Raw genomic sequence first — 285122 nt, forward strand, 5'->3', positions numbered from 1 at the left:
TTGCTTTCTCTGACAGGGCAGCAGAGAACCACTATCACCCCAAAGAGACAGACCTGGGGAGACCTGGGAAAGCAGCTGCAGTACTGACCTGGGTTGGCTGCCGGTTACATGTTCTTTGTACTGGTGTGTACGGGGGTGGGGTGGGGTGAGCACAGCAAATTAGGCCTCAGTTCAGCAAAAAAATATCCCTAGCTATCATCTGAGGGCTATTTTTATAGTCCCAGGGAAGCAGAAAGAAAACATCAATGCTGTTTCCTATACCTCGGGATTTATTAAGTCAAGTACTGTGCTAAACAAAGACCTCTCTACACAGCACCTTATTTTTTACAATCCTATAAGGCTGTTACCCTGAATACCCTTAGTTTGAGATGAGGAAAGTGAGAGTCAAGGTTTCACAGCTGTTGAGTGGAGCACCTGGGAGAATTTATGTGCCTCACCAAAAGGCCCCAGTGTGCCTTTGAAACCCAAAGAAAACCCAATGCAGAGAAATGCACCTGTGGATTTTTTATTTTTTAATGATCACACTTATTTTTAAAGTGTGTGTGTGTGTGTGTGTGTGTGTGTGTGTGTGTGTGTGTGTGTGTGTGTGTACCCTGCCGGTATGCCTATCTGCACATCACATGTATGCCTGGCACCTGCAGAGACTGAAAGTGGGCATCGATTCCCCTGGAACTCAAGTACAGCTGTGGGCGCTGCACTGAGAATTGAACCTCTGGAAGCGCAGACTGTGTCCCCAACTGCTGAGGCAGCTCTGGCCCGGCACCTGTGAATCTTAATGGTCACTCTAGGATCAAAGTAATGATCGGGGTTAGGGGTTTCCCCACTTTAATATACACTTAGACTCTTTGCTTGAAATATAGTTCATTTCAAGATAATAGGCTTACCGTTTTCCTTGCTCTACTACAGAGAAATCCATTTTCATCCAATATTCAGCCTGAACAACAACATCACACACAGCCACACACTCACTCACTCACACTCATACCCACACACATGCACACGAACACTCATTGCTCTTTAAAAACCCAATAGACTAGACTTGCTCTCTGTTAATACTAGTTCTTAAGAGCAGGCAATTTTCTGACTCCCAGAAAGGATTGATTTTTCTCTCTGTGCTAACGCATTTGGCAGTAGTAAACTGGGTCTCTTGCGAGGACCATTCATTCTTGGGTACCATTTGTGTACAAAAATACTTAGTAATCCGAGAATCCGCCCTAGCAGTTTTGACCCAAAGAAGACTTTTGCAAGATCGTCCTCCAAACAATTTTGCATTTGGATTTTTAAAATGATAATTTATCTATCTACCCTGATGAACTGAACAAAAGGGTCAGCAGGTGTTTTCCCGGTTTAAGACAAAAATACGGGACGTGAGAGTGCGTGACACGGGTCACTGTTGTAGGGAGACCAGATGGCAGTGAGAGCGAATCCCGCAACACACTGGAGTGTTGCTGGTGAAAGGAAGGGCGAACTGGTCTGCATCCTGATGAAGGCCTTCTAACCAGGGGTGAATCCAGGTGAGAATCTGCCTCTGATAAGCTGGGCCAGGCCGCTGCAAAGGCAACCCAGGTTAGGCGGAGTGACTAAGATCCGGCTTGGGGCAGGATTCGAGGAGAAGCAACGGGACAAGGAAGTCAAGGTTGGCGAGGTAGCCTGGGTGGGCGGTCATCCCAACTCCGTCACTCCGATCCGCCGCGCAAAGACGGAAACCTATTCCTCCTGGATCCTGGCTGGTCCTCATACTTTAGGATTTGGACGCCGAGCTGGGACCCCACCCAGGCCGGCGCCGGGTCCCCGCGACTTCCCTCCCCCTTCCCCCGCTGCGGCGGCAGCGCAGGGGACGGGCGGAGGGACGGACAGGGGCGGCAGCCGCGGCTGTCCCCTCCCACCTCCTGCCAGCGCGAGCTTCCCCGCGCCGCGCTCCCGCCGCAGCCGCGCTTCCCCGCGCCAGCGAGCGAGCGTGCGGGCGAGGCCAGCGCGGGGGCCGGGCCGCTTCCTTCACGCCGCCGCGGTGTCCTGGGGCGGGCTCCCGCAGCGATGGCAGAGGCTGAGCGGGGCTGAGCCGGCAGCCGCCCGCAGCCCCCGGGCCCCCTTGAGTCCCTGCCATGGCGAAACAGTACGATGTGCTGTTCCGGCTACTGCTGATTGGGGACTCCGGGGTGGGCAAGACCTGCCTGCTGTGCCGCTTCACCGACAACGAGTTCCACTCCTCGCATATCTCCACCATCGGTAAGGGGCGGTGGCCCGGGGGCGCCCCATCCTCCCCTCCCGGTGGCTGGTTCTTCATCCCCAGCCCAGGGGGGAATTATGCGCCCCTCAAGGAAGTGGCGGTAGCGCGGGAGGCCAGAGAGGGGGAGTACACCTAGGGTTAGAGGTCCCCCCCACTGGGGCCCTGAGCCTTGGTTTCTGCAGGTGAGGGGTACGTGCTTCCTGCAGTCAGGAACTAGGGGTGGAAATTCTGCCTTCTAGCTGGGGAGCCTTCCCATCCAAGATAAGAAAACAGACGGGTGTAGGCCAGAGGACCCTGAGCTGGGGAACGAGATTCACTGCCAGTGAAGTGATATACCAGATGAAGAGGGGAAGAGAAAGAAATCGGAGTGGGGACCAGTCGGTAAATCACTTAGGTACCTTGAGTTTGGGGGGTGAGTTGATACGGAGTCAAAATGAGAGTGGGCAGAGGGAGACTTTGGTCAAAGGAACCAGTTCCTAGGACAGTTGCAAAGGTAAAGCTACAAGGTGGGACACCTGGAGGAGGACGGGAGATACCATAGTGCAAGAAGCCGGGTCGGGGCACCGACTATTTAAAGGAGGGTTGAGAAAGATCCGAAATGTTCCTGCAGACAGGATGCGGGGCGCCATCAGCAAGTAGATAAGACCTACCTTAGACCTACAAAGGCCCGGTGGCCATAAGGGTTACTATTTTGAGACTGGGTCAGTGGCCTCTCCTTCATGGGCAGGGAAATGCCCTCTCTTCCAAGAGGTCTGACTTGAGGGCATCCCACCCACACCTGATTCCAGGGTAGCAGACTCGGTGAGCTCGGGAGTAGCCTTCTCCAGGGCTCCTCACAGAAACAACCTGCTGGCTGCCAGTCCATAAACAGTAGGGACCCTCCCCTAGAAGGCCCTGCCTGCTGCCTTCAGGGAGGGCTTCAGCCCTGCTTGAGAGCTTTCTCTTAAGGATTCCTTCCTCTTCCTTCACACTCCTCCCCCAACACACACACTCCCTGCCGAGAGAGAGAAGGTGAGGTAGTTGCCATCTGGAGAAGCAGAGCCTTTTAGTTGGGGCAGGCATTGTCAGGCCAACCCGGAGACCTGCCTTTGCGACAGTCTGGCCTGCACTATGACATACACTTCTGGGTTTCAGCATCTCCCGCTGTCGAATGGGTTTAATAAACGAGGACTTCCCCCAGGTGTCATACGGACAGAATGGATGCATGTTTGTAACATTAGCATGTGTGTATCGGTGGCTGAGTGCAGGTCACCATCTCATTCAGCTCTTAAGGTCTCCTTATGAGCTTTGCTCTCATTTATTTATTATTTATTTATTTTGGTTTTTCGAGACAGGGTTTCTCTGTGTGGCCTTGGCTATCCTGGACTCACTTTGTAGACCAGGCTGGCCTCGAACTCACGGCGATCCGCCTGCCTCTGCCTCCCAAGTGCTGGGATTAAAGAGTTTTGCTCTCGTTGTCACCTAGAGCTAGGGAACAAAAGTTGTCCATATTTCTCCAAGCTGATAAAGCCAGCTTCTAAGAGATCCAGGAGCTTGGGGTTGGGCCACTCTTTGAATAAAAACCATTTTGGAGAGATCTGAAGGGAACAGACACTGAACCTTGCCCGAGAGAAGGCTGCCTTCCTCTCAGGAGCCCTTTGGGGATGAGGCAGATGTTAGAGAAAGTCATGGGAGCGATCCGGGGAGTGGCTGAGGAACCAGATGGAGTATGAGAGAACTTGCAGGCTTGGGGACAAAGGGCAACAGGTTACTGCTGTGGAAACTTGCCCTGACTATCTTTGACAAGAGTCTGAGGCCAGGAGCTGTTGAGCTATCAGCAAAGAAGGATGGGGGGTGGGTGGGGGGTATGTGCTGTGCCTGGGTTTGGCATGAAGAGCGGTAGGGGTCTTTTTGCGCCCTGGGGTCACTGTTGTTACAAGTCCTGGGAGTGACCTGGACTCTTCTCTTTGAGGACTTTCCTGGTTCCCATCACTTCAGAAGGCCCCAGGACTCCTGCCTAGTGTATGAGGAAGTTAGCCTCTTCCAGGAGACATATCCCACACCCGCACCCACCCGTACCCACACCCTACCTTCAGCAGAGGAGCGAAGGAACCTCTGTTTCTGAAATACCAAATGGCCTGCGGTGGCTGTGCTCTCCTTGAAAGAGAACCATCACCTGTCACCCCAAATCTCCAACCCCTAACCCTTGTCTTTCCACCTTGTACCTCCTCTCAGCCATCTTCTAGAATGCTAGACAGTGCACAGGGGCTTCCCTGGAAACCCTTTGGAGCTCACTGGTCCGGGGCAATGGTGAATCAGGGAGTTGTGTGATTGGCTTCATACACCACCCCCTCCCCGTCGTAGCCTTGGAATATTGGCCTAAAACCTGTTCCTGGAGTTTGTTCTTTGCCATGAGAAGATGGCCGGGCACCCCTTTCTACATAGTGCACAGACTTCTTAGGATTCTGAAGTCCATGGAAGATAAAAAACAAAACAAAACAAAAGTGTCGTTCTTCACTGCATCCCTTCAAGCCTGCCTCACTGGGTTTCTTAAGTGCTTTCTTATTTAAAGCTTAGGGAGGCCCCAGGCTCTGTGTCACCTTGGCCACATTTTCCAGCATTAACTCCAACTGAAAGGAAAGACTTGGATGGTCCAGAGAGGCTTTCTCCTTAGGTGATCTGGAAAGTTTCCCAAGGAAGGGGCAGCCAGGAGACAAATCAACGAGCCAGGGAAACGGGGGCTTTGCCAGGTCAGAGGCATAATTTATCCATTAAGAAAATGTGCGTTCTTGGGAGAGCCCATATTGGACATTGATCTAGGAAGCATCTTTCCTCATTTGCTTTGTTTGACTTATGAGTGGAGAAAACTAGACAACTCAGTAATTACTGCCAACGTGAGAGTTCAGATTCTGGCCTCATCCGGATAGCACCCTGGTTGGTTCTTTTATAATTTACTGTATTTTCTACGTAAGATCTCAGACATTCCATGAAAGAGCCAGCCGGGACAACTGAGGCATCCATGTCCTTGCCACCCTTCAAGCCTAAAGCTAGAGCTGTGCCACTGGTACTCCCCTTTCCAAGCAGGTGCGCTCCCAGGTGATGGTCGGTGGGTAGCAGAGCAGGCAGAGCCTTCATGTTGCTGCAGTTCCTGACCAGAAGGTCCCATCTGTTAGTGTAATGCAGTGTTCCCATGAAAGACTATGCTAGGCATCCTAGTGACGTTACAGTTCACCCTTTCCTGCCTACAGAAGTCTCTGGTCTAGTTAAGGAAGCAAGGCACGAGCAATAAAGAAAGAGCTTTTGCCAAAATGAGCTTGACATGTTCAAAAGTACTTGGTAAAGTATTCTTTAGATAGATGAGATCAACTCCGGTTGGACCACTGCTTCCAGCGGTCTTCCGTCTTACAGTAAGATGTGCCTGAGGCAGCCAATGAGAGGTGGCGGACTCTGTGAGAGTTGCTGTTCCTAATGGGGATTAGAAAGGGAGTGCGGTCCCTGTGGATTCCACCAGGCAAGGAAGGCTGGAGCTGGGTGCTGCTGCAGGGTGGATTGCCTGTGGGTGGGCTCCTGCAGTGGAAGGGAGCAGATGGAACAATATGAGCCCAGATAACAGAGGTGCGAAGTGAGTGGGTGTCCACGGGACTCCGGGCAGTCTGGCTGCAGCAAAAGGAAGTTGTTTTTTTTTAGGAGACAGAACCTTCCTCTGTTCAGCTCTGACTCCTAAACTATAAGTAAATTGAGGGTGAGGCCGAATCATATGCCTCTTGGTTTTTATGGGCCGTAGCACAAGGGCAGACACCATCCCATCATCACACCATCCGTGAGATAGTAAATGCAGGGCCCAATTAGCAGAGGCCATCATGGACCTCAGTATTGCTTTTTAAAAAAGAAAAGAAAGAAAAAAAGAAAACCATGATACTGAAGATGTTGGAGGAGAAGAAGTGAAGACTTTGAAGACCCAGCCAGGGTGTGCTGCTATCGGGGTTAGAAGGAGGAACCAGTCAGCTCTTTTCTGTTTCTCTGGGACCAAGGTACTGTCACCTTTGCCATTCGGTTTCTTCTCTTGAAATGGGAAGTGCCTCAAACCATCAGCCTGGCACTTCTGAAAAAGTAAAGAGTGTCATGTGACCTGTGCTGTCTGGTTAGACAAGGAGACCTCTTTGGTGGAAATTTGTGTTTAGGCATCTTGTTTGTGGTGGCCAAGCCTGGGATGGAATCCTAGCTTGAGGGCCTTTCCCAGGAATTGGTTTCGGCCCTCCCATGCTTGGTCCTCCCTGGTCTCCGGGCCTTTTGTGTGAAAAGCCACCCTCAGGCTGCTCTCCTTCAGAGTGAGGCGAGGCGGTGGCCTCTTTCTGGGTGGACTGGTCCTGCTGCTGTGGCTTGAGGCTGTTTTCTCTTGCTGCCAGTAGCCACCTGCCTTTGTGCAGCTCAACTGGAACTGGATCTGACTGCCTAAGACAGGTATCTGTGGTGTGCAGAGGGGAGGAAGAACCAGGAAAAATCTGAGTCTCTCCTAGACAGCCAGGAATCCAAAGAGAGACTCTGTCTTCAACATAACTTAAGTATGTAAGTACATAAGTAAGTAGATAGATAGATAGATTGATAGATAGATTGATAGATAGATAGATGATAGATAGATAGATGATAGATAGATTATAGACACACAGACAGACTAATGGAGACCAATCATGTGATCGCTGCAGAGTCAGGCTTTAGTGAGTTGGAGATGCGCCTGGTGTAAGGTAGTGCTATCCAGAATGTTTATTAATAATTAGTATTAATTATTTTTATTAGTAATGCAGCAGTGACTCTTTAACCAGTCCACAGAAACAGTATGATTACTGTGGTACCCAGCACTATATATAGAGAGAGGTCCTGACTCAAGCTAATAACTGAAGAGATGAATACGAAATACAAATTAAATAAATAAATGAGACCTAAGTGACCTGACAGACTGAGCAAATGTTTGGCTACTGTGACCCCAGGGTCTGCAGTTTCTAGACTGAGGAGCTGGGTACAAAGGCTCCATGGCACAGGGAGGGACCAGGCTCACTCTTTGCGCTCCAGGCTTTGTTAGATCTTACCGGATCTAGGGCAGCTTGAGACCCAGCTCCCCTTCCTCTGTTTTCCCAGGCCTCGTAGAAAGGAAGGGGAGATAAAAAGCACTGGGTAGAATGGAAAAAGCCCAGCCAGTGACCTGCACAGTCTCCGTTGCCTTACGAGCCCTGAATCCTTCACTTGATCTCTGTGTTTAGTTCTGCAGTTCCAAATAAAAGACAGCAGCACAGCCTTTCTTAATGGTTGCTAGGAAGATTATAGAGGTTAATAGAGCCAGCGCACTTGGAGAGTCCTCCATAAAATTACAGCTGCTGTCACTTTATTATTCCTAGCTCATAAGAATGCTATGGAGATGAGTATATGGTCAATAATGTGCTATGATGTCATCCTGCTATCACTTGAAGACTCATCATTTGAATGCTGTCTTGTCGCAGGGGAGGTAGGGGGAGCGGTGTGTGTGTGTGTGTGTGTGTGTGTGTGTGTGTGTGTGTGTGTGTGTGTACATATAGGCACCCATGCAGGCCAGAGGTCAACCTTGGATGTCATTCCTCAGGACTGTCCACCTTGGTCATTTGGTTTTGGGGGCTCACTGATTCAGCTAGGCTTGCTAGCCAGGGAGCTCAGCTAATCTATCTGTCCGTCTCTGCCTTTTCAGCTCTGGGATAACAGGCACGTACTGCCACACCTGGCCTTTTGCCTAGATGCTGAAGATTGAACTCAGGCCTGCGTGTTTGGGTGGCATGTGCTCTTTTACCAATTGAGCTATCTCCCTGGCCCCACTTAGCCACTGCTTATTACGCTAGGGCTGGGGATACAGTGCTAAGTGAATGGGGGAGAATGAGCGAGCTGTCTGACATGCCAGGGGTGCAGAATTAGTGTTTTCCACCTCTTTTCCACCGCTCCCAGCTTTAGTGCCGACAGTGTCTTTAAAGAAAGAATATTAATGAGGTACAGCAGAGTTGGGGAGCCCAGGAGGACAAAGGTGGCTCTGCCTCAGGCCCCTAGGGCCCCTACCAGGTGTCACCCTCTCTCAGCCATTTATTGTTCCATCCTGTTCCTTCCTCCTTTTGACACTGGCACAGACCCAGCTGCCCAGCCTTTCCCCAAGGACGTCCTCCCTGGAAGAGAACAGCTGAAACCTGCCGAAGAGGGTCTTGCTTGATGTGCACATCTGCGCAGCACGCACAGATCTGCTGGCTCACCCACGCCTTGGAGCACCCTGTCTCTCTCCTGCCTCCCTGCACTCCTTGCTTCTGCCTCTTGCTCTTCCTCCCTCTGCATAGACAAGTTGGTAATGAGGGTTATAACCTGAACGTCGATATTTGGCCATTACCCTTCCGTCCTGATTGCCAGCTCTTCCCAGAGTACCTACTTTTGTAATCTAATACTTGGGTCCTTCTCCTCACCCCCCCACCCCCCCACCCCCGTAAAACTGCTGCTTTTCTGAACAGGCAGTTGGCTTCTCCTTGGTGCTTTGGCATGGCCAGGGAGCTCAGTCAATGAGAGCCCAGGGCTTCCTCTGCATTTAATTTCTTCTGCAGGGGAGGAAGGAGCTAATCAGCCACCCTAATTTAGACAAATATTTCGGACAACTAAGTGACTGCCATCTTCCACGCAGGTGACCCGTTCTCTTTCACTTCTTCCTAACTGGCTTTGGGCGGGCCGTGCATCCCAGAAACCCCTTCACAGGCTGACCAAAGGAACCTCTCTCCTGCAAGCCAAAGGGCAGCGGTTACACCTTTCCTGGCTTCCTCTGCTTCCTCTGCACATCCCCTGAGGGAAGGTCTGGGACTGGGACAGAGGACGCCAGATGAGGCCCCATAGGATGGGACCTGAATGCTGTTCTTTTAGTACTATTTTGATGTAGACTTCCTGAGAACTCTGTGATGGGGCACTATGATCCAAAGAGAGGACCAGCGGTCGGCTTTGCAATGCGGACTATTCCCTGCCTGTTCTTCCTTGATTAAAATTGTCTCTTGGCTGCTCTTTTCTCCTGGCAGATACTGGATCCATTCATTTATTCACTCACCCACTTTCTCATTCATATTTCTCTTGCGTGTGTTCAACTTCGTTGAATATTACTTAATGATCTGCCCTTCTGCCAGACAAAGAGAAGATGAAGTGAATAAGATGCTGCTTTGCCTCCCAGGAGCTCACAGGGTCATTTGAGAGGCACGCTGCCAGAAAACCAGGATGGTACCATGTACCAGGGATGGCGTGCCCTAATGCTCTGACTTCTCAGAGTGAGGAATCCCTCCTGGGAAGGTTGATAAGGCTCCACAGAGTGACATCTGAGCAGGATCTTGAAAACTAAGTCAGTTCCTCACAGGACAGAGGTCAAGGGAAGGTGCTGGAGAGGAAACAGGGTGTGGGCTATTTCTCAGCTTGCTGGGGCCAGCAGGGACAAACACCACAGCCCTTCCTGGCTGTGTCTGGAGGCCCTGCCCTTTCCACTGTGGCTGGATATGTTAGGGTTAGAGCCTAAGATATTCATATTCTCTCTCTCTCTCTCTCTCTCTCTCTCTCTCTCTCTCTCTCTCTCTGTCTGTCTCCTTCCCTCTCTTCTTCTCTCCCTCTATCTGTATGTGTTTATGTATACATGTGCCCACATACATGTATGAGGGTCTCAACAGGATGCAAGGGTCTTGTATGTTTTCTCGCTTTCAAAGAGGTAATAACAAGGGCTGGAGAGGTGGCTCAGAGGTTAACAGCACTGGCTGCTCTTCCAAAGGTCCTGAGTTCAGTTCCCAGCAACCACATGGTGGCTCACAACCATCTATAGTGAGATCTGGTGCCCTCTTCCGGCATGCAGGCACACATGTGGGCAGAATAAATCTTTTTTTAAAAGAGTTAATAATAATATTATAAGAAAGATAATGCTAGCCTCTATTCTCTGTCTTTCTGGAGAGCTGTGAGCTTGGCTTTGACTAAAAGGTATTCCTGCCTGCAGATGCTTGTTGCTTACTCTGCTTGGAGCCCTGATCCTTCAGCGCTCTCCGTTGTGCTCCCTTGACACTAAGACCTCAACCCAGATACCACCCACCTGGAGAGGTCTCCTCTGAACAGCCCACTTTTAGTAGCTTGTAGCCCCTTCTCCCTCCATCCTGCTCTGGCCTTTTGACCCTCCCTGAAATGATGCATTGGCTTACTTCCTCCGTGTCTGTCCACTCTGCTGGGGTGAACACTCTCAGAGCACAGGCTGTAGTCTCTGCTTGTTTCAGAGTGCCTCGCATAGTTCCTGACACACAATAAGCATTTATGAACTGCTTATTTGAATAAACAAATGAGTCCACCTCCCTCGAGGACATTCACTCTTTCCTAGGACAGTCAAAGGGTAGTATTGGGTTTTTGGGGACTCACAAGACAATGAGACACTCAGCACTCAAGGCATGCTTAGGGCTGTGAGGGGAAAGGAGGAAGATTTCTGCAAGGGGTGAGGCATTTCCAGCAGCTTCTAGCTCTTTTGCTCAGATGTATTCCATAGGAGACACAGACCCGGCAGGGAAGGAGGCGGTGGCTCCCGTGCTTTCCCTGTGAGTGGGGCTCTCTGGGACATACCAGGATGAGGGGTTGGTATTTTAGAGTCAAGTCAATGTTGCTTGTTAATCAAGGTTCCTGGGATGAAATGACATTTAACAGCTCAACCAGGCTTCCTGAGAGATCTTGCTAGACCACGTTAACAGCAGGGAGCCCTGGAGTAAGAAGTTTCTTGGACTCAAGCCTTGGTCACATATTCCTTGCAGTCTCGTGAGGGTCAGTGTTTGACAGGGAGATTTCCACTACCTGGCCACAGCCCTAGATGCCTAGGTTCCCAAAGTCTGAGCCTTTAAGCGTTCAGGTGAGAGGAAAGGCCTCCAATTATGGTCACGGTCTCCAACCTCTTCCTAATTTTTTTACTTAAAAAACTTTTTAAAAAATAAAATAGCAGGTGAGATGATTCAGTGAGTAAAGGTGCCTGCTGCCAAGCCTGCTGGCCTGAGTTCAGTCCCTGGGAACACATGGTAGGAGAAAACTGACTTTTGTGAGGTGTTCTCCAACTTACACACACACACTCGCACTCACTCACATGCTCACTCACATATGTGTGCCATGGCACACATGGGCATGCAGATACCCATAAAATGGATACATAATAACAATGTAAATAATCAGTTGTTACTGGTGTGTATTAGAGGACACACAAGTGCATACATGTGTTTGAGCTATGAAAAAGAACAGCTAGAGTCGCGCTGTGAGATTTCTAAAGCTTCCAAATCAGAGCCTTTGCACCCAGTCTTCTGGATGTTAAAACACAACCCTGGGGTAAGTTAGAGCATCAGGATTCTGTCTAGACCGAGGCATCTTCTTATGTGTCTGCCTTCTGACACTGTCACAGCAAGACAGTGTGATGGTGACTAATGCATTTGCCTTGAGGTCTATGTGCACCTTTTCCTCAGAACATAGACAGAGCGAGGGACAGTCTGCCACTCCACAGAGGAGAGAGTCAGTCAGCATGTGGTCCAGGAAAGAGTGAGGTAAGCAGACAGAAGCAGAGGGATACAAGTGGCAGGTTGGGACACAGCATTCTCATCCTTTATCTGGAACAAGATCCTTTGTCCTGAATCCTCTCTTGGCTCAGCCTCTGGCTTCTCCTTCCTTGTATGTTATTCTTGCTCTCACATGTCCCTCAGTTATGGTGGTGGCTTTATTAGCGTCTTGAGGAGTTTTTGCTTTGTAGGAGGTTTTGGGATTTGGTTTGGTTTTTGATCTTTTAAGACAAGGTTTCTTTGTATAGTCCTGGCTGTCCTGGAACTCATTCTGTAGACCAGGCTGGCCTCGAACTCAGAGATCCACCTGCCACTACCTCCAGAGTGCTGGGATTAAAGGCGTGAGCCACCGCTGCCCAGCTGAGAGGGAGTTTTGAAATGAATATTACCATGATGCCAATGTGGAGTCAGCTAGCCACCTCCCCACAGAGTCTGCTTCTGCCTAAAGCCTGATTCCTTGTTGAGCAGGGCAATCTGCTTAGAAGTGACCTCTAGCCACAACCCGTAGGAACTGCACATGCCAGTTTCATGGCAGGGTGGAGAGTGAAAGTATTCATGGCTCTGATGCTTGGTAACTGGAGCCAGCATGGCCCCAGAGATTGGGTGTCTGCCTTGGGTTTCAGCTGTATTAAATTGTTCCTTCCGTGGCGTCTCATTGCTAATGAAAAGGCTCAGGTCACGCTGCTGGTCCTTTGGGCTATGGTTGATCCTGGTGATAACTTTTGGCATCCACAGACAGCCCTGTTTCCACTCAAGCATATGGCACTCAAGTTGGTGGACAGGCAAGCTGGCACCTGGTATTAACCCATGAGGTACTGGCTGGAGGGAGGAGGCTGCTCATAACCATAGACACAGCTTAGCTTTGCCAGACTCTGGGGGAACCTTCTAGGTTCCACGGTTGGTAGTCTTTGCTTTTTGCTTTGCCTGGAGCTCTGCTCTGCTCTGCTTTCCTTGCTCTCCCTAGCAGGAAACAGTCTCTGCTTCCTAGGCTTCTTTCTATTGTCCAGGCTGGACTCTTGGTTTCTGTTCTGGTTTGCTTTTCTGTTACTGTGATAAAAATACTCTAACCAAAAGCAACTTGGGGGAGGGAAGCATTTATTTGGTTTACGCTTCCTGGTCCCAACTGAACCCTGAGAGAAGTCAGGGCAAGAACTGAAACAGGAACTGAAATGGGAACTTGAACAGGAATCCTGGTGGTTATGTCTCTGACTGACTGGCTAACTGGCTCATGCCTAGGTAGCTTTCTTATATAGCCCAGGCCCGCTTGCCTAGGGATGGTGTTGCCCACAGTGGACTAGGCGCCTCCATATCTATCACCAAGCCAGACAGTCTTTTACAGACAGGGTCATGGGCCAATCTGAACAAGGTGACTCTTCAATGGAGGTTCCCTCTGCGCACGTGGCTAGGTTGTGTCAAGTTGAAAAAGAAACGAAGGAAACAGCCTAACCAGGACAGTCTCTATTCTTCTCTAGGGGAGAGTGGTAGGGTCTTCAGCTAGCATTTCGTAGGGCTCCCATTGGGGGTTTATCCATTATCTCATGGCCTTCACAAGAATCTTCTGATACTGGGATTGTTCCCCTCCATTGAATGGGCAAGGAAGTGGAGGCCTAGAGAGATTAACCCCACTCCTATGACCGTACCAGGAACCAGTGGTGAAGGCAGAACTGGAAAGCAAACTCTAGCCACCCATTCTGTTCTCCTTGGCAGGGTTTCTCTTTGTTAACAGCCCTGGCTGTCCTGGAACTTGCTCTGCAGACCAGGCTGGCCTTGAAAACAGAGAGATCCACCTGCCTCTGCCTCCCAAGTCCTGAGATTAAAGGCATGCACCAACAGCACTGGGCTCCTATTGTGTTCTGGGTTGTTTGTTTGTTTGTTTTGTTTTTTGTTTTTTGAGACAGGGTTTCTCTGTGTAGCCCTGGCTGTCCTGGACTCGCTTTGCAGCCGAGGCTGGCCTTGAACTCACAGAGATTTGCCTGCCTCTGCCTCTTGAGTTGCTGGGGTTAAAGGTGTGTGCTACCACAACCTGGCCTTCCCATTGTGTTTTTAATGTAGTCCCTATATATTTCTGAGGGCTGCCCTTGTCCCTTTCAGCAGTGGACAGATAAGTCCTGTTGCTTTCTTTGCCCAGCCTTCATTGTCACTGCTAGACAAGAGAGCTGGCAAGCCCTTAGGATATTTTTGGAGCCAAGTAAGCACCAGGTCTGTGTTTTGCCCTGTCCTTGTGTCACCCCAGATGTCGGTGCCCAGAGAGGAGTCTTGACCCTCTTTCCAGTCACTGATGGCTGTACTAGCTCTGCGCTTTGGCCTAGTGGGCTCTGGAAGGTGCTGTGGGAGACTGATGCCCTAGGGGTAGAGGCTATGCAGTCAGGACCCAACAGGAAGAAAAGAGGCCTGACATTCCCTAAGCCACAGCCACATGGTGAGGGCAGCACCGTTCACAGACACTCAGCATCCAGCATCGGCACTTAACTAAAGCATCAGGTGGCTGTGAGGTGTTCAGATGGCAGGAAACAGGCCTCTGTTCGTGCGTACATGTCCCTAGTTATTGCTCTCTGGGGCAGGGACTTTATTCCCAGCACTGTGCTTACACAGAGACAAAGCAAGCAAAGAAAGCAAAACAATCAACAATAACAACGAAAAGCCTCAAACACAAGATATCTTCTCCGCCCCTTAGGAGCTTTGTATCTAGATAGAGCTCAAAGACAACGGCAGGGAACAGTGAAGACAGGGCTGTTGTTTACAACTCTTCTTCTGACCCCCGTGGTTAAAGCATTGCTTGCCAGTGTGGGAAGCCATTGAGCGGCAGTGGACAGTCACAGGCTGTGACTCCTTTGGAAGTCCTGAGACCCTCCCAGGTATCACGAAGCAAGGTGCCATGGCTGTACACATACTCAGTGGATGCCTTGAAGGCTTGTCCAGACTGACTCCATGTGCTGCGGCATAGTGCCACCAACCCCGGCTCCAGCCAGTGGCTTCACGATGCATCTGTGCGCCTCACTAGCATCTCTGAGCAGAGGGTTTGGCTCTGCAGCTTTGGACAGAAAGGGCAGTGGCTATAGCAGGCACCAAGACAGACACAGCAGCTTGCTGGGCTTCTGGCACTGGATTGGAAGACGTACCATCTGCCTGACTCTTTCTTCCCAGGGCCCCCAAAACTTGATCTGCGTCTACGCAGAGGTGGTTTATTTTGCTACACTGCTGGCATCTATCTTTTGGGGACACAGAAGTGTTTCAGTCAGGTTAGTGAAGTGTTGATGCCATTAACTATTTCAAAGAACAAAGGGTTCCCTGAAGATAATATAGTGGATGCTAATGGGGGAGTGCTATTACAAAGACTCTTTGGCTAGTAATTTATTTATTTATTTTTGTTTTTCAAGACAGGGTTTCTCTGTGTAGCCCTGGCTTTCCTATAACTCCCTCTGTAGTAGTAGACCAGGCTGGCTTTGAACTCAGAGATCCCCTGCCTCTGTTTTTCAGGTACTGGGATTAAAGGCATGTACCACCACTATTTGCTTGACTAGTAACTTATAAACAGAAATGTATAATGTATTGTTCAGGGGACTGGGAAGCCTAAAGTCAAGGTGTGAGCAGATTCGTTGTCTGCTGAGGACTCACTCCGCTACAAACATGGCTCCTTCTAGAGAGGCAAAGGGGGCCAAGGGGGCCAAGGGGGCCAAGGGGGCTAACAAACTCCCCAGGATTCCTTTATTTTATGTTTTAAATTTATTTTGTTGTTGTTTTGTTTTTGCATTTTTTGAGACATGATCTCACCATGTAGGCTTGACTGGTCTGGAACTCACTAAGTAGACCAGGCTGACCTCCAAACTTTTCTCTCCTTTGCCTGCCTCTGCCTCCCTAGTGCTAGGATTAAAGGCGTGCGCCACCCTGAGGCCTCTTTAATAAGGACATTAATCTCAGTCATGAGGACCCATGCCTATGTGATCTAATTACCTTGCCAAAGTGATGTCTCCCAATATCATTGCATTTCAGCAAGTGAATGGGGGTGGGCGTGGGGCGTGAACATCCAGACCAAGGCTATGGGCTTGTTCCTCGCATGCTTACTTCCTCACCTCTCTGTGCCTCAGTCTGTCAGGGTTAGTGTAAATGAAGAGGTAACATGATCTCTCAGCCTCAAAGGGTTGGAAGCCACTGGCTGAGTCAAGAGCACCCGGGTAGATGTTAAGAGACAGGTTTTTCCAGTTCTGACTTAGTTACAGGCTATGGGCACATGATAAATTGGTCTCTACACGCCTTACAATAGCAACATCCACACCTATGAGCCTCTCTGGGATTCTGTAGCTAAGAGGCATTTTGTATAAAGACAAGTATTATTATGAGCCTTGGGTGTGGTTCTGCCTGGGGATTGGCTGGAGCTTCAGCATACATAAGATTTGATAGGTCTGGGCCCTGAGAATTTGTCTCTCAAAGCTCCCTCCTGAGGTTCGTGCTGCTCCTAAAGCCCCCAAAATAGCGGAGTTGAAAGGATCTTGGTGGTGAAATCCCCTGTGTGTTGGGTTCTCAGGGTTACAGTCCAGGGCTTTCAGGGGCCTAATTCAATAGTAGAAGGAAGGTAGATATATCAGTAACTTTTCTGTTGCTATGATAAAATGTCAGGACTGATGCAACTTATAGGAGGAAGAGTTTATTTAGCTTACAGTTCCAGAGGGATGGGAGTCCAATCATGGTAAGTGACAGACAAACAGTGGCTCCAGCAGAAGCTGGGGGCTCACACCTTGAACTACAGGCAGGAAGAAGAGAGAGAGAGAGAGAGAGAGAGAGAGAGAGAGAGAGAGAGAGAGAGCGCACTCACTGGTAATGGTGCCAGGCCTTGAACCTTCAAAGCCCATACCTCTCAAGGCTATTCAAACAGTGCCACCAAGTTGGGGACCAACAATTCAAACATCTGCACCCCGGGGGAACATTCTCATTTAAAGTAGGAGCAGGAAGTGCAGTGAGTTAGGTGACGTCTGCTTGTTGTTTAATGATACACAGCAAACTTTAAAGGGCAAGTGGCATCCTCATTCTACAGGTAAGAAAATGGAAACTGGGAGAGATTATGACTTGCCCATGGTCATACATTAAGTGCCCAACTCAGGACTCAGACCCGGGTCTTTCTGACTCTAGGGCTAGCCAGTGTCTCTTCCTCTACATTATGTCCTCAGACTTGTCTCTAGCTGGCTTCCTGCCACACTACAGCAGCGGCTCTCATGCAGGTCATGACTCTTTGGGGATCAAATGACGCTTTCACAGGGCTTGCCTAAGACCACCAGAAAACACACGTATTTACATTATGATCCATAACAGTAGCAAAACTACAGTTATGAAGTAGCAACAAAAACTATTTTATGGTTGGGGGTTACAGCATGAAGAGCTGTATTAAAGGGTCACAGTGTTAGGAAGGTTGAGAGCCACTGCTCTACAAAGCGCTGTTAAAATATAGTTTCTGGGTCTTGCTCAAATCATGACAGTAGGTGTAGGCAAGTGAAGGTAGCTATATTTCTATTTCTTTGTTTTCTTTAATTTTTATTGTTTATGTTTTAAGGTAGCTGCACTAAAGTGAAAAAAAGAGAAAAATCTCCTGAGTAATTCTAAATTTAGCCAAGGTTCTGCAGAGAGACTGCCTGCGCTGCCTTTCTTGGCACTTCAGGTGCAAAGCTTTTGAACCATGTGGCTGGCAAACTTAAGATGTGTGGGAGTCTCCTGGGAGCTTATTGGAGCCGATTGCTGGCCTCACATCCCTAGGGTTCCGATCCTCCAAGGTTGAAGTAGGATCCAGCCACTTGCCCTTTCTAAGTCCAAGATGATGCTTTAAGGCTGCAAGTCTGGGAACACACTTTGAAAATTGTTGTCCTGAGCGTTCAGTGACTGAGGTACAAGCTACAGACTCTGAAGCCTGATACAACTTCCCAGGTTTCACCTCACACCTCCTGAATTCAAGTCTGTGCGCATCCAAACTCCTCCTTAGAGAAGCCAAACGTGAGCAAACCCTGGGGCGGAGGTAGATGGAGAATGGTCCTCTTTCCTAATAGATACAAAAGCGGCAACAAGGAGGAACGTGATGGTAGGTACCAGCAGCAGGGAGGACTTTCCATGAAGAAGGAAAAGAGACTGAGGAAAACATGAGGAGAGGGCGCACATGGGCTGAAGCCTTCCGTAGGGAGGAGAGTCACATGAGAATGTGACAGGTGAGCACATTTGAGTAAATAGCTCACTGAGCATCCAATAGGCCGAGATGGGACAGCTTGGCTCTACAGGGGAGGGACCCTGTCAGGTGTAGCCAGCATTTAGCTACTTTATAGGTTCTTTCTTCCACTCTTTTTCTTCTTTCCTTTCAAACTCCTGACATTAGATATGAGAGAGAAAAAAGGATAGAGAGGAAAGAGGTGTGTGTGGCATTATCGTTAGACTACTTCCTGCCGATTAGGGGCATTGAGCTCCTTGGGGGCATGTTTCATCTTCGCAGTCAGGATATCTAATTTCTTTTCTTTTTTTTCCTTTTTTCTTTTTTACAGTATATAACAGAGCCATTTATTTATTTACTTTTATTTTTTAAAATTTTATTAATGTATTCATATTACATCTCAATGGTTATCCCATCCCTTGTATCCTCCCATTCCTCCCTCCCTCCCATTTTCCCTTTACTCCCTTCCCCTATGACTGTGACTGAGGGGGACTTCCTCCCCCTTTATATGCTCATAGGGTATCTAATTTCTTCTTCTTGTTTCTTTGTGCATTGCTGCTTAACAAACCTCAACCAACAACCAATCAATAACCCCACCCTGCCTCTTGGTGCCCTAGCATTTATATGCCCTGTGAAAAGTCCCCAGAATTCCAAACATCACACAATCGCAGAAACTATCTGCAGCTGGCAAACCATGCCTCTGCTGGAGCATGAGGCAAATCACAGTCAGCTGTTGTGAAGCAGCCCCATATCCCACACCTGGGGTTAAAATGAAAACATATTCTTGTAATATTTCTGTGTGTGTGTTTTTAAAAGATTTATTTATTTATTATTTATAGAGTATTCTGCCCACATGTATGCCATCACACCAGAAGAGGGCACCAGATTTCATTATAGATGGTTGTGAGCCACCATGTGTTTGCTAGGAATTGAACTCAGGACCTATGGAAGAGCAGGTGGTGCTCTTAACCACTGAGCCATCTCTCCAGCCCATCTTCCTACTTTCTTCAGCCTAGGAACCCAACTCCTGAAATGGCATCACCCGTGTTTAGACTGAATCGTCCCACCGTGGTTGATACAGTCTAGAGACCCCCACAAAGGTGGTCCAAGAGGCTCCTCACTCTAGACCCTGTGAAACTAATAATAGTGACATCACCACTTCATGTGGAATTGACATGCTAGCATGTCACTCTCTCCTACCCCCCACCCACCCACCAAGAAGCCATATAGGAGGTAGCATGCATTCCAGTATCAAACAAGCCTGAATTTGAAACCCATAGATGCTGCGCCAACCTGAGACAGGTTATTTGCATCTGGGCCTTTTTCTCCTCCCTACTCTCCCCTGTAAGGCAAGGGACCATGTATCAGTGCTGCTGGGCCCACACTAAGACTTGAGACCCGTCGCAGAGCACGATGGAAATTTTCACAGATGCTCAGTAGAAGCAAGAAAACTGTCTATTCCTTCTCTCCTGTGAATACTTTGAACAAGGCATGCTCCTGACCAAGCTTTGAGCGTGACCTAGGTTTATGACATGGGAAATTCCCTGCACCTTCTTGGAAGAAGGTGCCATACTTCAAGAACAACGTCTGGATTCTCAGGCACCTCCTAGCTCAGGTTCTGAGGGGCAGCCAATTCCTTATAACTGTCCGAGGAGGGAGGAAGCAGGCTGCTGCCTCCCACCAGGGCCAGCTGTCCCTCTCTCCCTTTTATCCTCTTCCTCTTCGTCACCCTTTCTCTTTGCACAGGGAAGAGTGCCATTTGGAAAAGTACAGCTGAGTAGCTGTGAATCAGCTCGGGCAGGCACCAGATGATTCATGTCTGCCCGACTTGATGTAGTTCAGGTCCTTCCTTTCTGAAGCTTTTTCTCCCTTCTAATTAAACGATGATTGCTCTTGGTGGTGGGAGGGGCGAGGCTGACGGTAATGTCCATATTTGTGGGAAGCTGGGGACATGAGAGATAAGAAAACACGCTTTCCTGTGTGACAAAGCCCGGCTGTGGAGGTAGGACAGTAGCAGTGTTAGGGATGCTCACACCCTTGGGACCTCCTGGTGACAGATAGTCCACAGCGGTACCTTTCTCCTGTGCCCTAGCTGAAGACTCTGGAATATGATGCCCTGTGACCTGCTTGCAGACAGTACTTGAGCCTTTCCATTTACCCCGATAGACCTAGCTCTTGAGTCACTGGGCACAGTTGGGACTGGGAAAGGTGTGGTGATCTAAGCATCTCTCCTTGGCCTGCCAGCACGCCTGTTGCTGCTGGTGGCGCTCACCGCTCTTATTGTACGTTTCCTCAGATGTTTCTGCTCTGGGCCCTTTGACCTGGTGTGACTGGCACTTTAGCTCTCAGGGCCTTGGGGAATGGAACTTGAGAACTCTGGGTTTCCTGTACTTTCCTGCCTCTTTCTCGTCAGTTCACGTGCTTTGTGCACTTGCCACATGCCAGGCACTGCACCAAGTCAATGATAGCTGCCCTGGAGCGTGCAGGCCAGCGCTGTGTCTCTCAGGGCCTTCTCAGCAACCTGAAGATAATTTATAGGGTTCTACCTCCACCACCCCACCACCCCTCTGTGTAGCCCTGGCTGTCTTGGATCTTACTCCATAGACTAGGCTGGCCTCAAACTCAGAGATCCACCTGCCTCTGCCTCCCCAGAGCTGGGATTAAAGGCGTGCGCCACCACACCTGGCTGGCCCCACTTTAGCTATACCTGTAGCTGTGAGGTAGAGGGACAGCCCATCCAACGCTCCAGTTAAAACGTTAGAGAAGGCGCTTGCCTCAGGTCACCTCTGGGTCACATGAACCAAAGTGACATCCCCTCTGTGCGAGCATCTCTCTCAGCCTTCTTCCTCAGGGCCCTTCCTAACTAATGTGCTTGCTCGCTCTCCAGGTGTTGACTTTAAGATGAAGACCATTGAAGTAGATGGCATCAAAGTGCGGATACAGATCTGGTGAGTTGGGCAGTGGGAGGAAGCAGGCAAAAGAAGGAGGATTCCGAGCTGCCCCTGAGTGCACCTGTCATTTATTGGTAAAATCTCTAAGCTGAATCGGGGGACAGAGGATACTTCTATGAAGAGTGAGATAAGAGACTCCCCACCCCCATCCCTTGTTCTGAGAACCTTAATCACAGCAAACCATGAGACTGATGAAAAGTCACCAAAGGGAAGGCATTAGAAGGAATTAGTAAAATAGTTGTGGGCTTATCTCAGAATTAGGCCGTACTCTGGAGCTGTACCGCTGAGGTTAAGACCTAAAGGCAATAGGATGTCCTCCCCTCTATCCCACTTTCCTGATAAGTGAAGACTTTCATGGGACATGCCCCTTGGGCTAGTGTCCAGATATAAGTGAATATATATCATTTGACTCTTTCTGCTTCTGGGTTAACTCACTCATTATGATCATTTCTACTTCAATCCATTTGTCCACAAATTTCAGAAGTTCCTTGTTTTTAATAGCCGAGTAGTATTCCATAGTGTAAATGTACCACAGTTTCTTTATCCATTCTTCTACTGAGGGACACTTAGGCTGTTTCCATGATCTGGCTATTATGAATAAGGCCACTATGAACATGGTTGAGCATATGTCCCTGTTATGTGCTGGAGTTTCTTCTGGGTATATTCCAAGGAGTGGAATAGCTGGGTCTTGAGGAAGCCCTAGTCCCAGTTTTCTGAGATAGCACCAGATAGATCCTATTGGAACTCTAGGTGAGAGAAGTATGGGAGAATGGGGAAATAGAAGGATCCAGAGGGTCCTAAAAACTTACAAGAACATTATGACGGGTGGATCTGGGCCCAGGGGTTCCACTCAAACTATGGCACTAACCAAGGACAATATGTGCAGTAAACTTCGAATCCCTACCCAGATCTAGCCAATGGACAGGACATTCTCCACAGTTGAGTGGAGAGGGGGGACTGACTTTCACATGAAATCTGGTGCCCCATATTTGACCATGTCCCCTGCATGGAGAGGCCTGGTGGTACTCATAGGAAGGATCGCAGGCTACCAAGAAGAGACTTGATACCCTATGAGCATATACAAGGGGAGGAGGTCCCCCTCAGTCACAGTCATAGGGGAGGGGAGTAGAGGGAAAGCGGGAAGGAGGGAGGAATGGGAGGATACAAGGGATGGGATAACTATTGAGATGTCACTCCCTGCCTTAGGCTGTGACTTTTTTTTTAAAGAGTGCCTCAGTACCACATGGTGCAGTTTCCACTATTGGCCACCAGGGGCTGCTGTGGCTCTCTGACCTAAAGAAACCCATACCAGTTTATGGCGCTACCTCCCAGTCCTAGAATGACATAGGAATTGCCTTTGGAGATGTCCTGGGCATCAGGTGTGTGACAGATCCTCCCCTCTGGCCAATCATGGCCATAGTGGCTGAATTCTGGAAATCTGTCTATGGCTCAGAAGAGGCTAATACCAAGAACCAGGCCCCTCACTGTAGACTCGGATGTATTTGGATAGGCTTGGGGACTAGAGCACCGCAATTCCCCAGCACTTCCTCCTAGGGTATAGGGGCTTCTAGCTCCTGTTCCTCTCTCATCTTCTGTCTCCATGGTCCCTTCTCTGAGGGACTGGCTCTTTCTCGCAGGGACACAGCAGGACAGGAGAGGTACCAGACCATCACGAAGCAGTACTATCGGAGGGCCCAGGTGAGCCACCGTTCCAGGGTTAGAGCCGCGAAGCTGCTACCCACACTTCCAGCACTGGGTGTTCGCAATGCCTGTGCCACTGTACCCTGATGGGGGGCCCCCAGAGTGCCTGCTGGGGAGCCTCGGGTTTTCAACCAAGTGTTTGTTCTTCCACTATTCACAGACTACTTAATTTACCTGTGTTCTTCATTCTCACACACAACCTCTGATCTCCACCCTCTGCCTCAAGCCAGAGAGCCAGGTCAAATTATGCAGTGCCCTCCTGCCTAAGAACGGCAGGCCTACAGTGGGCCTACAGAGTGGCGGCTGTGAACATCTCGGGGAAACGGGAGCATCTGAGGGAGGGGGAAGCATCTGAGGGAAAAGGGAGCCTGGCTAGATTCTGAGGGCTCCTCATTGTAGGCAGGGAGATGGGAGAGTGGGCTGGACATGTAAGGACAGCCATTCTGCACAAGACTGTATGTTCTCCCATGTATATCTCCCATCCCTGTCTCTCTCTCTTTCTTTCTCAGGGAATATTTTTAGTCTACGACATTAGCAGTGAGCGCTCTTACCAACACATCATGAAGTGGGTCAGTGACGTGGATGAGGTAGGAGACATGGCCTCACTGATGGGATGGGGGAAGGGTGCTTAGGGGGGGAAAAAAAAAGGGCCACAGGACAAAAATGACTCTAAGGGTGGGGCAAACATCTTGTCTTTTTACACCCTTAGATAGAGACCTTTAGATAAGTTGAGCAGAAAAAGCTGAAGCTTCCATACTCTCTTGTACTAGCACTGTATCCTGTAAGGCTCCCCATAGCCATGTCTTTCCGGGAGATGCATTAGTCCCAAGACTGCCTCATGGACAGCATCCTTCCCAAAGCCTCGGGACCAGGTGGACTTGCAAGTCTGGGTTTCTAGACCTGATTTTGCATGTGGAGGGAGCCTTGGCAAAGCCATGTCAGCTCCTTGGGTCCCCAATCCCTCATCTGTCAACTGAAGGCTATATGATGTCCACAGTCCTTTGAAGTTCAGACACCATTTGTTCAACTGAATGAGGTATCTGTAGGAGCATCTTCTACTCAATGACATCCTGTGACACTCTTGGGGTCAGCCATGGTATTATAGTCCCCATGGCTCTCCATTCCAAGACTCACAATGGAAGCTGAGAACTCTAGATAGTACCAAAATTTTTATGTGCTGGTTTTCCCTCATCTTGAATATCCGTGACAAAAATATATAGACACAGTAAAAAAAAAAAAGTCAATAATAGCAAGATTGCAGTGTGCTATAATAAAAGTTACTTATGAATTACTTATTTCCAGAATTTTGCATTTAATATTTTTAGATCCAGGCTGACTGATGGTAATTGAAATTGTGAAAAACAAAACCGCAGATAAGGGGGATAAGGGTTCCAGTACTCTGGGAGCCTCCTCTGTCTCTAGGGTTCCTTTTTTTTTTTTTTTTAATATGGAGAAGTTTATTGTATGAGAATTGGGGGAGAAGGAAGGAGGGGCACACCAGAGAGAAAGAGAGACAGAAGAAGAGAGAAATAGAGACAGAAAGAAAGGAGAAAAATGTAAGAGAGAGATGAGGTGGGTTTGTCCTTTTATATAGTCCTGGGCAGGGGCACACCGAGTGGCAGGTTGGTAATGATGTCATAGGTTGCTAGGCAGACTGGGGCCATATGCTAACATTCCTCCCTTTTCCTATAATTAAAAAAATGAGGACATTGGATTGCTTTTCATGTAAGGTAGGTTAAAGTATGTAAATGTAGGTTCATTGGAAGCAGCTTTTGGCTGCCATGTAAGGAGGAAGAGAGAGAGAGAGAGAGAGAGAGAGAGAGAGAGAGAGAGAGAGAGAGAGAGAGAGAGAGAAACAATGTCCAGACTATATGGTGAAGGGAAAGGAAGAGCTCTGGCCTAGAAAGTTCAGGGGAGAGGACATGTCAGCCATGCCCTGCAGCTAACAGGGACCGAGATGTCTCTAGTGGTGGTTTGGAGGCCAGTGGAGACTGTGTGTGTGTGTCGGGGGTTGGGGAGGGCTGGAAACGAAGAGGAACACTCACTGGACCCACCTCTGCTCTGTCCCTAGTACGCGCCGGAAGGAGTCCAGAAGATCCTCATAGGGAACAAGGCTGATGAAGAGCAGAAGCGGCAGGTGGGGAGAGAGCAGGGCCAGCAGGTACGCCAAGGCCCACCCTCAGGCCTCTGTGGTATTTGCAGGGCCTGGACCCAGGAGTCCACTCACAGCCCAGCACTGGGGAGGTGACGTTCTTGAGAGTTTGTTTTCTGATCCTCAGGACAGTGACCAGGGGTCCATGTGGAGGAAAAAATCAAGGCAGCAGTACTAGCAGGTCCAAGACCCCCTAAACGTGATGACATTGTGCTCAGGATCACCTCTATGACAGAGATGAGGAAGGGAGCTGCTGACATTTTTAACAGTATCTGTGCACGGCTGACATTTTGCAGTAAGGGAAGGGTCACCAACTCCACTCCCAGTCCCGACTTCCTGACTCCATGTGTCTGGAAAGTGTGGGAATGAAATGTCCCCAGGTAGACAAACCACAGGGCAGAGATGGTCAAAGCACATCCACTCATAGAGGAAGACCATCCTCCCACACACCACTAAGGTCAATGTTCTGAGGCAAGAGCCACGTCCCCTCCCCACCCTCCCCCAGCCATGTACTTGACGAGTTTTCTCTTTCTTTTCAGTCAACAGTATTTCATTAATCCTTAAAATAAAATTGATTTTGGGGAGAATAAAAAAAAAATAAAAGCCAGGCGTGGTGGCTCATGCCTTTATTGTTGTTGTTTTTCGAGACAAGGTTTCTCTGTGTAGCCTTGGCTATCCTGGAACTCACTCTGTAGATCAGGCTGGCCTTGAATTCACAGAGATCCGCCTGCCTCTGCCTCCCAAGTGCTGGGATTAAAGGAGTGCGCCACCACTGTCTGGCCTGGCGCACACCTTTAAGTACTCCGGGAGGTAGAGGCAGAAGGATTTCTGTGAGTTCAAGGCCAACTTGGTCTACAAAGCACATCCAGGACAGCCAAGGCTGTTACACAGGGAAATGTGTCTCAGAAAACAAAACAAAAACCCAAACCAAACCAAAACAAAAAAAGATGAAAGATATAAACTGTACAATAGTAACAGTTTTTATTGAGCAACCATACATGTAGCCCTGTGTGACGTCATTTAATCATTCTAAACCCTGGATACAGACTCTGTCATTCCCCTTTACCAGAGGATGAAGTTGGGGCTTGCAGAGAATATTAATAGTAACTTGTACAGCTCTTGAGTAGCACATGGCACCTGGACTGGGTCTGTTATACTCAAAGCCCTTGTTTCTCATTTATATGCCCCATGTTGTTGTCTTTGTGTCCTAATGCAGTGGGGTGTGTGTGCGCGCGCCTGGGTGTGCGTGCATGCATGCATGTGTGTGCCTCAGTGTATGTGTCTGTATGTGCATGCGTTGGTGTGCGCATATGCGTCTGTGTCTTTGTGTGTGCTTCTGTGTGTGTATGATGGCAAGTGTAAATACATGCTCATGGGCGTGTGTGCATGTGTGCACTTGTGCGTGTGTGTGTGTGTGTGTGTGTGTGTGTGTGTGTGTGTGTGTTGAGACTTGGATGAAATGGTGTATGGAATGGGAGTATTGGTGGAACGCTCCATTCTCTGCCAGCCTATGTCTTAGAAAGCCCCCGTCCCCCCAGGCATGAGGCATTCGGTCGTTATGTGAATGCAGCACGGTCAGGGAGCCTCCCTTCCCTCACTGACTCTCTTTCAGAGATGCCCTTGTCTTGCAGCTGGCTAAGGAGTATGGCATGGACTTCTATGAAACAAGTGCCTGCACCAACCTCAACATTAAAGAGGTGAGAACACCGGGGACTGTTGCCCTGCCTCTGGCTGAGCCGGAAGAGTGGAATGGGGAGAAGAGGTGACGCATAGGAGCCGAGATAAGATGAGGGGCCCCTCCCACCGCAGTTGTGGGGTTGCCAGAAGCAGAGATGGATGCACTGGCCTAACTTGTGTTCCTCGCCCTCCCAGTCCTTTACTCGTCTGACGGAGCTGGTGCTGCAGGCTCACAGGAAAGAGCTGGACGGCCTCCGAACACGCGTCAGCACCGAGTTAGCGCTGGCCGAGCTGGAGGAAGAGGAAGGCAAACCTGAGGGCCCAGCAAACTCTTCAAAGACCTGCTGGTGCTGAGGGTCCTGTGTGGAATTTCCCCCCCCCCCCTTAACTCCCTTCCCTCAGGAGGTTCATGGAAGCAGGGGAGCCTGGGCTTTGCCCACCGCTGTCCTTTCATTTGATGACCCTGTTGAAAATCAGTAGCTGCTACTCCCCTGCCTGGCCCCTGTGAGCAGCTCTGCTGTGGTCTCTGAGCAGCCTCTGCTCCCAGCCCCTCTATCCTGGAGTGGAAACCTTACAGCCTGTTTCCCAGCCACAGGCCTGCTGTGACCCCAGAATGTGCTGCAACCATCTCACCACCCCAAGCTCCTGGGACAATGGTCAAGGCTGGAGTCAAGGTCACTTAAAGACTCCTTTCTCAGTGCATCTCGTGTACGCTGCTTTTTCTCTTCTTTCTACTCTTTCTCCACTCCCCCTTTTCCCTCCCTCCCGTGTGTTTTGCATCCGTGTCTCCTCCTCCTCCTCCTTTGCCTGTGTGTCCTGCCTGGTGGCTGCTATTGCAGTTCCTTCTTTCCTTCCTACCTTCCTGACTCTGCCTAAGGGAATGGACCCAGGCCCTGCCCCGGGGAGGACCACTCACCCGCTCTGGGGGGCGGGGTGGGCCAAAGGCTAAGGGTGCTTCTTCCTCCTCCCCTCCCCACTGCCCGCCCCTCCTTGTGCCATGGGCTGCCTCCCCAATGATGTGGGAAAGTAGAACAACGCTAGGGTGGGAAGGAAACGCTACTGGGCGGTCCTCAAGCCTGGGCTGGTCCCCTCTGCCTTTGCCTTCTGCTGCAGTCTGGCCTTGCCTGGCTGCCTACAGGACTCTGTGAGGGACTGAGCCCAGAGGCAGACCCAGCAGAGAAGAAAACAAAAGGGTGAGGGGTGGCAGGGAGAAAGTCACCTCTATTCTCTACCTCCCGTGCAGTGAGTACACAGCCTCTTCACCTGGATCCCCGAATCTAAAGATGGGGATCAAGGCCTGAGGACACCAAGGGGCAAAGGGAGCCCTAGGGTCAGACATTATATAGTCAACTGTGGACTCTAGAAAGAGGCAAAAGCAGATGTGCAGGGCTAGGCCCTAGACGGCAGGGTTAGAGCAAGGGCAGAGGGCGCTTCACAAAACAGTGAGTGCTATGGTGGCAGCAGCGTGTCCTGTGTAAGTACATTTATCCAGGCTCCCTGGCAGGGGTAAGAAGTGATGTAACCACGGCACTCTTCTGTCTCTGAACCCAGCCTTCAGAAGTTAAGGTTTTCCTAGGCCCCAGAGTCTGGGGGTAACAGGCCTTAAAACACAGGAAGAGAAGGGCAGGTATGGGAGGAAGTGCTTGGTGCTGTTCTGCCTTCCAAGATTCCTTCCTCTTGCCCCCTTACTCTAAGCTTGCAACTTTGCCAACTGCTGTGTAGCTACCAAGGGAGGGAAACGGACACCCTCCTCCAGAGCTCAACGCTCAGGAAGTATCTTTAAACCTGTGGCCCAAGAGTAGCTTGAAAGAGGCCCCTAAAGAATGAAAAAGCCCTGCTAGGGTTTGTTCTTACATTCCCAAGGTGGGAGGAGCTCAGGTAAGAGAACAGTCCCAAGATGCACTGCGCAGCTAGGGCTGGAGCCAAAGCGAAGGAACTGGTCACTGACTGAACATTTACCCACTGGGGACCTTTCAAATCCAGGGCACAAATGTGAAGATAGAGAGCCCCACACCCTTTCAGCCCTCCAAAACTGGATGGGAAGCCAATCAAAGGAAATTCTTTCTGACTTAGCAAACCAGGAAACAGGCGGCAGAAGAGGGCAGCTCAGGATTTCGGGTGAAGGGAAAAGGAGAGTGGGAACAGTAAGTCGACTGTTGACTAATTAGAAAGGTTAAGAGCCAGCCCTACCATTGGACCATGACTGACTGAGGTGGCTTCCTTGGGGTCTGACCTCGGTAGAGTCACACTATAGGTGAGCAGACCTGCCTTCAGTCAGGGGGGATCCTGGGAGAATTTATACAAGGCACTGGCCCTAACCTATGGCAAGTGATAGGTCTTGCTGTCCCAGTGCCTCGAGAAAGGACTTGATTTCACTACCCTAAGGATTCTGGGAGGGAAAACATGGGGCTGGGAGTCTGTGGACTGTGCACCATGGTCACAGCTCTGACGAAGTATGGCAGCAGAAGGAAAGCTGGGATATGAAGAGCACCTGTGCTTACTCTATTCCGAAGTTTGCCTCACCCTAACTGCCAGTCTGGGAGGTGGCTTGGGTTGTGTCATTGGCCTCGACTGTTCAGCAGGCTTTTCTGGCCTGACTGCCCATTGCTCGAGATCAACTCACCCTGGTACACCACCTGAGTCCCACTATCTCCCTGTGATGGGTGAACTTTGTATACTGTGTCTTGGGTCCATTATATGAATTGTGAGCAGGGTTCATCTATTTTAAAACACAGATGTTTACAAAATAAAGAATATTTCAAACCATAGGTGTGCATACCTGTATGAATCCTGGGGAGACTGTGTTATTGGGACCTTGGACGTGAGGTAGGAGGCAGGGTGAAAAACTGATAGAAGGGACCAAGGGACCCTAAAACCACAGCAGAATGACAATGGAGGTGATGAGCTTTGTCTGTCTTCCCTAGTGACACCTGCGGAAGAGCCCAAAGCCAAACCCCCACTGCCCTCCTGTGAACTCATAGCAGAAGGCTTAGGGCTGGAAGGAGAGGGGAACCTTTAAAGCCAAAATGGTGGCTGTCTGCTATGGATGGGTCAGGAAATTCTTTCCTGAGGGCATTAGGAAGGACTGGGTCATGTTTTGAATTTGCCATTGGATACCCCATGGGAGAAGAAGCAGGTTAGAACCAAGGAAGATGAGGTGCTGATGCTGTTGAGATGCAGGAGACAGGCATGGGCATATGTGTAGAACGAAGAAGTGTAGTGGAAAGTTTTGGTATCTTTTAAACAGTCAGTTATGTTATGCAAACATGGTCTTGTTTTAATCCCAGGTGTGGGGTATGGGCCTCCTTCAGACTGTCCACAGCAGCAAACTATTTGCCTCATGCAGGCTCTGAGAGGGGCTCTTGGCCAGCTGCAGATAGTTTAATTCTTAGCGCTCTGGAGAGGGAATAAATGCCAGAGACGGGGTTGCCGAGAATGAAGAAGGAGGCTGCTGCTCCCCATTGCTGTTGATGCAGTTTGGCAAGAAACTGGAGATATCCTGAAACGAAGGCTGGACTTGCCCCAAGGAACCCAGCAACCTAACCAGCAGGAAGTAGCTACGGAAAACACCACCCCACCCCCCCTCGCCTGTAACCTTTCTCTCCAACTTGGTGTTGGGGTGTTGGAAGGGATTGGGGTGGAGAGGGAAGGTAGAAGCAGTAAGAAGAGCAAATAAAGTAGGATGAAAAGGGGTGCTACAAAGAAGGAAGGAATAAAACAGCAGGGCGGTGGTCACCCCAAATCCCTGCGCACCGAGAGCACTTCCCACACTCTGAATAGTCGCTTTGTGCGAGAGGGTGTTTATTTTTATGAGGTCAGCAGATAAGGAAACAGGTTCTCAGAGCGTGTTTGAAGACTTGACCAAGGGCCCCAAGCAGACAGCAGAGTTATGCCTAGAAACCAGAGTCTAAATGTAAGGCGTTGGAACATCTGTGTACACGTGATTCTCTTCTGCAGAGGACCACCCACCTAGGCCTTCCTGTCTACTACAACTAAGAGCCATCCCTCTGTTGCAGAAAGCCATAGGGAGCACGCCTTGTTAGTGTGTGCCCAAAGCTATAGGAAAGCAGGGGCAGTGTGTGCCCTTCGTGACATATGTTAGGAAAACCTCAGCAGTTTTTCTCAACCATGAGAAGTGAGCATCCGGGAGACCCATGAGGGCCTTAGGGTTTCTTGAAGAAGAGGAAGTAAGAAGCTATTTCTGACTCAAGACTCATGGCTTGCCTGAAGAGGGCTTCAAAGGAGCAGTGAGCACAAGGCATCGCGCTCTCTTTGGAAGCTTGGGGTGCTGGGGGGCGCTCTAGATGGAAGAGAAACCTGGCAGGTTAATATCAAGATCTTATTTACACTACTGCTAAGTCCCTCTGACTCCATGGGGACATTTACTGGCTATAGCCAAAGGACTCTGTCACTTCCCAGGACACTTGCCTTCTTGCCACCATTTGTGGTTTTCAAAGACTCCATCTCCACTTGGCTAATGGAAACCTGTTTTGGGGGAGCTGTCAGTGAGACTATGAGTCCCACACCCCTAAACACATACAGATCAAGCTACGAGGCCGACTTGCTGGATACTCTCTGGCAAGTTGTTTCTTTGCCTCCCAACAAATCAAATCCTGAAGACTAGCTGCCCCAGCCTTGCTGACTCTGCTCTAAGGAGACGGCTCCTAATGGATATGTACCGATGAAAATTCTCTCTGGGAAATACTTGCCTTATTAAAATAGCCAGGATAAGCCTAATTGTTAGTTTTATTGATGGAGAAATCAAGTGTTCCTTAAAAGTTCCTTATTTAGTTGGCCAGTGCTTGGCATTATGGTCTCTTCAGCCTCTGTGAGCTTCCAAGAGAGGGCCCCAGTGACAACCATCAGCAGGCCAAAGATAGCCCACCATGCACACTGGCTTTGGAGATGTCTCAGGAGCCTACCTGGAATCACAGCTGCTTTGCCTTCCTGTGTGTTTCTTCCTGGGAGGAGATGGTCGCACATTCACACAAACCTCCTCCTGAAAGTCTTGGAGACCGAGCCTTTGTCTGAGAGGGAGGCAGGTACAATTTGTCTACCATCTGTTCTGAGACTGCCCATCCCCCTAATCAACCACTATGCCAGGAACAACTGCATCCTCGTGACTGGTCGGGGAGTGTGGAATGGAGACAGAGATTCTAACGTAGGACATGGTACAGTGCAGGGACAAAGACCTTGGTGTTCTCCAGGACAAGGAACATCACTCACCAAAAGGCTTTCTGAGGCAATCACGGCTTCATCCCGTCTGCCTGGGGCAAACTCAGGCATTCAAAGTCATTGGCTTCTAGAAAACAACCCTCTCCTCCTAAAGGTCCCTTTGGTTCTGTTTATAGAAAGCACAGAAAGATAAAACTAGTGTACATCTTAGCAGTCATTTGAGTCAGGTGGACACCAGACCTGGGCATATCTGACCTCTCACAATTCAGAGACTGGTGCTCAATAAATGCATTTTTAAAAAATGTCTGTGTCAGGTAGAAACAACTTGTTGGGGCAAGTAGAAGTCAATCTTGCACGCGCCCTCCCTTCTTTTCCTCCCCATTTGACCTTTAGGGCTCTGGTTTCCAGCAAGGAGTGAATTATTCACATCTGCCCATAGATATCAAATTGGCCCTTGCCAGGTTGCCAGTAGGGTGGGGCAGGAGGTGGCTTTGTTCCGGAGACTAAATAGGAGGAGCCGCAGCCTTGTTCAAACAATACACAGGTGGGTGCCTGGTTTTGCTAAGTCATCCTGGGAAGGCTCAAAGGCACTTTGTAAAATCCTTTCTGTCCTTCCCGGCTCCTCCTGTCTTCCTGCCCACTCAGGGGACTTCAGTGGGCTCACACAGCTGGCCAGGGCTCACTGCACTTCACCATGGCTTACATTGCCAAGTCTTTCTATGATCTCAGTGCTGTCAGCCTGGATGGGGAGAAGATAGATTTTAACACGTTCCGAGGCAGGGCAGTGCTGATTGAGAACGTGGCATCTCTCTGAGGAACGACTACCCGGGACTTCAACCAGCTCAATGAGTTGCAATGTCGCTTTCCCAGGCGCCTGGTGATTCTTGGCTTCCCTTGCAACCAATTTGGACATCAGGTGAGGAGTCCCTTGGGTTCCACCTAAGGAGTTGATTGCTGGAACTTGAGTAGGATAAAGAAAGGGGTGAGTGTGTGTGTTGAAATATCTGAAATTGAAGGGCATGCTTCATCGATCTAGGTGAGTGTGAAATGTCAAAGGGAAGTAGATATGTTCTGAGATTAAATACTGAGAGTGGCTTTTATTATTGTCTTTCCAGAATATTCTATGAGGGTTGCTACCAGGTCTCTCCATTGTGTCTTATGCTGGGTACCAGCAAAGTAATTTATTAATTATTTGCTGGATGAATGAGTGGAGAAACTAGAAGGTTATGAATCAAATGAAGGCCGGGTGTAGTGGCACACACTGTTAATCCCAGCACTTGGGAGGCAGAGGCAAGTGGATTGCTGTGAGTTGGAGGCCAGTCTGGTCTACAAAGTGAGTCTAGGACCAGCCAAGGCTACCCAGAGAAACCCTGTTTTGAAAAACAAAAAAAACAACAACAACAACAACAAAAAAAATATATATATATACACACACACATATATATATATATGTATACACACACACACACACACACACACATATATATATATATATACATATATATATATATATATATATATATATATATATATATATATATATATATATATCATACCTGGCATGGTAAAGATGGTAAAGCAAGCATTCCTGAAGTCTTAGAATGGTGGGTGAGGTGGAGGCTGAGGATTGATATGAATTTGAAGCCAACCTGGGTTACAGAGCAAGATCTCAAAACACCAGCCTGCAAATGTATCTCGCTCAGTTGGTAGAGTGCTTGCTTCATATACACAAACCGTATGATCCCAAGCGTTGCATAGAACAGCTTGTGGTAGCTTGTCTGTGATCCAGCACTTGTGAAATGGAGGCAGGGAGATCAGAAAGGCAAGGTGATCCTCTGACTGCAGCCAGTTTGAGGCCAGCCTGGCCTGGAGAACTTGGCTCAGACAAACAATTGGGACTAAGCTGACAACTGCTTGGGAGCCCTTAGTCCCTGCTCTCTTGGCTTTACCCTTTAATGGCTCTGATGCCCTTGTAAGAGGCACTTAGTTCTCTGTCTGAGGTTCCTCGTGTATTGATTTAATAAGCTTATTGTGAAGCTCATGGAATAAGACACAGGAAAGTACCTAGAAAGACTGAAGTAGTGTGTGAATGCAAACAAATTCATTATCTAAAGGCTTGTTTTTAATCAGCAAATTGAAAAGAGACCATGGGAGAAACAAAGGGTTTGCAGCATGCGTGTGCCTGCTCTGGGCTTCACCCGCACCCTGCGTCTCTGAATAACGTGGCGCTCTTCCACAGCTTCAGCCTGTACGCTCAAGATGTCTTTTGGGGCTTCTGTGTCTAGCTTTGATTTAACAAGCAAGCCAGGCGTCCTTAAGCAGACTCTCTAATTAGAGCTCACAACTCACAGTGGCAGGAAGGGATAGCTGATACACACAGGGAGGATGGCTGTGATGCACACAGGAAAGATGGCTGTGATGCACACAGGAAAGATGGCTGTGATCTACACAGGAAAGATGGCTGTGATACACACAGAAAGGATGGCTGTGATACACACAGGAAAGATGGCTGTGATACACACAGGAAAGATGGCTGTGATACACACAGGAAAGATGGCTGTGATACACACAGAAAGGATGGCTGTGATATACACAGGAAAGATGGCTGTGATACACACAGAAAGGATGGCTGTGATACACACAGGAAAGATGGCTGTGATACACACAGGAAGGATGGCTGTGATACACACAGGAAAGATGGCTGTGATACACACAGGAAAGATGGCTGTGATACACACAGGAAAGATGGCTGTGATACACACAGGAAGGATGGCTGTGATACACACAGGAAAGATGGCTGTGATACACACAGAAAGGATGGCTGTGATACACACAGGAAAGATGGCTGTGATACACACAGGAAAGATGGCTGTGATGCACACAGGAAAGATGGCTGTGATGCACACAGGAAGGATGGCTGTGATATACACAGGAAAGATGGCTGTGATACACACAGGAAAGATGGCTGTGATGCACACAGGAAAGATGGCTGTGATACACACAGAAAGGATGGCTGTGATACACACAGGAAAGATGGCTGTGATACACACAGGAAAGATGGCTGTGATACACACAGGAAAGATGGCTGTGATACACACAGGAAGGATGGCTGTGATACACACAGGAAGGATGGCTGTGATATATAAGGTGATCTACACAGGGAGGACAGCTGTGATCTACACAGGGAGGACAGCTGTGATCTACACAGGGAGGACAGCTGTGATCTACACAGGGAGGATGGCTGTGATATACACAGGAAGGATGGTGGTGATAACCCAGAAAGCCATCACTATGCTTATGGTTCTTTCCTCTCAAGTTTCTTTTTAGACTTTACCAGGGAGAGACAAAAAGGGCGAAACCTCATTTGGAGGCATTTCTCAATCCAGGAGGTACCCCTGGCCTTACACCTCACTTGTGGCTGGCCAGTTGCTGGAAGGAGTCATTAACTACCAGGAGCCAGGCAGCCATTTGCACTAGAGCTGGAAGTCTCATAGATCAGCTGGGGCTCCTTGGCAGCCTGAACTGTATTAATGGTTTTAGTAGGTCAAAGGAAGGCACTTTCTCTCAGAGGGAGCTAGCTGACTCTTAGCCTGGAGAGGAGGGATAAAAATGAACATGGAATTGCTTAACAGCCTCCCTAACCCCATTCTAGAGCACTCACCCTTAGCCTAGTTAATTCATACCTGTTGGTCACTAAGTGGTTCTATTTGGAGTGGGGTCACTATTGTCACTAACTTGCTCTGCTCTCATAGCAGCTGAAAAACGAAGACTCCCTTGGATGAGGTCTTTCTTCATGAAAGTCTCCTTCTCCTACTTGCATTTTAGCTCTAGGACAAGGAAGGATAAAAGCTGGAGGCTATAAATGTCACTCACCTGGGACTTTCACCCTTGACTCAAGAGTTGTGTAGGGCGTAGGCAAAGGATGCACTCAATATCCACAGAACCAGAAGGGCAGAGGAAAGAAAAAACGGTGGTAGGAAATTCTCGTGTGTGTGTGTGTGTGTGTGTGTGTGTGTGTGTGTATTGGGTACACATGTGTGTCTATTTGTAGGCACACCAATAGAAGGGCAGGTTCTATGCATAAATTGAGCCCCCTTTCCTTTTATTCCCTGAACTCAAGATTTCCTAAAGCACCAAACATACTGTTAATTGCTCTGGGCGGATTAGGGTCAGAAGCAACAGTTCAAAAGTACTGACTCTTTAAGCACATTTATTAATTCATTCATTTTAATGTGTGTGTGGGTGCACATAGCACAGAACACAGGTAGACGTTAGAGGACAACGTGTGAGAGGGGATTCTTTCCTTCAATCATGTAGCATTCCCAGGCCTCCAAAGTTCTGGACGAAGCTCAGCATTCCATCAAAGGCCATGGCTGAAGAGATGGCTCAGTGGGCAAAGGCACTGGCCACCAAGCTCCATGACCTGAGTTCAGTCTTCAGAACCCAAGTGAATTCTGCAGGTTGTTCTCTGACCTCCACATGAGCAATGTGGCATTCACTAAAATAAATGTAAAAAATAAAAACCAACAACACAATGGCTGAAAGTAAGGCGAAGCAAATGTAGAACACGCATATGTGCAACACATGCATGCACTCACACACAATGGAAAGAGTGACCCTGGGAGTGTTGGAGAAGCAAAGGAGCCTTTGGTTTCCTCTTCCTTTTTTCACACTCTGTGTCTTTCCCTCCAGGAGAACTGTCAGAATGAAGAGATCCTGAATAGCCTCAAGTATGTGCGCCCTGGGCGTGGGTACCAGCCCACCTTCACTCTTACCCAAAAGTGTGAGGTCAACGGGCAAAACGAGCATCCTGTCTTTGCCTACCTGAAAGACAAGCTGCCTTACCCTTATGACGACCCATTCTCCCTCATGACCGACCCCAAGCTCATCATGTGGAGTCCTGTACGCCGCTCAGATGTGGCCTGGAACTTTGAGAAGTTCCTCATAGGGCCAGAAGGAGAGCCCTTCCGTCGCTACAGCCGCACCTTCCAAACCATCAACATCGAGCCTGACATCAAACGGCTCCTCAAAGTTGCCATCTAGACGTGGCCTGCTCAGCCTAGGGACTTCCCACTGTTTCCAACCCCAGCTATTCTTCCTCAGGACTCAGTATACCCTAAGGAGACACCAGGGGACTGAAGCCTTCCCTTAGTATCACCCCTGCACTGAAGCACCTTGCCTTCCCTGTCTGTTTCCTTTAGCTCCCTCAAAGCTCTTGGGGAGTCCACTTGGGGCTCTAAGTCTGGGATAGGCTCTGGGCCTTCACAGAATGATGGCATCTTCCTAAAGCCTTATGGGAGATGTCTGAGAAGTTGTGAAGGGCCCAGAGGCAACCTACTTTAGAGTCCAATAAATGGCAGGTGTGGAAATGGCCTGGGTCTTTGTGTCTTCCTTTCGAATACGTTCAAGTATCTGATCCTGTGTATGTGTGTGCACATGTGTGGAGGTCAGAGGACAACTAGGGGAGTTACTTCTCTCCTTCCGCCTTGGGTTCCAGGGAAGGAACTCAGGTCCCTGGGCTTGCCTCGCTGAGCCATCCAGCTGGCTCTGGATCCTCATTCTTGACAGAGGTGGAGAGGTGATCACAACTGTGGTGGGACGGGGGGAGCTAGAAACACACTAAGGTTTGGTAACGTGTGACTCTGATCAAGGGGCTACCCCAATTACTGTGTGGATCAGGTTGTGATCAAGGTCTGCAGTGACAGTTGGAGTTGCAGTTTATGTGACTTTATCTCTTCCCACCCCCACCCCCCAACCTCCCAAGTGCTGGGATTAAAGGCATGTGCCACCACCACCTGGCTTGTGACTTTATCATTTCATGGCTCTGTCAGAACCCAGCAAAAAGAAGTGATAAAGGGGAATGAAGTAAAAGACGGCAGGCCCTGGCTGAGAGTACTAGGAAGCTGTTAAGACTACAATCTCCAACCAGGAAGACATCTCATCATTGTGGGTCCTGGACTAATTAAACATTAACTGGCAACTTTTACAGACAGCAAGGGTGTAGAAAGTAAACAGTTACCAGGAACACAGAAACACTTTACCCTTTTTTAAAATATATATTTTAATGTATATGAGTAATCTGTCTTCATACACACCCAGAAGAGGATGTCAGATCCCATTACAGATGGTTGTGAGCCACCCAGTGGTTGCTGTGCACATATGCATGTGTGTGCATGTATGCACACACACATTCATGTATATGGGCATGTGCTGTGACATGTGGAGCTCAGAGGACATCTTGCAGTCTCCTTCCACCATGTGGCTTGCAGGGACTGAAATTGGGTTGTCACACTTATAAATAGAATTCATGTTCTACCTTTGTTCCTTTCAAGCTCAGCTCACAAATGCAGGCATAAGGCAAACGGAGGCATAAGGCAAACGGAGGCATGCATGAATGATGTGGCTAATGACTTCTTCCACGAAGGTAGGGACACAAGAGAACAGAGGCATGACAGCATCCGCTTCCTCTGTGAGTGTGGGGACAGAGACCCTTTAGAGTATGAGTTTACAATCTTCCCACGAGGTTGGCAGTTACAGAGAGAACAGGTGTGCCAAATGTGTTGTCAGGATGCCCCAGATGCCTCGGGCAGTACAAGTGCACTCAGAAAGCAGCAGCAGCACCACAGCTGGGGCTGAGATGCTCTGAAAAACTCCTTCCTGTTAACACTGTTCCCTTTGGCCTATACCTTCAGCTCACACTATCACTGATGGTGCTTCATTTCAAAGGGGGTACCCTGAGTGTTACAGAGGGAATCCCAGCCATCCTTCTGTTAAGGCTGCCCTCAGCTTGACTCTTGAAAATTCAGCTGCCCCCCCTCCCACTTATCTTTTTCTTTTAAGACAGGGTTTCTCTGTGTAGCCCTGGATGCCCTAGAACTCACTCTGTGGAGATCCACCTGCCTCTGACCCCCAAGTGCTAGCACTGCTTTTTTTTCCTTCCAGGTTCAGTTTCTTATTGGACATGTTAACAAAAGGGGTTTATGTGGAGAGCCACAGATAGCAGCGCCCCCTGCTGCTTCCCCCGCGCAATGCACCCCCTTTGCGCATGCACAGTGAGTAAACCTTATGCGCATGCCTGAAGGCATAGCATGAGGTGGCGTGATCAGAACAAGGCATAGCGTGAGGTGGCGTGATCTGAACACACCAACCAGGAGCAACAACGTGGCAGTCTCTGATAGGACCAGGCACACTACCAAGGTTCTGTGGGGGCTTTTCCCAGGGTCACTCCGGTAGTCCAGGATCCTGAATAAAACTGCGGCAAGAAGAGTTCCCGGTGTTGGTGTCTTTCCTGCTGGTCGGGGGCGGCATCGACAGGTTTAGTCAAAAAGACTCCTCAGATTCTTCCTTCTTTGCTTCCACTCTCTTCTCCACTTTCTGCCTCTTCTGGGGCAGCAGCAGTGGCTGGGGCAGGACCTCCTGCTGGAGTGGCCCACCAGCCCCGACTTTGCAGATGAAAGTCCCAATGTTGACACTGGCCAGGGCCTTTGCAAACAAGCCAGGCTAGAAAGGTTCAGCGTTGACACTGGCTGCTTTCATGAGGGCACTGATTTTATCCTCCATGACTGTCACCTCATCATCCTTTCAAGCCCCATCACCCACATGAAGGATGAGGGTGGAGCAGATGAAAGTGAGCTTGGAGACAGAGGCCATCTTGTGGACTGCCTGCACAGGCGCCTGTTGAAGTGAGCTTCCTCAGAAGGACTGAGCACCTTGGCAGCAGCTGAGGAAAATGGGACTACTTATCTAAGAGCCAGCAGCTGAGGTATAAATTCTTTTGCAGAAGGCCCATGCACTAATTTTAGAGTAGTAATGACAGAGACAAATTCTTTCCCCGATGAAATGGATGCCACTATATTTTGCATTGTTTTCCATCATCCTGATGGTGCCTGACATTATATCTGACATCAGAGTTAGTGTGGATGTCCAGCTAGCCTAGATGTTGGCATTAGGCCATTGGCAATTTAGGAATATGCTAGGACAGTGTGTTGGATCATTCCATGTGGCTCAAAGAAGAATTAGAATTTCAGTATAAATGACTTTATGCAGAGATAGAAGAGACAAAAATGATAGAAGGTGGGCTCCTCACTTGGCAGTGGTAATGCTGTTTGTTTCAGGAGGACCCTGCCCAGTGTTTCTTAGAAGGGGCAGAGAGGCAGGACGATCTTTCCTGATGCTATTGCTAAGCTGAGAAGGAAAGGCTGTTTTTCTTCATTCTTCATCTCATTTCTCCACAGTTGGTCCTCAGAAGCAGCTATGGCCATCAGTAGGCAAGACAAAGATATAATGGAATCACCCACTTTCCTAAATAAACAAAATCTTTTAACAAATTTCCAGAAGACACTCAGGGACAGGAAGGAATCTCATTAATAAGCTCTGGCAGAGCACTGAGGTAATACTGCTCAATCCAGAGCAGTGCCAGGGTCACTTGAGGGCTCTCCACAGAGGACCAAGATACACAGACTGAAACGGGTGGTTATAACTTATAATCTTTTAAACTACATAGCTACACCTTACCTTAAAAAATATCAAGAGAGGCCGGGCGTGGTAGCACACACCTTTAATCCCAGCACTCGGGAGGCAGAGGCAGGCAGATCTCTGTGTTTGAGGCCAGCCTGATCTACAAAGCGACTCCACGACAGCCAAGGCTACACAGAGAAACCCTGTCTCGAAAAACCAATAAATAAGTAAATAAATAAATAAATATTAAATCTAAAATGCCAGTTACCGAAATTGACTTTCACACACTGCATTGAGTATTTTATATGCATTATTCACATTGACTCTCTCTAAAGAGGAATTCTCTCTAAAGAGAGGGTTTCTGGGTGGACTAGCTGGAGCACAGCCTGGAATTCATTCCAATGATTCCCCTTTCTCTCTCTATGGATTCATTCTGTAAGTTCTTTCTGTTTGTCTAGAGAGCCCCAAAGGCCTTTTGAAGACACAGTTACAGCACCAATTACATGGCAGCAGCCTGGAGGACTGGGCCAGGGTTCTCCAGAAGGTGCTCTATGCTTTGAACCAGCTTCCAATATACACTAGAGTTTCTCCCACAGCCAGGATCCCGTAGGTCCAGACATCGAGGGGCAGAAAAAAGTAGTTCACTCACTATCACCCCTAGTGACTCATTAGGAAAAGTTTACTTCCTGTTCAGTGACCTTAAGTCCTACTTGACAAGAGGTGGGAGTGCTCCCTCCAGGAGCCACAACAAACAAGCCCTTCTTGTGTTCACTTGGGACTTCTGATGCCATTAAGCCAACAGGCTAAGCCAGGAATAACAGGTTAGGAGGGGTAATTGATCCAGGAGGGGGAAATTGGATTGCTTCTTCACAGTGGAGGTAAGAAAGACTATGTCTGGATTGCAGGAGATCCCTTAGGGCAGTGATGCTCAACCCTTTTATGGGTTGCAACCCCTTTGGGGGCTTGAGTGACCCTTTCACAGGGGTCATATATCAGATATCCTGTATATCAAATATTTACATTATGATTCATAACAGCAGCAAAATTACAGTTATGATGTAGCAATGAACTAATTTCATGATTGGGGGGGTCACCACAACAAGAGAAACTGCATTAAGGTGTCACGGCATTAGGAAGTTGAGAACATTAGGATGTCTCCTGTGATTAAAGTCAACAGGAAATGATAACAACCTAATCCAGGCAGGATGACAAAGGGCACACACACCCTTCAGGAATGAAGGTCTGGATCACTCTTCCAGGAAAAAAGCCAAGACCTGCTGAGTGGAGGAAATAACAGATTGGGTAGCAGAGGAAGGTAATTATAAAAACCAGCCAAGGCCACTTGACCAGATGCAGAGATGAGGATTATAGCTGACATGGTTGTTTCTATCATATTTTGTTAAGTATTCATCCTACAGATATTTGTGTTTTCTTAATCAGTTTATCATGTAATGTCACGAGAATATCAGTAGCTATATTTGAGATACTAAAAGAATGCCCTTCAAGGGACACTGTCCCCTATTCTAAATTTATACTTTATTTTCAGTTGTATGAGAAATTGTTATATCATGTTAGGCGTAACTATAATCTGGTGAGATATATAATGCAATTGTATTTGGGATAGTTACATCATGTTTAGGCATTATTAGGACCTGGCTGTTGTTTTCATGTGGTAATTAAGCATAACATAAGGAGATATGATTGTGTGTCAAGGTGGCAAGGATAGACTTGTGATGACTGCTCTGTTCTTGGATGTCAACTGACTACACCTGAAATTAACTAAAACCCAAGTGGCTTGGCACACCTGTGAAGGATTTTCTTTTTTCCTTAATTAAATCATTTGAGGTGGGAAGACCCACTTCTAATCCAGATCTCTGAGGTGGGAAGACCCACCTTCCGCTGGCAGCTAGATAAAGGACACGGAAGAAGGAGCGTTGCGCTTTGTCCGCTTGCTCTCCCTAGAAAGTCCATTCCTTCTTTGCTGTTGGAGCTGACTGCTTGGGGGCTGTGGCATGGACTGAAGACCAGCTGAGACAGCCAGCCTCGCAGACTCAACAACTAGTGGAATCTGGACCTTCTGTTGGTAGACAGCCATTGTTGGGTTGGCCGGATGACAGCCTATAAGCCCCTTTCCCTCTTCCTCCCTGCCCCCTGCCCCAGTGAGTTCCTGGCCAAACAGAGTGAGATTCTAAAAATTAAAAAAAAAAAAAAAATTTTTTTTTAAAGTTGTAAAAGCCAGAGGAACAAGAAGTATGCTGAGATTGTGTCTCCCAGAACTGTCAGTGGAGACCCATGGACTCACATCAACACGGTGCCTAACAAGATCGCAACAAGAACAGCAACAGACATGCTTACATAGAAGGGAGCGAGTACCTAGCAGTCCTGCAAAGGAGTACAAGAGCACATTCTGTTAGCCCAGTTTTACAGAAACAGGACACTGAAGCCCATAGCTCTGCTCTGCTTAAGGGCTATCTGATTCCAAAGGACAGTGCAGCCTGAATGCAGGTGTTATGACCACTAGGTCAGTGTTCTTTCAATTATGCACATAACACCTTCTAAGATCCCTTTGGAGTAAATGGAACAATCCGATTCACTCACGTTACACTCTTTACTCCAATTTCTCTGTTTTCTACCATGTGCTTCTTCTGGAATAGGCTTCCATTTGGGCCTCAGTACACTCAGTTCACTCAGTCACCATGCCTTCTTAGCCTCCCGGCAGTTCTCAGATTTGCCTTGTTTTTGAAGACCTCGGTAGTTTTGAGAGACGTCAGGGAGTCTGGAGAACTGAACTTGTTGTTCTTAAGATCAGACAGACGCTGGCTCATGGGAAGAAAGCCCCAGAGATCTTCACACTGCATCCTGTCAAGGGCACGCTGGTGCTGGGGTTCTCTTCACATGCATCCTGTCAAGGGCACGCTGGTGCTGGGGTTCTCTTCACATGCATCCTGTCAAGGGCACGCTAGTGCTAGGATTCTCTTCCATAAAGCCACTCCTTTCCCTCTTTGCATGCTGCTCGTTAGAAGGCAGTCACTGTGTACACAGCCCACACTGACAAAGCGGGCTATGGGAAATACCCCCTCCTTCCTCTTCCTTTCTTCTTCCCTTCCTCCCCTACTTAATTATCCATCCATCCACCCACCCACACTACCAACAGCATAGACCTATGGATATTTAGTGCACATCCTGGGCTTTAATCCAGAATATCAATTTAGTTATTTTCAAATAATTAAAGCTGTGTTCACTGGGAGCTCATGTCTGACCACTCCCTTAATCCAGTGTTCTCAACCTGTGGATCTAGACCCTTTGGGTTAATGACTCTGTGAGGAGGCGGGGTCACATATCAGATATCCTACATATTATATTACAGTTCATAACAGCAGCGAAATTATAGTTTTTGGTTTTTTTGTTTTTCGAGACAGGGTTTCTCTGCGGAGCCTTTGCTGTCCTGTACTCGCTTTGTAGACCAGACTGGCCTTGAACTCACAGTGATCCACCTGCCTCTGCCTCCCAAGTGCTAGGATTAAAGGCGTGAGGCACCATACCTGGCAAATTTACAGTTATGAAGTAGCAATGAAAATACTTTTATGGTTGGGGGGGGTCACCATAACATAAGAAACTGTATTAAAGGGTCACAGCATTAGCAAGGTTAAGAACCATTGCCTTATCACTCTGGTTTTTTGTTGTTGTTGTTGTTGTTGTTGTTTTTTGTTGTTGTTGTTGTTTTGTGTGTGTGTGTGTGTGAGAGAGAGACAGAGAGAGAGAGAGACAGAGACAGAGACAGAGAGAGACAGAGAGACACAAAATGCTCTAAGTTAACCATGTAGAATTTTTGCCCCATTTTATCATTTACTTTTGCATGGAGTCCTGGGTTCCTTGGCAGATCTGAGGAGTGGAGAATGTGCTTTGGTTCTAGTTGTGTTTTAGGCAAACAGTCACTAGCAAAGACATCTTGCTGTAGCTGTGCCAATGTGTACAGGGGGCTTTAGCAGAGGAGCGCAATTCAAGGAAACAACAATACCCCAAATAGGGAAGTCTAAAGCAGAAAAGAAAACATACAAAGAACTTTCATTATCAGACAAACCATTAGGCTTGCTATATTTTAAACCAACCCAACATAGTTACACCAGAACTGCAGGAGGCTTAGAACAACAGAGTCATTTGTCGGGGGTCGTCAGGAAGAATACTGATCGTGTCTTCAGCTCTGCCGCACAACAGACACAGCATGGTATACTCCTAGAACAAGACAAAGTGCAACGTTACCTCAAGGGACAGGGAGAAAGACGCTCGGTAAAGCTTTCCCACAGATTGTCACTGGTAATCTTTCTGCACATTAGACGACTTCTTTGACACTTACTAGCAATGCTCTAGGTTTATCCTATACACTCTAGGAGCCTTTTGCTTATGTACACTCTTAGCATGTATCTAAGAATGGCATTTTGAAAGTATACGGCTATTTCTTGGACTAAGAAAGCATACATATTTAACTTAGTGCTTCTATTTAAACTAAGGAAGACATCTGGGCTGGAGCTGCATATAGCTCAACTGGTAAAGGACCTGCTTAGCACAACTGGGCATAATAGCACCTGACTATATCCTAGCACTCAGGAGGTGGAGGCAGGAGGATCAGGAGATCAAAGCCACCCTGGACTCCATGAGACCCTGTTTCAAAACAAACAAACAAACAAACAAACAAACAGGGGCTGGAGAGATGGCTCAGCAATTAAGAGCACTGACTGCTTTTCCAGAGGTCCTGAGTTCAATTCCCAGTAACTGCATGGTGGCTCACAACCATCTATAATGTAATCTGATACCTTCTTTTGGCCTGCAGGTGTACATGCAGATAGACATTCATATGCATAAAATAAATAAATCTTTAAAAATATATTAAAAACAAACGAACAAACAAATGCTGGAGAGATGGCTCAGCGGATAAGAGCGCTGTCTACTCTTCCAGAGATCCGGAGTTCAATTCCCAGAGACCACATGGTGGCTCACAACTATCTATACTGGGATCTGATGCTCTCTTGTGGCAGGTAGGTGCATGTGCAGCTAGAACACTCCTAAAATGAATAAAATCTTCTAAAACAAAACAAACAGAACAACTGGATAAGGGCCAGTGTGAAGGCTCAGTAGGTAAAGGGCACTTGCAGTGTAAATTTGGTGCCCTGAGTGTGATCCCAGGAACCTACATGATGAGAGAACCAACTTCTCAGGCTGTGCTCTGACCTCTGCACATGTCCCACGACAAACATGTATATTACACACACACACACAGACACACACACACACACACACAATAGTAATTGAATAAAATGAACTTCTCTAAAAAATGAATAAATAGAACCGGGCGTGGTGGCGCACACCTTTAATCCCAGCACTCTGGGAGGCAGAGGCAGGCGGATCCCTGTGAGTTCAAGGCCAGCCTGATCTACAAAGTGAGTCCAGGACAGCCAAGGCTACACAGAGAAACCCTGTCTTGAAAAACCAACCAACCAAACAAACAAACAAAAAACAAAACAACAAAACAAAAATACATAAATAAGATAAATAAGAAGGCTGGGTGTATATTTCTAAGGACAAATTCTTGTTCTTAGGGACTTGCCTTTCTAGGATATATATGTAACAGTAGGGGAAAAAAAGAGACACCCTCAAACTAAAAAGCTATCTTTATCAGCCCTACAAAAAATTTTTAAGAAGTACATTATATTCACTAGCACACCATGCCTCATATTTAAACAGTTAGTTGTCTGAGATTTCATCTATTTAAGTACCTAAGAAGTTTTATTTATCTTGTGCTTAACAAATGTCTAGACTGATGACAGAAAGGATTTTATTTTAAGCAAAATTCCTTAGGGCAAAGTCCTGCTCTACAGCTGTCACAGATGCATTTAAGCTTTTTATTTAAAATATTTTTATTTTGTTTACAAAAACAAGGATCTCTGTTGAACCTACTAGTGCCCCCACACTTGCTGTTGCTATTGCTAGCTGTCTGGATATGAATTCATCAATTAGTGTTTCTTGGGTCTGGACAGTCACTAGAGAGTTCTGCACAGCTCAACAGTGACAAGGGCACAAAGACCCTAAAGAAGACACATTTCTTTCTTTCTTTTATAATTACTTTTATTTTATGTACATTGGTGCTTTGACTACATGTATGTCTGTGTGAGGGTGACGGATCCCCTGGAACGGGAGTTACAGATAGTTGTGAGCTGCCATGTGGATACAGAGTCCTCTGGAAGAGCAACCAGTGTTCTTAACCGCTGAGCCATCTTTCCAGCCCCGAAACACATTTCTTTCTTTTTCACCTGGCAAGTCAGACAGCAGACAGTCCCTCCTCCTCCTCCTCCTCCTCCTCCTCCTTCTTCAAAATAAGGTTTCTTTGTGTAGCCTTGCCTGTCCTGGACTCGCTTTGTAGACTAGACTGGCCTCGAACTGACAGAGATCCGCCTGCCTCTGCCTCCCAGTGCTGGGATTACAGGCCTGTGCCACTGCACCCAGCAGCAGCCTGCTTCTTAAAGACTGTTCTTGAATGAATCAATTGGCTGACTGACTAACTCCAGTGCTGGAAGCTAAATCCTGAGCTCTGGACATACTAGGCAGGCATTCTTCCACTGAGCTACCTCCCTGCACTCATGATTTTAAAGTCTCCTCTATCCACTCAGTAGTAATCCATACAAGCTGAAGCTTAGAGAACAGCTACTAGTCATGAGCATAAAACATAACAGCAATTTACCTTCTACAAAATATTTATTGTAGTCAACTACTTCTACTGCTTGAACCCACCAGACAGCACTATTGGGAAGGTAATCTGTTCTTGGAAACAAAGACAAAAGTAACAAAGTGTAGCCAGGTGGTGGTGCTGCACGCCTGTAATCCCAGAACTTGGGAGGCAGAGGCAAGTAGATATTTGTGAGTTCAAGGCCAGTCTGGTCTACAGACTCAGTTCCAGGACAGTCAAGGATACACAGAAAAACCCTGTCTCAGAAAGAAAAACAACAACAACAACAAAATTGTGTATATTTGTGTGTGCTGTGGATGGGTCCACACATGTTGGATGGGTACATACATGTAAAGGCAGTGCCTACAGAAGCCAAAAAGGGCACTGGATAGCCTTAATATAAAAATTTCAATCTAGAAAGATGTTGGAGACAGTATCATGTGACCCTCCACGAAATGAGGCAAAGTAGCATTTCAGAAGAGGAAGTAAAATGCTCTCCCAGTGGGAAGAGGGGAGCACAGGCTACTGTTGAAGCAATGCTTCACACGGGGTGTGCAGGGAAGAGCTGGGGCACTGAGGGAGAAGCTGGGCCAGCTACAGCCTTGGGATAAGGAGCTCGGACATGATGCTGTAGCAAGGATGGCTAGGAAAGGCCAACGAGTATGTATAAAAGAATAATTTTTAAAAACCATCTGATGGCTGAGTACAGGATGTGGGTTGAGCAAGAGCAGACGTTGGTAAAAGAAGACTGGAGGCAGAGCCCAGGCCAAGAGCTTCTGTTTTCAGGAGTGGCCATTATCTAGACATTATGACTACAGCCATCTTCCTTTTTCCTGTTCTTATGTCCACCCAGAGCAATTTTGGGGGCTGTTCAGAGGTTCCCTCAGCCATAAAGGAAAATGAGCTGGACCCTGGTCCCACAGACATGCCTTACAACAGCTCTCTCAGGACATAAACAGGCAATCTCTATAGCCAGGCAGGGGCTCTAAAGACCTCACGTGTGCTCAGGGAAGAGAGCTTCAGGCACTTGTTTCTGCTCTTGTTTTTTCGTTTTTCAAAACAAGAATTTCCCTGTCTAGCCTTGACTGTCCTAGATTCACTTTGTAGAGTAGGCTGGCCTTGAACTCACAGAGATCTGCCTGCCTCTGCCTCTCGAGTGCTGGGATTACAGGTGTGTGCCACTGTGCCTGGCTGAGCTAGGTTTTTTGTTTTGTTTTGTTTTAAAGATTTATTAATTATTATTATGTATGCAGTGCTCTGCCTGCATGTACACCTGCAAGCCAGAGGAGTGCATCAGATCTCATTATAGATGGTTGTGAGTGACCATGTGGTTGCTGGGAATTAGACAGAAGACCTTCGAAAGAGCAGTCAGTACTCTTTTTTTTTTAATTAGTTTATTTTTATGTTATATACATTGGTATTTTGACGGCATGTATGTCTGTGTGAGGTTATCAGACAGTTATGACTTGTCCTGTGGGTGCTGGGACTTGAACCTGGATCCTCTTGAAGAGCAGTCAGGCTCTTAACCTCTGAGTCCTCTCTCCAGCCCCGGTCAGTACTCTTAACCTCTGAACCATCTTTCCAGCCCCCAAAGCTAAGGGTTCTCAAGGCCACGATATGCTCACTCTTCTTTAGCCACTACTATGCCCTGAACTTTGGTTTTCCTCGAAATTACACATATCATAAATATTAAGGCATAAATTTTGGGATGTTAAAGAGTTCTGGTCAAGATGTTTAGATTAACCAAAACATTTCAGATCAGAACCTGACACATGTGACTGTGTTTCTTTTTCCATTTAAAAATGTGAATGAGGGACTGACTGGAGACAGCTCAGCAGTTAAGGGCACTTGCTCTTCCTATTGCTCTTGCAGCAGACCTGGGTTCAGTTTCCAACGCCCACATGCCAGCTCATGCCAAGTGTGGCTCTAATTCCAGGGGATCCAATGTCCTCTTCTGGCCTCCATTGGTACCAGGCACAAATGTGGTACACATACATACATGCAGCCAAAACATTCATACAGATAATAAAAATAAGTAAAATTCAGGGCTCGAGAGATGAGGCAGTGATTACAAGCACTGGCTAATTGTCCAAAGGACCTGAGTCCAATTCCCAGCAACCGTGTGACAGTTCACGATTGTTTGTTTGTTTTTTGTTTTTTGAGACAAGGTTTCTCTGTGTAGCCTTGGCTGTCCTGGACTTGCTTTGAGGACCATGCTGGCCTCAAACTCACAGCGATCTGCCTGCCTCTGTCTCCTGAGTGCTAGGATTAAAGGTGTGTGCCACCACCGCCCAGCAACGATTGTTAACTCCAGTTTCGGGGAATCTAACACCTTCTTCTAGTCTCTAGGGGCACTGCATGCACATGATACCACACACAAAAGTAAAAACAAAATCTCAACACACAAAAAAATAAAAACTTAAAAATATGACTGGGAGGTATATGCTATTTTATAGTTCTGTTGTGGCTAATTAACTTTATTTCCCTACTAAATACTATCCAGATTTGAATTACTTGAAAAAAATTCCCTTGACAGCTGAAAGTGCTAACCTGATAGTCTTATTTTGTGGATAAACATCAAGTTCACACAGAGTCAGTCTGAAAGCTTGAAAACAAGGACGAGCCCTGGGTCCCAGTTTGTCCAGGGCTAGGCCCCACTGCTGCCCAGTTTTCTCCCTAGCCATCAGACCTGTGAATGTTCAGCAACTGTGAGCCTGCCCAGAGGCCAGCCTTCCTCACGCGCTGTCCTGACTGCAAGAACACTAACAGAACAAATCCCCTTCTCTCTAGTGCTTTTGCTTTTCTCCGCCAACCTTGACATAGCCATGGACATAGCCAACCTTGACACAGCCATCTTGACACAGCCATCTTGCAATATAGGTTTCTGTTTTTTTGTTTTTGTTTTTGTTTTTGTTTTTAGAACAGAGAGTCGCTCAACTCCACACACCAACAAGCACAAAGAAAGACAGCCTCCTTATCAGACTCTCATACCCACCAAGAGGATAGGATGATACATGGAATTTGCTCTGTAGACCAGGCTGGCCATGAACACAGAGATGGGCTTGCCTCTGCCTCCTAAGCGCTGGAATTAAAGGTGTGAGTCGCTACAACCATTACCACCTGGCAGCCAACACTTAAATTAAGCCAACTGTGCAATTCCCACAGCAGATGGAGAAAAGGCAGCAAAGCAGTAATCTCATAAAGACCTGTAATGACACACTAGAGAGATTGCTCAGCAGTGAAGAACATTTGCTGCTCTTACAGAAGACCCAGGTTCAGTTCCCAGCATCAACAAGGTGGCTCACAACCATCTCTTGCTCCAGTTCCAGGGAATCTAGGGCCCTCTTCTGGTCTATGCAGGCACCAGGTACACACACACACACACACACACACACACACACACACACACACACACGCAAACATACATACACACAAAAACAAATACATCTTTTAAATCTGTTTTAAAGAAGAGTGAATCCACTGTGGGTTAATGCAATCAAACGGCAGGACTGGCATATCATTTGTAAGGCACATATTTTGATCTGTGACTCCTGTGAAGATGCACAGATCCACCTGCCTTTAAAGTTTCCCAGCTCACACAGGTGAAGACAGGGTGGTCTCCTGTGATAACTGCCAGCACTTCATTACAAAAATTGTGCATAGATGCTCAAGGATACATTAGTCTTTGTCCCTCCTCAATAACCCCTATATGTACACTTACCTGAAACTCATCCATGATACTGAACGTATACTCATGCCTGGCTACCACATGATGACAGTTCTTGCACAGATCTGTCAAAACAAAGACATGTGCGTCTGCAGGAGTTTCTTAAAACAATGAAATAACAGAAATAGCTATTCTCAGCATATAACATAATAAAGGAATCTTAACTCTGTCACATTTAACAAAGCAGGAAACCCATTAGAATACTGACCTTAAGAAATCCAGAGTCTAGCTGGAAGCAGTGGTGCACACCTGTAATCCCAGCACTCCGGGAGGCAGAGGCAGGAGGAGCTCTGTGAGTTCAAGGCCAGCCTGGTCTATAAATTGAGTCCAGGACAGCCAAGGCTACATGGAGAAACTCTGTCTGGAAAAAACTAAAAACCAACCCCCCCCCCCAAAAAAATAAATACAGATTCTATCACAACTTTCCCTAATAAGGATCCAAACTACTCAAGGACTCAATGTGCGCATATTAACTCCCACTGAACGCTCCAAAGAGAAATTAGTAAGCAGATACTTAGGTGCTATTTATTATTTAGGTTTGCTGTCCTAGGGACTGAACCGAGGGAGGTACTCTACCACTGACCTACATCTCCAACCTTTTTGTTATTTTTGAGTCAAGGTCTCACTAAATTGCCCAGACTGGCTTTGAATTCATTCAATGCTGAGATTACAGATGTGTGCCTCCATGCCTAGCAATTGTAAAGACTTTCACCTTTCACCTCCTGAGTAGCTGAGATCGAGCTGGTAAGACTCAGTAAAGGTGCTTGTCACCACAGAGTTGGGAAAAAAAGGTCTGTGCTACTAAGTCTACTGTTGTTTTTAAAAAACAACAACAACAACAGCAAAACCTGATGTGTGTTTTTAAAAGCATGGACCCATGTGGCTATGCAAAAGCAGCTATTCTCAGGAATGACAGAACATGTGCAGCTGTAACTAGACATAAATAAACCCAGCAGTGGACAGGAAAGTGAATTTGAGGTAGCAAAATATTGTACTAAACACAATGTAGCAATAATTGATAAACTGTAGTTACTATGTGCCAGATACTCTTTAAATACTTCTGTAGCTATTTACATAATCTCAAATTCAATGAACATAATAGTATTACTACTTTGTCAGGAAACAAAGGCACACTGTGGTTACACACAGATGACTACAGAAAGCCAGAATTCCTAACCTAAGAGCGTGGCCCCAGAACATGGCTCTTACTCACTATGCCCTGCTACCTCAAACAAAATGCATCTTAAAGGGGATATAGGCTTTAAAAGGAAGGCAAAAATAAAATACTATCTGGAATATTTTTAACTGTCTGAGCCTATTCTAAGAGCTTGGTGTTTTTGATACTTGTCTTTAAAAGTATTATCAGCACACTTGTTCCTTATTTATGTTCAGAACATATCTAAGAGCCAGAAGAAAAACCAAAGGGAGATGCAAGCAGTTTAAGCATTTGTCACCCGGCCAGGTGCTAATATGTACATTCATTTCCTTTATCCCCAGAAATTCTTAGCACTCATCTCAAAACGCATTCACTCTCACTGCACACGTGATTTCCCAGTGTCGAGGATGGGAAGGTCCCAGTTATAAAAGCAAGAGAAGGAAAAAGCAGAGGGACAGTGGGACAGGAGGCCAGAACAGGTGAAAACACAGCAGCAAAGTTAGAAATAACAGGGTCATGCAGTTACAGGTAAAATGGCCCTAGGCTGTGTCACTGTGACCCCCTTTCCTCCCCTCCCTTTTCTTTCTCCTACTATACAGCCCTGGTTGGCGCTGAACTTCTGATCCTTCCCGCTTCCACCTTGCGATGCTAGGATAGCAGGGGTGAAACACCACACCAGGTTAGTGCTGAACACTTTACACTCATTGGAGGACACGCCTCTATTAAAAGATGGTAAAAGCAAAAACCCATACTTTATGAATCCAAGGTTTAAAATACAAATGCCTTGCTGGGAGTAGTGGCTCATCCCTTTACCGGCAGCTCTTGGGAAGCTGAACTGGGTAGCCATGAGTTTTAGGCAGCTTGGGCTACAGAGTGAGTTATAGACTAGCCTGAGCTACAAAATGAGATTTTTATTTATTTATTTATTTATTTTTTGAGACAGGGTTTCTCTGTGTAGCCTTGGCTGGCCTAGACCAAGCTGGCCTTGAACTCACAGCAATCCAGCTGCCTCTGCCTCCCAAGTGGGATTAAAGGCATAAAATAAGATTTTACCTCAAAGATCCAACAAAGAAGGGTCTGTGTAAGATGAAAGTCTTTACAACTGGCTGGGCATGGAGGCACACATCTATAATCTCAGCACTGAGGAGGCAGAGCCAGGGAGACCACATAATCACCCCAAGCAGGCACAGTGTGGAGATGCTAGGTAAAGGTCCTGACTGTATTTTCCACTCAGTAACTTACCAGGAAGTATGCACTGTAACTCAACACTATGTGCCCTCAGAACATCTGTACCACACACCAGCTGCTGAAAGTTGATGCCTGCTAACATCTGCATTTCAAAACGAACTCTACTCACGGTCATAGGTAACTATTTCCTCTCCGTCTTCCTCTTTCAGGGATCTGTTTGTGATCAGCATAAAATCCCGCTTATTGCACACTGCACAGCCTGCAAAGTTCAGTAAGAACGACCCATTCTCCAGACACGTGCTCCCCTAGAGTGGAGAAGAGGAATTCTCTTATGCTTTGAATTCTTTGATGAAACTGACCAAAAAACTCAGTCTCTACAGGCCAAAGACACAGCCAGAACACATCCACTTTAAGTATTTTCTTAAGAAACCAGCTTTCCCACAGAATTACTACTTCTGAGGACTTGATGCACATGTTAGGTCCATAAATCTCTAAGAACTACAAGTGTGTTGACAAGAGAAAAGCAGGGCTGGGGATGTGCTCAGTGGTAGAGCATCTGCCCAGCACGTGTGTGAGGCCTACAGTGTAATCCCTGTACCACAGAGCAAACACATATAAGAGAACTAAGTTCAAATACTTAGAAATAGCAGAGAAAAACAACTTTCAATATGAAAAGGAAATTAGTAAATTAAAAGAAATTATTTTTCAAAGATTTATTTATCGTGTACAATGTTCTGTCTGCATGTATGCCTGCACACCAGAAGAGGGCACCAGATGGTTGTGAGCCATGATGTGGTTGCTGGGAATTGAACTCAGGACCTCTGGAAGAGCAGCCAGTGCTCTTAACCTCTGAGCCATCTCTGTAGCCCTAGAAGTACTGTTATATAACTGACCATAAAACTAGAACTAAGTCAATCAAACTAGAAACAGCTAAGTGTACACACTGTTGAAAGGCATCTTCTATAGCCTTTGTTAATATACCAAACAAACATAGCATCCCAGTCTGCAAGTGTCAGCTTTTAAGGGTGTGTGTGTGTGTGTGTGTGTGTGTGTGTGTGTGTGTGTGTGTGTCTGAGGCAGAGAAGCTAAAGGCTTCAGTTGATCAGACTAACCAATGGCAGTCAAGGGACAGAGGCTTTCACTTTGGCATGGAGAAACTAAACAGATCCCTGGCTTAAGGACTCTATTAACTGCCATGAAAGCCATTTTATAGACAATCCAATCCAGCTGCAAGCAACACTGAATATTTTCATTTTTTAAAATGTATTTTATTATGAGGGTGGGGCAGTGTGTATGTGCTACAGCTCATGTATAAAGCCAGAAGACACCTCTGTGGAGTCCGTCCACCTTTGTGTTGGTTCTGGGGATTGAACTCAGGTCAGCAGGCTTGAGCAACAAGCTCTTTTATCCACTGAGCCATCTCTCCTGCCCAACTGAATAATTTTAATAGTTATTGTGATATAAAAGTCATTTCTTGCCGGGCATGGTGGCACACACCTTTAATTCCAGCACTTAAGAGGCAGAGGCAGGCAGATCTCTGTGAGTTGGAGGCCAGCCTGGTCTACAAAGTGAGTCCAGGACAGCCAAGGCTACACAGAGAGACCCTGTCTCAAAAAACAAAACAAAACAAAACCATTTCTCCAAGGCACCTGTGTACCTGATGCCATAGGAAGCTCCAGGGATGGTGAGCAATACGTGTGTTTTATACACACAGTTTAGGAAGAGCCACATTAAGCACCACAGTGAACCCTCCTGGTTCCTCGCACCACAATTAATCCATCCCTTCTGAGGGTGTCTTACCTCTGTGCTTAAGGAAGCAAATAGTTCTGGAGCAGGAATTAAGATATACCTATATAGTTTGGAGGGGTGATGCCATAGACACTTTGACTTAAGATACTTTGAAGAAAACAAACAAATAAACCTTGGAATTGTAAAGATCAAGCTATTAAGAACTAGTGATACGACCTGGTGTGGTGGCACACACCTTTAATCCCAGCACTTGGGAGGAAGAGGCAGGTGAATCTCTGTGAGATTGAAGTCAGCCTGGTCTACAGAGTGAGTTCTAGGACAGCCAGGGCTACACAGAGAAACCCTGTCTCGAAAAAACCAAAACACAAAAACAAAACAAAACAAAACAAAAAAACCCCAAGGAATTAGAGATACACTTTAATTTTTTGTTTGCTTATTATTTATACAGTATTCTGCCCAAATGTGTTCCTGTATGCCAGAAGAGGGCACCAGATCTTACTATAGATGATTGTGAGCCACCATGTGGTTGCTGGGAGTTGAACTCAAGATCTTTGGAAGAACAGACAGTGCTCTTAACCTCTGAGCCATCTCTCCAGCCCACACTTTAACCCTCCCGCCCCCACACATGGTTTCTCTGTGTTACAGTCCTAGCTGTCATGGACTCTCTTTGTAGACCAGCCTGGCCTCAAACACAGAGATCTGCCTGCCTCTGCCTCCCCAGTGCTGGGATTAAAGACATACGCCACCACGCCAGGCTCACATTTTAATTTTTAAAAAGAAAACATTACTGAGATATAATTTACAAAGAGTAAAACATACATACTGTAAACACAAATGTGATAGTTTGGTTTTGTTAACTTGACAAAAATAGATTTGGAAAAGAAAGAATCCCAGCTAAGGGCCTGCCTCCATTAGACTGGCCTGTGGGCATGTCTGTCAGGCATTTTCTTGATTAATGACTGATGTTGGAGGGCCAGCCCACGGTGGGCAGTGCCACCCTTGGGTAGGTGGTAGGTTCTAGGTTGTGTAAGAAAGCAAGCCGAGCAAGCCATAGAACACAAGCTAGTAAGCAGCACTGCTTCATTGATTCTTGTCTGGCTTCCCTGAAAGAGACTCGGAGGCAGTGTAAACCAAATAAACCCTTTCCTCCCCAGGTTGTTTTTGGTCATAGTGTTTATCACTGCAACAGAAAGCAAACTGGGTCAGTGAATGATTTTATTTGTATTTTGAGACAAGGTTTTTCTGTGTAGTCCTGGCTGTCCTTGAACTCATAGAGATCTGCTTGCCTCTGCCTCTCAAGTGCTAGGACTAAAGGTTTGCGCCACCACTGCCCAGCTCAGTGAATGACTTTTAATAAATGTGTAAGTCAAGTAAGCTTACCCTAATTGAAATATGGACTGGTTCTACTTCCCCAGGAAGCGCCTTCACTCTTTGTAGTCTGTTCCTAACATCCACGGCATAGCGGAGACCCACTGATATTTTCTTTCCCATCTTCCATGTTCCAGAATTTTATGCAAACAGTTAGAATATTCTTTTGTTTCTGGTTTCTTTTCTCAATATAACATCTAAGCTTATTATTGCTTTTTACTGCCCAGTAGTGTTCTATGCATTTTGCTGATGGTGGGCATTTGAACTGTCTTCAGTTTGGGGCTATATAAATAAAGCAGTTATAAAGATTCACATACAAGTCTTGCATAGATACAGGTCTTCTCTTGGGTAAATACCTACAGATTCAATTTCTGGATCACATAGGTTATCTTTTAAGTGGTATATTGAACTTTGTAAGAAGGTACCAAATGTTTCTCCCAAGTTCTCCAGTCTTTTAAAAAGTGTATGTATGTGTGTGGTCTGTCTATAGGTTTGTACAAGTGGATGCATAATGCCCTTGGAGGCCAGAGGTCTTGGATCCCCCTGGAGCTGCAATCACAGGTAGCCATGAACCCCCGATACGGTTTCTGGGAACTGAACTCCGGTCCTCTGCAAGAGCAGGCTGATCTCTGCCAGCCTGGTCTACAGAGTGAGTTCCAGGACAGTCAAGACTACACAGAAAAAACAACCAACCAAATAAATAAACAAGCAAACAAGTTTGGAAAAAACCTGGAACTATTCTGACAAGGACTACAACACAGAAAACAATTATTATTTCAGATCATACATGTCACCGCAGCTATAAGCATATGATTTATGTAAGCACTGTGTAAGTTCTGTCAGGAAATGCTTACAATTAAAACTGAGGGCTGATGAGGCTGATCTTGATTGGGGGTGCACGTGGATCAGACGCTCCAGACATCCTTGGCAACACAATGAGGTCAAGGCTGGCCTGAGACCATGAGACCCTGTTTCTGAGAGGGGCAGTGAGTGCAGTGACACGTAAAGGCCAGAGACGCAGCTCAGTGGAGGAGAGGTCTCTACTGCTTTTCTATTCCCCATTCCATTGATTTCTACTCTGACCTTCCCTCCTTTCCTCTCCTGGCTTTAAGGTTGGTGTGCCCTTGTTTTCCACTGGAATGTTAGCCTACTGGTTCCAGATTGTTCTTTTTTATATAGGTATTTACAACCATAAATCTTTAAACTGGGGAGTCATTTTTAAAAGCCCTAATCATACACAACTTCGAGTATATGAATTTGGGTAGATAAGTTGTAAATGAGGCATATACGATGTAATTTTAAATTTTTTGTCTCTGGTTCAATTAGTGGTTCATTTCTGCTGTGCCACCACCCGAGTTGCTGTGGAGTATAAAGCTGAGGGGAAAAACATGAAACTCAAGTGTCATGCACACTGTGTTGAAAATATTTTGTTACAATATTAGAAAATGGAATACAGTTTTAGTTCCAACTGGCTTGCAAATTGCTTTTCTGGAAAAAACAATGCTTCACAACTTAGTTTTTAAAAAGCTGGGCTGGGTGTTAACAAGATGGCTCATCAGGTAAAAGTGGTGACAATTCAAGCCTGATGACCTGAGTGCCATCCCTAAGACGACAAGGGACTGCTGAAAGTTGTTCTCTGACCGCCACACACTCACACAGCAAATGCACAGCTGTGCAACATGCACCCACACTCTCTCACACACAAATAACATTAATTTTTAAAAATTGGGTTCGGGAAATTGGTGGTCTGTTTTCAAGTAAACCCAAGCTTGAATTTAAGTTCTCAGTGTAACATTACAGGCCACTAAGCTAGAACCCTGCTGGGAACCAAGCTCTGTGTGTTCTAGTCTGCAAAAACATCCACCCAAAGATAAATAACTAAATATCACTTATTGTGTATTTAAAGCCTCCTAACAAAGTCAGGTCTACACAGTGAGTTTCAGGATAACCAGGACTATGTAGAAAGAAAGAAACAAGAGGAATTAAAAAAAAAAAATCTTCCCAACAGCTACTGCCTCTATTATTATTTTGTTGTTGCTGTTTTTTAAGACAATGTTTCTCTGTGTAGTCTTGGCTGTCCTGGAACTCACACTATAGACTCTGAACTCTGCCTTCCCACTGGAATCAAAAGTATGCACCACTGCCACCTTGCATTTATTATTATTGTGTGTGCATATGTATTGTGGCTTCTATTCTTTAAAATATGCCATGGTACATAGCCACACACATACATACACATAATTAAGAAAGAATAAAAATAAGTATTTCAAAACATATGCTATGGCTTCAAAAGAATTCCAATTAATTGGGAGAAGAATCCTGGATTCTGGAAAAACAATTCCCCATGGGCATTATCCAGGAGATTCTAAATGGTCACTTAGCTATATGAGCAAGGCTGCATTCAATTACCATTCTCCATCTGTGTCTGAAGTTGCATTGGAAACTTTCTTAACATCTACTCACTAGTTATTTCTAAATCTGTCTTCTCAAATTCCAAAGAAACATTTAATTTTTTATTCACGACAGCTCTTTAATTATTTAAAACAGGATAAAAGCTGGGAGAACGTTTCCAAAGGGCACTTTCAGCTTTCTGCACTGCTCTGCTCTTCACTCTTCAATGCTGACATTCTATATTGCTCTTATTACACATCTTTATTTATTTTGGGGGGTCCACACGTGCTACATATGGAGGTCAGCGGCTAACATAAAGGACTTGGCAGGCAAGTGTCTTGACCTGCTAAGTCTTCTTGCCAGCCCGGTGCACCTCCCTTTTATTTTTTATTGTATTTATTTATTCATTTTTGTTTTTTTTTTTTCGAGACAGGGTTTCTCTGTGTGGCCTTGGCTGTCCTGGACTCACTTTGTAGACCAGGCTAGCCTCGAACTCACAGCAATCTACCTGCCTCTGCCTCCTGAGTGCTGGGATTAAAGGCGTGTGCCACCACGCCTGGCTGCATCTCCCTTTTAATTTGCACTATCATTTTACTCTGAATAAAGTTATCTAGCTACTTTTGGGGGGTAGGGGGATGGGGAGAAAATAATGAATGGACTGTCTCTTTTTAAAAGAGTAAGACATCTTAAATTATAAGTGTCTTTGTCTCTATGTGTACATAGTGAGTGTAGGTGCCTGTGGAGGCCAGGAGGGTCTTGGATCTCCCAGAGCCAGAGTCACAGGCTGCTGTGAGCCTCCTGACAAGAGAGGGAGCCAAATGTGGATTCTCTGCTGCAGCATTAAATGCTCTGGACTTCTGGGCCATCTCTCTAGCCCCTAACCAGCTCTGTTAGTGACTTCCACAGGGAACTTTTCCTTATGGTACCCAGTGTGCAATGTTCATCAGTAAGTCCCATAAAAAAACCCTTTCTATATAAAACAATATAGAAAAACAATAAAAGCAAAAGTATAAAAATAGCAAATAATTATAAGCAAACAGAAGAACCACCACACAAATAAAAAAACAAAACAAACAAATAAACAAAACTGCTTCTTATATCCCAGAAGCTTCTCCCCATTCTTTTTTATTTAAAGAATTATCTTTATTTGTTTGAATGCCTGCTTGGTTCTCATAAGGAGTTGGGTGCCCTGGAACTGGAGTTATAGACAGCTGCTCACTGCCATACTGGTGCTGAAACTGAACCCAGGTCCTTTGCAACACCAATCACTGAGCAATCTCTCTGGCCCCTTAGATGACCACTCGACCATACTCCATGCAGCAGGCATCAATACTATACTATAATATCTTTATACAATAAATGTCTTTATAGTAACTCCTTGCTTCCCAGTCTAGTTTTACTAACCATGAAAGTCTTCCTGCATTTTAGTTTGCTTGATTTAAAATTTCACTTTATATGTTCTTTCATCAATACTGTCAGACTAAAGTCAGATTGCTGTATCTAATTCTGGCTCAGGGCTCCTTGACCTGTCAGCATTACTGACATTAGGGCATACAGTCCTTTGTTTGATGGTTGTCCTCTGTATTACAGTGTAACAGCCGAGTTGTTTCTTTTGTGACAATCAAAAATGTCTCTGCTCAGAGGCAAAAACGCCTCCACTTGAGAGCCAATGCTGTAGTCGGTAGAGCGCTTGCCTGGAAGGTACAGACCCTAGGTTCAATCCTCAGTACCCAGAGGAAGGCGTGGGAAAGAGAAAGAACCAGGAAAAGAGAAAGGGACGGGAAGGGGGATCTCAGTCTAGTGTTGGCTCTCATGCTTGGGCAAGCAATAGTTCCTCTGTGGGCACCAGTTCTACCATCTTCAATATGGGTTAGAGCAAGACGCTGGGGGGGGGGGGAGTGTAGCCCAATTGGTGAAAAGGTTGCCTACTACGCACTGTGATTTCTATCCCTAATATCTTGTCAATCAGGCCCAGGGGTGCACGCCTGTAGTGCCAACGTTTAAGAGATAGAGGAAGGAGGATCAGATATTAAAGACCATCCTTGGCTACATAGTGAGTCTGAAGCCAGCCTGGGCTACATGAGACCTGTCTCAAAAAAAAAAAAAAAAAAAAGCGGGTTCTAAAATGCCCTTAGAGGTTCATCCAGCGCCAAAATTAGGTAAATGAATTTCATCAAATCGAGCTGGAGGACGAAGCCTGGATGGAAGGGAGGGACTGAGGCTGCGAGGCTGTTAACCGGGGTTCGGTAGGTAACGGGAGGTTTCCCTGTAGTCCCCAACAACACACAAGACCCGGAAAGACCTCTGACGTCAGTCACCAGTGAGGGGGTCACTGGGATAACAGGACTCCAGAGTGGGCCCTGGCCTGTCTAGGAATGTCAGCCGAAGACCGAGCCCATATGAAGTACTTCGTGCCCACTTGCTCACCCGATTGGGGTACTCCTTCTCCACACAGTCCCCACACATCGCCACGCAGTTTACGGGAGAACGCCCAAACGATTCCCGGAAGACGAAACCTCGCGAGAGCTGAGTCTGTCGCCGTACGCGCTCTAAGTACTACACCGCTGGCTGGAAGTCTCCGCCCATAACAACGGTTGTTAGGCGGGGCTCACCGCGGTCTCCCAGCAACGAGGGTGAGCCAGGGATTGGATGCAAACATCTTCAGATACTGAAAAGATCTGTCAAGAAGGGGAAACCGTCTCAGCCTGGGCGGACTTCTAATAGGTGCCTTTTTGAACTGTGTTAAAAAGGCGAATCACAGTACTGCAAGACAGGGAATTGTTTCTCCTTGCGTCTATTTACTGCAGATTTTAAAAACCTGAAATAATAGTTTAAATACCGTTTCGTGCTATAATAAGAGACAATAACCGATCAGACTTCAGAGAGTGAGTAAGCAGGTGTTTGGGAAGAGAAACTTAGAGCTCTGATGCGACTCTAATAAAATATTTAAATTAGATCCTTTCACATTGTACAAAAATCAATTAAAATTTTATCAAAACCCTTTATCTAAAACTGGGAACACTGGGAACACAGGGGCTAGCTGTCAAGGCATTGTCTTGGGCATGACCGTTTTGAATAGTGCATCAGTCAACACAAACTAACAGGAACTAACCCAAAGAATCAACAGAATAGGCTTCATGAAAAAGTTTCTATTCAGCAAAGGACACAATTAGCAGAGCAAACAGTCCACAAGGAGGGAAAACATCTTTACCAGACATTTTTCAGAGTGGGGGCTAATATCCAGAATTTACAAGAATTGCAGAAACTAAATAACAAAGAAACAAAACTGCAAGTGAATTGAACAGAAACTTCAAAATGAGAAATATGCCGGGCGTTGGTGGTGCACGCCTGTAATCCTAGCACTTGGGAGGCAGGGGCATGTGGATCGCTGTGAGTTCGAGGCCAGTCTGGTCTACAAAGCAAGTCCAGTATAGTCAAGGCTACAACAGAGAAACCCTGTCCCAAAAAACAAACAAACAAACAAACAAACAAAATGAGAAATACAAATGGCCAATGACTATTTTTTTAAAAGTGTTCAATATCTTCAGCCATGAGGAAAATCCAAATAAAAACAACTTTGAGGTTCCATCTCACCCCAGTCATAATGGCCAGCATCAATAAATCTGATGACAAATGTTATTCGCTGTTGATGTGATGCAAGTTAACACAGCCATTGTAGAAGTCGCCTGGAGAATTCTCAAAAAGTTAAAACTAGAGCTACCATATGACCCTGTTTTTTCACTCCTGGGCATTTACTCAGAAAACCCCATGCTCTAACATAGGGTTATTTGCATTCCTTTGCTTATTGCTGGTTTATTCGCTCTAGCAAAGAGTTGGAATCAACCTAGTTGTCCTTCAACAGATGCATGGGAAATGAAATTTAATCCCAGCCCTCGGGAGGCAGAGGCAGGAAGATTGCTGTGAGTTCAAGTTCAGCCTGGTCTACTAAGCAAGTCCAGGACAGCCAGGGCTACACAGAGAAACCCTGTCTCAAAAAACAAACAAACAAACAAAAGAAAAATTTTTATATGTAAAAAAAAATGGAGCTGAGCAGTGGCACACATGACTTTAATCCCAGCACTTGGGAGGCAGAGGCAGACAGATCTCTGTGAGTTTGAGGCCAGCCTGGTCTACACAGTGAGTTTCAGGACAGCCAGGGCTACACAGGGGAAGCTTGTCTCCAAAAAGAAAAGAAAAGAAAAAGACTATTCAGCTTTAAAGAAAAACTGAAATTTGCAGGAAAATGGGTGGACTTAAAATATTAAGCAAAACAACACAATCTCAGGAAGGAAAAAACCTGTTCTACCTGATACATTGAATCTAGTCACTAATGTATGCATATATATAAATAAATGTATATGGGTACAGTATTATATGTAGAAAAGAGAACAAGAAAGGCTAAATGTTGCAGGATGAGGGAGGTCTGAATGCAGGCGATAAATATGAGCTATGAAAGAGAATATAAAGGATAGTCGTGGATTTTTCATTCTTGCTGGTGAAATGCATAAAGTATATTTGGCTGTGGAACTATAAAATCCAATGTAAAGCCCCACAATTTCCGTTCCTAATGACTATGCTAACCGCATACAAGCTTATTGACTTGTATAGTCTTTGAGTATGATTAATTTTTATCTTTTTGGGGCAACTTTTAAAGTATAATAAATAATTTAAAATTTAATAACTAAAATATTTAAAATATTAATAGCAAGTGACCTCTGAGCAACATGAAGACTGCAAACATGTTTCTGTGTCTTAGTTTCTTTTCTGGTGCTATGAAAACACACCATGACCAAGGCAATTTTTAGAAGAAAACTGGGGGCTGGCTTACAGTTTCAAAGAGTGAGTCCGTGACCATCATGGCAGGGAGCATGGCAGCAGGCAGGCGGGCATGGTGGTGGAGCAGTAGCCAAAAGCTTACATCTGAGATGATAAGGAGGGAGGGAGGGAGGGAGGGAGGGAGGGAGGGACAGAGAGAGAGAGAGAGAGAGAGAGAGAGAGAGAGAGAGAGAGAGAGAGAGAGGAAGCCAAATAGACCGGCATGGGCTCTGGAAACCTCAAAGCCTATCCCCAGTGTCCAGCGACACACCTCCGCCAACAAGGCCACGCCTCCTAATCCTTCCCAAACAGTTCTACCAACTGGGGTCCAAGCATTCAAACATACGAGCCTATGAGGGGCCATTCTCGTTCAAACCACCACACTATTTCTCTGTGTTACGGAATCAGGCAACTATGTAAATGCAAGGCCAGCCCAATCATGCCTGTCACTGCCAATCCTCTCAACCTCAAAATACTGTGACTGGCACTCTGCCTTTTCTTTTCCTTCCATATTGACAGCATCTAATTATGTGTTTCTGATCAGCTTGTCTTTATCACATACCCAGCTACTCCAGTGGAGATATTTACTGGGAACACCAGTATTCTCTTTGAACTTTTAGGAGAAAGATTGGTAAACACATAAGGCTCTATAAAATTCAACTCCTCTAAAGAGAAGAATAACAATTTTAAACAGATTGGGTTTTTTGATATGGGAATTTTTTTTTTCTCCGCTGAAGCATTAAAATTATAGCTTTCATATCTTAACTTGTGTTAAGGATCTTAATTTTTTTATTATCATTTTATTTTATGTGTATGGGTTTTTGCCTGCATGTATGTGAGTGCACTGCAGGCATGCCTGCTACCCATGGAGGCCAGAGGAGGACATTGGATCTCTTGGAACTAGAGTTACAAATGTCTGTGACGTGGGTGCTGGGAATAGAACCTGGGTCCTCTGGAAGAGCAGCCAGCACTCTTAACCACTGAGCCATCTCCCCAGCCTCTGTTAGGATCTTCAATAGCTACTGAAGAGCATGGGTACATTTAAGAAACAACTGTGCAAACTGCTGTTATCGTTTTACTTTATTCTTGGAGAAATTATAATGGCTCCTGAGTGTATGACACTTTAAATCTTCCTCTTTTAGTTTCTAATTTGATGCAATTACAAAACTTATAAGGTAGGCAAGAAATGTATGTCCCCTCTTTTCAGATAAAGAATGAAGGAGAGAAGTAAACATGTCCGTAGTAACAGAACCATTCAGTAGTCAGCCAAGACCAGCACGCTGGCCCTGTTCTCCACTCCCTTCCTAATACAGCAGCCAGTAGCCATAGTGTGCGTATTTAGAAACTGAGTCCCAGCCTGGCCCAGAACTTGCCATATAGTTCAAGCAAGCTTTAAAAGTCTCCTACCTGAGCCTCCTGAGTGCTGATATTACAGAAATGAGCCACCAAGCTTGGTTATAAAGCACTCTCAAGTGCGTATATCTCTTGTTTTGTTTTGTTGTTTTTGTTTTTCGAGACAAGGTTTCTCTGTGTAGCCTTGACTGTCCTGGACTCACTTTGTAGACCAGGCTGGCCTCAAACTCACAGCAATCCACCTGCCTCTGCCTCCGAAGTGCTGGGATTAAAGGTGTGTGCCACCACTGCCCGGCTTCAAGTGTGTTTTTTTTATTGTGAATCCTGCCTTTAGCAGTTGAACCATCTTTCCGGTCCTGCAAATTTGCACAAAGATATGCTATATGTAGACTAGGCTTATAAAACTTAATCTGGCCAGGCTTGGCGGCACATGTCTTTAATCCAGCACTCAGGAAGCGGAGGCAGGTGGATCTCTCTGAGTTTGAAGCCAGCCTGGTCTACAAAGTGAGTCCAGGACAGCCAAGGCTACAGAGAGAAACCCTGTCTCAAAAAGCCAAGGGGGAGGGAACCTTAGTCTTAAAAAATAATGTAAATTTATAAATAATATTTTCACAGTTATATAGTGAAATTTTTGTTGGATTAAATAAAATGCACTATTAACGTTAATTTCACCTTTTAAAATGTGACTACTAGGGGGCTGGAGAGATGGCTCAGAGGTTAAAAGCACTGACTGCTCTTCCAGAGGTCCTGAGTTCAATTCCCAGCAACCACATGGTAGCTCGCAACCATCTATAATGTAACCTGATGCCCTCTTCTGGCCTGCAGATGTACATGTAGACCATTGTATAAACAATAAATAAATACATCTTTTTTAAAATGTAACTATAGAAAAACATAAATAATATGCAAGCTTGACAGTGGTGGCACAAGTCTTTAATCCCAGTACTTGGGAGGCAAAGGCAGATAGATCTCTGAGTTCCAGGCCATTCTGGTCTACAGAGCAATTTCTAGAACAGCCAGGGCTACACAGAGAAACCATGTCTCAAAAACATAATAATAAGATAATAAAATATGTAGCTCTCATTCTGTTTCTATTGAGCTAAGCTGCTCAAAACAATTCTCTGAATCCATCTTTAATGTTTCTGTTTCCAAAGTCCAATGACAACTTTTTATTTGCATTAGTCATTATGTCTATTGTATTCAATTCTATAGACATTTCTTGAATGTGTTTGATGTCTATGAGGAGCTGCGTGGATCAGAACATGAAAAAGACATGTACTTTCCTGTGTCCAAGCCCTTAAAAAAAACAGTCAGAAATACAATGTGCACAATTACCCATAGCTAAGTCCTGCCAGGTTGTGATGTGGGAGTACAAAAGGTGGGGCCTTAGGACATAATGTGTACCTGGGCTGGAGACAGAGCTGGCTCAGGGGTTAAGAGCACCTGCTGCTCTTGCAGAGGACCTGGGTTCGGTTCCCAGCATCCACATGGTGGTTCACTATATCCCTAACTCCAGTCCCAGGAGATGTGCCCTGTTCTGACCTCTTCAGGCACCATGCACACACAAGGTGCACATAAAAAAAATAAAATAAGATGTACCTTGAAGAACGGATTTCAAGAAACAGATATACAGCTAGGGGTGCAGTTCAACTTGGCAGAACATTTGCCTAGCATGCAGGAAGCTCTGGGTTCAGTCTTCAGTACCATGTAAACTGGGTGTGGTGTTACACACCTGTAATCCTGGGCACTCAGAAGGCTATGCGGTTCAAGGTCATTGTCAGCTACATAACAAGCATCTGAAGCCTGTCTTAGCTTCATGAGAGCCTGTCCCAGAACAACAGAGATTACATAGATATTTCAGATGGACAGTGTGCGGGAGTGTGTAGTGGCGGGGGGGGGGTAGACTTTTGGGGTTTGGGTCGTATTGAAAGGTGAGGAGATAGTGGTACTAGATTTTGTGCTTGAGGATCGTTTCTGCAGCTGTCTGTTGTCATGGAACTGGGAGAAGATGGACATGAGTAAGACAAAGAGGGACCACTAGGGGGAGATGTATAGCTTTCTGCCTTTAGATCAGTAGCGGCCATATAGGACAACACCCCCCCCCCCCAAAAAAAAGATAGATAAAAATTTACAGGGTGATCACAAAGCATATCCTTTGGCATGAAGTAATTTTGTGTTTAGGATCAGGAAAGGCAATACATGAAATTATAGGTGTCTTTTTATCTGCCCAGCCTGGCATTATATCTGGTTAAGTCATCTTTTTTATTTGTTTGTTTTTTTTGTTTCCAAGACAGAATTTCTCTGTGTAGCCTTGGCTGTTCTGGAACTCACTCTGAAGACTAGGATGGTCTCGAACTCAGAGATCCGACTGCTTCTGCTTCCCTAGTGCTGGGATTAAAGGCTGTGCCACCATCACCTCCCCCTACTCCCCACCCCCTACCCCAGTAGAAAGCCACAGAGGATAAGAGCTCTAAGGGCTATCCACCATGGCCCTCCATTCAGATCCAGTCACATTTAGGAAGGGGGACAGCTGGTGAGACTGTGGGTGGGTAGGTGGACAGGACCGGAAACTCAAGAGTGACTGTGCTAACGGGGACATAAACAGATCTGAAAGTGACAGGTGGAAGAAAGGGAAAGAGAGAGGCTACAAGGCAAGAGGGTTGTACCCAAAGTCACAAACAATTGTGATGCAAAATGAATAAATGGTTTAAAATCCTTTTGTTTTCTTTCCCTAATATATATAACTATATAAAACAAACTTTCCTGACACTATTGCTTCCATTTCAAAATGGAAATTTTTTTCTGGGGTACCACCCTACCTATAATAATCTTTTTAAAAAATGTGATGTCAATATCACATGTCAAATATACGCAGAGGTTGCAGTTTATGCATGAGACTGTCTCAATAAATGGAATTGATTTAGGTGAATCTAAATGTTAAAATACCCAACTTCCCTGGTTCAGTTGCTGAACCACATCTCCAGCAAGAGTAAAGCTTTCCCTAAAGAGTACAGTTTAAAACTCCTTTTACATTTTATCTTTTATTTGGTTTGTGGAGACAGGGCCTCACTCTGTAGTCCAGGCGGGCCTGGAGCTGACTTCAAACTCACAGTGATCTTCCTGCCTCAGCCTTACAGGTGCTGGTGTTACAGGTGTGTGCGTTGGCTTTATTTTCTTAATTTTTGTTTGGTTTTGGGTTTTTCAAGTCAGGGTAACCCTGGCTGTTCTGGCACTTACTCTGTAGACCAGGTGGGCCTTGAACTCATAGAGATCCTTCTGCCTCTGCCTCTGCCTCTGCCTCTGCCTCTGCCTCTGCCTCTGCCTCTGCCTCTGCCTCTGCCTCCCAAGTGCATGTGACACCACTGTCTGGCCTTTTTTTTTCCCCTAATAGGAAAATAAATATGCAAAACTTATCACATGCCTAAGGTATAGGAGTTTTTGACTCCCCAATCTTTTTTCCCCCTTAAGATTTATGATAATGCCAGAAACTAGGAGGCTGAAAAATGCAGTGCCAAAGGTGTCTACCCTCTCTGTCCTTTAGAGGGTTAAAGAAGGCTTTATGGTAACATCTTTAGGCCAACCTCATTGCATGGAGGGAGGCGCAGCAGGCTGCTCAGGGAAGGTGTGTGTCATTCTTTCCATAGTCTCCAGGAAAGTGTGAAATAAGAGCCCGTGGCTGTCCTTACCTGGTATCACCTCACTGCAGGTCAATGATGGAGCAGCAATTCTAAGTGAAGCTGGTAACACAGGTGGAGCTGCCTGAGGGCAAGGACACCTGAGCACCTCAAAGCTGGCAGCCTTCGCTTGTGGTGCAACTCAGTGGTAGAGGAGGCCTTGGGGTGTGAGTTTAATCTCTAGCACCAAAAAGTAGCATTTGGTAAACAAACAAAGCAGTTTGGTTTCCTTCAGCACTGTGGACTGTACTTTCTCCATCCTCTGTTCTGACGAGGAGCTATAGTCTTTCACACGCACGCATGCACTTAGGAAACTCTGCTCCATTTCACTCTGAGTGCATTTTCTTCAGCTCTCTTTGCTTTCGTTGCAAAACACAGTGATGACTTCAATGTAAAAATCTCTCTCAAATCATACTGGAGTGGATTTAATCAACAAAACACAACCGGACTTTTATCCTGTCAGCTCCTCTGCTGCTGCAAAGTGTGCCCCAAGGACAGAGGAGCCCTCAGAGTGCTTTTTGTTGGGTTTTCATCCTGTGTGTGGACTCTGAGGGAGGAGTGTGGAATTGTTGGAGGATCTGGGGGTGGAAGAAGAGCGGAGCTAAGAGGCCCCTGATCTTCCTATAGAAGCATCAGCAGGTGGGCATTTCCTCCAAAGTGACTTGGTCACAAAGTGACTCGGTCACGAAGTTCAAAGGAATCTAGAAATGAGGGTCGAATAGAAAAGAGTGGTTTTGACTTCAACTGGAAAAAGGTGCATGTCTTTTGGAAATGTCGTGATTTAGATAGCGTTAAGAGGGAGAGCAAATGGGTGTTTTCCTCCAGGGCACAGTCCTGGAAAGTTACCTCAGGGCCAGGAAATGCAGGGGTGCTTTGCAACTGCTTCTAGCTCTTTGAGAACCCTTCTCCTGACAAAAAAAAAATCCTCCTTGTGAGCCAGAGGGAGTTCATAGCCAAGTTTGCAAGAACTGAGGTATATTGTTCTGTGACTATGGTAGACAGTGCCAAGAATGTAACAGTAGTTATAAATCCCATTGTTCCGCCATTTTAAAATCTCATGATTTCCTATTCTCTCAGGATAAAGGCCAAATTCCTTGCTATACATCTAAAGGCCAGTCTACTTTAGTCTGCCTTCCTTGCTGCTTCACTTCTCTCTCTCTCTCTCTCTCTCTCTCTCTCTCTCTCTCTCTCTCTCTCTCTCTCTTTCCTCCTCCCCCTGCCCCGCCCTCTTTTTCTGGCCATCACTCACTGTCTTAGTCAATATTCTATTGCTGTGAAGAGACACCATAACCAGAGCAACTCTTATAAAGGAAAGCATTTAATTGGGGCTGGCTTACAGGGTCAGAAGTTTAGTCCATTATTAGCGTGATGAGAAACATGGCAGCATGCAGGCAGACATGGTGCTGGAGGAGCTGAGACTTCTGTAGCCAAATCTGCAGGCAGCAGGAAGGACAGAGAGACAATGGGCCTGGCTTGACCATTTGAAACCCCAGAGCCCACCGGAAGTGACACACTTCCTCCAGCAAAGCCACACCTCCTAATTCCTATTAAGCATTCAAACACACGAGCCTGTGGAGCCATTCCTATACAAACAACAACCACACGCACTTTCTGCTTCTGGTCTAGAAAATGTTCTCATGGCCTTAACCACACCAAATGCTTCCACATGTCCTTTCCTGTCCCTTACGTACCCTTCCCTCTGCACAGAACTCCTACCCAATCTCTCAGCTGTCGCTCAGATGGCACCTCTTTCATAAAGACAGGGTTTGAGCACCCATGTTATGGTGAGTGTGGTAACCCAGACCCCACAAGACAAATACGGTCCGCCTTCCCTCCTGGGTTCTGTTACAGCATCACACTCACTACTTAAATATGAACTCCATGAGAACGGAAGCTTGTTTCCCAGCTCTCAGCATTATGTCTGTCACAGGGTACTCAGTAACTATTTTGTTGTTGTTTTAAAAAGTTGAATTGTTTCACACATCCTACCACCTTGTCTCAAATTCCATAGCTATCACTCCACTTGTCTCATTTAGACTTCACTCTGTTCTCAAAGTGGTTTTAGATTTTAGAAAGAAAATATAATTTAGAAAGAGTTTAGATTTAAAAAAAAATTATTTCAAGGGGACCGAGAGATGCCTCAGCGGCATTAGCCATGCAAACCCAAGGACCCGCGTGCAATCCCAAAAACCCACATAGAATTACAGACCTGGTGGTATGAACCTGTGATCCCAGCACTCCTACAGGGAGTCAGGATGAAGAGACTGGAGAGTTGGCTGGAAGCTAGCCTGGGCTGCACAGCAACAGCAGAAGCAGGAGACACTGCCTCAAGTGGAAGGCAAGAACTTCTGAAAGTTGTTCTCTGACCTCCACAGATACGCTCCTCACCACGTGCACACCCCCCCCCCCACAGTTAGATAAATTTCTAAATTAAATAAAATTTTTATTAAAATGTCTGGCCTAAGCATAGTGGCTCATGCTGGTATGGCTACAAGTTGGAGGCCAATACAAGTTACGTAGTAAGTTTCAGGCTAGCCTGGGCTATCTAGCCAGACCCTAATCTCTAAAAAAGCCTAGCAACAAAAGAGTTAAAGTCCAGTGAGACTTCAATAACTCACTGAGAATGTATTGCTGTCGTGTCTTCATGCTGTACTCACCTGAAGGAAGATTCTGCTAAGGCAAGGGGAGCACTGTGCCCTGATATCATGTGATGTAACACCCCCCCTCTCTAGGAAGTAATCTATAAGCCTGGAGGCTATTTGTCACCTCATTCCTGGAAGGTTAGCAACACCTCCTGATTCCAATTAGTTCTAGTGTGGCGAGGTTGAATAGGTGGCAGAATCTGTAAGAAGTGAAGATGGGCAGAGGTAGGTCATTGGGGCAACACCTTTTGTTTATTTATGAAGGAGTGCTTAGTCTGCATGTACACGTACATGCTAGAAGAGGACATCAGATTCCATCATAGATGGTTGTGAGTCACCATATGGTTGCTTGGACTTGAACTCAGAACCCCAGGAAGAGCAGCCAGTGCTCTTAACTGCTAAGAAATCTCTTTGGCCTTTAAATTTTAAAGATTGTTTGTTTGTTGTGTGTGTGGTGTTTCTTTTCTTTTTTTTTTTTAAAAAAAGAATTATTTATTATTATGTATACAGTGCTCTGCCTGCATATATACCTGCAGGCCAGAAGAGGGCATCAGATCTCATTATAGATGGTTATAAACCACCATGTGGGTGCTGGAAATTGAACTCAGGACCTCTGCAAGAGCAGTCAGTGCTCCTAACCTCTGAGCCATCTCTCCAGCCCATGCGTGTGGCTTTTCGAGACAGGGTTTCTCTTTGTAGCCCTGGCTGTCCTAGAACGCACTCTGTAGACCAGGCTGGCCTAGAAGTCACAGCAATTCATCTGCCTCTGCCTCCCTGAGTGCTGGGGTCACAGGTGTGCACCACCATGTCTGGCTAGAGCACCACCCTGGGAAGATGTAGTTCCCGTGGGACCCTGCTAGCAGGGAGTTATAAAACAGAGTGATCCTGGATCCTGAATCTCCTTCTTCCTGTGTCATTATGATCTCTTCCTCTTTTACACATTTCCACACCGATGGCATCCGGCATGCTTTGATGTAGCCGAAAGGCCCACGGTAAAAATGAATTGATAAGAGGAGCTCTGTTCTTGGATCTCCAAATTGTAAGACAAATACATCTTTTCCGTTTAAAGTACCCGGCTTTGGCTATTTTGTTACAGCAACAGAAAGCAAAGTAAGAAAATCCATTTGTTGCTTTGAGCTGAAGGAGGGCTGGTAACCCTTCTAACAATGTGGCCTTTCAGTTCTCCCTTAGCAATTGTTAGTGTCTGAGGTACACGAATCAGAGAACCTTTCATTTAAAAAGTAAATTGTACAAGACCAGCCTGATCTACAAAGTGAGTCCAGGACAGCCATTTATACAGAGAAACCCTGCCTCAAAAACAAACAAACAAACAAACTAAGTTGTATTGAAAATATAAATATATATGGAAGAAGTAATAAGATAATGTTAAAGCTTGGGGATTTAATTTAAATAATTTACATTTGTGGTACCATCTTCAAGAGACTCAGATTCTAGGGGAGAAGGAGCAAGCCCCGAGATCACAATAGACTGTAGTGACTGCTCTTTAGTGTTCTGGGCAAGGTGCTAACCTTCCCTGTGTCCCTTTCCTCATCTGCAAACTGTGACAGTCCCTGCTCACTAAGTTGCTGTGAGAAGTACAAGAGATAGTCTGTGTCTTCCTAAGTAATCTGTAGGTGTTACTTGGAAGATTGAGATGAGTCCGAAGAACGTAAAGAACATACTAGAACAAGTGGGAGGTTGATAGACTGTGGCTAATTGCAGCAAATCTCAGAGCTACACATTATGTAGTGTGCACTCTCCTGCACCAGTGGCCTGGATTTCACTCTGCCTCCCACCAAGGGAGGAAGACTGGAGGTGCAGAGAAGGATGAAACAAAAATCACAAGAAAAATGAAGGACCACAGGAAAAGAAGCAGAGTGACTGGTCAAAAGATTTAGAAAATGGCATGGGTTCACCTGCTGTGGTGGCACACGCCAGTAAGCCCAGCACTCAGGAGGCAGAGGCAAGCGGATTGCAGTGAGTTCGAGGCCAACCTGGTCTACAAAGTGAGTCCAAGACAGCCAAAGCTACACAGAGAAACCCTGTCTCAAAAAACCAAACCAACCAACCAAATAAACAAACAAAACAAAACAAAAAATACACATGTGAGCTGTCAAAGTTGCCTCTCTCTGCCTTCAGGTTTCTGAGACAAATGATTTTCCTGATACTAAAACCAACCAGAGGAAAGGCTTGAAAGCCCCAAGAGTCATACATTCAACAATCCTGGAAAACTCAGCAATAAAAAGGTCTTAAAAAGAAAAAAGTTAGCTGGGCGAGGTGGCACACACCTTTAATCCCAGCACTCGGGAGACAGAGGCAGGTGGATCTCTGTGAGTTTGAGGCAAGCCTGGTCTACAAAGCAAGTCCAGGACAGCCAAGGTTACACAGAGAAACTCTGTCTCGAAAAACAAAACAAAACAAAAAACCAAAAAACTAAAACAAAAAACAAAAAAACAAAAAAAAAAAAAGAAAAGAAAAGAAAAGAAAGAAAGAAAGAAAAAGGAAAAAAGTTATCTCTGTTAAATGACAGTGTTTCTAGAGAGTTCTTTATCAAACCCCAAAATCTGCTTACGTCAGAATTTCTTAGGCTTTTTCTGTTTGTGACCTGTTTGTGACCTCACTCCAAAAAGTTTAACATGATCCCAGGTACACAGGCATATACAACAAGTATACAAATCAAATACTTACTCATAATAAATCATAAATCTACTTTAAAATAACTCTTTAGTATACATGTCTTTTTTCATTCATTAAAGACTAAAGAAAATTTGCATACTATGAGATGAATGTGCTCATCTGGTTCATATAAAGAATTAAATCTTTGCTGACATTGGATACTACAGGATGCAGGTGTCTCCAATGTTTTCAAAGTTGATCAATATTTTGATTTTATAAAGAAAATTTGCATACTATGAGATGAATGTGCTCATCTGGTTCATATAAAGAATTAAATCTTTGCTGACATTGGATACTACAGGATGCAGGTGTCTCCAATGTTTTCAAAGTTGATCAATATTTTGATTTTATAATCAGCATGCTTAGAATGCCACTTTACATAAATACATGGCACAAAATGGCAGAAGTTTAGAATTATTTCAGAAATCATTGGAAATCCTGTCCTACTCCCAAGTCAAAATTAATTTAATTATGATTTATTTTAAAATGAAATTAAAATTAGCAACTCAGACAATAATTTTTTATTATTTTCATTTTATTTTTCAAACAGATTTTTTTGTTTTGCTTTGTTTTTTGTTTTTTTCAAGACGGGGTTTCTCTATGGAGCCTTGGCTGTCCTGGACTCACTTTGTAGACCAGGCTGGCCTCAAACTCACAGAGATAGCATGCCTCTGCCTCCTGAGTGCTGAGATTACACGTGTAAGCCACCACTCCTGGCTTTAGATAGAGTCCCCTTTGACACTCAGGCATCATGGTCTAGGCGATATAGCATATGCTTATCATATGTATAGATATCATGTTTAGGAATCTAGGGGTGAGAGTGAGTCTCCACAGTGAGGGCACTCGGTGAGGAGTTTATGGGGCTGCTGGAACTTGAGTGAGGCTCCAAAGGAAGAGCTAGGACACAGGCTTGGAGAGACAATAAAAGAGAAAGAAAGAAAACACGAGGAGGAGGAGGAAGAGAAACACAGCTTACGGGGAGATAGTAAAAAGCTACCTAGGGGCTGAGGGGAAGGCTCAGTCTGTACAGCACTTGCTTGTAGGAATGAGGACCCAAGTTTGACCCTCAGAACCCATGTGAGAATGGCAGCTGCTGTGGCACACGTTTGTAATGCCAACATTGGAGAAGCAGGGTCAGAGGGATCCTTGAGGTGCGCTCACTCGCAGCCAGGTTAATCTAGTTAGTGAGCTCCAGGGTCATGAGAGACTCACCCCCTGCCCTTCCCCTCCCTTAAAGGAAGTAGATGGCATTTCTGAGGAGCATATCATCCAAAGTTGCCCGCTGGCCTCCACACATAGGCAGATACTTGTATACACATTGCAGAAAAAAGAGGAGGGGGGAAGGAGGGGGAGGAGGAAGGGAAGGAGGAGGGGGAAGAGGAGGGGGAAGAGGAGGAGGAGGTATAAGTTATATTATGGTCTCCTGAGTGTAACCCTTGAGCTTCTGTGGCTGTGGGCTGCAAGGGCATGATCTGTTGGGATAGCAGTTGAGAATTACTAGCCAGGCTGGGAGGTGGTAGTGGTGCACACCTTTAATCCCAGCACTTGGGAGGCAGAGGCAGGCGGGTCGCTGTGAGTTCAAGACCAGCCTGGTCCACAATGTGAGGCCAAGACAGCCAAGGCTACACAGAGAAACCTTGTCTCAGGGAAAGAAAAAAAAAAGAAAGAAAGAAAGAAAAGAAAAGAAAAGAAAATTAATTACTAGCCAGGCACTGGTGGCACATGACTTTAATCCCAGCACTTTGAAGGCAGAGGCAGGCAGATCTCTGAGTTTGAGGCCAGCCTGAGCTACAGAATGAGTTCCAGGTCAGCCAGGGCTACACAGGGAAACCTTGTCTCAAAAAACAAAAATGACAGAGGCCCCCCCCTGACCTGCCTCACAGCCTACCTGCAGTGGGAGCTACTACTATGTGTAAGTATGTGGTGGAGAGACAGGAGAGAAAGAGAAGTAGAACCGTTTGTGCACTAAGAAGAGAAGTGAAACTCGAGGCTCGAGGGTAGAAAGGACTAGTCTGATGTTAGCCTGCCTGACCACCTGAAGCCATGGTGAAGTCCTGGCCCAGTAGAGCTGACTCTGGTGGCATGGGCACTGGGTATAAGCACTGGAGACTTGGCCCTGACATGTGATGGCATGGGTGATAGAGAGATGCCCCGCCCTACACACACACACACACATACACACACACACACACACACCAAGCTGGAGAACTGGCCCCCAGAGTTATGGAGGTGGAAGAGCTGGCCCCACCCCTGGAGGGCTGCAGCACTCGGGAGAGCAGGCCCTGCCCCTCATCTGGGCAGCACAATAGAGTTTGCCTGGTGGCATGAGCTCAGGTGAGCTGGCCCAAGGGCATGAGAGTGGGAAAGTTGCCCTTGACCCTTGCAGGCTGCTGCATTTGGTGAGCTGGCCAGGGCAGTGCTGGAGAGCTCACCCTGGTGGTGTGGGTGCGGGAGAACTGGTGGGCTGATCAACTCAGCTGTCAGGCAGGCCCAGATTCAAGGCTTTGAGTTGGCCCACCCCAACATATACCTCATCGTTGAACTGTGGAAGCATGTGAAGGGGCTGGTCTTACAGATCCAAACCTGCAAGATCTCCATGACACAGGGCTACAACAGGATATCTGAGAAGGATTCTCAATGAGGATCCAGTATTGATGGTGTAGCAGAAGCCAGAGGCCTCGAACAGGACCAATACTCATTGCAACGAACATTTTCAAGTAAAGACGTGTGGACAAAAGGGTACAGTGTGGGACGCACAGACATACGACAGCTTCCATGATGGTGAGAGGTTTTGTTGGCTTGTTTATCCTCATTTTTTATTTTCCTTTTCTGAGAGAGGGCAGAGGGCCAATGTGAAAGGACTGGGAGATGAGTGGTATTGGGGTTCATGATGTGAAATTCACAAAGAATTATTAAAGAGTTTTAAAACTGAAAAGGAAAGACAACTATGCCGGAAGGCAGCAGATCTCAGATTAAAGTATTTAAATGTAATCGTGTAGGCAATGAGAATCTACATAAAGAGGTTTGTTGCTGTTGTTTGGTTTGGTCTGTGTAACCCTGGCTGTCCTGAAACTCACTTTGTAGACCAGGTTGGCCTTGAACTTGGAGATCCACCTGCTTTTGTCTCCCAAGTGCTGGGACTAAAGGCATGCGCCACCACTGCCCAGCTAAATGAAGAGTTTTAAGTGAGAAATAACACCTGCGACACAATAATTTTGACAGGTTAATACATCCAGCTAAACTTCAATGTACTTTTGTTGGTTTGTTATGCCTTGCCACATTTTGGTCTTCTGAACGCACATCAGAATCATTCATTAATCTCTATTTACAGAATTCTAAGCTTTTCCTAGCCCACTTTCCCAAACGTTTTCAAAATTTCTCTACCAAACAGGACCCCGGGCTTCTAAACCCTGTGGCCAAGGGTGGTCTCAGCAAGGACACCTCCTGTCAGCATCAATTTGTATTGGCCTTTTGTTGATTGATGAAACACTGAGGTCAGCAACCTAAGCGAGAGAGGAGAGATTTGTCTTGGCTCATGGCTTCAGAAGTTTCAGCCACGGACGGCGGGCGCCTCTATGCCTGAGCCACGGTGGCATGGGGACATTATGGCAGAAGGAAAGCTGCTCACACCGTGTTGCAGCCTGGAAGTGGAGGAAGGGGAGGAGAGAGAAGCCAGGAAGCCAGGGAGCCAGGGAGAAGTTATACCCTCCAGGGATATGGTTTAATGATCTGGCCACCTACGTGCCCTTAATGAAGCCCAGGTCCCACAGCCCTTGATGTGGTAACGGCTGGTCCCTTTCTCTCCATTCAAGCCATCAGGCACAGCAATGCCAGACCCTATTTCCTAAAGCATGGCTCTGCTCCTATCTTCACATCGCCTAAAACCCTTCGGCTAATTTCTGTTTTCAACCAAATTAGGTACAGGTTCTTCACCTGGGTTCTCAAAGTCAGAGTCAGCCATACTACGGCTTCTGTCAACTTTTTCTGTCACAGCTTAAAAAAAAAATTTTTTTTTTTGAGACAGGGTTTCTCTGTGTAGCCTTGGCTGTCCTGGAGTCACTTTGTAGACCAGGCTGGCCTCGAACTCATAGTGATCTACCTGCTTCTGCCTCCCAAGTGCTGGGATTAAAGGCGTGAGCCACCACAGCGGCTTTTAACATTCTGACTTATAGCTATGAAAAAGAAGGGAGCCACTTGGTGTTCATGTGAACATCGTGGTCCTGTGAAATTTCCTTATGAAACAAACTGATGAACACAGGAAGAAGTGAAAGATGTGGAGGTTATTAATTTTTTTTACTACCCTTTGTAGTACCCTTTGTAACTTTTATATAAATGCATTTATGAGACTAGATGCAGCCCAGGACAAAACAGCTCTAATATTCAAGCCCCTTCTAGGGATGGTTCTCTGCCATGGAAACAGGATAACTATTCAGTAAATTCTTTGAATCTCTTATTGACAAGAGGTGTGTCCACCTTTGCTCACCACCTCTCAAAATGTTCTTACCCTGTCCTATTAAGATACATTTAAAATTTTTTTTCCTAGGGCTGGAGAGATGGATCAGAGGTTAAGAGCACTGGTTGCTCTTCCAAAGGTCCTGAGTTCAATCCCCGGCAACCACATGGTGGCTCACAACCATCTATAGTGAGATTTGGTGCCCTCTTCTGGTGTGCAGGTGTATATGCAGGCAAGAACACTGTATACTTGATAAATAAATCTTTTTAAAAAACAATGTTTTCTATTTGTGAGCATGATGTGCGTGCGTATGCATGTGTATGCATGTTCTCATGTATGAGGGCATATGTGTGTGGGGACGCATCCATGCCGGGGCCTTGAGGTTCCTGTCTAGAATCGTTCTTGATCTATATTCCATCTTATTCACTGAGGCAGGTTCTCTCAATAAAACCTGGAGCTCACAGGTATGGCTAGTCTTGCTAGTAGCTTGCTCTGGGGGCATCTCTGAGGCACCCTCTCTCTCTCTCTCTCTGCCTTTGGAAGCTGAGATTACAGGCAGGTCACCATGGCCACCATTTATGAGGGCTCTGGACCGAATCCCAGTCTTACGATGGCAGCAAATGCTATAACCACTGACCCAGCTCCCCAGGTCTGATACTTTTACTTATTCATTTTTATTTCCTGTGTTTGAGTGTTTTGCCTGCATGCATCTAAGTGTGCCTCGTGGGTGCGTGTTGTACCCGAGGAAGCCATCAGATCTTCTGGAACTGGAATTATGAGTAGCTGTAGACCAAAAAGCAGGTATTAGAAACCAAACTTATAAGGGTCCTCTGTAAGAACATCCAAGGCTCTTGCTCTTAACTGCTGAGCCATCTCTCTAGCCCCAAATACTTTTATTTTTACTTTCTATTTTATTTATTTAGTTTAGTCTGTAAGAACATTCAAGGCTCTTGCTCTTAACTGCTGAGCCATCTCTCTAGCCCCAAATACTTTTATTTTTACTTTCTATTTTATTTATTTAGTTTAGTCTTGTTTTGAGACACAGTCTCACTTTGCAGGCCTCCCTGGCCTAGAACTCACTATGTAGACCAGGCTACCTAAACTCACCGAGACCCACCTGCCTCTTTCTCCCATTTTCTAGGATTAAAGGCACAGAAATAATATTAAAGGCGTAGATACCACCACACCCAGCTCGCTTGTATTTTTAATGTAGCATCACTGTCCTTTTTAAAGGTATAAGAATATTATGTGCTAAGGCCCATCACAGTGGTATGTTACTGTAATCCAGTATATGGCAAGTTGCAGGGGGGGATTTTGAGTTCCAAACCAACCCAGACTACATAGCAAGATGAAGCCAAAAAAACAAAACAAAACAAACAAACAAACAAACCAAAAACCTTACTATGTGTTGTTCACTACAAGCTCTTTTCACCATTTAACCTAGCTCACTTCACAGATCGTTGTGCTTTTATGACCTTAATACATGTTTACAGCAATGTGAATAAATTCATTTATGGCCTATTTTATCAATCAAGAGGTTTTGAGTAGCAAAGCTACTATATTTATGTTAAATATCCTCCTTTCTCTCCCGGGAGTCTTCTTCGTAGAGAGTGTTCCTACCTTTCATGAGGTATTCCTGGTGTCTGTCTCCTGGAAGAGAAACAGTCATTCATTTTTAATTTTTTGAGACAGGGTCTCATAGCCCAAGCTGGCCTTGATCTCATGTCAACCTTACTCCATCCTCCCAAGTTATTTTCTGTATAGCCTTGGCTGTCCTGGACTCACTTTGTAGACCAAGCTGACCTTGAACTCTCGGAGATCCGCCTGCCTGTGCCTCCGGAGCCCTGGGATTAACGGCGTGCGCCACCACTGCCCAGCACCTGGCACTTCTTGTGAGCCTGCTAATACATCTATGGAGGTGTTTCCACTCTGTGCCTACTGACTGCTTGGGAAGGAATCTTTGAAAGCCTCAGTAATTGTTCTGCAACGGAATCACCCACAGATGGAATCTTTCAAGCTAGTTTCCAAGGCTGTTCCCAAGTCTCTACCCCCTGCCCCACTCATGTGAAGTCTTGAGGTTCGCTGGACAGAACAGCATCTTACCACTGCAAATGTGGGTGTTTAACGGCCTAACCCTTAGCCCCCTACAGCCTTTCCTCCTCTCCTGCATTTGGCATTGAGGGCCTCTGCTGATTGCACAGGAGGCTTCTACCCAGGTGTTCAGCATCCAAATTCCGAAAGGAGCCCTTCTTTCTCTCACCAGCACTCTGGTGGTTCTCACAACTTGGAGTTGGCTTTAGGAAGGATGGGGTGACTTCCGGCGGGACGGAGCTCAGACCCTGAACCTGGAAGTGAACTTCAGGAAAACGGAGTGATTGTCAGAAATCTCCTTTTCGGTTGATTTTCTGCAGTGGCTCTCTCCCTCTCCCTTGCTGATTAGTAATGATTTTTCTGTATCTTTTCTTTCTCTTATTCCCTTCGGAGTTCAATCTTCCCTAGTGACTTAATTTAGTTAATGTTCTAATTAGTGCAGCTTCCACTCCAGCAGATTTCCTGAGCTTTCACATCAGAGCTTTTTCCATATGATAAACTCTATTAACAAGACTCTGAGTGTTCAAGAAAAAGGAAGCAGTAATTTAATGCAATGGGCGCTACCTCATTTGCCCCCGTCTTTTTGGTTCAACTTTCTTGGCTCTCAAGGCGCTTCCTCAGCAGGTAATTTCATCAGCAGAGAACTGGGGCTGATGACACCGAGCCTGATGCCTAAATAGACTCATCTTCTAGCTGGTTCTATCATATTATCACTGTAAATTAAAAAAAAAAAAACTTTAATACAAGGGAAAACATCATCCCGTAGGGGGAAAAATAATTCCAATTTCCCAGAGTGATTTGATTTGTACTGATGTTCTTATCTTTTTCTCAAATCTTCAAAATTTAATTAGACACAATCAGGCATATAGTATATATCTGGGCTGTGGAATAAAAAAGCTAAGTGAACCACCATAGGCTATTTAGCTTAACTTTTTTGAGGGGGCAGGTGTTGAGACAGAGCTTCTCTGTGTAACACCCCTGGGTGTCCTGGAACTCACTCTGTAGACCAGGCTGGCCTTGAACCCACAGAGATCCACCTGCCTCTGCCTTCTGAGTGCTGGGATTAAAGGCGTGCATGACCACCACCCGCCTTGACCTGACATTTTAAGCAGTGGCTTCCAAATACTTGGCGTTGGGTCTTACCACTGTAGATTCTGGTGTAACTGGTGTGGGGTTCAGCACAGGCAGTGGGACAATTTACAAAGCCAATCTAACTATACACAGGTTGGGGACCATCACTCTAAGCAGCTGCAGAACAGACCATCAGCCTCTGTGAACAACATCATAATACTGTCAGAAGACAGTAGAGGGCAGGGTTGACTTAAATTTATGTAGAGATAAATTATCCTTGATAAGACATAGCAACTAGATAATCAAATAATCTTAACATTATACTGTGCGATTGTTTTGTTTTTGTTTTTGTTTTGGTTTGGTTTTTTTTTTTTTTTTTGGTCACAAATCTTTCCTTTATGACTAAAGCCAAGTCACTTTCCATATACAGGAATTGACACAGGGGCCTCGTGGTGGCAGCTGATGAATAAGGTCATTATATATTATATATTATATCACACATCTGAGAGCGCAAGGCAACACTTAATGGTTATGTAGCAGGGGCGAACCAGGTTGCCTGGGGCAAAGGGGACATATGGTCGCCCTGTGGTTACTGTAATATAGTTTTGCTAAGTAAACTAGAGTAAGTGAAAGCAGCTGCATACTTGTGTTGACTAGTAAACTCCCCATTATTATTTCTATGTACATCCATCTATTATTGTTCACCGTCACACCATACACTAGAACCACAGAGAAGAAATTTAAGGTATTTATTTATTTATTTATTTATTTATTTTTGTTTTTCGAGACCGGGTCTCTCTGTGTGGCACTGGCTGCCCTGGAATCCACTCTGTAGACCAGGCTGGCCTTGATCTCAGAAATCCACCTGCCTCTTCCTCCCAAGGCATAGGCCACCACATTCAGGCTTGAGGACAGGTTTTTAAGTGTCAGACATTTCACAAGCCGGCTGAGAAAGCTGGCTCAGGATTTTATGCCTAAGGAGCAGGGAAGGATTTTCTTTAAAAGCCTTTCAGAGAGCAGGATAAGAGATATAGACGACAACTCAGTAAAGATACCGCCCCTATATGTAGGCTGTCTTTGACGAGTAGTCTACTTCCTGCCTTGACTGGTGCTTAGTACCCAGGGCCAGTTGACTTCCTGGGTCTCTGAGTCTGAGCCTTAGACATTCTCCTTGGAGGCAGTGCTGCTCCTTACAGGTGTTCCCCCCAACTCTTGTATAGTGACTCTGTATAGCCGCTGGTCCCCAAAATGAATGACAGGATTTCTTCAGATATGGAAGGGACGATGCAACTGCTGCATGGCAAGCACTGTGGAACAAATAATTTAAGTCAGCCACGAAGAAAGTCAGAGAGCTTTCATCCCTCAGGGACTCTCCTACAGTGTATGTGTGTGTGTATGTGTGTGTTGTTTATTTACCAATTTTAATTTGGGTGAAAATCCTTTCACTGCTTGGCATGTAGAAGGCAAAGCCTGTCACTCCCCTGTTGACTTCTCATATACGCGTTTCAGCTCGGCGTAACCCACCTGGCCTCCAATAATTAGTTCTGCATGTTCATTCTTATTTGAGTGGTAAGTGTAATTATCAAGATTGATTGGAGCAGGATGTGGTGGTGAACACATGTCTGCAATCCTAGCACTCGGGAATTGGAGGCAGAAGGATTAGGAATTGTCTCAGTTAGGGTTTCTATTGCTGCAATGAAACTCCAGGACCAAAGCAACGCAGGGAGGGAAGGGTATGCTTGGCTTACTCTTCACAGCGCAGTTCACCATCAAAGGAAGTCAGGACAGGAACTCAAGCTGGGTGGGAACCTGGAGGCAGGAACTGATGCAGAGGTCGTGAAGGAAAAAATCGGCAATAAAAAGCTCTGTTATGGCTTGATCCCTATGGCTTGCTCAGTCTGCTTCCTTTCTTTCCTTCTTTGTTTCTTTCTTTCCTTCTTCTTCCTTTTTTTTTTTTCTTTCCCCCTCCCCAGAGACAGAGTTTCTCTGTGTAGCCTTGGCTGTCCTGGACTCGCTTTGTAGACCAGGCTGGCCTTGAACTCACAGAGATCTGCCTGGCTCTGCATCTCTGAGTGCTCGGATTACAGGTGTGACCCACTGCCTGGCTTTAGTCGGCTTTCTTTTTTAAGAAGCCAGGAGCGCCACCTTGGGATGGCACTACCCACAAAGTTCTGGACCCTCCTCTATCAATCACTAATTAAGAAAATGCCTTACAGGCTTGCTTACAGCCTGGTCTTATGAGGCATTTTCTCAGCTGAGGCTCCCTCCTTCCCATTGACTCTAGCTGTGTCAAGTTGATGTAAAACCAGCCAGCACAGGAATTCAAGGTCAGCCTTTACTACCTCGTGAGTTTGAGGGTAGGCTAGGCTCCCTGAGACTCTGTCTCAAAACAAAACAAAACAAAACAAAAAACAACCAACCAACCAAACCAAAAAAAAAAAAAAAACCCCAAAGCAAAACAAATAAACAAACAAAAATGGCTAAGTAACTTTAGGAAACAAGAAATAACTAAAGCATGGTAGTAAAGAACAAAATTATAACCATCAGCCTGTCTTGACATGGTTAGGACTGTTTCCTTCTACGCCTCAGATTGGTTCTTAGGACAGTCTGATAGCTTGACAGCTCTTCTCTTTGTGCAAGGGATGACATTGCTGAGGAATGGGCACAGGTCAAGCTGCTCCATCTCCCACCCAGTTGGTGATATTCCCAGCTGGAAAAATAGGTAGGCTGTGCAGCTTTGTGTAACAGAAAAGAGTTTGTTGTTGTTGTTGTTTTGTTTTTCTTTTCTTTTCTTTCTTTTTTTTTAACCTTTGTAGCATGTACTTATTGCTAGGTAAAAATAAATAGAGTGACATACAACAGATCTGATGGAGAGATTTATTTGAGGGAAGGGAAGTGGAGAGGAGTTAGGACCTGAGTGGGCCATGAGGGCAGAGAGAGGCAGACAAAGAGCAGGAGAGAGCGAAAAGGGAAAGGGGTGCCCCTTAGAGAAAGTGAGAGTTAGAGAGAGAAGGGAGAGAGAGACAGAGACAGAGACAGAGAAAGAGTGGAGAGAGAGGAAAGGAGGAAAAGAGGGAGAGAGGGAGAGAGAGAGAGAGAGAGAGAGAGAGAGAGAGAGAGAGAGAGAGAGAGAGAGAGAGAGGAGAGAGGGAAGAGAGGGGAGAGACAGGGGGAAGAGGGGAGAGATGGAGAGAGAGAGGGAGGGAGGGGGAGGAAGAGAGAGAGACAGAGAGACAGACAGAGACAGACAGAGAGGGAAATTGGCCCTTTTATAGTCTGGCACACACCTGGTGGTGGCAGGCAATGATGTCATAGGTTCCTAAGCAACCTAGAGGCAGCTGCCTATTTGCTAACACATATTATCTGAGTTATTGATGAAAATGTTCAGACACTGCCTTTATGAGTTCACTAATATTTTGTTCTTGCCTGGCTTTCTACCAAAACTTGTTTTCAAGAAAGTATCTAATATTTTTTGCTTAGTTTCTCACAAATTGGAAATATCTGTTTATTATTAAAAAATATTCTATGTTTGTAAAACAAAGAAGGAAATAAAAGTTATTCTAAACCTATCATATAGAAATAAGTTGATTTTTTAGCAGTATTCATACTTTATAATTTATTTATTTTTATTTTATGTGCATTGGTGTTTTGTCCTCATGTATGTCTGTTAGTGTCAGATCTTGGAGTTACAAAGAGTTGTGAGCTGCCATGTGGTTGCTCAGAATTGAACCCAGGTCCTCTGGAAGAGCAGTCAGTGCTCTTAACTGCTGAGCCATCTTTCCAGCCCCTTTAGTGGTATTTTTATTGATATAAGCTATTTAATTAATTAATTAATTAATTTCCTTCCCTCTTCCTCCTCCTCCTTCTTCTCTTTCTCCTTCTCCTTCTCCTCCTCTTCTGTTTTGGTTTTTCAAGACAGGGTTTCTGTGTTAAGACAGTGTAGTTCTCCTAGAACTCATACTGTAGACCAGGCTGGAATCAAACTCATAGAGATTAGCTTCCTTCTGCCTCCTAAGCCCTGGGAATAAAAGCATGTGCCACCACTTCTCGGCTAACTTCTTAGTCAAATAGAAAGTACTTGGAGCCTTTATTATTTTAAAATTTTAATTTAAAGATTTTTATTTTCACACACAAAAAAATGTGGGCATGGCAGCGCAGGTTTTTGATCCCAGCATTGAGAAAGCAGAGGTAGGCAGATCTCTATGAGTTTGAGGCCAGCCTGGTCTACAGAGTGAGTTCCAGGATAGCCAAGGCTACACAAAGAAAGCCTGCCTTGAAAAACAAAAAATAGACGGGCGTGGTGGCACATGTCTTTAATCCCAGGACTCGGGAGGCAGAGGCAGGTGGATCGCTGTGAGTTCAAGGCCAGCCTAGTCTACAAAGCCAGTCTAGGACAGCCAAGCTACACAGAGAGACCCTGTCTCAAAAAACCAAAAGGAAAAAAAAAGAAAAGAAAAAACCCCCAGCTCTTATTTGAATATTTGCATGTATATGCATGCTCGTGTGTGTGTGTGTGTGTGTGTGTGTGTGTGTGTGTGTGTGTGTGTACTCCTTGGAGCTGGTGTTAAAGGCCTGTGTGAGCTGTGGCATATGGGTGCTGACATCCAAACTCTGATGCTCATGATGGAGCTACAAGTGCTCTTGACCACCAAGGCATCTCTCCAGCTCCTACTTGGGGCTCTCTCTATAAAGTTATTAATAACATATCATGACATTTCCCCTTTTTAATAATTACAAACTACATCCTCACTTAAATGAACGTTTCTTTGTGAGTGTACATGTACCATAGTTGGTTTTAAAATGGGAACTTGTGTTGACCAGTTAAATTTAGTAGACTTCAGTGATGCAAAACAAAACAAAATTGATCGACAAATCAGGTGGTTCCAAGGACCCTGTGAAGGTTCTGAGAATCCAGCCCATTTTGTTAGGCAGCAGATACAAGGAAATGGACAGGAGGCATAGAAAACAACTTACTGGCAACAGGATAGTCATCAGCCAGGCACCTGCTTGGTTTAACTAATTCATTCCTTACAAGGTTTCCTACAATCAGCCAAAGCTGTTCTGCTACGGTTGAACTCTCCATGGGTGTGAATGGTGGGCCCAGTGCAAGTATCCACTCCAAAGTTATGGGTTCCCAGAAAGTGCATTTAACATCATTTTAACCAATTAAAAAATGTATTTATAGCTGGGTGGTGGTGGCGGCCACCTTTAATCCCAGCGCTCAGGAGTCAGAAGCAGGCTGATCTCCATGAGTTCAAGGCCAGCCTGGTCTATAGATTGAGTTCCAGGACAGTTAAGGCTACACAGTGAAACTCTGTATATATAAAAAATAGTATTAATTTTTATTTCATGTGCACTGGTGTTTTGCTTGCATGTGTGCCTGTGTGACGATGCCTCTGGAACTGGAGTTACAAACAGTTGCTAGCTGCCCTGTGCATGTTGGGAATCGAACTGGGCTCCTCTGGAAGAGCAGCCTAGGCATCTCTCCAGCCCCCATTTTAGCCAATTAAGAAAAATCCTACTTTCGAAGAATAGTGACACTGCATATACTTTTTCACTATTGTCAACATGTTTATGATACTCACTGTGTAGATCAGGCTGGCCTTGAAATCACATAGATCCGCCTTGCCTCTGCCTCCCTAGTGTTGGGCTAAAGGTGTGCGCCACCACTGCCTGGCTTCATAAATTCTTAGTATAGGTGTAAAATATGGAAAGCCTCATCAAGCTGAGAGAGTCCTCCAAAACTAGGTTGCTCAGTATCATTATTTTGTGGCTGAGAAATTGAGGCATTGAGAGCTTAGGGGGAAACAGGGTCTTTGGAGTCTTCATCTACTGGTCTTTCCACCCTACCCTGATACTGACCATAAAATTCTAGGAAGTGATAAGTTGCACTGACTTTTCTTTCTTATTTCTATATAGGTTGTGTTTTAAAAGCTAACTCCTTTCCAAGGTCATTTGTCTCAGAAGGTTTGCTTTTATTTATGGCATAAAATATTATAGTCTTTGGGATGCCAGCAGGAGATTATCAAGGGGCTGAAGTCCCAAGAGGCAAACATCTGTTTATTTCTGGCAGCACTTGGTGCAGGTGAAGGGCAGTCAAGAAAACAGGCAGCAGTTGGGTCAGCGGTGGCATACAAATGCTTATTTATAGCTTAAGACCCCATACCAAGGGAAGGGTCCATCCACAGTTTTCCACTGGTTTGTCAGCTGGTTGCTGAATGAAATATATTTAGATAATTTTAAAAGTTATTTATTTTTATTTTATGTACATTTGTGTTTTGCCTGCATGTATGTCTGTGTGATGGTGTCAGGTCTCTAAGTTATAGACAGTTGTAAGCTGCCATGTGGGTGCTGGGAATTGAACCCTGGTCCTCTGGAAGAGCAATCCATGCTCTTAATCGCTTCAGCCCCATATTGAGATAATTTTGATGATGGTAGGATGGGGTATTCTTGACCCAACAATGAAGGTAATCATAGCAATTTACTTCACGAAATAAAAACATTTGACAGGAAGAAAATGATAACTTTTAAAAAATAGAACTTGCCAATGAAAATGAAAAAAAAATCAGGTTCTATCAAGAATCAACTATATTCTCTATGTTTTCTATAAATTCATGTTTAAGCTGAAGTTTCTTATAGATTTCAAAACATTGAAGATATATTCAAACAGAAGTTGAGCAGCTGTGGAAATAACCCACAGAATAGAGAGTGAAATTAATTTGCAGAGGTAATGGAGCTTTTTATTGCCGATTCTTTCCAAACTTTATTGAAAATTTCCCAAAGGTCTTGGTTAATATTGTGAAAAAAATAATACTGTGAATTTGGTAACTGCTCACTTGCAAACAAAACAATTAACAAGACCATTAATGTTGGCAACAATTATCACATACACATAAAATTGTTTAATTAGTTGAGTTGTTAGAATAGTAGCTGTCATCCCAATTGTAACTTCTTTATTTTATGTGTTTGAGTGTTTTGCCTCCATGTACAACCATGCGCATGCTTGGTGCCTTCAGGGGCATTGGATCCCGGGGAACGGAAGTGAACCACAGGCAAGCAAACCCGGGTCCTCTCTAGGAACAGCGAGTGCTCTTACGTGCTGAGCCATCTCTCCAGCTACCTCAAAGTCAAATTTTAAATTATAAATTCTCCCTGTGGTCTGAGTTCCTGTCTGATCAATATTAGTAAAGGATGAAAAACAGGTTTTGGGATCAGGTACTCATTTGTTTGTTTGTTTTCCTGAGACAGGGTCTCTCTGTGTTAGCCTTTGCTGTCCTGGACTCGCTTTGTAGACCAGGCTGGCCTTGAACTCACAGCGATGCACCCCGGGGTGCTGGGATTAAAGGTGTGCGCCACCGCGTCCGGCTGGAAATCAGGTACTCTTGATTATCCACGTACAGACTATCTTCTCCGGAGTCCTTAAGATACAGCGTTGATGTCAAAACACTAACTCCTTCCTTATGACGCATTTTGATTCACATTCCTGTGGCCTTGATCTTGTGCGCTCACGACTTAGGCATATCGGAGCATGGGGACCGGAATGGGGTTTCTATCTGAGGACTATTACTGGAGATAGTACCGAGAGGAAGGAGCAATAACAGTCAAAGCCACGTGAGCCCTCGCTGTTTGCTTTACCTCGTTACCCATGAGACCCGCGAGGAGGTAAAGCCCCTTAAGTGAGCTGGGTGGTAGTGATGAACACAATAGGATGGGAGAGCAGTTAGGAGACTACAGGCAATCAGGAGTGTGAGGCGGCTGAAGCAAAGGCTGGATGCTGGCCTGCCGCAGCTTCTCCTGTTCTCAGCGGTGTACTTCAGGAAGTAGTCTTGCTGCTGCTTGTCTTTGCAAGCCGTGAAGGCAGTGGCGCCCTTAGGTAAGCCCAGGCAGGGGAGGGGAAATCCAGCTTAGTTTCCTGAACTGTAGCTCAGTTACAAGGTGTAGTCCATCTTCTTAGAATCCCAAGTTCTTGCCTCCTTCATTATTGCTACTCAGGGATCGAATTGGTCAGGCTTGGCTTGGCGTTTGCTTTTGGGTATCTTTCTAAAATCTATGTTCATGCTTAATTCAAAGTGGTTTACTTGAGTAGCTTTGGCTTTGTGATTCAATAAAAGCAGAATCTCCATCTGGGCAGCACAAATTAAAGGGTTGGGGGAGGACACAAAATCGGGTGGGTAGGGAAAGGGGGGGTTGCATCTGAGACGAGCTGGGGTGGGTGGGTATGATCCAGACACGTAAGAAATGCAAGAAATGCTCAAAGAACTATGAGAGAGAGAGAGAGAGAGAGAGAGAGAGAGAGAGAGAGAGAGAGAGAGAGAGGGGATATGAATGAAGATGAGAACAGTAAAAAGTAGTGTCTATACCCCTTACACCATCTTGGCCTCCGCCATTGATTTCAGCTGGAGCCGGGAGCTCAGTCCCTGAAGGCGTCCTCCCACTCCTTGGCTCACAGCATCTATTGTAGTCTGAAGCGCACACTTTCCCTTCTGGTCCCGGAACTCTTGCAAAGCTGCAGATTAACTAGGGAAGCTTTACTGGGAAGGTGTCATCATGGGCAGGACAATTCCCTTGGCCAATCAAGACGAATGTCCATCTTTATCTCCTGTAGAGAATTCAGAAAGAGATCCTATGATCTTCTAAGAAGGTTCCTGGACTGTACAGAGAAATCCTGTCTCAAAAAAACCAAAAAGAAAGAAAGAAATGGGGCGGGGGCGGGGGAGAAGAGCCGGGCCTCCGAAGACTGTCCTTCTCACTAATGACCTCGCAGGGACCCTCTCCTCCGGGTGTTCCCCTCCTCTGCTTTCACTGACCCCAACTTCTCACTCCTGTGCTCTCTGCCCCTTGTTGAGCAGCGCCCTTTCTCTCTGCACTTCTAAACTTCCTCTCTCACTGGGCTCTGATTTATCATTTCACTCTAACTCTATTAGCTGGGAAGCATTTGGGGATGTTGTCAGGATAACAGGATCTGCAGCAAATGAGGTTGTATTGAATTATTTATCGTTCAGCTGACGTGGAGATAGCTACAGTAGACGAGCTGGCTTGTAAAATCTTGGGGTGATCTGTCTGTTGCTTTGGAGCTTTCATCATATTCATTTTTTTTTCTTGTGGTTGAAAATTATAAAATTGAATGTGCCAAAGGAAAATATGTGTGCAACCATTCAGTTCAGAGCTACAAACCTATAGCTAAGAATTATGTTTCTTGCAATATATAATTATGTAGCTCAAAGCTGCAATTCTGGAATGCATGAATTTATTTAATAAGTTTATTCACACAAGGTTTAACAAATATAAATACATACTTTCCTCCCCTTTTTTCCTTTCGAAAAAAATGGATCAAGGATTTCTACTGGTGATATGTAAGTCTCAGCTTTTGAAATTGGCCTGTTTTAAAAAAAATTTTTTTTAATGTTTGCCAGAATTTGGTTCTTAAAAAGACGATTTTAGGTGGTGGCGCACGCCTTTAATCCCAGCACTCGGGAAGCAAAGGCAGGTGGATCACAGTGAGTTCGAGGCTAGCCTGGTCTACAAAGCAAGTCCAGGATAGCCAAGGCTACACAGAGAGACCTTGTCTCCAAAAACCAAAAACCAAACCAAAACAAAACAAAACAAAAAAACCCTGACGATTTTAAAAGCTGGGCAGTGCTATCGCACGCCTGTAATCCCAGCATTCGGGAGGAAGAGATAGGTGGATCTTTTGTGCGTTTAAGGCCAGTCTGGTTTACAAAGTGAGTCCAGGACAGCCAGGGCTACACAGAGAAACCATGTCTAGAACCGCTCCCTGTCCCCCAAAGATTATTTTTAACTCAACAACAAGCAAAACAAATTATTTGCGTTGGGGGTGGAGGGATGCTGAGGAGCCCCAGGGCTTTTGGAGTGATAAACCTAAGTTTTACTGAAGACCTACAGCCCTAGCTCCCTACAAAGAATTCCTAGATGTCAGCCCAGGAAGTGTGTGTGTGTGTGTGTGTGTGTGTGTGTGTGTGTTGGGGGGTGTTAATGCTAACCTCTGGGATGACCAGGGCCATTGTGTCGTTGTCCTTGAAATGCTAGTGTCACTTGGGAAATTGTTATGTAACAAGGACTCAGGTTAAAAGGAGGGTGGAGAGTTCTATGGCTTTCTAATACCTGTGGATTTTGTCCCATTTAGCATTTTTTATTGTCCAAAAATTTACTCTCTCTCAAAAAGAAAGAAAGAAAGAAAGAAAGAAAAAAAGAAAAATGGACCGCAGCAGGCAGTGGAATATCTTTCGCGTACCTTTAATACACACTATGCCTGAACATCTGGAAATTGAACACCCTGCTGATGAATCCTAGAAAACAGCATAATTATACACCCAAGCAAACAAGTCAAGAGAAAAGCCTGTTTCCTGGTAAGAATTCCAGAAAGCGTCAAAGTTAAGGCTCCCTTCTGCATCTATGCTCTTTCTAATCGCCACTGTTGTCTCCATTACACCTGCGATTACCTGGGTTGATGGTCCGTGAAAGGCCATCCCAGGAATGGCGTGTGGAGAAAAACAAACACAAAAACCAAAAAAAAAAAAAAAGATGAAAGGTTCAGCAAGGCGCACAGCAAACCTTACAGAGCAATGACCTTGTATTGGTGAAAAGTCAAGGAAACAGCCTGCCCTGCAAGTCGCTATGTTCGTTGGTGTCACTCTCCCTAGTCCACTTGGAGATGCCTTACTGTTTTTCCTTGACGCTCTTGGTTCTAGCATCTTCTCTGGCCTGCTGTACTCCACCCCACCCCACCAAAGCTTGTAGTGAGAAAGCCAGGTCTTGTCCGGATACCCGGCTCACAGGAAGGTGCAGGTGGGCAGCTGTGCCCGCTTGCCTGTTGATTACGGCCCCTGCAATGTGCGACCGCAGGCTGCGCGCCACCAACCACCACAGCCCGGTTCTCCCGGATAGTATCAGCCTTGAAAGCTGGAACGGTGGCCTCCAGCCCGCAGGCTGGGGGCGGGGGCCTCGGCCCAGTGCCCACCCCCTGCGCTCCTAGCGTCTGCTCCTACTACCAGCCGGTTGTAGCCGGCCCGAAGCGCGCTTTCTAACGTAACCAGCCCACGGGAACAATCTGTCCCTTCCAGCCCATCTCAGGAGGAGCGCAACAGCCTGGGCGCCCTCCTCACCCACCCTACGGCCTAAACGGGTCTTTTGGTATATTTTCAAAACCAGATCGTAGGCTGCAGGGACGCTGGGCGGGAAAGGCTGGGAGGACTCTTTCTCGCCGCCAGGCTAGCGGCTCCTGGCACACGAATTAGGCCCGAGCTGCAGAGTCGAGCCCTCTTCCCGAGGCAAGGGACTCGGGGTGTGCGGGTTCAGGGGAGGTGAGAGAGGACCGGGGCGCCCCAGGTCCTGGCGGCGGCGGCGCTAGCGGCTAGGCAGGTGCCCCCGGGCGCGCAGTCTGATTGGCAGGTGCAGGAGTGGGTGGGGAAGGCGGGCCTGGCGCTGCGGGAGGCTGCAGCCCCGCCTCCCCGCCCCCGCCGCGGGACTATCTGGTCCCGGCAGCAGCGATGTCCCCCGGCAGGAATGTCCCTCCTCAGATAATGTTATTTATATCTCTGGGCGGGTCCGTGGCTCCGCAGCACCAGGCGCCCTGCGGCCGCTGTGCCAGGAGCCCCGTGCTGCCCTCCTCCCCCTGCGCCGCCGCCCCCGGGCTCGGGGTGGCCGCCGCTTCAGCCCCAGCGCAGGTGAGTCCCTAAGGGCCGCGCAGCGGGAGGGAGCTGGGTGCCCAGGAGCCAGCGCCGGGGAGATGCGCGGGCCCGGTGCGGGGCTGGCCCCGGGTGCTTAGAGTGGAGCGGGAGGGGTGCGGAGCCCTGGAGGCCCTGGCGGCTGCGGCAGTCGTCACCCCGGGACGCGGGAACCCGCGTGGGTTTCGCAGGCGTTGGGCGAGCGAGCGGGGCGCTAGCTTTGGGAAACTGCCTGGTAGAGTGTCGCCCTGGAGCATTGGGAGTGGGTTTGGGGTGTGCGTTTTCTCCACCGCCTCCTTCCTGGACTCTCGCCTGGGGGCAAGGAGGAGGCATGGGGAGATCTTTCTTAACGCAAGTCGGAGGACTGACCGCGCTTGTACCTCCTGCTGCCTGGCTTCTCAACCCCCGGGCGTGTCGGATCCTCTTCTGGAACTTGGCTAGCGCGTTCCCCGACTGCCCAGCGCCAAAGCTGAGAGGACAGTTCAGGGCAACAGAGAGGCTGGGCCTCTGGATGTAGCCCAGTGTAAAAGGGAAAGATTAAGTGTCCCAGAACTATATTTCAAGGACCCCCCCCCCGCCCCATCCCCTTCGACTTACTGTTATCTAAGAGTCTACTGCCCACTCTGCTCTTACCCATCTATCAGTTCCAACAACTTGGCCTGAAGAAATAGCAGAAAAGGGAAGGAACAAGAGCTTTAACACAATCCTCAAGTCCACCAAGTTACCCAGAGTTCCCAAAGGGGGAATAGCTGCCAGGCTTGAGTACAGTTTCCGTGACAACAAGCCTTAGGTAGGGCCTTGATTTATAGTCTATTAATATCCAAACCACTGTTTTCGGTGAGCAATTAGAGGTGCTAGAGTTAATAACACCCTTAACTCACTGAAGGAATATGGAAAGAAGCCACTGTTTGAGATGTATCCGGCGGGGTGGGCTGGGATTACAGAGTGAAGGTCTTTTTTTACTGAGTTCTGTGAGGAGAGGGTACTGCTGTCACCTCTACGCTAGGAGGCAGCCACGCAAAACCCCTGCTTGTGTCAGTCAGCCTGTGTATAGTTGGGTTTCCAAGGGAAGTGATTCAGCCAGCTCCTGAATGAGAGGAGCCTTGGGAAGGGGCAAGGGGGGCGGGGGGCGCGGCGAAAATCGAGGCACATTTAAGCGATTCTCTTAGGGCTACCCTTAGCTTCACAGGTCGCTCCGATTTTTATTCTAGAATTCTCTTTTAAATTGCTCTATGACGATGACCCAGGGCACTCATTTCCTATTTCAGGATCAGACTTTTACTATGCTTTTCCAATGAGTCCCGGCTTCCAGAATGCTGTTGGTAAACTCTTACAAGTGCAAACTGTCTGTTAGTGTGTACTGACTGCCCAGCACCCCCAGAGGCGTGGGAGACTAGCTAACAAAAGGAACAGTAAACTTAAAAGTAGGAAAGAGCCCACCAACCCTGAAATGAACCGACTGCAAAGGCAGGCCCTTTAGGTAAAGCGTTATCAGTGGCCCAGTGGTAGTGGCTGGGGATGAGCCAGGCCTGTTAATCTTGAGTTCGCGGAAGACACAGAGTCCACTCACGGAATTGAAAGCACCCAAAACCTCCCAGGCATTCAGGCTGGGCCTTGCAGCACAGGCATATCAGGTTTTCCCCCAGTGACTTGGCCGGTGGAGAACTGGGATAACCACCTTTTTCTCTGGTCATTGCTTCTTCTGAATGTTCTGCTAGTGCCCGGTAGAACCAACACACCTGTTGGATTGTTAGCTTCTCCATAAAGGCGTAACAGGAGGTTGACTCCCACCTGCAATCACATTCAACAAAATAAATACGGCTATTTTAGGAAAAGTAGGTGCGAGTGAAAGCTTTGAGCTAAAGTCAGTCTGCCACAGTTTTGGAAAACAGTAGTTTTTTTGGTGACCAGAAATAATAATCACTTTTATTTAGTTTATCTTTTATGTACTTGTGGCTGGCTGGTAGTGGATTCTCGGGTGGTCTTTGCTGACTGAATGAGAGAAAGAATGAATGATCAGAGATTGATTTATATCTGGTTGTATTTAATTGTTGATTCTGCAAGGTCACTCATATTATCCCATTTCAAAGAGTGAAGGAACAGGGCTGGTGGGATGGCTCAGTGGGCAAAGGTGTTTGCTGTTTAAGCCTTGTGATGGACTTCTCAAAGCTGTCCTCTGACCTCCACAAGTGTCCATGCACACATGCATACACACAGTAATAATAATAATACATTTTTTTGAAGTGAGGAAATATGTCCAGGGAATTAAAATAACTTGTTCACATCACACAGTTGATGAGAGAGGAGGTAAGGCCAGGATTCAAGCTCCATTGCTTGCTCTGTTGTCTTTTTAAGATTAGACACTCGGCAGGGGGTCACAGATTGGGAAGATTTGCTTATAAAGCATTGCCTTTTAAGTGTCACATTTGTCACTCATTGAGCCTCAAGTCATAATTTTGCTTATATCAGAGAGTTTGAAATATATTACCTCAAGGCAGTAGGGAGCATTTATTTGGTCAAAATTTTTTAGCCCGGCTTCTTATTTTCAGGTCATTGTTTCAAGGACAGAATTATAATTTTTGGCAATAGTCAAACACAGACTTAAACAAAACAAAACAAAATTTCTTTTCAGTCCTGGAAGTGGCCAGAAGGGCTTGATGGTGCATAAGGACAGTGTGGTAGGACAGAAGATGACTATAAAAAATTCATGAGGCAAACAGGATTGGAGTTGGAAGGGACCTTGGAGGTCACTGAATCTAGCCTTCTGTTTATATGATCACTTGCTTAAAGGTGAGACTTAGCTGCAGTTTACCTTGTCATTTATATTGCTTCCTTACTCCTTACCATTCTAACCCATTTCTTTCTAGGATCTCTTTTTCTCCCATGGCCAGTGAGTGAGGTCTGCTCCCTGCAGTTCTTCTGCCCATTCAAATCACTGAGGTTTTCTTCCCTCTGGGGGAGATGGAGCAAGAACATACTTTAACAGCTAATACTTTCAGCTTAGTGGAATTAAAAAAGCAGATAAGAAAACAACAAGGGACTGGGATAGGAAGAACAGAATATGTTTGTGATAATTAATGCTAACCTGTTCTCCATTTCCCCATCGATTGTTAACTATATAGATGTATACGTTATCTTATAAAAAGGTATAACATTAGGATGTACAGGCAGTAAACATCTCAAAGCAAATATTATTATATAGCATTTTGGGGGGGATAAGAAAGAATTACTGGGATTGCCAGGTAACTGAGTTATTTTTTTTAATACTTATTTTTCATGTGTATGAATATTTAGCCTGAATGTGTGTAGGTGTACCACGTGTGTGCCTGGTGCAACAGGAGGCCAGAAGAGAGCATTGGATACCCTCAAACTGGAGGGACAGAAGGTTGTGAGCCTCTTTGTGGGTGCTGGGAACAGAACCCCTGTCCTTTGCAAGATCAGTAGATTCTCTTATTTGCTGGGTGACTTCTCCAGTCCCTGGATACCTGGTTTAATCTAAACCTAAACACTAAATTGCTCTCCAGATCTGCCCCAAATCACACTCTGCCCAAGACATGAAAAGGCAGAAGTGGTGACAGTGGGAAGTTTGAGGTACTGTCAGATACATTTGTTCATGGTCTATAAAGGTTTTTCATCACCCCCAACCTTCAGATTAACGCTTACCAGTTGAATTGGGAGCATCGGGAGTGAGAACTGCTGCTAGGTGGGCTGATGAGAAATTTGATTTTATAATGATACCCGGCAGGGAAGTCCGTGGCTACTGGGCTCCGAAGCCCGGCAGATGTGGAGGACAGGATACACGTGAAAGAGTATTTTGTCTATAGTTTGTATTGATCCGTTTGGTCTTTGCTGTTAGATGATTTTGGTTACTTTGTTTTAGGAGGCCTGGGAGGAAGTGGGCCTGTGTTGTCTGTATACCAGTTCATCACTCCCCGCTTGTGCGGCTGTCATACATGTGTCTCTCCTCCGACAGCCCCAGGAGGTAAAGGTCTCCTGGCCTGGAAGGTGGAGATGGAGATGAAAGAAGAGTGCAGGAGGCAGGCAGGGGACTCCGCTGTCAGATCTGGCTCCTCTCTCTGAGTAGTCAACTCCCGGTGGTAAATATTTAGAAAATGTCATGGCGTGTTTCTTTTTGTTGCTTATTTCTTAATTCACAGCCGAGCGATCTGAGTTCTTCCATTTTCAGCCAGCCTTAGCTGAGCATCGAATCACCAGGGGATCGCCAGCCTTGCAGCTCACACCGTTTAAAGGCTGAAGTGCAGTCGCAGACAGGATGCTTTCTCGGTGAATTGTTTGGCTAGCTTCTGACACGCCCCCCCCACCCCAGACCACTTTTCATTTTGTTCTTTCCTTCTGGTTGCAGGAAATACTACCAAGCTGTCTTCTTGCTACCTCAGCAAGGCCCTCTCAGGCTTTGCTGTAATGTTTTCTTTCCTTTATATCTATGCAGCCTTGGCTGAAGGCATAATTAAAGGGCAATTAAAACTCAGACATATATCATGTTAACAGTGGGGGCAAAAGCAGGTTTCCTTTCTTTCATTTGAGTGCTGTAAATTTAGCAAATTTAGCAAAAGAGTTGGAATGGGGCTAGGAAAAAAGAGACTTTGCATTGAACTGGGCTGGGATTCTGCCGGATATTTATGAAAAGAGGAACAGGGCACCTTGACAGTCAAAGAACAATAATTGCTTTGAATTATAGTCAATTCCGAAGTTTCAACTATTGTGAAAGAAACAGAAACTTGGATAGTCTTGAAAAATGAATAAGTTGGAAATCTTTTCTATTTGTGCCAGACTTAAATATGGGCGTGTCTCATGTGAGGATTCGTAGCATTTCGGATAAGGGGAAGTGCATCTACAGTCTTAAGTGATGAGGATGGGAGAAAGGTCTGGAACCTCATCCTGTCCCCACACTCAGCTCTTGACTCTTTCCAGAGGACCCTTGAGTGGTGAATCAGCTTCACCTTCTAGCGTGTTTCCTGAAGAGCACGGGGATAAGACCTTTCCTAACCCTGGCTCTGAGGCGGAAGTCATGGAGACTTCACTGGAAAGGCCTGAGAAAGCAAACTGAGATGTCTTAAAAGAGCTCAGATGTGGGGCGTGTACTGTGTACCTCACACTGGTGGGTGCTCAGGGCATAGAATAGGGGCGGATGGAGGCCCACTCACTACTGGAAGGTAGACCCGCAAACAAGCATGATAGAACGCTTGGGGGAGGGGGGAGGGGCAGGGAATGGCGTTCCCAGAAAAGGCCATGGCGGGAAGATCTGACTCAGGTTGGGGTGTTCTGGAAGGCTTTAAAAAGTGTTGAGGGCTATTAGAAGAAGGGCAGCTGGGAAGGGCTTGGTGCAGGGTGGTAGGTATGTAGCGTCACGCGGATGGGCAGTGGAGTAGGTTTAGGGTCTTTCTGTTGAAGAAGTTCAGAAGTTCACATTGAAATCAGTACTTTTTTTTTGTTTTTTCAAGACAGGGTTTCTCTGTGTAGACTTGGCCATCCTCGTCTTGCTTTGTAGAACAGGCTAGCCTTGAACTCACATTGATATGCCTGCCTCTGCCTCCCAGAGTGCGGGCATTACAGGCCACCAGGCCTGGCTATCCGTGCATGTTTTTAAGTGGCGTTGTGTGTGTTGGAGGGACCAGGCCCGCTCCTTGTTCAGATAAAGCTCTTCAACAGCGAGAAGAGAAAGTGAATAGAGTCTGGTACAGCGTGCCCTACGTCGAGGGAGGGAACACTTGGACGATGCTTAGTCCCTTCAGCTTTCAGGGCGTCCTTGGTATCACTTCATTTTAGCTTCTAATGGCCACACAAGATCTCGTTCTCCTTCTTTTACAGTTGGGGGCTGCGTTAGAAACATCCCAGGCAGTGGCTGGCCACAGAACCTGCCTCTCACCCAGTTTCCTAGTTCCATCATTGGAGCCTTGTCTAGGTTTTCTTCATGGGAGAACTGACTGTTCTGGACTTTCTGGCCAAGACAGTGCTTGCTTTCCTTCCTTCAGCAGAAGCTCCCACCTCAGTTTATTGGTTTTTGGAGAGAGGCATAGTGAAGCTGGTGTCAGTGTTTACGCTCTAACCTACCCACAGAACCTCGGGAGCCGCCCTACAGAGTGTAGGGCAACGATGGGCAAAGCACAAGTTAATGAGTTACCGGCAGATGCCACCTGTAGATGAGCGATGGGTTTCTGCGTTTGTCTGTTGATGTTTCGGCTTCTCCAATCCCTCGTCCCAAATTTGCTGTGCTTCAGCAGGCTTCTGCCTCATCTGGGACCTCAACAATTTCTTGTTTTTCCCAGTGATGTCAGCTACTTTTGGCTTGTACCTCCCTCAGTCTCCAAAAAAACATTTATAGAGTTCTCATTTACTTAGCAAACGTATTGCAGGTCAGTGCTTCTCAACCTTCCTAATACTTTGACTCTTTAATACAATTCCTCATGTCGTGGTGACCCCCCCAACCATAAAATTATTTTATCGCGACTTCATAACTGTAAATTGCTACTGTTGCAAATTGCATTGCAGGCTGTCTAACATTCAACTCCCCAAAGGGTCAAGACCCACAGGTTGAGAACCACTGCTCTAGGCTCAAGGGGTGCAGCAGTGAACATGGGGGAACAAGAAAGTCTGACATCATGGAGCACACACATCCTCACTGGGGGAGAGACGAGTATCAGATCATACCAACAGGCAGCCAGTGGCGGTAGATGGTAATATCAAGTGTTAGAGAGAAAAAATTAATCAGTGTGAAGGGAGCAAGAGATGCCTCTGTTGGGTGAGCTGGGCAGTCAGCAGAGGACTCTGGTGAGGTTTCCTCTCAGCAGAGATCGAGATGAAGGGAGAGAAGAGTTCATGGGGAATTTGGGAGTGCAGATTCAGGTACTAGCTTTAGTCCAAGTGAGATAAGAAGCCATTGGACACTGTGGACAGACAGGTGGACTTGTTCAGGTTTGATTTTAAATTTCTTTTGAGACAGGGTTTCTTTGTGTTGCCTTGGCTGTCCTGGACTCACTTTGTAGACCAGGCTGGCCTTGAACTCACAGAGATCTGCCCGCCTCTGCCTCCCAGAGTGCTGGGATTGCAGGTGAGTGTGCCATGGCTGCCTGGCTTTCAGGTTTAATTTTAAAGAGGATTTATCTGGCATCCTGAGGGTTGATTGAGGAGGACAAAGGTAGAAGCGGGGGAGCTCAGTGAAAATAACTGCAGACCAGGTGACAGACCCGCATGGGGTGAGGGAGGTGGTACCCTGTGGTTGGATTCTGGGTATAGTTGGAACGTAAGCTTGGTGGGATTTGTACAGAGAGCATAAGAGAAGAAAGAATAAGTCAAGGATGATGCAGTTGTTTTAGGCCTGAACAAGTGTCAAAATAAAAGACCATTTTACTGAGATGGTGATACATTTTATCAAACATACTGGAGTCTATTATTTTGCACTTCTGGTTTCACTGAGCAGTTGATTTGGGATAGTGTCAGGCAGAGTTTTCATTTAAACATACCCCATAAAAAAGGATATTTTATTGTATGTGATTCATGATCTGTTTGCTTTGAAGTGAAGCCTCAGACTGCTCCTGCTCCTTTTAGACCGTCCTCACATCTCTTCGTGACAGAGATGTGGACAGGATAGAGACAAAATGGAAATATTTTACTTGGTGATTAGGAATGTTTTCCATCTGCTGGCTAAAAGTGCAAGTGATGCTTTCAGCTTTGTTTGTTTGTTTTTTTCTTCTTGAGACAGGGTCTATCTGTATAGCCTTGGCTGTCCTGAACTCACTTTGTAGACCAGGCTGGCCTCGAACTCACATTTGTCTGCCTGCCTCTTCCTCCTGAGTGCTAGGATTAAAGGCATGCACCACCACGCCCGGCTACTTTCAGGTTTTTTGTTGTTGTTGTTGTTACTCATAAAAAAGACCTTTTATGTTTATAAAATTAATTCAGGTACATACTTAAAATGTATGCCCACATAATACAAGGTTTTACAGTGACAAGTAAAAGTCTTTGACTATGTTCAGTCTTTACTTTTTAGAAGATTATTTGTTGGTTAGTTTGATCTCTTGAGACAGGTTATCCTAGAACTACCTCTGATGGTCACTCTGTAAACCAGGCTGGCCTCGAACCCAGAGCACCTGTCTTTGTCTCCTGAGTGATAGCATTAAAGGTGTGCACCACCACGGCCCGGCTTAGAAGATTATTTTTATTTATTTATTTATTTATTATTCATAATAATAAACTGTAAGAACAGTACTTGCCTTTAACTGCTGAGCCACCTCGCCATACATATATTCTCCAACCCCTCCAGCTGTACTTTTACAAAGCCACCCCTGGCAACAATATCCTGTGTATTCTTTCAGAAAAGTCCCACACACATCTAAGCATCAGCCTGGTCCATTTTAGAGTGAATGTTTAAATCTAGCAAAATTCTAGACCAAGCTTCACTTTATGGTGTGGTCTTGGGAGGCTTTGTCACTCAGTGACTCTCAGACAGATCCCTAAGTGGCCTGGATCTGCCAGCCTCCCCGCACTGAGACCTGTGCCTCAGACAACATCCAGTTACACTTAGAGTAGGAGTGGAAAGCTATACTCATCAAGAGTCCTTCTGTCCTGGCCTCAGACTGATTTCTCTACTCTTAACTCTCACCCCTTGCCATCGCATCCCTCTACTGCCTCCTCTTCTGTCTGCCTCTACTTGCTAAATCCTAAACATTTCTCCCACATTACCTGGGTTCAAGGCTAGAGAATCTGCCTCATGTCTCCCATCCATAGTGATCCTGCCTTTTCTCACACTTGGTACACGTATGGCATTGGAACGTATCTGCAGACTTCTGTTATTATTACTGCTTATTTTACTCAACCAATTAATGTGCTCACCCATTCATTTAGGCTTTGCTTTAGTTATGTTTTTATTTTTGGTATTTATTTATTTATTTCAGAGACAGGGTTGCTCTGTGTAGCCTTGGCTGTCCTGGACTCACTCTGTAGACTAGGCTAGCCTTGAACTTACAGCCTTCTGCCTGCCTCTGCTTCCCTGAGTGCTGGGATTACAGGCGTGCGCCACCGCGCCCGGCTCAGGTTTTGTTTTAGTTTTCTTTTTAAATGTATTTGGGTGTGCATAGTGGAGGAGCATATACATGCCATGGCATGAGTGTGGGAGTCAGTTGGGACCACTGTTGGGAGTCAGTTCTCGCTTTCCACTACGTGTGTCCTGGTGATTGGACTCAGGTTGTCAGGCTTGATGGCAAGTGGCTTTATCCACAGAGCCTTTGTTTGTCTAAGACAGGGTCTTGCTATGCATTGCAGGCTGGTCTTGAATTTGTGAGCCTTCTTCTCAGCTTCTCCATTGCTGGAATTGCAGATGTGCCCCACCATACTTAGCTGATAATAATCAAATATTCTCATATTCTCTCTCTCTCTCTCTCTCTCTCTCTCTCTCTCTCTCTAAGACAGGGTTTCTCTGTGTAGCCTTGGCTATCCAGACCTTGCTTTGAGACCAGGCTGGCCTCTAACTCACAGTGATCCTCCTGCCTCTGCTTCCCTGAGTGCTGGGATTAAAGGTGTGTGCCACCACACCTTGATTAATAAACTCCTAAGGACTCATGTATGAATTGCATCCTGGTTGGGAGGGTCACCAGCAGATCAGGACCTGTATTAAAGGGACACAGCATCGAAAAGGTTGAGAGCCACTGCTCTAGATAAAGAACTTTCTGAGACACCTTGAATCTTGGTCTCCATCTCTTCAGGTGGCCAGCCATGGAACTCAGGGCCTCATTAGCCACACCTCCAAGGTGCTATGTCTGCTTGTCAGAAACAAAGCTAGTTTTTCTTTTGTTTTGTTTTTGCCCCTAAATGACAAAGAATAGTTATTTCATGGTCATGGCAACCATGCAATTAAAATGTTTTTCTTCCTACATGGTGATAAATATGCTTGGCATAAAATTTGTTATTTAAACAAGTTTTAAGTATACAGTTCAGTGGCAAAATTACATCTGCGTTGCTCTCTAGCCGCCATCATCATCCATCTCCGGTGCTTTTCTCGTCTTCGCAAACTCCAACTCTGTCCCCACTAACTGCTAACTCCCATTCCGTCTCCTCCCCATCCAAAGCCAGACGCTTGGGTCGCTTCCAACCTTTGCCTACTGTAAATTACACTGCTGTGAACAAGATATCACTGTGAAAAATGTCTCTATCTCTTCTAGATCCTGTTTTTCCTTTTGGATATATATCTAGAGGCAGAATTGCTGGGTCATCGTATATTCTATTTTTAAGGAACCTATCCATCAGTTTTAATATTCCCCTCCGCTGTTTAATATCTCCAAAGGGGAAGAGAAAAGATGTATTAATATTGTCACTTTGGTGGCCACACTGAACCTAAATATTATTTGAGATCACTGTCTTTGGGGAGTAACTTGTCGTCCAAGCTCCCAAATGTGTCCAGAGATCAGGTTGTCTATTTTTAGGTGGAAGACACTTAGAGGGCAGGAAGGTGTTTACTTTGCTTTGGAGATTATGCAGCCAGTCCCAGGTAGGGAAGGTGTAAACACTATAGGAAGATGCACGTCAGCCAAGAAGTCTCCTTGGGCTGGATGAGGAGTGCCTGGGCTGCCGCCAGCCTCTTCTCTCTTTCTGTTTGCCCTTGGGCAAGAGCTCCCTCTGTCTCTGACAGTCCCAAAGTGTATGTGTGTGTCACCTTAACGTTTATTATTATACTCAAAATTTTCCTTATGGATCCTTTAAAGCGCACGCACTGCCTCACTTGGTTGCCTTGCTGGTGGCTCCTTCCCTCCCTAGGGCTTAAGGGTGGTACCAGGTATTTCCTCCTTATTTTCAGGGCACTTTTCTCAGTGCTTAGCAACAGGATGAGTCATTTGCCATTTGTCAACTTGCCTTCTATACTATTTGGCCAAGTTTCTTGAGCTTTATTCTTTGTTTTTTTGTTTTTGTTTTTGTTTTTTGAGACAGGGTCTCTCTGTGTTAGCCTTGGCTGTCCTGGACTTGCTTTGTAGACTTGGCTGGCCTCGAACTCACAGCGATCCGCCTGCCTCTGCCTCCAGAGTGCTAGGATTAAAGGCGTGCGCCACAACGCCCGGCTGAGCTTTATTCTTTAAAAAAAAAAAAGCGCACACACACACACACACACACACACACACACACACACACACAATACCATATATATACTTATATATCTACAGACATACACCTAACAATTAAAGCCATGTTTGGCACACAGAAGGGAGTGGTTTAAGAATTAATTAACTATGCTGGCAGAGGCAGGTAGATCGATGTGAGTTCTAGGCCAGTGTGGTCTACAAAGTGAGTCCAAGACAGCCAAGGCTACACAGAGAGACCCTGTCTCGAAAGACATTATACATAATGCTTGACATTCTGTGTACCTCTGTGTGTGTATACGTTTTATGTATGTAAGTGTTTTGCCTACATGCGTATCTGTCCATCACCTGTGTGCCAGGTGCCCATGAAGGCCAGAAGAGGGTGCAGATCCCAGCGAGTTACAGACAGTTGTGAGCCTCTCTGTGGGTGCTGGGAATTGAACCTGGGTCCTCTGGAAGAGCAGCCAGTACTTGGAGTCATCTCTCCATCCCCAAATTAATACATTTTTTAAACTTGGCAATACATTTATAGCAACAATAAGTCAACATTTATTGAGAGCATACATGCTAGTCTAGGCACTACGCAAAACGCTTTCATGTGCATTTATAATATCGTATATGTACTATTATTACTCTAATTCAAAAGGTTAAAAGAATCAAGCTTAGAGCAGTTGGCTCACACAAGCACTGCCCACTAAGGCACAAGCCAGACTTGGGTCCATGTGCAGTTATTCCAAAGTACTTTCTTTGAACCATCATGTGCACCCATATTTGGTTAGAGGTTAACATTACATGACTCTCAATTTCAAGGATTCTTTTCTTCAAAATGCTGCATTTTTCATAGTCTGAAATTAGATAGGTAATTAATTGCACACTTCCATATGCCGCTTTATAGTTGCAAAGATTTAACCTAATAGTCTTGAATCCCCTTATTAGCGTTTAATAAATAATCAATGCTCCCGAGTCCTACTTCCGACATGGCTCTTTGACATTTGAGGGTGGAGATGGATGTTAATTAGTACTACACAATGAACCCATGGCTGTGAGGCCGCTGTGCTAAAGCTGCCTTAGAAAAGGTCAGAAATATTGTCAGTGCAGTGGCCTGCCTGGCTCCCATGAGCTGTGGACATTCTCACTCTGAAGCTAGGTCCTCGCCTCAGGCCCTCCCCATGGGCTCCCCATTCCTCTCCTAGCATACTTTTTTGTTTTTGTTTTTGAGACAGGGTATCTCTGTGTAACCTTGGCTGTCCTGGACTCGCTTTGTAGACCAGGCTGGCTTCGAACTCACAGCAATCCACCTGCCTCTGCCTCCATGAGTGCTGGGATCAAAGGTGTAGGACACCATGCCTGGCTATCATACTTACTCTTAACATTTTTTGGTCTATTCTTTTCTATGAGCAATTAATTGTTGGAGTTGCCAGTGCATCTGCATGCAGCCTGATCTCTAGCCTCAGTTTCCCTCCTCGGTTCCAGATGTGCACCACTGACTGCTGTCATCTGCCCTGTAGAAGGATGTCACTCTCTCCCGTTGCGGTGGAGAGCTGCTCCCCTCGGTTCAGCCCTGGCCCTGTTCTCCAGCCTTTTCTTGATGGCTCCTTGCTTTCCCATCTCCCCAAGTGAAAGCCCCAGCAGCATTTTCCGCATTTCTTCTTCACGAACTTTCGCATCTCCACGGCTGCCTACTTCTGCTTGGTTTTTCTTCCAAGTTTTCCAGATTCGTTTTGTCTTGCACGTCCACTGTCATGTTATATTTGAATAACTAGCTTCCCTGTTTTTACCTTTTTCAGTCCATGCCATACCCTGACCTTGGAATTATTCTTTAAAAAATATGAGTCATTTTACTGTCTTAAAGTCCTTGGGTGCTCTAGCCCACCAGTGGTGGCTTTGATCCCAGCACTCAGAAGGCAGAGGCAGGTGGATCGCTGTGAGTTCCAGGTCAGTCTGGCCTGCAGAGCAAGTTCTAGGATAGCCAAGACTACACTGAGAAACCCTGTCTCAAAAAGCTGAAACCCAAAACAGACAGACAGACAAACAAACAAACAAACAAAACACATTAGATTCTCCATTGCCCCCCAAATACAATTGAAAGAGGAAAGGCTGTGGCCGTAGCTCAGTGGTGGAGACTTACCTAGCATGAGTAAGACCCCAGTGGAGATCCAGTTAAGTGAACCAACAGAGACCCATTTCAGTCTGTGGCTGCCTTCCCCACTTTCATGTCCTCTCTTTTTGTGACATCGCTCAACTTGAGACACAGTCTCACGCCTGCACACCCGTGTTTCTGCTACTGTTTAGTCCTGAAGTGTCTGTCTTTTGTCAGCCACAGACTCTGTGTGTTGGGTACGTGAAGACCCCATTCAGATAAGACCCAGCTGTGAAGATTTCCTGAAACCTCCACTTCTTCTCCCTAACCCCAGGAGACACAGTTTCCTCTTCTGTTGCTTGGTTTTGTGAAGGACTCCGCTAGGCTGTGAGTTCCTTGAAGAACTGACCGTGCCTTGTTCCCATGGTGACTCTGGTGCCTGATTCACTCTCGGGCTCATGGGTGATGTTCTAGAAATGCTGACGGAGTTGGGTAATATCTGGAGTGTTCGGCACTGTGCTAACCCAAAATAGGTGTCCACAGAAGTCTCTGAAGAAAGGCTAATGGATGGCACAAGCTGCTCATGAGGGAGGCTGAGGGGCGAGGACTGCTTCAGACGGGAGGGGTGCTCTGCCCACCTCTGCCTCCCCCAGCTGCTTTCCAGTAGCAGCTGACTTTAACAGGCATCATCAGAACTTGCCGACTGCTAGAAAGAAATGTATTCAGCCAGCAGCCAGTCCCTCCCACCTCATTTTTCAGTGGATGTTTGGTGCTGACCCTCAGAATGTAGTGATGAAAAGCTCTTTGATGGCTCCGGATACATCTGTATTAAGATTTGTTTTATAAGGGAAAAGAGTTAAGGAGAAGATTTCAGGAAAAAAAAGAAAGAAAGAAAGAAAGAAAGAAAGAAAGAAAGAAAGAAAGAAAGAAAACCCTCCAACATTCCTGTCGAGAAGCTTGGGTTTTCTGGGTACATGTACCCTGCATGTCTGTTTGCTCATCTGTAGACATAGGAAGTGAAAGCTGTGTTGTATAATGCTATAGTTCTGATTGGTTGGTCGATTCTCTTTTCATTTCTGCCTTCCTCGTACAAAAAGCGAGTTTCACCAACGAGTGGACTCACTAGTATTCTGCTTGCTCAGGCCTTTGACCGTATTTTGTTTTTTTCCGGCAAAGCTCCCTGTCATGGACAATACTCCCACTCTCGCCCTGGTCTGTGCCTAGTGCTGGGAGCTGGAGTTTGACTGGTGAAGTCAGTGAGTGGAGCTGAGAGGGCTCGATAAATATGCGTCAGGTCTGAGATGAACCAGCGGATAAACAGAAGGCCCTCGAAGGCTTTGGAAAGTGGGATAAAGAACGGTGAAGGTCAAATTTGGGCTGTGGGACGGAGTCTTGAGGGCAGAGAGGTAAAGGAAAGGACTCGTCCAGGATGACAGGCTAGAATCTCAGTGCGTTCTGAGGGAGCATAGGAGTGAGGCCGGAGATAATCAGATAGCAGTCAACACACATGAAACGGCAGAGAAGCTTCTAGAAGGATACTAGATGGTAGTCTGTCTGCTAGGGGCTCGGCTGTGAATGCCTTTCGAGGGACTGGTCCTTTTCATGTTTCCGCATGGTTTCCTTTGTAGAACACTGACTGCTTTCTGGTCTCACTTCTCTTCACTTAAATTCTAGGCTCCTACATATGGACTTAGTATATCAAATTCAGCCTCTCGGTATGTGCTGACTGAAAATTGTTGGGACGGGAGAGGGCCCTTCACTGTGTGGAGTTCTGAGGAGAACGGAGGTGTTTACAGGTGCAGGGAGTGAGGTGCTAGAATCTAAGCCAAGAGCTCTGGGGAGAGAGTGAGTATCCTCCAAGACAGAAACTCATACCTATGAGGACAAACCAGGTCATTTGCATTGCAAAACTGGGTGAAGTCACTTTGCCCAGAGACTGGAAAAATACTCAGCTGGTGTAGTCCAGCTGGGCTCCTCTCACTCGGGCTCCTGAGTGCAGGGGTGGGGGTGGGGGTGGGGCGGTGCTCATAGTAGAGACGTTAACACGGTTGGTTCTGCGCTCTTCGCTCTTTGGTGTAGCAATTCCGCTGGCAGCCTGGGCTCGGCGGCTGCTCTCCCTGCTTCTGACCCAGAAAACGACTGCAGTGAAGCACTCATCTTCAAGGTGAAGCTCCCAGTCCAGGTGGGGGAGGGATGCAGACATGCTCCCAAGGGTTGACTACTTCCTGTCTCTGCTGGGAGCCAGCTTTGTTTATACTGTAGCCCAGAGGAAGTCATTTTTACATCTCACCCCGTTTCCACCAGCGAAGAGTGCCTTCTGCTTGTTTTGCATATGCCTTGCGCCTCCTCTGCAGAAGAGACACGGAATGAATTGGGAGCTTAAAAAGTCCTGGCAGTCGTAAGTCTTTGCAAACAGCAGAGTCTAGTGAGCAGTGCGTTCGGTTGGCAAGTGATCATTTCAGACTACACTTGCCTTCTCTGTCTATAAAGCAGCGGGCATGCGTTCTCACTGAGTTGCGAAGAGGATGGAGATGAAGTTGCGTCTGCAGTTCCTCTTTCAAAACCTGATGCTTGCAGCATCAACTCCTCAAAGAAAGATGTAAAGTGTACTCAAAGCACCTTGCAGACATGTCAGTACCCCCAGAATCATCCCTGGAAAACATCTGGTTTCACTCTTTTGGGTTTCACTCTTTTTCCCCCAAAACGTTTTATTTTTAATTTTATGTGTATGTGTGTTTTGCCTGTATGCACATCTGTGCGCTACATTTGTGCTTGGTGCTGGTGGAGCCCAGAAGAGGGCATCAGCTCTCCTGGAACTGGAGTTACAGACAGTTGTGAGTTGCTCTGTGGGTGCTGGGACATGAATGTGGGTCCTCTGTAAGAACAGCCAGTGCTCTTAACTGCTGAGCCATCTCTGGTCCCAGCTGGGTCCATAAATGGGCGGTAGTTTGCCTGAAATTGCTGCAAATGTTAGTTGTAGGAGTCTTTAAGTGCAACCTGGTCCTCAGATTCATGGTCTGTGCTGCGTAGACCTTCCTCCTGTCAGCTCTCCTCTCCTTCTTTATCTTTACCATTTTAATGTGTGTGTGTGTGTGGGGGGGAGCTGTGCATGCCACTGTGCTCATGTGGAGGTCAAGGGACAACATATGGGCATCACTTCTCTCTTTCTGTTGTGTGGCTTCAGGGACTGAAGTCAGATGTCAGCCTCCATGGCCAGCACCTTTACCTGCTGGTCCATCCCTTAGGCCCTGTCTTGGCTTGTGCCTCTATAGTTTTTGGTTGTTGTTGTTTTGTTTATTTGTTTTCTTTTGTTGGCTTACAGATTTTTTTTAAATTAGGGTTTCTTTCCCTCCTCCTCTTCCTCCTCCTCCTCCTTCCTCTTCCTCCTTTTCTGTTTCTCTTTGGAAATTATAACATGAACAGATACCCATGATAAAAAGAAGTCAAATAGTGTAAAGTAGTACAAATGTTTTATCTGATATGACCATCACTAGCAGTGTCTTGTATTTCTTTGCTAGGCATATGTTCATAGCTCCCTATTTGCAAATATTTGTGTAGGTGGATATCTTTCTTTCTCCCCCCCCCCCTCTCTCCCTCTCTGTGTGTGTGTGTGTGTGTGTGTGTGTGTGTGTGTGTGTGTTCTTTTTCTTTTGTTGAGACAGGGTCTCACTATGTAGCTCTGGCTGGCTAGAATTCACTCTGTAAACCAGGCTGGCCTTGATGTAGCCTTGGCTGTGCTGGACTCAATTTGTAGACCAGGCTGGCCTCAACTCACAGAGATCCACCATCTCTGCCTCCCTGAGTGCTAGGATTACAGGTGTGTGCCACCAGGCCCGGCTTACATATTCGTTTTTAACAGGTAGATAGTACCTGTTACATGATAATTTTTAGAACCGAAGGCATGACTAGAGAATCTGAGTTCCATGATGTTAAAGGAAGAGTCTCTAGTTTTAGAAGTATCCAAAAAGGACACTTCTGACAGGGTCCCATGGCCCACGTGGTTGGGGAACTCTGAGATCTCACCTTTATGTGTTTCTACCACTAACTCCTAATTCACGTGCCTGGGGCCTGCTAGGAGCTTCAATTGCCTTGACTCCTTTAGTTCGAAAGACAGTCACAGAACGAGCAAGATGTCATCCTTCTTGTTTTATGGATGGAGAGGCTGAGACTAGCCAAGTCAGGTTTACTTGAGGTCACACAGTCCATTGAGTGTTAGACTCCTGATGTGTAAAAGGCAAAGCATTTAAAATCTGGGTCCTTAGCACTGGCTGTTTCAAACATAGCTAGTAATTCACCTTGAGCACAGCAATGCCATGGGAGCTAAATAGCAGTGGAACCAAGACGCACAAGATGCGGGGAGGTGGCAGGCTCCACCGTGTGCTAGGCTGTGCGGGGAGGTCAGAGGTGATGGTCCCTGCACTTGAAAGGCTTGTGATACCAAGCAGAGTCCAGCAAGTACTCTGGTGGGCTGCAGCATACTCTTAGAGGCTCCAGGAAGCCAAAACTGGTTTGGGCTAGGGACTCAGAGGAGGCAGCCATTGACAAAGAGCAGCCACCTGGGCTGGCCTGAGAAACAAGTAGAGGAGCTGGCATTTAATGGGTCCAAATGGAATATGGTCAGTACAGGGTGACATAGTTAAAGGATGTGTGGTAAGATGATGAGATGGAGGAATCCAAAGGTATGTTGAGGTTAGATTGTAACTGCCATTAACATGGAGATTGACCATGGAGAGGCTTATAGATCCTTGCGGGGGGGGGGGGGGGGTGGGGGGGTGGGGAGGGAGAGACAGTAGTACCAGAATTTTTGACAGCTTGTTTTGAGGCTTTAGCAGAGAAGCACAGCTCCTCATATCCTTTTGGACCAAAGAGTGAACCTCCTTGACCATGGCTCTCTTCTGGATCTGTAGGGGAGCAGGGAGACACCTGCAGAGCCAGCCAGAGGCCAATCAACCCTGATGACCAATGAATGGCGTGACAGATGTCACGGTTGGATCACCCTCACATCCACTGGGAGGTTTTGGACAGGGGTTTGGTGTGTATTAGGGTGTCATGGAGGAATGTAATGAGGACTCAAGAGGCTTAAACTGGGGCAGTAGGAATGGCACAGAAGAGCTGAACACGCTCTTCAGAGACGCCTGTGTTCGTCTTTATAGGCTTCATTGCATAAAGGACCAAAGGTCTCACAAGCTAGAAGTGTCTTATATTAAATATGTTTTTGCATCCAAAAATATCTGAAAGAACTGGCCATAGCGAGACATACTTGTAATCCCAGCATGAGGGAAAGAGAGACACTAGGACCAGGAGTTTAAGGGCAGCCTGTGCTTATCTTTAAAAATCCAAATAAAATGTTTTTTTTTCTTCTTTTGAAGTTATCTTAGTTAGGATTTCTATTTCTTCAATGAAACACCATGACCAAAAAGCAAATTGGGGCCCAGGAGGTGGTGGCCCATGCCTTTAATCCCAGCACTTGGGAGGCAAAGGCAGGTGGATCTCTGTGAGTTCGAGGCCAGCCTGGTCTACAAAGTGAGTCCAGGACAACCAAGGCTACACAAAGAGACCCTGTCCTGAAAAATAGCTGATGCTGAGGCCATGGAGGGGTGCTGCTTACTGGCTTGCTTCATATGGTTTGCTCAGCCTGCTTTCTTATAGGACCTAGGACTACCATCCAAGGCATGGCTCCGCCCACAATGGACTGGAGCTCCTGGAGGCAGTTCCTCAGCTGAGGCTCCTCCTTCCTCTCTGGCGTTGCTAGCTTGTGTCAAGTTGACACACAAAACCAGCCAGGACAGAAAAGAGTTTCAATTTTTTTTTTTTTTTTTTTTATCAACTTAGATTTTACAAAGTTCATTTTGTATGGTCAAGAGAATTGTCTCTCCCGCCACGACCCCAAGAGAGTCCTCCCGACCCCAAACAGTAAAAGCAGTTTTGCAAGTGTAGGGTCAGAGGAGGGTGTAAACCTTGAAAGAGGCTTAAACATGTTGATCGCAGAGCCAGGTGGTGAACGGAGAGTGGCGGGATGATCAGTCTTCTAGTTCTGGTATCTAAGAGGCTGACGTTGCTAATTTCTGAGGAGGATTTCAGCCTAAAGCGAGGGAGCAGCTGTGGGTGCAGGGAGGAGCTACAAAGACAGAATTTGGTGTTGAGGTGTTGGGTGGGAACTCTCAGCAGTGTGTTCCGGGAGGGCTGCGACAGTGAGTCCCAGCCAGGGAGAGGCTCAGAATGCTCAGCGTGTCCAACCGCCCTGAGCATGGAGAAGGGGGTAGGATGGTGTGAAAAGCAGAGCTGAGGCCTTGATTTTGAGTAACACGTCCATTTAGCTTATAAGTTGAGGCAGGAGACCTGGTAAAAGTGACTATGACGTAGCAACATACCGAGGGTAAAAACCCAGGAAAGGCCGAGCGATGGACATCAAGCTTCAAGAAAGGGATTCTCACACAGGTGAGGGATCACCCCAGAATGGAGTAAAGAGGACCCTTAGCTTTAAATGAGGCATCAGTGGAGGAGGATCAGAATTCGGTTATCAGGAGTTAACAGAGTAAAGCCAAAGTGGTTTCCAAACTGCTTTTCTGAAAACTTGATGGAAGAGGATGGTTTGAGACAGGTCAAGGGAAGGTCTCTGTGTGGAGACAGGAGAGAGTGAAGAGCCTGTGGGAAGCCAGTGGATGGAAAGGCTGCTAGAGAGGAGAGAAGGGTTAGTGAAAAGTGGAGCACTGTTGCGGGTCAGAAGCATCAAGTGGTGAAGCCGGTCAGCTCCCTACACACAGCTCTGCTGTTAGCAGCAGCCCCTACTGCTTGGCAGTTTGCACAGCAGTGTCGTGTGATATGTGCCATGGTTGGCAGCACAGTGACATGTACGCTGACATGAGGCTATGAGTTACCAACATACTCAAGGGCACAGACCGTTCGCTGCTTGTTCTTCATGGCTAGAGGCTGCATTTGTCACAGACCGGTGGGTTCCTAGCACCTGTTCTCAGCATCCTCGGGAAGGCTTCACCCTTTTTCCTTGTAGGGATACACTGTGAGGCATATGGCATATGAAAAAGAAGGCGATGTGTACGGTTCAAAGCACGGCTAGAGGTGAGCCATCTTTCCTGTCACACACTGCACCTACCTAGGCATGCGCCCCACCTTTCCCTTTCAGGGTCCCTCTCTTCCAGGTCTGTTTCTCCCGAAACTGTGGACATGTATGCTTTCGCTGGGATTCATCCCGAGCCTCTCACTGCTCTGTAGCCAAATGAGTATATGATGATCCTTTAGGGGAAACAAAGGGGCTCATTCAACGAGCAGATGAAAGGTGAGTCTCTGGGGTGGTGATAAGAGAGGGTTCTGTTTCCTGAAAGCTCCCTGGGTGTGAAGGCGCTTTCTTTGCTTGGTCGTGGCACTGGGGGGATTTCCCTCTTGCCTAATGAACCGGGGGTGTTCTGCTAAATACCCCACCTCCTAGGAATTACCCTAAATTCTGTTTTGGGAGAGGAGAGGAGCCCAAGTATCAGACTGCAGTCGATGTAACTGCCTTAGTTTTTAGGAGTCGAAAGTATTTTGCTTGTGAGAAACATTTATCCCTTTAAATTTGGGGGTGTTTTATCCTTTTCTCATTAAGATGAGGCAGGAGTCGCTTTTTTATTGGTGACTTTTTTTTTTTTACTACTAAAGTAATACGAAGTTTTATTAATGTTAAATACAATACACACACACACACACACACACACACACACACACACACACGAAAATTGGCATTATCTACCTTCCCTATGCCTAAATTATTGACTATGCCTTGATGGTTATTCTTCTAATCTTCAAATACCTTGGAACAAATAGTTATAAAACACTTGCTACTTACTTTTGCACTTTAATACGACATACTTTTAAGCAAATAACATTATTTTATTTTACTGTTTTGTTTTTCGAGACAGAATTTTTCTGTGTAACCCTGGCTGTCCCTGGGACTCACTCTGTAGACCAGGCTGGCCTCGAACTCAAGAGATCTGCCTGCCTCTGCCTCCTGAGTGCTGGGATTAGAGGCGTGCGCCACCATGCCTGGCACATTATTTTATTTATTGGTACATACAGGTCATCTTTTTATCTATGTTTAACTATAGATTTACTTTACATAAAACTGTTCCACTGTACAGATGCACCATACTCCATTCCGCCAACACTGAAGTGAGATCTGGTTGCGTTGTTTTCATTTCATTTTACTGGTTTGGTTTTAACCGGTAATATAGAGCAGGTTTTGATTGCTAGGGATGGTTGTTGTCTTTCTTAGCTAAGGGGGCTTAATAAAGTGTTTTGTTGAGGAAGGAGAAGGCTGATCTCTACGACTCCTCCATTCTGTCCCCACAGACAAATTTTTAAAAAAAAAAAAGACTTTTTCTGGGGCTCAGAGGTGTCCCTGCCTCTTCTCCCAGGCCTGAGCCAGGCACTGATTTTTTCTTATAACGCTTGTTTAGTCCGAATGACCTCACTTTGCTTTGCTTTCCTGCCCTCCTCCTGCCTTCTCCCACTGACTCAGCGTCCCCTTGCAGCTCTCTCTACCCCCCTCCTCCTCCCCCAGTGGCGCCTCCACTGCCCCCTCCCCGATTTTACCTCACTTTTGCCTCTGCCTTATATTTCTTAATTTCTGAGGATGGTGCCCTTGTTAGAAGCCGGTGGCTTCTCCTGCAGTGTCCTCTGTAAAACTCATTAAACCTACTGCTTCCCCCTCATCGCCTGCCCTGCCTGCCTTTTTGAAAGATTCAAATAGAAGTCCAGCTTACCCCAGCTGCCCAAGCTGCCTCCTTGTCTGATATCCCTCTGCACCCCGCACCCTCGCTGTTGTACAGCGAGTAGTAAATTTCCATTCTTCCCGAGGCGACTGCATCTCTCGTAGAAGCTCCTGCTGGGTGGCACACGCATTGGCTTCTGTCTTAGCTGGCTTTGACTCTGGGTTCTAACACTGACTAGCTGAGCGGCCACAGCAGGCCGTGTGATCTTTGAAGGCTTCGTTTTCCTCATCACTAAAATGGAGAATAAATAACAGTATCCACCTGGGAGGGAGACGTGTGCTGTGGTATGGAGGCAAATGTGTATCAGATGCCTGTCCGGAGCACGGTCAGTGAGACACAGATGCTAGTTGCTATTGTCATCTTAGCTTGGATTTCCTTTATCAGATTTGCTAGTGTGGAGCTGATCTCCTGTGTTGTAAAGGCTCAAAAGCTCAATATGTCCAAGGTTCTTTGCACATAAACGTTCTGATGACTAATGTTCCTCTTATTTCTGGCATTAGTAAATAAAATGGTTAATAAAACAGAATGAGAATGAGAATTCACATATCTGGAGTCCTCTGTACATGTGTGTGTATATTTTTTATTAACCATATATATATGTACTATATATGTATATACATATATGTATATATACACACATATATACACAGTCTTACTATGTAGCTCCTGTTAGCCTAGAGCTCACTGTGTAATCCAGGCTATCCTCAAGTTCAAAGTGGTCCTCCTGCCTCTGCGTCTACAGTGCTGGAATTACAGGTGTGAGCTACCACACCCAGCACTACTTTGTAATATAGAGAGATTAGTTTTTCCTTTCTCATTCAGTGACCCCCAGAATCAGAGTAGGACTTTTTTTGTTTTCTTGTTTCTCCTTCGCAGGTCCAACATGTGTTAGAACATGTTCTTTGTGACTTAATTATGGGCACAAATGTGCACCCCAGAGCTTCTAAGCAAAGGCTTTGCTAGCTCCTTGGAGACTTTGGCATAGAGTAGTAAGGCATTGTTTGTGTGCACGCTGGGCGCTCCCAGGCATCAGGCTGCTCTCCGGGGTTTCATGCTGGGTGCCCTGGAGTTACTTGGGTGGAGATCCAGCGTTTGCTTACTGGCTTCAGAAATAAAGTCCTTTGCCTCCTGCACACAGTTGCTAACATGTCAACAACAGCTGCAGCTTGCATGTAATGTTCTGAATCAGTGATCTCTCACAGTAGCTCTGTGTGTGTATTTGGGTGTGAGTGTGTGGCTGTGCATGTATGTATGTATGTGTTGAGTGTGCATATATTTGTAAGTGTGTGTGCATGTGTGATGTGTGTGCATGCATGTATGGTATAGGTGTGTGGTGCATATTTTGTGTGTGTGTTTCTGTTTATGTGTGTTTTTATTGTGTGTGTATCTGTGTATGGTATATGTGTGTAGTGTATATTGTCTGTGTGTACATATGTTTATATATGTATGTGATATGTGTGCATGTATGTGTTTATATGTATTTTATTGTGTGTGATGTGTATGTGTTGAGTATGTGTGAATGTGTGTGCATATGTGTGTATCTATGTATGTGTGTATGTGATATGTGTGAATGTATGTGTTTATATGTATTTTATTGTGTATATGTGTGATGTGTATGTGTGAATGTGTGTGCATGTGTAGTGTTTATATGTGTAGGTGTGTATTATGTGTGCATGTGTGTGCTTATGTGTATTGTGTGTGTGTGTTTGTGTGCAGGCATACTTACAAGTATGCTTACTCATACAGGCATGTTTAGAGGCCAGAGGCTGATGTTGGGACACTTTCCTCCTTTACTTGTCTGCATTGTCTGGAGCTCACTGTTTCAGCTGTTTCCACCCCCTCTCCACAGTGCTGAGGTTACATGAAGGCTCTGCCATGTCCAGCTTTTTATGTGGGTGCTGGGATCTGAACTCGGGTTCATGGACAGTAAGCAGTTTGCCCACTGAGCCATCTCCCCAGCCACACACGCTCTTTTGGAAACAGAGTCTTGTATAGTCTATGCTGGCCTGGAACTTGCTGGGTAGCTGAGCATCACTGAAGCAATGGCCTCCCAGCTATGGAGATTACAGGTGTGAGCCACCACACCCAGTCTGTGTGCTGTTAGGGTATCGAACCCAGGATCCTGCAGTTCGAGGCCAGCATTGTACCAACTGAGCTACATCCTCAGTCTAAACATTTGCTTTTTAACAGAGTTTCATTGGCCAGTCTCCCCCCCCCCACCCAGCTCCCAATTGTTGGAGATTGAACTCAGGATATTGCAGATGATAGGCCAGCAGTCTACCAATGAGCTACCACCCTCACTGCTGAAGGTGTCTTGAACTGCTGATCAAGGTGGGCATTCTGTGGCCTAGGTAATTGCCCAGCATAGAGAGTGTCTTTTGCTTGGTAACCTCGAGGCATATATGGTTTGCAAAGCCTACTCCTGCTAATGGTTTGGGGGCAGATTGGGTAGGATTCCTTCCTTTTGTGAGTATGAGGAGTGAGGAGTGATCTGCCCAGGGGATGGATCCCAAAGTTTTTCCCTTCAGAATCCTGGAGCTCTTTTTTGCCTCCTTGCTGAACCTGGCTAGGCCTCTCCGGTTGCTCTGTGCCTGTGCTGTGAAAGTTGGACTTCTCATGAAAGGGAAGGAATTTGGCTGTGCGCAGGATGTTCCCTCTCAGATGGCAGGCAGCTGGAAAGAGTGCTGGTGAGGGAGGGCCAGGAAGGGCTCTTGGTCCGACCTTGTAGACTTTGTTATGTGTCAGGAAGCTTCCTTCCCAAGGACTGTGCTTCCCACAGAAAGAGCAGTGCTGCCTGCCCCTGCAGCAAGAAGCGGGAGAGCCAGACCTCCACTCCTACCCACTTCCTGCTTAAGCCAGGGGCGCTCATGGAACCTGCCTTTAGCTCAGTGTTTTCTTTTTGGAAGCATCTATTCTTTTCTTCACTGCTTTCCCTCTCATTTCTTTCCTCCCTTGAACCAGGCAAGGAGGCCCCAAGGCCAGCTGGGCCATGTGTGTCCTTGCCATCTGCTAGGCCTCCCTCCTCGGGTTGGGACCTGGGTGGTGGCCAGTGTTCCTGCAGCTCTGTGTCCAGTGTCCAGCCTGTGAGTCTCTCTCAGTGCACTGAGCAGGTGTCCTACTGGGTAGCCTGGCACCCTGAGATCATCAGCCCCTGCTACAGCACTACAGGAGACCCCTCTAGAGTCAGGGAGAAGAAGCAAATGCCATGGCTCCTCGTGGGTGCCTGCTTCCTTTATTGTATATTTGGTTTTGTGTGTTTTTTTGACCTGGATAGCTCCAAGAGCTGTGCAGAAGAATTTGATGCTGGAGGCCATTGAGAAGAGTTCTCATTTTTCTGCAGGCAATTGTGTTGTGGCAGAACTCAGGAGACGGTTATATCTGGGACCTTGTGAAAGAAGTATTTCATCTAATGCAACCTAGTACTCACTCTCTCTTTTTTTTTTTTAATCTCCCTCAAACCCGAAAGATAACTGGTAGTTAGCAGGGTTGAGGATGTAATCCAGTTGGTAGAGTGCTAGCTTGGCATGTATGACGCCATGGGTTTCATCCCTAGCAGTGAAACACGCACGCACACATGCACCCGCACATGCGCACACCCTGATTAGAGTATTAGCTCCATATTTCACGGGAATTGCCTTAGAATGTATTTTCCTCTGGTGCTGGGCCAGGATCTCTATGCGGGCACCTCTAACATGTCATCTTTTTTCTTCATATAGAAGCTTTATTGAACTTCTTTCTCTCTTTTATTTCTTTTCTTTGCCCTCTCTCGTTGCCTCTCTAAGATTTTGCTGCTCTTTGGTTGGGTGCATTGCTCCTCTGCTGACTCGGAAGCCCTTCACTGCTTGGTAGAGTGTGGCCTCCTCCCTCCTTCCTAGAGCCAACTGGTTCCAGGTGTCCCTGCTGACATTTGACCAGGGCGGTTGTAAAGGGCACCTGCTTTCTGGAGAGTTGCCGAAAGTTTAGGGCAAGGGACCCAAGGATGACCTCATTCTGATGCCACTTTCAGAAGAGACGGTCGAGGAGCCAACTCCATCCCACCCTCTGTGCACATAAGCCTGTTTGCAGGAGAATTGCTAGGGTGAGATACCACTGTTTTCTTACCAGGAAGTGGTACCAAATTTCTCAGTTTCCCCCTTAATGAAGTGCAGAGCCTTGGACCTGAGTAGTGTTGAGCTACCCTAGCATCCTGGAGAAAGGACTGGGGAGTGATTTGAGGGGATGCCTCTCGTCCAGGTGGCTAGAAAGCCACAAGAATATTAATTCTACAAAGCCAACCGAAACATTACTGAGAGGGGGAGTTCGGAGTTGTATCTTTTGGAAAGGACCCCATCCCCGCCAGAGCTATGCACAGCTATGGCATGGTTTTGCCTAGACTTCACATTTCCTAAGCAACCACTCTGTGAGCCTCTAGGGAATTAGATGTTAAGAGCCTCCTACAAAGTCCTCAGGCCTGACACATAGACTTGGGTCTTCATTCTTCCCCCTGACTTGCTGCTTTCTTCTGGTCCTTAGACAAGTTGTTGTTGTTTTGCCACTAACAGAAACTATCCCTTGTCCCTGTATCACTGTCTAGCCATCTTTGAAGCGCCAGACTTCCCTCATTGGAAGGAATGGGCTGTGTTCACTATTCTGTTGTCACTTGGGCCACTGTCTGCACAGTTGCCGAAGCTACCCTTGCTGAGGCCCCAGCCACTGTGGTTCTGCCTCTGCCGCTGGCACTGTCTTTCTTGGTGATGTCCTCTTCCGATGTGCCTTGTTCTGTGGCCTCTTTGGCATAACTGGAGGGGTCCCCAGAGTCGGTCCTCAGCTCCCGCTCTGCACCTCTTGTGGAGCAATATTGCCTACTTTGGGTGTTTCTGCTGCCACCTATTTAGTGACAGAGGACACTAATATCCCTGCTCTTCCGCCATTTCTCCACCCTCTATGACTTGGGCAGCTGGCTGCAGGCTAAACGTTTCTACCCAGACATCTCACAGAACATCCAAGACGCCCCTGGGCACCTTGCACTCTTCTTTGCCCCATTTTTTGCCTTTTTGACACCTACTGATTCCAGGTATCCATGGAAAGGCCACCTGCCCAGGAAGCCTCCTCTACCCGCACTGGGAGGAGGATTTTCCGTCAGCATTCTCCTAACACTCATACTTAGCCTCAGCAGTCCACAGCTGGTCAATTATCAGTTGTTTCTAGTAATTCATTGTCTGTTAATCTCCCTCACTGGACTGAAAGCAACACAAAAACAAATTCTCTATTTTGCTTCACTGTTCTATTCCTGGCATCTAACTCCACGGCTCACACAGATCCATGGCCCACACAGGCCTGCAGTCTACACAGACCTACAGCCCACCCAAACTCACGGCCCACACACACCCACAGTCCACACAGACCTACAGCCCCCACAAACTCATGGCCCACATAGACCCACAGTTCACATAGCCCACAGCCCCCACAGACCCATGGCTCACACAGACCCACGGCCCACACAAACTGCAGCTCACACAGACCCATGGCCCACACAGAGCGAGGTCCACATAGACCCACAGCCCACATAGACCCACAAGACCACACAGAGCACAGCTTCCACAGACCCATAGCCCACATAGATATCCCTTCTAGTAGACTTTTCCTTTCCTATAATCTCCAAACTGGTGGAACCACTAGGTACTTAGTCATCCAGAGTGGACCAGCCCATTTCTCACTTTTCCCTCCCTCTCATGTACCATTTCTAGCCACCCACTAATATTCTCAACCGTTTTGTAAACAGTCCTCACCTTGGCTTGCCTATCCCAATGACCACTTCATCCCAGTGACCAACATAATGTCTTTTTGTTTGCTTTGTTTTTTGAGACAGGGCTTCTCTGTGTATCCTTGCCTGTCGTAGAACTCAATGTATAGACCAAGCTGGCCTTGAACTCAGAGATCCACCTGCCCCTGCCTCCTGAGTGCTAGGACTAAAGGCGTGCACCACCACTGCCTGGCTAGGAACATGGTTTTAAGATAATGTTTTTTGTTTTGTTTTGTTTTGGGTGCAGAGACAATGTATGTAGATCAAAAGGGACTGGGTTATAACAATCTTTGTGGCCCCCATGCCTCACAAAGAGTGAGGTGCATCATCCTTTTAAAGAATGAATGAATGAACTTCTAGCAATGGGATCAAAGTATAGATTGATTACTATTGATAATCAATGATTATCTAGTGATAATAAGAGGTATTTGTTATTCTTTTTTAGGTCCCAGGCATTATTCTAGGCTGGGCATTTACATACATACATACATACATACATACATACATACATTGTTTAATTTTAGAACAATCCCATAGAGTGGGTGATCTTCATAGTCTCTTTCATAGATGAAGAAGCCAAGACATGAAGGGGTTAAATTCTTTTGTCCAAGCTTTTGCAGCTTATAAGGGACAGAGGTGGGATTTGAACTACCCAGTCTGTCCAGAGCCCTGATTCTTGGTCCTTGTACTGTTTCTCTCCATTAATAGAGATAACATATACAAGCTTTCTTAATTATGCATGGAACTTATTTCTTCATGTCCATGGGTCTTGTTGGATTATCTGCCCTAGGAGAGTCGAAATCTAAAAATATCTACCAGGGATACTAGTGGGTCTATCTGGGCATTTCTCTGCCTGGAAAGCCCTGTCAGGTTAAAATGGACTGTGACATGTAGGTAGATAGAAATACAAACCAGATTGGAGTCAGCTCCGTACTTTCTACCTCTCATGTCACAAACACTGTATTTAGTGATCAGGTCCTTCAGCTGTCATCCTGTTGAATAAAGGTGAGAACATATCAAGTTGGCTATCATCTTGATACCCCAAAACCAGTTTATTGGAAGAAAAAGAGAGGAAGAGAGCAGAAGGAGTCACGGAATCAAGAAAAGGGTGGATCAAGAAAGAGGCCAGGCACAGTGGGGCACACCTGTAATCCCAGCATTTGGGAGGCAGAGGCAGGTGGATCTCTGAGTTCGAGGCCAGCCCGGTCTACAAAGTGAGTCCAGGACAGCCAGAACTTTTACACAGAGAAACTCTGTCTTGAAAAACCAAAACCAAACCAAACCACAACAATAACAAAAAAGAAAGGCCTAGCGGGCTGGAGAGCTAGCTCGGCAGTTGAGAGCACTGACTGCTTTTTCAGAGAACCATGCTTCAATTCCCAGCACCCACATGGCAACTTACAACTGTCTGTAATTCCAAGATCTGACACAAACGTGAAGACGCAAACATACATGCAGACAATGCACATAAAATAAAAATAAGTAAATTACTTCAATAAAAAAGACAGACAGACAGACAGACAGACAGACCTACAGTGGGAAGGGATGGGGTGGTAGAGAGGGTGATTAGAGGAGGGGCTGGCTGGGGTGGGTAAGTATATTCAAAACACATTGTAGGAAATTCTCAACAAATTAAAAAATGTTTTGAAAAAGGAACTAGAAGCCAGGTGTGGTGGTGCATGCTTATAATCCCAGCACTTGGGGAGGCAGAGGCTGGCAGATCGCTGTGAGTTCAAGGCTAGCCTGGTCTACAACGTGAGTCCAGGACAGCTAAAGCTACACAGAAAAACCTTGTCTTGAAGAACCGGGGAAACAAAACAAAAACAAAAACAAAAACAAAAAAGGAATTAGATTCTAGTGATACAGGCTGTCAGCTTTTTAGGATGTGGAGGCATGCTTGAGGCCAAGAGTTCAAGGCCAGGCAGGGCACTATCGAGACCCTACCAAGAGGGAAGAGTAGGAGAGAAATGGAAGGCAGGGTTGCTATAACAATAGCTAGCTTTTCCTGTACAATTTTTACATTGACAGAAATCCTAAAGAATGGGAGAAGCTGGTGAGATGGCTCAACTGGTAAAGGCACTTGTTGAATGAGACTCACGACCTGTGTTCAAGCCCAGGGTCTGATGCACAGGTTGAGGGGAAACCCACTCCACCAAGCTTTTCTTTTGACCTCTATGCATACACCTTGGCACATACCCACCCTTACCCTCCCAGACATATCACACCCCCAGTAACTTTTTTGTTGTTGTGGTTGTTGGGTTTTTGTTTTTTGTTTTTTGTTTTGTTTTGTTTTGTTTTGAGACAGGGTGTCTCTGTATAACAGCTCTGGCTGTCCTGGAACTCAGTCTGTAGTCCAGGCTGGCCTCGAACTCATCGGGAGCTACCTACCTCTGCCTCCCAAGTGCTGGGATTAAAGACATGTGCCACCACTGCCCAGCTCCAATAACATTTTTTTTAATTTAAAAAGTGTTGTCTTCCTCTATGGCTTCTTCTAAGAACTGGGATGTTCATTGGAGAGGGTTAGTATCCTAGCTCGGGCAGTGGTCACAACCACAGGCTCTGCCCGTGAAAGAACCTCGGGATTGGGAGGTTCTATGAAGGGCCATAGGCTTAAAAGATACTTGCAGATGCTTGTGTATTGACATAATGGGGTGAAAGGTGCTATAAGAGAAAGTGGGCTGGTCTAAAAATAGCTCGGAGGTTAAGTCAACTAGCTCTGAGATCAGGGCAGAGATGTCCTAGGCGGCATCTAAAGAAGCCATCCATGGCACTGTGGGGTTGTCCGGAGAGCGCTCTCTCTCTCTCTCTCTCTCTCTCTCTCTCTCTCTCTCTCTCTCTCTCTCTCTCTCTCTCTCTCTCTCGTTTTTCAAGACAGGGTTTCTCTGTGTGTAGCCCTGGCTGAACTGAACTGGAACTCTCTTTGTAGACCAGGCTGGCCTTGAACTCACAGAGATCTGCCTGCTTCTACTCCCCGAGTGCTGGGATTAAAGGCATGCGCCACCATGCCCAGAGATCCTTCTCTTACCACTGCTCTGGAAGTCACTTATACCCAGCTTATGTCCCCTCTTTTTCGTCCAGTTGGCAGTGAGCCATGTAAGTAGTCACACGGCGTCGGGCCCTCCACAGGCTGCGGACAGCAAGCCTTCCCTGTGAGGGGCTGGAGAGCCAGGCCGCAGATGGCCCCTACTGTATATTCTTATTTATCTTACGGTCCTTTAAGAAGCTAGAACCTGGGGAAGGAAAGACGGCTCGGTGATTAATACCACTTGTTTCTCTTGCAGAGGAGCTAAATTCCATTCCTAGCACCCACATAGTGGCTCATAGTCACCCATAACTCCAGTCCCGTGGGATCTAACACCAAGAAGTGTATGCGTATGTAGTATGTATACACACATGTGGGCTGCACAGAAGCAGGCTGGGCGATGCCACTGGGTGACTGTGGATTCAAAGCCACCCTTCTTACTGCAGCTTCAGGCTCCACCATATGCGAAGTAAGGAATCCAGAGTGTGGCTTGTGCTGCCGTTCTGTGCTAAATACCAAGCAGGTGGCACAGGAGTCAGGAGAGAGAGGAAGTGCTCTGGATGAGCGTTCTCAGGCTACAGCGCCACAGGTCAAATCTGGAGCCCTGGACCACCTCGCTGCGCTTGAGGTGAACACAGCCCCTTCGCTACACCTCTTGTATCTTGTAGATACAAGGAAGAATTTCCAGTTGAAAATAGAAGATATTGCCAGGTGCACGCCTGTTATCCAAGCACTCTGGGAGGGAGGGAGGCAGAGGCAGGCAGATCTCTGTGAGTTTGAGGCTAGCCTGGTCTACAGAGTGAGTCCAGGACAGCCAGGGATACACAGAGAAAGGAAAGGTGGAAAAAAGGAAGGAAGGAAGAAAATAGAAGATATTATTACTTTATTCCAAGGATATATTCACTGTGCCTGTTAAACAACTAGCCCTTGTCGCCATTTTAATAGAAAAAAATGGTGTATGTGTATTTGTATAATTATATAAACATATGATTACACGCACACACACACACACACACACACACACACACACACACACACACACACGGTGCTGGAGAGATGGCTCAGCTTGCTACTAAGTCTGAAAACTTTAGTTCAACCCTCCTGACCCCCAAAATAAATAAATGCAATGAAAGTTTATAAAAAAGAAAGTGTTGAACTCCTTTATAAGGCATAACTATGCCAAAAACAACTTTGATGAACCATAGGTTGGAGCATAGTGAATAAATTAAAAGCAACTGGACTCCTTGTGTTGGTGAGTGAAGAAATGGTAGGCTAGTTCACTTGTCCAAGTGTCTTGTGGTTTTCCAGTTCCATAATTACACTATGCATAATAATTGACTTAGCAATACTGATAAAAATGAAAATCAGGGGGCTGGAGAGCCGGCTCAGTGGGTGAGAGTGCTGTCTGCTCTTCCAAAGCACCCAGGTTCAATTCCCAGCACCCACACGACAGCTCACAACTGTCTGTAACTCTACTTCTGGGTCATCTGACAGCCTCACACCAATGCATATAAATTAAATAAATTATTTTTAAAAAATGAAAATCAGAAAAAGAGGTTCGTTTTTGTTTCCAACTACTTATTTAAGCTGGCAAATGACCAAATGATGTGATGGACAGTATTGAAAAGGTACCACCGGCAGGAGAGGAAAAGTGAGATCACACTGTCAGAACATCTGGGCAGCTCCCTCCATAGGCTGGTCTCATCTCATGGGGAGTTCCTGTTATAGAGATGTGAGGGGAATTAAGAGTTGATGTTTAGAAGAGTGGAGAAAATGCATGTGTCTCTTTGTAATGGGACCCGCAATGAAGACCTAAAAGCATAGGAGAGGGGAAAACGCAGCCCTTACCAGCAGACTCTGACTTTTTTTTTTTTTTTTAATGGCAGGGAAGGAATGAAAGCCAAATATAAAACATTAATGTGAAGACTGTGAGTCACTAGGAGAGATTATCAAAGGGAAGTGTGGACTCCTCTGTCCTCAGACTATATTTAAAAGTGACCTTGGATGATTGATCAGTGTAAATATCAGGAGATGGAGGGGAGGGAGGAAAGCACTTCAGAGTTGATCGCTTGGCTTTGACTGCCTGTGGGCTGTGGAGGGAGCAGAGGTGCACCGCCTCCTCCTCCTTCATCCACTGCAGACAGTGCTGGCGGGGTGGGGTGGTCGACGACAAGGAAACGGGACATGCTTGTCTTCAAGAGCTGGACTGTGCTGGCTGTCACCACAGCCAAGGGAGGGAAGCTCTGTTCAGCCGTGGACTCTGCAGTGAGTCTCGAGTGGTTTATTTAGAATCTGTCCGGAAAAGGAAAGGGATCTAGCAAGTCAGCGTTTCCCACCAGCTGCCGTGGTGTCTCGTGGTGATGAATGCTCTCATCTCAGAGGTTTCTGGTGTGTTGCTTGTTAGGGCTCAGCGGTTGCCTCTCCCTGCCCCTCCAGATGTCCACATCAGCGTAGGTGGTCTGGGACACGGCCACGGTAGCTTGAGAGGAAGTTGTAGCCAGCCTGGGAAGGTGCCGGAAGGATGGGTGAATAATTTTCCTCTTGTTCTCCTTCTTGGGATCCTCTTAGCTTGTGAGTCTGTACTGTGCTTGGGGAAAGAATGTTTTCTGTCTCATTCTTTTCCACATGGGGAGGGGGCGCCCACATTCTCATGTGGCTAGGACTTTGGCCTTGAAGACATTAGGAAGGAGACTCAACAGCCCCATCATGTTTCCTCACTGGCCTGTTGCATTGCTGCTTCTTACTGAAATTCCATTTAAGTTTTCTGGAGCTTTGAGGATTAGACACACAACCCAAACCTGATTAGGCTTCATGCTGCCAGACTTGGGAGAAATCACCTCCTGAAGTGACTATGAATGTAGACAAATGATTTTATAATTGTTAAGACATACTAAGGAGACAGACTGGAGAGATGGCTCAGAGGTTAAAAGTGTTTGCTGTTCTTGCAGAAGACCTGAGTTGGGGGTGGGGTGGGGGTATCTCAGCACCCACGTCAGATGGTTCATAACTACCTCTAAAGTCTAGGACCTGATCTGGCCTCCAAGAACACATGTATGCATATGACATGCACACATATACACATAATTAAAATTAATTAAAAACAGTTTTAAAAGAGAAAGAAATATGAAGGTAGCCAGGCATAGTAGTGTAATCCCAGCACTTATAAAGCTGAGATCGGCAAAAAATAACCTCTAGGATAGCTTGGGCTATTAATGGAAAATTCTGAGAAAGCCTGGAGTACATAGCAAGACCGTGACTTAAAACATATACAAACACATATCCATAACTCTAAAATCAAATTTGAAGAGTTGAGAGGCATAAAGGTGGGTGTTTGGCGCCTGATAGCCCAGCAGGCAGGCTGCAGACCACTCTCCACCTTAACATGCATGCTGCCAATGCACGGCGCACTCTGGCAGCGACGTGCTGGGTTGTGGGGGAGCCCCTGATGTCCCTTTCACCTTATCAGCAAAACTGCAGACCAGACTGGAATCTGCTGGTTGAGCTGGCTTCTTTCTGTTGTCACTACGCAAGAATGTGAAGGATCAGTGGAACCAAGCCTGCCTCAGACATGGGTTTAGACCCCGCTGGAAGGGGTCTGGAATACCCAGCCCACACCGGACCTGCATAGACTCTGTCAGCACCTCTCCCTGCCACGGCCGTTTTATAATGAGGCTGCGAGTGTGCGAGTGCACTGGATACTGTCTGCCTTTGCCTACACTGTCCAGCCCTGAACTTCCCAGGTGCTCAATAAATATTAATTGCATTAATCAGCTGCTACAAGACAGGTGCACACACTCATCAGCTTTGGGCTTTTCGTCTGGTTACAAGCGCTGGCAAGTATTCCAGGAGCCTGGATCCCGCCTCCTCTTGAAACTGTCCAGTGTACGCAGCTTTGTGTTGTCCGCTGTGAAGTGCGAGATCTCCTTAGTCTTGGAAAGACAGCCTAGGTTTTGAGGGGCTTCCAAACGCCTCCCGCCTCTCCCACCCCAGATGTTGACTGACTCTTTCAAAGGGCGACTGGAGAACGAGGTCCACTACCCGCTCCACTTCTGGGCCAGGGTGTTTAATTACTGTGTAGTCTTTGTTCTGTGGTGGAGATGTGTAGGGAGAAGGGAACTCTACTCAGCCCGATGCATTACAGACAAGTTCCTCACCACAAGTCAGGAGTCACAGTTCTCCGCTTTCATCCTGATCACAGGTGATACAGGGACGTAGCGTCTAGTGTTTCAGGAGGACCTTTTACAGTGGTGGTTGTCAGTCTTTTAAGGATCCGGAAGGCAGTGCATGTTTTATCTCCACTCATTCGTCTACCTACTTTATGCATAAAAAGCAAAGTATGTATGTTTTGTGTGTGTGTGTGTGTGTGTGTGTGTGTTTAAATCAATGTCTGACTGTGAATATTTAATAAATAATTTGCACACGTTAGAAATATAAGTGGTAATTTTTTTTAAAAGACTCAAAACCAAAAAGACTAGATGAGGCTGTCTCAAGCTTATTATTTCACAGTGTCAGAGACATACATGAGGAGATTTAAGCCTTAAAAAAGTGTCATTTCATGTTGTCCAAGGCTGGGGCAGTTTGGCAAGCCTATAAGCTCAGTGTTCCTGCTGTCTCCTAATGCTGGTGTCACAAAAGGGCTGTAGGACGCCTTTGGTTTCATCTCTATAATCCTGCAGTTTGGTAAAACTTCCAGTGTGGGAATTCAGCACAGTGCTTAGAGGATATTTATGGAATAGTTAATATCATTCAAAGCCTAGTGAGCTTTGTTTTTGTTTCTTAGCTGTCGGGCATAAGTCTCTTTATGGCAGGCATTTTAGGGAAAGGGCTATGATATCTCCTTGTGAGTAGGATCTGTCCTTTGTAGCTTCCAAAGCCACACGCTCTGCAGTCCACATCTACTCCGTATCCGTCAGCTGTGTGTGTGTGTTCATAAGGCATGTGCCAATAGGCAGACACAGAATTATCAATCTTTTGGCGGGCTAAGTAACCACTTGTGTTCAAAAGCACAAATTAGTTCTGTGGCTATTTGCTGATAAAGATGTCTACATGCAGTGGGTGGGGCACAGAGAGATATGCTGGAGGAGCAGGCCAGTTCTGCCATGCCTAGATAATACAGAGTGCCCGGGAGCTCAACGTGTGGGCTGCCCCCGCCTGGCTTGCTCAGCTATTACTCGGCCCTTCGGGTTCCCAGTGTTATATTTGTTTTCTGGGATTGTCTGTCCCTTTAACAAGAGGCATGTGGTATGAGAGCACCAGTTCAAGGGCACAGACTCTGGGTCTTATTTCTGTTGAATCACCTGGGTTTTTTAGGAACAGCAGCTTCCTCTCTGTTTCTGAAGTAGCATCCTGTGGCCACCAAAGGAACTGGGCAACTTTCCCGCCACAGAGATCGGGTGGAGCCCCTGGGATATTGTTTGCATATATTTTAGAAAACATGTGGCTTTTGCACATCGGAGAAATGTGCAGCAGGCAACAGCACCCGCTTTACATTTCTTGTCTATTAAAGCGTTCCTAAGCGTTAGTGTGAGGTGCCAGGCTGTTAAGAAAACAGAAATTTGTCAATAGTGTCAGTCCGTCCCAACGTGGTTCTGTGAGGTCAGCAGCGGGTGGGTGGAGGTCACGCTTCAGCCTTTCCTTCTTCTGTTCATGTGGCCTTGGACAAACTCCTCAACTTCTGTAAGCCTTCGGTTTCCACACGTATGAAATAGAGCAAGTGAAGGGCATTCCTAGGGACTGGGATGTGACTCAGTTGGTAGAGCCTGACAGGAGTGAAGACCTGGATTTGACTGACTCCTAGACTGACATAAACCTAGGGGCGGTAGTGCACATCAGTACTCCCAACACTCAGGAGGTAAGGTGGGAGGGTCAGAAGGTTAAGGTCATTCTCAGCTATATACCGAGCTTGAGACTAGCCCAGGCTACATGAGACCCTGTCTCAAAAACAGATAAATGTCACTCATGGGAGTGCACCAATAATGAAAAGAGAGTGTGTTAGGCACTGCGGGCCGTTTCACCCGTGCGTTAAATATGACTGGTATAGCTTTCAGTGATGGTAGTCTACGGCTGTTTGCTACTGGAGATCGACTTCCTGCTGTGTGTTGGAGTTCTAGCCCTCCGTGCGTCTGTGGATAGTTTATAACAGATATCCATCCATTCGTTGGCAGCCAAGCATGAATGTAAAGCCGCAGTGGGTTTTCCAGCTTTTCACGTTTATGCCATGACTCTGGCCAAGCAGTTCTTGGAGAGAAAGGCCATCCCTTGCTGTTCATCACGTGGCTTCTCTCCTCAACTGGGAGGTGCCATTCTGAGTGTGAGTAGCATCCGTTATGGTTGGACCTCAACTGTAGCCTTTTTTTTGGGGGGGGGGTTGAGGTTTTTAAGGGCTTGGCATGCATCACATTTGTAATTAAAAACGGTCTAATAAAATATATTAGGTTGGCAGGAAGGAGAGGCATAAACACAGGCTAAACACAGTTCTTTTCTGGGACAGGGGTGGGCATGGGCTGGGGGTGGGCGTGGGGTGGGCGTAGGCTGGGGGTGGTGCTGCTGGTGGTAGCTGTGTATAGAGGCCTATCAAAGACTGGGAAGTCTGAGGGGGGGTTGTTGTTTTATTTGTTTGTTCTGTTTTTGCTTTTTTTGAGACAAAGGCTCAGTTTGTTTGAGCTCGGGTTGGCTTCCTACTCTTGGTCCTCCTGCCTGACCCCCAGAGTCCTGAGTTTGTAGGTAAGAATTGGCAACATCCTGCCTATAATGGTGAACACGCAGTGGTTTGGGGCAAAGCCCAGGAAGCTAATGATGGGTTCTCTACCCCTGTCAGCTGGTTGGGTGCTGCTGCTGAGGGGAGCCAGGCAGCATCCCCCTCTGCAAACCCCATCCTCCCTTGGAACCCAGCTCTTATGGTGGGCTTTGTCTGAAGGACGCCACCATGCCACGCCTGAAGCCTGAGACCTGCGCTAACAGGATGCCACAGCCAGGCCTTTCCTAGCATCCGAAGCTAAGCCCTGGGGCGGAGACAGAGCCGAGATGGTGCTGTGACCACATAGACAGGAAAAGATAAGGAAGGCTCGAGGCTTGCAGTGAAGAAGTGTGGGCAAACATTTGGGATGTTGTTTCTTTTCCCTCTAGTGTTAAAACCACATTTTCTTATGTCAGATGGGAAAAGGAGTCGGCAACACTCTTAAGAAAGCTGGGCGTTAACTTCAAGACCCTCTGCACCTTCCCCAGTGTATATATCTTTTAGGGACTCAACTCAGACATTCTAATGGGAGATGCTGCTGCCTTGTGCCTCTTCCCGGCCCCACCAAACCCATGATACATGCAGAAGGATAGGTGGCCCGTCTAACAGGAGTCTGGCATCCCTCAGTAGGGGCTCTGTACAGACGACACCTAGTCAGGGCAGGTGGCAGTGCCACAGAGGTGCCATTTGAACATGGATAATAGGCTTCTGGTGATTAAGAAACCAAAAGACTACTTCTATATGTATTCTTGTTTGAGAGCTGTGGACAGAGGGAAGAGTAGCTGCTAACTGGAGAAACTGAGGCACAAAGAGGGGCCGACACCGTGCTCTGAGACAGAGCAGTGTGCCAGGACCCAGGCACTCCCATCAAGCACTGAAACATGTTGTTTCCTTCGATCGATCTAGGCTGCAGCACTGGGAGGTGACAGCAGCAATTAACTCCACTTTATGGATGAAGAAGAAGAGGCTTGCAGAGTTTAGGCAGCCTGAGGCCACACAGCTAGTAAGCGACTGTGTCCAGTTACCCCCAGGCAGTTGATGCCCAGATGTGCCTAACCTTACGTGATACTGCCTAGTTCAGGACACCAGATCAGAGTTACCTTAGTCTAAGTCTTCAGGTCCTAGATCCCATACATACTACCCTCTGGCTCCTTCTAGAAACTAGGTCAACCCCCCTTCCTGAATGGACGATTCCTCTTGCCTTGTGTTAGTGGACGTTGACATTTGGCTGGTGTTTCCGAGTTGCTCGTACTCTGTTGTAGCAGGACACACTCATCTCTACACAGGTTGCCAATGACCCGGCCCTGTTTATGTGTCCACCACACTGGTCACACCCACACACCTCCCAGGAACAGGTGGCCCCCTCTGCAGCCTTGCAGCCATTGCTCCACAGGAGTTATTTGGAATCGGGCTACTTTAAGAGAGGAATGTGGTCTTAGTCACCTTAGCAAGCAGTTTAGCCTGATTATGTGATGGAAGAGGTTCTGATGTGTCGTCCAGTGTGGAGCTTCTAGGAGCCCGTGTGCAGGGGAGTGTGGCTCTGGCTGCTCCGAGATGATAAAATTTGCCGCGTTTTTTAACAGATACGGGGAAAGCGGTATCAAACCAGAACACCTTGGAGCCTTCTGCTTAGAAGCCCTCTTGTATGTCACACACTGGGGTGGATGCGTTCCATATTAAAGAGAGACCATAAAAACACAAAGCAGGGCTTCGCATGGGAGTCCCGGGCCTGGCTGCACACATTTCTCTTCGGCCTCAGTTTCTTTACTGTCCCAGCATGCTCCCTACCTTGCAGTCTGAAAGTGAGTAGGGGTAAAAGTAGCTAGTGGCTCTTATAAGCTGAGGATCTGGTGCAGGCTTAGAGGCCTGATGTGTTTGCGTTCAGAAATATGCAACACTGGACTGCCTGTGACCCTAAGAGGCCTCTTGGGCCTCGCTGGGGAGATCGCCTTTCTTTCCTGTCACCTTTCTGGAAGTTCTTGTTGCCTGGTAATCAGTTGGATGTGGAGGAATTCATCTCTGATGCTTTTAAAACTGTTTGTGCCTTCCGTGCCCCCTTTGATCTCCATATTCTTTCCTGCATAGGGCTGGGGTCAGGCTGGGCCAGTGGGGTGGTGACCACACTGGGTAAGAGCAGAGGCTCTGAGCCAGACTGCCTGGGATTGATTCCTAGCTCTGTCCCTCACAGGCTGCCTGACCGGAACAAGTCACTGATCCTGTAAGCCCCCGTTTCCTGACCTATCAAATGGGGATTAAAGGAATGGCTGCCTCTCAGGGCTGCTCTGAGCTTCACGCGTGATGGTGTTTACGAAACCTCATGCCTAGCACAAGGCAAACTGCCAATAAATATTTGATGGTCACAGCTTCATAGCAGGAGAAGTCTGGCTCCCTCTTGGCCAGGTGAGGCAGCTGGAGCAGAGAGAAGAGGAATGTCTTCCAGCTCCATCTGTAAGGGATGGCTCAGTCACCTGCCTGGTAGTAACTCCTCAGGGGACAAGGACGGGCCACCTTTCTGTGGGCTTACTATGTTCAGCTCCCACTCAGCAAATAGTTAGTTTCATCATAGCACTGCCCTGTGCCATTTCGTTAGCCGGTGGTCAAAATGCTGTATATCACACCAAAATGTACAGATCGTAGATGGCACTCCTCTGGGGCTGTAGTTGTACACCAGGAGTGTTCTACAGCTGCCCTCCCTTCTGCTCAGAGTTGGGCAGAAGGGCAGGCTCCAGAAGCAAGCACCTTAGTGTGTGAGCATCCAGTGTGTGCAGGAGTGTTACCAAGGGCTGGATGGGTGCGGCTCAGGCAGGTGAGCCCTGGGGATGTGTGCTCCCCTCAGTCACAAGGAGGTTCATTTTGGGAGCTAATCTCTCCAAACGAGTAAACATGGCTTTCTGAATTTGCACCCGAGTCCAGAGCTGGATGTTAAGCAATCGCAGGATGCGCCTGTTACCTTGCATTTGGCTTTCAAGGCCTTTTCTCTTTTGTATGTATAAAAGACGGTTTGAAACATTTAAACCATAAGTATAACCAGTCACCTCAAAAAAAAAAAAAGCCTCTGATCCCAGCTGAGGAGACGGCTCTGTCCGTGAAGTACATGCTGCGTAAGCCCGAGTTCCTAAATTCCATCCCCAACACCCACATGGAAGCCATGCATGCCTGTAATCCCAGTGCTCTGGGTTGGGGGTGTAGAGGGAGGGCCCTGGTGCTGCTGGCTAGCCAAGCTAGAAGAGTAAGGCAGCCCCAGGTTCAGAGAGAAACCGGGTCTCAAAAAATAAGGTGGACAAGAAGGTAGGAAAGCTAAGTGGGGCAAGTCTAGAGGATCCTGACCACGTGACTTCATTTCTCAGAAGCCACAATATGAAGAGTGAGCTGCTTTCCTAAAGTTGTCCTCCAACCTCCAAATGCACACCATGGCCCATAGCACACACGAGAACACACACACACACACACACACACACACACACACACACACACACACACACACACCAATCTGTTGCCTCTCTCATTCATATTTGATAAAGCCTCAAACAAGTATGTTGGGCTTATGGGACACTTTCAAGGGCCAGAAAAGCAAAGGGCAGTGGCTCTCATGAGGGATCCTGAGGTGGCAGTAGCTGCGATGGCAGCCCCTGCCTGTCTGTCCTTCCCTGCCCCCTTCCCCTCGAGACAGAATTTCTCTGTGTAGCTTTAGCTGTCCTGGACTCACTTTGTAGACCAGCCTGGCCTTGAACTCACAGTGATCCACCTGCCTCTGCCTCCCGAGTGCTAGGATTAAAGGCGTGCGCCACCACTCCCGGCTCTGCCTGTCTTAAGAGACAGAGAGTTTTGCCTGAGGTGCTGCGGACAGAATACAAACCACTTTCTCTTTCTGAAGTCCTGAGTTCAGACCCTGGCACCACCATCCCAAGTCTCAGGTAGAGAGTTTGCTTTCCAACTCACGGTTTGTCTAGGTGCGCTGTCTACTAGTGTGCCTCTCAGCTGCATTACAGACTTCTGTGGGCTGTCAGGGAGAAACGGCTTGAGAAAAGTTTCTGAAAAATATCATTTACGTTGAACAATAAAAATGACCACCCTATGTTCTCAGATGTCTCTCCTAGAGACTTCTCTACCTTTGCTATTATTTCCTGCCTCTGAAATCCTGCTTCACTCGCTGCCATTATTTATATTTATTTTTTGTCACTATACTATTCTTTTAGTATAACCTGGGCATGGGGAGAATTCTTTTTAGATTTATTTTGTTTTATTAGTGTGTGTGTGTGTGTGTGTGTGCGCGCGCGCGCGCGCGCACGTGTGTGCGTACATGTACATGATATGCAGGTACCTATAGAAGCCAGATTGGATCCTTGGATCCTCTGCAGGTCAAGTGAGTATATTAAGTCCCTGGGCCCCATGTGGCTGTTGGGACTCAAACCCTGGCCCTTTGTAACAGCAGTGAGTACTCTTTTTTTATATATATATAGTTTTTTAAAAGATTTATTTATTATGTATACAGTATGCATCAGATCACAGTATAGATGGTTGTGAGCCACCATGTGGTTGCTGGGAATTGAACTCAGGACCTCCGGAAGAGCAGTCAGTGCTCTTAACCACTGAGCCATCTCTCCAGCCCCTGCAGTGAGTATTCTTAACCCATGAGCCATCCCTCCCACCCCCAGAATCCTTCACTATACATATTCACATTATAGTACCTTGATGAAAACAAAACCTTCTCTTTATGTAAAAACAAATTGTAATAATTATTCTAAATTATTATTTTCAGAGCAGTTAATAACAATGTGACTGCAAGTAGTAAGTGTTGCATAAATGTTTTGTAGTCTTTCATGTTTAAAATTTTAGCTTTATTATTTTATGTTTAGGTTTATTCAGGTGTAATTTATGTACACTTTCTAGATCGGGGTTACATTTCTGTAGGTTTGGAAACTATGCATGGCTGTGTAAGAACAACCACAGTCATCCCCCGGCACTCTCTCATGATTACTCGTTGCCAGCCTCTGTTCCAGCTCTAATCCCTGGTGTCTCCATGGGCTGCTGTCTCTATAGTTTTGTCTTTTCCAAAATGTCACATACAGCAAATTATATAATGGGAAGCTTCCTGGTTTTTAACTTAGCATAATGCTTTTGTGACTCATCAGTGCTGTGTGAATATCAGGTCTTTTGTTTGTTTGTTTGTTTTGAAATCACTGAGTAATATTCTACTTTGTGGATGTTAGCAGTTGGCTAGCCATTCTTCAGTTGATAAGCATTTAGGTTGTTCTCAAGTTTTGGCTGATAAAGTCACTATAAATATTTGCACAGGAGTTTTTGTGTGAACAGAAGTTCCCACTGTTCTTGGGCAGATGCCTAGGGATAGGATAGTTGAGGCCTAGGGTAAGTGCAAGCTCGATCTCTGCGCACTCACTGGCTTCCGGAGCTGCTGTACTATTCTGCATCTCGCAGGCACCGTGTCGGAGTCTTGGTGTTTGCATTCTGATCAGTCAAGGGCTTTTATTTATTTTTTAAATAAGTGATTTGAATAAACGTATACTGCTATCTTATTGTGGCTTTGATTTGCATCTCCCTGTGAAGTTGCACACCTTTTCTTGTGCTTAATTGGCCATCCATACATTGGCTATCGTCAGAAACCCTTCGGTCTTTTTCAGCTAAGGCTTTGAGGGTTTTGTTTGTTTGTTTGTTTGTTTTTTCTTTCTTTCTCTGTTTTTTGAGACAGGGCTTCTCCATGTACCTCCTGCTGTCCTGGAGTTCACTGTGTAGACCAGGCTGGCCTCGAACTCACAGAGATCCAATTGCCTCTGCTGGGATTAAAGGTGTGTACTGCCACCACCAGTGAGGTTTTTTTTTTTTAATTAATTAATTAATTTTGAGTTTTCTTTATGCTTCTAGATGAAAGTTCTTATCAAATGTGTTATGCAAACATTTCTTCCCAGTATACTGCTTGTATTTTCACTCTTGGAGTGTCTTTTGAAGAGCAGATGATTTTAATTGGGGTGGTCAAATTGATCAAACTTTCCTTTATAACTGTCTCTTATGGATTATGCTGTTGGTGTGTCTAAATTGTTTTTGCTTAGTCTGTTGTCTCTAAGGTTTTTTCTTTTTCAAAAGTTTTATAGTTGTAGGCTTTATCATTAAGTATATAATCCATCTTGAGTTAATTTTTGAACATTCTGCTTCTAGTTATGGGCCACAGTCCCCAGTTCTGTATATGGGTGTACAGTTGTCCCAGCACCTTTTGTTGAAAGACAGACAGACTATTCTTTCTCCTTTAAGTTGCTTTTGCACCAGCTGAGGGTCTGGAGCGGCGGCTCAGGGGTTAAGAGCACTCGCTGTTCTTGCAGAGCACCCAGGGTCAGCTCCCAGCATCTACATGGGAGCCTTCAACTATCCATAACTCCAGTTACAAGTCACCAAACTTTTTCTTCTGACCTCCAAGGGCACCAGACACACACATGGTGCACAGGCATACACACAGGCAAAACACTCAAAATAAAATAAATAAAGCCAGAAATGGAATTGTTCATATGTACCCATTTGTTTCTGCACATCAGCATGTATGGCTGGCCTTGTAACATAACTTTACTATCCCGGATCTCACCTTGTAAACCATGCTGCCCTCAAACTCAAGAGTTCTGCCTGCCTCTGCCTCCCGCGTGCTGGAATTAAAGGTGGCCTTTAATCATCAGGCCTGGCATTTTTTACTATCTTGATGACTGTAGCTTTATGGTAAATTTGAAATGGGGTGTTATCGCTGGGTATGGTGGCGCATGCCTTTAATCCCAGCACTCAGGGAGGCAGAGGCAGGTGGATCTCTGTGAGTTTGAGGCCAGCCTGGTCCACAAATCGAGGCTACACAGGGAAACCCTGTTTCAGAAAAAAAGAAGAAAAGAAAAGAAACAGGGGGGTATGAGTTTTCTTTATCTCCAGATGTTTTTGACTCTTACGTTTCTAACATACCTTTCCACTGAAAATGTAAAATGAGTTTGTTGATTTCTACCAAAAAGTCCTGCCAGGACTTTATCTGGTACTGTGTTGACTTTATAGATGACATTTTGGAGACTCATTCTAGCAACACTGATTGTTCCTCAGACCTACTGACCTTCCCACAGCCAAGCAGGACTTCAGACTTCTTAATTTCACTGCTGGCTTACTATAACCAGGAGATGGCTCTTTGGCATTCCCTCCTTTGAGTCTTCCCAGTAAAGCTATTGCCGCTGCCTTCTCTTTGAGACGCTTACAGTGCTGGGGGCTGGTCTCTCTTGGCTGCGGGAAGGCCAGTGGGTCTGAGAAAGGAGGACAGGTTAGTCCACCACGCAGTGGAGGGACCGACCTGGCATTAAGGCGTTTTTAGGACAGTGTGGACACAGCAGAAAGGGTGATAGGGCGATGGCCTCAGACAGAGCAGTGGGATGGCAGTAAACTCCTTCCGGTATCCTTTTCTTTTCACCATGAGAGCACACTGACAAAATTCAGAAACTTGGAACTGAGGTATTCTGCATGCTTTTCGTAAATAACACCTTGGGTTCCGTGGCAGCATACAGTTTCCACGTCACAGTCATATCACTTCATATAATCTCCTTGAGTTTACATAGGGGATGCTCAGAGGCCTGGAGGGACCTGCTCACATCATGGGTGATGTGAACCAAGGGCAGAGCTGTCCTTCCTGCTCGCCTAGGAAAGCTGTTTCCGTCTATCTTGAGGCCCTGGTTTCTCGCTTCTAGCAGCTTAGTGGCAAGGGTCAGAGGACGACTGGAAAGGGTTTTGAGGCTAAGAGAGTCAGGTTACGTCTGCTTAGTCCTCCAGCCTCCCCAAGCAGAAGGGTGACTGAAAACCATGTCTGAGCTGTGAGCAGAAAACGGAGCACCAAGACATGGGTTGCGCCACAACAGCTCAGGGAAACTGAGGCACAGAGTGGCTAAGTGATTTGTAGAAGGATATGCAACTACTAAGAGCAGTTAGGATTTCAAGCTAAGTCTTTCATTTTGACAGAATGGGATAATACTAGCCATAGCGATGACAGTGCTTTTTCAGGCAAGCAAGAGATAAATGTGGCTGTACACATAAAAGTCTTGATAATTCCGGGTTCCCTTGTCTGATGACTAGTGTTGACTGTCATCGGGACAGGATCTGGAGTCACCTGGGAGGTAAGGCTCCAGACACACATGTGAAGGACTGTCTAGGTTAGGCTAGCCTCTGGCTAACCTCTGTCCCTGTCTCGATCTAACTCTCTGTCTCTGAGGGATATTTTGTTTAGGTTTGGGTGGGTAATACCATTTTCTGAGGTTGGGTCCTGGACTGAATAAAAAGGGGAAAGTTCCAGGGGGCTCGAGAGATGGCTCAACAGTTTAAGAGCACCGACTGTTCTTCCAGAGGACCTGGGTTCAAATCCCAGTACCCACATGGCAGCTTGTAACTAACTATCTGTAACTCCCAAGGTCTAAAACCTTCATACAGATATACATGCAGGCAAAACACTAATGCACAAGGGAAAAAATTAAAGTGGGGGGGGCAGTTGGCTGAGCATCTACACCACCTTCCTTCCTGTTCATGGATGCAGTATGACCAGCTGCCTCCAACTCCAGCCGCCATGGCTTTCCCACTATGATGGACTGTACCCAAAATGTGTGCCCAAGTAAACCTTCCCTTCATCGAGATGCTCTTGTCTCTGGATATTTTATCATAGCAACAGGCAAAGTAGTAGGTAAGACATTCCTAGCCCCAGGCTCAGTTCACAGCCATCCAGAGCAGTGGCTCTCAACTTTCCTAACACTGCGACCCTTTAATACAGTTCCTCGGGTTGTGGCGACCACCCCCAACCATAAAATGATTTTTGTTGCTGCTTCATAGTTGTACTTTTCCTCCTGTTGTCAGTAATTATGCAAATATCTGATAGGGGACCCCAAAGGGGTCACGACCCACAGGTTGAGAACTGCTTATCTAAAGTGTTCGCTATTGTTCCAGAGGAGCGTGGTCTACGACGTGCCTTTCAGAAGCTGTTGGCTGCAGCTTCCCCTCCAGCAGAGTTTGGATAAGGGCTGAAGAGCTAAGTGGCTTTGTGCTCCTGTGAAGGCCTGGGAGATTGGCCATAGCAGGACCTGATGCCAGGCCTCAAGACGTTGTAGTTACCTCTTCCTGAGTCTGAAGCTGCCTCTTGCAGATAACTTCCTAAGTATCCCCAGAGGATGGCCCCATGAAGTCAGGCTCGGTGCCCTGGCCAGGGATGGGAAAGCTCCTTGGCCAGCACCTGTTCCCTCAGGAGTCCTTGTGGGCCCGAACTACTGCTAAAAGATGAGCTTTAATTGAATTATTGTAAAAGCTCCAAGGTGAATGAACAAATTGGCACCCGTAACTTATACATTATTTAAAAGTCAGCCTTTCAAAATAGCCACTTTTGTTTGTGTGGTGATGTCGGAGTAAATCATTCTGTGACTGGCATTTCTGTGGCACGAGGAAGGAGACACGAAAGACTTGTGCATGAAGTGGGGAAGGCATTCTTGTCAGGAAGCATCTGGGGAGGCCACTGCCCTTCTCAGACTTGTGAATGAGGACATTGGGGCATGAATTGGGCCAGAGGTTTTAAGATGTACAGAGAAGTTCATAGGGACTTGGGCCCCGATGCCACTGCCCATCCCTTTAGCCACGTGGCCTAGCAACAGAGGAAGAAGTGCTGAGAGCGCATGGCTGAGGCAGCAGGAGCAACAGTGACCACATTGGGTATCCATGATGGAAGCCTCAGCATGACTGCGTAGGCCATGTGTCCAATCCCCAGTCTCCCTGACCTCCAAAGAGGATGTCCTCTTTAGAGGTTACTCTTATCACCTTGGGTCCATTTCTCAGTCCTGTGCCTTTGGTCAGCGAGTGGCTTATAGGCCATTTGGTGTGTGTGGCTTTGTGCCGGGCCAGTCCACACTGCCATCGGTAGCGCCCTTCTACGTCATCATTTGCGTTCTCCATCTTCCCAGCGTTTGCCCTCACCTCCTTGTTTTAATCTACATTTCTCAGTTCTGAAAGGCTTGGCTGTCTCTTGGCCTTGTTTTAGCTTCCTGGGTTTCCTCTTCCGTCCATGGCCTATTTATTTCCTTGGCAACTCTGTCAAGAAGTTTGGTTATGAAAGGGAGATGGCAGGGGATGGCAAAGAGTTTTGCTTAAGATAGCAAAGACTTGAGCATGTTAAGATGAAAGTCGAAGGAGAAAAGTCTAGACATTTGCATTAGTTACACTTTGTTGTTGGGATAAACACCATGGCCAGAACTCAGAACGGTTTATTTTATCATACGACTTCCAGGTCACCGTTCATCACTGAGGGAAGTCAGGGCAGAAACTCAAAGCAGGAACCTGGAGGCAGGAACTGAAGTAGAGGCAATGGAGGAGTGCTGCTTACTGGCTTGCTTTGCACGGCTTGCTCATCCTGCTTTCCTGTAGAGCCTAGGACCATCTGCCCAGGGGATGGCTATGCTCACAGTGGGCTAGGCCCTGCCACACCAATCATTAATGATCAAGAGGATGCTCCACAGGCAGGCCTGCGGGCCAATCTGATGGAGGCAAGTCCTTAACTGAGGTTCTCTCTTCCTGGATGAATCTAGTGTGTGTCAAGTTGACAAAAACTAAGTAGTACAACATTCATCCCAGGGCTTGAGAGATGGGCAGTAGGGGGACTGCGTGGATCAAGACTGCCTGGCCATGGCAATTGAACTTGAGGGTAGGGAGGAAGATTGGGGAGTAAGGTCAGTGTCTGGGCTCCCACCAGTTTTCTTAATCCCATTTGACTGCCCCTTCCACTTGGGCCTAGAAGTAGTGGAGGACCCATGAAGGCTGATGGGAGGGAAAAGGAAACCCCAATTAAATTCTGAAAACACTGCTCTACATTGTGTCTCTAAATGAAAAAATAAAGTGTCCATTGTCTAAAATAAAAAGCAGGAGTAGAGAGAGCTGAATTTCAGTGTATGGGATATGACACATAGAATGTGGAGACACAGCCCAAGACGGAGGTGAGCTCAGGCCCAGCTGCCGTAGAGTGAGATTGGATTGCATTGTTGGAAGCTTCCAGAAGTGAGTGTGTCCTTATGAGGGGTAGGTTGAAAGGTCTGAGGATAGGAAGAAATAGAACATTTTACAAAGCCGGGCAAGAAGTGGTGACAGCCTGAAGCAAAGAGAAAGCTTTAGAACGTGAAATTAACGGTAAATGAAAGGTGCTCTCCAGATGCATAGCGACTGGCCTTAGGGATAATATATATTGAATGAGTGGTTAGTGCAGTAAGTGGGTTAATTGGGGAAATGAGTACCTGGGGTAAGGAGTGTGGTGGAGGTAGAGGTTGAGGGGCTCCAGAAAGAGACTGTTAAATAGTAGTAAGTAGAGAGAATTTAGCCCTTTAGCTTATTTATTGAGCCCTTACTTGTGTCCCAGGTGCATCGCTGGGCACAAGGATAAAATGAATAAGATGGATATAGCTACTGCCTACCTACATGGGGAGAAGGTCAAGAGACCGATGTGTAAATGCAGTTCCAACAGTGGGTCGGAGTGCTGAGACCAAGGCTGACAGAGAGGACTCACTTTAGGTAGAGGTGCCCAGGGAGGACTGCCACAAGGAAGCGATATCTAAGAAGATCTTGTCTTGGGACATGGGAAAGAAACAGACAGGCATGGTTGCTCCAAAATGTGGCTCTGGCAGATGGGAGATGAGCTCAGGACGGGAGGCAGAAGATCCCAGACTGTGCCAGATGTTAGGGCCATGGTAATGGTGACGTGTACTCTAAGCACCACTGGTATGTGAGGCTTATGACTGCTTGGCGGTTCTCCCCCTCACTGGTGGCTTCACGTCTCATGACTTCAACGCTAGTGGTTATGGCGATCTGAAAGGGTAAAGTGGAAAACTTCAGAAACAAATGCGTAAGCTTTAGACTGCACAGTGTTCTTCTGAGTAGCATGATGAAATCTTCCACGTGCTGCTCAGACACGGGGACGAATCGTTCTGCCATTCTCCGTTGGCCTTATCCACGCTGTGTGTGCTGCCCACCCGGTACTCACTTAGTCTCCCTTCCTAGTATCAGGTTGACCTTCATAGTGTCATAGTCTAGAATTTGAGGAACCCTTATTTTACTTAATGGAACCAATGTACAAGAGTAGTGATGCTGGAAATGCTACTAAACTATATAGTCATAGTTGTTTTATTATGCTGCTGTTATTGTGTTGATCTGCTGTGCTTAATTTATAAACTTTATTATAGATCTGTATGTGTAGACAGAGAAAAGCACTCATGTATATGCGGAGAGTTCAGAGCTAGCTCAAGTCTTAAGCGTCTACTTGAGGGTCTAGGACCATATCTCTTACAAAGGGTAGACTACTATATTTTATAAATTTAGTGTATCATTAAGTATAAATTTTATTAAAGCCTTTTAAAATTTGTTGTTTGAGACAGAGTCTCAACCTGTATAGCCCAGGTTGGCCTGATTCTTACTGTGGCTTACACTCATGACAATCCTCCTGCATCAGCCTCCTAAATGCTTGGATTTCAGGCCTGAGCCATTATAACTAGTTTCAAAATTCTTACAAGAATTTCATGTAGGAAAAAAAAAAAGAACTTCATTTCATGTAGAAGTAGGGGGCCTGGTATCACAGATTCCCTTATGTATCTCACCCCAAGTCAGCCGCTAGAGCTTTCTCATTTGTTTTATCTGTTTCCTACTTTCCTAAAACAGATTTCAGCAAACCCTAGATAATCACAACTTGCCCACCACTGTGTCCTTCAGCATTGCTAAAATGTACAGTAGGTTTCAGTCTTAGTTAGGGTTTCTGTTGCTGCCAAAAGACACCATGACCAGGGCAACTCTTTTAAAGGAAAACATTTAATTGGGGCTGGCTTGCAGTTCAGAGGTTTAGTCCCTTGTCATCACGGCCGGAAGCATGGCGGCGTGCAGGCAGCCACAGTGCTGGAGAATAGCTGAGGGTTCTCCATCCAGATGGCTGGGCATCAGAAAAAGAGAGAGACAGGGCCTGGATCAAGCATTTGAAATCTCAAAAAGCCCACCCTCAATGACACGCTTCCTCCAACAAGGCCACACCTCCTAATAGTGCCACTCCCTCTGAGCCTATGGGGGCCATTTTCATTCAAACCAACACAGTTTAGTTTTTTTGTTTTGTTTTGTTTTTTGTTTTTTGAGAGGTATAGGTAAAATTTATTACTCACACACCAGAAGTCCCAATTGTTGATGTGTCAGGGTCTCTCAGCACTCGGGAGGCAAAGGACCCACAGTTTAGTTTTATTACATAATTATAGTGTCATTATCATACATGTTACAATTGACTATAATTCTTGGTTACCATCCAAAACTGAGTCTGTAATTCAGATACTCTTGATTTTCCTAAGATACAAAACAACTTACACATTGCTTGCTTGTTGCGTTATCTAAGTCCCTTTTGATCCACAGCAGTCCCCACTTCCTGCCTCTTTAAAACAAACAAACAAACAGCATCAACAACAAAAAGCCCACCATTATTTAAAAAAAAAACTTTATTTTGTGTGTTGGTGTTTTGCCTGCATATGGTTGCACATCGCATGAATGAGTTACAGAGAGTTGTGAGTCACCATATGGGTGCTGGGAATTGAACCTGGGTCCTCTGGAAGAGTAGTAACTGCTCTTAACCATGGAGCCATCTCTTTAGCCCCCACCTACCTTGTTTCAATGACAAACTAGAAGAAACTGAGTCAATTGTCTGCAGATGCCCGGGATCTGGATTTGTCCCTTTGCTTCCTTGTCTTTTGATGTCCCGTAAATCCAAAAAGCGAAAAGTCAGTCCCAAGGACTTGATTCTAAGGCTCAACAATGTTGGCAAGAAAATCACAGGTCATAAGGTCCTTCGTGTTGCACACAAAGCTCCAGTCCCGTTCTCAGTGATACCAAGAGTCCTTTCATTTGAACCTTCCTGGAGCAGTTGTTTTATTAGAAATAATTAATTACTTGCAATCTATTGTTTCAATCTATTCTTGACCATTTCCAGTGTCGAAGTCTCATTACCTCATCACTTTCTTTTTTTTTAAAAATATTTTATTTAGTTTTAATCTATGTGCATTGGTGTGAAAGTGTCAGATCTTGGAGTTACAGACAGTTGTGAGCTGCCATGTGGGTGCTGGGAATTGAACCCGGGTCCTTTGGAAGAACAAGCAGTGCTCTTAACCAGTGAGCCATCTCTCCAGTCTCCACTTTCTATAGGTCTCTTCAGAGAAGAGAGAAGTGACTGTGGGGTTGTGGCGGGTGTGTCCTAATGAAAGAAGAAAAAGTGGACATTTACCTTTTCAATTCACCTACTGCTTATTCCAAGAGAATAAATTGATGTTGATCTTAACACAACAACAACAACAACAACAACAAAAATCATCTGGGGGTTTTGACATCAGTTTTCTGTAACTTGCCGTTGAGCCCGGAAACACCAGTGTAGCCTAGTCACAGAAGACTGTGGGCTGAAAGGCGTGGGATCTGAAGTATTCTGGAATTTTAAAAAATCTTTTTGTTGATTTTGGAATATTCATATGTACATAATGAGGGTCCTAAAGGTGCCCAGGTTTACATATGAAATTCATGTGTGTTTCACGTACGTCTTCACACACAGCCTTAGGTAATTTTATGTGTTATTTTTTTAATGACCCTGACCGTGGGTTGTAACCCATCATGTGAGGCCAGGTATGGAATTTTCTGCTTCAATGTCAAGTCAAAGCTGAAACAGCATCAGAGCTCGGAGCGTCACAGATTAGGGATACTCACTCTTTGTATAAGGCTGCTGTCTCTCTTCTCCCCGCTCACTGGTCAGCAGGATGTGAGTGCTGATAGACAGTGTTCTTAAAAGCCAGGCCCTGTGTCAGAGCTAAGCAGCACCTGTTCCCAACCAAATCCCTGCCACGACTGGCAGAGCTCCGTTCCCACCGCCCCACCCCTGCTCCAGCAGCTGCAGTGTGACCAGGCCTGGTTCTTAATAGGACATTTTTCTATGATGAGGACGGGCAAGTTGTAACATGCAGGTCCGAAGCCCCTGACTGATGATGGGGAACTGCAGCAGCAGTGATGGAGAACGGCTTCGCCCAACAGGAACAGTCCAGAGTGACCAGTACGTTGCAGAACATCACATATGCATGGGCTCCTTGATACTGACAGCTACAGACGCTCTTGGAGCTCAGAATCCTAAGCCATGCCCTGTCTCTGTGGCCAGGCATGTGAACTGCACAGTGCTGGAAAGGCCACTCACAGGTGGCATTTACAAACTAGGCCTCACTGCTGCCCCAAGGTGCTGACACTCTCATGGTCTGGTGTTGTTTGTTTGTTTGTTTTGTTCTTTCTTTTTGAATTTTTGAGACAGAGCTTTTCTGTGTAGCTTTGGATGGTCTGGATTTGCTTTGTAGATCAGGCGGGCCTTGAACTCATAGCGATCCACTTGTCTCTGCCTCCCTGAGTGCCGGGATTAAAAGCGTGCACCACCGCACCCAGCTATGGTCCGTTGTTCTGAGAGCTGTGTGTGCACCAGTTGTAGCCATATTGAAACTGAACTGCATTGCCTAGATGGAGATGCTGAGTAGACAGTGGGGTGCCTGAAGTAAGTGGTCAGGGATGACGTCTCATTGGTTCTCATTCTGGTTTGGTATGTGTGTGTTTATATACTTTTCTTTGAGGTGTCTGTGCTTACCCAATCCATTTATGATCAGAGTGGGTAGAAGCACACATTCCCTTGTTGGTGACGCATTCGCAGAAAAGTAACCAAGGGAACTGCAGGACTTTTGTCCCCTGACCTGGGTTGCTATAGTATCAAAGCAGGTTAAAAGCGGGTTGGGGCAGCACAAGCAACAGAACACACTAGAAAACAAGTAAGAGCAGATCATACAACAAGACAAGACAAACGTCAACATGTCTAGTCATATTTAAGGACGTCAGTGTGTGAGCAGCTGTGTCAGCCTCCGCTGGGCCCTACTGAGGACACGTGGCTCTACCTGATGCGGCCACATTTCCCAGTTCTGAAGTGGATCTGCACTCTGTTGCTTCTTGCCTTTGAGCGACCTGGGGGAAGAAAAGGGAGTGCTGGTTACTACTGGGAGACTGGATGTGGAGGAAAGTGTGTTCTCTCTGCTGGGGTATGGGGGGAAATCTGACATAAAACACAACTCAGATCTATAGGGACAGAACTGTATCCTCTAGCACTTCCTCAGGTCCTCATTGATGAGCTGGGATTCTGAGGCCTAACACCCGTTCTAGAAGCAGGTGGGCTCCAGGTCTGGGTGTTCTGTTGTGGTCACGTGGGCTTTTCAGTACTGAGCTGTGTGTGGGCAAGCTTCTTAGGACATGGACTGCAGCATCACCTGGACACAGAGGGCGGCAGTTATCAGATAAGGGTGACTCTGGAGATGGGACAGGACCCACTTAGACTTTGATAAAAGTGTGGGTGGCTTCAGAAGGTCTTTGGGATGAACTGGGAAGTGAATGTACAAGGAGCTACCCGGATGACACCCCCCTCCCATCGGCTGACACGGGCGTGAGTATAATGGGGGTCTTATTTTTCCTCATGGCCCCAAGTTCCAAAAATAATGACTCATGAGACTCAAAATATATTTACAAATGCCTAGGCCATATAGCTAGGCTCTTCTCTGACTAGCTCTTAACTTACATTAACCAGTTTATGCTAATCTACATTCTGCCATGTGGCTGGTTACCTCTACTCAGGTACCATGTGTCTGTCCTTTGCACATCTTCCTGAGGCAACTTTCCCTTGCCTAACCCTATCCCAGAATCCTCTCTGGCTGCTGGATGTCCTACCCCCTATTTCCTGCATCAGCTATAAGCCATTACCTTTTATTGCCAGGTGACGCTTCCATATAGACACAAGAGATTCCTTTTACACGTGAGGTCCAAGTTTAGGCCTGTTTTGGGGTCCTTCATGAGTCATGGAAGGCCATTCTATCTGCACAGATGGTTTATGTCATTGAAGCTGTGATCACATCATCCCATTTCTAAGTTCCCCTCAGATACCAACTTGAGTGCCATTTCTGTGTCTCCTCGTTTGGTTAGGGGTGTTCTCCTATGAGGCCCCATCATAAGCTATTTAGGCATGGTGCTTCCTTTTAGTCAGGCCTTTGAAGGAGCCATGGGTGACTCCAAGAAAGCACTGTGTTGACTTTGGTTTCAGGCTCACTGTCTTGGCCTGGCATGAGGAGTGCTGTTTATTTCCGGGATAACCATAGGTAACCTGCCTGCTTTTACCTGCCGGCTCTTACATCTGTTCTCTGAAAGCCGGGCGTGGTGGCGCACGCCTGTAATCCCAGCACTCGGGAGGCAGAGGCAGGCAGATCGCTGTGAGTTCGAGGCCAGCGTGGTCTACAAAGTGAATCCAGGACAGCCAAGGCTACACAGAGAAACTCTGTCTCGGAAAACAAGCAAAACAAACAACAACAACGACAAAAATCTGTTCTCTGAGATCATCTTTGTTCCAGTGTGTGAACACACCTTACAACCCCTTGACTCTGGTGAAATGCCACCTGGGTAGGGGCTAGGGTAGGTGGCAGGAGGAAGGTGCCCCATTTTCGTTTCTTCTGTGGTATTTTCTTCCTGTGATATCTAACTCCAAGGCTCTGGTCCTTCCCCTAGCAAGCAAGCAAACAAATAAACATACTAGACTCATGTGTTCGGCACACACATGCGTTTCCCCCGCATTCCTGGCAGGGCCACTGTCTGGCTGCTGTTTCCTGTGAGCTGGGCCGCAGGAAGGATGGCATTCGCTAAGCAGGATGAATTGCTGTTGTGTCCCTGCTCTCCTCCACCCAGGGCCATCAATCTTGTCTCGCACGCACACTAGTTCTACTGGTCTGCCTGCCTGGGCTCATCTTTCTGGGGCAGAGACTTATTTACGGAGCCATAGCTAAGGTAATCTCACTCCCAGCCCTGCAGCCTGGGCCTCTCTCGGCCACTCTTAAAAATAGCCCAGGATGAAGCGAGTGAGCCAGGGTCTGGTTACCTCTGGTTCTTAGAGGCGGATCTTACCTCACCTCCCAAGTCTGGCAACTTGGCCCCTCTCAGGAGCTACTGGATACGCTTGTGGCCCTGCTGGTGGTGGTCTACCTCTGTGTGACTCCCACGTTCAAGCCAGTGGTCATTCAGCTCCATGGAGGTGGTGAAGGCCAGGGGAGTAGGAAACCCTTCCCAGCTGTCTTTGCTCAGACCATCGAGAGGGAAATCTCAGCCCAAGAAGCAGCTGGTTCACAATGGAGAACAGGCTGTTGAAAGGCACAAAGGTGGTCGGTCAAGAGGCGTGCATGCAGGCGTGGCGTGGGATTATGACTGCCTTCGCACGTCCTCTTTTCAGTCCTAGCAGCTGGGGCACGCTGTCCCCACGGGCCGATTCTCTCTCCAGATGCATCCCTAAGGCCAGTCCACCCAAGGGTGATAGGCAGGCCTACAGTTTGACTTTCCGTCTAAGCCACAGTAGTTCCCTAGACGACCTTGGGGAGGCCTCATCCTGTGACTTTTCTCCCTTGCGCAATCAGAGTGGATAATTCTGGCTCCTGTCTTACCTCAAAGGGATGTGGTAGGATTGATTTATCAGACTGGGAGACAAGAGTCTGAAGTGACTGAGTCTGGAAAGTAATGTCCAGGCGCCGAAGTCATGCTCAGAGCGGTGAGCACGTGTCGTCCCTCCGGCCCGTGTGTGCCTCCTGGGGAACACGCCAGGGCCGTGAGCCCACGTACTGGAGGACGTGAGAATGCAATGTATAGGTCAATAGTTACTGATATTTGCCACCTGGCTGCCCCCACATCTCCAGAGCCCCTCTGCCCACTGTTACTCTCTTGACTGTGAAGGCTCTGGACCTCCACTCTGAAATACAAACTTGAACTTGGAGTCCCCTGAGTTTCCAGGTACAGAGAGGCTATGGGCATTGGTGACCAAGATGGCTCCTCCAGCGTCCTATCTCGCTTTTCTCCCCAGCCTCTCCTGTCCTGCCGTTACTCTTGAGCTTCCTCGTTCTTGCTGGTTGCTTCTTATCTTTATTAGCGCTATTGCCCCTGCTCTCCCCCCCCCTCTTTTTGTTTGGATTGTTGTCCCTTTTCACTTGTCCTTCCCTGAGTACCTCCACACTTCCTTAGAAAGCATTCGCCAACCACATGGGTCTCCCCTTTTCCTTGGCACTTGGTCCCTAACATACATAACAGTTCTCTCTCTCTGTCACGGCATACAGCGCCTGGTGCTGCCAGCCTGGATGGGATAACAGGGCATTCCCCTGGCCTGCTTGGTCTGGTCAGGGATTCAGTAGGGGAGCGTATCCCAGCAACTGCTCACACTTCCGAGAAGGAAAAGAAGAAGACTTTCCAGTTGTTAGGGCTGGAGTCTCAGTGGGCGCCTGATATCTTCAATGTCCCCGCCTCTTCCCTACCACCGGTTCCGTTAAGCCAGACTTTCATTAAGTTGCCTTTCTTCTTCTCCTCTTTCTCTGCCCGTTCTTGTCTCCACCACCAGGCTGACTTCTGGTCTCAGTTCATGAGTAGGTTTTTCTCCTCCTCGCTTGCCTACCCCACAACCCCCAGCCACTGGCTCCCAGGAGAGCTGTCCCCTCAAGCTGCTCTCCAGAGCCAGGGCAGCAGGCTTGAAGAAAGCTGGCTCGCTGGGACGGATGTCTCCACCTGCTGGCCATCCTGACCCTGCCGCATGCAGCTCTCGGTCTCTGTCCCCCGCGCCACTGCCACTGCTTGCCCGTTACTCCTGCTGCAGTGTCTTGTAACAATGAACCCTGAGACCCCAGGGAAAGAAACGTGTCTTGACAAGTGGGCGGCACAGTGCCTGGCTCCCGTAGGATCTGCTTCTCTTGGATTACCCTAACAAGTTCCCACTGAGGAAAAAGAGCAAAGGGCTTGGAAGCTAACCCTCTGACTGTGTTGCTGTCCCCTAGGGACCCTTCCATGAAGACTGAGACAGGCACAGCTGCTAAGAAGAGCCCGCTGACATGACATCGGCCACAGAGTTTGAAAACGTGGGCAACCAGCCACCATACAGCCGGATCAATGCCCGCTGGGATGCCCCGGATGACGAGCTGGATAATGACAACAGCTCAGCCAGGCTCTTTGAGAGGTCCCGGATCAAGGCCTTGGCAGGTACTGCTTGGGGCCTCGGGGGGTTCAGAAAGGTTCCACTCACAACCCCCATCAGGTCAGCGTCCCTCCTCGCTGTGGTGAAGCCTCTGTATGTGGTGTTACTGTATGTTCGATCACTGGTTTGCAGTGACGGAAACATCTTTGCCGGGTTCAGAGAGCACCCCTTCCCCAGGGAGTGCAGGCGTCGGCAGCTTGTCCCAGAATCCCTTACTTCTTCTGAAGTGCTGGCATCAATGGTGGGTGGGTCCTGCCATCTGTCTCTGTCCCAAGTGACCTGGGACCAAAGTCAGAAGTGCGAGGGAAGTCCGGGTGAAGGAGTGTCTGAGGGGCTACACAAGAGGTGTCCTGTGCACTTAGTGCCCCGCCTGTACCGTTAGTGTCATTGTCCCTGTGGTTGAAATGAAAAGAAGAATTTGAAACTAGACAGTGTCCTTTTCAGTCCGCCTTAGGCAGGAGAGTTTGCTGCATGGACCCTCTCTTCCTTGAACTGCGATTGGATTTATACTTAGCAGTGTCTTACTGATCTGTGCCGAGCTGGGTAATGACAACAGCTCAGCCAGGTTCTTTGAGGGGTCCTGGATCGAGGCCTCAGCAGGTGCTGCTTGGGGCCACGGAGGGTCAGAAGGTTATACTCACAACCCCCATCAGGCCCACATCCCTCCTTGCTGTGATGGAGACTCTGTATGTGAGCCCTGGTGTGACATAGGCTCTTCCTCCCTCGTGTGTGTGTGTGTGTGTGTGTGTGTGTGTGTGTGTGTGTGTGTGTGTGTGTTTACAGGCTAAAGTCTAGATAGTTCATTAGTGAGTAGTGTGCATGTGTGTGGGGATGGATATCTTAACATCTCTAGTAGAAATGGCTTCTCCCCCTGCTGGCTGAGATGTGGTTCTTTGGAGTCTATCTTCCATTACCAACTGTTTCTATTGTCTTCCTGGAACTTAACGCAGGGCAATTATATTCTGACCCTACATCTTTGGCCAACAAAGAAATTTGGGCTATATGGGCTGTGTGAGGCTGTGTGTATAGGGGTGGGGCTGGCCTTTACCTGGTTGGACCTGAACACCATCACGGCTCGTTACCATCTTCTACCTTGTAAGAAGGTCTCAGCCTTTCCCATAAACACTTGCAGGGGTAATTCTCTGTCTTACTGTCCTGCTTGAGATGTCTTCTTCCTTTTCTCTCTCTACTTTATTCCCAGATACCTTGGTTCCTTGGAACCTGGGGGCATGAGCAGGGCTCTAGGCCTCTTGGGAATGTCTTTTCACTCCAAGAAGAGACTACAGGCATCTGATCACTTTTGTCACCACAGGACTTGGCTATCACCATTTGTGTCCCATGCACTGTAGGGTTTCCCTTACCTTCTAACTGGAAACACTTGGCTTGTGATTCTGGGCTTTACGTTCTATCTCCATAATGGCTACATTTGGCTGCAATGGCCCTGGTGATGCCCAGGGAAAGTATAGCGGTGTACCACAACGCTTGCTGAGGGACAGAATGGAAAGTGGAACTGACCTGTGCAGATTTTTTATCCATTTCACAGATAACATGTGCGTGTGTACACACAGACACACACACACGGAGACACACACGAAACCTAGGTAAATTTTATTATAAGAATTATCTGTTGTATGCTCACAAAGTTTAAATCTGTCCCCCCAGCTAGACATGAAAGGAAAGTGGGGAACTGCAGAGATAAATTCAGTATAGCATCTGTCTCTAAGGACTTTATAATCTATTAGGGGAAGATGAACTGTGCTCACAATTAATTAGCATGAGTGGAACTGGAGAAGAACTGTGGGGAAGGCACATAAATTAAATAGCAATAAGAGAGCAAAGCAGATGATACACAGAGAATCTGAAGAGTTTGTGGGGGCATTAGCCAGGAGCTGGGGGTTGAGGGCTGTGTGTGGTTTGGGAAATCAGAAGGGCTCAAGGAATCTCCAGTTGGCCTGGGGAAGCACAGCACTCAGGTCCGACAAGACAATGGGAAACTGGTAGAGATGGGTTAAAGAGGAGAAGGCATCATCAGAGAAACTTCATAGTCAGAACAGGCCTCCCGCCAAGAGCATCTTACCAAAGGTCATGAATGCTCCCTATGGGGAGGCCACACTGCCCCTCCCAAAATGAAGAATCCCATGCCTGGACCTTAACTCAGAAACCTGGTTTCCAAGTAAACACGTCACTCTGGGATCCTTGCGTTGTCTCCACAAATAACCTAAGACATTTGCCGCCTTTCTCCTGAGACATGATGTGGAGTGATCTCCACTGGAAGCTAGAGCTCTGGGAAGGTCCATTGTGCTGGGTGAGCAGGAGTGGAGAGAGGAGAGTGTCAGATTTCTCCAGTTTTAACTTCTTGAAATTTTCGCCTTCAGTTCTTTAGAGCCATCTTAGCTGGACAGGCAGGAGCCTCAGGAAGTGGGGCCTCACACCACATAGTCTACTGCACGTCCACCTGAAGGCTATTAAAGACCACAGGCTTGGGCCCCTGCTTCTTGCTTATGGCGGTCTGCTTTACAGGTACACATTCAAGGTTGGGCCTGTTGGGCTGCCTTTTTTTTTTTTTTTTTTCCTTCCTGCTCCTGAAGTCTAGAGCATAGGAACATGCCAGGAGATGTACACTGGAATCTCAGTTCTTCCTCGGTTGCCGTCGTCATGGATGAGCACTAGTTCTTCTTCCTGGCCTGCAGGGTGGGTGGCAGTACTTTCCCAAGGTTGTGAAGACCAAATAAGCTACAGTTTATGAAAAAGGAAAAATCAATATTAAAAAAATAACCTATTGGATGGTAGATTTTATTGGTCTCAAGAAAGCTCTCTATAAATATTTTCTGTCCTTTCTCAACCTCAGATGTGCAAGATCATCAGCTCGGTTACCTTGGCCGGTTTCTTCCTCTTTGATTACCCTTCTCCTAAACACACACACACACACATACACACACACACACACACACACACACACACACACACACACCTACCTGTGGAAACTGAAGTTAGAAGAAAAATCCTACAGGCTTCCAGGATCTCCTAGAGCCGCCCTCACTGTCACTTGGACCATGTTCCCTCTCCCACTGTCTGGGTAGCCTGGACTACAGAAGTTAGCCTAAGGCTTAGGCTTGGGCACTGCCTCTCTTGCAGAGACCAACTTACCCAGGCCTCAGTACTCAGGGCCCAGGAAAACAGACTGTAGTGAGCTTTGCTGGATGCTCTTCCCAGCTGGGCAGCCGCTCTTGGTTCTCCTCTACCTGGTGACCCTAGGGCTAACAGACTCCCATCTTTTCTGTCTCCTGCGTGCACTTCCCGACAGTGTTAGAGAACGCGCTCCCACTTCTATTTTTTGTGTCAGTGTTGGTTTTGTTTTTTTTTTTTTCCTTCTCCCCCAGGCCTACTAAAGAAACCATCTGGTTACCCTCCCCTTTTGTATAAAAACCTGAGCTCACGCTGGAATCAGTCACTTTTGATTTGAAGTATCTGACTAAAGTGAAAGGGGAGGTGGGGAGAAGACTTGCAGAAGTGATGGATTTGACCTCGGTGGGGGCAGGTGAGGGTCTGAGGTGGGCGTGCAGTGCTGGGGCCAAGAAGGGGTAGTCCCCTCAGGTCTGTAAGCATATTTTGGCTTCTTAATGTCTGTCAGTGGCTGGGCGGCATTTGCCAGGCTAAGCGGTGAGCAGCCTGAAGGCTTCCTCCTTGACCAGGCTTTGATGCCTGTCTTTGGTGTTGCTATTCCCCTCTCTCTGGGGTCTGCATTAAGGAAGGGAACAGCTGAAAAGCCAAAAACCTTGTCCTTCCCAAGGCTCCAGCCTTCATATTCCATGTCACCAGAATGGGAGGTAAAGAGCTGAGTACTGCTGAAAATGAAAACAGTCAGAATCTTGACCCCCTTGACTCTCAGCACCCCTGCCTGCCCTACACCGGTCCCAGCAGTTGATTATAAACCTCAGTGAGAATGCCTGGGGACAAATGTGGCCCAGGTGGAAGAAGATGGCTAGAAAGAAAGAAACACAAAGATGTCCCCAGAAGAAAACTCTGTGCTGTGCCTCGCTCCCGGCTCTGTCTTCCCACGCCCTTCCTCCTTCCCACTCTCCTGTCTTCCAGGCACACAGCTTGGTGTCCCGAGCCCCATATGCCACTCACTGCATGACTGTTGTGATTTATGGCCCCTCCATGCACACAGATGTACCTCGAAGGTTGCAGCGTAGAGAACAGTCCAGAGTCTCCCGAGGGGCCTGTGAGGAAGAGAGCCTGACACAGTGGTCTGTCTTTCTGTGCGCTGCCCAGTGAAATAGTTACTAAGGGAGAAACTAGATGGAGCCCGTTCTTTAAAACAAGAGCATGTCATTATGCAGCTCACTTCTGTAAGGATTAAAAATGAGATGCCAGGCACCAGATACAGGAGAGTGGGAGAGCAGGGCAGGGGGAGGGATGCCCCAGAGAGAAAGAGAGAGAGACAGAGACAGCAAGAGAGAAACAAGAGAGGTAAGAGAAAAGCAAGAGAGGAGAAAGAGGGGCAAGAGAGGTAAGAGAGGAAGACGAGGTGTGTTTACCCTTTTTATATCCTGGGCAGCTGGCCCACCTAGTGGCGGGCAGGTAATGACATCATAGGTTGCTAGGCAGACTGGGGGCCATATGCTAACAACTTTGCCTTTAGGTTACATAGCCAGAATGAGGCTGAGCAGCTAGAGTGAGTAATAACAATTTAAAGAGTGTAACAGGGCCATACTGCTGGTAGGGGCACAGCAGGCTGCACCCTGCTCTGATGAACACTATTGGCTAACCCACAGTGCCAGCCCCTGAGGTTAAGTTCTGTAGCTATCAGATACGCCATCAGAACCTCAGGGTGTCAGTCCTCAGACCCCACTGCTCTCGGCTCCTCCATGGCTGCCTTGAGGCTCCCCAAAGTGGGCAGCATGGGTTTGTGTTGACCTTGGTAGCCAGGGGCCTTCAGAGTCTCCCTAAGAGACGCCTTAAGACCTTTCCCGTCAGGATGCTTTCCCTACTGGTGCTAGGGTCCTGTTGTCCCTAGTGACCAGAAAAGGCTTTGTGTCCAGAGGGTATCTGATTTCCTCCAGGGAGCAGGATTTTACCTCAGTGGGTGGGCAGCCACTGTTTCATGACAGCCTGTTGGTGGATTCAGAGGAAGCAGCTGCCACCAAGACATGAATTCTTCATGGCTGCTGCATCCCTCCCAGCTACCTGTGAGCTCAGAAGTTGAGACACTAATGACAGCTTTTAAGGTTTGGGGTTTTGTTTAGTTTTTGTTTTTGTCTTCTCACATTTCAAAACATTTAGGAATCACATATTGGAAGAATATACGATTCAGGTAAATATCTCCTCATCAGCAGGCATTTTAATGCACTTTCAGAGGAGGAAAAATAATTGCTGCTGCAGCTTTCTCTTGAAGGTAGGCAGTTATGAAACCAAGCCCCAGCCCAGGCAAACCTCGGTGCAGAGGAAGCTGCCCATTTCCTGTGCGGGGAGCCCCCCAGGGAGGGTAACGTGCTGCCCGAGCTGCATGGTCCGCCTGGAGTGGCCTTCTTTAGATTCTGTCCACTTTCTTTGTGAGTCGGGGCCTCTCACTTGGCCTGGAAATCACCAATTAAGCAAGGGTGACCAGCCAGTGAGCCCCCAGGGAGCCACCTTTCTCCCCCTTCCCAGAACTGTGGTTATAAGGGCTTGCCGCCGCCGCACCTGAGTTCTTCACACAGGTTCCAGCGCCCTGACTCAGGCCCTCAGATCCCTATGGCAAGCACTGTACTGACTGAACTGTCTGCCAGCACCCTCTTCTCTCTTGATGAAAGCTGTTCGCTGTCGTTGAGACTCTCTGCAGAACCAGGCTGTTCCCCTCTTGTGGGTGACTACTATCTATCATTGTGAGGAAGCTTTATCAAATATTAATGCACTGAGGTTAATAATAAGATTCTGTTCCCTCCCCATGCCATGTAATCTGAACGAGCCACATTAATAGCCTCCTCCATCTTTGGGACATTCCTGTGGGTTGTCAGCTTCATTCCCAAGGGTGAATTTCAACGCCAGGCCTCTCAGGAGCAGCCATATCCCACCCCCAGTTCCCTGAGGGCTCCCTTGCATGCTGCCTGTCTGAAGAGGTGCCAAGGGTGTTGTTTTCAGAGCATCTGTTCGCTTTGTTCATTTTTCCCCCTCTTTTTATCACAGCAGTAAGAGCGAATGCTAGGGAGGCTTCTGGCAGAAGAGCATGGGAGCACTTGCTCTCCAACAGTTTGCCTTTCAGAGGCTAGAAACTGGATCACCCAGGAAATCTCACCTTACAGTCAAGTGAGAGAAGATCAGATAATCATAAACACCACACACACACACACACCACCCAGCACACACATATCATATCACATACGTGCACACATGCACACACCCGCGGGCACGCACACGCACATACCATATCACACACACACACCATATTATACACATGCACACAAATACCATATCACACACGCATCACATATGCACATGTGTGTGTACACGTACCATATAACACATACCATCTCCCTCTCCCCTCCCCCCTCACACACACACACACACACACTTTCTCTCTCTCACACACACTGTAATGAATACTGGAAAGCTTTCCTAGAAACTGTATAAATGTATAATATCACCCATAGCTTATAACTCTCCCATTAAGTGAGTTATATGCTGAAGTCCAAACACAAGTTAGTGGTAGAGGAAGAGGGAACATGCAGGTGTCACCTCCCAGAGGGCCTTAGAGGCCATAAAGAAATCTGGAAGGAAGCAACAAGGACCTCAAAAAAGGTGACAAAGGAGATTGCTTGCAATGACAAATTGAATGCTCAAAGGGAGGGAGTTCCATGGGCTCAGGAAAGGAGCTGTGGCCTTCAGCAGAGGGCTGTGGAGCAGGCTGCTCCCATCCATCACAGTGCTTTTAGCCTGGCAGTGGCGTGGTTAGGTTTGGGTTTGAGCTGTTCTTTCTGACAGCAGCTAAGTCTAGGAGGGGCAGATGGCTGCTTGAGCCAGGGAGGCCACCGTATGTGGGGAGAAAGTGATTCATGTTGGCAGTAGCATTCTTCTGTCCTGATGCTATAGTTGGATGACCTTGGTACCGCCACTTTTCTGCTCTGTGGACCTCTGCTTCCTCACCTGACCACTCCAAGCTTGAGCTAGCTGATGCTCCAGGCTCACTCAGATCACTTATCTGAGAGGCCACTTCTCAACGACAAAGGTCAGAGTGCCGCTTTATCCTGATTGATGGAGCTTTGGATCCTGGCTTGAGGAAAGGGAATTTAACCTTTTTCACAAACTGCTCAATCCTCCAGAAATTCTTGCCTGGACTGGACCTGTATCCTAGACCATCTTGATTTCTGTAGCCGTGCATCCCAGTGAGTACCAGACTCATGCTAACAGCACCTGGCATCTGGGAGTCTGCGTCCACATACTTTATCCAGGTTGTCCCTGCTAGTATACTGACCCAGTCTGCCTAACAACCTATGACGTCATTACCTACCTGACACTAGGTGTGGCCCAGGATTATAAAAGACCCCCCTCATTCCTCTTGTTTTTCTCTTCCTCTCTTCCTCTCTCTCTTCCTCTCTCTCTCTCTCTCTCTCTCTCTCTCTCTCTCTCTCTCTCTCTGCACCCTCCCTCCCTTTTCCCCCAGTGCTCATATAATAAACTTCTCCATATCATATCTGTTGTGTGGCACGCATCTTATATTTCATGTTTCATTGGTTTTTAAAAGTCTCTACCCCTCAGGTACCCAGGTGAAATGGGCAAACAGCTGTTCCCTCACTGTTCACAGACAGGACGGAAGTTACCTATCACTATGCTGTTTAGGCTAAGTCGTAGGAGAGATAAACATGTTTTTGTCTTGATCCAAGTGTGGGATGGGGAACAGACTAGTGAGAGAGCAGGATGTTTTTCCACTTAGAAGTCAAACCACTTCATGGGGGAGCTTGGATGTGGCCAGCTGAAAACATCCTACTAGAGACTGAGAGGATATATATGAGGCCAAAACAGGAGGCTGGAGAGATGACTTGGGATTGATTTGGCTGTTTATCAACACTTCGAGAGATGCTCCTAGAGAGAACTGCTCCAGGGAAAGCTTCAAGGCTTTGGGCTCCAGCTGAGGTTCTGAGCCTCAGCTGCTGTTCCAGGGTCCAAGAACAACCTTGGTTGAATTGTAGGTTTGCTGAGGGCCTGCTGACTACACCGGGAGAATCGTTCCTCAGAACTGATATCCTTAAGGTTTCATTATTGTGTTCTTTAATCTCCTTTTCCTATTATTCGGATTAGTCGGGTTATAAGTGAGGTGCACTCTGTTAGTGAGTTTGTAATAAAGTATAATTATTAAGAAAATTGAGCCTACACTAAGTGCTCCGGTGCATTGCACATTCCTGAGTCCTCCGTGGTCAACCTCTGCTTTACATCCCAGGCCGCATGCCTATCACCTGTTTTTGTTTGTTTTTCTCCTGAAGTCTCTTGACGCTCTTTGATCAAAACCTTGGAGTCACTGATGGCTTACAGCCTCAGGATACTGCCACCTGCCAGGGACAGCAAATCCCTGATCCATAGAATTTTCCAGATGAGCCCGTGTTATTTTATATCCAGACCTTTCGGGTCACCCCCTGGAGAGGTGTCTGTCAGTGACTCTGAGTTGGTTTCCCTACCCAATCTGCTCTGGGTCCAATCCCACTAACTCAGAGTTTTTAGAGTCACTGTCCTCCAACATGTTGGTAGGGAGGCACTTCTTAACCCTGGAACCACCAGAGGACCAAATTCAAATTGTTCTCTGGCTTCTGCTCTGGGTCAGCTAGCTGCGAGAGAAGTGAAGACACGACTGCTGCAGAGCATGGTTGAGGAGAAGAGTTTTATTGTAGATATGAGGTGGGAGGGCACAGCTGGAGGCATCTGGAAGAGTGCAGAGCAGAGAGAGAAAGTAGTAGACCTGGACATGGCCAGCAGGTTGACCCAGGCCATGAGAGGAGGGGTAGGGCTAAGAGAGAGGAGAGGGAGCAAAGGAGACGGAGGGGACTGAGGGGACCAAGAGCCAACCATGGTTGCTTGAGCCTTGGCTTTCAGGAGTGAACTGGAGAGAAAGCCTGAGTTGGGACTCTGCTTACCTTTGTCTTCAGGTCTGGGCCAGGCGTATGCTTCATGAGCCAATCATGAGCCTATGCTCCATGAGCCAATCACGGGCCTATGCTCCATGAGCCAGTCACAGGCCTATGCTCCATGAGCCAGTCACAGGCCTATGCTCCATGAGCCAATCATGGCCCTCTCCTTATTCTGCTCTCTTTCCTGCTAACTTCTCCCAGAGCATCAGGATCTGAACTGGTTACAATGCAGACTCTTTCAAGAAGGCTGCCTTTCAAAGTTTTTATTATTTGTTTCTCAGGGCTTATGAACCTATTCTCCATGACATCTGTTGTTTCTTATTATTAAAAATTATATATGCTCATTGTAGAAACTACTTATATGGCTAATTAAGAGGAACACAAATGCCACCCATAGTCTTGCCACCAGCTTTATTTACTTTTATTTATAAAGTCATATTACACATATGGCTTGAGAGCCTGAGTTTTGCCTCAAAATATATTTTGTCATTGCAGCTTCTTATGTAACCTTCTTGATCTCCTCACAAGTCTAACCAACACTATAAATTATCCTATTGATCGTTATGGTGGCTGTCATTTTCTACTTTTTGTCTGTTGGTTTGGGGACTAGAGTTTGAGCCTTGGGGCTCCTGCAGGTTAGGCAAACACTCCACCCCTGGGCTCTACCCTGAGTCTGCCATTCTTTGTTTTGAGACATTTTGAACAAAGAAAAGAGAGAGGGACGTGAAGCCCTCGAGGCATTTTATGGGCATGGGAGGAATAAATAGCTGGGTCACAGTGTTAACTACATCTTGTGTATCGTTTCCTTAATATTTTATGCATATGTAAGCACAGAGTCTATATTGATTTTTCATAGCTTTGTTTGTTTTTTTAAGTTTTGCACGGTTTTACACATTTTACCCAATGTATCTTGAAATTATTTTATGTGACTACATAAAAGTCTCTTCACTCTATTTGCAGTTAGATAATTTTCCTTTGTAACAACATATAATCTTAATGTAACAAGTTCCCTAATTGTGTACATTTAGGTTATTTCTAATCTTTGGCTATTTCCAAAACTACAGTGAGTAAGCCCGAATCTACGTGATGTTGTAAATGTCAGCGTGTGCCTGTAGGATGCATTCTTTGAAATGGAGTCACTAGGGATAGTCTGTGCATTTGGGACCGTCCTCATCAAGCTGCCTTTCATAGAGGCTGGCCCTGTCCAGCAGCGTGTGCGTGCTGTGTCCCCCACGTTTCATAGAGGCTGGCCCTGTCCAGCAGCGTGTGCGTGCTGTGTCCCCCACGTTTCATAGAGGCTGGCCCTGTCCAGCAGCGTGTGCGTGCTGTGTCCCCTCGTTCTTGCAGAGCTCTATTTTGTCAGACTTTCTGATCTGTTTTCATCTGATAAGTGGAGCAGTTGTGTCTTTGTGTTCCTTTCTTTTGCTTTTTTTAACTTTCAGTATGAGAGATTCCAAACAGGAAAGTGTCAGAGGTGAAGGTAAAACAAACCACTCTGATATGTCTGCCTATGGGGGCCGAATTATTTTGAAGTAAATTAAAGACCATTGCAAGCATTTCCCCTAATTACCTTTATCACTGTCTCGGAAAAACAAGAACATTTTCCATTTAAATCTAGTACTGCTCTTATCCCTGACACAATTAACAGTTCCCTGATACTCAAAATCTGAGAAACACTTTCTCAGTTGTCTCAGACTTGTCTTTTCCAATTAGGACAATTTGTTTTGTTTTGTTTTCTTTTGTTTTGTTTACTTATGTGTACGCTTGTGTGCTTTAATTTTTTCCTTTTTATGTTTATAAAAGTTTTCCCTGTGTGTATGTATATATGCCATATGTGTGCTTGGTACCCACGTAGATCAGAAGAGAGTATTGGATTCCCCGGAACTAGAGTTGAAGAAGGTGTGGGCCCCCATGGAGGTGCTGGGAGTCAAATTCCGCTCTCTTTTTGGCTCACAGGTCTTGAAGCCAAAACTGTAGAGGCTGTATTACTTTGCCCTTTAGCCATGTGGCATGTCGCCCTGGAAGCACACAGGAGATCAGAGCTGCTGACCTCACAGCAAAGATTTAGGTGCACACACAAGCAGAGGGGAAGGAGACCGAACACTGGGTCCTATAACCCACTGTGAGAACACATCCTGTCTTATGTCTCTACAGCTGTGTTAAGACGCCGTAACCAAGGCAACGTACAGAAGAACAAGTTTCTTGGGGGAGGGTTAGAGTCTGTGACCACCAGGCAGGCAGGCAGGCGTGGTGCAGGAGCAGTAGCCAAGAGCTTACCCTCTTATCCACAAGTAGGAAACGGAGAGGGCTAACTGGGAATGCCTTGGCCTTCCGAAACCTCAAAGCCTGGTCCCCCATCACACACCTCCTTTAACAAGGCCATACTTCTTAATCCTTTCCAAATGGCCACTGACTAGGGACCAAGAATTCAAATATGGGGGCCATCCCCATTCGATCTGCCACATGCCCCAGTCACCTGAAAGCCTCCCACTGGCCCCCACATCTTCAAGTTTCCACTGCCTTTGAGGCGCAGCAAGCTGTAGACCAGGTTGAGCCTCTGTTGCATGGGCAGTTGAGGACCATTCCAGATCCAAACTATAGCAGTGTTTTTTTCACACGTGAAGCAGATTAATGCACACGATGGCATTTCTCCTCATTGGTTCGCCCTTGCTCATAGTGTTCTGTCCCTCATACAACTTTTCAATGTATTTTAGCCTTCAGTCTTTCATTTTCTGACCCTCCACAGGCCTTATTTTAAACAGCTATTCTACCATGATTGATTACTGTGATTTTATAGTTTCATTTTGTACATTTCAGTTTTTGATTCAAATAAAGTTCTTCTTGCAATATGAAATATGACTTTCATTTTTTTTCCCTGAGTGGTCATCTACTTTTGCAAAAATTTTTACTGAACAATTTTTTCTTTTTCTTACATATTTGAAATGTACTTTTATCAGATGTTAAATACCTATATGTGCCAGGCCTGTTTCTTCTTCAACACTATGTCCACCTTTCATGTGATAATGGCACACCGTTTTATCAGGTTAAACTTGAAGTTTTTGTGGTTTTGAGTTTTCCATTTGTTCAAATTTTCTTTTGTAGTAGGCCTTTGGGGTCTTTTAAGGTTGTCTCTATGTAGACTTTAAATACTATTCTAAGATGTAACCTGAACCATTTTGTCTCTTTACTATCATTAGGGTCATTGCGAATTAATGTTTTGGGGCGACCCTGCCACACCTTCCCTGCTTCCTTTGTCTCTAGAATTAAATTTAAACATTAAAACATTCCTTCACATTCCCCCTCATGCCCCAATTTTTGTCTTTGCCTTCTTGATGGTTCGGAATTGAACTCGGGGCCTCTTAGTTTCTATGTCTAAACCATCACTCCAGAGATTTTCATGTCTAATTTAAAGCCTGTTTTCTATACATAGTCTCCTAACCTGTGGCCTGTGAGCAGCCTCCCACCCCTGTGTGCCTGGGCCCATCTCATCTCCTTCTTGCCCTTCCAAACTGCTTTTCTTCCTGAAGACCTTTCTGACAACTCCAGTTGTCAGCACGACCTCCTCCTCACTGACCCCATGGGCAACATTGCTGCTCATCTGGTAGCTAATCCAGTGTTACTGTGTGCAGCGTTTGTGTATTAGTCAGGGCTCTCTAATTCTCTAAAGAGACAACTGACAGAATGAAGTGTGCGTGTAGTGTGAGTGTATGATAGTGTGTGTGTGTGTGTGTGTGTGTGTGTGTGTGTGTGTGTGTGTGCGCGCCATTTATCAGAAGCCTTACAGGCTGAAGTCTGTGTGGGTAGTCCAACAGTGGCTGTCTCCCAACAGAGGGCCAAAGATCGAGTAGTCGTTCAATCTGAACTGAAGGTCAGCAGCCCCTGTCTGATGCTGGAGGCCTGGAGGATTCCTAGACAGCTCCTGGTCTTCAGTCTACATTGGAATCCTGAACTGGTTTCTAATACCAGCGAAGGACCGCCTCAGCAACAGAATAGATTGCTTTGCCAGGGAGAGTGAGGGCGAGCCGGAAGCCAGAGCTCCCTTCTTCCATGTCCTTGTATGTGGACTGCCATTGGAAGATGTGCCCCAGATTTAGAGTGGGTCTCCCAATCAGAAAATCCTGCACAGACATACTGAGCGACTTATGTTTTGGTTGATTCCAGATGTCGTCAAGTGAATGACCCTGATTAGCCACAGAGTCTTGTGAAAACAAACTTTATTTCTTATAAGGCTGCAAAAAACAAACTGTTAGTGAATATGAGCCTGTTTTTCTTGAAACAGAGCCTTACTGAGGGACTGAGCCATTCAGTCTTATGTCCCAGTAGCCTCTAGGACAGTGACTGTGGTCAAAGGATGACACCTTTCTGTGTGCCGGCACTGTTCGTGTGCAGCCTTGCTTGTCAGTGGGCGGATGTTTGAGGGTTTCGCTATCACGGGTATATTTGACTTCAAGCTAAACTTTTGAAAAGGAATTGTAAGAGAGCTCACCTGTCAAAACACCCTGCCAGTAATTCTGGGTCAGGGATGATTGGTGAAGAAGATGAATTTTCTGGGGCAGCCTTAACACATGAGAGAATGCGTGTGGCCCCAACTTAAGGTGTAGTGAGAAAGGAAGAGAAGCAGAGGAGAACAGAGAGGCTGTGCTCCCATGCTACTGAGGCATGGCCCATCCTTGTTCACTGCCCGCCCCCTTCCTGCATGGGCAAGGTCAGGGCTCTAGAAATAGGTACTAGTGCCTGCAGGGCCTTGCTGAAGAAGCCTCCTCCTTCTCTTCCTCCTCTTCCTCCTCTTCCTCCTCCTCCTCCTCGTCCTTCTCCTCCATCTTCTCCTCTGTCTCTTCCTCCTATGTATTCTCCTCCTCCTTCTCCTCTTTCTCCTCCTCTCTTCTCCTCCTCCTCCTCCTCTGTCTCCCCCTTTTCCTTCAGGGTAGATATTAGGACTGTTGGGCCCCTTGTGAACAGCAGGCCTCATGCACAGTACCCTCTTCCCTGCTCATACTACCATGGCTCCCAATACAGCTGGCTCAGGGCCACTGGCCTCTCCTGCGCTCAGACTGCTCCTGAGGAGTGTCTAGGTCTTGGGGGAGGAATGTGCTGAGCATGCCAATGTGCAGCAGCCGAGAGAACAGCTAATGGAAATTAATCCCCACCCCTGGGCCCTTACTCTGCTTTTGATCATCATTAGCCTCTCGGAATCTTTCCCATGTCTCAACACTGCAAAGTGTTTCGCGGTGCTAGGGATTCTGGGTAATCTCCCCCTTAAATTAAGGCAGCCAAGAGGCCATCTGCTGTGCTCCAAGCCTGCAACTCCAGCATCGTTGTGTATTATTGAAAGCTGAGGAGAGCTCAGGGTGCTTTATGAGACCTGGGTACCAGTGTGCCAGCCCAGCAGCCTGGAGTTACATTCTGGGTCCCTGACTGGAAGCACGTTGCCAGGCACAAATAAACAGGGTTTGGCACTACACACCATGTAATGAACTCTTCGGATTCCTACTATCAGGAGAGTTAGGAAACAAAAAGAGGGTGCTAGCTTTTGAGGGCACTCACCTCTATTGTGGCTAAAACCTCCTGACCCTTGGTCAAAGGCTCAACCTCTGCCTTAAGGAACAGGTCTAGGGAGGGCCTTGGGGGTGGGGCTCTAGCTGGCTCTGCTGAATCCCAGCATACCCCAGAATAAAGACAACTGTGTTACCCAGCGTATCACCAAAACTTTACGTACTTTTTGTCCCCCTAAAGGGGACAGCTCTTGAAATCAAGAAAATATTTTAGTTTGCTGCTGACAGAAGGATGCATCGGGGATTTCCTTGGCCCAGACACCCAGAATGAGTGAATGACACTTAAGTTTACATTTCTTTAGAATCAGCACAGTGCTCTTCCACGGCATGGAAAGCTTATTTAAGTGGCTACCTTAGAGGTATTTATATGTGACTGTCATTGAGTCTGTCTGCTCAGCGTAGGGACCCTCCGGCTTGTCCTTGACTTCCCTCCGACTCCACTCAGTGCTGAGCACTTTACGGTTGCACAGTGAGCATTTCTTGAATGGATGAACAGATGAATAAAGACACCGAGTTCTTAACACTAAAATAGCCACGAAGAAGGAATTTGATGCTGCGAGCCTCCGGAGCTGCCAGCATCGCGCCCCAGGGGCAGCACTGCCTTAGCTCCTCTTTTGTGTGTGTGTGTTAAGCCTGATATTTAATAATTTAAAAAGCCAGCCCTTCCATGGTTTGGTCTCAGTTGAGCGCACATCTAACCTCTTCTCCCAGTGTTGACATTCCCTCCTGTGTCTGCCCTGGCTGTGACCCACCCACCCACACTCTGGTTAGGGATCCTGTGGGGCCCAGGTCCAGACTGTCAGGTCAGCTCCTTCACTGAATCTTCAAAGGCAAGTGCCTAGGAGCCCAGTCCACACACACACTGTTCACAAAACCAAACGGTGAGGGCATCTGTTGTCTTCTCTCCTGTTATTTCTATCATAATTTTCTCCTCTTCCTTGCTACTCCTCTGTGCCATCCTTTCCCCTTTATTTGCAGTCTCTGTCGCCTCTCAAGCCCAAGCCTGGATACCCTATCAGTATTTACTTGCACAGAGGTGCCAGTAGGTCCCCATATAAACTGGTCTACCCTTTAACCTCACGAGGATCGGAGTTCTGTACATCTCAACTCATTTGCAGCTTCTCATTTTCTACATAGCAGGAACTGCTTGAGAGCATGCAGTGTGTCCTTAGGCCCAGCACAGGCCTGGCCCATAACAGAACTGAATCAATGCTTCACTGGGCCCCTCAATACAACTATAGACACCTTGCTCGGCAGTGAGCTTCAGGGCCTGAGAATGGAGAAGCAAAGGAGAGGTTTCTCTGGGCCCCCTGAGCCCACAGTCTACAAACCCACAGTCTTGTAGGAAAGTTGTATATTCAGCTAATTCTTGACAGTGAGAATTCAGGAATCACAATACACACGAGGAGCCCTGAGTGGAGAAAAGCCCTCCTGAGAGACCCATCTGCCCTAATTGTAAAGGACAAATAGGAATTAAGTGAAGGGTATGTGGGAGGATGCTAGTATTCTAGGCAGGGGGATTGGGTGGGTGGGTGGAGGGAGGAAAGAGGAGGGAGGGAGGGAAGGATGGATGGATGGATAGATAGATGATAGGTAGGTAGATAGATCGATGGATAGAATAGATGGAAGATTGGAGAGATGGATGGATGAATGGATGGATGGATGGATAGATGGATGGATAGAGCTGGTATTAAAATCTAAATTCATTGGCAAAATAGCGCAGAATATTTGCCAGATTTGGAAACAGGTAGCTGGTCAGGGTGTCTTGTTACAATGCATAGACAGTGGTGGTGGTGGTGGAGAGGGTGGTGGAGGTGGTGGTGGGTGGTGGGGGGGGTGGAGGTGGTGGGGGGGTGGAGGTGGTGGTGGTGGTGGTGGTGGTGAAGGTGGTAGAGGTGGAGGTGGAGATGGTGGTGACTGTTCCACTTCCTTGCTTCTGTTGGCCTGTGGTCCCTGAGAATGGAGAGGCAAATGAGGCAGACTTGCCAGGGTTGGCATATACTCCCAGAAATGAGGCGGGATGATTGCAGCAGCCTCCTCTGCCAGGCAAGGATGACACTAGCATTACAGTAAAGCTTTTCAGCTCCACGTTGGTACCAGCCCTGCCAGCCCAGGGCAGCTCACCCGTGCCTCTTCTCCTCACACAGATGAGCGGGAAGTTGTTCAGAAGAAAACCTTTACGAAATGGGTGAACTCCCACCTGGCGAGAGTGTCCTGCCGCATCAGCGATCTCTACAAGGACCTGCGAGATGGGCGCATGCTCATCAAGCTGCTGGAGGTGCTCTCCGGAGAGATGCTGGTAAGGTTCTCATCCGTGCCAGGCCCCTCCCAGCCTGTGGCTGATGCCATCAGCACCTCTTCAGGAAAAGCGTTTGCTGGAATGCAGAGGGTTCCCTTGACTTGCCAGGGTTTCTCTCTGTCCGTCTTTGAGGCTCCTGTTCTCATCATGTCAAGGCTCAGCGTGGCTGACTGGGCTCTCTGACTTCTTCTCAGATCTTCTCACCACTCCCAACCCTTTATGCTCATTCCAGAAGCTCTGCAGAGCTTTGCCTTTCTCTCTGGGGTCCGGGCATCTGAGGCTGGAATCCATGGGCCTAGATGTATGAGCTGTTAGAACCGAGAGGGAAGCGTGGTAGAAAGGTTGCTGAATGTTCTACCATAAGTCCAAGTGGAAACCTGTTAGGGGCCTCTCGGTTGTCCCTGCTCAGCACAATGGTGCTGAGGGGATATGCTTTGCTCCAACACTTCCTTTGGGACCTTCGGCCTCTCAGGGAAGATCTTCTTTGCTTTCACTTCCTCCGTGCATAGACTCAGGTACTGTGGGATCCTCGGGGTTTGAATGAAAAGTGTTTTTTCTTCTACCCTTTCAATCCTAAGCCGCACTTCTTGCCTCTTAACCCACATAGGAACTCCACTTGAAGGAGTTGCCCCAGGATCTCTTCAGAAGACATAGGAGACATAGGTCAAGCTGGTACAGCTTGAGTCCAAGGCTCAGCACACTCATAAGGAAAGCTGGGCATGGTGGTGTGCGTGCTTTCCTAAGCCCGGCACTGGGGAGGTGGGTAGAGGGGAATCCCTGGGACTCTCTGTCTGGCCAGTCTAGCTTACTTGGCAGGTTCCGGACCAGTAAGGGACTGTCTCAAAAATCCAAACCCAGACAAAACAAAATAGTGAACAGTGACTGAAGAATTACACCCAGGGTTGTCCTCTGATACACACCTCCATATCTACACACATGTGCATACATACCCATACATTAGCATTAATAATAATCCATTGGGTTCTGTCTGGGACATTGAGTGGAGGAAGAAGACTTGGTAGGGATGGGGCCATTGTCAACCACCAGTCTAAACACCATTCTTACCACCGACTACCAGTGAGTGGCTCTTTGAACTATGCTTGGTGCCCAGAGAGCACTCCTTTCGCTGCCTGTTGTGTCATTGGGTTTGATTGTCATTTAGCACCCACCCAGAAGGCTGTGTCAGACCTAGAAGGGCTCTCATGAAGCCTGTTTGAATGCTTGATATAGGAACCTTCTGAATTTTTGCTAAAAGGAGTTGAAATGTGTGAGGGAGGGCTGGAGGGATGTCCCAGCAGTTAAGCACTGGCTGCTCTTTCAGAGGACCTGGATTCAATGCCCAGGGCCCATATGGCAGCCTGTAACTCCAGTTCCAGGGGACCCAGTGCCCTCTGCTGGCCTCTGTGGCCACTGCATGTACACGGTGCACTGTGGGCAAAACGCCCACAAACATAAAGTTGAAAATAAATAAATGTTAAAAAAAAAACAAAGTGTCAGGAGCGACTGTGGAGCCTGGAATTTGACCAGGAAGATGAAGGGTGGAACTGATGACATCAGCTGATACAGGTTGCAGCCACCTCTGGTGTGACTGTGAGGTCCCTTCACAAGGCCATTGCTATCCCTTAGCCAAGGCCCACCAAAGGCAAGATGCGCATCCACTGCCTGGAGAACGTGGACAAAGCCCTGCAGTTCCTTAAGGAGCAGCGCGTGCACCTGGAGAACATGGGCTCCCATGACATCGTGGATGGCAACCACCGCCTGGTCCTGGGCCTCATCTGGACCATCATTCTCCGATTCCAGGTAGGCCCTGTGGGTAGAAGAACCTGGGGGGACCTCTCAAAGCTGGTCAGGAGCTGAGAACCTTAGAAATGGTGACTAGAGTGTATTTATGTACATCTACATCTAGAGTGGCTAGAAGCCCACCCTATGGACCAGTGATGATAGGATGGAGGACGTACATTATTTTTTCTTTAAGATAGATTTACTTATTTATTTATTATGTATACAGTGCTCTGGCTGCACATACACCTGCAGGTCAGAAGAGGGCATCAGATCACATTATAGATGGTTGTGAGCCACCATGTGGTTGCTGGGAATTGAACTCAGGACCTCTGGATGAGCAGTCTTAACCCTTAACCTCTCAGCCATCTCTCCAGCCCAGGACCTATATGATTTACCATCCCAAAGTGCAACAGCCCAGGACAGCTGCCCGGCTGGTGTTTTGCGGTGAAAAGTAGAAGTTGACTTGTCACAAGGTTGCAGTCTGTTGCATGCAGCACCTGCCGCAGGAGGTCCTACATAGAACCCTTGTCCTTTGTATGCAACGTCTCAGTGTTTGAAATAATCTGATTCAGAAACTGCAAAAAAAAAAAAATGTGCAGAAAAAAAAATCCCTTTATACTTTTAAAACTAGAAATGTTTTCTCATCTGAAATTCAAGGCACTCCCCTTGGTCCTTCCCCTCTGCCATAGGAGGTGATACCGCCTACGTTCAAGGTGTGTCTTCTTCCCTTTAGTTAGCCACATTTGGACACACCCTCACAGACATACCCAGGAGTGTGCTTCTCTGGTCGGCTAGCCATAGTTCAGTCCAATCAAGTTAACATACCACCCAGCATCCATGATGTTGTACCGCCGCCCCATGAGGCACTGCTGTATCTTCAGAGGAAGGTGCCATGGCATCTTCTTGTCAGTTCTTAAACTCCTATTAGAGTAATCTACCTAAAGTTGTCACCTCTGATACAGGGTGACATCTCTATGTCATTCTGGTTGACTGAGGCAGAGAAGTAGGTGACTGGGACCCAGGACCTCAGAGTGTGGGGGTGCGGTCGGGATGAGTGCTACAGATAAAAGGACAGAGGAGGGAGTTCCTCCCCCCCCCCCCCCCAGAAAGCAGGAAGGCCCAGCGCCATGGAACAGATGTACTCTTCTCTTATTCTGCCACCCCCAGATTCAGGACATTGTTGTACAAACTCAAGAAGGTCGGGAGACACGCTCAGCCAAGGATGCTCTGCTCTTGTGGTGCCAGATGAAGACAGCAGGGTGTGTATGCCCTGGAAGCCTGCCACTATCATGTTTCCTGTTAGCCCCTTGCTTCCTCTGGGGCAGTGGCTCTCAACCTTCCTAACACTGTGACTCTTGAACACAGTTCCTCATGTTGTGGTGACCCTAAGCATAAACTTATAACTGTCATGAGTTATGAATCGCAATGTAAATATCTGATATGCAGGGTATATGACATATGACCCCCGTGAAAGGGTCACGCGACACCCTCCCCCCGACCCCCACAAAGGAGTTACAACCCACAGGCTGAGAATGACTGCCCTCGGGCCGCTAGACATCAGTCTCCCAGAACTACAGCGGCCTTGGGACAATTAGTTCAAGTTTGTCCTAACCTCATTCTTCAAGGCCTGCCGCTCAAGACTCCTTACCAGAGTTGCCTTGGTCTGACTGAAACCTGTTGAGTAATGAGCCACAGTTTATGGTGTGTGACTTAGCTGAGCGCTCTTACGTTTGAAGCAGCTCAGGAGGGGGACAGGCCTATTCCTCTCCTGGAATACGAGCCCTCCCCTTAGACGCTTGTTTGGGACCTCAGAAGAAGTTGTTTCTTAGTCTTAATGTTTCTCTTGGATGCAGCTACCCCCATGTCAACGTCACCAACTTCACTTCGAGCTGGAAGGATGGCCTGGCCTTCAATGCGCTGATACATAAACACCGGTAAGGGGATCCCTGGTGCCAAGGGAAGAGTCGATACTTTGCACTTAACTAGAGGCTAGGGGTACCTGTTGCCTCTGCGGCTTCTCGTTCACCCTTGGCCTCTCCCAGTGCTCCTGCTTCCCTCGACTTATGGTCATACAGCTGCCCTGTCTCTTGCTCCTGTGTCTCATTTCTCTTGCCTTCCCAACTCCCTGCATCTGTCTAGCATCTTTGCTTCATGCTGCAGCTGTCTTATATGTGGGATACACCCCCCACCTCCCGATGGCCACTCCATCCTAACAGTTCAGTTCTTGTCCCCAGGCCTGACCTCATTGACTTTGACAAGCTGAAGGATTCCAACGCCCGCCATAACTTGGAGCATGCCTTTGACGTGGCCGAGCGCCAGCTGGGCATCATCCCACTCCTTGACCCCGAAGGTGAGCCACACCCACTTTACCATTCTGGATCAGTTAGGTGGACTCCCTCCCAGGGCTGGTCCAGGTGCCTGGCAGGTGAGCCACGGACCCAGAGGCGTTGGGGCTAAGCCAGGGCCCTGCTCTGTTCCTCCATGACAAGTAGGTTTCCAGCAGACGCCTGGCTTATCAGGAAGGTCCTTGAGGCCCTGGATCCCCCTTCATTCTTTTTTTTTTCTAGTTTATGATTTTAATGTGGATCTCATCACTGTCTGAAATCAAAGACCTCAACTCAGTTTTTTTGTTTTGTTTTTATTTTTGTTTTTGTTTTGCTTCTTCTAGAACTGTGTAGCTGAACTTGAACTCCTGATCCTCCTGCCTCCGCCACTGCACCTAGCTACTCCTCCTCCATTTCATGCCCTGTTAGTTTTCATTCGATGTACACGGTTGAACTTCATGGTGGAGGAAGTGGGGCTACATGTTTGAAGTGTGACTTTCTGGGGCTCTAGTTTTGGTGCTCAGGATGTCCTGTCTCCCTCTTGCAGATGTCTTCACTGAGAACCCAGACGAGAAGTCCATCATCACCTATGTGGTGGCGTTTTACCACTACTTCTCCAAGATGAAGGTGCTGGCTGTGGAGGGCAAGCGCGTCGGCAAGGTACCGAGCTGTGTGCCCAGCGCACTAGCACCCTTCCTTTGTTTGATGGCCCCAGGCCCTGAGTGTGAGCTCCTCGCCTACCCAAAAAGTGTTGTGTTTGGGTCCCCAGCTGCAGTTTGATGTGCAGAACACCTACTCCCCAGTTCTGCGAAAGTCCCCTAAAAAAAATGCTCCAGCTGACTCCAAAGAATGTTCAAGTCTGCCCTGATGGGCTACAGCCCCAGGTCTGAGCCTGTGTGTGTCTCCCAGACTCGCCCCTCTCCACGAACCACAGGGTCTTAATTTGTTCTGTTGATTGTGGCGGGCGTCAGACTGCACAGGCTCCCACAGTATACCAGGAGCACATCTCTCTGTGTAGAATGCCATGCCCTGCTGGGGCTTCAGGTCCTCATCCATCTGTGTGTGCCCTTGATTCCTAATGAAGTTTTAAACAAGGCACCCGCCCCTCTGGGGCTCTGCAAGCGTACTGATCCTCTATAGGATTGAATGAGGGGGACACTCCCACTGAACCTCATTACAGTCAGCGCAGGAGAGGGCGTCACCCACGTCTTCTCTATTCCTTTAGCAATGTGGGCTGTCAAGGAACCAACCCAACCCAGAATACTACGGAGCTTGAGAGACAGCTGAGGAAGCCCCAGTGTGCCTCACACTGATGGTAGCCATTCACACTGGTAGCACTGTTGGCGGCATTTCCTTTCTGATTCCCTAGGTCATTGACCATGCCATCGAGACGGAGAAGATGATTGAAAAGTACAGTGGGCTAGCCTCAGACTTGCTCACCTGGATTGAGCAAACCATCAACGTTCTGAACAGCCGCAAGTTTGCCAACTCGCTGAGTGGTGTCCAGCAGCAGCTACAGGCCTTCAGCACCTACCGGACCGTGGAGAAGCCACCCAAGTAAGGCCCTGACACTTAGGAGGGCGGTCAGTCCTTGGGGCCTGAAAAAGTCAAGAGCTTGGGGTTGGGTCCTATGACAACGTATCCTTGAGTTCCACAGCAGGACATCTGTCTCCTTGGCTGACCCACTCCCGTGCCATCCAGCTTGCTGACATTGATGAGTAACTTGTTTTACAGATAAAGAAAGTGCTTTTCTAGGCTCCCAAGGCCAACAGAGGAGCCATCTTGGTCTTCTCTGGAGAGCTGGTGCTGGCTAACTCCTCTTAGTGAGTCTGTCCCCTGAGCCATGGGCTTCTTTTCAGGTCACGACCTCTGTCCTACCATCCCCTGAGTGCCCTGTGTGGGGCCTTGTGGTGATCAAGTACACCCATCTGTCACTGCTCATCAGCAAAGCACTAAGCCTACTTCTCAGGAGCTCCGCCCCACTGCCCCACACGTGTGCACACACAGCCACACATGCACATATAACCATGCCCACACCTGTGCGTTCATGAATAATGAACATAAGCACGTACATACACAACCACACAAAGTTATGCAGGTGTGTATAGATACAGCCATGCACATATGTATCAACGAATATCCACGACTATGCAAAACATGTACGTGAACACATGCACACACAGGTATGGGTACACATAGCTATGCAGGCACATACATATGCATTTACAAAGATGCACACATATAAATATGCACATGTGCAAATATGCACACGTGCATATACAATCAGGAATTCCAGGCTCTCTTAGCTTGTCTACCTCTGAAAAGAAGCTTCTAGTTCATCAGTGATGCCCTCTGTTTCTTCCTCCTCTCATCTCACACTCTTCATTCAATGCTCTCAAATAGGGGAAAACGAGACACTGCATCCAGGATGTTCTGTAACCCTAGATCAGGTTTCTGGTCTGACACTAACCCACTTTAAATGACCTGAATTCAAAACCGATAACACTAGGCCCAGTACACAAGGGTGTTACCTCTCGGCTGTACCAGCAGAGCTTCCGGGCCTTAGGCTTCCGGAGCACTTCTGAGCACTGAGGTACGTTAGGATGGACACACAGCTGATTCCTCAGTGCTGTGGTCAGGAGTAGAAGTGGTTAGACTCTTGGTACATGAAGAAGGGTGAAAGTGCACCCCCACTTGGACCTTGTCCTCGATACCTTTCCTGGACCCTTGACTACATCTGGCCCGTAGGACTTGGGAGAACCAGCTAATTGAGACTGGGGTAAAAGTTGCTCTCCATGCAGTGTGTTCTTGTGTGGATAACGCTGCTTCTAAGGTTTGATCGACTAAAAACAATCTGTCTGAAAAGCCTTCGCTTGTAGGATGGAGAAAGGTTTCTTTGTATGAGTTGGTAAAACTCAGTATTTATTGGGGTTACCCAAATATTCCAGTCAGCTAAACCCTATGGAAGCAAATGAATTCTCTGATGGCCATTGCCTTTTCTCTGAACTGAGTTGTAAACACGCAAGTTTCTATCTGATCCCTGCCAGTGAGAGCGACTGATACTTTAGCGGGTACCTAGACCTGTTGAGGTTTCCGTGCCGACTTCAGCAAGCAGTTTGCCCGTGGGGGGCCTCAACACCGCCATCCCTGATCCTGTTCCCCACAGGTTTCAGGAGAAGGGGAACCTGGAAGTGCTCCTGTTCACCATCCAATCCCGGATGAGAGCCAACAATCAGAAAGTGTACACGCCTCATGATGGGAAGCTGGTGTCTGACATCAACCGGGTACCGTGGCAGTTTCAGTTGTCCTTCTGAGCTCCAGAGGAGGAGATGGGGCTGGCCACTGAGCAGGGCTAGACCCAGTCACTCTGTTTGGCGTTTATTACATTCTGGCTATTTAAGGGAGTCCTCTGAATGTCTCTACAGAGGTCAGACTCTACTCCGTGCCCTTCACGTTTCAGTCTCTTTAGGCACCCAGAATCATTCCTTCGGGCCGGTTTTGGTGGCCTGTCCTCTACTAAACCTTGAGTTTGTTGTTGAGTCTAGAATGTTAATTATGTGTGACAGGAGGGACCTGCTGTGTGACGTTTGCAGCGGTCTGGAGACTTAGCACCATCTGGAAGCTCTATTAGAGTGGAGGTGGCTCTTTAGTCAACAAGGACTTGCTGAGCACCTACGGAGGAGGAAAGCGTTTATTATTAAGCCAGTGTCTGCGGCAGGCTTAGCGGAGGTGAAACTGGCAAGTCTTCGACTGCTCTGACCCTGACGAAAATCAAAGGCGGCGGTGGCACATGCCTTTAACCCTAGTTCTCAGGAGACGGAGGCAAGCGGATCTCTGTGAGTTCGAGGCCAGCCTGGTCTACAGAGTGAGTTCCAGGACAGCCACGACTACACAGAGAAACCCTCTTTTGAAAAACCAAATAAACAAACAAACAAACAAAACTCAAAGGAACGTTACTAAACTTTAATCTGCCACCACCTTACCCCCAGAGCAGCGGGAATCTCCCTCGACTCATACAGTCATCCAGTGTCAGGTAAAAGAGAGACAACCCCAAGCCCACATATTCTTCCTGTTCCCCAAGAATTCTCCTCTGCCCCATGCAGGCCTGGGAGAGCCTGGAGGAAGCGGAGTACCAAAGGGAGCTGGCCCTGAGGAGCGAGCTCATTCGGCAGGAGAAACTGGAGCAGCTGGCGCGGCGGTTCGACCGAAAGGCTGCCATGAGAGAGACGTGGCTCAATGAAAATCAGCGCCTCGTGACCCAGGTCAGAGTCACAGCGTGGCGGGAGGACAGGGGAAGCGCTTTAGACCACTGCTCTCAATGGGACTGGAACCCAAGCCCGTCTCAGCAGCAACCAGATAACCCCCTTTCAGCCTTGCAGGTTTCAGCTGGATCAGACCTGTATCTGAAGAAGAAAGACTCTTAGGGTTTAAGTCTCTCTCTTTCTCTCTGTGTCTCTCTGTCTGTCTCTTGCTCTCATTGGATGTCGGGCCCTGGACCTTCTTGCAACATGCGAAGCAAGCGTTTCACCACTGAGTTACACTCCCGGCCGTTATACAGTCTCCTGTTTAGAGTAGAGCCTCGCAGACTAGAACGGGGGCCCCCAGAATATCTTCTGTTGGCTGTAGCGTCAGTAGACTTAGGAGTCAGCATTGACATTGGTGATTCTTCCCTGGGAACAGGGTTAAATCAGAGTGTGCCTTTTGGTTCCTTAGCCTCCGGGCCTGGGACATATTTCACTGGCTAACAGTGAACCCCAGGGCTGATTCCCTCTCCGTCGAGCATCTGTTCCCTCCCACTTAAAGCTTAGAATCAAATTAAATTCTGTCTGTTAAGGGGATAGTGAGTGTTCTAAGAGCATTGGAGAGCGTACGTGTGCCCCAGATAGTGTGTGGGTAACCATCTGTTTGAAGCGATGTGCTGTCCTGGTCTAGGCAGCCACCCCGCCACCCTGCCCAGAAATGGATAGATCCTCTCAAGGCAGGGTGGGAAGTCCCAGCAGGCCACCTGAGGACTCCGGAACGAACACTGTAGCCTCACCTGTAAATGTGACACAGAGAGTAATTGGGGACATTTAGAGACACTTGTGAGACATTCAGAGACTCTTGCTCAGATAAGACAGGCAGCAGGGGACAGCACGGATAACGCCTTTGTAGAAGTGCGCCTTTCCCATCTGGCAGCTGTGTTTCAGGGAGCCACCCGAGAGTCTGAGCCCAGGGCAGTCTGACTGAGCTGCTGTTTTGTTTGTTGTCTTTGTTTTTCCCTCCTTGGGGGCAGGATAACTTTGGGTATGACCTGGCAGCTGTGGAGGCCGCCAAGAAGAAGCACGAAGCCATCGAGACCGACACGGCTGCCTATGAGGAGCGGGTGGAGGCCCTGGAGGTCCTGGCCCAGGAGCTGGAGAAGGAGAATTACCATGACCAGAAACGCATCATCGCCCGGAAAGACAACATCCTCCGGCTGTGGAGCTACCTGCAGGAGCTGCTGCGATCACGCCGCCAGAGGCTCGAGGCCACCCTGGCGCTGCAGAAGCTCTTCCAGGACATGCTGCACAGCATCGACTGGATGGATGAGATCAAGGTGGGGCCCGAGGCCGCCCACCCCACACCCCTGTTCTGTAGCGAGCACGTGCTTCCTTAAATACCTGCCCTCCGGTCACATCTCTAAGTCACAACGGAGAAAGGGCAAAGATGTCACTAGCCTATGTTCAAAATATCCACCCCACCCCACCCCAATAACCGAGGGAACTTGGGTTAGTAGTTGCATAAGAACCAACCTACGGGAGTTTGAAAGAGATAGGTGGTGATGAGACTCACGCCCAGAGCATCAGGCTCTCAGTGACTGGGCTTCAGCTGTGGTTAGAATCCAGACCCCTCTGCCCAGGGGAAACCAAAGACTGAATTCTCTCCCCCAGCTGCAGGAGGTCTTAGGAGGAAAATAAGCGTGAAATTGACCTTGCACTTTCTAAAAATAAACATGCCCAGGCTCCGGGCTGGATGAGAGTGATGCTTGTGATGTTGTAGGGACAGCCCGTAGAAGATTCCAGAGGATGTTTGTAGGAAGTCCTGCTCTGTAGCATCTCCTGCCCCAAGCAGTAGCCACCTTCCCGCCATATCCACCTCTGCCCCCACGGAGAAGGTGCACACACACCCTCTGGAGGTGTCCGTTCTCTCACTCGTCCTTGTCCGTCACCAGGCTCACATCTTGTCTGCTGAGTTTGGAAAACACTTGTTGGAGGTGGAAGACCTGCTTCAGAAGCACAAGCTAATGGAGGCCGATATCGCCATCCAAGGGGACAAAGTGAAGGCCATCACAGCGGACACCCTGCAGTTCATTGAGGGGAAAGGTGAGGCCAAGAGGGCTCCCTCTGCTGAGGCCTCAGATGCTAGACCCCCTCCTCTGGCCCCTCACCTGCCATTCTGGGCCCATCTTTAGAATTCTGCCTCTTTCCTCAGGTGATGGTGTGCAAAACTGAAAGGGTGGCAGCACTCTCCTGAGACGGGCTGTTTCAGCAGCCCATAACCAGGCAGGCGTCCTGTCATCTGTCCTTCCATCTCTTTTGCTAGTGTCTGAGGCTGTTAGTATTTCTACTTTCTTGTCTTAGATAAAAGAGTTTATTACCGCCTGGTAATCTGCAACTGAGGTTTTTCTTTTTCTTTCTTTCTTTCTTTCTTTCTTTCTTTTCTTTTCTTTTCTTTTTCTTTTTTTTTTTTTTGTTTGTTTGTTTGTTTGTTTTCGAGGCAGGGTTTCTCTGTGTATCCTTGGCTGTCCTGGACTCGCTTTGTACGAGTCTGGCCTTGAACTCACAGTGATCCGCCTGCCTCTGCTTCTCCAGTGCTGGGATTAAAGGCGCGTGCCGCCACACAAATCTCACATCATGAAACTTTCTTCATTTCTACTCAAGTTTTTGTTTGTTTTGTTTTGTTTTTTGAGTACCCTTGGCTTTCCTGGACTCGCCTTGTAAACCAGGCTGGCCTTGAACTTACAGCTATCCGCCTGCCTCTGCCTCTGCCTCTGCCTCTGCCTCCCGAGTGCTGGGATTAAAGGCGGGCGCCACCATGCCCAGCTTCTCAGTTTTTAATCTCCTTCACTCCTGAACTTTAGTGGGAACCGTTATAAAGAATCTGGCCTGTCCTTTGAGTACCTGAGAATCATGCATTCAATCCCAAAGAGTCTTGAAGGGCTAGAGAGGCAGAGCTCAGTGGTAGAGCATTTGCCTACCACATACTGAGAGATGGAAGCTTTGGGGTTGTGTGGTTCTGACCTGAAACTTGCCTATAGATGACTTCCTTTCTATTCTTTGTCTTCCTCCTCCTATGCTCCCAGGGTACCAACCTTGTGACCCCCAGGTCATCCAGGACCGAGTCAGCCACCTCGAGCAGTGCTTCAGTGAACTGAGCAACATGGCAGCCGGCCGGAAGGCTCAGCTGGAGCAATCCAAGCGGCTCTGGAAGTTCTTCTGGGAGATGGATGAGGCTGAAAGCTGGATCAGGGAAAAGGAACAGATCTACTCCTCCCTGGACTATGGCAAGGACCTGACCAGTGTGCTCATCTTACAGCGCAAGCACAAGGCCTTTGAGGATGAGCTCCGTGGGCTGGACGCCCATCTGAGGCAGATCTTCCAGGAGGCTGATGGCATGGTTGCCCAAAAGCAGTTTGGACATCCACAGATCGAGACCCGTGTCAAGGAGGTCTCGGCCCAGTGGGATCACCTGAAAGAACTGGCTGCCTTTCGGAAGAAGGACCTGCAGGATGCAGAGAACTTCTTCCAGTTCCAGGGTGATGCAGACGACCTGAAGGCCTGGCTGCAAGATGCTCACCGGCTGCTCTCCGGTGAGGATGTGGGGCAAGATGAAGGTGCCACAAGGGCCCTGGGAAAGAAGCACAAGGAGTTTCTAGAGGAGCTGGAGGAGAGCCACGGGGTGATGGAGCACTTGGAGCGCCAAGCCCAGGACTTCCCCGAGGAGTTCCGCGATTCCCCAGATGTAACGAGTCGTCTCCAGGCGCTCAGGAAGCTCTACCAGCAGGTGCTGGCCCAGGCAGAGTTGCGTGGACACAGGCTGCAGGAAGCCCTGGACTTGTACACCGTGTTTGGGGAGTCAGATGCCTGTGAGCTGTGGATGAGTGAGAAGGGGAAGTGGCTGGACCAGATGGATATTCCAAACACGCTGGAGGACCTGGAGGTTGTGCAGCACAGGTCAGAGCGGCTCAGCCTTTGCTCATCTCCCCACCCGAGGGCTGCGTGTCACCTCCCACCTCCAGACCCCCCTTTGTTACAAAGTGTAGGCTTCAAGAGTTCTCTTCTGGGTCTGGGGCCTCCGATTGTTCACTCACTGGGGCCTTCATAGTTCCTGAGACAAAGGTGATTTTGTTTTGGTTTAGTTTGGTTTGGTTTTTTTGGGTTTTTGTTTTGTTTTGGTTTTTTTGTTGTTGTTCAATTGATTCTCAATTGCAAGAGTCTTTTTGCTCTGATGGATTCTGAGCATGGAGCACAGGAAAAGTGGAGGTGCTATGGCCATGGGGCTGGGATTCTGTCATCTCTAAGTCCCTGTGCTAATCCCTAAGCCAGAGAATGTCAAGGAGCCACAGAGACCAGTTTATAAACCACGGGTTTCCAAGGCTACTCTCACTTTTGGTACTCTGATTCCCTTAGCACCCTGGATAGGGGTTGGGAGCATGTTCATTCTGTAGAGGGGGTGATCTTGCCATGGGGGGGTTCCATTTTCAAGCTGAGGAGGGCGGTTCTAGTCAGTGGGTTGTGGGTGCTCCAGCTGTGGCTAAGGGACATGTTCAGGCTGTAGATGAACGGGGTGCTCAGGCTTTGGAGTGGTCAGGCGATGGAGAGGAGGCATGTCCCAGCTGTGGATCGGGGCAGGAGTTCCGGCTTTGCAGCATCTCAGCAGTGTAGGGTAGCAGAACCCAAGCATCATGGAGCGGAAGGAGCCGCCCCCTGGAGTAGTGCTAAGATGGTCCTGCACTGATGCTAGAAGGTTGAAGATTCTCAACCTTCCTGACGCTGGGACTCCTGAATACAGTCCCTCATGTTGTGGTGATCCCCTGCTCCCCCCCCTGCCCACCCCCCCACCCCCCGCCCAACCATAAAATTACTTTTGTTGCTGTTTCATAACTGTGATTTTGCTACTGTTATGAATCATAATGTAAATATCTTTGTTTTCCAATGGTCTTAGGTGACCCCTGTGAAAGGGTCATTTGACCCCCTGGGGCGGGGTGGTGGTGGTGGTGTCGAGACCCTAAGGTTAAGAACTGCTGTTCTAGAGGGCGCTGGACACTTTCCAGGAAGAGTTGGCCTTCTTCCCTCAGCGGCTCTCCCCTACTCATTGCACGGATGGAGCGGAGCTTCTGACGAGGGAGGGGCACCTTTTGGCCAAAATTGTTGGGTAACAGAATTAGGGTAAAACAGCAACCAAGACAATGGAGGTATGGCAGATGGTCCTTAGGGTGACTGACTCCTTTGCCGACCCCAACACTGTAAGCCCTTTCCAGCCCGCTCTGCTTCGGGCTTTTTTCTGTGGAGCTATTGTTTGTATAGTAAGGAACTATCTGTCTTCCTGACTTGGTCTAGAAATACCAAGACATACAACTGAACCCATTGAACCAAAAATTAGGGTGTGCCAGCACATCTGTCTGCCTCCTTTCCTCCCTTCCCCGGAAATAAACATTCTGGAGATAGAGGGAGGAAGTGAGAACCGCACATCTGGAGACTGGGAACCACTGGAAACCAGAGGCTCCGTTGCCACTCACTATGTGTGCCTCATCTCTGTCCATCTCAGGTTTGACATCCTGGACCAGGAGATGAAGACTTTGATGGCTCAGATTGAAGGCGTGAACCTCGCCGCCAACAACCTGGTAGAGAGCGGCCACCCACGCAGTGGGGAAGTGAAACAGTATCAGGATCGCCTGAACAAGAGGTGGGGCGTGGGCGGGGCTTGGGTCTGGGGAGTTTTCTCCCACCACCTGACACACACCTAGAGAAAACGGCCAAAGCCTTAAATGCTCCAGTCTTTTTCTGCGGATCTTGTTGCTAGTAGTGGAGCTACAGCAGCAAGGGGAGCGGGGAATTGTAAATGTTGTTTTTACTTCCTCAGATAGGGGGATAAGATGAGAGCCATTCCCAAGCCTTCCTTCCTCTTTATAAACTCTTGCTGGCTGGTTCAACTCAGCTGTTCTGGCCTGACTGCCTGTCTAAGCTGACTGATTCAAACTGGTTTCTGTTGGCTTCTGACTGAATTGTTCTGCCTGGCCTCAAACGAATTCTGGCAATATATTTTAATATTCTGGTTCCTTCTCATTCTGTCTTCACCTGTGTCTAGCTTGTTACCCCTGCAACCTGTCTCTGTAAAATAGTGCTGGGTCCCAGTAAGAAACTCTTGGTAAACAACTTCTCTCTTGCGCTCTCTCTTAAGTAGCCTCTCTTTCCTGTCCTGTTCTCCTGGGAGTTGGGTGTATCCTATCTCTGACCCATTCTGTCAAACCTTCCTCTGATTAGTCACTTTGTCTGCCCCTCAATTAGACATGACTTTCAAACATGGCTGCTTCCTTCTATGAACTAACCTCGCCTTCATTGTTTGGGATTAAAGGTGTGTACAAAGGACATGTCTGCATTCCAGCCGGATCACGTGACCTAAGAGATCTTTGGATGTGATCCCTTGCCAGAGCAGCCATGTTGCTGGATTTAAAATTCAGAGAGGAGAGAGTGTTTGTGGAGCTTTGAATGCTGTGTCTGGGGAGGGGAGTATATGTCTGTGCACCTATGATGAGTGTGCAGTTAGGGTAGGTCATGTGATACCTGTGCCCTGTTTCCCTAGACATTCCTGGACATGGGAGATTGCTTTCTAAGAGTCCGTAAAAGACTGTCCCTCCCTTTGCCAAAATGCAGCACCAGTAATAAGAGTGGCTTGAGTAAAGAGAATTAGCAGGGAGCCTTGAGCAAGCTTCATGGTTGGAACAAAGAGCAGGCCCTGAGGAGCCGTTAGAGAGGGGCTGCTTTCCGAGGAAGGCATAATTGCTTATTAGTTCCTGGAGGATCTTTGAGGACAGAGCAAATGCTTGCATTCTCTGCTTTTACCTTGGCCCCGCACATGCAATGCCTCATGATCAGTCCCTCGCTCTAACCCTGCCCCTTCCGTGTGCTTGTGGATGCGCTCTGTGCTGCCTAAGGCAATTTAGAAGATGGCTGCAAAGAAGTAGGATTGGCACTGTGGGGACTGTTGAGAGCCTGTTGGGGACCCCTGGGTGGGATGCTCTATAGCCACCGGAATGGGGCTGACCACCTCAGCATCCAAGGATGGGGCCCGCAAGTCCACAGGTTCCTTTGCAAGTCTGATGTTTATAGAGAGAAGGGTGCCTCTGCACTAGGCTTGTGTGAGAGTGGGAGAGGGAGGGAGGCGGGTGGGGGCAGAATTTCCTGGAGCTGCTGTTTAAATGAAGCAATTAGGTGAGAAACTTCCAGGCAGGAAGAACTTGCCAGCTGTGCAATGCATTAGAGTCACAGCGTGTCGACATTTACAGCAGCTAAACCATGCCCCGCCTCAACTGGAAAAGCCATCAGGGCAGTCACCATTCTCAGGTTAGAGAAGAGCAGAGGCACAGAGTGATGAGCAGTGTGCGTTAAGTCTTAAGAGTCGAGAGAGGCCTGAAAACCCATCCAGTCCAGCAAAGAAGTGGGGGCCACTTCTTCACCATGTAGTCCACTCTGTCCGTTTAGGGCAGTTCCTTTGGTTGAAGTGTTTGGACAGATGTTGACTTGGAATTTTGACTCATTGACTCTGGGCTCAGCTCCTCAGAGACAGCAAGACTTGCCCCATCCATCTCCCACAAATTCTGTACGTCCACCACAGAGCCACCTCCCTGCCTCTGCTCCTATCAATGGCCTTTTTCTTCCAACTACATAGTCCAAAACCTGGCCATGCTTTGGCCAGGCCAGGCCAGGCTCATTTGCAGGTTGAAAAATATGCCTACTTGCCTGTCTGCCTGCCTGCCTGCCTTCCTTGCATTTATTTTTTTAAAGATGTATTAACGTGTGTGTGTGTGTGTGTATGTGTGTGTACACGTACTCATACCTGTACCCTCAGAGGCCAGAAGAAGGGATTACATCTCACAGAAATAGAGTTACAAACATCCGTGAGCTGCCATGTGGGTGCTGGGAACTGAACCCAGGTCCTCTGCCAGAGCAGCAAGTGTTCTTAACTGCTGAGTCATCTCTCCAGCCCGTCTAACCTTGTAATTATAATGACAGCTCTGAAATGCTTAATGCCAGGAAAACCTTATTGGAGACGTGTCATTAGGCAGTCTTGTCACGATGTGACCATCATAGAGCGAGTGTGCTGACGTAACTTCAGGGCACACTCCTACCCACCTGGGCTATATGGTGCATATTCTATTGCTTCAAGGTCTATAATGAATAAAGTAGCAGGAGATGAGTTGAGGGTGTAGGCCAATGGTACATGGCACGAACAAGGATCTGGGTTCAATCCCCAGCACCACCATCAAAAAATTAGATTGGGATTCGTGCCAGATCATAATGCAGAGTGTGTTCAGTCCCACTTCATCTCACTTCAAAAATCCCCATGGCCTCCGAGCCTCAATACTGTTTTAAAGTCCGAAGTTTCTTCCAAGACTCAAGGCAATCTCTTTGTCTGTAACGCCCTGAAAAAACAAACAAATGACATAATTCCAACGTATAATGGCACAGCTATGCATTTCTATTCCAAAAGGGAGGAATGGGGCCACTGTAAAGAAATACTGGACCAAGGCAAAACCCAGCCTGGCAAACCCCCAAGTCCTATAGCCGCACATGTAGTCCCAAATGGGTTAGATGGATGCACCCCTCTAGCTTTGCTGCCTCTGGCATACTTCTCTCTCTTGGGCTGGTTCCACTCCCTGCATGTAGCTCTTGGCATCTGCAACATCTTGGGGGTTTCTACTCCAACCTAGGCTTCATCACTCTCACAGCTGCATGCAATGGTCTCTTAAACTTCTTGTCCTCTCAGAGCCCCCATACAGGGTTTCCCCTGTCAAAGGCTGCCTGGCACAAGTCACTCTTTGAAACAATGGAGGAAGAGTCCATGACCCGTGACCCCTTCACCCTTCATGTTTCTAAAGCTAGTGCCATGTGGATAACACTGCCAAGTTAGGCTACCAGCTTGGATGGCCCTTGACTGAATAAGCGTGTGTGTGTGTGTGTGTGTGTGTGTGTGCACACGTGCGTGCGTGAGTGTATGCTTGTTTGCTTGCATGTGTGTGGTCTTTTGAGACAGGGTTTCTCTGTGTAGCTCTGACTGTCCTAGAATTTGCTCTGCAGACCAGGCTGTCCTCGAACTCAGAGATCCACCCACCTCTGCCTCCCAAGGGCTGGGATTAAGGGCATGTGCCACCAAGCAGTTTAACAGTGGCTTTTGGTTGCAGTTGCTTTCTAGAAGGAAAAAAAAAATGCTTTATCCTCTTTTTTCACATGTTGGGAGCTTAGCTGGGTGGGGTCTGGCCTTGAGGGCATCCTTCCCTTTATTCCAATGCAGAAAAGGCCCCTACTTAATGGCCCTAATCTCCTTAGAAACCTCTTCCAGCAGTGCCCTGGCTGGGGCTCTTTTTCTCTCTATACCACGCATTTTATATTTCTTTCTGCCCCACTTGGTCTGCTTTATTGTAGACCTGCATAGGCACTATCAGTAATACCTAGGCCAGAGACTGAACAAACATTATGTAGTCTTGAAATTTCCTTCACCGAAGAAATTAGGTCATTCATTTTAAATTTAGCCTCAGGCAAGTTCCCCTGACATGGACATTTGCCAAAATGTTACAGGAATATGGTCTCTAAGCTAGATGCTGCTAATGGCCTTGCTCTCCCCTGAAACCTCTTGAGCTGGACCTCTACAGTCCGAGTCGCTCTCAGCACTGCTGTCTTCCAGGTTCCTACTAAAAAGTGGAGCCTGTTAAGCTCTGCGTACAACATGCAACTGTTTTTCTAGTCCAAAATTCCAAAGTCTTCCACATTCCTCCAAAACGCCAGCGTGGCCAGGTTCCTTAGAGCAGCAGCGAGTTTCTGCTCCCAACCTCGGCGTTTGTTACTTTTCTATCATGACAGAACACCATGACCAAGGCAGCCTATAAGAGGAAAGGCTTATCTGGCCTCATGGTTCCAGAGGGATTTAAAAAAAGAGAGAACCCATCATGGCAGGAAGGCATAGCGGCAAGCAGAAGGCATGGCAGCAGGAGAGCAGGAAGCTGAGAGCTCATATTTCTAAACCCTAAACAGGAAGCAGGAAGAGTTGAACAGGAAGTGTGGCAAGTCTATACACACAAAAGTCTGTCCTCCTCACACAAGGCTCTCCAGGGTTCCATAACTCACCCAGACAGCGCCGCCAACTGAGGAGCAAGTGTTCAAATATGTGAGCCTGTGGAGACCATTTCTCATTCATACCAACACACAAGCCCTCCGTTTACTCTTTTGTGTTACATAGTCTTAACGGTGTGCAAGGAATGATTTGGGCCCTGAGGGAGCTGGCTGGAGTGGTCTGCCCAGGCTGATGGGCAGCTCTTCTGAAGAGGGTGCTGCAGACTAAGCGGAGGACCTTAGCAGATGTCCCCCTGTCACAGCAGCATTGCCCCGAAGGCTGAGGTCGCTGCGCAGTGTCCTCACCATCCCACCTGGGCTCGCCCTCTCTCTCCTCTTTCCCCTTTTCCTCTCTTTTCACCAGGCCTCTTTCATTTTTTTGTTTTCAGGCCTTAGGGCATTTTAAATGTGGCCTTGGGCATTTTCAGTCTTCCTCTAGAGAAGGTGAGGACGGTCCTGAAGCATTCTTGAAGTTAATAATGTGAGCTGTCTAAATATTTCCAACATTTCTAAAACTCTAGGGAAATTGTATACAGATGAATTCACTGTGAGATATCGGTGTCATAAGCAGAAAATTAATTTGCAGGGGGTGAGTGGGTAATGGGGCTTGCTCTGCAAGCAGGAGGACCCAAGTTTAGACCCCTAACATCACTCACACCAAAGCCAGCCATGGCTAAGCGTGATTGTATGCCCAACAATGGGATGGAGTTGGGGGTAGAGACAGGCAGCTGGTACTGCCAGCCATCCAGCCTAGCCAAAACCACAAGCTTCAGGTCTAACAAGAGACTGTCTCAAAAAAAAAAAAAAAATAAGATAGGAGTGGCAAAGGAAAACATCTGACATGCTCCTGTGGCCTCCACATATGCACACAGGGGCACATACGCCACACAGGCACGTGTGCACATGCACACACTTATGGCCAGGCATTTGTGGCATCATCCCTAGCTAGTTTGGAAACTAAAGCAGCAGGCTCACTGAGACCAAGAGGTCAGTCTAGGCAGCTCAAAGCTGCCACACACCCAGCTTACCAGCACACATTCTGTGGTATTGGTTGTTTGCCCAGTGGTCACATGGCTGACAGGGAGCTGCAGCCTGCCGCCACTGCCCAGTAGCACCACGGCATCATGCCTGATACTTCCACCTCAGGCAGAGGGTGAAATCCAAAGCACAGTTCCCTACTCAGTGCATATTAACTTCACCCAACCATCATCGTAGGTCCACGACCGCTCATATTTACCTGAAGTCCAATTGAACATCACATGTGAGCACATCATTTACTTGACACTTGAGAGGCAGGAAGATCTAGTTCCTGTTAGATGTCTCTTGGGCAAAATCGGACATGCTAATTTTGTTTACCTACAGTTAGGTGGATAGGTTTTTTTGTTGTTGTTGTTGTTTTGTTTTGTAACATCGGGGTCTGTAGGGGAGACTCATGGGAAATAGGGAAAGGGAGCCCTGTGAGAAGAGTTAAGGAGCATCATAGTGTCTGTTCCCACCCCCCACCCCCCGGGTCTATCTCTTCTGGCAGGTGGCATGCCTTCCAGGCAGTGGTGTCAGTGCAAAGAGAGGCTGTGAACTCGGCCCTTCGAGTCAACAACTACTGTGTAGACTGTGAGGAGACCAGCAAGTGGATCGTGGACAAGACGAAGGTCGTGGAGTCTACAAAGGACCTGGGGCAGGACCTGGCGGGTGTCATTGCTATCCAGCGGAAGTTGTCGGGGTTGGAGCGGGATGTATTAGCCATCCGGGACCGTGTGAGTGCCCTGGAACGTGAGTCACAGCACTTGATGGAGTCACACCCGGAGCAGAAAGAGGACATTGGCCAGCGGCAGGCAGGTGTTGAGAAGCTGTGGAAGGGCCTGCAAGATGCCTTGCAAGGTCAGGAGCTCTCCTTAGGGGAGGCCAGCAAGCTGCAGGCTTTCCTGCAGGATCTGGATGACTTCCAGGCCTGGCTGTCGATGGCCCAAAAGGCGGTGGCCTCTGAGGACATGCCCGAGTCACTCCCAGAGGCTGAGCAGCTCCTACAGCAGCATGCAGCCGTGAAGGAAGAGATTGACGCGCACAAAGACAACTACCACCAGGTCAAGGCCTCTGGGGAGAAAGTGATCGAAGGCCAGAAGGACCCAGATTACCAGCTCCTGGGACAGCGGCTAGCGGGCCTAGACACTGACTGGGATGCTCTGCGCCGGATGTGGGAGAGCCGGGGCCACACCCTCACTCAGTGCCTGGGCTTCCAGGAGTTCCAGAAAGATGCCAAGCAGGCCGAAGCCATCCTCAGCAACCAGGTGGGAAGAAGCATACAGGGCTAGGGGGCACAGGCGTCCCTCAGGAGGCTTACTAGGGATGGGCTCTTTATAGTCACCAATTAAAGGAACTCCTCTGTGTTCTTCCTTCATCGTGACTCTTTCTGGTCCCATGCCCTAAGCTGTCAGTCATTCGGAAGCTAGAGAAGTGGACCTTGCCCTGCATTACTACCTTCTCACGTAGCTTTCCCCACTGTCCGCGCTCCCTCCCCGCTCCGGGTGGGAATGAGGGGCCAAGCCTGGGGAGTAGAGCCTTCTCTTTGCGGTGCTCTAGGGGTGCACTGTAGCCTGCACAGTGTGGTGCTCTTGTTTAGCTCCTCCTCCTCACGCCTCCTCTGGGAACTTGCTTTAACAGGAATACACTCTGGCTCACTTGGAGCCTCCAGATTCCCTAGCAGCTGCGGAGGCTGGCATCCGAAAGTTTGAGGATTTCTTAGTGTCTATGGAAAACAACCGGGATAAAGTCCTGAGTCCTGTGGACTCTGGAAACAAGCTGGTGGCCGAGGGCAACCTGTACCTGGACAAGATCAAAGAGAAAGTGCAGCTGATTGAAGACAGGTACTCCCGACCCCAGGACCACGAGGCCCTGTGCTACACTGGGGTAGGGGTGCTCGGCGAGGGCCCCAGGCTTGGTGCTAGGGTGACTTCCCTTGACTTCCCAGGCATAAGAAGAACAATGAGAAGGCCCAGGAGGCCACAGTTCTCCTCAAAGACAACCTGGAGCTGCAGAACTTCCTCCAGAACTGCAAGGAGGTGAGGCCAATGGCGGGGCTGCTTCTCAGGTGTCAGTCTGAAGCACTCAGAGGTGGGAGGCCAAAGGACTCCTATCTCACTCAAGACTGGTGGCATTTCATGAGCTCGGGACTCTTTGAAGCCTTCCATTCCACAGTTCTTTTCTACCCTCAACCCCCAAGTTGTTAAGTCATCCTTTGATTTGCCCGATCTAGGACAAGGTTTCTCAAAGAGTGGTCTGAGAACATTCTGGGCTGCAGTCACTTAGAGCCTAGACAGGGCTATCTGCAAAGATATGGGGTTTGTGTATTCATCCACACAGCACCTTGCACAGGTGTAAAGCCCTGCACAGGTGTAAAGCCCTGCACAGGTGTAAAGCCCTGCACAGGTGTAATGCCCTGCACAGGTGTAAAGCCCTGCACAGGTGTAAAGCCCTGCACAGGTGTAAAGCCCTGCACAGGTGTAATGCCCTGCACAGGTGTAAAGCCCTGCACAGGTGTAATGCCCTGCACAGGTGTAAAGCCCTGCACAGGTGTAATGCCCTGCACAGGTGTCATGCCCTGCACAATTGTGATGTCCTGCTGATGGTGACTTGAAATCCATAATACCTTTCTGAGCATCTTCATTTTGTCCTGGGCCCTGTAATTATGGAACAAGTCTTGGTCCTGGTGCAAGCAGTGTGTTAGGTCCCCTGAGGGCAGATGGCTAGGAAGCTGAAGGAGAGAGTCTGCTGATGGGACTTCCCACAAGCAGTGGGGCTTTCCTTGGCATCCTCCTTGCTCTCCCCGTAGGCTTCCTGCCTCTCGAGCTCATATAGCTTTGTTTCTATCTACCTTTGCCCTGGTACAAGCTAGGCTTGGCATGATGCCAGGACATCTTGGAACCATTGGACACACAACACTTTCTTCCCCTTTCTTATTACAGTTGCCTCTAACCTCTTCTTCATGAAACATTTTCTTGGTGTTTATTATTAATCACCCACTGTCAGGATGGACTTATCCATCTGTCTATGTACTAAGAAAGTGCGGAGGCACTATGGTATCTCAGGCCTTGCCATGGGCCCTGGAACCATGAGAAGAACAAACTGTCTCATGCCACATGTGCTCTAGTAAGGAAGAGACAGGTAGCCCCTGGGCCTTCTCCTTCCAGAGCTAGCGATAGGAGACTCTCGATTCTGCCCTGCCGAAATGGTCCAGTCAGAACTCACAGGGCTCACTCTTTCTGCCCACAGCTCACTCTCTGGATCAATGACAAGCTGCTGACATCTCCGGACGTCTCCTATGACGAAGCTCGCAACCTTCACAACAAATGGATGAAGCACCAGGCGTTTATGGCAGAACTGACGTCACACCAAGGGTGGCTTGATAACATTGATGCTGTACGTAGTGGACCGGGTGGCGGGTGGCTCTCTGCTCAGATGTGCTCCTGCGGCTTGGGCTTCACCCACGACACAGACACTGTCCTGAAGCTTTCTGGACAGTGCAGAACTTGGCGGTGAAGATGAAAGCTCCTCTAAGCATAATGAAGCCTTTAGCATCCCTGCTAATGCTAGACTCGTTAAACCTGGCAGAAGCTAGGGTTCGGCATCCAGTACCCAGACGGCAGTCATTACTGTTAGCCTTCCAGTAGTGTGCTCGCCACCGTTTGTTGGCATTCACAGCCCTTGCAGATAAAACCTGGGTTCGCCAGCGACACAGGTCAAAGTGGAGCAGGGGTTACACCTGGGAATCCTGTTGCTTTGCTTTCCCTGCTGTGGCTGTCCAGGAAGAAGCAGGCTCCGTGTCTGTGTGAAGCCATGCCTAGTGGTTAGAGCAATAGCCTCAAGAGCCAGACTCTCTCTGATCTCAGCTCTTCCTCTCTGAAACAAGGACAGCCCTTACCGGCTGAGCTGTGGGCATTGCATGCTTGTAGACAGATAAAGCACTTAGGATAGTGTTTGGCAACTGGGAAGTCATGGATAATACTGACCACTATTAATAGGACCTATGTCTAGAGCCAAGTCCTATTATACTGTCCACACCCAAAACACAGACGTTTATATAGGGGAAGCCAGGGCAGGTAACCTTAGTGACCAACCTATCCTGGAGGCAAAAACAGTACTTCTGGAACTCGGAAGCGCTTCCTATGCTAGGCGTTCCTGGATCTGATTTGTTTATTGGTTTATGAATTTTCTTATGAGACAGAGTTTTGCTCTGTAGCCCAGGCTGACATCCTGAGTGCAGAGAGTCCTACTGTGTATCACTTATGACCCCTGGCTTCAAGGTGGATTTTGATTTTTTTACAGAGTCTCTCTGTGTTAGCCGTGGCTGTCCTGGACTCACTTTGTAGACCAGGCTGGCCTCGAACTCACAGCGATCCGCCTGCCTCTGCCTCCCAAGTGCCAGTTCATTTTGTATGTCAGGCTGGCCTTCACCTTGCTCTCCTCCTGCCTCTGCTTTCTGAGTGCTAGGGTTATAGGCCTGTCCTACCAGGCCTGTGCTCCTGAGTGAACCTTGAATTTTTCATTTAGTATCAGTTCCTTCTCTCTGAGTCCTTTGCCCAAACACTGCTCTCCCTGCCCCACCCCCCTTCTGTAGATTACGTTAGCGGTTCAGAGTGTGTGTAAGGTCTATGTCAATTCGTGGCCTTACTAACCTGCCCCCAGGATTTCTCTTGCATCCCCTGGAGTGGAGCCCGGAGTGAGCTACCCTCTTTCCCCCACAGGAAGGGAGGCAGCTTATGCTAGAGAAGCCCCAGTTCATGGATGTCGTGTCAGAAAGGCTGGAGGCCCTGCACAAGCTCTGGGACGAGCTGCAAAGCATGACCAAGGCGAAGACCGAACAACTCTCGGCTGCGCGGAGCTCTGACCTGCGCCTGCAGACCCACGCTGACCTTAACAAATGGATCGGTGCCATGGAGGACCAGCTGCGATCAGACGACCTGGGCAAGGACCTGACCACTGTCAACCGGATGCTGGCTAAGTTGAAGGCATGTGAACAGGCTGTTTGTAGACTCAGAAGGTTGAAGTAGAAGGGACCCGAGGGAGCCAACCTGAAACCTTAAAGTGGGTGCTCCTTGACTTGTTTGTATTATACAAAACTTGCCTCCTGAGCCGGGTGTGGTGGCGCACGCCTTTAATCCCAGCACTCTAGAGGCAGAGGCAGGAGGATCACTGTGAGTTCAAGGCCAGCCTGGTCTATAAAGAGAGTCTAGGACAGCCAAAGCTACACAGAGAAACCCTGTCTCAAAAAAAAAAATTACCTCCTGATTCAGAGGCCATCTCTTGCCCTTTTGCAATGGGTAGGACAGGAATCTAGTAAAAGACACATGAGAAATACAGGAGGAGAGGCTGAGGGGAGGCATCCAGGGAGACTTCTTAGAGGAGGCTGCATTTTAAATGGTCCTTAAAGGATAGGTGGAAGATGGGAGGCTGGGTGGGTGAAGGGACGGCCGTGTCCAGGTGTCGCAGACAGTACTGACACTGTTCCCTGTGTCCCAGCGAGTGGAGGACCAAGTGAATTTGCGGAAGGAGGAGCTAGAGGAACTCTTTGCCGAGGCACCCTTGCTGGGGGCGGAGGCAGGAGACACGGACATGAGCATCGAAAAGCGGTTCTTGGACCTTCTAGAACCTCTGGGGAAAAGGAAGAAGCAGCTGGAATTATCCAAAGCCAAGCTACAGATCAGCCGCGACTTAGAGGATGAGACGGTGTGTGGGCTGCAGCCTCTCTACCCCTCCTGCTCCCTCCACCCCCACCCGCATCCCCCCACCCCCACCCCACCCCCACCCCAGGCTGAGGCTCCAGCTGCTGTGGGGGTAGCTGGCTGCTGTCCAGAGCAATCTTGGTAGCAGATGACTGGTCATCTCGCCCCTTATCTCGTAAGGCTGCTTTAGTGGTTGCACTAAGTAGAAAATCAGGGTGGGGACTTTGTGAATAGGGACTTACAAGTCACTCGTAAGTGTTGATGGGGAGACTGCGGGATCAAGATCCCACTTTGGGAATGGGAACAAGTTATTTGGAACCTGAGTTTGAAATACCTGTCTGTAAAATAGGGGCAAAACCCTGAGGGGGTGGGGTGTTGAGAAAAACCAGGCACCCTGTCTGGCTCTTTACGGGAAAGGGTGGCTGCCTACGATAATGATCAGCTGTCCACTGCCTTCTGGTCCCTCCAGCTCTGGGTGGAAGAGAGGCTGCCACTGGCTCAGTCGGCTGACTATGGCACTAATCTGCAAACCGTGCAGCTGTTCATGAAGAAGAACCAGGTGGGTCTCAGCTCGGCAGTGCATCTGCCCCTGCTTGGTACTGCCTGGCCCCAGGGGATCCGGCCCGGCCGTGATGTGCAAAAGGCTGGTGACAGCACATTATTGCTCCTGATGGTAGCTTTCCAGTCCCCTCGCTTCGCTTGACATTTCAAAGCAGAAAGGGCTTTAGTGGCTGCAGAGAGGATTCTGGGAGGTTCACAGAGGAAATAGGCACCATGCTACTTGGGGATTTGGGACCACCAGACTCTACCAGGCTGCAGTGAGTGCCTGGCTTGGGGGCTGTAGGGAGGTCAGTGTGTAGCCATAGTCCTGTTTTTCGTATCCTCCCAAGAGGATGCCACCAGCACCACAGCACTCCCCTGCCCTCTTCTGGGGCTAAGCTTGGTATGTGCTATGTCCTTAGAGTATATAGATCCCTGCTCCTGCAGACACGTGACTCTCCCTGTGAAGCTCACCCCCATTAGAACACCATGAATCTGCGCTCCCAGAAGCAAGCATCTACTGATCCACTCTCTCAGGGCAGATTAGGAATCCCGAGTACAAGCAGATCTCAAACACGGGCTGCAGAGGGAGCCTGAATCCTAAAAAAGGCCAGCCGTGTGGGATTGCAGTCTGGGGTTGGCCTCCGGCCTTCCTCTAGAAATCAAGATTCTGAGTGTAAAATATAGTCACACACTCCAGTGGGTGGGTGCTTGTGCGTGTTGTTCTTCATGTGTGTTCCACGAGCTGGGAGTCAGTGCTGTGCCCACACCCTGCCCTTGCTCCTGCCTTCAGCTGATTTTAAAGGCTTTGAGGGAATTGTCAAGATGGCAGAAACAGGTATAAGGAGTCCAGCTAGCCTGGGCCTCTAGGATCCAAAAAAGGGGATCAAGTATCAGGGCCCCGTGGAGAAAAAGGTAACCCAGTTACCAGAGTGGGAGGAAAAGGCCATTTTTGGTGGCCAGAGGCTCAAATAAGAAATAATAGCACACACACAAAAAAAAAAAGAAAGAAAAAGAAATAATAACACACAGTTCAGATCTGAGCCATAGCAATGGAGAAAAATAAAACCTAAAGCTTTCCACGAGAGGTAGCCATCGGCTTGTTCTGTTACCTGGGACAAAGAAATGCTAATCTAATATGGCAGTTGGATGTTTTGAAGCTGTTTCCTTTTCCCCAGTGCAGACACCTAAAATCAAGCTCTGAGGATGCACATAGGAAGCCTATCAAGAGCTTTGGCCTGTGACTGTAGCGTAGATGGTAGAGCCTTGCCTAGCATGCCCACAGCCATGGGCCAGAGCCACATACCCTGGGCATGTGGTGAACACCTGTAGCCCTAGTTTCTGAGCATGGTGGAGGCAGAAGAGTCACAAGTTCAAGGCCAGCCCAAAAGTGCATAAGATCCTGTCTCAAAAAAGTGTGGGGCTAGGCTTGGGGGAGAGTGTACTGGAGAGAGATATGGATGAGCAGTTAAGAGCACTCACTGCTCTTCTAAAGAACCTGAGTTCAGTTCCCAGCACCTCCATCGAATGGCTCACAACTGTCTGTAACTTCCATTCAAGGCAATCTAATACCCTCTTCTGGCCTCCATGGGTACCTGCATACATGTGGCATACACTCTGACCCATTGTTTTTTAAAAGTTACTAAATAAAAATCGTTTTAAGGGGCTAGAGAAATGGCTGAGTGGTTAAGAGCATTGTCTGCTCTTCCAAAGGACCCGGGTTCAATTCCCAGGACCCACGTGTCAGCTCACACCTGTCTGTAACTCCAGTTCCAAGGGATCTGACACCTTCACACTAATGCACATAAAATAAAATTAAATAATTTTTTTAAATCTTTTTAAAAACACGAAGACTTTGGAATCTGCTATAGCTGTGTTCAGTGTCAGTCCTGCTTTCAGTGCCCTGTGCCAGCTTCCCAGGGCTTGTCTCAGAAGACCACCTACAGAGGGTAGGACACACGTGGAGGGCTTAGCATCCTGCCACAAGTAGTGTTAAGGGCTTTCACTTGCTCTGCTCTGGCAGGAGGGGGAGGGAGGGGTCTCCTGCTGTAGACCTGGCCTCCTCCTCTTCCGTGGGAAGGCTCCGCCTCTGAGTCCTTCCTCTGGCCACAGACCCTGCAGAATGAGATCCTAGGCCACGCGCCCCGGGTGGAGGATGTGCTACAGCGAGGGCAGCAGCTGGTGAAGGCAGCAGAGATCGACTGCCAAGACATCGAGGAGCGCCTGGGGCATCTGCAGGGCTCGTGGGACACGCTTCGGGAGGCAGCAGCTGGCCGGCTGCAGCGCCTACGGGATGCCCATGAGGCACAGCAGTACTATCTGGATGCGGGCGAGGCCGAAGCGTGGATCGGCGAGCAGGAGCTCTATGTGTTCTCTGATGAGCCCCCTAAGGTATGCTGGGCCCGAGTCTGCCAGCCAACCGAGCAGATAGGCAGAGCTGTGGTGAGCAAGCACTTGGAGGCGCCTGGAAATCAGATGTATGAGAAAGGAAGGGCAAGGTATGGGTATCTAAGGGACCCACAAAATCCTCCCTGCTGTCCTGTGACACTTCCGTAGAGCATCGTACCTCATTAAGAGTACCCCTACAGGTTTCCCACGTGCCACCAGGGAGTGTTCCACCCAAGGGCTCTTCATATTATATATTGGGTCCATGCTGCCAGATGGGGTGACAGGAGGACCTAGGGGGTCTTTCAAGACTGCATTGACCCAATTCTTTTCCCCCAGAAAAGCTAATGTCTTTTGTGGGGGAGCTGGGGAGGAGTAGGTTACCTTCTATGAGCCGGCTAATCCAGGACCTAGGATGTTTTCACGGGGACAGAGAGTCGGAGCTGGGCGTGAAATGAAGGGCAGAAACAAAATAAGACTAAGGAGTTAAGAGATGAGCTAGGTACAGCCCTCCTAGAGAGGAGTCAGGAACAGGAAGGGAGATGTGTGGAATTCTTCCTGGGCCTGGCTCCCCAGAGCTCAGCCATAGCTTTCCAAGGGAAGGAATATGCCTGCTGGGATAGGGAGGGCTCTGGTGCTGACCACCTGCTGCCTCTCAGGATGAAGAGGGCGCCATTGTGATGCTCAAGCGGCACCTGCGGCAGCAGCGCACCGTGGAGGAGTATGGGAGGAATATCAAGCAGTTGGCTGGCCGCGCCCAGAGCCTGCTGTCCGCAGGCCATCCTGAAGGGTATGTGTGTCTCCTGGACTGGCACAGCTGCTGCTGGGCGTCAGACCAGGAACCCTTCAGGTCCAGGGAGGGAGAAATGGGACTGGCTTCCCTGGATCTAGAGGTTTCTGGGATACTAGTTGTCCCTATTCCATTTTATTCCTTGGGTTGTGTCAAGAAGTCATACAAGGTAGGCCACTGAGAGAGACGCCATTTCTATAAAAATCAGAGTCAAAATTTCCCTGGTGAACTGAGAGCTCCAGTCTTTTTAGCGAGTCTGCTGCACTAAGAGACCCTGAAGACCAAATCTGGTTTGAGCTTTGGTTTTTTTTGTTTGTTTGTTTGGTTGGTTGGTTGGTTGGTTGGTTGGTTGGTTTTTGGAGACAAGGTTTCTCTGTGTAGCCTTCACTTTCCTGGACTCACTTTGTAGACGAGGCTAGCCTCAAACTCACAGAGATCTGCCTGCCTCTGCCTCCCAAGTGCTGGGTTTAAAAGCATGCACCACCACTCCCAGCTTGGGCTTTGTTTTTTTGTTTTGTTTGTTTGGTTTGGTTTGTTTCGTTTTTTGAGACAAGGTTTCTTGTCTAGCCCTGGCTATCCTGGAACTTTCTCTGTAGACTAGGCTGATTTCAAACTCACAGAGATCCTCCTGCTACTGCCTCCTGAGTGCTGGGATTTTGTATATGCCACCACAGCCTGGCTTTTTTTTTTTTTCTTTAAACAGCTCAAAAAAAAAAAATTACTTCAGGACCTCACAGCAAGTACTTAGGTAGGAGTCAGGTAGATGCCAGATTTCAGACTTTCATAGGCTGCTTCAGCCAGGGCTCTGTGCTCAGTACCATTAGGGCACCCCACACTGTGTCTCCTTTGTGGTCACCCCACTCAGCTCCCAGGGAGCCCCAAAAATTGAGTCTCTGGTTCTGTCCTTGTCTGGAGAGCTAATTGGTGTCACTCCTGTTGGAGCTGCAAGGCTTCCTGGGGAGCACAGTGAAGAAGTTCACCCTTTATGCTTGAATCTGTGACCTTCCCAGAGAGAGGGGGGCACTGTGAGAGGTGCTGTGTTGGGACAGAACCCCAACACAATCCTGCTGGTCCCGGAGGCATTACTGGCCTGAAGGGAGCTGGCATTCCTTTTCTCCCCAATTCTTTTCCTGGAAAAGTTACTGTGAGCTGGGCACGGTGGCACATGTCTGTAATCTCAGCACTCAGGAGCCAGAGGCAGGCAGATCTCTGTGAGTTTGAGGCCAGCCTGGTCTACAAAGTGAGTCCAGGACAGCCAGGGCTACACAGAGAAACCCTGTCTCAAAAAAACCAAACCAACCAAACAAACAAAAAAACAAAAGAGCCACTGTGCTTTCTGGGGCCAGTTACTGTGGGTTCTTCTGTTTTGTTTTGTCTTGTTTCACTGTACTGAGGATGGACCACGTGACCTCACACGTGCTATGCAAGAACTAGACCCCAGAACTGCCCCTTGGCTATGCTCTTGGTCTCCATCCCCTTCCTTAAGGTGTTTCTTGGTTTGAATCCCAGGGAACAGATCATCAGACTTCAGGGTCAAGTAGATAAACAGTATGCGGGGCTGAAGGACATGGCTGAAGAACGCAGGCGGAGGCTGGAAAACATGTACCACCTGTTCCAGCTCAAGAGAGAAGCTGACGACTTGGAGCAGTGGATTACGGAAAAAGAGATGGTGGCCTCATCCCAGGAGATGGGGCAAGACTTTGACCACGTGACTGTGAGTACCCACAGCTTGCTCTTTCCCTGCCGCCCTAACTCAGTAGACGCATGCACGCGTGCAGCCGCCACTCCAGACCCATTGGAAGAAACTGCACAGAGATGCAGTCGTCCCAGCGGAGAGTGGCTGAAAGACAGTCCTCCCTGGAGAATGTGTGACAGCTAGTTCTAGGTGGCCACAGTGGCAACCTTCAAAGACACACACACACACACACACACACACACACACACACAGAACTAACCACGTCCTATCTCTCTACCCCATGTCCAGATGCTCCGTGACAAGTTCCGAGACTTTGCCCGGGAGACCGGGGCTATTGGGCAGGAGCGAGTGGACAACGTGAATACGATCATCGAGAGGCTCATCGACGCAGGCCACAGCGAGGCAGCCACCATTGCCGAGTGGAAGGATGGGCTGAATGACATGTGGGCCGATCTGCTGGAGCTCATTGACACCCGCATGCAGCTGCTGGCTGCCTCCTACGACCTGCACCGCTACTTCTACACCGGCACTGAGATCCTGGGCCTCATCGATGAGAAGCACAGAGAGCTGCCAGAGGACGTGGGGCTGGACGCCAGCACGGCGGAGTCCTTCCACCGGGTCCACACCGCCTTTGAGCGGGAGCTCCACCTCCTGGGTGTGCAGGTACTGCCTAAGGGGCGTCGGGGCCCTACTTGGCTTCTACAGGGGAAGAAACCTCTAGAATGGGCAGCAAACACCTTTGCCTTAGCCGGCCAGCAGCTCAGGACAGAGCACAGCAGTTCTCAGACACTTGTTAGCTGCAGGAGGGGTTCTTCAATCTGTAGTGGCTTATGTACCAGCTAACACACTGTGGGTTGGTTGTTGGTTGGTTGGGTTTTTTTGTTTTTTGTTTTTTTGTTTTGTTTTGTTTTTTGTTTTTTTTTTTCAGTACTGGGTATTATTTTAAGGCATGTGTGGTTGCTGGATCTTCATGGGCATCTCTGAGTAGGCACTCATGTTGTGTTTGCAGATGAGGACAGTGCACTATAGGGCGTCACTATTGCCTGGCAATTAGTAGATACAAGGTGTAGCCAGAACCCAGGCCCTTGTGGCCTGGCTCAAGACCCCTCAGGCTTAGTTAGCTACCAGACAACCACCTTTCACGGGGTCTAGGGTCCCTAAGATATACCTAAACCCCCTGTCTTGATTGCTGGGGCACACCCTGAGGGACCTATGTAGACTGTAGCTTCCTCAGAGCTTGATGTGACAGGAAGGATAACAGAGGGGCCCCAGCTGCCAGAGGCTCCTCAGGGAGAGTTTGGCTGACTGTACAGTCTTCAGGCCAGCTCTGCAGGATTCAGGGAGGCAACTCCGAGGTAGATTAGACCACCTCACAGTTTGCCTTAGGGATCTGTCCTCCAGCTGAAGGTGAGGCTTGGTATGTAACCGACATATCTGGGGTGTCAGAACTACTGAGACAGATATAGCTCCTCTGAGGTTTCAAGTCGGCCCTGGTCAGAGGATTTGGGGAAGGCCCATCCTTGAAGAGGCAGCATGCAGGGTAAATAAGAACCAGGGAGGTGGGTGTACAGTTCCAACCCCTGGGGCCACCCACTTGGCATCTCTGTGCCTTGGTTCCGCCATCACAGAAACTGGGATATCAAAGTACCTCTTTGATGGACTGCTGTAAAGATGAAGGGAGTTCATTACATTTCTAGGACCGTGCTTGGGTCAGTAGTTACTCTCACTATTGAAGTCCTGAGGAGGCCAAAGGGACCTGAGACCCTCCAGCTCTCAAATCCCTGGCCAGAGTTCAGCACGTGCCCTGGGTAAGCAGAGGCACTAGAGCAGGGCACCAGATCCTGTAGCATCCTGCCTACCAGTAGTGCCCTGGGGAGGACTCAGAAGGAGGAGGTCAGCGCCTTTGCAGCCTCGCACCTGAGATACCATTTTACCTCATGACAGGTGCAGCAGTTCCAGGACGTGGCCACCCGACTGCAGACAGCGTATGCTGGGGAAAAGGCAGACGCCATCCAGAGCAAGGAACAGGAGGTGTCCGCGGCCTGGCAGGCGCTGCTCGACGCGTGTGCTGGGCGCCGAGCTCAGCTGGTGGACACGGCAGACAAGTTCCGCTTCTTCAGCATGGTCCGCGACCTCCTCTCCTGGATGGAAAGCATCATCAGGCAGATCGAGACTCAGGAGAGGCCTAGGTGAGAGGCGTCCTCAGGGAGGCTCCTCCAGGAGGGGTGGTCCCAGACTGCCCAGAGCTGGACAGGCCCAGGACCGTTCGTTCCCAGCACTCACCTAAAACTCAGTATAAAGTGGACTGGCTGTCCATAAGAGGCAAGGTCAGGTCCCTGGCAGTTGAAATCCAGCGGTAATGGACCTCTATCTCAGCAAGTCTTGGTGGCCTGTCTGTCCCTCTGCCCCCTCCTCTTCAGGCACTTTGACATTTTTATTGAGATATAATTCACATACCATCCTTGACCTTTTTAAAGTGTATCATCTGTGGTATCATATAGTTCCAATTATGCAGTCATTCTTCACAATCTAAGTTAGTATTTTTCATTTTATTTATTTATTTTTGGTTTTTTTGAGACAGGGTCTCTCTGTGTAGCCTTGGCTGTCCTAGACTCACTTTGTAGACAGGGCTGGCCTCGAACTCACTGCGATCCTCCTGCCTCTGCCTCCCAAGTGCTGGGATTAAAGGCGTGTGCCACCATGCCTGGCTTAGTGTATATTTCATCATCATCATCATCACACACACACACAAAGACAAAAACAAAACAAAACAAAATGAAACCCCACGAATTCCTGGCCAGGCAGTGGTGGCGCACACCTTTAATCCCAGCACTCAGGAAGCAGAGATGAGTGGATCTCTGTGACTTCCGAGGCCAGCCTGGTCTACAGAGTGAGTTCCAGGACAGCCACACTGGACACACAGGACAGCCAGGACAGCTACACAGAGAAACCCTGTCTCGAAAAACCAAAACAAAAACACATTACCATGCTCAGTCACTCACTACACTCCCAGCCTCTGGCTCCTGGGACAGCTGCTTTTCTGCTTCCTGTCTTTGTAGACTGACCTATCCTCTGTGCTTTGTATAAATGGTGCCACATAGTATACTGTCCCCTGGACTAGCTTCTTTTCCTCAGCCTGTTTCAAAGGTTCATCCATGTAGCATGATCAGTAATTCATTCCTTTTTATTGTCAAATAATATTCCCGGCTTCTTTAGGGTCCCTATTCTCCTTGCTGAGCCACTGACCCAATGAAGACACTAAAATGTCAGTGTGGCTGCTGGGGCTGGGGCAGAAGAGGAACTCCTGGCTTTCCAGAGAGAAGAAAGTAGAGACGAGACTCGTTGAGGCAGGTCTGAGTGGCCCGATTTTGTCTCTCCAACTGCCTCTCTGCCCCCCGGTCCTCCTGTCCACAGGGATGTCTCTTCTGTGGAATTGCTCCTGAAGTATCATCAGGGCATCAAGGCGGAGATCAACACCAGGGCCAAGAACTTTAGCACCTGCCTAGAGCTCGGAGAGTCCCTGCTCCAGCGGCAACACCAGGCCTCAGAAGAGGTGAGTCCCTCTGTGTCCCCTGTCCCCATGCTTGGCGGCCAAGCATCTCCAGGGAGGAAAGGATGCGTCCAAGGAGCTGAGGTGCCTACAGGCCAGAAATCAGAGTCATACCAAGCCCATCCCTTGCCTTAGGGAGGTGAGTGCTCCCTGCAGGAGAGCACGCTCACACTTGCCCAGTACCCACACCTGCCCAGTACCCACACCTGCCCAGTACCCACACCTGCCCAGTACCCACACCTGCCCAGTACCCACACCAGCCCAGTACCCACACCTGCCCGTCCTTCCGAGTTGTTGACTCTACTTCACAGGTGGGTCACAAGAAGGAAGAAGTGAGTTACCCAAGGCTACACACTGGCAAGTAGCAGAGTCAAGACTTAAATCCAGCACTGTGTGACTGACCAAGCTTGCTCTTCGCAGCTGTCTGTGACTGCCTGGGACAGTAAAGAGCATCACCAAAGCCTGGGCCTCTCCCCTTTTCCTCTCCACAGATCCGGGAGAAATTACAGCAAGTGATGTCCAGGAGGCAGGAGATGAATGACAAGTGGGAGGCCCGCTATGAGAGGCTCGACATGTGTGAGTATAGCTCAGGCCTGAGGAACCTGAGGGCAGGGTCCAGCAGGCCCCTACAGGAGGTCCCGGGTACTACACCATGCCTGGAAGAAACTCCATGGCGGTGACAAAGCTGTGGGCCACTGGCCAGAGGCGGAGCAGCTAGAAGGCCTCTGGGGATACAGGCTCCACCCTCTTATCCCTACCCATCCCCCTTTTCATCCACTGCCACCCTGCCTGCCAGTGCCAGTTTGGCTCCGCTGCTGAGTTGTGGATTGGGAGGAGTCAGGGTATCTCTAGTATCCTTGGGTATTTGGCCTTGTGGTTGTTTGTTCTGTGGAGGTCAGGAGGCCTGTCCTCCAGCAGCTGGAGGCTGAGGCTGAGGCTGAGAGCATCTTAGCTCTCAGGTAAGCTACGAGCAAGGATAAAGCCTGGACTCTATAAAGCAGGTCCCTGTGCTTGCTTGTCTGCGACTGTGGGATAACCAAGGGCAAGAATTTGAGGCAGGACTGCTCCTTAAAGCAAGGCAACGTAAGCCACAGTGGAGTTGGTTCCAATGGCTGTTTTTAAAGATAGGCCTGTGCTGTGCCTGGTGGTGCACACCGTTACTCTTAGCACTTGGAAGGTGGAGGCAGGAGGATTGAGAGTCTCAGGTTAGCCTGGCCTGAACACCAAGACCTATCTCAAAGGCCAAGGGGTAGAGATGAAGCTCAGTGACAGAGCCTGGCATGATTCCCAGCACCGCACAAATAAAAATAAAATAATACACATATAATTTGGCATATATGTAAGTAAAATTATATACGTGTAAATTTTATGTAGCTATGTAAGCATTGGTAAAGAGGAAGCAGGATATACATGTAAATTTTACGTAGCCATGTAACCATTGCTAGAGATGGCATGGGCCTCTAGTGTGGGAATGGAGTAGCCTTAGTCAGAAACTCGCCCCTGAGCATATAGGGGAGGGATACATGAGTGCTAACTGGCCCTTGGGCCTTTTGGGTGGGTCTGTGGCTTGTTCTCGCAACAGTGCTGGAGGTGTGCCAGTTCTCAAGAGACGCTTCTGTGGCCGAGGCATGGCTGATCGCCCAGGAGCCTTACCTGGCCAGCCGGGACTTTGGACACACAGTGGACAGCGTGGAAAAGCTTCTCAAGAGGCATGAGGCATTTGAGAAGTCCACAGCCAGCTGGGCAGAGCGCTTTGCTGCCCTGGAGAAGCCTACCACGGTGAGCTGAGCCTGTGTGTGTGTGTGTGTGTGTGTGTGTGTGTGTGTGTGTGTGTGTGTCTGTGTGTGTGTGTCTATGTGTATGTGTGTATGTGTGTGTGTCTGTGTGTGTCTGTGTGTGTGTCTATGTGTATGTGTGTATGTGTGTGTGTCTGTGTGTGTGTGTGTGTGTGTCTGTGTGTGTGTGTGTGTGTGTGTGTGTAGGAAGGCCACAGCTGTTGTGTGGCATGACACAAGGCACTAGATATCAGCCAGTTGTCATGTGTTCAGGCTGGTGTAAGAGGGTGGACAGGTGAAAGAAAGCACTGATGTGCAAACACCAAAGACAAAGGAAGTGACTTAGGGTGCCAACATTTAGGGCATAATGGGGTGCAGGGACAAACTTAAATCATCTGAGAATGTGGCTGTTCTGACCTCTTGACCTTTTCTTCCCCAAGCTTGAGCTTAAGGAACGCCAGACTCCAGACAGACCCGCAGAGGAACCTGGGTGAGTGTCAGCCCTGTGTTCCATGTACAAGGAGCCATGTTGTAAAGGGGGTGACTGGGGACGAGGAAAAGGAAGCTACTGATCAGCAGCTGTCATGAGAACAAAACACCTTTGACCTTTCCTGGGCACCCTGTCAGCATAACCCACAATGGATGGAGTTTGAATTCTGTGTTGTGCCGGGCACAGAGCCTGAATCCCAATGCAGGAAGGAAAGAGTGGCTAACAGTGACTGTGCCTAAGCCAACCTCTGCCTTAGGAAGCCCTGGACACTGCCCTTAGGTGCCCTCACAGGGAACTCACACATTTCTGAAGCATCTACCTTTACTTTCCCATGAAGCCTTGGGGCAACTCCTTGCTGGGCATCTCTGGGAAGGAGAGCCAGAGAGTCTGCCCCGTGGATGCTCTGAGCTCCCAGTGGGTGGAGAGCTGGGGAAAGCCAGGCCTTAGAGGGAGATGCCTATCACTAAAGAGAGATTGTGTCTTCTGTAGGCCTCAAGAGGAGGAAGGCGAGACGGCCGGCGAGGCTCCCCAGGTCCACCACGCGGCCACTGAGAGAACGTCCCCGGTCAGTTTCATGTCCCGCTTGTCTAGTTCCTGGGAGTCACTGCTGCCAGAGCCTGCTCACCCCTTCTAAGCTCAGCCAGGGCAGAGGAAGGCGAGGACAGGGTGGGCGTCCTAGTCCCCACCCTCATCCTGCCCACGCGCCCCGCTAGGAACCTCCTTCAGAGATCACTCTACTTTTATACTTAGATTTTAATTCTTAAATAGTTCCTTTCCTTCCAACCCAGAAGCCAGCCCACCAACATGATTCTACAAGTTTGGTTTTACCTAGTCTTAATAAATTTTATGGGACAAACACATCACCATCAGCATAGGAGAAACACTTTATACAGAGTTGATTCCTTTGGGTACACAGTCTCTGTATTCCCATTTTCCTCCGAACTCCATCCTAAGCGCAGCGCCCCCTCCCTCTGTGTGCTGGCACATACATGCACGCACACGTGCACACACACACACACACACAAACCAACAGAATGCCTCATCATGCCTGAGCCACCCACAGGCATTTCATGCAGCAAAGTGTGGATATCCACACTTCTGGCAGATTCCTTTTTTCTAGGCAGAGCCTGCCCCCACTATGGCTACAGATCACAGAGTTTGCCTACGGAGATGGGTCCAAGGCAAGGTTAGACTTGAGTCCTGCAAGTATGAAGAAGCGCAGAGCTTCTAGCATTGCAGGGAAGCCCCTGATTTATAGAATAGAACAATGAACCTTTTATGGGGGGGGGGTCTAATGGCTTCCAGAAGCCCGGGACATACAGGACCTTACCCAGAGCAGGTTCTTTTAGACTCTGAGAGTCTGTCCAGGGGGTCTGGGCAGCTGTGACTCAGGTTGGCAGGGAAAAAAGCAAGAATCCGCAAGTGGTTCGCACCACTGCATGGATCCCTGTGGCCTGTGGCTTTGGGGATCACAGGAGCAGCAGATAATCATGTAACCCCCCTCTCCCAGAGCCCACGTGAGTGTAAGTGACCTGAGTCGGGACTGAGAAAGCTTAGCATCCTTGGTAGGAATTTCTGCTACCCCCAGCTATCTCAAGAAAGATGCATATACCTCTCTCTTCAAAATCCCTGTTCAAACACACACACACACACACACACACACACACACACACACAGTTCTTTGGTGTCCTTTTCTGAGCTATACCAACCCATCATGCTCAGCAGAGGGCACTGTTGAGCTCTGCTGGAAGACCTCTCTCTGAAGATGCTGCTGATGTTGCCAACACCCTGTCTGTGGTAGACTGTCTTCCAGTTCCCTTTTCCCAGCACCAACTCCCTGCCCCCCCCCAACCCCCTCCCCTCCCTCACCCCACTCTCACCAGAGGGACAGAGAACTCCAGGGGCTGATATGGACTGTGGACAAGGGCTGGGGCTGTCCCTGCCTTCTGCCTCCACCCGCGCTTCTGCCCTGCATCCCCGTGTGTCTGCATGCCGTGGTGTCCCCGGTGTGCGGGCTTCATGACCACCTGAGCATCTCGACACCATTGTCTGTCGTGTACGTGTACGTTTGTGCAAGCGTAACTACATGTGCACCTGAGCCACCTCCATCCAACACTTGAATATCACTGGGTTGGGAGGAATAAAATTTGCTTAAATCTGAGTGTTTCTCTGGGGGGAGGAGTGAACCCCTACGGGAGACCCGTGCTGAGGAACCAGCCACTCACCAGATTGGAAAAGCAGCCCATGGCTGTACCAGAAAGCAACCAGATGGCCAATCAAATGAACACCAGGCCCAGGGCCTCCTGGAGACAGACTTCCTGCTGCAGCATCTTTCCAAGCCTTAAAGATGCAGGGGGAGGACCTAACTCCAAATCATCTTTGATATGAGAAAGAGGATGGAGCCCATGCAGGCACAGAAAGCCCAACCCAGTTTCAGAAGGCTTCTCCTAGGCCCCCGTTTTACTGCCCTTAACAGACCTCTGGCCCATCACAGGAAGGCCCGGCTGTCTGCTGTGCCTTCTCATGAATAGGCCTGGGGTGCCATGGCTCTCCTGCTGGTCCTGTGTGCAATATGGTGTCGGGTCCTGTAGTATAGATACATGCTACACTGCTTCGTGTAAAAGCCCTTGACTTATGCATGCCGCTTCCTGCTGGAGTTACGAACGGGAGTGGACCAAGCACCCTTGCCTTGTCTGGATAGTGCCTGTGCGCCCCAATCCAGCCTTCCCCTTCCCATGAGTGTACACGGAATGACTGAGCTGCCAAACCATCACTCTGCAATGCCACTGCTGTCCCTCACCTCTGCATGTTAGAGTGTCCTGGTAAAAACCAGTCCCTTCCCACAGGTGAGTGTGAGGCCACCCCGAAGAGACACAGGGTATCTCAAGGAGCAAGACTTGGAATGCTGGCTGGATGTCTGGGGTCTGGTCTTTGGTTCTGTTGGAACCTTCTGTGTGGGTTTGGAACCCTCCCGCCTCCCCAGGTCTCTTGCCTTACAAAGGTCTCTTAATAGGGTTACAGAAAGACTAAAATCCATGTGTCAGCGTTGTAGCCTCTCAAGGACGAGGTTTGCAGAGATGGCTTTCCTATTTTCCTACCAGCTGCTCCTAACTGTGAGGTCCCACCAGATACTGCTGTGAGGCCAGGAATGGGGAAGATGCTGTCACAGGCTGGGACAAAAGGACTGAGGTTGAACCTGTATAGTACCGGAAGTGGAGCCCTAATGGGGCCTGGTAGCTACTTTGTGCCTTTAGCCAGAGTGTAATGCATGAGGGCATTCTGGCAAGGGGGAGACACCCCCTCTATCCTATGAGGCTCCCCCTTTTCCTGGGAAAGGCCTGGGGGCCCTTCTGAGTGTTCTTCATCTTCCAGGCATTGCTGCCTCAGGCACCCCAGGGTAGTGTTTGTGGGAAGATGCTTTCTCCTAGAACAGGGTTGAAAGTGGGCTTTCATAATTTAAAGAGGCTGTGAGTCCCCACCCACCCACCCCGGGCTCAAGACCTCTTCCTATACACTGTGTTGTTTCACTGCTCCGGCAGGGCTACTGTGATGACATGTCTGATGCTCCTTAAAGACATGGAAGGTCCCAGGGCCTGTGACAAGAAACAGTCCTTTCTGTTTGGAACCAACATACCCTTCCTGCCTCCAGGTCCCCAGGCTAGACCCAGGAGGCAGTGCAGGGGGACCCTGGGAATCAAGGCTACCCCAGAGATTAGCAGAGTGGGTACTATTCATGGCCGGCCTAGAGCAGACTGTCAGGAAAGAATCTTAACCCAATGACATAGACACCACTTTTAAGTGTGACCTTCCAGAACTGGCAGCACAGCCAACTTCCCTGGAGATGGGCTGAGCATCAATCACAGTAGGGCTGACGCAGTGATTGGCATCTCTCTGATCTTGTCTCTTCCTTCCGTTGTCTCAGAGGCTTTGGGGAAATAGCCAGCGTTTGTGAGTGAGAGGGGCAGTGCCCGTGGGACTGTGGGGGCACTGGGATTGGGGGTCATGGCCACCTTTGTGCCAAGGCCTTGTTAGCCTCAGCCACTGTTGCCCCCAGCAGCAAGCCTCCCCAGCAGCCCAAGCTTCAGTCAGCGGCCAGCAGGGAGGCTGTGACGGGGTTGGATGTTGTGGGTGTGGAACAACAGCTGTGTTTCTTCTTGCCTGGACAATTTTCCCAGTCCTAGCCCCTCCCCACCCAGTCAACAGTGGCTTTTTCAGACATTTTGCCTCGAATGCAAATCCTGTTCGTTCCAAGTGCGCACTCTGGGCCTGGAACAAACGTCAGCTTTGCCCCAAACTTGGGCGTGTTCCTAGCTCCCTGTGATGCCTGAGTCAGCGTGGTGAGGGCGTGTCTGCCTGCAGTCTGGCACTGTGCCCTGGCTCCCTGGAGAAACCTGCTCTCCTTTTGGACGTTACGCACAGCTGGGTGTGCCCAGCTCTCTCTTTGCTCAGGCAGATGCCAGTGCCTGGCTCCTCTGCTGCAAAATATCTCCCCAAAGTTCTTGTTTCAATCTGTGTATCACAGTGTCCCCAGTACTGATGGACTCAGGATGAGACTCAGCTGACATTGGGAAGTGCCTCAGAAGTGGGTGGGAAACTGGCTACTTGGACAGTTAGTGCCAAGGTCCAGGTCACTAAGAAATCCAACAGCTACCAACCAGTTCTAAAGTTAATACACAGGTGGTCCTGGGTGAAGACCACTCAAAGATACCTCACTCTCCTCTAGTGGACCAGGTTCCCTCCTCCTGTGTCCAAGAGGAGCCTGCAAACCACCTTCCCACTTCCTTTTGTTTTGTCCGGGGACCTGGACCATGTACCCTCCATCTGGCCCAGGCACCCAGATAGACAGCTGGACCACTTCCCACCCCACTTCTCAGGGCCCCTCACCATCCATGGGGCTGCTTGCTATCTGTCACAGTTTCCCTTTCCTTCCCTACTCCCTGCCCCCGCTTCCTGTTCAGCACAGCCTCTCCTTTGGGGTCTCTGTCTACCCCCAAGTCTCCATGTTTTCATGTCTTTGACTGCTTTCAACTCAGCAAACCGTTTCTTTTTTTTCTCCCCTCCTCCCCCTCTTATAAACACCTGTCTTGAAATGGCCTTTACAAACTGTCTAGACAACCTTTCTCCCTAGCCCAGGAGCCAAGACACCATGGAGTAAACATCCTGAGTTGGCAGGGTGGCCACTCTGCTCACTGTGCCACAGCGTCATGCTGGTCTGTTGTCTAAGGCATCTAGCAGTGTGCCTGACGTGGCACAAACCCCATTTCCAGCTCTTTCCAGTGTAGCCTGGATATGATCACACCGCCTTAACAAGTTGGCCACATAGCCTATGTAAGCTGGGCACATCTCATTTGGACTGGGAACCCCCGTCGGGTGACATTTTCTTGAGGAGTCATGGTATTATACACACATAAACACACCCGGACTGAGTAGAGAGAGTGTTGTGTTTGGAGCTAGGCAGGCCCATCTTCCCCCTTCTATCGTTAAATCTGAGCTGTGGGCAGGTTTCCTGTTCCTCTGACTCCTGCCTCTCCTAATCTGTAAAACAGTGGCTGTAAGGCTCGCAGGAGAAAATGCATGCAGAGAACGTGGCACTTAGCACATGGTCAGTTAGTTTGGTCCCACCATCCTTACCCCAACCCTCCATCTTTTAGAAGAACTTTCCCTGATACAGACCATAACATTAGAAGAACCTTCCCTGATACAGACCATAACATTCCTGAAGTCCTAGATCCCAGCCAATCTGGAGGCCTTCATCCTTGAGTCTCCATCTCGGTATGTTCTAGGCGCGTGTCACAGAATGTACCTCTGTGCTAATGTCAAGCAGTCTGTTCTCAGGACCATCCATGCTCCTGGTTCTCACCGACATTAGTCTCAGAGGTGAAACTGTTAGCAAGGTTCTTTGGCTCACATTTTAATGCACTGAGCATCTTTGAACTTCAGGAAGACCTGTGGTCCTGAGTCAGGCTATTTTGGCCTGTGGAATTAGTGGTCTGTGTGTGCAGTACCCCACGCCACCTGCTGGCTGATCCTGGAAATACAGCTTCAAGTCAGTCCCCAGAAGAAAATTTAACCCGTTCTGTCCACTTCCCTTTCCCACTTCTTGACATTTGTAAGGAGGATTCCCACCCCCTTGTCTATTTCCTCGGCCCAACACCTCTTCCTGGCAAGGCCGTGTGCTTAAAAGCTGACTTATGTGTTTTTCTTGATTTTGGAAAGCTCTGTCAAGATTCCACCGAGACTCAGGAGGCTATCCTATCAGGATCCTGGGGCCTCTCCTTGTTTGGCCTTAATCCTGTGAGGTCCTCTAAGGCTCTTCTGAGTGTCTTTTCTTCCCCTAATGTTCCTCAGCCTGCAGCCAGCCTGCTTCTCTGACATCATCCTGGCAACTGGTACATACACCTTCCCATCAGACACCTCTTCTTGTCTGTTCTCCAAATTAGCAAGCCAGCCCTCAGCTGCAGGCAGTGCTCCCTCCTATGGCAGGCCCACCCTGCCCACTTGCACCTCGGGTCTATACATTTTCACCACCTCCCAAGGCTGACACCCAAAATTTCCTCCAAGTAGCTCAAACATTCTCCTTCAGGCTGTCCCCAGCTCCTCTGGGTGATGTCCTGTGATAGACACCTCCATGGTGCAGAACCTGAGTTTTCCTGATAATCAAGGTCTGCTGGCTGAGTGCATAGTGGTCATCGGGGGCTCTGACCCCCTCCTCAATCCAGCGCATATGCAGAACCTGTCTGTCTTTAATATGCACCTCTGCTGGATGCGAAGCAACTCTGAGCCCTGACCAGAGCCTAATTCTGACACGTTTCTACCAGATTCCTCTACCCAACAGGTGCAGTGGACCCCCACCTCAGTCTGCTGCAGGCTTCTAGGGAGAACAAGGAAACTGCCACCTTGTCCTGTCTCTTCCCTGGTCTATTTACACTTGGGACCTGGGAAAGATTTTTTTTTTTCAAACAGGATTTCTCTGTGTGTCCTGGCTATCCTGGCACTTGTTCAGTAGATGAGGCTGGCCTCAAACTCACAGAGATCTCCCTGCCTCTGCCACTGCCTCCTGAATGCTAGGATTAAAGGTATGTCCAACCACCACCAGGCAAGATTGGTCCTTCTGTCCCAGGCAACTGTCAACACGATCTCAGGTTCCATTGTTGGATCATCAGCTGGTTTCTGGGAGCACCTTAGTATATCCAGCCCAGGAAGAGGCAGTAATGCATTCAGCAGGCCTCAGTTTCATTCATGGCAAGTTTGGAGCTAGGCCTAGACAGCCCCGGGGAATGGCCGGGTCTCTGACCAGCCACTTGACTCCTTTGGTTCCCTGACCACCTACATAAGCCTATCCCAGGGTCCTGTACTGCCTCCCTTTCAAATTTGCTTTTTGGGCAGAGAAGAACTTTTGTCCTGACTCTGCTAATCTGTCATGGGACACTGCCCCCCCCCCCCATCACCACCACCATGGACTTTCTAGAATGCAATTTTTTGATCTCTGGTAGGACTGGCTGATTCAGTGGCTCCCCAAGACCTCTCTGCAGCCTCCAAAAGTCTAAGAATGTCCTCTTGGCTTCCTTTGGGGAGCACTCCAGCTGTCCCGCCACCTCCAGCTGTCTCCGGTGGGACCTGCTTTCCTAATATGGCCCTCTTTGCTGACTGCCTGCATTCTCTTGCTCCTTGAGGCACCAGCTGCAAAAAAAAAGGCCCCAGGGGAAATTCCTAATCTCTCCCGAATTCCAAAGAAAAACCTCTACACCATCTCACACTTCAGGCACGCCACATGGAGGACTGACCTAAAGCTAGGAGGCAGCTCCCTCTCACTGCCCTGCTGTCTTGTGAACTTTGCTCTGCCGGTCAGAACCCTGGAGTAGCTCTTTCCTTTGCTTCTGACCACCGGGTCTAGGTAAAGTCTTCCTCGGAGTCTTCACAAAGTTCTGAGAGCTTTGTAAAACTCCTAATATGAGCTGGGCGTGGTGGTACACGTCTTTAATCCCAGCACTCAGAGGCAGAGGCAGGGGGATTGCTGTGAGTTCAAGGCCAGCCTGGTCTACAAAGTGACTCCAGGACAGCCAGGGCTACACAGAGAAACCTTGTTTCAAAAAACCAAATCAAAACAAACAAACAAACAAACAACCCCCCCCCCCCAAAAAAACCTAATATGAGTTACCAGGACCTTCCACTAAGGAACACGATTGACCTCAGCCCTACCTGGTGACTTCGAAGACACCGTCTCGTGTTCATCTTCAAGCTCTGTGAGCATCTCAATGAGTCTGAGCTGCCCGAAGGGCTTCACCTGTTCATAGCTCCGGTCCGTGTCTGGAGCCTTGAAATATTTCAATTGAAAACAGCAGAGGGAGTGGCAGGCGGGACCCTGCCTGGCAGCAAGGAGCCACCAGTGAGGTGTCCTGAGAACCCCAGTCTCTAGGCAGCAAAAGAGCATTTGAGATGGCCACGCCGACCGCGCAGGCACTGGCCATAAATGGCTCCGCAGAGCCTAGAGAAGATGGGTCTGGTGGGGTTGGGATCCTACAGTCCGACATTTGCAGATACTATCCTACCCTGAACGGTTTCAAATCACCCGTAAAGTGGACACAGTTACCACCCTACAAGCAGCCGGTATCAGGAAGGTTTACTGACTTGGTGGGTTCACTCCTGTTCCCAAGATGGATGTCCAGGGACTTCACTCCAGGCCTGTCTGACCTAACACCTAGGCTTTGGGTGCTAGAAAGGGTATAGGAGGGCAAACTTCAATAGGGAAGAGGTGGGTGCTACGGAAGGAGTGTTCCGTTCCCCGTCCCATCCTCCCCTACTCCAGAAGCTGGCCAGACTTCCCTGGGAGCTGAAGGAAAGGAAGAATCCTGGAGCTGCTCCGCCCTCTCCCACATCCACCTTAGCTCCGCCCTCTCCCGCATCCACCTTAGCTCCGCCCTCTCCCGCATCCACCTTAGCTCCGCCCTCTCCCACATACACCTTAGCTCCGCCCTCTCCCACATACACCTTAGCTCCGCCCTCTCCCACATACACCTTAGCTCCGCCCTCTCCCGCATCCACCTTCCTTCCTGCAGATCTGCTTCTGGGTACCTGTAGTCTCAGAGAGAACTGAGAACGTCCAAAGCCAAAGCCCTCTGCTCCTTACCCTCCTTTTTGGCTCCTCCCTCTCGGGTCTTGACCTTTGTGTGGGGTTGGAAGCAAGCTGCACTGAAATCCACTCCAAAACCAGGGCCAGAAAACTCTTTACAAAGCCTGAAAACCCCCCACGTTTCTCGGAACACCCTGGCTCCGGCCTCGGCTAGTCTCATAGGCAGCACAAAGAAGCCAGGCCTAGATGAATCTATCTTGATTTTCAAAGTCCACTTTCTCAAAGGATGGGAAAGCGGTGGAATTGAAAGCATGGGAAGTGGGGGGGGGGGGGGGTTGGCGGTGCACGCCCGTAAGCCCAGCACTCAGAGGCAGAGCCAGAGGCAGGCGGATCGCTGTGAGTTCGAGGCCAGCCTGGTCTACAAAGTGAGTCCAGGACAGTCAAAGCTACACAGAGAAACCTTGTCTTGAAAAACAAAAAACATAGGAAGCAAATGCAGGAGGGCAGAGGCTGGGAGAGCGGCAGCTGAATGCAGGTTGTAACTCGCTGGTGGCTTCCTGCACCTGTTGGCATCTTCTCCCTGCCCCCTCAGGGCTCATCTCTAGGAGAGGCACTGTGCTCATCACACTTTTGACCTCTAGGCAGAGTTCCCATCTCCTGAAGAATAAAAAAGCCCAACTAGATTTGAGGCTGGAACTGACAGGTAGGCCATGAAAGGAGGCTTCCCTGTTTATGTTGGTGACTGCCTCCAGAACTTTCCATCCGAGGCAGAAGGTAGGCTCCACCACTGAAGTTTGAAGTCCCATCCCTGCCACTCCTGTTCTGTCTCCTCACTGGGAAGTAACAATGCAGGCATTTCAGGGCCTTCAGCACCTTGGGGCCAGTGCCAGCTCATGGCATACACTCTGAGATATAAGTTCTTCAGCACACATAGAGAAATAGTGGCCTGGCTATGGTCCTCAACGGGTTCTAACAAAGGAAAGGGAAAGGCATAAGGCGCAGGCCTGCCCAGTTCTGGAGTACGTTCTCCTAATTACTTTGTACACTCATTAGCTATATGACATCCCACAAGTCATTAACCTCTGAGCATCTTCTTTCTCATTACGTATAGAAACGCTTGGTCAATGGTTTCCAAATGCTTCCGGCCAGGTTTCCTTTTCTTTGAGTGAAATCTTACTAGGACCCCTACTTAAGAGGTCATTTAATGAGCAGTTCTACCGTGGGTACACACACCCTTCTCCCGTCTTCTCGCTACTGCCTCTGACCTTCCCCCACTTGGCAGAGCCCAGTTGCTGCCACTGTTAATAGTGCCCAGTTTTATCTTAAAGCTTCAGTTTCATGTCCTGTGGGGGGCCCATGCCCTCCACTTTCTGCTTCAGGACAGGGAAAGGCTAAGTGCCCCACCCCCACCCCCATGGAAAGAACATGACCCACTCTTTCCTAACCCTTCCCCAGTGTTCTGAGCATCCAGTCCATTGCTGGTGCAGGAAGGACAGAGTGGACGCCAGAGAAGCCCCTTTACTGCTTGGGTAACTCTGGTCCTGCCTGGCTGCATGTCCATGGCTTCAACTCCTCAGGCATCCAGATATGCCCGCTGGGGACACCTTCCCACCTCATCCTGAAGTTACCACATCACTCAGCCACAGGGATAATGCACTAGCCCAAGTGAAACTGTGATCTGTGGTACCCATGCAGAAGACCCTTCTAATGGTCTTGCCTCAGCTGGCAGTGGAAGGCTATGCCCCCCGCAGTCTGCTGCCTCAAGTACAAGGGCAGGCCAAAGGGGCTCCATATGAGATGCCCAGCTGGGAAATGGGGTGCCCCTTCTCTTTTCATCAGCACCTAAAACCTACAGCCAGGAGCTGCTCCCCTCATTGGCTTGGCCTGCAGGGACCCCACATGGATACAAACACCACAGCATTTCCACAAGACAAGCAAACTAATGATAGCTAGGAACCCCTGCGCTACCTAACAGGTTCCTACCAGGTGACAGGAGAGGGCTTGTCAGAATTAGAAGAGACTTTTTTTTTTTAACATTTGTTTTATAAGGTGAGGGGATCGTTTCTCAACGTTTTGGCTATGACCCAAGTGTAGGATAAGGTGAGGGATAAGGCTTTGGTTGCAATTTGAAGGTTAGGGGAAAGTACCCACTCAACACCCTTGTCCAGGCAGCTTGTAACATGTCTACACAGGAAGCCCTTTCTACAAAGCATTTCCAGAGCCCCCACAGGGTCTCCAAGTTGGAAATATCTAGAGGAAGGAGGACTGGGGCCTGGAGCAGGCCACAGCCCTGACACCTACTCTGGATATGTTAACCACCAGCCCCCTCCATCTCCCTCGAACACCTCTCTTTTGCTAATTAAGATGAAGATGGGGCCGGGCGTGGTGGCGCACGCCTATAACCCCAGCACTCGGGAGGCAGAGGCAGGTGGATCACTGTGAGTTCGAGGCCAGCCTGGTCTACAAAGCGAGTCCAGGACAGCCAAGGCTACAGAGCAACCCTGTCTCAAAAAACCAGAGTGTGTGTGTGGGGGGGGGGAGGTGAAGATGGGATTGCCCCACTGTGAAGTCACAGGAAATAGAGTCAGAGGAGACCAGGGAATGACTAGGAATCCATCGCAAGTTATAGTGTGCCCAGAAGCTTGTGGCAGGAGAGAAGTGGGCTATCCCTGACCCAAACCCTCATGAAGGCACGCTTCTCTCTCCTGCCCCTGAGCAGGGGGAAGAAAGAGAACCATGGCCTCAGGACCTGCAGCCACCACCCCTGCCAGGACACCACAAGGATGAGCAGGAGAAATCCACTGAGGACGAGAGGCCTGCCACAGAGCCCCTCTTTAAGGCCCTGGACACACCCCTGAGTGAGGGTGATGAGCCCACGACGTTGCCAGCCCAGCGGGACCTCGGGCACACTGTGCAGATGGAGGGTTACCTGGGTAGAAAGCACGACCTAGAGGGGCCCAACAAGAAGGCCTCTAACAGGTGTGTGGGGGAAGGGCCGCTGGGGGGGCGGGGGTGATGGCCAAGCAGCTCCACCAGCAGAGCTTTGATGATGTAGGTGTGCGCTGGGGAGAGCATTCCTGAGCCTTTGGTCTCTCTGTGTGAGTGTCTTGGCGCAATAGGGGAAGCCTATCTTGAGTTTGGTTCTGAGTTCAAATACTATGACTTTAACCCCCTCCCCAAGTTATGTTCCCCATTTGTAAAATGGAATGAGGATGGAACTGGGTGTAGTGGTGCACACCTTTTTGTTTGGTTGTTTGGTTTGGTTTGGTTTTTTGAGACAGGGTTTCTCTGTGTTAGCCTTGGCTGTCCTGGAGCTGGGATGGCACATGCTTTTAATCCCAACACTCGGGAGGCACAGGCAGGTGGATCTGAGGCCAGCCTGGTCTACAGAGGAAGTTCCAGGACAGCCAGGGCTGCATAGTGAGACTCTGTCTCAAAAAGAAACCAACCAACCAACCAACCAACCAGAGAAACCCAAAACCCAAAATAATTAAAAAATGGAATGTGGATGCATGACAACACAGCAGGCCTTTTCAGAATGGACCCTGTGCCTGACACACAGCAGGCTCATGGTAAGCCCTGGCCAGTTATCACGGGTGGGCAACGGGAAGTCTTGCTACTGACATGGTCTTGACCAAGCCTCATGGTTACCTGTCCAGACTTTTTTTGCTATAAAATGGGAGATGATTGGGGAACGTTAATGACGGAAGATGCCTTCTACAGGTCCCTTTCAGTGCTGATGGGAAGATGGCATCTTTTTGTGCCACTGTGATAGTCATGTTCCCCCTACCACCACCACCACCACCTGGGGGTCCTGAGGGCCCATTTCCTTTTAGCAATATTACAGGGTCTGGGCCAACAGCCATGGCAGAAGTATGTCTAGGTGGAAAGTACCCTCTCCCAAACAAACAAACAAACAACAAAAACCAGAAACAGGCCAGCACTGGGAGGTGGAAGCCAGTGCTGCCTCTAGAACTTCTGTCCTGGCAGACTCAACTTCAAAAAGGAACAACCTCTCGGAGAGCCACTGTCCTGAAGAGACTCACTATGTAGTTCAGAGCCCACAGGAAAGGGGACTAACATTTGCTGGAGATCACCTGTGGGCTTGGCATTCCAGCAGGACCAGTCAGATCTTTGCATCTGCGATGGAATACTGAAGTTTACATTTTTCCAGATGGGGAAATAGCTCCTCAGAGGTTTAAGTCATTTGCTCAAGGCAGGACTGCTACTCCAAGGACCTTCCCAGGCACTGCCTAGCTGCAGGAGGAAGGATCCTGCACTCAGAGATCCGGGCTTCTGTGAAGAGGGCTCTGCAAACACTTCACCTGAATCAGACTCTCCCTTTGGCCAGATGGCACTTCTTTTCTCTGTGCCCTCCTAGCTCTTCAGCTGCCTTTAAAAGACAGACAGATGGACGGACAGAGGGAGGGAGACAAGAAAGAGCAGAAGCCGAGTGCTCCTTGCCATACAAATGCAGTGAAGTGCCTCCCATTGTTAGTCCAGGGGCCTAAACAAGCCACCATGAGCTCAGACAAGCCCACCGTGAGCTCAGGAACTCAGACATGCCACTGGTGAGGTCAGGAGCTCGGAAAAGGCCTCTGTAAGCTCGGGAGTCTGGACAAGCCCACTGTGAGCTCAGGAGCTCCGTGTTCTCCAAACACACAAGTGTGGAAACAAGCCTTGACTTGTAGAAATCTGGTGTCTGAGGGTTTCTGTTTGTTTCTTTTTTTTTTCTTAAATGATAGGACAGAATTAAACATGCCTATAATACAGACTTCAAGACAAGTCTAGGCTAATACTCAAAAAAACAAACACAAAACAACAAGAAAGGGGCTAGGGCAGACCGATGTATGTATATCAGAATAAAAAGCCTTGCTCAGTTCTGTGCAGCAAACATGCAAAGAATAAATAGTTTGAAATTCTACTTCAAGAAAAATATACCAAGATCAGATCAGAATCATAGCATTTGCCTAGCATGTGAAAGACCCTGGATTCAGTTCCCAGCACTGTAAACTTTAAATAGCTAAATAAACAGTGGCTAGGGGTGTAACTCATAAGTAGAACATTTGTCTAGCATGTTCAAGGCTGGATATAAAACTGAATATGGAAGGCTGGGCATGTAGCTCAGTGATGGATGTTCTGGACTCTGGGTTCAATTCCCAGCAGGCAGTGGGAAGAGGTTGAAATTGAATAATATATGACATAATCTAATTTTAGTTATCTCTGAGTAGAAAAATGTGAGCAGAGCAAAACCTTAGAGGACACACAATATGTGAACAATAGTTAATTTCTGGTAGTGAAATTACATGTAGATAGTTTTTAATCTTCCCCTCTTTTTTAAACAATCTGCTACTATTTAGCCAGGCAAGAAATGGTAAAAATGAAAAGCATCACTGGTGGTGGCTGTGGCAGTACACGCCTTTAATATCAGCCCTCAGGAGGCAGAGGGAGGCTGAGCTGTGAGTTCAAGGCCAGTCTGAGCTAAAGAGTGGGTTCCAGGACAGCCAGAACCATACAGTGAAATCCTGTCTCGAAACAAACAACACACACATATAACACAAAAGCAAAACAAACAAACCAAACGCAAACAGCAAGGCTCTAAGAGCTGGTTGTGAACTCCTGCACCCCCATAACCAAACAGCACGGCTATGAGGTTGTGAGCTCTCCTGTGTCAGACCACAGGTGACTAACAGCGTGCCTGTCCACACTGTTGCAGGTCCTGGAACAACCTGTACTGTGTGCTCAGGAACAGCCAGCTGACCTTCTACAAGGATGCTAAGAACCTGGCCCTTGGAGTGCCCTACCATGGAGAGGAGCCCCTGGCCCTGAGGCACGCCATCTGTGAGATTGCTGCCAACTATAAGAAGAAAAAGCATGTATTTAAACTGAGGTGCGCTTTGCTGCCCAACAGCTCTGCCCTAAGACCTATACCTTTTGAACCTTTATGCTGATGACTTAATTGAGCATTAATGACCAGGTAGAGATGCACTGAAGACCAGCTCCAAGCTGGAGCAGTTCCTTGGGTTTTAAAAGATTGATAGTCGGCTGGGCGTGGTGGCGCATGCCTTTAATCCCAGCACTCGGGAGGCAGAGGCAGGCGGATCGCTGTGAGTTCGAGGCCAGCCTGGTCTACAAAGCAAGTCCAGGACAGCCAAGGCTAGCACAGAGGGACTCTGTTTCAAAAAAAAACAAAAAACAAAACAAAACAAAAAAATAAAAGATTGCGGGCTGGAGAGATGGCTCAGGGGTTAAGAGCACTGACTACTCTCCCAGAGGTCCTGAGTTCAATTCCCAGCAACCACATGGTGGCTCACAACCATCTATAATGTGATCCGATGCATACTGTGTACATAATAAATAAATCTTTAAAAAAAAAAAAAGATTGATAGTGTCATAGACTTTTAGCTTTCTTGGGTGGTCTGCTGCCCTTGAGGGGCATGAATATCAGGCGGTAGGATAGTGGCTAGCTCTGTGTCCACGTAAGGACTTCTGGAGATGGTACCCTAACACAAAACCCTTTGTCTTCCTAGGTTAAGCAATGGTAGTGAGTGGCTCTTCCATGGCAAAGATGAGGTAAGTGCAAGTGGCTTAATTGGGCGGGGCTAACAACTGTGGGTGGAAACCGCCCAGTTGATCTCAGGGCTCCCTCAGGAGGGAGTAGTCGCAGAAGTGCACCCATCTTTTCATGGCCCTAGACTCCCTGACATTTCCACCCTGTAGGAGGAGATGCTGTTATGGCTACAGGGCATGAGCACCGCCATCAACGAATCCCAGAGCATCCGTGTCAAGGCACAGAGCCTGCCTCTGCCATCCCTTGCTGGTCCTGATGTCAGCCTCGGCAAGAAGGAGAAGGAGAAGAGGTTTAGCTTCTTCCCCAAAAAGAAGTAGCGGCCGGAGGCCCCTGTGGGTGGGGCCAGCCACGCAGCACTGCAGTGTGCATCTGGACAAGCAAGGACCAGGAGCCCATGGCCTCGACCTCCCTCTGCAGCGGCCGGTCCTCTTCCTGCCTGCCACTCACTGCCTGCAGCCTGCCTGCTCAAGTTGCCGGGCCAGCCCCAGGGCCCCACACTGCACTGCGATAGCTGCCTTGCCTGCCTGGCCCTCCCTGGCCACCCCAATGCCTGCCAACAGCCCTCTACCTCCCTTACCCCATGCAGCTGGATGGGCTCCAGGGACTGGGGGCACACAGCTCCTTTGGGGCTGGAAACGGTTCTCTGTAAGGCATATACTCACCTCTTCCTGCCCACAACAGACTGGGAAGCCTGATGGGGTTCCTCTAGCACTGCCCACTACCACAACAAATCCCCTTTGGGGTAACTGACCACAGTCAGCTAGGGAAAGAAAAACCGAATACTGACAACAGCTGCCCTGCCCCTTAGAGGCAGGAGGAAGGGCCTTCAGAACTGCAGCTCTGGGCAAGGGGCTGGTGGAGTACCAAGGGGACAGTAAGGGATGTCAGGCTTTGAGTACTGCAGGTCCCCTCCCTGCTGAGCTCCCTCAGAAATAGGACTCTATCCTCAGGGCTAGTATGTCCCTTCTTGCCCACCCCCCCCCCCATACCCCTAAGAGTTTTGGTGAGTCCTGAGTGAATGGCCCTTCCCCTCCCTTTGGCACCCTGTGCTCCTCCTGGCATCAGCACTGTGTTAGGACCAGAAGCCCTCACACCACTCTTTCAGAAACCCTGACTATAGAGTTTAGGGTTCAGGCCTCTTGTCACAGGAGGGGCAGACAGGTCCCAACACTGCTTAAGGCTCTGCCTCTGTACTGCGGCTCTTTCTCCCACTCCCAGTAACAGGCAAACCAGCAATATTATGTGGCCAGGGCTGGTGCCAGATACAAGCTGAATATCTCGGTCCTGCAGTAAAGTATCTCAAAGCTAAACGCCTACCGTGCTCCCCGCCCCTGCAACTGGTGCCATCCACGCCAGTGGCTGGACACAGAGCTTATTACCTAGGGGTGACAAGTGCAGGCATGCGATGACAACAATCACCCCCTGAAAAATAAGGATGAAATGTTGGGGGCCAGCTGTGACCCCCCCCCGATTAATTTCTGCAGGCCTAATCTTAGACTTTGGGGGTCACATCGTATAAAGATCACCAAACATCTACCACACGCGCAAGGGGCTCTATGGCTTGTCCCTAGGGAGTGCTTTCCCATGCCCATGGAAGAACAGGGCCACTGGTCCTGCAGACTTTCCCTGTTACACAGCTGAAACCCTGAAAGCAACACAGCTCCAGCCCAACATGGCAGCTGGAGTTAACTCCAAAAGATGGTCGAGTCGAGGACAACGGGCCTTTTCACCTAGGAGACCATCTGTGTCTCTAAGGCCCACAGCCAGTTTCTACTGCCTTCCCCATGGGTAAGGCTCAATGGTAGGCATAGTTACTAGGCCTTCCCAGAACCCCTCATTGTTGACCAGGCAGGTAGAGCTCAGAGATCAGTCATGTCCTGTGATTCCCAATAGGATGCAATAGACCACAAGTCCAGTAGACTGCACCCACTGAAGGGAAGGCCTTAGCCAGTGGGGCCTGATTTCCTCATCTCTGCAGCCAGTCTGTACTCGGCCTCAGCGTATAGGACCCTAGAGTTCTCTCCTACAGGGGACAGAGTCGGCACCATTCACCAGCCTCTTTGTACAGCTGGAGAAACCAAAGTAGTAAAAAGAGAGGCATCCGCATCCCTGGCAATAAAAAAAGCCTTGGTGCACTGAAAGGTATGTCTTATCTCTGGGACAGAAAGGTATGTCTTATCTCTGGGCTCCTTGCTGAAGCATTAGGTGGCAAGCAGCTCCCTCAGGCAGTTTCCCTGGCCTAGTCCTTGGGGGTGGGGGTGGGGGGGAACCAAGAGAGGAGAGTCTACATTTCACCTCTACATGTACCCAAGTAGTACCTGAAGTGAGAAATTTCCAGTAACTCCACAGAGCCAAGAAAGGAAAGGCTCCAATGGGAGAGCTTGAATTTCACCCCGAAGGAATATACAAGGGTTGTGAGCTGCATGTGGCTCCCCATCACAGCCAGCTCCCCACACCTCTCACCCACGTCACCCAGGTCCCAAGGCACTCAACCTACTGGACTGACGGCGAGTGACCACCTTCGCGGGAGCCCTGGGCACTCCAGGGCCAGGCTCTCCTGGTGCCAGGGCAAGGCTGATTTTTCTCTTGGTATTTTCTACTTAGCGGTCTTCCTTGACAGTATTCCCAAACTGGGTTAACACAGCTCCAGTCCACACCAGCATAACAGGCTTCGTCCCCAGGGCAGCTGGAGGAAGCTCTCTGGGCACAGCCAGGCAGTCCGTATCCTCACCCCCCATCCCCCCCCTCACCCCCACCGCCTTTGTCCTGGGCCTCAGCAGACAGGCTGAGGAGGAACAGAAGGTCATGAGACCCTCTTGCCCCGCCTCCGCTGGTACTAACAGAAGTCTGTGTAGGCTCGTCCTTCCTGCCTAGCGGAGGGCAACAGGTCCCCTAAGGCTGGTCCTGCCTCCCCTTGCTCCCTCAGCAAGAGGAGACAGGGATTCAGAGGAGGAAGAGGCCAGCAGGCCACATGGCTTGGTCCCTTGGACAAGCAAGCAAGCTCAGGGAGGATACCAGAGGAGGTGACTGTAGAGGAACGCAACCCCGTTGGGCACAGATCATGCCATCTGCGGCTGGTCCTGGGGCTGGCTGGGCCTTGTCCTCCGTGTGCTCAGATGTGCTTCCACCAACCAGAGGAACCCCATTTACTAGTTTTTCTAATAAATCAATAATGCTCTGTGTTTGTTTCTGTTTATTTGACTAGCCTCTTGTTCTTTTGAACTGGACATCAGAGGGCAGGCGCCACAGAAACAAGAGGGACAGCTAGGGTTTAGTTTGTTCCTGAGAGTATGGTGGGATGACTCTGCTGGGATCCAGGCCCTAGGCCCCATCTGAGACCCTGAGGAAGCTTGCTCATTCATGAATTCCATCAACTCTAGGGCGACGCGATCACTGTTCAGGCCACTAACTACAAGGGACTATCCTGGGATCCGTCTTCAGGGGGCAGTTTTGTTTGGCCTGGGTGTGACATGGGAACTGCCAGGTTTCAGAGGCTCTTCAGATGATTGCTATAGGAGCCACTGAGAACAACCGTCCCCGCCCAGGCAGGCACACTTAGATATGGACTGTGAGGCTCGACTGAAAGACATCAGCTACAACTGCCCAGGCTCCACCCCTGGATGTCATCTGAGTTTGAGGAGGAGTGACTCATCCAGCCTTCAATCTGTAGAGGAGGAAAACACAGAGCTGGGTGACCCAGCTGGCTGGCAACAGGACTTTGAGTCACCGATCCAGTGCCTTTTATTGCCGCTAACTAGGTGTTATATACGGGGACGGGCACCGGTATCTGTCTTCTCAGTGACTGTGACAGTGGCCGCAGAGGACTCAAAGCATCAACAGGATATGGCCTACTGCATCCCGCTCTGCTCCTGCCCAGGAGGCCGCCACTCACCTGATGTGGGGGTGGGGTTAATGGACCCATGTGCAGATTCAATCTATCCTCCTACTGCTGGAAGGTCCCCAGGTCTTAATCCCTGCAGGCTTGCAGGCACACCAAGAGACAGCCCTCTCTATCACCAGGGCCCTACAGTTGCCTCCTTTCTGGCCCCAGAGAGAACAAACAGGTCTTCCTTGAAGAAAAGAGCCCACTTAGAAATGGGCATTCCCACCAGGCAGCGGCAGTGGTGGCGGTGGCAGCAGCACACCTTTAATCCCAACACTCAGGAGTCAGAGGATCTCTGAGTTCGAGGCTAGCCTGGTCTACAGAGTGAGTTCCAGGACAGCCAGGGCTACACAGAGAAACCATGAAGAGAGGGGGCGGGGAGAAGGAGGCATTACCAGCTCTTTGCAACCGGACCCTTCTGTGGGTGCTGTGAAAGCAGGACCCATTGTAATAAAATGCACTCCCACAGCAGTGCAAACCACTTTAGGACATAGTTTAGCCTCAGCATTAGGACTGCCCATTCCTCCCCCAACCCCCCCCCCACCAAACTGGAAAGGGAGAGATGGGTAAAAGGCACTGGACACTAGAAACTCCTGTTTATCTGAAATGTTCCACTTGCTCATGGCAGCTCCAGTGTTTTAGAGCAACTTTTGTCTTTGGGAAAAGAGCTAAATGCTCATGCGGCATTCCCACCCAATTCAGGACACTAAGAGCAGCACACAGAGGCAGATGTGGCAGGGAACAGGGTGCCACCTCACTCACACTCTGTACCCCACCTGGCCTGGGAGACCCCTGGTGTCTCCTGATTCCTCTGTCCCCAGACATTGAGTAAGCACCCCATGTCTCTGACCCATGATTAATCAGTGACTCCCCACAGTGCTCCCCAGGAAGGAGGCCACACACAGGCTGGTCGGTCAGCAGCAGTTATTGCTGGCAGATAATGAAATGTGTGTACGTTAGCAACCACCACAGGGCCAGCAAGAAGAACCTTCAGGAGTACCCGAACCAAACCCGCACTCACTCCCGCATGCATACCACAGGATGAAAAGCAATAAATTATTGGCCTCAGTCCTGCCTGGGTCCAAAGACGAGGCAGTTAAAGAGCAAAGCCTGCCCCGGGACTGCTTCCTCAGTTTCCCCTTGGGTCCTCAGCCAGGCAGTGGCCAGCCAGGTCGGGAAGCTATGCTCTCCTTGGCCACAGTAAGCTTAAATAAAATATTTGGCTTCTTATCAGAGAAGTATTTACAGACAAAGTAGGTGGCTCATCTGGACCTAAGGAAAGTTATCATAGGACCGCCCTGGGGGGGGGGGGGGGAGGTGCCAGCGCAGGTAGCGGGTGAGTTTGCGCACATTCTCCCAAACCATTCTTCCAGAAGAATGGATGACCAGCCTTAGTGAGCCAGGCCGGAAGGAAAGCATGCCAGGCAGGCCCTTTCCTCCTCAAGCATGGCTGTTCTCTCTCTTCCGGGAGTCAGTCAGCCCACAGAGTTCAAGGACTGGAATTTCTCCCTCAGATTTCTCACTCTCCCCTGCTTGTTTGTGTCCGCTGGGTCCCTGGGACTTTCTTCCTTGGGTTGGTGCTCTTCAGCCTCTTGGAAGCTTTGGCCCTGGCCCTGGCCCTGGCCCTGGCCCTTCAAAGGCACTGGTGAACTTGGTTCCTTCCCACTGCCCTCCTCCAGCCCCACAGTGAAGCCAGGGTAGGGCCCCTTCTCCATGACAATCACTCGCTGGTTGTTCTCCAGGGTAAGGTCTGCGGTGACGTACAGCGCGTCGCCGCCATTCAGCTTGCTTTGGGGAGGAGAATAAGGAAGTGGGTGTTGGGAGGCCTCCCCGGCTCCCTGGTGCCTCTTGGTGTTGAAGCTGCAGCAGCGGCCCACCTTGCCCGACACAGGAGGCTCTATAACGTTCTCGGGCAAGGAGCGGCTCCGGTTGATCAGCAAGCCACGGGGCCAGCTGCTCTCCGCCTGGGCGGCCTTGTCCTGGGAGGTATACTTGGAGCAGAGCTCTCGGACATCAGGCCAGTTGAAGGTCTCGGTGTCGAAGGGGCTGAGGGGGCTCCGAGCAGAGGGCCGAGACCCTGGTGGGGTGGTCCTTGGGCTGACAGCAGAAGGGCTGAAGGAGAAACGGCGTGGAGAGGTCTCCGCAGCAGAGGAAGACTTGGAGGCACCGTGTTCCTGCGCCATCAGCTGCTCATAGCTAAGAAGGGATAGCACAGGCTTCCTCCTGCCTGGGAAGAGAGAGAGAGAGAGAGAGAGCTACATGAACCACCATGAAGGAAGAGTCAGACCAGAGAGGGTGAAATGGGAGTCATCTTCAGCTGCATGTGGGCACTGGGGTACGCTGGAAGAGAAATCCCATTTTACCCTCTGCTCTCTTCTCGGAATGGAATGAGCCTCTAGCCAGTTCTCTAAGATCCCCTTGCTCAACTAGAAAAGCTAAGGGCTGGGCGGCCAGCAGACTCAGGCTTTGATCAGGGCCTCAGAGTACAAAAAACGGCACAACAGGTTGCCAAGGCCCACTGTGTACCACGTGGTACTTGGGGATCCGTCCCCCTCATGGCATGACCTCTTTTAGAAATTATGCCCCTCCCACTCCCCCAACCCCCGCTGAGAACACTGGACCTAAGTGGTTTCTCTACCCCAAGCCTCCTACACCCACATACCTTTGCCCCCTGACAGCTCTCCAGTTTCCTCAGGCAGGCCAGAGATGGTGGAGATCTGTTCATCCCTGTCGGAAGCTGCTTTTTCGAAGGGCAGAGGTGGCCTGGCCTTGATGTTCTTAATGCGGAGGCTGTACTGGCGGGCCAGCTGGTAGACCTTGCTCTTGACCCGCTCACTCACGTGGCTGTCCATCACGTGGGAGAGCTGCACAATACGGGGGTGCAGCGGGGTAACCAGCTCCCCCTGGACACCGCTGCTCAGCTCTTTCACCAGTTCTTTCAGCTCCCGGGCCAGGTGGGCTGGGCTGGGCTGCTCGGTCGGCGAGGCACTTTCTGGAGTGCCGACAGCAGACTCCTCAGTGATGGCCCCCAGCTCATGCTCCTCCAAGATGAATAGCGGCTCTTGGAGTTCAAAGCCGTTGGCCTGGCTCTGGCCAGACCCCGTCCGTGGGCTTCTCTCCAAAGATTCCATTCTCTCCCATATCTTTACAATTTCTGAAGATGGGCGGAACTCAGTATCTGTGACAGGAGCTAGGTCCCCTGTGACTGTCCGGCTGGGTCCCGGGAGGTCAAACAAGGTCCATGAGGCTGGCCGAGAGCTCCCCAGCCTCTTGGACCCAACTGGAGGTGCTGGGTCCGCTTCTGACTTGGGAAGGTTGTTGAACCTGGACACGGAGCTGCGTACCAGTCCTTTGGGGATGTACGAGAGGCTCTCCCGCCGACGGATGCTAAAGCCTGCATCGTGGTGCTCCGCGTTTTCATAGTAGCTCTTGATTTTGTCCAGCAACTGCCGGTCTCGGGTGGACAACGCCGATTCCTTTTTCTTGCAGGAAGTTCTGTCCGGTTCCATGGGGCAGCCTAAGCCAGCGTTTGGAGAGTCTGTCCCATTGACAGAAGGGCCACTGTCTGTGACCGTATCTGTAACAAGGGCCACTTCTGGGGTGGGTGGGTTGCTGAGGGAGTCTCCGGTGCTGCCCCATCGGGCTAGGCCCTTCTCACTGCCTTCCAGACTGAGCACACTGCTGCTCCGGCTGACAAGCCGTGGAGTCCCAATGCCACTGGACTTGCTATCCTCCATTGCCAGGCTGCTCCGCCGAGAGAAGCTACTGGCAAACCGCTCAGCGATGACACTGGCTTGGTCCAGCACGGAGGGTGGCAGGAGGCTCTCAGGTTCCTGGGCAGCTCCCATTCCCTCCTCTTCTTCCTCCTCACTACTCAGGGCTTTAAGGTCTTCAGAGCCCTCGGGCTCCACAAAGTCTACCACATCAGCTGGGTTGTCCACACCCAGCATCCCCTTCGGGGAGTGAAGCTGTGTTTCCAGGACTTCTGGGAATTCTGGGTCTGAAGGCATCTCCTCAGTGCTGGGACCTTCCAAGGCAGTAAAGACCTCTTGCTCGGCCCCAGGCTCAGGATCTGTCTCAACCTGGGATGCAACAGAGAATGTATCAGGGATGGAGCTGGGGCTCCTTTGTGAGGGTTGGGGGACAAGATGACACGGCCTGCTCTCAGGCCAGGTAGAGTGTCGTCAGTTTAGGACAAAGATAACCAGAATGAGCATCACTCCAAGCAGGACAACAGGTCCACTTATTCCTTCAGTGACCCTGCAGCTGGATGACAGACTTGTGTCCTCACTCCCAAGAATACCAGCAGGGGTGAGGAAAGGTGGTCACATCTGTCAGTGGCAACCTGCCTGGGAACTCCGGGCACAGTGCGGAAACATACAACCCAGCCAGGAGCTAACCCAGTTTCCCAGGGGCCCCACATATACCAAGATCCTGGGGTTCCACTGTCTTGACGTCAAGGCAGCTTGGGCTTCTAGGATTCAAAACTGGGTCTGAGCAATTATGAAAGGATATCCCAGCTTTCCCAAGGGACTAAAGGTTCCATGAGGCCAGGGGCCAGAGGGTACCTCAACCAGTCACTGTTGGAGGTTGAGCTCGATGCCCAGATCCCACATGGAAGGAGAGAACTGAGTCCCAAGCTCTTTGTTGACCTCCTCTTTAGAGCCCTCCCTCCCTCCCCCCTCCCCCTTCCCCCTCAGGACAAGGGATTTGGCTCCTGCCAGCCAACCTGCCTTAGCACCTGTGGGCCCAGCCTCACTGCATATGCCTAACAGATGGGCAAGGAGAAAGCAAACAGGAGGACTCTCTCCTGACCACCTGCTCATCTGAGCTGTAAGCTGGCCAGCACAGGCAGCTTCCCAGAGCAGTCTCCTGAGAAAAGATCAGCGCAGACACAAACCTCGGAGGCATCAGACCATCAGACCCGACTCCATCATCTGCAGAGCCACACCCAAGATCTAGACCTGTGCTGCCCACCACAGTAGCCACCAGCCATTCTGGCTGAGCATCTGCCACGAGGCCAGCCCAAATCAAGATCTGTTAGGAAGGTAAGATACACCCAGATTTTGGAAGGCTTTGTATAAAAGCATGGAATGTATCCGTAATTTTCCTTTGGCTCTGGTAGGCTACATAAAATAAGATATTAAGATTAATTTCACTTTTTCTTTTCTTTTGAGTCAGGTTCTCATAGAGCCCACACTGGCCTCAAACTTGCAATGTGTCTAAGGCTGGCTTTAAAACATCCAATTCTCATAATTCTCCTGCCTCTGCTTCCTGGGTACTAAGATTATGGGCATGTGCAACCATGCCCATTTTATTTTTATTTCTTTTGTTTGTTTGATTTCTTTGTTTTTTGAGGTTGGTTGGTTGGTTGGTTGGTTGGTTGTTGTTTTTTTGAGACAGGGCTTCTCTGTGTAACCTTGACTGTCCCAGACTAACTTTGTAGACCAGGCTGGACTCGAACTCACAGCGATCCGCCTGCCTCTGCCTCCTGAGTGCTGAGATTAAAGGCGAGCACCACCACCGCCCGCCTGTTTTTTGTTTGTTTGAGACAGTTTCTCTGTTACACAGAGGCCTGGCTATCCTAGACTTTGTAGACCAGGCTGGCCTTGAACTCACAGAAATCCACTTGCCTCTACCTCCCAAGAGTGCTGGGATTAAAGGCGGGTGCCACCATGCCTGGCTTTCTTTTTATTTCTTAACATGGTTACTAGAAAATTTAGTGTGTTAGTGGCACATTGCGACTAGATTCGCGAGAACCTGAGTTACACACAGGCCCTGTCACATACCACCATCCTTCTACACAGGACTACTGTCACGGTTTAAACAGTTAGCAGGATCCCAGAAAACTCATGTTAGGACTTGCTGTCCACTGTGACAGCATGAACAAGTAGGGACTTCAGGAAGTGACCACATCATAAGGGCTCCATATAAAAGAGGCTAAAGGAAGCTTCCTTGCTGTGAGGACACGGCAAGAATGTGAAGCAGAAAGAGAACTCCATGAGACAGTGAGCCGACTAGGGGTGCCTTGGGCTTGGCAGTCTCACTACTGTGAAGAATACATTCGTTGTTTATGTGCACTTGATCTAAAATACGTTGCTTTAGCAGCTTAAGTAGACAGCTATGTTTTTATCTAGGGTCACCTAGGTTCTTAGCCCTGTCCTGGAGGAGGTACAGCCTGGACTCTAGCTCCCGATCTTGTTCTAGAAAGGGAAAGGAGCTAGGTCCGCTGCCCCCACTCAGATGCAGCCCAGAGTGCAGCCTCTCTGTGCCTCTTTTCCTTCAGGAACGGTTGTGGGAAACAGAAGAAAAAAGCAAGAGGTACTCAATGGATACGCACAGTCTATTCCTTTGCCTAGGTGGCCCCAGGTATTACTGAGGCAACTAGCATGTTGTTTGGGGCCTGTCTTATGTTGGGCCCAGGAGGGTCACCTTCACTTAATTCATATTAACAGTTGGGCTGTGTTTGCCAAAACACACACCTCTAGGCTGTCCAGGTCGCTGGAAAGGGAAAGGGCCGGAAGTGGGGAGTCCCTGTTCCATGGGCCGATGAGGTAGCCTGTGCTCCAAAGACCTGCCTGTAGCCCTGGAGATCTGGACTCCCAGGCACTGTGTACTCTCCCTCCCTCTCGCTGGCTGGCTGCTCACCTCTGGCAGGGAAGAAACAGACTCGAAGCTCATGCGTTTCTCCGCACTGGTTGGAGACCGGTTGCTGGGCCTTCTGCTGCTCTTGGAGCCTTCGGCCTCCCGGTGTCTCTTCCCCTGCAGCAAGCAGAAGTCAGTTGACAACTGAGAACCGGTTCCCTCTGCATTCCATTCCAACACGGACAGTGCCTCCCATACCCCGAGGAGGCACAGGCAGTTCCTGAGAGCCAGTCCTGTACCCAAGCCGTTCCAAACAACCTGAACCACCAGGCCTGGGGCCACAGGGGTCCTTGGCAAAGTGTGCAGATGTAGAAGAGCCCAACCCACCCTTCCCTTCCACACACAGTGAGGTGACCTTCACACTTAGTGGATGCTGGCTTTCCCCTCCCCCACCCCCACCACCCTGTTAGTCCTGCTCTGTGGAGTAGTATACCAGTGGGTCCCCTAGTCCTGGAACAGTGCATGCCCGGGGCTCACCAGGGCGTGACAGTGAGTGAGTTACAAAGTGCTGACAGCAGGAGGGAAAGGGAATGTGCAGGGTAGGGTGGGAAGGACACAGGAAGGGACGGACTCTCAGAAGGACATGCACATGCCAGGCAACATGCAAGGAAGAAGGGAGATCAAACAGACACCTCACCATAGCACCCCGGGAGAAAAGTAAAGCGTTGGCCCGATAGTGCCAGCAGTGGAGGGCGGCCAGCAGGGAGCTGGCAAAGTCGGCTACCTGCTCCGCCACTGCTAGACTCTCTTCTTCCTCCTCTTCCTCCTCCGAGCCCGGGAGCTCTGGCCCAGGCACCTTGTCGCTGCCTTCATGCCCGGCCAGGTCTTCCAGGGAGACTGGGAAGGTTTGCCGCTGCTGCTCTTCCTCCTCCACTATCTCCTCCTCTTCCTCAAGCTCCTCCCTGGCATCCCCCTCAGTCTCTGGCTGCTGGTCCCGTGCATGGGGTGGCTGCCCAAAGTCCAAGAGGGCTCCAGCACTGCCTGCATGCTGTGCAGAGCACAAGAGCCCCTTGTGACCTGCCTTGTGGGCAACCGCCCTCCCATGGGTGGCTAGAAATGGCTTCATAAAAAAAAAAAAAATCTACTTCCAGATACCCAATCCTGGCCTCCTCTGGAGTAAGGCATTTTGTGATGGAAGGTCGAGATCCGGTTGGGAATAAAGTCCCCCAAAGGAGCCTACATATACCCGGAGAGGGGCAAATGCAGGCCAAGCAGGGCACCACCACACAGTGCTGCTGTAAGGAGGAGGACGTGAAAGGGTCCCTAGGGACTGATCTGGGTAGTGTCACCCACAGTCCGTCCTTCCAACCCCTCTTCCCCGGCCTCTGAGCCCCTCACTCACCTTCATCCCTGCTGCTTTGGCTGCTGACACCACCACAGGGTCCAAGCACATGGTGGGAGGAACACGGAAGAAGAGACCGATGAACAGGAGAAAGAGAGAAGCTCTTTAGAGAGACCAGAACCCCCGGGGAGGGGGTCTCCTATACTTTGGGGAGACCTGCCTGCCCTTCTCACAAACTCACCTTTGTCATTCAGTTGCCTGAGCAGGTGTTTGGTCGGTTCTGAAAAATACGAAGGGGCAGTTAGCATAGGTTAAGGAACCTGACCTGGGTCCCAAGCTCGATGCCATCACCAGCCCATTACCAGCCCAAAGTCCACTCTAGCTGGGCCCCAGCCACCCTAGGCCCAGTGTTACTGAGGCTCCCAGGAGGGGGTCTGAGCCATTCTGCCTCTCTGCAGCACACAACGATCTGCTCAGTCTCTGTATTAGCATGCCAGCCAAGGCCTTAGAGACGGGGTCATCTGCAAGAGATGGACCCCATGCCACCCGCCGCAGACCAGCTAGCCACTAAGCACAGTTCCATCTTAAGCCCCCCTACTTCCATTACAGGCAGCGCATCAGCACAAGAGCTATGCCCCACACCAAGCCCCTCACAGCACGTGGGCCGGGAAGCAGAGGTCGCACCCGACTTTCTACGGCCCTTAAGGCCTGGCATCTCGAATCCTTGCTGCCTGCTGGGAAGTGTTGCCCTGTTGAACAGGGTATGACCAGGCTCTGGGGACACAAAATACAACTATTAGGCTAAGGGTGTCATCACTTTGTGCCCCAACCTTTCTGAGAACAAACCTACGAGCCAAGAGGGGGGAGGAAAACAGGATTGTGTCTCAAGAGACTGCTCTACAGAGCCCTCGGCCCACCCCTCCCCTGCCTGGAGAAACGTGACAGCTTAGGTATACCCCTGATTTTCTATAACTTTAGAGTCACGGTAAAGTCTGCAGACTTTACTGTCTTTTAGCTGACCCTCAAGGGGACACACTGAAACAAACACAATGGCACAACCCCTATCCATAGCCACATAAGACCTTTTTTTAAAAGACAAGGTCTCAGCTGGGCGGGGTGGTGTCTACCTGTAATCCCAGTGCTCAGGGAGGCAGAGGCAAGGTGGATCTCTGTGAGTTCAAGGCCAACCTGGTCTACAAAGTCCAGGACAGCCAGCGCTCTGGTCCTCATGCTATGTGACAGGCACTTTGTCAGCTTTCTCTCCCTCACCACCCTCAGTTCATTTTAAAATGAGGAAGCAGACTCATCAGGATAGGCACTTGCTGCCAAGCCAGGCCTGAGTTTAGTCCTCAGAACACACATGGGGAGGGAAAGAAATGAGCACTAAAAGTTATCCTTAGACCTACACACCAATGCCATAGCCCTTAAATACACACACTTACACACACACACTTACACACACACACACACACACACACACAGACATATGTATAGTTAACATTAAAGATTTTTAAGTGTAACAAAGTGAGAAATAGAAGTGTTCTATTCTCTCCAGTGAAGCCTTATATGAAGAATATTTAAGAGTTTAAAAGCTCTTATCCCACAGTGGTCTTGTGTACCTGATACAGCTGTCTAGGTGGAGACAGAGACCCTGAGGCCTAGCCTGGGCACCTGAGCCATATCGTGTGTGTCCTGAGTCCTTGCTCTCGGCATCCTCAAGGTCCGCTTTTACACACAATTCCTGCAAGCCCGCCAGCTGATCCCTACCACACAGGAGGTATAGAAAGCATGCCTCTACAGAGAACATGCTGGAAGCAAGGGTGGAAGAAATGCCACATTGAACATGAGCCTCAAACGCAGGCCACCACCACCTTTGGCAACTCGCACGCCATCAGTGGCACTGCAGCACTGGCTCCAGAAAAAGAAAAGTGCAACTGTGGTCTTCTAGAAGGCTCCAGAGGATAGAGCACATCTTAGAAGAAAAATTAGCCGGTGTGTGGTGGCGCACGCCTTTAATCCTAGCACTTGGGAGGCAGAGGCAGGCAGATCACTGTGAGTTCGAGTCCAGCCTGGTCTACAAAGTGAGTCCAGGACAGCCAAGGATAACACAGAGAAACCCTGTCTCAAAAAGCGAAAAAACAAAACAAGAAAACTAATCTCTTTGTAGTCACAGGCCAAAATCTCAGCCACGTGGAAATTTTAGCCTTGCCTATCTGTTCATTTCCTGACCCCGGATGACTAAAGTTGATCGAGAGACAACGGTTTTACTGAGCTATAATTCACACACTATACACGCCACCTACGTAAAGTATGAAATTCAATGGCTTTAAGTACGTTCACAGAGGTGTGTGTGTGTGTGTGTGTGTGAGAGAGAGAGAGAGAGAGAGAGAGAGAGAGAAAGAGAGAGAGAGACAGACAGACAGACAGACAGACAGACAAACAGACAGAGACAGAGATATTTTCTCTATGTAACCCTGGCTATCCTAGAACTCACTCTGTAGACCAGGCTCGCTTCAAATTCACAGAGATCCTCCCTGCCTCTGCCACCTCTGCCTCTCAAGCACTGGGATTAAAGGTGTGTGCCGCCATCACCACCCAGGTGGGAAGAAGCACTTTTTGTCTTCTGGTACTGAGGACTTGAGCCTGGGGCCTGCCTCAGCACACTAGCCAAGTGTTCTGCTACTAAGCTACATCCCCATCTCTTAGAGCTCAAGTTCAAATGCTGATGTTGTCGTGACAGGCAGGCATTAATACCTCCACTACTGTCCTAGTGAGCACCGCCTGTCAACTCGTCACGGCCTAGTGGGGCTGGGTCTTTAGTGGGCGTGTCTGTGAGAGACTGTCTTGATTGCTAACTGATGTAGGAGGGCCCAGCCTACTGTGGAAGGCACCATTCCCTGGGCTGCATAAAGAAGCCTCAGTGGGCTGGAGAGATGGCTCAGCGGTTAAGAGCACTCATTGCCTGCTCTTCCAGAGGTCCTGAGTTCAATTCCTAGCAACCACATGGTGGCTCACAACCATCTGTAATATAATCTGATGCCTTGTCTGGCCTGCAGGTGTACATGCAAGGCAGAGCTCTGTATACATAATAATAAATACATTTTTTAAAAAAAGCCTTAGTGAGTCAGCTAGCAAGCAGCATCCTCCATGGCTCCTGCTGTGAAGGAGCCTCGGTCACAGGTAATGTGTGCAATAGCAGCAATCAGATCTTCCTTAAGGTCCTGCCTTGGGCTTTTAATCATGAAATGTATATAGTCAAACCTTGTTAGCCTAGGAAGGAGCCACCTGGGATTAATACCAAACATTGCAAACATGAAAACTCTCCAGAGACCACCTGGCTCCACCTTCTAGAAGGTCAAAGTTCAGGTATCAATCACGTGTTCAAGGGCCCCACAGGTGGTGGCAATCAAGACTCAGTGTTCTTGTGAATTCAATCCAAACAATATTCTCAATCTAGACTCATTCGCCTTAACCTACTGTACGGAGACTCCATCACAGCCTAATCCAGATCTGCCCTTGGGCCTCAGACTTATTGGTAAGTCATAGAAAAATGCAGCTCCCCCCCCCCAAAAAATAAATCAATCACTGAAACATCCACACCCCACACCATCACAGCAGAGCTAAGAATAAAAAGGCAAGGTTTTCTCTTTCTAAACAGACGCCTCATTCTAATAACTCTTAGGAGCACATTAGCAAATCCTGTCATGGGAGAAAACCCAGCAGAGGAAAATGGAATGACCCAAAATAAATATTTCCTGTCTGGATTTGGTGCCACTCGGTCTAAGCACTTTTCCTCCCACCCAGCTTCTGCGCTGTCTGTCACTTTAGAATTGGACTGAGAAGCTATCTGTGACATCCAAGTGCTGCTCTGGCTGGGCAGCAGTGCAAAGAGGTTTAGAAGGCTAAGAAGAGACACCAAATCCTGAACAACAAATATCCCCCAGGCCCTTGAACAGGTGGGTAGCCCTGGGGAGCAGAAGGTCCAGGAGGCGGCTGGTGGAGGGAGGGCAGCATTGGGGCAAAGAAAAAAATGGTCCATCGATGTCACCAAGCCACCCTGTTGTCTTCCCCAGACTTTTTTTTTTTTTTGAAAGAGTAATGCCCTACTATGTTGTTGCAGAGAATCCCAAGCCTGGGCCAGGATCCTATGAAGAAGGCTCTTTCTCGTCCACACGGCCCTCCCTTACCAGACTGCCTGCGTCCTTGCCGCACATGGGTAGACACCTCATCCTGGGAGGACCAAGCCTTCTTCAGACGCTCTGGGCTACAGCGATACCTATTGGGATCTGTAGCCAGGAGAGAAACAATCAGGCTTCTAGCTGCCCGATGGCCTGCCTAGATGCTGCCTGTACTGGACAACACATCTTCTTCCCCCCCGCCCCCCCTCAGCTCCAGATGGTCCTGGATGCCCCTCAAGTCTCCCATCTTCCATCTTCTTACAACCGGTTGCTTCCAGCACTCAGGGTCCTGCCATTTAGCAGGACGTCACTCATTACACAACCAATCCCTAGCACTGGATAGAAAAAGCCTCCCACTTCCTGCCCCCTCCTTTCTGCTCCTAGACAAATAAATGTCCAATATATTGCCTAACAAGGTACATAATTAGGGACAAAACAGGCAGAAGAGGGTGACTTACAATAGGAGTCCATTTCCAAGATGGCTTCCTTGGCCTAGAAGGCAAGGAAACCCATAGTCAGCACCTGTCTGTTCCTTGCCTGCCCACAAGCCAGAGGACTCCCACAGTGTCGTGCCATGGCTTGTCCATCTCCTGTAGCAACACCTGCTGTCACTGGAGCCAGGAAGAAAGGCTCCAGCAGGTTCCTGGGAGCTAAGTCAAGGGACATGGCCTCCCCCGAAGCCCGTCTGAGCACCCTAGGAGCCAACCTTCTGGGGTATGGTGGCATGGTGGTTCTCCAAGATAAGTCTCTTGATGTGGTGAGTCCAGCTCCGCTTCTCCTCCACTGTCTTGGCCTAGGAGAGCCCGAGGAGAAGGAACAGGGTTGATTATTTCAGGTCAAAACTGCCCAGAGTACACACACAGCACTTCTGCCGAGGGCCAGAGAGAATTAAGAGGGGATTGTGCTAGGGTTTCTGTGTACACTTCCGAGAGGAGCCTCTAATGATCTCAATTTTCCCAGATGGAGACACTAGGGCGTGGGGCAGCCAGGGAACGGGGAGCTACAGGCAAGTGTGCTTGGAAGTCTTGGTCCCCAGCCCCTCCCCGAGGCCACGCCCTCACCTGGATGCTGTACTGCTGCTTGCTGTGCTTATAGTGGGTGACGGTGAAGCACAGAGAGTCTCTGGTGCTTTCAATCAGCATCAGTGAGGAGCACTGGGGGCAGAGAACAAGGTAACTCAGTAAGAGGGAAGGGGATCCCAAACCCCTTGAGACATCTCAGGAGACAGCACTGGAGCCCGATGAAGCTAGAAGGAGCCGGGAAGAAGAGAAGGCAGCAGAAGGGAGGACAGCCTCATTACCGGAATGTGACCCTTGTAGACAAAGTGATCGCCCCGCTTCTTGGTGATCAGCAGTATCTTGTCAAAGAGGAAGAAAGTCCTCTCATTGCGCACACGGTGTACGCGGAAGGTGGCTTCCAGGACCAGTTCTCCATAGGTGGTCAGGTCTGGCCCCTTCCAGTTAATGAGCAGTGACTGGATCTCCTGCAGTAGAGATTCCCCACCCCCAATACCCAGAGTCAGGCCTCACCCCAAAGGCTTCCCCCTGGACACCACTCCTTAACTCAGCAGGGCACAGTGGTAACATTCCTTCTCCCGAGCCCAGAGCACCTGTAGCCGAACCGCGTGCTCGTGTCTCCTCTTCATGTCGTTGATGTACCAGGCCACACACGTCATGGTGTCAATGGCATCCTCGACCACCTCGAAGCCATCCTCTTCTTCGTCAAAGTGCTTGGCGATTTCCTGGATACAAGACAGGTGGTGTCTAAGCGAAGGTGACCTCAAGGCTCTACCCCACCCCCACCCCCACCCCGGCCCCCACCCCAGCACATATCCTGGGGGGGGGGAGAAGCCCTGAGCTACCTGGAGCAGCAGGTGGTACTTGAGGATTCGCTGGACTGGCTTAAGCAGGTAGGAGCCCAGAGGCAGGGAGTGCTGCAGCAGTTCCTGCCGGTCTCGGAAGAACTTGGCTTGTTGCTTGTCCTGCATGCACTCTGTCAGGGCTGCCACTGAGCTGGGGTGGGTAGGAATGGGTGTCCCTGCTGAGGAGGGAGGAGCACCCCCCCCCAGCCCCCCACCCCCGTTTCTCATCAACCGGCCCAGATGCCCTTCTTGACCCAAAATTACTTACTTGGGGTAGTTGTTGCAATACTGAGTGTATATATCAAACTCTTGGCTCTAAGGAAAGACCGAAAAAACAGAATCAATGACTTCAGGGAGATTCTCACATGACAGGAAAACATGGTGGGGCCAAACGGCAGGTCCCTGACTCCTCCCCACCCCTGAGATCCTGCAGAGCCATCTTGGCATGTGTTTGTCCAGGGCATCCCAGCCATGTGACAGCCTTGGCCAGGAGTCCCCTGTACTTAAGTGTCCTCTTACGTTGGGCTCTCCTATGCTAAGACCATGGGACAAGGAGCAGGGACCCTGTCCTTCTTACCCTTTCCACGAAGCAGCTGGCCACAGCCACAGGGTCACTATTGCAGCTGTCCAGGTCTCTGAGGAGTTGGCTGGGGGAGGGGAGAGAGGCCGTTAGAGCCCAAGGCCTGTAGACACACACACACACACACACACACACACACACACACACACACACACACACACACCCCGCCCACAGATTACCACTCGGCCCTGGTGTCATGCTGTGTATGAATTGTAGCATCTATCCATCCTGAGTAAACCATGCCCCAGGTGGCAACATGGAAAATATCCAGCACACCACAAAAAACAAAAAACCAAACCAAAGCAAACAAACAAACAACAAACAAAACCCCCAGAGATCAACATGCTCAGCCAGCAGCAGAGGAAGAGGGGACACGGTACCCACCTTGGGAGGGGGCACAGCACCTCTGTGAGCAGGAGTCAAACACACAAAAGCAGAGATTAAAGAAGGGGGAAAAAAAGAGAGAGAAAACTAGCAAAGAACACTCCCAGGTGGGAGGGTACAGGACGCAGAGAGACAGGGAGAGACTGAGCAGAGTTATGTTGGGTGGCGGCATTTGAGGCTACACTGGAGATGGCACTCGTCCGCTTCTTTGCTCATTCCCTATCCGCCTTCACCATACCTTCCTGAGTCTTGTTCCTACACTCCTAATGACCCACTGCCCAAACTCTTCCAGCTGCAAGGGGACCCTGCCCTGTCAACACTGTTCTGGAAACTGTTTCTCTTGACAGCACCCTCATCTGAGTGTCTGTGGTTCCAGAGCAGCTGATTCGACCTTCGCAGACTTATCAAGCGTGTTTTGCCTGGCCTGTGCGATGTACCAACCAAGTCGTTCTCAACCTTGCTAATACCATGCTTCATGGGGTAGTGTTCCCTGCAACCACAAAATTATTTTTGTTACTACTTTAAAACTGTAATTTTGCTGCTCTTCCCCCCCCCCCACTCCCCGCTGGGGACAAGGTCTCTGTGTAGCCTTGGCTGTCCTGCACTCCCTTTGTAGACCAGCTGGCCTCGAACTCACAGCAATCTGCCTGCCTCTGCCTCCCAAGTGCTGGGATTAAAGGCGTGCGCCACCACGCCTGGCTAATTTTGCTACTTTTATGAATCGTAATGTAAATATATTTTTGGAACTAGAGGCTTGCCAGAGGCTTGTCGCGACCCACAGGTTGAGAATCACTGGAGCAGGTCAGCGAGTCCTTCCTTCCCTTGGCTTCAGTGTGAAGGAAGAGAAATAGACTATAAGATGTGCAGGATGATAAACAGAAAAAAGAGCCACCCACAGGAAGAGCACAGGTGTGCAAGGCCTAATGGTGACCCAGGTGCTGGAACCAGCAAACACGTGGCTCTAATTCATTAGCCTCTAGGCAAGGCAGCTGCTGCCTCCTCCCAGCATAGCTCCACCATCCTGTGCAAGGGCAGACTTGACGTCCCCATCACAGCAGCCAGGCCTGTGTGTCCCAGTCCCTGGGTCCAGTCATCCAGGGATGTGCCGCAGGGCAGACCGGGGCTAGCACATACCTGTTCAGTGCGTATATGTTCTCGATGTTCCCAAAGAGGGCGCTGACCTGCTCTGGCTTCAGGAGCCCGGGGGTGTCAATGATCTTCAAGAGGTAGTCCTACACAGAGAGAGGTCTAAGGACCCTGCGGCCTCCTGGCTTGATCACCTCACAGCCCTAATCACACCTTAATCCCTACTGCATTTTATGACTATGACACCATTTCACAGGCAGTGTCCACCACACTGAGCTATGGGTATTTACTCAAAACGTCACACCCACTTGGCAACCTAGAATGTAACCTTATTTGGAAACAGGGTCTTTTGTGGATGTCATTAGTTAAATTGCTCAAGATGACATCATCTAGTATTTAAGGCGGCTCTAGGCCCCTTTGCTGGTGTCCTTCAAAGAGAAAAGGACACAGACACAAAGCAGGTGGTGGGAGGAAGCCAGGACATGCAGCTGCGGGTCACAAGAACTGCTTCGAGTGAGAGGCCAGCCTAGGCGACACAGCAAAAGCCTATCTGAAAAAAGCAAACCAAAGGGCTGGTGACATGGCTCAGCAGGTAGCCTAGCAACCTGAGTTCATCCCTAGAACCATATAAAGACGGGAGGAGAGAGAGGATTCCGCAAAGTTGTTTTTGTCTTCCACATGTGTACTGTGGCACAAACATGCACACATATACATACATGCTTGTGTGCTTGTGCGCACACACACACACACATCCCGTTTTGTTTTTTTGAGACAGGGTTTCTCTGTGTAGCCCTGGCTGTACTGGAACTCACTATGTAGACCAAGCTGGCCTCAAACTCACAGAGATCTGCCTACTTCTTCCTCCTGAGTGCTGGTAAAAGCATGTGCGACCACGCCCAGCTTTTTTGATTTACTTATTCATGTATTTTATGTATATGAGTGCTCTGTCTTTATCACACTAGAAGAGGGAATCAGATCCTATTACAGATTTGTGAGCTACCATCTGGGAATTGAACTCAGGACCTCTGGAGAAGCAGCCACTGCTCTTAACCACTGTGCCATCTCTCCAGCCCCCACACCTTTTTTCTTAATAAAAAACAAACAATCTGAAAGAGAATTCATTTGTGGTGCACAGGCCACCAGGTTTTGTGGTAATGTGTACATAGCCCTACCTCCCCAGCAGGCAGAAGGCTCCTCAATCGTAGACACATGTCACCTTTCCCTGTATGTCCTATAGTACGAGACACCTTTACTTCTGCCACTCCTGTTCATTTTTCAGAACCCGAGGCTCCACAGCCATGAAACAGCAGGATGGGGAAGCTGGAGGTATCTGGCTGGGTTTAATCCCTACAGAACACTTAGGTCTTCTCAATCAAGCTAAAGCCCCCTCCTTTGCTATCTCAGTGCCCACTCCCCAAGCACCCACAGGAAATTCTACTATCCCACTGATGTGGCGTGGTGTTATAAGGAAGCATGAGAGGCCAACAGGCTGCACCAGGCAGGTCCCCAAAGCTTCCTCACGGCCTCATGGGAAGCAGATAAACAGAGACAGGTGTGCCAGGGAGAGCTTTCCATCCTAGGGTGGAGACTAAAGAGATGAGCCACTGGAGACCAGCATCCTTGGCCTCTTGAAGAGATGGCCAGCCCCTCCCGGCCTTGCCACTCACCTCCACAATGCTGCGCAGGTCCTGCACATACATGCGCTCTGTTTCCACGATCTCTCGAACCACCCTGCCCAGGTAGCTGAGCTTGTGATGGGCCGGACTTGTCCCTGCGCGGCCATTGAATGGGGAGAGGGGTCCCTTCATGTTCAGCCAGCCACTGGAGTTGTTGTTGCTGTTGGGAACGTGTCGGCTCCAAGGGGCAGCTGTGCCATTCTGGGCTGAAGCCTCGGAGCCAGCGGGCTCCTCCATGGCACTGTGGCTGTCACGGGAGGAGCCGGATGAGGAGGTGGTGGACATTAGGCTCGGCGGCCGCTCCTGGCTGCCATCTTGGTGGAGGGCAGTAGAGACGGGCATCCTGGCATCGCTGCCTGGGACTGTTGCCTCGGGGAGATTCTGGAGCAAAACAGACAGATGCAAGCTCTGAGTACTTACAGAAATCAGAAAGCGGAAGGAAGGGAGGTTGCCGGAGACAGGGAGGGGGCAGAATGGGAAATCGCTGTGAGGGGTCCAAAGTTCAGTCTGAGACGATGAAAATGGTTCCAGAACGGATAGTCACATGGTAATGACTCGAATGTCCTCCGTGTCATGGAACTACACACATAGAGGGTTAAGATAGTAAATCTTCACGTTTATGTATTTTACCACAATTTTAAAAACAAGGCCAGAGCAGGGAGTGGTGGTGCACACCTTTGATCCCAGCACTAGGGAGGCAGAGGCAGAGAGATCTCTGTGAGCTCAAGGCCAACCTGGTCTGCAAATTGAGTTCTGGATAGCCAGGGTTACACAGAAAAACCCTGCCTATAAATAAATAAATAAGTAAATAAATAAATAATAAATGGCCAGAGCAGGGAGTGGTAGTGCACACCTGTAATTCCAGCACTAGGGAGGCAGAGGCAGGTGGATCTTTGTGAGTTTAAGGACAACTTGGTCTACAAAGTGAGTCCAAGACAGCCAAAAAAAATATTTTTTTCCTAATTAAATAAAAACAAGTCCAGTGAGATGGTTCAGCAGGTAAAGGTCTTGTTACCAACCCTGATAACCCAAGTCCCATCTCTGAGACCCACATGGTAAGATGAAAACTGATTCCTGAAAGTTGTCCCCTGACCTCTCCGCACATATGCCAAGGCATGTGCAACCAGCTCCCAAATAAGCAAGTGTAATAAATAAAAACAAAGACTAAACTAAACACTGAGGAAGACCATTCCCTTGGGCTGTGGACACTGACTGTAAGGGTGCTCGAGTCACAATCTTTCCCAGAGTGGGGATAGGTAAACTACACCAGGAGACAGGAAGGTCTCAGAAACGTGAGGCCCCAGGAGAGCAGGGAGGCTACCTAAGCCAACACTAGGGGGCCTTCTGAAGAACTCAGTCCCCAGTTCCAAGGGCTGAGAACACAGTTCAGTTGGTAAAGTGGTTGCATAGCATGCACAAGGCTATATGCTTCAGTACTGTATAAAACCAGGCATGGTGGTACATACCTGTAACCCCAGCACTGGGCAAGTGGAGGCAAGAGGGCATCAAGGTCATCCTCAGCCGTACAGTGAGCTCTAGGCTAGCCTGGACTTCATGACACTCTGTCCAAAAACTATTATTTGAGAGGGGGAGGGAGGGGCGAGAGGGAGAGAAAGAGAGAGAGAGAGAACACCAGCCCTGCCACTTAGGCAAAGTGCTTGGCCTCTCAGGGCTTCACCTATAAAACAGAGAGTACCCCCAGAACTACGTCCTCAAGCTGAGGCAACCTGCCACCTGCCCTCTGAGCATGGTACATGGCAGAGTAAATGCTCTATAAACCATCACACGCACATATCAAAATGTGTGTCCCACGTGCCTGCCTGTCTAGGCCCATGCTAGGGGTCACTGCACAGAAATAGGCCAAAAGCTGGCTCTCTGTAAACATTTTATGTATTTATGTTTGTGTGTATATCCATGCATGTGGAGGACAGAGGACAACTTGTGGATATTTGGTCCATGTGGGAATTAAATTCAAGTCATCAGGCCTGGCACCCTTACCTGCTGGGCATTTCACCAGCCCCAGGCTCTTACACTATTACAACCAGCAGATAGGAGTTCTGCAAAGGACTGAAAAATCTCAGGGGCACCAGTTGCTCCGCCTGTACCTGACGCTTTCTCAACACTAAGAGGAAAGAGAAAGGATGGTGCGCGCACGTGCGCGCGCGCGCGCGCGCACACACACACACACACACACACACACACACACACACACACACACACACGAGCCGCCTGGCCCCACTCCCAGGTGCCTGGTGTTGGCAGGCCCCTGACTCAGCCACACCAGGAAATTCCCCAGGGCTGTGAACCAAGCTGTGTCTCCTCTCAGCACGGCTGGGCAGAGCAGCACAGGAGGCAGGAAACTGCACCCAGGTGAGACAAACACAGCCACAGGTGGACTTTATTCCCTGAGCGGATGTATGGTTCATAGCCCACTCCAGAGACAGAACACCTCACGCCTACCCACGGGACCAAAGCTGCCTCCTTGGTTGCTGTTTCCTCCGACAAGGAGGAGGAAGAGGAGGGGAGGAAGAGAAGGAGAAACTACAGGCACATCTCTTGCCTCTATTGTCCCAAGTGCTCTTAAGTCCAACCTAGGACTCAGAAGCCACCAGATCAGACCTGGCCCACAGGGACTTAACCTAGAGACCAGGGTCTTTGGCCTCGGCCTTTTGCAGATGCCGCCCTCTCCACCTGACATGACCTAACTCCATGTCATACTCAACCTTCTGCTCTCGGGCTTCTAGAAGCTCTTTCTCTAGAACCTCCCCAGAAGCCTCTGCTATCCGCTGTTGTTGCCTCGGGTTTTCTCTTCTGTTATCTCACTGTGTGATGCTGTGATTACCCTGAGACCTTCTGTCCTGGGCTACCGGTTACATAAGTAGAATCAGTCATTAGGAATAGTTTGGTCATTAGTAAACAAGTTGATGGGTTTTGGGATTTTTTTTGAACTTATTTATTTTTACTTCACATGCATTGGTGTTTTGCCTGCATGTATGTAGGTCTGTATGTATGAAGGAGTTGGATCTCCTAGAACTCAAGTTAGAGACAGCTAAGATCTTCCCTGTGGGTGCTGGGAATTGAACCTGGGTCCTCTGGAAGTGCTGCCAGTGCTCTTAACTGCCAAATCATCTCTCTAGCCCCCAAGTTTGTTTGTTTGTTTGTTTGTTTATTGTTTCATTTTGGTTTGGTTTGGTTTGGTTTTTCGAGACAGGGTTTCCTCTTGTAGTCCTGGCTGTGCTGACCTTGTTTTGTAGACCAGGCTGGCCTCGAACTCACAAAGATCCATCTGCCTCTGCCTCCCAAGTGCTGTGATTAAAGGTGTGTACCACCACACCCAGTGTACCACCACACCCAGCTCCAAACTGATGTTTTTAACTAAATTCCCCAATCCTCCCCCCCTTCTTTTTTGACAGGGTCTTCAGTATCCAAAGCTGGCCTCCAACTCCCAAGGACGACCCTGAACTCGTGATCCTCTTGCCTACCTAACGCCTCCTGGTCCCTGGAAGTACAGGCACATGCTACCACACATAATTTTTGGGGTGCTAGGGTTCAGCTTAGTGAATGCTAAGCAAGCACTCTTCCAAGAGAGCCATAGCCCCAGCCTGTTGCTTTATTAAGAGAAAAGTTCAGCACGTTCAGACCCACTTATGATCCAACACTAACCTAGGCAAGCCCTTCGCAGGGTCAGCACTTTGTCACTGCATCTCAGCTACGGGATCATCCAGAGCCCTCCAAGGTGCTCTGTGTAAGCCTATCATCTGACAGGCAAGGGCCCAGTGGCAGCACTAGCATTGGTGCTGGGGTTTGCCTTAACCTAGAACTCAGGGAGAACTCTAGGGAAATATGCTGCTGCTTCCTCGCTCCCGCAAAGAGCCTTTATACTAACCAGCTGCACCCTTTTGCTGGGGAGACAGGGCCCAAACTCTACCCTGCCCTTGACCCCCACCTCCCACCCCACCCCCATCAGTCCCAACTGGAAAAGAAGCAGGCAAGGACTTATGAGACTTTTCCCAGATTAGCCCCGGGGGTCAGGTCAGCTCCCGTGGGGAAGCTGAACGGAAAAAGCCCAAGTCCCAGATGGGTTTCATAGCCAGCCAGGCCATTAGCAGGACAGCAAGAGTCGCCGCGGCCCCACCCCATCCCACACACGCCATCAGGTATGTTAGGTAGGTTAGCGGTATGTATGTAGGCTAGGTTAGTGTCTAAAAGGTACCTTCCTTCGGAGTCACTCTACAGGGACCCCACTTCTCCAGTTAAATACAGTTTCCTGTTTGCTAACCCAGCGGTCCTATTGAAAGCTGAGTAACTGCCTGAATCCCCCAGAGCTGAAACAAAACAGTGTGGCCACTTGCTCAACGGACTGCGGACTGCGTGCTGTAGGGTAGTAAGCCTCACCTGTCCCTGCACCGATCACTGAGTGTGGAGCTGTGCCAGGCTCCAGCCACCTATGCTCTCAAAGCCACTACCTCCCTGAAGACCTCACACCAGTCAGGGCCTCAAGCAAGGCGTTAGTCACGGGCCCTGGATGCCACTGCTTCGATTTAGGATAAACTACAAGGACACAGGTAAACTTGAAAGCTGAGGCCCAGATGACCACCCAAAGGCCCGAGAAGGCTACGTCCAGATCTGTACCACGTGGCCAGCCTCTGATGACTAGATAGACAATACAGAGTCTGGGTCAAAGGATCACCGGCCATAGGGAAGCAGTGAGCAAAGGATTCCCAGGATTAGACTTGGGGTTTCTCAAATGACATGTCAAGACCTGCAGTGGCCTGGGGTCCTACCCATGATCACAAGGTTCTCTCTCCTGGAGAGACAGGCCAAGAAAGGTCCGAAGAACCCAAATGGTGTTGAGTGAACGGTTCGGCTGGCCACAGGGCGCTGACACACCCTACTCCAAGAGGCTGCCCTGAGTCACTTCTGGGTGTACAGAGGAGACAGCTAAGCCAGATCCTACTCAAACATTCCCGTGGGCAGAGCTACCTGTCCGTCCTTCCTCCCTACCTGATGAGCAGTGTAAGAGTCATCCTAAACCAGGACCAGAACCTGGTTCCAAACTTGTTTTGTTTTGTTTTGTTTTGTGAGACGGGATTTATCTGTGTAGTCTTGGCTGCCCTGAACTCGCTCTGTAGAGAGGCCGGCCTTGAACTCAAGGATCCTCTTGCCCCTGCCTCCCTAGTGCTGAGATTAAAAGCGTGTGCCACCACCCCACCCACCGGCTTGTTTTGTGTTTTTTCAAGACAGGATTTCTCTGTGTAGCCCTGGCTGACTTGGAACTCACTCTGCAGACTAGGGTACCCTCGAACTCACAGACCAACCTGCCTCTGCCTCCCAAGAGCTGGGATTAAAGGTGTGTGCCACCACCGCCCAGCTCAATATCTGTCTTTTAAGACAAGGTCTCCTAGGGAAAGAGATGACGCAGCAGCCAGTCCGCAAGCCCATCCTGTCGCACTCACCGCCAAGTCTCCGGGTGTCTCTTGCAGAGACCACGGCCATCTTTCAGCGTAAGTCAACCCAGTCAGTTACCGTTCCATAAGGCAGCCTTCTGGAGAGCTGACTCCCAAGTCCTACGCAATGAACCCTTCTTTGAGTTGCTCCCCGCAAGAATCCAGGAAGAGAACCCCAGCCACCCTCCCTTCCCTTTTCTCCTCTCCTGTATCTAAATTAAAATGGATCTACTCCCTTCCTCCACCCGCACCTGTCTGAAGTGTATGGCTCTACCTCCCAGGGACCTTCCCTGAGTCTCCTCAGGCAAGGAGGCCGGCAGGCTGCAACAGGCCCCTTGGATTCCCAGCTGTGGACTGGAGCCAAGTCCCACATCTTTCCCTTCCGAATACCCCTCAATACTGTGCCCTCAATTTGACCCAACATGGGGATAACCCCGAATCCCCAGGAGGTTCTATACTGTTCTCAGGCCTCTTGTCCCTGAGGCAATTAAGACCCACTCTTGGCCTTCACAAAAGATCTTCCCACGAAGAACCCACCGGAGCCTTCTGAAACCCGTCACTGTTCCTGCGGACACCCCTCCCCCCCAAGAATTGGCTGGCTACACTCCCAATAACTGTCCCTCTTTGGTGGGTAAGAAGAGAAGGTTTTAAAAAAAAGAAAAAAAAAAGCATGCTTGGGACAAACCCCAAGTCTGGCAGGTGGGAGGTTGCGGGTTCCAAAAGGTTGACATCATTCTCTGTCCTATTGCCCCACACCCTACACCCAAGAGCGGAAGCCCCATGCACCACACCTCCCTCAGTAGCACAAAGAAAAGGAATGAGGGGGCTGCAAAGGTAACTGATCCAAAGTCCACGCGTCCCTGCGGGAGAAGACTTCATCCGGCCCCTTAGCCCACAGCGGCCCTTCCCCAGGATTAACAGCACAGCCTCCATCCACCGGCCTTCTTGGCCTCCCATCCCAAACTCTCAAGATCAGGGCAGCTGAAGGACCTTTGACCCTCCCCAGAGCAACCCTAACTCCACTTTCAGAACTTCCCTAGAGAAGGTCCCAGAAGGAAGCGAACAGCCACAACTTTTCCACTCAAACAGGGAGAGAAACAACGTGAACTTCCTCGGAGACGAGACCCACAAGCCGCCCTCTCCCCCACAGCTCAGCACACAGCCCACACCACACTTCTTAAGTGTTCCCAGAAGGCCTGCTTTTGTCAGTCTGTTCTTAAAGCCACACACACACACACACACACACACACACACCCCTCAGAGGTTCTCAGGAGAGGGAGAGCTCTGGGGGCGGGGGGGGGGGGGTGGCTTTTTGTCACTACCCCCAGTGTGTTGCTCATGGACCTATTCCTCTCATTCCACTCCAGGGCCCTGAGCCCCCGAGACGATCCCTGGGGAGTGACTGTGTTCAGCGTGAGCAGTGTGTTCTGGAGAGGTTGTGTGAACAGTGTGACCGGGGGTTTCTGGGCCACCCAAACCCAGCCCAGCTGGCTCAGACTCATTTTCCCTGGAGAATCCATTTTCCCACCACCCAAGAGCAGCAGGAGCCCTTGGCTGGATGGAAGGCAGCAAGACCCCAGATGCCAGGAAGGACGGACCGGACCATGTCAACAGAGTCCTCCCACCTGAATTCCAGAGGAAGCCAGGGGCCCTTCTGACTGAAGTCCAGAAAACTCAGCTTGGCCTTAGAAGAGGAGGAAAGCCCCTGGCACCTCACTTCGGAGGGAGGACACCATCCTCCTTCCGGCTGCTTCCTCCTCTCACAACAATGCTTGCTCTCAAACTTGGGAGTCCCCATACCCTCTCCCTCTATGTTAGCCCAATCACTGCTGTCAGAATCTACTCTGCTCCAGCCATTTATAAACCCTCCCAATGTATACTCTACTGTTGGCTAAATAATGCCCACCCACACCCCCTACCACTGAAGACATCTACAGCCCAATCCTTGGAACCTATGGCACCTTCCTTGCCCGGCAAAAGGTACTTTACAATGTGATCAAATAAAGCAGTTGGTTCTCAACCTTCCTAATACTTTGGCCCTTTAAGACAATTCCTAAAGTTGTGACCTCCCCACAACATAGAATTGTTTTCATTGCTACTTCATAACTTCATAATTTTCCTACTGTTATGAATCAGAATCTAAGTATCTGATATGTGACCCCTGGGAAAGGGTCATTTGACCCCCATAAGTCATGACCCACATGTCGAAAACTGCTGAAATAAGGAACATTGAGGATCAGAAATTATCTTGGATTATCTGCATAAGACCAACATGTCATAAAAGGCACCCAGCAGAAGCCTGAGTCAGACTGGGAAATGCTACGCTGCTGCCTTTGACCACAGAGGAAGGAGATCAGAAGTCAAAGGCTACAGCAGCCTCGAGAAGCTGTAAAGAGAGGAACACACAGCCCCATGAGCCCAGAGTAAAATTATGACCCCTCTAATCTGAAGATGGGGGTGGGGGGAGTGGAGAGATAGCTCGCTGGTTAGAAGAACTTGCTCATTAAATACAGAGGACCTAGGTTCAGTTTCCAGCACGCTTGTGGTGACCTTATACATTCATGAAAAACACTTATACACATTTTTTTTAATCTAAAAGTTTAACGCTTAAAAAAAAAAAAAGTGAGCTGGGCATGGTTGTGCATGCCTGTAATCCCAGCACTTAGGGAGGCAAAGGCAGGCAGATCACTGTGAGTTCGAGGCTAGCCTAGTCTACAAAGCGAGTCCAGGACAGCTAAGGCTACACAGAGAAACTATTATGCCTTTTTCCACTCTAATGATCCTGGTCCATGAGGTTGACCCAAGCAAATGTTTCTTCTGGCCTAAGTCTATAGAAGCCCAGCGCGCTGGGTCTGAACAGGGAGAGCCACCTGTACATGCTCAATACACGCCCACTGACAACCTGCAGGATCGTACCTAGAACGCCTCTCACCACTCCCACAGTCAAGAAGAAGCTCAACAGTGGTTGCGATCAAGACCTAAGCCAGTCCCTCCCGGAAATGCTCACATTAGTCACTGCCGGCAAGAGTCCAGTGAGCCAAGACGTCTCCAGCATCAGTGAACGATCATTCACCCCAGCAATCTCGTCATACTTGGCCCCACAGAGGCAGCCCTGCCATGCCACAGACTCAGCAATCAGTCATACGAGACTGGAGGAAAGAGTGAAACAGCCAAGTGTAGACACAGCACTGCATGATAAGGACTCCCTATAAATATCCTAAAAAAAAAAAAAAAAAAGCAGTGGAGCAAGGAGTTTCACATGAACAGACGAGGGCGATTACTTTTGCTCAGAGCTGCCCTAAGTCAGTCTGGCTTCTGGCAAATCTTGTCACCAAGCAGAGAAAGATGCTAAGATACTAGACGAGGAAGCAGCCAAGGCTATAAGAGCAGCAAAGGTTCTAGAAGGCCATGCTAGGGGCAACTACAAAACCTACTGAAAATGCCCAGAAGCCGGCACTTCTTTTCATCTTTAGGTTTAAAACAATTTTTTTTTAATATTCCAATTTTACGTGCGTGGGTGCTTTGCCTGCATATATGTCTGTGCACCACCTGTGTGCCTGGTGCCCATGGAGTCCGGAAGATGGCATTGGATCTCCTGGACCCTAGAGTTCCAGATGGTTGTGTGCTGCCATGTGGGTGCTGGGAACTGAATCTAAGTCAGTGCTCTTAACCACCGAGCTTGTTCTGCAGCTCCTCATCTCTAGATTAAAGGGGTCGGGAGGGTTGGGAACGTAGCTGTGTGGGAGAGTGGTTGCCTAAGATGCAGCAGGCCCAGGGTTCAATTTCCAGCATTTACTTACACACAGACACACAGACACACAGACACCCCCACACACACAGAGGCATAACCACTACTACTTATTAGCAAATATCAAGGTCAGGGCCCCACGCCCCAGCCCTGAAAACTACCCATGTTACTAGCCTCACCCTCGTTTGGGGGAGCTGCTTGCTTTGAGGCCCAGAGGCTGATAGGGAGCTCTCTGCTCCACCCTGCACAGCTTCAGAGCCGCAGCATTTGTTACTGAAACAGCTTCAAAGGCTGGGAGGCAGCACAGTGGGAATCCATTGGTGCCCACAGAGTTCCCAGCAGACGAGCCTATGATTCATGCAGCAGAGGTTAAAAGGCACCGAGTTCATGCTGCAGGCTTTGTACGCAGGTGGATCGAATTTGAATCTAGGTTCTTTACTTTCCCGTAACTATACACAGCCTTAAGCTTCAAGTTCTCCATCAGCTAAGTAAGTGGTCACAATACTGTCAGCCTCACCAGCTGTCTCCAAGGCTGGAGGATGCAAGTAACCCCGTGCATCAACGCTCAGGAAGCTGACCAAGAGCCAGAGAGGGAACACTTCATTTTTTTACCCACCCAGATCTCAAATGGTGGCTCATCAGGTAAAGGCTTTGCCATCGGTGGTGCTGGATGACAGCGAGTCCAATGCCTAGGAACGCGCATGAAGAAGAGAACCAGCTTCCAGTTGTCCTGGCTGCCTTGTGACGTCGTGCTCGCATATCCAGACAAAACACACACTTACACATAGACAAGAACACACACACACATGCATACACACACATGCAAAACAAAATGATGATGATGATGACAACAACGATGACAATGGCTCAATTCAAACTTGGTGAACTGGCTTGTTCTGCCCCTTCCCAGTAAGGCAGTGTTTATCCATCTCCTAGGGTCCCAACACAGTTTCGAGCACAATCTCCCGCTCTCACAGGAGCAGCTCAGCGAATATTCACACCAGAAAAGCACAGGTCGGAGTGCCACTCTGGGGCAGCAGGACACACTCCTCAGCATTCCATAGGGTGAGACGGCAGGGGGAACCGAGAGCCCAAGCAGAAAGACAGTGAAAGCATTGTGGGAGCAAAAGTACAAAAAAATGTGACCAGCGAATTCCATCCTTCACACTAGTCTTCGCATTTTGTTTGGTTGATTGGTTGGTTGGTTTGGTTTGGTTTTTTGAGACGGGGTTTCTCTGTGTAGCCTTGGTTGTCCTGGACACGGCTTGTAGACCAGGCTGGCCTCAAACTCACAGCAATCTGCCTGCCTCTCAAGTGCTGGGATTAAAGGCGTGTACCACCATACCGGGCTAGTCCTTGGGTTTTAATACAGCTTCAGAAGGTCAGAGCAGCAAGGAAGGGACCCAGGATTCCTAAGCCACAGGGACTAGCAAACAGCAAAAGGCAGGAGAATACAAGAAATCCCAAGACAGTAGCCAGCCAACTGTGGTGCATTCAGTGAGAAAGGCCCCCACAGGCTCAGATACTCGAATGCTTGGTTCCCAGCTGGTGGCTTTGTTTAGAAAAGATCAGAAGGGGTCTGTCACTGGAAGTGGGCTTTAAGGGTTCAAAAGCCCACCCCAGGCCTAGCCTCCCCCTCCTTTCCCCTCCCCCTCCCAGCCTCCAACTTACGAATCAGATGTAAGCGCTCAGCTACTGCTCCAGCACCATGCCTGCCCGCTTACTGCCGCCAAGCTTCCTGCATATGGTCACAGACTCCCCCTCTCAAACCAGAAGCGAGCCCCCAACTAAATGCTTTCTACACAAGCTGCCTTGGTCATGGTGTCTCTTCACAGCAATAGAAGAGTACCTGAGACACCAGCACGGCCCTAGAGGGGCCCCCTCTCTGCCCCTACCTCCCTGGAGGCACCTCCATGCCTACTCTCACTTGGAGGTAACAGCAGCTGCCCCTCCTAAGCTGTGAGCTTCGGAACTCACTCGCTCAACAAGCATTTTATTCAGCACCTACTCTGCACAAAGACACTGCGGCAGCTATGTGGGGGACAACAATGACTCACACACAGACTCCCAAGAGCTTGTTCTATTAGGAGAAACGAGTGCATCAATGACAAAAGGGGGTAAAGTGGCAGTGTGGCTTGGGCGGGGGTGGGGGGGAGACAGCTTGGTGGCCAGAGTGCTTGTTAGAATGTTCCAGGTCTTGGGAACTGTGCAGACAAAACAAAAATCCAGAAAGTGGAGTCATGAGATGCATGAGAGCTCCAGAAGGCCTCCGGTTTAAGGATTTAACACTTCTGAACATGCTGCTAGGCTCTGGGGACAATAAAACTAGTGCTGCGCAGTGTGTGCTCACATGCGCGAGGTCTCTGTCTTTGAGGGACTTGAACTCTACGAGGAAAAAGGCGAGTACACAGGTTATCTACATAACAATGCCTTGAGTGCTAGCACAGAAGTGAGCAATGAATAAACAAAAGATGCTAGCAAAAGAGCAAGCAGGCCAGGGACCTGCAAGCTTTGTAAGAGGTGATGTTTTGCCTGAGTCACACGTGATGAGTCAGCCAGGTGAAGAAGAGATCCGAAGGGCTCGGGGAAGTTGGACTCCAAAGGTCCTGGGATCTTGTGCACCCAGGGTTAGCAGGAGCAGCCTAGGGGCACGTGAACTGCTTTGCTGGGAAAAGACAACCAGGGCAGGCCTGCAAGATCAGTAACAAGACAGGTGGAAACAGGCTCCAGGAGATGAGATGGAAGAACGTGCCCTAAAAAGGCACCATGTGAGATACAGGATGCAGCTACAGGCGTCCACAGGGCCAAGAAGTATATGAGAAGGCAGAGGCCCAGGACCCGCCTACTGGGGAGCACCTCAGAGGTTACTGGCTAGAAAGAAATAAGACTTGCTCCAACTCCCATGCAGAGGGATGCTGTGTGACGTGAAGCAATTCGTGAATTGAGCTGTTCAGAAAAGCAGGAAGAAGGGCTGGGGTGTAGCTCAGTTGCCACAGCGCTCGCCTGGAAGGAAAGCCGTGGCTTGATACCCAGTACCACATAAAACCAGAGATGGAAGCAGGAAGATTGGAAGTTCAAAGCCACCCTTAGCTACTTAGAGAGTTTGCATCCAACCCATGAGACTCTTCTCAAAGGGGGGTGGGGACAGGGTAGAAAGGGACTGTGAAGCTATCACACAATCAGCCTGATGCAATGCCTTGGGCCCTGAAGCTATTCCAAGAGGGACCACTGAGATGCTGGAGGAGATTCTCCTCCCTCAGGGAGTAAGGGAGGATGACTCTCATTTTGGCTGGGGACGTCTATATGAATCTTAACATCTGAGGGGCACTCCCCATCCCCACCTTTCCTAACCCTCCTAACCCACACACATCAGAACTGGGGGTGAGGCTGCCGGCAGGGTATCTCCCTCAACTCCCTTGGCTCCTTCCCAGGTCTAAGCATGTGCCTCCAGATACAGAAACTCCTTCCTGGACAAGAGACGCTTCTTCCCGGACTGATACAGTTAAACCACCAACTTCCTCATCCCTGGCTTCTCCACAACCCCACCCCCTTCCTCCGCCCAGGTTTCCACCGGGCCTTCCCATCCTAGCCCTAGAAGTTAGGGGGAGGGGATTTCCCAAGGCAAACCAAACAGCCAGACCTTCAAATCCAGGACCTCACCGGGCAGTGCTGCTGCCCCAGGAGAGCCTCTCCACCCACAACACCTGCCCCCATCCCCCGATCCGTCACACCGTGGCTAAGAGGCCTAAGGGAACTCATCCAACCAGTTTGGGGGTGGGGGGCGGGGAAGAGGAGCCTTCTCCCTCAGTTAAGAGCACACAAAGACCAGAATTCCAACCCCCAGAGGCTACACAGTACACAGGGCATGGCAGCTCTGCTGGAACGCTACCCCATGAAGAGAGAGGCCTTGACACACAAGAGAAAGAAATAGTAAAGCCCAAGCAGCGATCTGTCCTCTGGCTCCCTGCACCTGCTGCCCAGAGCTACACGAACGGTAGGCACTGGCGCCATCTGGCCTGGCACCCATTAGGGTATCCAGGACCCACTCTACACCTCCCCTACTAACGGTGCCTCTTGATTTCATCTAAACGAACCAACCCCCACCCCGATCCCTGTGGATTCTGGGAAAAGGGAGCTCCAGGAAGAAGTGAGAGATTAGCTAGGCTTTTCCCCAGTGTGCCTGTATGTATATGGGTATGGGGGCAGTGGGATCACCCAACTGCGACTGTTTAGAGAAGACCTCTGAAGTCCCCAAGTGTAGCACTCCAAAAGCCACAGGATCATCTGCCTGTTTCCCAGTCACATGGCCAAACCGAATGAAGGCAGCCGGGCAAGCGAGCCACACATCTACACCTGAACCAGGTGTGCTCCTCCATTTCTGAACCTCCAGGGAGACTGCCTTGTGCCCCAAACCTGTGGCTGCTCATATTCCCCAGAGGTTTGCTAGGCCAGGCTGAGAGTCCCAGAGGGTACCTACCGCTTTCCTCAAAAGGGCTCCCATCCCCACACAGAGAGGAGCACTGCTTGGAAGGCGGCCAGGGGCTGGGGAGCTGCATTCTCTCCAGGAGTTCGGCAGCCTAGCAGTTAACAGGCTCGGGCTGGGCAAGCAGCAGACTGCCACCAACAGCCTCAGGGAATTAAAGTGCCCGCTGCCTGCAGCGAGACCTCTCCAAATAAACGACCTATTCAGAACCAGTTCCGCGTGTGGGTCATACTTGCTGCATTTCTCTCATTCCTGATTACTGGGGGGCAGGGGGGGGGCACCACAGAAATGTAGCTTTTCACTATACAACTCAGCAAGTTCCTGATCTGTGAGGACCCAAGCCACAGCCTCAGGAGGCACCGTGCAGCCTAGGACCACAACATCTCCAGAGATTTAGCGCACGGGGTACTAGGTGCAGAAAGTCAAACACTGAAGACTCAAACAAAGCCAGATCAGTCAACTGCACAACAATACTCCATTTATGGGGCACCTTCCCCCACTCAGGCCCTCAGAGCCCAAGGCTATTAACCCTTCTGTCTTCACAACAGCAAAGTTGGAGGGTGGGACGGGGTGGACACCAGAAATATTGTTGCTTTACTGGTCAGGAAAATTGGGGGCGCAAGGTGTACCCCATAGCAAACTAAAATCTCAGGCAATGTTTTTTCTGAGGGTGAGGGTGTACCAGGCACTGCTCTGACAACACTCCCCCACCCGAGGCCAAGCAGCTAGGGAAATGGGGAGGCAGAGTTTCCTGGAATCCCAATCCCCTTTCCAATTCATCCACAAATAACACGCCCTCCCACTCCTCACCCACAGGACCAGGGAGGAATCCCGGTTCCATCAAGGGACCCCTCCTTTTTTTTTTTTTTTTTTTTTTTTTGCACCTTTAAAAGTTAACACTTTGCAGCCCGGCGTGGTGGTGCACTCCTGTAATCCCAGCACTCAAGGAGGCAGAGGCAGGCAGAGGCTGTGAGTTCCAGACCAGCCTGGTCTACAAAAATGAGTCCAGGACAGCCAGGGATACACAGAGAAACCCTGCCTCGAAAAAAGAAAAAAAAAAAAAGTTAACATTTTGTTGCGGGAAAGTTCCCACATGGTATGACAACCTCAGAAAGAGTCACCTGGGAATCTGTAACTCACCCATAGATGCTTCCAGAAAGAAATCACTTGTGAGACCAGCAGAAGACAGTGGTGTTCTGCCCACACACTCCAGGGTTTAGGGGCTGGTGATCCACACACAGCACTCGGTGCCAGACAAGAACCCCAAACTGCTTCTGTGAGGTTCTGCCACTACAGCCCACTTACAGCCTCAGATGACAAGGCAGAGGCCTCCAGAGGTCCAGCCCATTAGTGTTCTCCGGGGGGTCAGCTGTGCTGGCAGCTGTGCAAGGAATCACCAGCAGAGGGCTTGATGCAAATGGGTGTGTGGGCGCTGTGGAGACAGATGGCATTTTATGGGTGACTGTGGTAAGTGGAAGAGGTGTCCTCCTGGCAGAGACACAGATATAGGCTTGGGAATGGGGTGTGGTGGGGGTGGGGGGGGGGGAGGATGCAGTTCACTTGCCTGCTGCCTGGCCATTACAGAATCAAAGCTGAAACACAGTCCCAGTAATTGAATGCTTACTTTTTGCATGTGTGGGGCCCAGGAATCAGTCTGCTGCCCCCCCAAACACACACACCACCCGGTACAGGCAGAGGATCACTCATGGCTGATCACAGTACAAATCATAGGCTAGGTGCTGGGGACAAGGCAACCAGCAACATGAGTGAGACAGTACTGCTTCTCACAGAGCTTAGGGGACAGCAGGGAAGTAAACTGTTAGTGTATTTCAGGGTGGTGCCAAATGCCCTGCAGAATTAGAAAAGTCAGGACAAATGGTGTGATGGCAGGTGGGGTGGGGGGAGGCGGGGGGAGCTTTGTTAGGTAGAGGAGTGGAGGTGAGGTGTCCATGAGGTGGCAGTTGAGACATACACAGCAAAAATCAGCCAGACAGGAAAAGCCTTCCAATCCTTTCCTCTACCCCACCTCAACCATCCACACCCACGCACGGCAAAGCCAGACCTAACCATCAGCAGTAAACAGATTTACAAAATGTTCTTGCTTTGAAGCACCCCATGAAGAGAAACTCAGTGTAAGAATTGCAAGGGGCTGGCTGGCAAGATGGCTCCTGCATTTTTCTGCCAAGCCTGTTGACCTGAGCTTATCTCTGGGACCTGCATAGTTCCAGAAGAACCAATCGCTGGAAGTAATCCTCAGACCTCCACAAGCAGGCTACAGCATAAGTATAACCACCCCCTCAAACACACACACACACACACACATACACACACCACACACTTGAAAAAATGAGATCTGTTTCTATACAATAATAATGAAAACATAACTAAGAAGACAAGCCAGGGCCGTGAGATGGTTCAGCAGGTAAATTGTTTGCTGCACAAGCGCAACCATCTGAGGTCAGTTTCGGGGACCCTATAGTGGAAGGAGTCACCTGCAGGTTGTCCTCTGACCTCCCTCAGGCACCAAACAAGACAGTAAATAAATAAATAAATGGCTGGGTTTCTTAAAGATTTATTAGTGTATGTACTTTATGATGTTATGTCTACATGCATGCACACACGAGGGCATTGGCTCCCACAGGACCACAGTCACAGGTGGTTGTGAGCCACCATGTGGGGCCTCTGGAAGAGCAGCCAGGGCTCTTAACTGCTAAGCCAACTCTCCAGACACATAAATAAATGGTTTTTGTTTTTTAAAGAGAGGAAAGGGAGGTGGGGTCAGGTATACGTGCACACTTTTCAAGAAGCTCTAAGTTCAAGGCCATCCTGGTCTACACAGTAAGTTCTAAGGACAGCCAGAGCTATGTGGAAAGACCTTGTCTCAAAAAAATTTTTAAAATATTAATAACATGCCGGGTAGCGGCATATTTAATCCCAGCACTTGGGAGGCAGAGGCAGGCAGATCTCTATAAGTTCGAGGCCAGCCTGGTCTACAAAGTAAGTCCAGGACAGCCAAGGCTACACAGAGTAACCCTGTCTCAAAAAACAAAAACAAAAAACAAAAATACAAAAGAAAAAGAAGTATAAGACTGCTACACTAGTAGAAACTAAAATACCAGTACTGTTGAAGGAAATTATGGATCAGCCCGGTAAAGGTGGTACACACCTTTAATCCCAGCACTCACAGAGGCAGAGGCGGGTAGATCTGAGTTCGAGGCCAGCCTGGTCTACAGAGTGAGTTCCAGGACAGCCAAGGCTACACAGAGAAACCCTGTCTCAAAAAAAAAAAAAGAAAGAAAGAAAGAAATTAAGGAAGAGATAGTCATTAAAATTCTATCCATACTGAGCACTCAATACTGTTAAAAATGGCAATTCTCTTTTTTGGCAACTTCTGACAAACTTACCTAACAGAGCTAGCTCTCCCTCTCTCCCTGGCCCCTCCAAAGCAGTCATAAAGACTGCACTGTGCTCGCATAAGAAGACATAAGCCGAAAGAACAGAGATGAGGACAAAGAAGTAAACCTTCACATTTATAGCCAGTGGGCTTTTAACAAGATAATTCCATTTAGCTGTGTGTGTGTGTGTGTGTGTGTGTGTGTGTGTGTGTGTGTGTGTGTTGTGTGTGTCTTGTTAGAGAAAGCAGGTCACTGGGAAGAAGTGAGGGGGAATCCCCAGAAACTCACAGGCCAGCTCACTCAGTGTGCACAGCAGTGACCAAGGGAGGGACCCTTTCTCAAGCAAGGTTAAAGATAAAGACACACATCCAAGGTTGTTCTCTGACCTCTACACACATACACATTCGTACACAGTTGTTTTGTTTTTGTTTTATTTAAACACAGGGTTACCATATGCTCCAACAGTCCTACTCTGAAGTAAGTCATTAACATATGCCCACACCAAAGTGTTTATAATTACATAATCTAATATTCACAGCAGCATTATTCACTTTTAAAATTTACTTATCAATCAGCGATGCTGGGGGTCAAACTCAGGGCCTTGTGCATCTAACCAAGTATTTAACCACTGGGCTCCGGGCCCACCCAACAGCAGTTCTCTTAACAGCCAGACAGAAATATCCATCAGCTGATGGAGAAATGAGCAAAATGTCATATATGCACATGATGTCAAATGGTTCGGCAATAAAACATGAGTTGCTTTTTTACAACGCAGCACATCCTAGGAGACAGTGATGAACTGAGAACCTGAGGCCAAGCAAAGACAGGAAGCCAGTCAGATAGACAGAGTATATAACTCCATTAGTACAACATGTCCAGGATAGGCAACTCTACAGAAACAGGAAGCACTTTAGTGGCTGAGCTGGGAGCTGATGAAAATGGGAAATAACTGCTAATGGGGACAGGTCCTTTCTTGGGGGTAATAAAAATGTATGAAATTAGATAGCAACGTTTGCACAACTCTGCAACTATAAATATAAATATAAAAACCAACCAATTACACACTGTGCATGGGTGACTTTTACTATATAAAATATACCCCAGTGAAACTAAATAAGGAAAGAAAGCATTAGAGACGAGGCAGTAGGGAAGTAGAGACCATTCAATAAGCAATGGGGAAAACTGGCTAGTGTTCTGGGGGGAAAAAGTTTAAAGCATTTCCATCTTACAAGGTTAGCCTGAGCATTCTGCGCCCAGGGCTGTGATCCAGGTTGAGGCTTAAGGCATGTGCACATGTGTTAGAGCTCTTTCATGTACTGCTAGGGCTAAAAGCTAACAGCCAGAAAATATATCCCAGGTAAGTTTAAAATGGGAGTACAGTGGGCAAAAATCTGTAACGTTTTGTTTCTGTAAGAACTGAGGAAGCCAGGTGTGGTGGCACCTGCCTGTAATCCCAGCACTCCAGAGGCAGGCAGATAGATCACTGTTATTTTGTTTGTTTATTTGTTTTTTGAGACAGGGTCCTTCTGTGTAGTCTTGGCTGTCCTGGACTCACTTTGTATACCAGGCTGGCCTCAAACTCACAGTGATCCACATGCCTCTGCCTCCCAAGTGCTGGGATTAAAGGCTACCACGCCTGGCTGAGATCACTGTTATTTTGAGGCCAACCTGGTCTATAAAATCGAGTCCAGCACAGCCCAGGCTACACAGAGAAACCCTGTCTTGAAAAGCCAAAAAAAAAAAAAAAAGAAAGAAAGAAAGAAAGAAAGAAAGAAAGAACTGAGGAGACAAGTATGAACACTTAGCATTCTGGATCACTAGGCGCCGAGACCACACAGATCAGCACCTTCAGCAGAGCCCAGAAGCCAAACAGAGGAGCAGATTCCTGTGGGATGGTTGAGATGGCGGCTCCTCCCTATCATTTTCTGGCCTCCAAAAATGCTAGTGGGTGCAGAAGATGCACTGGAAGCATTCTTGTTTGGAGAGGCAAGCACCCGTGGGTCACCTGGCAAATCAGTTGTCCTGCAGCTGAATTAAGTGAGGACCCCACCCCAACGCTACCTTAACCCAAAGCCGGGCTCCAGCAGGAGGCCAGAGAAACACTTGCAGTTTCAGAATGCGCTGCTTGCTGCAGAGTCATCAGGAAGTTCAAATCCTGAACTATGGGTGTGGCTGAGGTGGGGAGCTCTCTCAGCAGGCAGAAGACCCTGGGCTCCTTTCCAGTGCCCCCCCAAAAGGGGGGGTTAAGGAAAGTTCAAACATTATCTTTGCTAAGTGTCAGCACAGTGATCCTGGGCAATTTACCAGGCCTTGAAAGACATGGGGAGATCTGTGAACTCACTAACCAATTATCAATGTCTCTTAAGACTCCAGCCTATAGTGGTGGTGCACGCCTTTAATCCCAGCACTTGGGAGGCAGTGGCAGGCAGATCTCTGTGAGTTCGAGGCCAGCCTGGTCTACAGAGTGAGTTCCAGGACAGCCAGAGCTGTTACACAGAGAAACTCTGTCTCGAAAAACTGAAAGAAAGAAGAAAAAAAAAGAGTCCAGCCTATGACACCGGAGATCTTTTAAACTATGTTTTACACTTCCTTGCCTCCCCAAAGCCAGTTTAGAGAGCATAATTTAACCTTTTCTTCCGGAGTCAGGGTCACAGCTGCCGGCCAGGAACCCACCATCAAGCTGATGATCCAGATGGAAGGTGTGTCAAGCCATTCCCTGCAAACCAATGACCCTGGGTCCTTGGGGGCTAGGGCTGGCCTTTCCTGGTTCTGTTTCAGCCGGCTTTCATTGCCAACTCACTGCTCCACAGTTGCTTTCTCTTTTCCACTCTGGCTTCCTAGCAGCTCTCTCACTTACTGCTACCTACCTGCAATGGGCTCAGACATAAGACACGGGTTAGGGGGGGATGTTAAGCAGGCTTGAGAGGCCTGGGGTGGACCTCACAGGCATGGCAACCCCTGGCCATTTGCCCATCTTCGCCATGAGCAGATGAGTAATCTCATTAGGGAGGCTGCCAAGCAGCTGGGAGTGGTGTTATGGGATATTACGGGACATATATCCAAAGCTATAAGCACACTCTGATGTCTTCTTTTGGCCCAATTTGTATGCTGGTAAACTCTACAGCAGGCCCGGGAATATGGATCCTAGTGCCTCCAGGTTCCTTTATACTTTGCAAGTTGCAAGAATTCCAGGCTGCCTGCATTACTGCCTCACTGAGCAGGTTAAAATTAGAATCTTATATCCTAATCACTTACTTAGAGACAAGAATAGATCATTTGTAAACTAGGCATGGTGGCTCACATCTGTAATGCCAGCACTTGGCGGCTAAGGTGGGAAGATTGTGAGTTCAAGGCCCGACTGGGTATCAGAGAAACACAAACAAAAACGGGGACATGAAATCTTCATTCCTAACATTTATCACACAGTAGCATAAAGCTATTTGACAAGTATTTATTGTAATCCTACCATATAGCAGCCACTGGGGATGTAGCAATGACCCACATAGAGACTACAAGATTGCTAGTTCCTCTTTCCCTACAATAAATATTTGTCATCTGTTGCTCAAGTCTCTGGTTTACACACACACACACCCTGGGAGAGGGAGGGAGGGATGGATAGAGGGAAGGTGGGAGGGAGGGAGGGACAGAGGGAGAAAGAGAGGGAGGGAAGGACAAAGAGAGGGAGGAGAGTATCCATAGCCTTAAGAATAAAAGCTACGGGTTTAGCCGGGCGTGGTGGCGCACGCCTTTAATCCCAGCACTTGGGAGGCAGAGGCAGGTGGATCACTGTGAGTTCGAGGCCAGCCTGGTCTACAGAGTGAGTCCAGGACAGCCAAGGTTACACAGAGAAACCCTGTCTCAAAAACAAACAAACAAACAAACAAAAAGCTACGGGTTTGTTTTTTGTTTTGTTTTGTTTTTTGTTTTGGGTCGGGGTTTTGTTGTTGTTGTTTGTTTGTTTTAATCAAGACAAGGTTTCTCTATGTAGCCTTGGCTGTCCTGAACTTGCTCTGTAGACCAAGCTGGCCTTGAACTCACAGATATCTACCTGCTTCTGCCTCCCGTGTGCTGGGATTAAAGGCGTGCACCACCACTTCCTGGCAAGCTATGAGCTTTAAAAAAAAAAAAAAGATTCTTTTTGTTTCATGTATAGGGGTGTTCTGCCCTCAAGGACATCTGTGCATCACATGTGTGCAGTGCCTGTGGAAGCCAGAAGAGGGTGGGTGTCAGATGCCCTGGAACTGCAGTTAGTACAGTTGTTAGCCACCAAGTAGGATCTCCTCTGAAAGAGCAGCAGTGCTATTAACCACTGAGCCATCTCTCCAGCCCCTAGCTTTTACAAACAAAACAAAACAAGCCAGTCTGACTACAAAGAAACATCCTATCTCAAAAAATTAAAAAAGGGTAGGCGAGCCAGAGTTGTAACTCAGTCAGCAGAGTGCTCACCTAGCACACATGGAGCCACGTGTTGGGTCCCCCGGCACCACACAAACCAGACCTGGTGGTGAGTGTCTATAATCAAGGCACACTCTGGAAACGGATGACCCAAAGCTCAAGGTTCTCCTAAGCCATGGGTGGAGGCCCAATGTCAGCCTGGGATAACAGAACAAAATCAACCTTAAAATATGTGACTTTCCTGCCTCTGCCTCCCGAGTGCTGGGATAAAAGGCGTGTGCCACCACGCCTGGCTAGATCTTTTTTTTAAGTCTTATTTTTACATTTCTCCCATCTCATCAGACTCCAGCCATGATCCTAGGGCTCTCCCTGATTCTAAAAAGGCTGCACGTACCCAGCACCTTCTAGAACTTCATTCAGTTTCTATGCCCAGCTCTCGTGGCTGCTCAGCTTGGAATCAGAGTCTCCCTAGTCCTTGATATTAGATGCAAGCCTCCTCTCCAAATGCCAGCCGAAAGAACTATCAAGGTATTTGAATTTGCTTTCCCAGGTGGCAACAGCTCACCCTGTGTGGACCCTGTATTCTTCACGGGTCTGGAGCAGGTGCATCCACTAAGCTGAGATTCCTCTCAGTGGAGCGCCAGCACCCACAGATAACACTCTGTGCTCGCCTCTATTCCTGCTCTCAGGGAGCTTCTAATCAAAACGAAGCCAATAGAGCCAGGCATAGTGGCCCAAATCTCAGTGCTTGGGAGGCAAAGGCAAATAGGTCACTGCAAATGTAAGTCAAAAATGGTGGTGGTGAGGGGAAAGAGGAAGACAGAGTTCTTGGTCAGCCAGATCCTGTTACAAACGGGAGGAAAAGAAGCCAACACCTCTCAGCTCCAGTTAGCAAGGCACCCTGTCCCCAGACAGCTGAGATCAAGGGAGCAGCTGGCAACTCTAGGCTAGCCTCTTGCTGATCCGGGGCCCAGTTTTCTTCCACTGGGCTTTAAGGTGCCAAGGTCACAAGCACGCTCTAGGCTACGCAGGGCCCTCTCTCCAACTTCCTCTGAGGCCCGATTCTATCTGGCTATATACCAACTGACAAGTCTCCAGAAGTTCCTTCATCACAGGGCGGGCCTGCCTGTGCATGCAAGTGCCTGCAGCGGCCTCGTGGGCGTGGTCTGGCTGATGACCACTTCCCTAGGCCCGGCCCTACCCTGTACATCTTTCACTTCCGGTACAGGAAGGGCCCCCAGGAAACGGCTGGCCACAAACTTTCGACAAGAGCATTTTTGTTTTGTTTTGTTTTGTTTTGTTTTGAGACAGGGTCTCTCTGTGTTATCCTTGGCTGTCCTGGACTCGCTTTGTTATACCAGGCTGGCCTCGAACTCACAGCGATCCAACTGCCTCTGCCTCCTTGAGTGCTGGGATTAAAGGCGAGCCCCTAACAAGAGGGTTTTTGGATGAAACCCCTCTGGAGGAGATGGATGGTTCTAGCAAAGAGGGGAAGTGAGGGACTCGCGCAGGAGCTGGGCAGCACAGCGTGGAGCTCTCCAGGCGGGTGCCTGTAACTAACTATCCAGGCGGTGCCTGTAACTAACTAGCCATAGTCTGACCAGTCGCAATTCTGAGAGTCAAGATTTTTAGAGACCAGGAGAGAGAAGCCAGCCAAGACAACACAGCAAGACTACTAATTTCTGGGCCAATGAAATGGCTCAGTGGGTAAAGCTATTTACCACCAAGCCTGACAGCCTTGGTGTTTGAGCCTCAGGATCTTCATGGTAGAAGGACTTCCACAAGTTGACCTCCACATCCTTAACTCATCCTGGCAGCTGGTACATGAGCCCTTATCAAAAGTTTTTGCAGGGTACCCCGGAGCCTCCCTCTGAACAGCCTGCTCACCCTGTGCCACTCCCTTCGCTCCCTTCCCCCCTTGTTCTCAATAAACTCCCCACGCCCACCCCTCTAGGATAACCTATCTGTGTGGAGGATGAAGACAGAGGGGTGGGCAGCCCTCAAGACTGTTAGACCAAGTGAAGAGGCTAAGGACAAAGGTGGTGTGATTCACCAGCTGACTGGAAGCAGGGGAACTCCCGAAGAGAGGCAGGCAGGGGCTGCCCTTGGTCACCCTGTCTCTCTGAGGGACAATGGCCAGCACAGGCTGCAATCCAGGGTAGCATAGAGAGGCTCACTACCAGATCGACCACAGCTTTCTAGTTTCCCTTCCTTTTGAATTTCCTGCTCCTTCCCAATACTTAAAATGCTTTCGGTCCAGAGTCCCTCTGTAGAATTCAGTCGGAAAAATAGTTCACTGCACAACTCCATAGGGCGGGGGGGGGGGGGGGGTGCTGGCAAAGCACCTCAAACGCTATCTCATTGTTCACTCTCACAAAGCCGCATGTGAGGTAGGCAGGATGACTAACTCCACTTTACAGGTGAGAAACAGACTCAAAGGAGTTTAGTCAACAAATGGCCGTGGGCATCGGAAGTTGTCAAGCTGAGATGTAAGTCCAGGTCTCTCTAACTCCAAACCCTGCTCCTAAACATCATCTCATCCATCTCATCGGGATGCTGGCCTGGGTTCCAAGGGATGGACACCCAGAGCTCAAAGAAAATATCTCCTCTAATGATAAACCCCAGAGTCCCCTTCCTTACGGGACAGTTGTCATCTCTTTCCACCCACAGAGGTTCACACGGACTTTCCCTGTTAGCTCTAGCGCTCACTCTCTCTTTTACCGATCCATCTTGCGTTCTGTCCGCTTCCCCCAGTAGACTTCATCTACACCAGATCAACAATGACTAAAAACCATACTTCAACCACTGTGTCCCCAATGCCCGGTATTCATACATAGAAGATGCTAAATAATAATGAAGACATAAGATATATGAATACATGGAAAGATGAGGAAAAAGTGAAAGAGTGTTGGAGGCCCCAGGATGAGCCTGCCAGGTCTGTCAGACCCTGGGGGCTCTGGAAGAGCTTTCCCCCTCTCAGTAGTAATGTCATACCCCATCCTGAGGGCTTCTAGAAACAGAGTAATGAGTAAGGCGGGCTAAAGCCTTTGAACAAAGGCCTGTGGACATGCAGCTGGTCACAGAGGCGGGGCAGAGCAGTGGCCTGTGCCGGGAGAGCTGTCCCCAGTGTGGCTGCAGAAGCAACACCTCCCGTCACCACAGCCCCCTCCACCCGCAACACAACAGAGAACAACTTCACAATTAACCCTCCAGGGCCAGTCCAGGCTTGTGGAAACCTCCCAGTCTCAGGACCAGAGCCTACAGGGCTCTGAGAGCGGAGTGGGAGGAGTGGCGGGCCTTACATCTGGGACCCATAGCTCCTCTCCCTCCAGGTCTGGTCATGTCACAGGCCATGGCCTTTGGCCTGTTCTGGTGTAAACACAGTGACCCTGAGATAGCAGTGGGTTTAGTAAGGCCAATGTTTACTCTGGGAGTAAGATATTACAAGCCAGAGAGTAAACCGTCACCATTGGCTGCTCCTGGTGTCTCCCATCCCCTGTGTCACACACAGGGAATATCCAGCAAATGCTTAAGCCTCTCCTGTAACCATTACACAACTTTCCTTTTTCTTTTCTTTTCTTTTCTTTTTTTTTTAATAAAATTTTATGAAGTACTTCTCACACAGGCAGCTTCTTTTGGCTGTTACCACATCCTCTATAAAGAAAAGCAGGCACTCTGCATAGAAACTGAGTCAGAAAAGATAAGTAAATTGGAGGAGAGGGTGGAATCTGGCCCCAGGCAAATCATGTAGGGGAAAAAAAATGCCTCATCAAACACTGTCAATCTTTGATGTGACGTAATAGGGCCAGCATTAAACCTCTAGGGAAAAAAAAAACTGTTTAACTCTCAGTCCAGTGGTCTTCCCAATTTCCTGGCTGGACCATTTCTAATAAAGTCAGTAGAAAAGCCCCAAAATGGCTCTAACCCTGGCTAACATGTGTGCAGGGGTGAGAGGAGCCCCTACATCATTCTGACACCCACCACAATTCAAGAAAAGTCCAGAAAGGGACAGCAGGTGTGTTAGTAGTGTGTGTGTAAAAATGAGCCCAGAGCCATAGAGGAATAATAGTAACAGAAGGATTGACTTCCTGGTGTTTTAGTCCCTAGGTTTTATGCTGAGCTTCTATGGCCCAAGATTTAGCAAAGGAAAACTGGAAAGGAACTCTCCAGAAGGCCCGACACGGCAGGGAGCATCTTCTCCCTCTCAGGGCTGTCATTATACTCCACGCTAATTATTTCTTGAGCAAGGCCATGTGACTGAAATGCAGGCATAAAGAGGCCCACAGCTTCGGAGACTGGGAACCCCAAGACTACGGTTCTCTGTAAGGTACTACAGTGCTGCTGGCCAGCTGCCGTGGGGCCCTCAGTAACCTTAACAGCTACGAAGAGTTTATAGTGGGAGACTGTGCGATAGATAGCCCACCCCAGCCTTTACCACCACCCCGCAAAGCTGTATTTCTCCACCCTCCAACCATTACATTGCTTGCTCCCCACCCTCAGCCCCGCTTTGTTTTCCCGAAAGCAACTCCAGAATAAATGCTGCCACCGAAGCAGCATCTTGAACAACTGAAGGCTTGCGGCTTAAGCCCTGTCCTGTCTTCCCAAATCGAAGGTTTAAGAGAAGGGTGCAAATAACCAAACCAGGTTAAGCAGTGGGAGGGCAAGGCTGTTAGGCGCAGCACCGAGGGGCTCTAGGTTTGCAGTTCCTGGACACTCTGTTTCTGGCACCCACTCTAATACCCCTGGACAGGCAGTTGAGATTCCCAGAAGCACGGTGTGGCACTAACCCGGAACAGCCCGAGCTAGCCGAACCAGAGGCGAAGTTTCTTAAGGGCCCACAGTCTCAGGCAAAGCAGGAACCAGCCCACCCGCGCCAGTGCACACAAGGACAGTGGGTAGCGGGAACGTCAAGAACTGCCCGGATTTCAAACTCTCCGAAGACTGTGTTGCTTTGGTTTCCGGGGTGGGGACAAAAAGTGACTCTTCTTACGACCTTCCCGCGCTCCCACCTCCTCCGAGTGTGTAGGACGCAGCCCTGGACCAGGTCCTCACCCCTCTGGAGGCTAGTCTGGGGTCCCCACAGAGCACTGCCACTCCGCCTACGGGGCATGGGCAAAGAGAGAGGGGCAAACCTGGGGACACTCACCAAGCGGTGGCCGCCCCGCCGGCTAGCGAGGCGCAAGGCGCGCGGGGCTGCCCAGGTGGCGCCGGGAAGCGGGCGCGAGTTTGAAAGTCGCTCTAGGAAGCGGCTGAAGCCGCCGGCCGCTCCCGCCCACGGCTGGCCGCCCTGCGGTCACAGCCTCCTCCCGCTGCGAACACAGGACTCCGAGGTCCCCCGGAATGCTCACGGTTCCCGAGCACCGGGCAGGAAGTTGCGGCCGAACGGAGCCTAGGCAGCGGCGGGAGGGAGGGAGGGAGCCAGGGAGGGGCGGACCAGGAATGTTTCCAGTGGGTGGAGACTGAGCTCGGGGCTGAGATCCAGCAATTGGCGGCTGACCGGGGGGAGGGGGGCGAGTGCGGGGGGAGGCGGGGGGGGGGGACCGGGGAACCTTCCCGGCGCGGCGAGGGAGCTGGGGCTCCGGCTGGAGGCAGCCGCCGCCGTGGCTAATGATTAACGCGCGTGGCTCGCCGAGTGAGTCCAGTTGGCCGCCTCCCCCTGCTACCGGGAGCTCTAGGAGACACACGTGGTGGGGTTACTCTAGTGTCATTATAAGACACCAACCTGATCTCACGCCAAAAGAGCAGCCAAAACCTCCAGACTGGGTTCCAACTGGGGAAGACCGCGGGGCCTCAGCCACCTTTTCCAGGTGAAGCACGGTTCTAGATGGAGAAAGACGTCCTAGTCCTACCGGAGCAGGTTACCCCGACCGCTGAGTCAGAAAGGCACATCTCGAATTGCTCACCGAAACTGGGTCTCGGTGGCTCTTTGCTGTTGTAAAAAACGTAACCTTCTGACGAGAAACAGATAAGAAGCGCATAACTTGAGGCGGGGCTGGGCGCTCAGCGGCACTGTTAGTGAGAAAAAGAGATTGAAGAGCCTGAGTGACGGAGAACCCCATTTTGATTTGATCTGGCTATCAGCGAAAGGCATGCGCTGGGAAATAAGGGGATGGAAAATGAAGGTAACACAAGGACGTAGACTACAGACGAGCAAGATTTTTGAGCAAGAACATAAACCTTTGTGTTTGTTGGTTTGTGGTTTTGAAGCAGGATCTCAATTAGGTGAAACGGGCAGAAGGTGATCTTGAGCGTAATGATGGTCCAGCCTCTACCTCCAGCGTGCTGGGATTACTGGTGTGCATGTGCCGCCACGCCCTAATTATTATTTTTATTTTTATTTGAAGCGGGGCCACCCTTGGTAGTCCAAGCTAGCCCGGAACTGTAGGTGATCCTCCACAATGCTGGAATTATAGGTGCGCTACTACACCCACCTCACTAAGCATAAATCTTTCATCAGTAAAGATCTTAGGGGAGGTGGGGCTAGACGCTGTCCCAACACCTACCATGACGAGAGGTGGGAGATGCGACTCCAGGGTGAGATCACGGACGAGATAGGACTCCCGAGTTAGACGATGGCACTAGGTCCTTGGAACAGGAACGGAGCAGCGACACCAGTGCCTCAACATTTAGACGGCCAGGTGCAGACAAGTGAGAATCCTAAATGGCACCCCCCCCCCCCCCGCTCCACGACTACATGCGCGCGCGCGCACACACACACACACACAAAATTGCCGTTGCACCAGGGAAAAGCTAGCTAGCACCTAGTGATTTACCGGAGGGGGCGGGGCAGCCCGAGAGGAAATGGCTTTCAGGTGACTTTGAAATGGGATCCCTGCAGAGAGTTAGGTGTAGACAGAGACCAGCCGGGCTGAGGGAGGCGCTCCTCCTGGCGAGCCAAAAAGTAAAGCCCACGTTACTTAGTCCTCAGGTCAGACGACTGCACTGGTGAGAGCCAAGATTGCCACAAAGAGACGGTGGAGATGAAACTACAGGTTGGGATGGAAAAGTGAGAAGTTTCACTCCTTCCTGTCTTGCACTTTTCTGGGTTTCTGGTTTCTTCTGAAATCTCTTAAATCTTACCAGTCCTTTCCTACTTATCTTTAACTCCAATTTGCAAAGATGTCTCCCAACCCACCCACCCCAAGACTTAAACTTTTGAATGCACACCTCACTCCTTAGGCAGGGAAGAAAAACAATATTGATAATAGTAACATTTGGGGACTAGGGCTGCCAAGCGCTCGCACTTCATAACCACTCAGGTAAGAACACCCTGACTCCCATTTCGCAGGAAGCATACTGAGGCTCTGAAAATGGAGCAGTCTGGCCCAGTTGACAGACACCAAGGTGTAGCCTGACAAGAGCCTGAAGGGGCGACACTCGAGTGTTTACTGTGTTAACCTTTGAGTTTTACAAGAACAATTGCAGTTACAGAGGGAGAGACTGAGGCTTAGCCACACAGCTGGTGGGTGGTAGAGCTGGGAGCCATTACCAGGGAAAACTGCATTTAGCCAGCCAGCTCTTTCTCCACTTCCTTCTAGACATTTGTTATATTCCGTCCAAAACTTGATTCTAATGCCCTGAGTTGCTTCTAATTGCTTTAATTTATATGCCTGTTTCCTGAAAAGATTGTAATCTCACTATGCAGAACTTGTAGGAAGTGTTCAATAAGGCTCTGCTGAAGCCAGATGAAACAACTCAGGATTTATGAGAAATCAGTTTCCTGCCTCCAGGCCAGAGAGTCAGCATCCTGATCAGGGTCCCCAGCTACAGCCCCTTCCCAGCTTTCCATCCCATCCATCCGTTCTTGCTTTGGTAGCCTCACCCTGCTATTAAATCATTTATTATTATAATAACACCTTGAGTCTCAGTAATGCCTTTAATCTAAGGTCTCAGAGTGTCTAACAAATACAAATTAATTCATCTTCACAGCCCCTCCACTAGGAAGGGAGAATAGAGGTGTTCTCCCTAGTTTACGGGTGAGAAAGCTAAGCAACCAGAGTCAAGATGACTCACAGAGAGCCAGTGCTGGGCTTTCGTATCCCTTCCCCACCTCCTTCTGCATGCCTGCTACCACTTGCGTGAACAATTTCAAATCCCAGAGACAAAGGCCACTGGGTTTTCACAATAAAGGACATATCCAAATTGTCATTTCAGCTGCTCTATTGTGGACCTGGGGGGGGGGAAGGGGGGAGGGGCGATGTAAACACAGAAGAGACATCCCCAGAGACTGTGTTCCCTGCTTTGAGGAGGAGCCTATGGTTTGATGATGATGATGCAGAACTTTATCCCGAAACATGGAAGAAATCCTTATCAAGAGACGCTATCAAACTCTAAGATCTCGGCACCTTCAGTTACTAAACGCAAGTTGCATTTTAGTAACGGTCTCTCAAAGTATGATACAGCCTAGCACAGATAAGGCTCTGTGTTTTAAGCCCAGCACCACAGAAAACAAGGAAGAAAAAGTGTGTCACATGCAACAAAAGGGAAAAATAATAATAAGCTTCACAGCATGAAATTGTTTATGTATTAGAAGGGAAGGTCTAGGGTGTCCTAGCAGTTAGGACCACATAGTGACCTCCATCCTGGACTACAAAATGAGATCGTGTCTTATGAAAGAAGCCAGGAATGGTAATGTACGCCTTTAATCCCAGCACTTGAGAGGCAGAGGCACTTGAGAGGGAGATTGCTTCGAGTTTGAGGCCAGCCTAGTCTACAAAGCAAGTCTAGGACAGCCAAGGCTACACAGAGAAACCCTGTCTCGAAACCCTGTCCCATACCGCCCCCCCCAAAAAAAAAAAGAAAAAAGAAAAGATATTCCAAAGAACAGGAGAAAGTTTCTGTAAATATGATCTCAATAGGGGACTTTATTATAATACATGAGACCCCCTACAACTCAATAAAAAGAAGACAACTCGAGTTTTTGTTGTTGTTTTTATTTTGTTTGTTTTTTTCAAGACAGGGTTTCTCAGCGTAGCCTTGGCTGTCCTGGACTCAATTTATAGACCAGGTTGGCCTTGAACTCAGAGATCCACCTGCCTCTGTCTCCCTGAGTGCTGGGAGTATAGACCTGCACCATCATGCCTGCTTTGACAGCCCAGTTTGTTTGTTTGTTTGTTTTTTGGTTTGGTTTGGTTTTTTGAGATAGGGTTTCTCTGTGTAGCCTTGGCTGTCCTGGACTCACTTGTAGACCAGGCTGGCCTCGAACCCACAAAGATCCACATGCCTCTGCCTCCCAAGTGCTGGGATTAAAGGCATGTGCCACCACGCCCTGCTTGACAAGCCAATTTTTAAATGAGCAAACGATCTGAATGGACACCTGCCCAAAGAAGTTATAGAAATGAACAAGAAACACACCAACATCATTAGCCAAAGACATGTGAATAAGAAACAGTGCAACACTGCTGCATCCACTAGGATGCATGTAAGGAGAGGCACGTGACCGCATGGAATGGGGGGGGGACCTGTAACCCTCTCACACTGCTGGTGCTGGTGCACCCCTTTTTGTAGAACAGTCTGGCCATTCTTCAAAGGTTAGATTTGCTTTATGACCCACAATTCCAGGCCCAGGAATGTACCTAGGAGAAACAAGAGAACACCTGTCCACACACAACTGTGAGCACACACGCTCATAGCCGCATTGTTCATAACAGACCCACAATAGAAATCCCAATGGCCACCAACCGCTGATGCCAAAGGGAATGCCATGTAGAGTACAATTGAATGAAATCTCAATTCATGGGTGAGCCTGAAAGCATATTGCTGGGAAACCAATAACAAAGAAGCAAATATTGTATAACTCGATTTGTAAGACTGTCCAGAATAGGAAGTTAGAAGGGATGAGGACAAACTGACAACCAGTTCAGGACTCTAAAGCACTGTGACAATTGCACTAGTTATTGTAACTGTTGAGCTGGGGTTTTGTATTGGAAATTGTACCCCTGTCAAACATGGTTTCTCTCACTGAGTTACACAATAGCCAGACTTGAACATTTTAAATTACAATTTAACCAGCTGGGTCAGGTTGGGTTTTGGGAGTGGTGGTGTGTGTTTTGTTTTGTTGTTACTGTGGTTACTCATTTGGTTGTGCTGGGGCTTGAACCCATAGCCTCATGCATACTAGACAAATGTTCTTCAACTGAGCTGTATATGCCTTGCCCTTTGCTTTTTATTTGTTTTGTTTTGTTGTTCTTTTGTTTTGATTTGTTTTGGTTTTTGAGACAGGGTCTCTCTGTGTTAGCCTTGGCTGTCCTGGACTCACTTTGTAGACTAGGCTGGCCTCGACCTCACAGAGATCCACCTGCCTCTGCCTCCCAAGGCCCTTTGGTTTTTATTTTAAGATAGAGTCTTATTAAGTGCCCAGGCCAGTCTTGAGCTTACTTTATAGCTCTCAGACAAGCCTTGAAGTGGTGATCCTCCGGACCTAGCTCCACACTGCTCTGGGAACTCCAGGCTTAAGTGATCCTCTTGCCTCCAGCCTCCTTTATGAGTAGCTGTCTCAATATCTGCATTAGTCAGTGATCTCGGGAGTAACAGAATTTACAGATTGACTCTTTCTGTATTTATGGATAGAACAGGGATTTATTGAAATGACTTACAGGCTGTGGTCCAGTTAATCCAACTGTGGCTGTCTAGCAACAGAAAGTAGTTGCTCCATCCACAAGACTGGTGGTCTCAGCTGGTCTTCAGTACATACTGGGATCCCGAAGAAGTAGGCTCTGATGCCAGTGAACTTGCTAGCAGGCGAGGGTAGGCAGACAAAGAACAAAAGGCTTTCATGTCTTTGTGCTGGCTTCCATCAGAAGGGGTGGCCCAGATTAGATCTGGAATAAAAGTATGTCTTTTCCTAGTTCAAAAGATCTGGATTATAGGTGTGTCTTCCTAACTCAAAGATCCATATTAGAAGAGGATCTCCTTACTTGAAATTAAGCAAAAAAAAAAAAAAAAAAAAAATCCCTCACAGGTGTGCTTTCCATTTTAGGGTTTTAGTTCCACATATATTCAAATTGACAGCCAAGAGTAGTCAACAGTCTCTTTAATGAGTACTGAGATCAAAAGTAGGTACCAGTCGGGCATTGGTGGCGCATGCCTTAAATCCCAGCACTCGGGAGGTGGAGGCATATGGATCCCTGTGAGTTCAAGGCAGGACAGCCAAGGCTACACAGAGAAACCCTGTCTTGCAAAACAAAAACAAACAAACAAAACAAAAGTAGGTACCACCACATCCAGCTGAATTGTACATTTTTTGATGAGTAAACTGGGGGGATGGGAGAGATAACTCAGTGGTTAAAAGTGTTGGTTCCCCTTCCTAAAGGACCCAGGTTCGATTCCTAGCACCCGCTGAGAAATTCACAACTATCTGTAGTGCCAGTTCCAGGGGATCTGATGCCCTCTTCTGTCCTCCACGGAAATCAGGCATGCATGTAGTGCACAAATACCCACGCGATCAAAACACCCATTCATATAAATAAAATGATACATTTTAAAACTCCATCAGGACGGAGTTAAGAGCATTGGTTGCTCCTCCAGAAGATCTGGGTTCAATTCCTAACACCCATATGGCAGCTCACAACTGTCTATAACATCAGTTTCAGGGGATCTGACACCCTCATACAGACATACATGCAAGCAAAACTACTAGTACATGTTAGAAATATTAATAAATCATTTTTTAAAATCATCAGGGTATTTTTTTTATTAAATAAGTAAAATTTTATGATATGTAAATTTGAGGCCAGTCGAGACTATAGAGAAAGACACTGTCATACCGGGTGGTAGTGGTGCACGCCTTTAATCCCAGCACTTGGGAGCAGAGGGAGGTGGATCTTTGTGAGTTCAAGGCCAGCCTGATCTACAAAGCCAGTCCAGGACAGTCAAGGCTACACAGAGGAACCCTGTCTCAAAAAACAAAGACAAACAAAAATCTGTCAATGTAACAGCATTTTAGGATGCCCGTGAGTCGGGGAAGGGCAGACTCAGTTCTGCATTTCAGCAGAGAATTCTATATGAAGTTATAGACACTGTAATTCAGTGCCTCAGAGCACTCAATAATTCAAGGCCTTGAGGCCCCAAGCTCTGCTGCAAAGCAACTGGAAAGAGAGGTTTATAATTAACTCTTAAAGAGGGCTGTAGCCTGGGGGGGTTGGGGGTGGGGGAGGGAGGTTGGAGGTGGGGGAGGGAAGTTGAGGGGAGGGAAGGAGCCGAGTCCTCTTCTTTGAAATTCTTTATTGATAGCTTCCTCTGTTCTTGGTGTCCGAAAAGCGTGACATCAGAAAAAGGAAGAAGTGTTGGGGGAAGGGAGAGAGCGACTGTCCCCTGGACAGCTCACTGCCACCCCGTGGGCAGTCTGAAGGAAATGAGCTGTTGTTTAACTTGGTGTCTGCAGCAGAAACATTTGCCAATCACTTGCGGTTTTTCAAGAAGCGGGGAGACCCGTGTGAACTACTTCTGGAGATCTCTTATGTTCACCTAGCTTATCAGTAGATAAAAAAGGCCCTACCTGGTCAGCACTCACAACACCTGAGGCAGGGAGTCAGCACCCGCAGGGTGGGCAGCCTCTAAGGCGCTGGGTTTGCTTTGCTTTATACATGGCTTGCATTTCATTCCCTGACTTCTGGCCTGTGGGCTGCATGGCTGTGTAGAGATTAGCAAGCTACACCCTGCTCCGCGTCAAAGTGAAAGATTGTCTGGGGGAGACCCACTGGGTGAAATGGTATTGGAGGGCAGGTTGGGAGGTGTCGGGGGCGGGGGGGGTGACTTTGGGGTCCTTCTGTACCTGAGCTTTTTAGGCACAGGGTTCATAAGAATCACTAGGAAGTGTCTAATTCAGAGCTGATATAGATCTGCATTCTTTTTTTTCTTTTCTTTCTTTCTTTTTTTTAGGTTTTCAAGACAGGGTTTCTCTGTGTAGCCTTGGCTGTCCTAGACTCACTTTGTAGACCAGGCTGGCCTCGAACTCACAAGGATCCCTCTGCCTCTGCCTCCCAAGTGCTGGGATTGAAGGCGTGCGCCACCACGTGCAGCTTTAGATCTGCATTCTTTTTTTTTTGTTGTTTCCTTGACATATTCCAAAGGCCTCACATATCCAAGGCTGGCCTTGAACCTCTGATCCTCCTACACCCACCTTCAGAGAGCTGGGATTACAAGCGTGCACATCACACTTTAGAATGTATATTCTTGGGGTGTTTGTTTGTTAATTTGTTGGTTTGATTTGGTTTTTCAGTTTCTGTATAGCTCTGGCTGGCCTGCATCTTGTTACATAGACCAGGCTGACACCAAAGTCGGAAATTTACCTACTTTTGTCTCCTGAATGCTGGGAGTAAAGTGCATGTTACCATGCCTGGCTCAGTATGTGCGTTCTTTTTTTTTTTTTTTAATTTTTTTTTTTTTTAGTATGTGCGTTCTTTTTTTTTATTTTTTTATTTTTTTGGTTTTTCGAGACAGGGTCTCTCTGTGTAGCCTTGGTTATCCTGGACTCACTTTGTAGACCAGGCTGGCCTCGAACTCACAGCGATCCGCCCTCCTCTGCCTCCCGAGTGCTGGGATTAAAGGCGTGCGCCACCACGCCTGGCTCAGTATGTGCGTTCTTTAAAAAAAAAAAAGATAAAAAAAATGATGGTGTATAGGGGTAAGCACCTCAAACTGAACACAGGCACCTGTGGAGCATTCAATGCCCCTGGCCCTGGAACCACAGGTGCTTATGAGCTTCTGAATGTGGGAGCAGGGAGCCAAACTCCATCCTCTGCTCTTAACTACTGAGCCATGTCTCCAGCCTCATAAAAAATTTATTGCATTCATTTATTTTGTGGGTGTGCACGTGTGCACCTTCACCCACACTGACAGCCCCCCCCATGCTCCAAAAGATGAAAGGGGTCTTGCTTGTGACGCCTCCTGACTTTGTCTGGATGTACCTTAAATCAGACAGAGGAGTTCCACCTTGACTCATGGGCTGTTTCTCTGTCTTCAACACGTTGGTGAGCAGCAGGGTTAGGGCAGGTCTTCCGGGGACTCCCCTGTATCCTTCCAAAACAATGAACAAGAGCTTAATTAGTAGGTAATTGCCCAGTTGCTTGCAGAGGGAGGCAGTTCTCCATGACTATAATTGTGGCTGTGTTTTCCTCTCTGGCCTGTGAGTTCTCAGCCCTGGTTACCCTGTCTTTCCTGAGATGCGAGGGCAGTCAAGCCTGCAAACCCACGTAGCCCACTCTGCGTACCCTTCCCTTTGTTTCTGCACCAGACCGTGCAGGAAACACGAGTTGGTGATAAGCACGCTAGGGTAACTGTGGCCCAGCCCTGAGAGCCTCCTAAGTCAGCAACTCATCCAGGAAAGTGGAGAATTGACACGGGGGTTGAATGGCATAGGCGAGCATTTCCACCTGCACAGTGACAAGGCTCACAGGCCCATCTTATTCGTGGCTGCCAGGCACTCCAGTTTCTTCATATGGAATCAGCCTGTTCTTTGTCATCCTTTGTTACTCTCTTGTATGTAACAAGGCTGTTTTCGTACCATCCTTTGAGAATTTTCAGGTTCTCCTTCAACCTTGACAACCTTGGATTCTACCGTATTAAAACAAAACAAAACCTAGGGCTGCAGATGTAGCTCAGCTGGTTTTCTTTTGTTTTGAGGGCTTTTGTTTTGTTTCTTCGGGAGAGGGTTTCTCTGTGTTTGGTGTTTTTTGTTTTTTCGAGACAGGGTTTCTCTCTGTAGCCTTGGCTGTACTGGAACTTGCTTTGTAGACCAGGCTGGCCTTGGACTCACGGAGAGCCGCCTGTCTCTGCTTCCCTGAGTACTGGAATTACAATCGTCTGCCACCACGCCCAGCATAGCTCAATTGCTAGAGTCCCTTATACCATGTAAGAAGCTTTGGGTTCCATCCCTGGTACCCTGCAAACCAGGCTGTAATCCCAGCACCCAGGAGATGGAGGATGAAGACAGGAAGGTCAGAAGTTCAAAGTCATTCTTGAACTTTATGAGACTTTGGCTTTCTGTGAGACTTTGTCTCTAGGAAGGAAGGAAGGAAGGAAGGAAGGAAGGAAGATAAAGGAGAGCGAGAACTAACGTGGAGTCCAGAAGGTCAGGTCACTTATCCAATGTGTCACCTGATCCTTGATGGCAGGGTGAAGACAGGAACCCAGGCCTCTCTGCAGCCTAAATCTGTGCTCTTAGCCACCAAAATTGCCTACCCCTGACCTCAGGCAGCCAGCTACTGGGCCAGAGAAGGCAAAGTGGGAGAGAACTTCAACAAATTAAACCCTTTAATCTGCTCTCTCCAATTTACCGGAATCTGAGTACCTCAAAACGCGCCGGGAGCTTTCTGTACCCAACAGGGAATCACAAACTTGTCTCGGGGCTTGGTAAATGAATGACAGAAGGAGAATGAAGAATGTGGACATGGTCATAAAGCTCAGAAGCAGGGAAGAGAAAAAACAGAAAAGGCTCAGAACACGTGGAAGTCAAGCTAGATGATTCTAAAAGGTGAGCAGAGCCAGGCGTGGTGGCGACCACAGGCTCCCACGCCAGCAGCAGCCCTGCCGCCCAGAACGCCTGCTGCTAGAACGTGGACCCTGAGCTACTGATGGAGCAAAGCCAAGGGACCAAGCACCGTTGAACAGAGTTGGCTTCCTGTTGGGCTTAGACTCCAGCAAACCCCTAGACTTCTCCTCAGCCCCAACCAGTTCAGTACCCCTCTCCACAGAAGGTCTTGTTACTCCAATACATCGCTCCCCCCTGCCTCCCTGTGGTCCAGTCAAAGGGCCTGCTTTTTCTCTGCAGGGCTTTGCAGTCTCTTTGGAAGGTTAGTCTCAGTCAACACACAGATGTGACTTACTTTTTATTTTATGTGTAAGAATGTTTTGCTTTCGTGTGTGTGTGTGTGTGTGTGTGTGTGTGTGTGTGTGTGTGTGTGTACGTGTGTGTGTGCCACATGCATGCTGGTGCCCTCAGAGGTCAGAAGAGGACATCAGATCTTCTGGACTTGGAGTTATCAGTGTTGATGAGCCACTGTGTAGGTGCCGGGAACTGAATCCGGCTCCTCTGTAGAAGAGCAAGTGCTCTTACCCACTGAGCCATCTCTCCACCCCAACCGCACAGAGTTCTCTTTAAAGTTTTGTGTTTGCTTTATGAGGTGTAAGTGTTAGGTCTCAAAGAAACTCAAGGCAAATGCTGAGGGGCCCTTAGCATCTTAGCTCCCCTCAGCACTTCTCACCCACCCCCACGTCCACACAGGCACGAACACTCTACCCTAAACCTCTCCAACCCCTGAGCTTCATTTCCCTTCTCCTCACTTCTCTTTTCCTTATAATTCAGCCATTTTTGCCTCTTTTGTTCATCTTCTTTTGGTCCTTGACTCTTCTCTTGGTCTGCTAGCCTCTCCCTCTCTCCCTCTCTCCTTCTCTGTCTTCTCATGGCCCCGTCTATTCTGCTGGGCATGTTCAGCCTGGACCCTTCCAGATGCCTCCAGCTATGCTCTCCCTCATATCTACAATAAAAACAAGCGCCTACTGGGCTCATTGATGGATCAATGAGTGTGTGGCCAGCTGGTTGGATGGCTGGGTAAGTCGTTTCGTGGATAAGGTAACTGTGAACTAAAGCTCCCCAGGAAAGCCACATCTATCTTAAAGATTCTGCACACGGATTAACTGAGAGGAGGGTCTCCTCTGGCTGTTCGAATCTCTGACTCCATGTGGCACTAAGAAAATTAAGATATTGAATTTCATACCTAAGAGCGGTCATATCCCCATTTTCATCCAATAAGAATCAAGCCCGGGGCCTCATAAAGGCAAGCATGCTGCTTCTAAGCTATGTCCCTGCCTCTTATTTTATTTTTGAGACAGAGTCTTGCTAATTTGCCTGAGCTGGTCTTGAATGAGGGCTCTTCCTGGTTCAGCCTCTTGAGGAGCTGGGATCCTAGGCAGGTGCCAGCACCACCCCCACCCCCACCCCCACCATCACCCACCACCACCCACCACCACCACCATCACCCACCACCACCACCATCACCATCTCCATCACCACCCACCCCCGCTAGCCCTATCCCTTGAGGAATCATTTAAGGTCTCAGTAACTCAGTCTGACAGGAGGAAGCACTGGTAGGGTGGTTAGCAGTTCCTAACACACAGAGATAGCTAATAGTGGTTGGTTGTTATTGTTGTTTGGTTATTTTCTTTTTTTAATTTCAAGTTATAAGTGCTGGGTTTCCACGTCCAAACTCAATATCCTACTTTCCTTATTGCTACGTGGAGCCAGAGATTCCAATAGCCGGAGAAGCCCCTCCACTCCCACGTGCAGAATCACTAAGATAGATGTGGCTTTCCCAGTGAGCTTTAGTTCAGTTAGGTTATCTAGGAAGGGAACTTACCCAGTCATCCAACCATCCAGCCACACCCCCATCGATCCATCAATGCGCCCAGTAGGCACTTGTCAACTGTCCTGGTTACTGGGACATATACACTTAGTCTAAGATGTGGCTTTGCTCTAGGAGGAAAACAAGTAACCAAATCAAATAACAAACTCCAAAACAAATAGAAAAGATCTGCGGGTCTATATTTCCCAAACTGTGTTTTCGGTGTGACCGTTTATTATTATAATACCTGAATGGAAGAAAGGCATTCCACCCCCGCCCGCAGGGTTAACAGTGACTCAGAAGGCATGTATTTGCTTTTCAAAGAACAAGGTATGTGCTTATCTCAAGGATCTTCTCACCACTCAAAAGGCTTTTAAATGAGTTTTAATAGCTTGAATGTTGTCCAATCCTGGGCACTTTTAGTTTGGGGAGGATGTTTGGGAAATGGCTGGATGCCATTCCGACTCACATCTGGTGGAAGAAGCCCTATAGGGAAAATTCGAAAGGAGGCCCTTAAGGACTCCAAGGCTCTTCTGGCTGTACCCGACAAAGGCGGGGCATGACTTAGCACGGCCTCGGTTAGGCGAGCTCGCTTGCACTTCGTACTGCACATGCTCACACACTGCGCAAGGCTCACAGACTCCTCTGTGCCGAGAATTGCAGTGTTTTTAGTGTACGTACAAAACTTTCTGCTCTCATAGAAACATAAGAGCTTATGGAAAACAAAGATTTTATTTATTTATTTATTTGTACCATTCTCCCACTCTCCTTCAGCATGAAGAAAGGTCAACTTGGTGTGTCTCTGAAGTTTATTGTGTTAGAAAGTTTGATTTTAAAAACTGCTATTTGAGGACCGGAACTGTAGCTTAGTGATGACGTACTTGCTTGGCATTTGTGAGGTCACAGGTTCAATTCCTAGTCCCACAAAACAGAACAACCACAACATTATTGTTTGAATTATTGACATGAGTTTTGTATTTTAAACATTTATTAAGCCGGGCGTGGTGGCGCACGCCTTTAATCCAGCACTTGGGAGGCAGAGGCAGGTGGATCACTGTGAGTTCGAGGCCAGCCTAGTCTACAAAGCTAGTCCAGGACAGCCAAGGCTAACACAGAGAGACCCTGTCTCGGAAAAATAAAAAATTAAATGGGGAGGGCTGGAGTGATGGCTTAGCAGTTAGGAACACTGGCTGCTCTTCCAGAGGACCCAGGTTCAGTTCCCAGAACCCACATGGCAGCTGACAACCATCCATAACCCCGGGTCTGAGCATCCTCCTCTGACCTCCGAGGGCAGCTGGTACATACTTGATACATACGCCATACATGCAGGCAAAACCCTCATACACATGAAATAAAAATAGATAAAACTTTTTTTGGAGGAGGAGGGGTTTCTAGATAGGGTTTCTCTGTGTAGCCCTTGCTATCTTGAAATTTGCTCTGTAGACCAGACTGGCCTCAAACTCCCAGCGATCCACCTGCCTCTGCCTCCTGAGTGCTGGGACTGAAAGCATGTGCCACTACGGCCTGGCTAAAAATAAATAAAACTTTAAAAAAAGTTATTGCCATGTGTGGTGGCTCACACCTTTGATTTCAGCATTTAGAAGGCAGAGACAAGTAGGTCTCTGTGAGTTCAAGGCCAACCTGCTCTACATAGCAAATTCCAGGCCAGCCAGGGTTACATAGTAGGAACTTGTCTCAAAAATTATTTTAAAAATAAGTAAACACACCTATCTCATTAATACAACATTTTACAGCATCTTTAATAAATACAAAAGCTATATACATATATACCAAAAATTGGTTCAAAATCAATTTCTGTATGGTTTATCATCAGAAAATGATTTTTATTCCTAACAGGGTTTCTCCGTGTAGTCTTGGCTGTCCTAGCCTCACTTTGTAGACCAGGCTGGCCTTGAACTCATAGCAATCTGCCTGCCTCTGTCTCCCAGAATGCTGGGATTACAGGTGTGCGCCACCATGCCTGGCTCAGAAAATGATTTTCTCTTTACTCTATTTTATATATCCGTATACCTAGAGTCATATAAAAATTTCTTATGTGAAATGGAGTCACAAGTGGAAAACAATTAAGGAGTGTTGAAATGGATCAGGGTAAGAAGTGGCAGAGGAGCTAAGACACCAGTTTCTCCAGTTGGGAGAGACAGCTCTGAGCTGCAAGGACCTGAGTCTTGCCCTCCCTCCCTTCCGCCCCCTTCCTTTCCCTATCTTCATCTCTGACGTGGGTCCCGGCAAGAGGCTTTAACACAGGATAGCTTTAACACCGGAATGCAGCCCGTTGTCGAAGCACGCTTGTCTCTCATCTAAGGAGACCTGGAAGCAGCTTGCCTCTAGTTGTTCCCACACTGGGACATCCCAGCTATTTTCTACTTTAAAATCACGTTCCACACATTTTCTGATCCCTAAACAGCCATTGAGGTCTGTTGTGTGGCAGACGTTATACTGGCCTTTTGTCAGGGTGTATGTGACAAAGCTTTTTCTGGGGGAGACACAACACACACACACACACACACACACACACACACACACACACACACACATCTACTCACCCCCAAATAGGAATCCCACACCAGAGCGAACTAAGGTTATCACCAAAGTCCAGCTTGGTGAAACAATGACTTTTATTGGGGTTACTTGCAGGAGCAGAAATGACACAAGGACAGCTGCATCACCAAAGCCCACCCACCCCAGCATGGGTGACAGATGACAAAAGCTGAGTACCCCCGGAGCACACTGCAGGCAGCTCAGCAGGTTGCTGGGCGTCCTTTCCTATAGACTCTGGCCCAAACCTTTCCCGGGCAGTTTGCTTGGCTTCTGTGTCTTTCAGCTCTGCCCATCTCAGAGTCTTCTTTCTTTGCAGCCTGGCTTGTTTATTCTGGGAGGAAGGGGGCTAGGGAATCCAGTCAGTTTCAGGGACTTCCAGAAGCTGTTCCTGCTTGAGGAGATTCCCTGCTGGATGAACCGCTTCCATCTCAGAGGAAACTTATCTGACTCAGAAACAAAAAGCGTTGTACTCCATCTCTGACATTGACCCTGTGGAACAGCAAAATTTTAGTTTCATTCTAGACAAGGGAAGCAGATGTCTTTGCTAATTGAACTAGAGCATAGAGGGTACCGAATTCACTACATGCATTGCTAGGAAAGGCCCTAGAGGCAAAGGACTCTAACCAGAGGTTTTTGTTTTGTTTTACTAGATTCGTAAAAAAAAAAAAAAAAAAAAAAAATTATGTGTATGAGAGCTTTTGCTGCGTGTATATATAGGTGCATGTGTGTACCTGCTGCCCTCATAGGTCAAAAAAGGGAGTTAGATACCCTGGGAGTTAGTCACCAAAAGTTGTGAGCCACCGTGTCAGTGCTGGGAATTGAACCCAGGACCTTGGGGAGAGCAGCAAGTACACTTGCCTGCTGAGCGGACTCTTCAGCTCCTAACCAGAGTTTTTGTAGTGAGGGGAATTTAGAAAGCAGAAGAGGGGAAAAAAAAAGTTATCAGGAACAGAGGCTAGCATTAGGAAGGAAACCTACGAGCGATATTAGTCTCTGGAGAGTACGTCTTCTTCATCTGGCCACGCCTCACAGGCTGTGGTGGTTTGAATGAGAATGGGGCTCCCTGAGGCTCCTGTTTGAGTGTTTGGTCCCTAGTAGGCGGGACTGTTTAGGGAGGATCAAGAGGTGTGGCCTAAGCTGGGCTGTGGAGGCGCACGACTGTAATCCCAGCACTTGGGAGGCAAAGGCAGGTGGATTCCTATGAGTTTAAGGCCAGCCTGGTCTACAAAAAGAGTTCCAGGACAGCCAGGGCTATTACACAGAGAAACCCTGTCTCAAAAAGCCAAAAAGAGAAGGGGGAAAAAAAAGAAAGAAAGGAAGAAAGAAAGAAAGAAAGAAAGAAAGAAAGAAAGAAAGGTGTCGCTGAGGGTGAGCCTTGAGATTTCAAAAGCCCATGCAAGGTCTGCTCCCCTATGTGCGCCCCCCCCCCCCCCCCCCGCCCAGCTACTGCTCCAGTACCGTGCATGCTTGTCAGCTGCCATGCTTCACACCATGGTCATGGACTCACCCTCTGAAACTGTAAGAGAGCGCCCTATTAAATGCTCTCTTTCATAAGTGGCCTCGGTCATAGTGTCTCTTCACAGCAACAGAAGAGTAGCTACAACACAGATGCTTTGACAAGGACTTGAACTTGGTCTCTAAGCAAAGGCTTCCTCTCCCACCACCCACAAGCCTTGTAGGCTGACGACTGTATGAAGGCTTCTTTGGTTATAAGTAACAGAGACTCAACTCCAACTAAACCGAGAAGGAAGTTGTCCAAGTGTGGAGGTTATTGTCACATGGAATTTGGCAAGACTGGTGCTGGGGTTTCTGCTGCGTGGCGAGGCTCCTCTGCCTCCACTTTGCTGCTCTACTGAGATTTGTTCTTCAAGTTGGCTTGGGTTGAGAGGCAAGAAAGGCGAGCCTTAGGCACTTGCCTCTGTAGTCCCAGTAGCTTCCTGACTCTCAAATTCCTGCCACTGTGGTGATTTGGCCCACTGTACTTCACACTGCGAACCCAAATTCATGAGTCCTTTTCTGGGGTATTTTGTCACAGCAGTGAGATCGCACCTAAAACAGCAGGTGAAATAGAACCTCAGATGGAGTTCCAATGTTGTCTGTCCCGGAGGTCCTGCTGAGTTATTCTGGGACATTTTCCCTGCTACAGATCTTGTAGATAGACACTGGTCCCTGCTTCCTCCCGAACCTGGTAACCAAACTCTGCTTCCAGGGAAACACAGATGAAAAGAGCAGGCAAGGCTGGGCTCACCTAGCAAGATCCATTCAATGGGTTTGGTGGCCAGCGACGAGCACAGCAGAATGTTCACCACCAGCCAGCATCCACTTAGAAGACCTGGAGACTTCTGAACTGTAGGCGTCGCTCTCAGGGAGAGCAATCCTCCAGAGCATAGGGTTTCTGCAGAGTGATAAGGGGAGGTGTTCTCCAGCTGTTCACCCCAGCTTTTGGATCTCAGTGGACCCCAAGCTCTAGGCCTCTGGCTGGATGACGACGGTGGCAGCTTTCAAACACTTTAAACAGAACTGCAGGGGCTGGAGAGATGGCTCAGAGGTTAAGAGCACTGACTGCTCTTCCAGAGGTCCTGAGTTCAATTCCCAGCAACCACATGGTGGCATCTATAATATGATATAATGCTCTCTTCTGGCCTGTAGGTGTACATGCAGACAGAGCACTGTATACATAATAAATAAATAAATAACTCAATAAATAAATAAATCTTAAAAAAAAAAAAGACAAAACTGCAAAGGAAAGCAGGGAGCGCTGATAACAACACCCTGTGGCTCTTCC

At 48.5% G+C, this 285122-nt stretch overlaps 5 protein-coding genes and 1 long non-coding RNA gene across 21 annotated transcripts; 3 read left to right on the plus strand and 3 right to left on the minus strand.

Annotated features, from left to right (window-relative positions):
• Positions 1 to 1656: 1656 nt before the first annotated feature.
• Positions 1657 to 29220, plus strand: RAB15 (RAB15, member RAS oncogene family). 4 transcript variants are annotated; one of them, XM_084791174.1, is made up of 7 exons: positions 1676 to 2226; positions 20859 to 20919; positions 22560 to 22620; positions 23133 to 23210; positions 24695 to 24784; positions 26407 to 26472; positions 26648 to 29220. In XM_084791174.1, the coding sequence occupies exons 1-7, from the start codon at positions 2103 to 2105 to the stop codon at positions 26804 to 26806; spliced, it is 639 nt and encodes a 212-aa protein (XP_084647300.1). In that variant the 5' UTR covers positions 1676 to 2102; the 3' UTR covers positions 26807 to 29220. The 4 variants fall into 4 exon arrangements, with proteins under 4 accessions (XP_084647301.1, XP_084647300.1, XP_084647303.1 ...); XM_084791177.1 differs by lacking the exon at positions 1676 to 2226 and adding an exon at positions 6676 to 6768; XM_084791176.1 differs by lacking the exon at positions 1676 to 2226 and adding an exon at positions 6680 to 6772.
• A 2959-nt stretch (positions 29221 to 32179) lies between these two features.
• On the plus strand, positions 32180 to 36998 carry GPX2 (glutathione peroxidase 2). Its single transcript, XM_084791741.1, has 2 exons — positions 32180 to 32543; positions 36320 to 36998. Exons 1-2 carry the CDS (start codon positions 32322 to 32324, stop codon positions 36668 to 36670), a joined length of 573 nt encoding a protein of 190 aa, XP_084647867.1. The 5' UTR covers positions 32180 to 32321; the 3' UTR covers positions 36671 to 36998.
• Positions 36999 to 44147: 7149 nt separating this feature from the next.
• Positions 44148 to 60957, minus strand: CHURC1 (churchill domain containing 1). The gene is made up of 4 exons (XM_084793575.1): positions 60809 to 60957; positions 53043 to 53178; positions 50524 to 50594; positions 44148 to 44317 (listed from the first exon to the last, which is right to left on the minus strand). The coding sequence occupies exons 1-4, from the start codon at positions 60845 to 60847 to the stop codon at positions 44225 to 44227; spliced, it is 339 nt and encodes a 112-aa protein (XP_084649701.1). The 5' UTR covers positions 60848 to 60957; the 3' UTR covers positions 44148 to 44224.
• Positions 60958 to 92619: 31662 nt separating this feature from the next.
• Positions 92620 to 222574, plus strand: SPTB (spectrin beta, erythrocytic). Its single transcript, XM_084793556.1, has 36 exons — positions 92620 to 92840; positions 150214 to 150415; positions 167208 to 167359; positions 168986 to 169159; positions 170309 to 170400; positions 170995 to 171075; positions 171376 to 171491; positions 172013 to 172125; positions 172835 to 173022; positions 174632 to 174749; positions 175569 to 175727; positions 176741 to 177043; positions 177659 to 177809; positions 178790 to 179660; positions 181255 to 181392; positions 187342 to 188098; positions 188472 to 188674; positions 188779 to 188869; positions 190080 to 190226; positions 191552 to 191819; positions 192331 to 192533; positions 192999 to 193088; positions 195182 to 195460; positions 196114 to 196244; positions 197754 to 197958; positions 198229 to 198603; positions 199885 to 200129; positions 201355 to 201493; positions 201982 to 202066; positions 203073 to 203269; positions 203706 to 203755; positions 204245 to 204320; positions 215545 to 215804; positions 218542 to 218715; positions 219356 to 219398; positions 219546 to 222574. Exons 2-36 carry the CDS (start codon positions 150268 to 150270, stop codon positions 219711 to 219713), a joined length of 6990 nt encoding a protein of 2329 aa, XP_084649682.1. The 5' UTR covers positions 92620 to 92840; positions 150214 to 150267; the 3' UTR covers positions 219714 to 222574.
• Positions 222575 to 224186: 1612 nt separating this feature from the next.
• PLEKHG3 (pleckstrin homology and RhoGEF domain containing G3) lies at positions 224187 to 269100 on the minus strand. 13 transcript variants are annotated; one of them, XM_084793562.1, is made up of 19 exons: positions 268943 to 269100; positions 240963 to 241352; positions 239344 to 239441; positions 237823 to 237892; positions 237514 to 237560; positions 237246 to 237396; positions 236994 to 237125; positions 236685 to 236867; positions 236446 to 236538; positions 236091 to 236177; positions 235843 to 235876; positions 235394 to 235492; positions 231891 to 231980; positions 231448 to 231486; positions 231267 to 231289; positions 230562 to 230912; positions 229928 to 230041; positions 225942 to 227361; positions 224187 to 225506 (listed from the first exon to the last, which is right to left on the minus strand). In XM_084793562.1, the coding sequence occupies exons 1-19, from the start codon at positions 268943 to 268945 to the stop codon at positions 224755 to 224757; spliced, it is 4176 nt and encodes a 1391-aa protein (XP_084649688.1). In that variant the 5' UTR covers positions 268946 to 269100; the 3' UTR covers positions 224187 to 224754. The 13 variants fall into 13 exon arrangements, with proteins under 13 accessions (XP_084649688.1, XP_084649690.1, XP_084649689.1 ...); XM_084793564.1 differs by lacking the exon at positions 268943 to 269100 and adding an exon at positions 268162 to 268415; XM_084793563.1 differs by lacking the exon at positions 268943 to 269100 and adding an exon at positions 267586 to 267860.
• Positions 269101 to 271549: 2449 nt separating this feature from the next.
• LOC311603350 lies at positions 271550 to 276443 on the minus strand. Its single transcript, XR_014781062.1, has 3 exons — positions 276347 to 276443; positions 273035 to 273259; positions 271550 to 272014 (listed from the first exon to the last, which is right to left on the minus strand). It is a non-coding gene; the product is annotated as an uncharacterized lncRNA (long non-coding RNA).
• Between the last annotated feature and the right edge of the window lie 8679 nt (positions 276444 to 285122).

This window comes from Acomys minous, assembly GCF_964271855.1.
Source record: "Acomys minous genome assembly, chromosome: 8".
Taxonomy (NCBI): domain Eukaryota; kingdom Metazoa; phylum Chordata; class Mammalia; order Rodentia; family Muridae; genus Acomys; species Acomys minous.

What these genes read in the sequence shown, in the direction of transcription:
- RAB15 (XM_084791174.1), top strand. Translation starts at nt 2,103, where the DNA reads ATGGCGAAACAGTACGATGTGCTGTTCCGGCTACTGCTGATTGGGGAC. An exon ending in GGGTCAGTGACGTGGATGAG is followed by an intron (nt 23,211 to 24,694) that starts GTAGGAGACATG and finishes CTCTGTCCCTAG; the next exon opens with TACGCGCCGGAAGGAGTCCA. An exon ending in GGAGAGAGCAGGGCCAGCAG is followed by an intron (nt 24,785 to 26,406) that starts GTACGCCAAGGC and finishes CTTGTCTTGCAG; the next exon opens with CTGGCTAAGGAGTATGGCAT.
- CHURC1 (XM_084793575.1), bottom strand. Translation starts at nt 60,847, where the DNA reads ATGTGTGGGGACTGTGTGGAGAAGGAGTACCCCAATCGG. An exon ending in AGAAGGAGTACCCCAATCGG is followed by an intron (nt 53,179 to 60,808) that starts GTGAGCAAGTGG and finishes TCTCCACTCTAG; the next exon opens with GGGAGCACGTGTCTGGAGAA. An exon ending in GTATCATGGATGAGTTTCAG is followed by an intron (nt 44,318 to 50,523) that starts GTAAGTGTACAT and finishes GTCTTGTTCTAG; the next exon opens with GAGTATACCATGCTGTGTCT.
- SPTB (XM_084793556.1), top strand. Translation starts at nt 150,268, where the DNA reads ATGACATCGGCCACAGAGTTTGAAAACGTGGGCAACCAGCCACCATAC. An exon ending in AGGGCAAGCGCGTCGGCAAG is followed by an intron (nt 172,126 to 172,834) that starts GTACCGAGCTGT and finishes CTGATTCCCTAG; the next exon opens with GTCATTGACCATGCCATCGA. An exon ending in CAGGATCGCCTGAACAAGAG is followed by an intron (nt 181,393 to 187,341) that starts GTGGGGCGTGGG and finishes CTCTTCTGGCAG; the next exon opens with GTGGCATGCCTTCCAGGCAG.
- PLEKHG3 (XM_084793562.1), bottom strand. An exon ending in ATGCCACCATACCCCAGAAG is followed by an intron (nt 235,877 to 236,090) that starts GTTGGCTCCTAG and finishes CTTGCCTTCTAG; the next exon opens with GCCAAGGAAGCCATCTTGGA. An exon ending in TAAGGGCCGTAGAAAGTCGG is followed by an intron (nt 231,487 to 231,890) that starts GTGCGACCTCTG and finishes CGTATTTTTCAG; the next exon opens with AACCGACCAAACACCTGCTC.